Genomic DNA, 259,027 nt, shown 5'->3' with positions numbered 1-259,027 from the left:
AAGCCTAGGCTAGCTATAGTCTAAAGTAGGTAAAATGGCTAGAAAATTCAGATGTGTCACTGAGTTAAAAATACAAGGTACCTGAAAAAGTTTCTTTTTAATGTGTTCATCACAAAAATCACAAGGTAAACAGTGCAGACAAACAACTAGACTTCCTGCACTAAAGGTCGCTGAGGTTCAAAAGAAATGCATTTTTGGATGTGTTTGGCTTTTGGATTTATGGATAAAAGGATACTTGACCTGTAGTGCTACTGCAAAACACAATCTTATGTCTTACCTTGAAGCTCGAAACTACGAGCTTTATTCAAGCAGTTTGCCTAGAACATTATGTCACAGTGACGTGTAACTATGAAGAGGGTATTACAAGAATTTTAGATTGATTTGCACTTGCCCAAACTACCCACCTGCTTTTAATAGTTGGCTCATTTTCAATGTGAAAATTCACATTTTTAGTTGGAATCAGTCAAAGCTTGTGCTCTCCATGCTTCCACCATTTCCATGGTTATTAGTCATGGGGATTCAGGCAAGCTTAATTATGAAGAATTTTTTTGTAAGGCCAAGAGAAGCAGCAGAGCCTCCCACACCACCGGCATTTGCTTTGATATCGATCTAGTGGCCAGATATTGGACAACCTTAATCCAGTGGCCCTGCAGTGAGGTGCCATTTGGTGCTGACTTGATATAAATGAGGGTAGTGGTCTCAAGCCATGGTTACCTCTTCCTTGTGGGCATTGGTAATGGGCCATCAAAGTCTAAAAGTTAAAATTAATTTTATTCTGTTTTTAATCCCCAAACTTTCTGCAGTGTCCAGAAATCTAGGCTTCTTCAGAGGATTGGACTGATGCAGTCACTTAGAATTTTGATTTTTCATTAGCTTCAAAATCTCGGTTGATGCTGAAGGGTGATTTTCATACATTCCTGCCTGCGATATCGTTGATAGGAGTAGAATTGAATTTCAACATGGCACCAACATTTGAATCCTCGGTTTGAAAATTCTGTATATTCATGCTTGCACCAGACAATTTGAGACCCAGGGACCTGGGCACCTACCACAGCAGATAGTGGAATTTGAATTCAATAGAAAATCTGAAATTTAAGTCTAATGATGATCATGAAACCATTGTCTTAAAAACCCATCTGGTTCACTAATGTCCTTCAGGAAAGGAAATTTGCTGTCTTTACCTTGTCTGGCCTAAATGTGACTCCAGACCCACAGTGATGTGGTTGACTCTTAATTGCCCTCTGAAATGGCCCAGCAAGCCACTCAGTTATATCAAACCGCTACAAAGCCTAAAAAGAACGAAACTGGATGGACCACCCACCATTGACCTAGGCACCAGATAGCTCTGTGGATGAACCTACAGCACATTGACTGCAGCAGTTCAAGAAGGCTGCTCACTGCCACCTTCTCAAGGGCAATTAGGGATGGGAAATAAATACTGGCCTAGCCAGTTTTGCCCACATCCTATGAATGAATAAAAAAAACAGTCCAGTGGCATTACCATTATGCCGCCACCTTTCCCTATACCCTATTGCTGATTCTCCTCCATAAATGTTTTACAGTTGCTAATCATAAAAACACATTCTCATGAAAGGTCACAGAGCTGAAACATTGACTGTCTCTCACCACAGCTGCTGTCAGACTTGCTGAGTATTTCCTGCACTTGGTATTTATTTTGCAATTGGTCTCCACTGTTCCAACGTGTGAAGATAAATGAGTTTTTTTGATAAGTAGTTTACCTGATAGTTAGAAATAGCATTCCTTGACTGCCACCATTCATGAAGCTGAAGAGAGTTGCTTCTCTGATTAAATAATATTCAGAAATGTTGAATTTCAATGCTAGCTTACTAAACATAGCTCCAAGTGGTGCATAATAAACAGGTGCAAAGCTATAGTGTTTAACTTTCAAACTGGATCCAAATCAGTGAACTTTGGACACTTGAGAGTACAGGAGGATGTTAAGTCAACGAGCAATGTGGGACTGGCCATTGGAATACTGTGTGTAAACCTTGATTTGGGGAATGTTCAGTCAGCATAACATCTGCATCAGGAGACATCTTACAACTTAACGGTTCAACCTGTCAAATGGAAAACATAGCTTCCATTGACAGGTGTATTCACCTCAGTGGTGAATAATTAGCCTTTATATTTTCAATAAAAATCAATGAACAGGACAACTTGTTCTCTTTACTGAAGTGACTGTTTACATTTCGTCTGTTCCCAATGATCTCAGTGGAGAGCAAACATCAGCTTGATAATGTGGCAGCTCCACATGTTGTGATTTCAAAACCACCTGATGTTGAGCAATGGCTGTTAATTTCACTTCCAGCTAGGGGGATCCTTCTGTCCCAAATAAAAGGTCATTATACTAAAACTCCAAAAGCCTTCATTCGATTGTTTAATTAATAGAGGGTAGTGGATTCTGAGTCCTAAGCCTTGCCTTAACTAAGATTGCTCAAATGCAGGAGACTTACGTGAAGATCTTTCAAAGAGTACTATGACCAATTGATATGTCCAGTATCTCGCCATCAACACTTTGAAAACTCCCTCCTCATCCAAAGTTCTTGTTTCATTTTACTTCCCAGCTGCAGTTGGTGTTGTTCATTAATTTTATCACCTCACCCTTTTGAGGTTAAATTTTTTCTTGTGGATGATCGTAGGTCTGCAAACCCTCTATTCTGGACCCTAGAATAATCTCTTGAGAAGGATGAGGCATTTTAGCCATGGTTCTGTGTTAGCATTCTTGGGTCAGAAGATTTTGTGTTCAAGCCTCATTCCAGAGACTTGACACTTGCAATGCAGGAAGAGTGCTGTGCTGTTGGAGCTCCTGTCTTTCTAGTGAGATGTTAAACCAAGATACTATTCAGATGGACATGAAGAGATGCACTGGTGCTTTTTGAGGAAGAAAAGTGTCATTCTCTTTTCACCCTTATTTTCAATCAGTCAAAGAATTACATGCAACAGCTACTCTTCCTGCTGCTATCCTCTTACCTCTGGTACTCGCCAAGGATCTATCCTCAGTTCTCTCCTATTTTTCATTTACTTGCCCCTTGGTGACATGATCTGAATAAGCAGCGTCAGTTTTCACATGTATTCTGATGACACCCAGCACAAACTTGCCACTGCCTCCAGACCCCGTCTTCTCCGATTCATTAGACTACTTGTCTGACATCTTGTGGTGCTTGAGTAGAGATTTCCTCCAATTAAATATTGAGAAGACCAAAGACATTGTCTTAGGCGCTCATTACAAACTCCATTCCCTAACCATCGGCTTGACCCTTCTCCTTAGCAACTGTCTGAGGTTGAACAAGACTTTCACAGAACAGAAATAAAAATACCTGGAAAAACTCAGCAGGTCTGGCAGTATCTGTGGAGAGGAACACAGTTAACATTTCGAGTCCGTATGACTCTTCAACAGAACTAAGTATAAATAGAAGAGAGGTAAAATATAAGCTGGTTTAAGGGGGGTGGGCCAAGAAGAGCTGGACAGAGGGCCAGTGATAGGTGGAGATAGACAAAAGGACAAAGAGGTGTTGAAGTTGGTGATATTATCTAAGAAATGTGCTAATTAAGGGTAGAAAGCAGGACGAGCAAGGTACAGATAGCCCTAGTGGGGATGAGATGGGGTGAAGGAATCGAAATAGGCTAAAAGGTAGAGATAAAACAATGGATGGAAATACATTTAAAAATAATGGAAATAGGTGGGAAAAGAAAAATTTATATAAATTTTTGGGAAAAAAGAAAGGGGATTGGAAAGGGGGTGGGGATGGAGAAGAGCGTTCATGATCTAAAATTGTTGAACTCAATATTCAGTCCACAGTCTTGATGTCACATTTGAAGCCAAGCTGAGCTTTCAACCACATATAAGCCCCTACCAAGATTACCTGTTTCCACCTCTCTAACATTGCCTGACTTTGTCCCTGCTTCAGCTCATCTGCTCAAACTCTCATTCATGCTTTTGTTACCTCTACACTTGACTATTCCAATGCAGTCCTGTCTGACCTCCCACATTACACCCTCCATAAACCTGAGGTTATCCAAAATTTTTGCCTGTGTCCTTACTTGCATCAAATGATGTTCACCTGTCACCCTGTGCTCACTGATCTACATTAGCTCCTGGTTAAGCAGTGCCTTGATCTTAAAATTCTCATCCTCATTTTCAGATCCATGTGTGCCCCTTCCCTATCTATATAATCTCTTCCAGCCCTAAAATCCTTTGAGATATCTGAGTTCCTCTACTTCTGGCCTCATGGTCATCCACAGCTTTAGGTGTGCTACATTGATGGCTGTATCTTCAGCTGTTAAGGCACTAAGCTCTGGAATTCCCTCTCTAAACATCTCTGCCTCCCTCTCCTCCTTTAAGATACTCTTAACAAACCTACCTCTTTGTCTTTTGGTCAGCATGCCTAAAATCGTATTATATAGTTTAGTGTTAAATATTTATTTATAAATCTCCTGTTAAATGCCTTGGGACATTTTATTAGACATTTTATTACAGGTGCTGTATGGTATAAGTTTTGGTCTATGGCAGATTGGTCATTTATCTTAATGTTGGTGGATGTGCGTAAGTCAGTTGTCTCCATTACAGCAGTTAGAAAGTACTTAGTCTGTTAAGTGCTTGGGGTGGTCCTGAGCAAAATAAAGGTGCTGTATTAATGTAAAATTGTCCTTCCAAAGACCTGGCAATGTCTTGACTCTCAACAGGGGAATGGTGGGTTAAAGTTGCTTTTTTGAATCCAATGGTGTCAAAATGATCATGCTGTTGAATCCTGATACATTGGATCTAAAACAAAAGGGCAGATCAGTAATTTGTGTAAATTTGAATATTATTTTATCAAAGTAACCTAGAGTTTTTTTTTAAAAACGAACAATTTATTATCTGTAAAAGCTGTAAGTCAGGAAAGATTTTTCACGATCGATCAGTCACTGGAAAATAGCTAGAGTCCTTGGAGCATTTTGTGGTGGGGGTTGGGGGGTGGGGGGGGTGGTGCTTGTTGAGAATTTTGATTCACACCTTTCATTGAGCAACTGATGCTCAGCAATCTTCAAGTGCTTGCGTGAAAGGATTTTCAAGAGAAAACTTATGACATGTTCAAGGTTTGTGCCAGAAAGAAAAATGGGCTCCCTTTAAACTCCAGCCAGGAGCTGCCAATTTTTCTCATTTTCCTCATTCTATTATTTTGCTTCATGGAGCTCACTTTACATTGATTTACAGTAAAGTATAAGGTTGTAACCTAGTAGGAACTAAAGGGGCTTTAAATTCCTGCAATCCAAACAAGTTCACTAGCTTTAAATCTTCATACAGAAGTAAGGTTTTTTTCTCAAACCAGTGGGAACCTCATCTGATGCAAACATACAAACTAGGAGCAGGCGTAGGCCAGTCGGCCCCTCGAGCCTGCTCTGCTATTCCATAAGATCATGGCTGATCTGATTGTAACCTCAACCCCACATTCCCGCCTACCCCCGATAACCTTTCAACCCCTTGCTTAGGTGTATAAAATTATGAGGGGCATAGATAGGGTGGACAGGAAGGAACTGTTCCCCTTGGTGGAGGCATCAGTAACCAGGGGGCATGGATTTAAGGTAAGAGGCAGGAGGTTTAGAGGGGATGTGAGGAAGAATTTTTTTACCCAGAGGGTGGTGGGTATCTGGAGCTCACTTCCTGAAAGGGTGGAAGAGGCAGAAACCCTTATAACATTTAAGGAGTATTTGGATGTGCACTTGTGATGCCATGGCATACAAGGCTATGGGGCTAGTGCTGGAAAATGGGATTATAATAGTTAGGTAATTGTTTGACTGGCACGATGTGGTGAGACACACCTGGGTGCAGTGCCTCAAGCGGTTTAATGACTCTTACGATCAGGAAAGGTGAGTACCGTGTTGGCATAGGTCACTTAGCACAGCAGTTAGTGTGCCCCCCCCCCCCCCCACCCCACCCCCAACCTGAATTTTGTGTCTGCATTCATTCATTCACAGCATGTGGCCTTTGCTGGCTGGGCCAGCATTTATTGCCATCCCTAGTTGCCCCTGAGAGGGTGATGATGAGCTGCCTTCTGTACCCACTGCATGTGGTGCAGGTACACCCACTGTGCTGTTTTGGGATGAGCTCCAGGATGTGCACCTAGGCACACTGGTGTAGCGCTGAAATATTTCAAAGTCAGGATGCTGAGTGACTTGGAGGGGAAATTCCAGTTGGCGATGCAGCCATCCATCTGCTGTCCTTCTGGGCGGCAGTGGCCATGGATTTGGAAGGTCTTAGAGTGTGAGTGGCAAATGTGATGGAGGCAGCATCTGGGCAAGGGGGTCAGCCCTGGCTGCTTGCAGTGAGCGTACGCTGGCTCCAGGGTCATGAATTAGATGAGCCCTGCAAGGTTTCACTCAGGTGGGGTGACAAAGGCTGCAATGGCGCTGCAGGTACAGGGTGGGCTAATCAATGCTCCTCTCTCCTTTCGGGAGAAGACTGTGCACAATAATGCCAAGCGGCAGCAGACTGGCAGACAGCAGCTAGTCATAATGGCCAGATACGAGCGGGAGGCGCTCAAGCTGGAGAGGCGCCATGCGCCCAGGTCAACCGGCTGCGGTGAGGTTGGTGTGCCACTGGGAGGTAAGAGTGCCGCGCTCTGAGGTCACAATTTCTGTCACCTGAAACATTGCACTGTTGACTGTATATTGATTTCAGCATCCAACATGGGTTTCCCATTGATTGTGGAAGGAGGAGCGCATCCTGATCCGGGTGCCAGGCATGCACATTAACAGTGTCACGACTTCAATTAATCAAATATCCGTATTCTTTTCTTTCAGCATCTCCGGACAATGCACACACTCAGGAGGCAGAGGAATCGCCGTGGACCCCTGAGGGCCCAGAAGATATAAATGCACCAGCATCACACCATCTCAGCCAGGCAGGCACCAGCACAGATACAAGCATCTCAGTAGGGATAAGATTGTCGGCTAGTGTCTTGGTGCGCAGCGGTGAGGGTACTTCACACTTGCTTGAGGTGTAGGCGGAGGCAGAAAGTGGCCAGGACGCCGGCAGTCGGAGGACTGCTGAGGACCAGGAACATGCTCAGTCAATGGCTGATGATGAGTCTCTGGAATCATCCCTCAGGCAGCAGATGCTGGATGTCCAGCAGGGTGTGTGGGAAGATCTGGCAGAAATACATGAGGGAATGCCTGCCATGGTCTCCGTGATGGACGAGTCTGTGCAGAGCATAAGCAATGCAATGACCTTCATGGCCAAATGCACTGCCTCCTCCATGGAGAGAGTGACGACTCTTGTGGAGGCTCCTCCAGGAGAACAATCAGGGCTTCCCAGGGATGCGCTCGGACCTGCCAGCCCTCACAGCGGCATTGACCTCAGCTGGTCAGTGTCAGTGTGGGAGATGGATTGGGCACCCAATATCCCAGCTAGGTGCCCATCCATCAATGGTGAGCAGGGAGGGCTGAAGCAACCTCATGTTTGCACATGAGCTGCTTGTCATCTCTGTGGGCTCCTCTCGGGGCGGTCTGGATGACGGCAGCAGCTCCTCTGCCCCTCTGCCAGTGACTGTGGCACCTGATGAGGCTGTGGTGACTGGGGAGATGCCAGTTGTGGCACTGACCGCTCCCTCCCTAAAGGGGCCAGCACAGGCTCCACAGGCCAGAGGACATCCACCGAGGCCATCATGGCCAACAGGACAGCAGAGAGTGCAACACCTGTCCCTTTGCTCCCCCCCTCCTCACCGTCCAAGGGCCCAAACGCTCCTTTCAAGTGAACCAGCCACTTCCCTTGCACTTCCCTCAATTTAGTCCACTGCATTCACTGCTCCCAATGCGGCCTCCTCTACATTGGAGAGACCAAACGCAGACTGGGTGACCGCTTTGCAGAACACCTTCGGTCTGTCCACAAGCATGACCCAGACCTCTCTGTCGCTTGCCATTTTAACAATCCACCCTGCTCTCATACCCACATGTCTGTCCTTGACCTGCTGCAATGTTCCAGTGAAGCTCAGTGCAAACTGGAGAAACAGCTCCTCATCTTCCGACTAGGGCACTTTACAGCCTTCCAGGCTTAACTTTGAGTTCAACAACTTCAGACCATGAACTCTCTCCTCCATCCCACCTGCTTTTTTCATCCCCCTTTTTTCCATATTCATTTTTATTTTTATTAATTTTTTTCTACTTATTTTCATTCATTGTTTTATCCCCAGCTTTTAGCCTATTTTCAATCTTTCTTCCTATTACCATCTCCTCCCAACTAGGGCCATCTGACACTTTCCAGAGTGCTTACCCTGGTCCGGCCATTATCATATTTTGCTTACTTAACGTCACCGTTAATACCTCCTTTAGCCAGTACCACCACTATTAACAACACTTTGACCTTTTGTTTATGACATCTTTTGCCATCTCTCCTTTGCTTCCACCTATCGCTGGCCTCCTATCCGGCTTCACCTGTCCCACACACCCGCCCACCACCACCACCACCTTAAACCGTATATATTTTACCACATTTCTACTTCCCTTTGGCACTGAAGAAGAGTCATACGGACTCAAAACGTTAACTCTGTCTCTCTCTCCACAGATGCTGTCAGACCTGCTGAGCTTTTCCAGCATTTTTTTGTTCTCATTTCAGGACAGCAGAGTGAGCAGGCTGTCTCAAATGCAGGTGCCAGCGAGGGGGAAGCATCTAGACGTAGCACTCGTAAACATAAGTCACCTTAGGCACACCACGGGCTTATCACTGGTGGTTTTCCTTTGACACCTCCCCCCCTTCACTTGTTTTTCAGTAGGTGTGCAGCTCAACACATTTTAATGTACCTTCATTTCTGTATGCAAGTGTGCAATCAAAAAATGTTTTGGTTCTTACAAGCCTCTGGGTATCTCATCCCTTCTGCAGGTGAAGGGGAACCCATGATGTTATGAGTGACTTGTTTGTCATTGAGCTTTATTGACAAGGCACATAGTTAATGTTCCTAACCAGGCAGATGTTGCTCTCAGGTATTGAGTATGGAGCCTGCAGCCCTGGCATGTGTTGGATGTTCATCTTTGGTGGGCTAGCTGAAGGAGCTTTGGATCAAAGCCTTCTGGGTGTCCCTGCCTCCTTGGAGGTTGCTCGGGTCAGCGTCTACCCCCTCAGCGTTCTCCTGACCGTGCTCATCCTCGGACTCACTACTGGACTCATCGTGTGCAGCCACAGCATCTGCGTCTACATCTTTCTCCACTGCGTCCCCCCTTTCCTGTGCCAAATTGTGGAGAGGACAGCATGCAACCACTATCAGCAACACACAATCTGGGGGTTATTGCAGTGCACCCCCTGAACAGTCCAGGCATCGGAAGTACATCTAGAGAAGACCGATGGATCTCTACTGCAGCCCTTGTGGTGCCCTGGCTCCTACTGTACCGCTACTCAGCTTCTGTTCTTGGATGACGGAGAGGCGTCATGAGCCACCTTTTGAGGGGATAGCCCCTGTCACCCAGCAGCCAACCATCCAGCCGAGCCGGAGCACTGAAGAGCCTTGGTACCTGGGAGTGTCTGAGTATGTAAACATTGTGGGAACTGCCTGGGTACCTGGCACAGTCTTGTAGAATCTGCATCCTGAGATCACACATTATCTGCATGTTCATGGAGTGGAAGCCCTTCCAGTTGATGAAGGCACCGGGCTCACCTGCTGGCACCTTGATGGCCACATGTGTACAGTCTATCACACCCTGGACAAGGGGGAAGCCAGCAATTGCCATGAAGCCTCTGACTCGCTCCGCCTGGCTGGCCTTGTCCGAGTGGTAGTGAATGAAAGTCAATGCACACCTGAACAGAACGTCAGTCACCAGCTTGATGCAACTGTGGAGACCTGACTGGGAGACTCCACAAAGATCACCCACTGACCCCTGGAAAGAGCCGGAGGCATAGAAGTTGAGGGCAACCATGACCTTCAGCACCACTGGCATGGGGTGTCCACCCACACAGCTGGAGCTGATCTCCCTCTGACAGATGGAGGTCACTGCTTCTATTGAGAGACACAGCCTCCTTCAGCATTGCACCTCAGAAATATTGAGGTAGCTGGCAGCAGGATAGTGGCATCTTCTGTGTCCCATTCCACCTTACACTTGCTGTCAGCCCTGCACCCCCTGTGCCTGCGCCTGACCTCCCAAAGGTGGCTCCCCTGGAGGCTGAATTTGGATTCCTGGCCTCCACCCCCTTCTGGCCCTCTCTTCCTCCTCAGAGGAGGTGATTCTAGTGGAGAGCACAATCCCCATTCCCAGGGTAAGGGAAGGCTGCCTGATACCTGTAAGGCCCCAAGTGTTATGATTCTTCCAGAGTCCTGAACTAAAGCCTGTTATTTCTGTCAAAGCAGCTCTGAAGAGAAATGAAGTTGTCCTGTTCACACAAGCAAGTAGCAGTAAGTTTAAAAAGTAAATCACTAACAACTCACATTCGCAAGCCACTCACCCGCCCGTGGATGAGGTTTTTTAAAAATGTGACCTACCCGCCTGCCTATGCGACGCACTGAAAATCGTAGGGGCTGCTAAAAATCGCAGTCAATTATTGCTTCAAGGGCCTTAACTGGACCATTAATTAGTGGCGGGCACACCTCCGAAGTCATAGCACACCCAGCCTCTGAAATATCGCGATGGCACACAGTGACATCGGGATGCACACCCGATGTCACCACGCGTCATTTTACATGTTGGTGTGTCAAACCCGCCCCTGCACGCCGACAGCAAAATTCTGGCTTCTGTCTCCTTCCCTTTTTGAATAAAGGAGTTATATTCACTATTTTCCAATCTAATGGAACCTTGCCTGAATCTAGGGAATTTTGAAAAATTGAAACTGATGCATCGAGTATCTCATTAGCCACTTCTTTCAAGATCTAGGATGAAGTCCATCAGAACCCGGGGACTTGTCAGCCCGCAGCTCCAACAATTTGCTCAGGACCATTTCCCTGGTGTTTGTAATTTTCCTAAGTCCCTCCCTCCCTTCCACTTCCTGATTTACAGCAATTTCTGGAATGTTAAAAACAAAAAACTGCGGATGCTGGAAATCAAAAGCAAAAACAGAATTACCTGGAAAAACTCAGCAGCTCTGGCAGCATCAGCGGAGAAGAAAAGAGTTGACGTTTCGAGTCCTCGTGACCCTTCAACAGAACTGATTGAATATTAGAAGAGGGGTGAAATATAAGCTGGTTTAAGGTGGGGGAGTGTGGTTGTAGGGACAAGCAAGCAGTGATAGGAGCAGATAATCAAAAGATGTCACAAAGGAACTAAGTGTTGAAGGTGGTGATATTAGCTAAACGAATGTGCTAATTAAGAATGGATGGCAGGGCACTTAAGGTACAGCTCTAGTGGGGGTGGGGTGGAAAGAAAAGCAGGGCATACAAGATTTAAAAATAATGGAAATAGGTGGGAAAAGAAAAATCTATATAAATTATTGGAAAAAACAAAAGGAAGGGAAAGAAACGGAAAGGGGGTGGGGATGGAGGAGGGAGTTCAAGATCTAAAGATGTTGAATTCAATATTCAGTCCGGAAGGCTGTAAAGTGCCTAGTCAGAAGATGAGGTGTTGTTCCTCCAGTTTGCGTTGGGCTTCACTGGAACAATGCAGCAAACCAAGGACAGACATGTGGGCAAGAGAGCAGGGTGGAGTGTTAAAATGGCAAGCGTCAGGGAGGTTTGGGTCTTTCTTGTGAACAGACTGCAGGTGTTCTGCAAAGCGGTTGCCCAGTTTACGTTTGGTCTCTCCAATGTAGAGGAGACCGCATTGGGAGCAACGAATGCAGTAGACTAAGTTGGGGGAAATGCAAGTCAAATGCTGCTTCACTTGAAAGGAGTGTTTGGGCCCTTGGATGGTGAGGAGAGAGGAAGTGAAGGGGCAGGTGTTGCATCTTTTGCGTGGGCATGAGGAGTTGCCATAGGTGGGGGTTGAGGAGTAGGGGGTGATGGAGGAGTGGACCAGGGTGTCCCAGAGGGAACGATCCCTGTGGAATGCCACCGGGGGGGGGGGGGGGGGGGGGGGGGGGGTGAAGTGAAGATGTGTTTGGTGGTGGCATCATGCTGGAGTTGGCAGAAATGGTGGAGGATGATCTTTGCGTCAATCTGGTGACAGAAGCTCTGTTCAGACGGGTATTGGCTTTCATTCATTTCCATACAGATAAGGCCAGCCAGGCTGAGTGAGCCAGAGGCTTTGCAGCGACTACACACATATGGCCATCAAGGCTCCAGCGGGTCAGTGGGGTGCCTTTGTCAACAGGAAGACATTTCACTCCATGAACATGCAGATAGCGTGTGACCACATGATGCAGATTCTGCAACTTGTTGATGAAAGGCCACAACCTGAAATGTTAACTCTGTTTTTCTCTCCACAGATGCCGTCAAACCTGCTGAATATTCCCACCATATTCTATTTTTAATTCAGATTTCCTGAATCCACAGTATTTTCCTTTGGTAACTTCATCCCACTGCCTTATGCCTGTACAGGAATATGTAACCACAATGCTGCTGCATAGTGACCATAGGTTCAAATAGGTTACTGATTTTCTTTTTCTAGTGCTAGATGGTTAGCAGTAAATAATCAGTGGAAGAAATTTTCAAGGCACAAAGCATGTGAACAGCTTGAAATATTAATATAAATGACTTGAAACCATATCACCGTTCCTTCAATGTCGCTGGGTCAAAATCCCTCCTAACAGCACTGTGGGTGTGCCTACACCACAAGGACTGTGGAGGTTCAAGAAGGCAGCTCACCGCCACCACCACCACCACCTCAAGGACAATTAGGGATGGGCAATAAATTCTGGCCTAGCCAGTGACGCCCACATCCTGCGAATGAATGAAAAAAAATCAAGAAATTGTAAAACTGACATGCCAGGAACAAAGGTTGTTCCATTGATGGACACCTCTCATATTCTGCTCTTGAATGCTTTGGAGATTCATTTCTCATTTGCTTGAATCTCTTTTTGACAGGAGCAAATCAACTGCAAAGGCCACTGTTGACTTCTTAACAAATTCCATCATTTGTTTTTTTTTCATCAAAAGTGCATCCATCTCTATTTTGTTTCACTCCAAATTGTCTTTACCGTTGCTGAGGTCAAATTCTTGGAACTTTATCTAACAGCATTGTGGAAGTGCTTACACCATACCGATTACAGTGGTTCAAGAATGAGGCCCACCACTACCAACTCAAGGTCAATTAGGGGTGGCAATAAATGCTGGTTTTTTTTAGATGAATGACCACATAGCGTTTCTTAGTGATAAAACAGGAGAGAAGTATAGTGGTATGTGACTTGTAATCCAAAGGCCCAGGCTAATATTCTGGCGATAAAAGCAAAATACTGCGGATGCGGAAATCTGAAGTAAAAATGTTCAATTACACCCTGGCAGCTGGTAGAATAATCCTGTAATATATAAAGCTAGTTTCAATCATGGGGACCATGAAATTATCATTGATTGTGTAAAAAATCTGTCATCTTTACCTGGTCTGATATACTTGTAATTCCAGATCCACAGCAATGTGGTTGACTCTTAACTGCCCTCTAAAATGGCCCAGCAAGCCACTCAGTTCAAGGCCAATGGACAACAAATGCTGGCTTTGCCAGTGACTTCTAGCCTATGAAATATAAAAAGTACTATTAAAAAATTGGCCAAGACACCACCTTCTTCCCTTCTTTTACCTGGCTTGCTCCCACCCGCTCCCTTCCTCCCCCTCCCTTGCGCCCCACCCATACTAGTCATTTTCAAAATAGTGCTATGGACTCTTCCCCGTCTATCTGACAAGGCCGACGTCTCATCTAAAAGACGTCTAAAAGCACCTCTGACAGTGCTGCAGTCCCTCTTCACTGCAATGATGTGTCTGCCTAGATTACAGGCTTCAGTGACTGCCGTGGGACTTGTACTCATTACCTTCTGCCTCAGACAGTGCTCCCAATGGAGTCATGATTGATATGACAGGCTTCTTTACGTCCTCTGAAAAATTAACGTTACCCACTTTTTGGCTTTTCCTTGATGATTTAAACAAAATTAGGAAGTTAACACTTAGAGAATCGTGAAGCTATCATCTGTCCTTTTTGATGCAGGGCGTTTATATGCATATGTTGTGTCCTACTTTTCAAATGTACTGTATTTAAGTTCTGTATAACTGGCTTTTGAAGATTCAATACCATTTAGCTATAATTTTTGTCAATCATAAAGAATGAACCAATGCTAGATGTGCACATTGTTTTTAATTACACATGAAAAATCTGGCACACTCTGGGAAATTTGAGAGGTATACAGCAGTAACACACACAATTCAAATTTGGAAGCATCCAGTTGAATACTTTAGAATATATCTAGGTTGGACAGCGAATACTCAAATCTTCTGTGATGTAGAAATGGAATAAGTGCAAAAACCTCAGGTTTCTTGATCATTGAAATTACGGAGATGGGTGGTCTAGTGGTAATGTCACTGGATGAGTAATCCAGAGGCCTAGGCTAATGCTTTGGTGGCACTGACTCAAATACCACCATAGTAGAATTTAAATTCAAAGTGGGTGCATTAATAATGAGGGAGTGTGAGAGGAGCAATGGGGCCAGAAGCAGCAAGGCCATTAACAGTGAGAGTGACAGAGGAGCAGCAAGGCCATTAACAGTGAGAGGAGCAGCAAGGCCATTAACAGTGAGAGGAGCAGCAAGGCCATTAACAGTGAGAGGAGCAGCAAGGCCATTAACAATGAGAGGAGCAGCAAGGCCTTTGACAGCGAGAGTGTGAGAGGAGCAGCAAGGCCATTAACAGTGAGAGGAGCAGCAAGGCCATTGACAGCGAGAGTGAGAGAGGAGCAGCAAGGTCATTAGCAGCAAGAGTGTAAGAAGAGCAATGGGGCCAGGAACAGCAAGGCCATTAACAGTGAGAGGAGCAGCAAGGCCTTTAACAGTGAGAGGAGCTGCAAGGCCATTGACAGTGAGAGTGTGAGAGGAGCAGAGGGGTATCCACCACCAATCACAGTGAGAGGTGGCGGGGCCATTAACAGTGAGAGGCACAAAGGGGTATCTACGACCAGTTTTTTTTAAATATTCATTCATGGGATGGGGATGTTGTTGGCTAGGCCAGCATTTATTGTCTATCCCTAATTGCCCTTGAGAACTGAGTGACTTGCTAGGCTATTTCAGAGGGCATTTAAGAGCCTGGAGTCACATGTAGGCCAGACCAGGTCGGCAGATTTCTTCCCTAAAGGACATTGCTGAACCTGATGGGTTTTTACAACAATCGACAATGGTTTCATGGTCATCATTAGACTTTTAATTCCAGATTTATGTTTAATTGAATTCAAATTTCACCTTCTGCTGTGGTGGGATTCCAATCAAGGTCCCCAAAGCATTTCCCTGGGTCTCTAGATTACTAGTCCGGTGACTATGCCACCACCTCCAGTCTGAGCCTGAAAGAAAGAAAAATTGAGGTGTGACATCACAGGGAAGCAGGTAGGTGATTGGCTTGTGAGCATTTCCAATTAATCTGATCTAAACGAGTGAGTAAACTGGCGCGTCTTACAATTTTTAAAGCAAGGCTTATTATTAATAGTCAGGTGTATTAAGTATTATTGGAATTTATCAGTAGTAGTAAGGTTTATTAGTATTGATAAAGGTTTATTTGCAGGAATAAGATTTATTAGAAGTAACAAAGTTATTAACTAACAGAGAAATGCCAGGGCTGCTTCAACCATGGGTGCCTCAGCTGCACAGAGGGGGTGCAAGGAAGTCTGGAAGAACAATAGTTAGGGGAATAGATAGGCTTTTCTGTGGCCGCAGATGTGAATCCAGGATGGTTGCCTCCCTGGTGCCAGGGTCAAGGATGTCACTGAGCGGCTGCAGAGCACTGAGAAGGAGGGTGAGCAGCCAGCAGTCATGGTCCACATTGGTACAATCAATACATTCATAGGTAGAAAGAGGGATGTGGTCATGCAGTCAGAATTTAGGGAGCCAAGTAGAAAATTAGCAAGCAGGGCCTCAAGAGTTATCTCCAGACAACTCCCAGTACCACATGAAAGTGAGTACAGAAATAGGAGGATAAAGTAGATGAATGTGTGGCTGGAAACACGGTGCAGGAGGGAGAGCTTTAGATTCTTGGGACATCAGGACTGGCTCTGTGGGAGATGGGACCTGCACAGGCTGGATGGGTTGCACCTAAATAGAGCTGGACTGAGTTCCTTGTGGGGAAATTTACTAGTATTATTGGGGAGGATTTAAAATAACTTGGCAGGGGTACGCGAACCAGGAGAGGAATATCAAGTGCAGAGAGTACTGGGAGAGATGGATAGCACTAAAACAAAGAATAGTAAATTAATAGGTACGGGTCAGAGTAGGGGAGAAAGTAATTGCCTAAATCAGGGTTACTGTGCATGGATGTGAATGCACAGAGTGTGATAAATAAGATTGGTGAGCTATGGATGCAGATTGCCATGTGGAAATACATTTTCTGGTTATAACAGACACCTGGCTCAAAGATGGGCAGGACTGGATGTTAAATACTCCTGGATACAAGACGTTCAGGAAAGATGGGAAAGGAAGAAAAGGGAGGACTGGCAGTTTTGATAAAGGACAGCATTGCAGTGTTGGAGAAGGAGGATGTCCCAGAGGGATCAAGGACAGAATCAATTTGACTAGAGCTAAAAACAAAAAAGGTGCAATTGTATTGCTTGGTGTAATCCATAGGCCACCAACTAGTGGGAAAGATGTAGAGGCATAAATTTGCAAGGAAATTACAGAGACATGCAAAAATTGTAGAGTATTTATAATGGGGGATTTTAATTATATGAATATAGATTGGGATAGTGGTAGTGTAAAGGGCAGAGGGAGGAGCAAGATTTCCTAGAGTGCATTCAGGAGAATTTCCTACAGCTATTTGTGCCCAGTCCAATTAGAAAGGAGACACTGTCGGACCTGGTTCTTGGGAATGTCATGGGCCAAGTGGATCAAGTGTCAGGAGAACATTTAGGGGCAGTGATCATTGTATCATAAGGTTTAGGTTGACTAAGGGAAAGAACAGCAACAATCCAGTGTAAGAATAATTAACTGAGGGAAAGCCAACTCCAGTGGGGTAAGAACTGGTCTGGGCCAAATAAATTGGAGTCAAAGGTTGGCAGGAAAAATGGTAGCTAAATGTGGGTTATCCTCAAAGAAGAGATAGTTCAAGAACAGTCAAGGTATATTCCCTTGAAAGGGAAAGGTAAGACAGGCAAATCCAGAGCTCTCTGGATGACAAAAGAGATGACAGATGTCAGGTAGATAATACAATTGAGAACCAGGCTGAATATAGAAGCTTCAGAGGAGAGGTGAAGAAGCAAAGAGGGAGTATGTAAAGAGACTACTTTGACAATACTTTGCATCTGTCTTTACCAAGGATGCTAACTAGGCTATGCTGAAAGAGGAAGTAATTCAAACGCTAAGATAGGTTTAAAATTGAAAAGGAGATATTGCAAAGATTATTTGTACTTAAACCTGATAAGGCACCAGGACCAGATGAGATGCATCCATGGATACTGAGGCAAGTGAAGGTGGAAATTGCAGAGGCACTGGTTATAATTTTCCAGCCTTCCTTAGACTCAGGGGTGGTGCCAGAGGGCTAGAGAATTGCACATTACACACTTGTTCAAAAAAGGGTGTAAAGATAAGCCCAGCAAAGATGGCCAGTCAGTTTAACTTCAGTAATGGGGAAACTTTTAGAAACAATAATCCGGAACAAAATTAATAGTCACATGGCCAAATGCGGGTTAACTAAGAAATCCAGCATGGATTTGTTAAGGGAAAATTGTGTTTAACTAACCTGCTGGAGTTTTATGAAGAGGTAACAGAGGTTTGATGAGGACAATGCTGTTGATGAGGTGTTCATGGACTTCCAAAAGGCATTTGATACAGTGCTGCACTTGTGAACAAAGTTATAGCTCATGGGATAAAAGGGACAGTAGAAATATGGATATGAATACACTATCCTAGGCTTTATGAATAGGAGCATAGAGTGCAAGAGCAAGGAGGTTATGTTGAACTTGCATAAGACACTAGTTTGGCCTCAGCTACGGTATTGTGTCTAGTTTTGGGTGCCACACTTTAGAAAGGATGTGAAGGCATTGGAGAGAGTGCAGAGAAGATTCACAAAAATGGTCCTAGGGATGAGAAACTTCAGTTTTGAGGATAGATTGGAGAAGTTAAGACCATTTTCCTTGAAAAAAGAAGGTTGAGAGGAGATTTCACAAGAGATATTTAAAATCATGAGGGGTTTGGACAGAGTTGGAGAAACTGTTCCCACTTGTGAAAGGATCAAGAATGAGAGGGCACAGATTTAAAGTAATTGGTAAAAGAAGCAAAAGCGATATAAGAAAAAACTATCTCACGCAGCAAGTGGTTAGGGTTTGGAAAGCTCTGCCTGAGAGTGTGGTTGGGTTGAAGGTCCCTTGGAAATATCAGAAACCCAAGAAGAAGCCATTCTTGGATGTAGAGTTGTGTCTTGGGATGTTTGGTGAAAAATAAATTTCAAAAACTAAAATCTAGCATCTCTTCCATTGGCCCAGTTTGCTCAATGAGCATCTACCTGAGCTGTGTTGATCAGGAAGGTGTCAGGATCAATCCTTGTTCTGTATTGTCTAATCTCTTCCACATCAGTGCTGGAGGGGGTAAACGTACCCACAGTAGGTCTGTGGTAGGAGAACTGCCTTCCAGCGTGCACATGTCTAGGGGAATAAAAACAACTTTGTCTATCAGGCCCCATCCAGTTGAAAAGCTCCTGAAATCTCACTCTCCAGGCTCATGCATGAATAGTGGCGATTCCAGAAAAGTATGGAGGAGCCAATAACACATAGGCACCCTTACCACAATAAAGTAGGCATAGAATAGTGCAAAGGTTACAAAAGTTCACATCCCACAAGTCCAAATCCCAGCAATCAGACTGATGGGTAGCACCATTAGAAATGACTGTGACTACTGCCACTGTTGTAAAACACGCAAATGCTTCATGAATGTCCTTTCTGAAAGGTGAACTGCCATCGATAGGGTTGGCCTAAGCTTGACTCCGATTCCACAATATTTAGTTTAATGCACTCTAATGCAGCCCAGCCACTTGTAAAAAAAAAAAATCCATCGCCACCATTTCAGGAAAATGAGGAATATGTAATGATTTCTGCTTCAGCTGCATTAACCACATCCTGCAAACCCATACAAAAGATCACAGACCTTCAGAGACGAGGAGAGAAAATCGATAGAGTAAACAAAGAAAAACAATCGACCACAGCCAATTGATTCTATAAAAGTATCCTTACAGTACAGAAGGAGGCCATTCAGCCCATTGAGTCTGCACTGGCTCTCTGAAAGAGCATTCCACCGAGTCCCACTCCCCTGCCTTATTCCCGTATCTTGCACATTCTCTCTTTTCAGGTAGCAATCCAATTCTCTCTTGAATATCTTGATCGAACTTGCCTCCACCACCCTTTCAGGAGGTTTGTTCCAGACTCCAATTACCCCCAGGTGAAAAATTGTTTCCTGACATCACATTTACTCCTTTTGCCAATTATTTTGAATCTGTGCCCTCTAGTTCTTGAGTGGGAACAGTTTCTATTTGCCCTGTCTGTACCCCTCAGGATCTTGAATATCTCTATCGAGTCTCCTCTCAGCCTTTTCTCCAAGGAAAAGAGTCCCAACCTCTCCAATCTATCCTCATAGCTACAGTTCTTCATCCCTGCAACCATTCTTGTGAATCCCCTCTATATTCTCTCCAATGCCTTTGCATCCTTCCTCAATTATGGTGCCTGGAACTGGGCGCAGTACTCCAGATGAGGCCTAACTAGTGTCTTATACAAGTTCAACATGACCTCCTTACTCTTGATCAAAGAGGTGGATTTTAAGAAATGTCTTCAAGGAGTTAAAGAGGCAGAGTGGCTTAGAGAGGCGATTCCAGAGTTCAGGGTCTAGACAACTGAAAGTGCAGCCAATATGGGGTAAAGGGAGGCCAGGGTTGAAGGAGGGTTGTAAGACCATTGAGGGATTTGACTATGAGGATGTGGCAATGTAGCTCATGAGCTTGTTGGAGGTAAGGGTGGAGGAGTAGGAGTGAGGGCTGCAAGGAGATGACTGGTAGTGGAGAAGAGAAGCTGTAGATATTCCTGGAGTAGTGAGCAGCTTTGGAAGAGGGGAGCAAGGCAAGATAGTGCTTGCTGTGATTCAAATGGATCTCACAATGAATTGCTAAACCAGCTGGGAGCCACATGCATTCAACGCTGCACTCCTTGAACTTAAGAGGGTAAGCATGGTGCAGGCACACCGGTTTGGTAGGGAGTAAGTCAAGGCCATCAAAAGCAGAAGAGAGGAAGCAGTTTAGCAGATTAATTGGCGTCAAAGTATTGTGGCGAACGGAGGGCTAAAGCTAGATGTTTGGAAGCTTCAAAGTTCTGTCATAAGTGGCTTGGGGGAGAGCTGTTTCCCAAGGCAGATATCGAAGGAAGTGAGTTCAGAACAGGAATGAGTGGTAATGGATAGCCTTGCCTGTGATTGAGACAATGGGGATAGAGAGACCATGTGAAATGACACAGGGTGGTGTGACTTTGTTAAGGACAGTTTATTTGAGAGGTTAAGGGAGTAGAGGTGGGCAGTGAACTCAAAGGAAAGAGGTTAAGAAGGGATGAGTTGGAAGTTGAAATCATCGAGGGATGCAGAGGCTGGATGAAGGAAAGGGGTGAGGAAATCTCAGGAGTGACAAACTTGGCATGTGGCTCAAATAGGTAATAGAGAACAATGCATTTAAAGGCGAGGTGGGATGGGTGGAACAAAATGAGGTGTTGAAATAAGATAAAGGTAGCCAGAAGTGTAGGGGGCAAGACTAAAGTGAGGACAAGGCCACCACAGCGGGGAGACTTTGATAAGGTTCTAGGGGTCATCACCTGCAAGTCAAGTTACCATCAAGGACATGGTATCAATGCAATCATTCACACTAAGGTCATGGATGGCAAGGGTCTTGTTCACATGTGAACAGACATTCTGAAGGAAAATTGCAGAGGTACAGTGATTGGTGATCTGCAGGAAGAGTCCATGGTGTCAGCAGTGGGACTGGTGAGTAGGATGGAATAATTTTCTGATTCAAAAGAAACCTATTATGTCGCTGGTCAAAATCAGCTTTGTAGTTGCCTTTTATTAAAATTATTCATGTTGTATACTTTCTCAGCACGTTCAATAATCATTTGTATACATGTTTTTGCATGTTCAATAACAATAAAAGGAATAAGATCTCACCATCAGTCTCAGATACAATAAGGCTCTTCTTTTCTCTAAGAGTTACCATTTTAAATAGATCTGAGTCTGGGAAGAGTGTCCTGCAGTCAGCATCGTGATGAAGTAGACTGGGAAGAGGGTCCTGCAGTCAGCATCATGATGAAGAAGACTGGGAAGAGGGTCCTGCAGTCAGCATCGTGATGAAGAAGACTGGGAAGAGTGTCCTGCAGTCGGCATCGCGGTGAAGCAGTCTGGGGAGAGTGTTCTACAGTCAGCATCGTGATGAAGAAGACTGGGAAGAGTGTCCTGCAGTCAGCATCGCGGTGAAGCAGTCTGAGGAGAATGTTCTACAGTCAGCATCGTGATGAAGAAGACTGGGAAGAGTGTCCTGCAGTCAGCATCGCAGTGAAGCAGTCTGGGAAGAGTGTCCTGCAGTCAGCATCGCGGTGAAGCAGTCTGGGAAGAGTGTCCTGCAGTCAGCATCACAGTGAAGCAGTCTGGGAAGTATCCTGCAGTCAGTTCTTGTTGAAAATAACAAAAGTGACATCACAAGACAGCGCGAGAGAGAGCGGCGGTGAGATCAGAACCAGCGTGAGTACAGGGAAACTTCAAAAAGTGACGTCAGCACAAAGGTGAGACCTGATTGGTGAGTAGTGGGTCAATGTTTTTCTCTAGTTTAAAATAGATTAAGCTAAGGAAAGGTAAGGGTTCTGGTTTTTGTTTAAAGTACATAAATAATGTAACTTTTTTCATTGTATTTCCCTTAAAGTAAGGGTTTTTTTCCAACTAGAGGCATGGCAGTGTAGCTCAGTCCCACGTTATGTACTGCCTGCAACATGTGGGAAGTCCTAGATGCTCCTTGTGCTCTGACTGACCACATATGCAGAAAATGCCACCAGCTGCAGCTACTTGAGCGGCAACTAGAGGCATTGAGGTGCATCCACGAGGCTGAGTGTTTCGTGGATAGCACGTTTTTAGACGTGGTCACCCCACAGCTTACAGAAGTGCAGACAGAGAGGGAATGGGTGACCAGTCAGATGAAAGGTGTCAGGCAGGGAATCAGAAAATCCCCAGGGCGCATCTCGCTCGAGAACCGTTTTTCTGTGTTGGAAAACGGTGAGAGTGACGGTTCCTCTGGGGAGTGCAGCCACGCTCATGGCACTGAGTGTGGCTCAGCCGCATGGGGGGGAAGAAAAAAAGTGTAACAATAGTGGTAGGAGACTTGATAGTTAGGGGAACAGACAGGCGTTTATGCGGCCGTAGACATGACTCCAGGATGGTATGTTGCCTCCCTAGTGCCAAGGTCAAGGATGTCACTGAACGGCTGCAGGGCATTCTAAAAGGGAGGGCAAACAGACAGAGATCATAGTACATATTGGTACCAACAACATAGGTAGAAAGAGGGATGAGGTCCTGCAAGCAGAATTTAGGGAGCTAGGAAACAGATTAAAAAACGGGACTTCAAAGATAGTAATCTCTGGATTACTTCCGGTACCACGCGCTAGTGAGTATAAACATAGGAGGTTAGTCCAGAAGAATGCATGGCTGGAGAGATGGTGCAGGAGGGAGGGCTTTAGATTTTTGGGACATTGTGACCATTTCTGGGGTTGGTGGGACCTGTACAAGGCTGCACCTGAACCGGAATGGGACCAGTCAGATGAAAGGTGTCAGGCAGGGAATCCGAAAATCCCCAGGGTGCATCTCGCTCGAGAACCGTTTTTCTGTGTTGGAAAACGGTGAGAGTGACGGTTCCTCTGGGGAGTGCAGCCACGCTCATGGCACTGAGTGTGGCTCAGCCACATCCTTGCGGGCAAGTTTGATATTGCTATTGGGGAGGGTTTAACAAACCTGGCAGGGGCATGGGATCCTGAAAGGAGGTTCAGCAGGGGTAGATGCACAGCCAAAATTAGAAGAGAGAGCAAGTGAGTCTGGAAGGCATAGAAATTATAGGCCAGTTAAGGCACGAGGGAGTTTGGCAAGATTGGATGGTATTTATTTTAATGCAAGGAGTCTGATGAATAAAGCAGATGACTTGAGGGCACAAATTAACACATTGAAGTATGATGTCATTGCTGTCACAGAGACATGGTTGAAAAAGCAGCAGGAATGGCAGCTCAATATTCCAGGATATAGAGTCCTCGGGCGAGACAGGGAAGAAGGTAAAAGAGGAGGAGGTAACGCAATATTGACCAAGGAATCAATTGCAGCAGTAAGGAGGGATGATATCCTGGAAGGCTCCTCAAATGAAGCCATATGGGTTGAACTTAAAAACAGAGAAGGAGCAATCACATTGCTGGGAGTGTACTATAGACTCCCAAACAGAGAGAAATAGAAGAGCAGATATGTAGGCAAATTTCAGAAAAGTGTAAAAATAATAGGGTATTAATAGTGGGGGATTTCATCTTCCCCAACATTAACTGGGTTAGTCATAGGGTCATAGGTTTAGAGGGAGTGGAATTCTTAAAATACATCCAGGAGAGCTTTTAAAGCCAGTATGTAGAAGGTCCTACAAGAGAGGGGGCGGTCCTGGACTTAATTTTAGGGAATGAAGCCAGGCAAGTGGTAGAGGTATCGGGGGGGGAGCATTTTGCAGATAGTGATCATAACTGTTAGATTCAAGGTTGTTATGGAAAAGGACAAGGATGGACCAGAAATCAGAGTTCTAAATTGGGGGAAGGCCAATTTTAATAAGATCAAGCATGATTTGGCCAGAGTTGACTGGGAGCAGCTACTTTTAGGTAAATCTGCGTCACAGTAGTGGGACTCATTCAAGAAGGAAATAGGGAGAGTACAGGGCCAACATATTCCAGTAAAGATAAAGGGTGGGACCAACAAATCCAGGGAACTTTGGATGTCGAGGGATATACAGGATTGGATAAAGAGAAAAAGGAAGGCTTATGGCAGATACCGAGGGCTCAAAACAGCAGAAGCCCTGGAGGAGTATAGAATGTGTAGGGGGGATCTTAAAAAGGAAATTAGGAGAGCAAAAAAGGGCACGAATAAACATTGGCAGGTAAAATAAAGGAAAACCCAAAGTTATTTTACAAGTACATTAAGAGTTAAGAGGATAACTAGGGAAAGAGTAGGGCCCATTAAGGACCATAGTGGTAATTTGTGTGTGGAGCCGGAAGACGTAGGGTTCTAAATGAATACTTTGTGTCAGCGTTCACAAGTGAGAGGGTATGGAAATCAGGCAGAAGGACTGTGATATAATTAAAGAAATTAGCATAGAAAGGGAGGAGGTTCTAGGTGGCCTAGCAGGCTTAAAAGTAGATAAATCTCCAGGCCCGGATGAAATGTATCCCAGGCTGTTCAGAGAGGCAAGGGAGGAGATAGCAGGGGCGCTGGCAATAATTTTCAATACCTCTCTGGCCACAGGAGAGGTGCCAGAGGACTGGAGGACAGCCAATGTGGTACTGTTATTCAAGAAGGGAGGAAGGGATAAACCAGGGAACTACTGGCCAGTCGGTCTAACTTCAGTGGCAGGGAAACTATTGGAAGCAATTCTGAGGGACAGAATGTATCTACACTTGGAGAGGCAGGGATTAATCAAGGACAGTCAGCATGGTTTTGTTAAGGGGAGGTCCTTCTGACCAATTTGACTGAATTTTTCCAGGAGGTGACCAGGTGCGTAGATGAGGGCAATGCATTTGACGTAGTCTACTTGGACTTCAGCAAGGCTGATAAGGTCCCGCATGGGAGACTGATAACGAAGGTAAGAGCCCATGGGATCCAAGGCAATTTGGCAAATTGGATCCAGAACTAGCTGAGTGGCAGGAAGCAGAGGGTGATGATCAAGGGGTGTTTTTGTGACCCGTGTCCAGTGGGTTTCCACAGGGATTGGAGTCGGGGTCCCTTGCTGTTTGTGGTATATATAAACAATTTAGACTTGAATGTAGGAGGGTTAATCAGCAATTCGCGGATAACAATTCACGGATGAAAATTGGTGGGGTGGTAAATAGTGAGGAGGATATAGACAGACTGGTCAGATGGGCTAATTAGTGGCAAATGGAATTTAATCCGGATAAATATGAGGTGATGCATTTGGGTAGGGCAAACAAGGCATGAGAATACACGAAGAATGTTAGGACCCTGGGAAGTACCAAGGATCAGAGAGACCTTGTGTGCATGTCCACCGGTCCCTTAAGGTAGCGGGACAGATAGATATGGTGGTTAAGAAAGCATATGGGATTTTTGCCTTTATTAGCCATGGCATAGAATATAAGAGCCGGGAGGTAATGTTGGAACGGTATAAGACGCTAGTTAGGCCACAGCTAGAGTATTGCATGCAATTCTGGAATCCACATTATAGGAAGGATGTGATTGCACTAGAGAGAGTGCAGAGGAGATTTACCAGGATATTGCCTGGGCTGGAGAGTTTTAGTTACGAGGAGAGATTGGATACACTGGAGTTATTTTCCCTGGAGCACAGGAGATTGAGGGGGGACATGATAAAATTATAGGGGGCATAGATAGGGTAGACAGGAAGGAACTTTTCCCCTTGGTGGAGGGATCATTAACCAGGGGGCATAGATTTAAGGTAAGGGGCAGAAGGCTCAGAGGGGATGTGAGGAAGAACTTTTTCACCCAGAGGGTGATGGGAATCTGGAACTCACTGCCTGAAAGGGTGGTAGAGGCAAATGCCCTCATAACGTTTAGTAAGTGTTTGGATGTGCACTTGCGATGCCATGGCATACAAGGCTATGGGCTTAGTGCTGGTAAATGGGATTAGAATAGTTAGGTACTTGTTTGATTGGTGCAGACTCGATGGGCTAAAGGGCCTTTTTCTGTACTGAAGATCTCTATGAAGGACTTAAAAAACTACTTTTGAAATTGGAAAGGAATTGCTTATGATAACTTAATGATTTTAACTTAGATATCTATAATCAGACCATACACACTGAAATAGTTTAACCTGTTCATTGGTACCAGCCTAGAAAACTACTGGCTTTCAACAAGCATTTGTAAGTGAATGATTTCATATAGTCTTTTTTAAAACAAATTGCATAATAGATAGCATCAACATAAACATGTTTCACACACATGTAATGGTACACAATAAAACCTTCAACATTAAGTGGCTCTACTCAAACGTGATTCACATTATCTACTGTAAAATGTTTCATGATCATTTTTAAAAACTGGCAATGCTTGACATATGCAGAAACTAATGCAACCTTGTCAAATGTCAAAGAACAATCATTGGATGGAACAAGAAAAATCATAAATAATAATTAAAATACAATTTCAAACTCCTTATGATGTCCACAGAACAAAATCTGAGACTAAAATAGAAAAATAATTTGTAGTAAAATTACTATTTTAAATCATTACATTCAGCAAGTTGAGATGGTTGAGGTAAGGGCCCTGCCACCAGCTTCCTGCTTTTCTATTACAAAGTGTAATTGTCAGCTTTTCCTGCTCCTGAGTAATGTCTTCGATGGAAGATTTGATTCAAGTCAATCTTCATAAAACATTTTCGAAGGCTCCCTCCTAAGATCAGCTCTCTATCTGCCACTGCTGTGCCGCAGAGCCATCACAAATTGCCATGGCGATATATCCTTTGATGTCAGCAGGATCTACCACTTGAAGGCACTGCCCAGCTGACACTTGATATATGCGGTTATTTTTCTGTGAAAAAACAATTAACAATTAAAAGTCACTTTCCCAAATTCATTTCATTACCAAACTGTCAGTTAACTATGAGAATAATACACCTGTTTTGTCACTACACTACATAGAAATGCAGTCAATTCATTATGGATGGGAAATACGGAGTTACAGATACAATCTATAGCAGTCAGATTTTTAAAAATTCATTCATGTGGGCATCGCTGACCAACATTTATTGCCCATCCCTAATGGCCCTTGTTCAGAGCTCATCACTATGGAGTCTGGAGTCACATGTAGGCCAGACCAGGTAAGGACGGCAGATTTCCTCCCTAAAGGACATAAATGAACCAGATAGGTTTTTATGACAATCGACAATGATTTCATGGTCCTCATTAGACTTTTAATTCCAGTTTTTTTTTACTGAATTCAAATTCCACCATCTGCAATGGCAGGATTCGAACCTGGGTCCCTGGATTACTAGTCCAGTGACAATACCATTACACCATCGCTTCCCCTCAAAATATCAGGGAACCATCTAAAGTTCTAACTGAAATGTATAATATTCTTAGAGAGCTTGACAGGGTAGATGCTGAGACGCTGCTTCCCATGGCTGGAGAGTCGAGAACTACCGGTCATAGCCTCGGTTAAGAGGTCCATTTAACACATTTTTAAAAATTTGTTCTTGGGATATGGACTAGGCCAGCATTGCCTTGAGGGCATTTAAGAGTGAACTACATTGCTGTGGGTCTGGAGTCACATGTAGGTAAGACCAGGTAAGGACAGCAGATTTCCTTCCCTAAAGGACATTAGTGAACCAGATGGGTTTTTACAACAATGGTTTGAGACTTTTTATTGAATTTAAATAGCACCATCTGCTGTGATGGGATTCAAACCTGGGCCTCCAGAGCATTACCCTGGGTCTCTGGATTACCAGTCCAATGACAATACCACTATACCACCGCCTTGTTCAGAGTTGTGGATGCTCAGTCGACGAGTACATTCAAGACTGGATGCTATAGATTTTTGGGTACTAAAGGGGTCAAGGGATATGGGAAGAGGGTGGAAAAGTGGAGTTGAGGTAGAAGGTTAGCTATAATCTTAGTGAATGCAGGAGCAGGCTCCAGAAGCCGTGTGGTATAATCCTGCTCGTATTTCTTATGTTTTTAACGAAATCTCTGGAAGAATCAGAGATACCAGTTTCTTTGAGAGCTTTTGGTTGGAACAACCTTGAGCTTTTCCAATGCACTGTGTGGTCTGGGCGGCAATCCTAAATTCTTTTTCACTGCTGGAGGAATCAGTATGTGTTCATCAAATGAGTCCAAAGGGCTCGTTAGGGCTGCTAGGTTATGTCAAAGCAGGTAGTGTGCTTTCTCTAGCAACTAGCCTGTTATTTGGGAATGCAGGAGAGTTTGACACCTACCAGATTGCTCTGTTGTCTCTAGTAGGGGTGGGGTCAGGGGAGACATGATGATATAAACCTAATAATCTAGCAGTTTGCTTTTAACTCTCTATGTATAAAAGGTTAGCAACAACAGAGTATGGAACTTATAGAAATTTGGAAGATTAATTTTAGAACAGCACAGGGACAGTCCTGTTAAAGTTCTTCCTCCCTCTTTCACCTGGCATGAACCCCACATCATCTCAACTGCTGCTGAAACCCTTACCCATATCCATGCCAACTCTGGGCTCAATTTCTTCAGCCTCCTCCCTTTATAAACTCCAATACATTTGGATATCAGTGTACCTATTTTTTGTCGCACATTAATCTCACTCATTCATTAACCCTAGCCAACATAGTCTTCCTGTTTTCCAAAGTGCTGAATTTAAAATTCTTGCACTCAAGCCCGAATGCCACATCCAGATATTTTCAAGATTCTACCTTCCACAATGTCATGTCATATATGGTTTCAGTAACAAAAACTAGAATTTATATCAAAACACTCCAAAGTGTTTCATAGAGGCTTAATCAAAGAATGGACACCAAAGCATAAAAGGAGATATTAGGAGAGTGGGCAAACTGCTTGGCCAAAAGAGATGGAGGGATGTAATTTCAGAGGAATAAAAACAGAAAATGCTGTTGAAACTCAGCAGGTCTGGCAGATCTATGGAGAGAGAAACAGATTTAATGTTTCGAGTTCATGTGACTTCTTCAGCTCTAAAGAAGGGCCATAAGAACTCGAAATGCTAACTCTGTTTCTCTCTCCACCGATTTTGCCAGACCTGCTGTGTTTTTCCAGCATTTTCTGCTTTTATTTCAGATTTCCAGCATCCACAGTATTTGGCTTTTATTGCTATTTCAGAGTGTTGGACTTTGAAAGCATGTCCATTAACAGTGAAACAAAGGGAGGCAAGAATGAAGAACAGGCTAGAGTCAGAACAACGGAGAGTTCGGGATGGAGCAAGTTACAGATTTAGAGAGGAGCAAAGCTATGAACACATCCAAACACAAAGATGAAAATTTAAGTTTGAGCTGTTTAGCTGAACAGAAACTAATCTAGGTCAGTGGGTACAGGAATGACAAAACAAGCAGAATTTGGTGTGGGATAGGGGAAGGCATCAGAATTTGAAGTTTACCAAAGATCGAGGGTGGGTGGCCTGCCAGGAGACAATTGGAATAGTTAAACCTGGAGATGATAAAGCAGGGGTGAGAGTCCCAGAAGCAGATATGTAGACATTGGGCCAGGGGAATGACATTGTTGCAGAGGTGCAAATAAGCAGTCATTTGTAATGGAAAGGATACAGGGTCAGAGCTCAGATCAGAGTCAAATAGAACTGTCTGCTTCAAACTGAAATGTGGCTGGAGAAGGTCGGGGAGCAACAAAGACAATGGCTCTGGCCACTGGGATTTTTGCTGGAGCTAATTATGAAAAATGGGGTTAAGATGGGGCTCTTGGGGCTCTGAGAGAGTGTGAGAGAGATGAGAAAGAAAAACTATGGAGACAGAGGTTCATGGCCAGGAAAATAAAACTGATCAGGCTGAACTGCAAAACCTCATGAGCCATATTTTCATGCATCTTACAGCTCCTTGTTATCATTGTACTGAAGTATCATGCAGAATTTCCTTAACAGGCAATTATGAAATAAAATTACAAGATGGTCAGTTTGTTGGTTGTTTGTTAATTCATTAGGCATTTCTCTGGAATTGCATTCAAGCGTATGTCATAATTGGTATATTCTGAAAAGCTCCAAAGTAACATAGTCTTACCCCCAAAGTCCATTGTTGCGATCCCCCTGACCCGTGACATTTCATGAGACGTGGGGAATCTGACGAGTGCATCTCTGCCATGTCCAAGCAGAGAAGGTTGGCCAGAATCAGTTCATGTTCTTCATCATAAACCCAAATCTGTAAATATCACCAGAAGTGACAGCAGAAAATGCAAAGTAAACACACAGTGTCTCCTTGAAATGTTGAGAGGGAAACAAATGTAATGTATGAACTTGTAACTTAAATCTTAAAATAGTACTTTTACCTTAGAACACATTATTTGTACAGAAATATCCCTTACATTGTGCTGTAGAACAGCACCAAATTTAGCACTGGGGCTTCTTATTTAGAATGTATTTCTTTCCTTTTTTGTTTCCATTAAATCAGTTGTTAAATCCTGTAGTTTCTCACCTGGGAGGGCATACAGGATGGGTTGGGACCTATTACCTGGTTACCGTTAACACTCATATTCATGCACACAGACTTCCTTGCCCCCCAAAGTGAGCAGGCTGAACTGCGGTGTTCATTTTATCTCTAGCTGCATCATTCATTTGGTTCCAGTGATTGGAAATTGACCTCAGCACATCTCTTAACAACAAAGGAGGAGTAAACCACATAGGCCCTGGTGTCTGCTCTGCCATTCAATATGATCTTGGCTGATCTTCTGCCTCAACTCCTCTTTCCCTGTCTACTTTCCATACTCCTTGATTCCCCAAGAGACCAAATATCAGTCCATCTCAGCCTTAAAACATATATGACAATGGGGGATCCACAACCTTCTGGTTGTCACAGGTGCTGTCTTTTGGGTTATGCATTAAAATGAGGTCTTGTTCACCTGATCTAAAAGATCCCATGGCATTATTTCAAAGAGGAGCAGAGGCATTCTCCCCTGTGTCCAGGCCAATATTTATCCCTCAATCAACATCACAAAAGACAGATTATCTGGTCATAATCACATTGCTGTTTGTGGGAGTTTGCGAGACGTGATTAGCTGCCATGTTTCCTGCTTTACAACAGTGACTATACTTCAAAAATTACTTCATTGGCTGTAAAGTGCCTTGAGATATCGATGGTCGTGAAAGTGCTACATAAATGCAGGTCATTCTTTCTTTTTGAATAGCCAATTTGGGTACTGAAACTGCAATCGAATTATTAACAGGGACCACTGCAGTGCAAAGCTCAGGCATTCTTTCAAAACAATTTGAAGCCATGTGGTCTGTGTCAAATGGTAGGGTGAGAGCACATGTTTGAGGAAATGGCCAAGTGAACTCAGCCTTTTCAGTGGGCCACATTTAATCCATAAAGTCCTGAATGTTCTTCAATTTATATTAACACTTCTAATTAGAAATAACGCTGTGGAGTAGTTCCCTTATCTTGGAAAATCTACAGTGAAAATCTCTGGCAGATAAATCCAACATTCTTGAACTCTGACTTATCAAATTCTACAGATGATACTTCCATGATCACAAAGGATATAACCATAGAGCTCCATGTAGTATCTGATTATATTCCAGCAATGGAAAAATGTTTGTCAATGTCACCACCTCCCTCAGACTTGTGTCCTGCTGCAGTATGGCTGTGTATGATGAGCAGTTCAAAGTGCACCATGTAACAAGGAGAAACTGTGTGGCAGAAGTCAGGAATATGATGGAATACTCCCCACTTGCCTGGATGAGTGCAGCTCCAACAACACTCAAGAAGCTTGACATCATCCAGGACAAAGCAGCCCACTTGATTAGCAACCCAACCACAAACATTCACTCCCTCCACCACCGACAAACAATAGCAGCAGTGTGTACCATCTACAAGATGCACTGCAGGAATTCAGCAAGGCTTCTTAAGCAGCCCTTTCCAAACCCATGGCTGCTACCATTTAGCAGGACAAGAGCAGCACGTAGATGGGAACACCACTACCTGAAGTTCCCCTCCAAGTCACTCACCATCCCGACTTGGAAATATATCGCTGTTCCTTCATTGTTGCTGGGTCAAAATCCTGAAACTCCCTCCCTAACAGCACTGTCAACAAGGCAGCTCACCACCACCTTGTCAAGGGCAATTAAGGATGGGCAATAAACACCTAGCCAGCGAATCCGACATCCTGTAAATGAATAAAAAAGATATATACCCAAGGCAGTTACTCGCTACAGAACACGACAGCGTAGCCTTACACTGGTATCTTTCATAAGGTCTGCCAACAGTTGTTTGAAGCCAAGGGCTCTGGGTGTTGCTAATAGCATTTAGCCTCTCAGCTATCTCTTGCCAAGCATTTTGGGATACTCTTTTGGAATAGTAGAATCATAGATACAGCACAGAAAGAGGCCATTCAGCCCATCAAACCAGTGCTGGAGAGTGTTCTTCAGGAGATAGCTCTCCTTATCTCACTTTTTCCATTTCACTTCAAGGGCAGCATGTGTAAATCTGAATGTGCAGCTTCTAATACTTCTCTTTGCTGTACAGGTTAAGAATGCAGCCCTTTAAATAGCTGCAGCTGTGCTTTGAAACATCTATCATCTGCGCTTATTCACTCACAGATTATGTACTGACCCTGGTTCTGTCAGTCATCCACAGGTAAGAGACTGTACTTTTAGGAGACTTCAGGGACTACCTCAGTTGCTGAAACTGAGCCTGTTGAATTTATTGGTTATTTGGAAAAACAGACTTTTTTTCTCCCCCGACAAGCAAAAATTAAGATTGCACTTGCTGAAACAAAATCACAAATTAAGTTAATCTACAAAGGATTTCAGTGGAAGAAACTTACCCCCCAAATCAGGAAAGAAAATTCAGGAATTTGGATGGGAATCAAAAACTTCCAAAAGTTGCTCACCTGATCTGGATCTGACAAGTCACATTCCTTGACAACTACTATTCCTGCTTTCTGGCTGGGGTGGTTCTGGGCGCTGATGCACTTGGATGTCTGCAGGTGCCGTATCTGCAGAGATAGAGAACAAGGTTAGTTACATCATAAAGTGATTTTCAATATGAATGTCCTATCACTCAGATTCTGCTCAACACTTCACTTACTCATAGCATTATACAGAATTTACAGCACTGAATTTGGCCCAACTAGTTTGAGGTGCCTGCTGCAGGTTATCCAAGACCCTGAAGCATACAGGAGCGTAGGAATCACTGCTGTCCAGTAAACCTTAGTCTCGGGTTTGAGATCCAGGTCCTGAAATACTCTTTTCCTCAGTCAGCTAAAGGCTGAGCTGGCACACTGGAGGTGATGATGAATTTTATTGTCTACGTTTGCCTTCCTCGAGAATGCCACGTGTGCCTCTTCCCACCTTATTTCATATAATGTTAGCAGAATAGGGACACATCATAATACAGTAAAAAAATCAAGTCAGAGAGAGTACAGCTGCATTAAGTTTCTAAGGAGTAATGCAAAGCAGGATGGCCTCTACTTTAATGCCAGGAGTATTATAAGTAAAACGGATGAATTAAGGGTGAGGATTGACATGTGGAACCGCGATATAGTAGCCGTCACAGAAATGTGGTTGAGGGAGGGACTGGATTGGTAGCTCAACATTCCGGATATAGAATCTTCAGGCGAGGCAGGGGAAGGGGTAAAAGAGGAGGAGGCATTGCATTATTAGTTAAGGAGTCAGTTACTGCAGTAAGGATAGATGATATCTTGGAAGGGGCATCGAATGAAGGTTTGTGGGTAGAGTTTAGGAATAAAAAAGGGGCAGCCACATGTTAGGTGTTTATTATAGAGCCCTAGATAGTCAGCAGGAAATTGAGGAGCAAATATGTGCACAATTTGCGGAGGTGTGTAAAAACAATAATAGGGTAATTATATTAGGTGATTTCAACTTTCCCAACATTAATTATTGTTAAGGGCTTGGATGGAGTGGATTTCTTGAAATGTATACAGGAGAACTTTTTAGTTCCATATGTAGAGAGTCCAACAAGGGATGGCACAGTGCTGGACCTAATTCTGGGGAATGAAGCCGGACAGGTTAAGGTGATGGTGGGGGAGCATTTTAGTGATAGCGACCACAACATGGTATAATTTAAGCTTGTTATGGACAAAGAAATAGACAAGTTGCAAAAAAATATTTTGGCTTGGGGGAGAGCGGATTTTAGTAAAGTAAGGCAGGATCTGGCCAATGTGGACTGGGAACAGCTACTTGTGGGGAAATCTACAGAAGAGCGGTGGTTCAAATAGGAAATGGGGAGGATACAGGCTCAACACGTTCCCTCTAGGGTTGATAGGAAGGAGTAACAAGCCCAGAGAACCATGGATGACCAGTGATAATCAGGTTATGATGAGAAGGAAAAGAGAGGCTTTTAGCAAGTACAAGGGGAGCAAATCAGCAGAGGCATTAGTGGAGTACAAAAAGTGCAGGGTGAAGCTTAAGAAAGCAATTAGGAGAGCAAAGAGGGGATATGAGAAAGCTCTGGCTGGTAAAAGTAGGGAAAATCCCAAGATATTTTCTAAGTATATCAATGGGGAGAGGATAACAAGGGAAACAGTAGGGCCCATTAGGGACCTAGGGGGCCAGAGGACATCAGTAGAGTGTTGAACAAATACTTCACGTCCGTCTTCACCCAAGAGAATGAAGATGAAGGTATCAAGCTCGGGGAGAGAGACTGCAAGGTTCTTGAGCAAATTGATATGAGGGGTGACAAGGTATTGGAGGTGTTGGCAGGCTTAAAAGTGGACAAATCTCCAGGTCTGGATGATTTGTGTCCCAGACTGCTGAGGGAGGCAAGGGAGGAGATCGCAGGGGCTCTGACCCAAATTTTTAATTCCTCTCTGGCCACGGGGGAGGTGCCAGAGGACTGCAGAACAGCTAATGTGGTTCTGCTATTTAAGAAGGGTTGTAGAGATAATCCAGGGAATTACAGGCCAGTGAGTCTCATGTCAGTGGTAGGGAAACTATTGAGAAAATTCTGAAGGAGAGAATCTATTTCCACTTGGAGAGGCAAGGTTTGTTCAGGGATAGTCAGCATGGCTTTGTCAGAGGGAGGTCATGCCTAACAAATTTGATAGAATTTTTTGAGGAGTGACCAGGTGTGTAGATGAGGGTAGTGCAGTTTATGTAGTTTATATGGATTTCAGCAAAGCCTTTGACAAGGTCCCACATGGGAGACTTATAAAGAGGGCAAATGCACATGGGATACAGGGTAATTTGATAAGGTGGATTCAAAATTGCCTTAGTTGTAGGAGACAGAGGGTGATGACAGAAGGCTGCTTTAGTGACTGGAAGCCAGTGTCCAGTGGCGTACCACAGGGATCTGTGCTGGGTCCCCTATTACTCGTCATTTATATAAACGACAGAGATGACTATGTGGGGGGCAGAATTAGTAAGTTTGCGGATGACACAAAGATTGACCGGGTGGTTAACAGTGTGGTTGAGTGTCTTGGGCTACAGGAAGATATAGACGGGATGGTCAAATGGGCAGATGGAATTTAACCCTGAAAGGTGTGAGATGATACACTTTGGAAGGAGTAATTTGACAAGGAAGTATTCAATGAACTGCATGACACTAGGAAGTTCTGAGGAACAAAGGGACCTAGGCATGTGTGTCCATAGATCTCTGAAGATGGAGGGGCATGTTAGTGGGGTGGTGAAAAGGCATATGGGACACTTGCCTTTATCAATCAAGACATATATTACAAAAGTAGGGAGGTCATGTTGGAGTTGTATAGAACCTTGCTGAGCTGGAGTACTGTGTGCAGTTCTGGTCGCCACATTACAGGAAGGATGTGATTGCACTGGAGGGGGTGCAGAGGAGATTCACCAGGATGTTGCCTGGGATGAAAAATTTAAGTTATGAAGAGAGGTTGGATAGACTTGGGTTGTTTTCATTTGAGCAGAGAAAACTGAGGGGCGACCTGATCAAGGTGTACAATGTTATGAGGGGTATGGACAGGGTGGATCGGGAGCAGCTGTTCCCCTCAGTTGAAGGGTCAGTCACGAGGGGACACAAGTTCAAGGTGAGGGACAGGAGGTTTGGGGGGATGTGAGGAAAAAACCTTTTTACCCAGAGGGTGCTGGAGGCAGGTTGCCTCACATCCTTTAAAAAGTACCTGGGTGAGCACTTGGTACATCATAACATTCAAGGCTATGGGACAAGTGCTGGCATATGGGATTAGGGAGGTCTGTCAGGTGTTTCTCACGTGTCGGTGCAGACTCAATGGGCCGAAGGACCTCTTCTGCACTCTGTGAATCTTATCAGCATATCCTTATGTTCCACTCTCCTTCATGTACGTATCTAGGTGCCTCTTAAATGCATTTATGCTCTTCTTCTTCTTCAGCAATCCCTTGGGATTGAGAATGACATGCTTCCATTCCTGCTCAATGGGTTCTGAAATTGCTGATAAGCCCAATGAGTGATCTGCAGACTTTGCCACATGCAGGGCAGGTGGTATTTAAAGGGTTGAGTAGATGGATGTTTGGAGATTTGTACACTTCACCTCTGCACATTCTCAACGAAGTTCCGCGATGTGTTCGGTGCCTTCCCAAATGTCTCTTCTCTATTTTGGTCAGTCACGAGACAGGGTCTCCCATGAGTCAGAGGGAATATCTGACCTCTTCAGGTGCTTTGAGGACATCCCTAAAGTGTTTCCACTGTCCTCCTGGCAGTCTCCTGCCATGACCGAGTTCTGAACAGAGCAGTTGTTTTGGGAATCTGGTGTCAGGCATACAAACAATACGTCCCAACTAGCAGAGCTGGTTTTTAGTGATAAGCGCCTTGATGCTGGGCAAATTAGATTGAGAGAGGTTGCTGCTGTTGGAGCATTTTTCTTACCACCAGATTTGGAACTACATGTCCCGTGGTTTGAGGTCCCTGCTGCAGGTCGTCCAAGTCCCCGAAGCATTTATGAGCAAGGGAATCACTGCTGCCTGGTAAACCATGACCTTAGACTTGAGTTTGAGATCCTGGTCCTCAAATACTCTTTCCCTCAGTCAGCTGAATGTGGAGTTGAGGCCAGATCAGCCATGATTGTATTGAATAGCATAGCAGGCTTGAGGAGCTGAATGGCCTACTCCTGCTTTATATGTTCATAGGCTCCAAGATACGGAAAATGGCTCATATTTTCCAGGGTCTTGCCGTTGACCTTAATTGACAGGGGAAGGTGTTGCACTGTGGGATCTCGGTGGAAGAAGATCTTAGTTTTCCGGGTATTTAGCAAAAGGCTCATTTTTTCATATGCCTTGGAGAAGGAGTCAGCAATGACCTGGAGCTCAGTTTCTGAGTGAGCAAACACATGAGCGTCATCTGCATATTGAAGCTCTATGACTGAGGTTGGGGTGGTTTTGGTTTTGGATTCAAGGTGGCATAGATCGAACAGTTTCCTACCTGTTCTGTAGATTATCAACACCCCTGAGGGTAACGTGCTGGAGGAGAGGTGCAGTATTGCAATGAGGAAAATGGAGAGAGGTGCAATGAGACAGCCTTGTTTAATCCAGTAGACTTGAAAAATCAGATAGGCAAAGGTAGCGTAGAGGAGAAGGTCATAGAATGTTTTTGGGATAGTTTCTTAGAACAGCACTTTCTGGAGCCAGTCAGAGAGCAGGCTATACTTAGCCTGGTTTTGTGCAACGAGATAGGATTAATTGATAACCTCATAGTGAAGGTGCCCCTAGGTAGCAGAGATCATAATAGGATTTAATTTTACATTTGGTTTGACGGACAGAAAAGTAAGTCCAAGACTTATTTAAACTTAAATAAGGGCAAGTATGAGGGCATGAAAGCAGAGCTAGCTAAAGTGAACTGGAAAAATAGGTTAAGGAGTACTTCAGAATACAGAGGTTAGATACATTACAACAAGAAAGAAAAATTCCAAGGGGAGGGCCCACCTTCTGCAGTTAACTAAAAAAGTTAAAGATAGTATCAAACTTAAAGAAAAAGCACATAACTGTGGAAAGATGGCTGTTAAGTCAGAAGATTAGACAGAATATCAAAAACAGCAAAGAATGACTAAAAGATTAACGAGGGAAAAATCAGAGTACGAAAGAAAGCTAGCTAGAAATATAAAAACAGATAGTAAGAGTATCTATAGATATTTTAAAAAAGAAAAGAATTAACACAGTGAGCTTTGGTCCTACAGAAATGTAAAACTGGGGAATTAATAAGGGAAAATAAGGAGTTGGCAGATGAATTAAATGGGTAATTTGCATTGTTCTTCACTATAGAGGATACAAGTAACATCCCAGAAATAGCTGCAAACAAGGAAATGGGAGGGAGGAACTCAAGGAAATTACAATCACCAGGGAAGTGGTACTAAGAAAATTGGAGCAATGGGCTGACAAGTCCTGATGGACTTCATCTTAGGGTCTTAAAAGAAGTAGCTAGTGAGGTACTTGAAGTGTTGGTTTTAATTTTCCAAAATTCCCTAGATTCGTGGAAGGTTTCATTAGATTGGAAAATAGTGGATGTAACTCCTTTATTCAAAAAGGGAGACAGAAAGCAGGAAACTATAGGCCGGTGAGCTTAACATCTAACAGGACACTAGGAAAAATCAAGGTAAGCAGGCAGAGTCAACATGGTTTTGTGAAAGGGAAGTCATGTTTAACCAATTTACTGCAATTCTTTGAAAAAGTAACATGTGCTGTGGATGAAGGGAAACTGGGGGATGTGCTGTGCTTAGGGCAGGATCTTCCGGTTGCCGAGGTGTAAAATGACGTGGGATGACGTCGGGTGGAACCCCCGATGTCACCCTGCCTCATTTCTATTTTCACGTCGCCGGGGGTGCAGGTGAGTCAGCTGCGCACCTGTCAACAGCCTATTGAGGCCATTGAAAAACTAATTAAGGTCATTAATGGACCTGCCCATCCAACCTTAAGGTTGGCGAGCAAGCTGGGAGCCCTGGCGGGCTTCGGAAAAAGCATGAAACCTCATCCACGGGCGGGGTGAGGTTTCATGAGGGTATTTGAATTTTTATCCAATCTTTCAGTAAAAGTTATGGACATGTCCCAACTCATGGGACATGTCAGGGAAATTTCTGTATCATTTGTATTAAAATTTTTAATTCTGAGCCAATCTCCCTGAGGGAGAACTTAGCCTCGGGGAGATCTGTGCACACAAAAGAGCGGACTCCCAGCTGAGAGAATTCACCCGCACCCCCCCGCCCGCACAGGGAGGCACAGTGCTTCTGAGCAGACATCACACTGGGCGGGCATTAATTGGTCCGCCCATGTAAAATGGGGGCGCCGATCGGAAATGCGCCCGCTCATGCCTGCTCCTGCACTTCGCCCCAATTTTTCCCTTAGATTTCCAGAAGGCATTTGATAATATGCCATATCAAAGATTATTGCAAGAAATAAAAGCTCATGGTGTAGGAGGTAACACATTGGCATGGATAGAAGGTTAGCTAGTTAACAGGAAACATAGAGTAGGTTTAATGGGTCATTTGCTGGTTGACAAGATGTAATGAGTGGTGTGCCACAGGGATCAGTGCTGGGGCCTCAACTTTTCACAATTTACATAAATTGGGGAGGCATTGGTGTAGTGGTATTGTCGCCAGACTAGTAATCCAGAGTCCCAGGGTAATGCTCTGGGGACCTGGGTTTGAATCCCGCCACAGCAGATGGTGGAATTTGAATTCAATAAAAATCTGGAATTAAAAGTCTAATGATGACCATTGTCGAATGTTGTAAAAAACCCACCTGGTTCACTAACGTCCTTTAGGGAAGGAAATCTGTTGTTCTTACCTGGTCTGGCCTACATGTGGCTCCAGACCCACAGCAATGTGATTGACTCTTAAATGCCCTCTGAAATGGCCTAGCAAGCCACTCAGTTATAACAAACCACTACAAAGTCATTAAAAAGGAATGAAACCGGATGGACCACCCAGCATCAATCTAGGCACCTGAAACAATAAAGTCAATCGCAGCACTGTCGACTCTGCAAAGTCCTCCTTACTAACATCTGGGGGCTGGTGCCAAATTTGGGAGAGCTGTCACACAGACAAGTCAATAAACAGCCTGACATAGTCATCCTCATTGAACCATATCTTACAGATAATATCCCAGACACCACCATCACCATCTCTGTGTATGTCCTGTCCCATCGGCAGGATAGACCCAGAAGAGGTGGTGACACAGGTGGGTATATAGTCGGGAGGGAGTTACCCTGGGAGTCCTCAACATCAACTCCGGACCCAATGATGTCTCATGGCATCAGGTCAAACATGGGCAAGGAAACCTCCTGCTGATTACCACATTCTGCCCTCCCTCAGCTGATGAATCAGTGCTCCTCCATGTTGAACACCACTTGGAAGAAGCACCGAGGGTGGCAAGGGCGCAGAATGTACTCTAGGTGGAGGACTTCAATGTCCATTACTAAGAGTGGCTCGGCAGCACCACTATTGACCATACTTGCCGAGTCCTAAATGATATAGCTGCTAGACTGGGTCTGCGGCAAGTGGTGAAGAAACCAACAAGAGGGAAAAACATACTTAACCTCATCCTCACCAACCTGCCTGCTGCAGGTGCTTTGGTTCATGACAGTATTGAAAGGAGTGGCACAGTCATTGTGGAGACAAAGTCTTGCCTTCACATTGAGGATACCCTCCATCGTGTTGTGTGGCATTACCACTGTGCTAAATGGGATAGATTTCAAACAGATCTAGCAACTCAAGATTAGGCATCCATGAAGCGCCATGGGCTATCAGCAGCAGCAGAATTGTACTTAAACACAATCTGTAATCTCATGGCCCAGCATATCCCCCACTCTACCATTACCATTAAGCCAGGGGATCAACCCTGGTTCAATGAAGAGTGCAGGAGGGCATGCCAGGAGCAGCACCCGGGCATACCTAAAAATGAGGTGTCAACCTGGTGAAGCTATAACTCAGGACGACTTGCGTGCCAAACAGCATAAGCAGCAAGTGATAGAGCTAAACAATCCCACAACCAACAGATCAGATCTAAGCTCTGCAGTCCTGCCACATCCAGTCGTGAAGGGTGGTACACAATTAAACAACTCACTGGAGGAGGAGGAGGAGGAGGCTCCACAAATATCCCCATCTTCAATGATAGAGGAGCTCAGCACAGCACTGCAAAAGATAAGAGTGAAGCATTTGCAACAATCTTCAGCCAGAAGTGCCAAGTGGATGATCCATCTAGGCCTCCCTGGAGGTCCCCAGCATCACAGATGCCAGTCTTCAGCCAATTCAATTCACTCCACATGATATCAAGAAACGGCTGAAGGCACTGGGTACTGGAAACACTATGGGCCTTGACAATATTCTGGCAATAGTACTGAAGATTTATGCTCCAGAACTTGTTGCGCCCCTAGCCAAGCTGTTCCAGTACAGCCACATGGCATCTACCCGGCTATGTGGAAAATTGCCCTGTACACAAAAAGCAGGGAACTTGCTTAGCAATAACCTGCTCACTGATGCCCAGTTTGGGTTCCGCCAGGGTCACTCAGCTCCTGATCTTATTACAGCCTTGGTTCAAACATTGACAAAAGAGCTGAACTCCTGAGGTGAGGTGAGAGTGACTTCCCTTGACATCAAGGCAGCATTTGACCGAGTATGGCATCAAGGAGCCCCAGCAAAACTGGAGTCAATGGGAATCAGGGAGAAAACTCTCCGCTGGTTGGAGTCATACCTAGCACAAAGAAAGATGGCTGTGGTTGTTGGAAGTCAGTCATCTCAATTCCAGGACATTACTGCAGGAGTTCCTCAGGACAGTGTCCAAGGCTCAACCATCGTCAGCTGTTTCATCAATGACCTTTTTTCCATCGTAAGGTCAGGAGTTGGGAATTTCGCTGATGATTTCACAATGTTTAGCACCATTCGCAACTCCTCAGATACTGAAATAGTCCTTGTCCAAATGCAGCAAGACTTGGACAATATCCAGGCTTGAGATGACAAGTAACAAGTAATATTCGCACCACACAAGTGGCAGAAAATGACCATCTCCAACAAGAGAGAATTTAACCATCGCTCCTAGATGTTCAATAAGACCATAAAACATAAGAGCAGAAATTAGGCCATTCAGTCCATCAAATCTGCTCCGCCATTCAATCATGGCTGATAAGTTTCTCAACCCCATTCTCCCGCCTTCTCCCCGTAATCTTTGCTCTCCTTACCATTCAAGAACCTATCTATCTCGATTTGTCATTACCATTACTGAATCCCCCACTGTCAACATCCTGAGGGTTACCATTGACCAGAAACTGTACTGGCCTAGCCATATAAATACTGTGGCTACAATAACAGTTTAGAAGCTAAGAATCATGTGACGAGTAACTCACCTCCTGACTCCCCAAAGCCTGTCCACCGTCTACAAGGCACAAGTCAGGAGTGTGATGGAATACTCCCCACTTGCCTGGATGAGTGCAGCTCCCACAACACTCAAGAAGCTGGACACCGTCCAGGACAAAGCAGCCCACTGGATTGGCACCACATCCACAAATAGTCACTCACTCCACCACCACTGCGCTGTAGCAACAGTGTGTACCATCTACAAGATGTTCTGCAGGAATTCACCACCTTCCAAACCCACTACCATCTAGAAGGACAAGGGCAGCAGATAGATGGGAACACCACCACCTGGAAGTTCCCCTCCAAGTAACTCACCATCCAGACTTGGAAATATATCGTCTTTTCTTCACTGTCGCTGGGTTAAAATCCTGGAACTCCTTTCCTAACTGCACTGTGGGTGTACCTACACCACATGGACTGCAGCAGTTCAAGAAAACAGCTCACCACCACCTTCTCAAGTGCAACTAGGGATGGGCAATAGATGCTGGCCTAGCCAGCGATGCCCACATCCCATGAATGAATAAAAAAGTAATTAGAAAAGCTAATAGAAAGTTATCATTTATTGCGAGGAGACTTGAATACAAAAGTAGGTAAGTTATGCTTCAGTTATACAGGGCATTGTAACAGGGTGAGACCACATCTGGAGAGCTATATACAGTATTAGTCTCCTTATTTAAGGAAGGATGCAAATAGAAGCAGTTTAGAGAAGGTTTATTAAGCTAATACCTGTAATGGGCAGGTTGTTTTATGAGGAAAAGTTGGAAAAGCTGGGCTTGTATCTGCTGGAATTTAGAAGATTAAGAGGCTACTTGATTGAAACATATAAGATCCTGAGGTGTCTTGACAGGGTGGATGTGGAAAGGATGTTTCTTCTTGTGGGAGAATCTAGAACTAGAGATCATTGTTTAAAAATAAGGGATTGCCCATTTAACACAGATGAGAAGAAATATTTTTCTCTCAGAGGGTTGTAAGTCTTTGGAACTCTCCTCCACAAAAGGTAGTAGAAGCACAATCTTTGAATATTTTTAAGGCAGAGGTAGATAGATTCTTGATAAGCAATGGGGTGATAGGTTATCGGGGGTAGGCGGAATGTGGCGTTGAGGTTACAATCAGATCAGCCATGATCTTATTGAATGGTGGAGCAGGCTCAAGGGGCCTATGGCTTACTCCTGCTGCTAGTTCATATCACTGGTTTCAGTTGGTGAGGATCACGGCATGCTTGTCATTGTGGAGCATGGTAACAAATTTCTGAGAGCAGCCAAATTTGAGGAGGATATTATTTACCACAACTTCTACAAAAGGTGGCAAATTCCACAGGCTATTTTCTGGAAAAATAAGTTTTCCCTGGGTTCCACACTAATCACTACCTTTGACCCAAAATGAGCGTCAGTGAGCAGGTTACTGTTATGAAAGTGCCGCTTGACAGCACTGTTGATGACCCCTCCGACTACTTTACTGATGCTCGAGATTAGATTGACGGGACAGTAACTGGCCGGTTGGATTTGTTCTGATTTTTGTGTGCAGGGCATACCTGGGAAATTTTCCACATTGAAGGGTAGACGCCAGTGTTGTAGCTGTACTGGAACAGCTTGGCTAGGGACATTTCAAGATCTGGAGCATAAGTCTTCAGTATTATTGCTGGAATACTGTCAAGGTCCATAGCTTTTGCAGTATCCAGTGCCTTCAGCCATTTTGTGATATCACATGGAGCGAATCAAACAGACTGAAGACTGGCATCTGTGATGCTGGAGACCTCCAGAGGAGGCTGAGATGGATCATTGCCCCATCGATAATAAGTAAAGTGAAGGAAGGGGTCATTGAAAATGCTATCAAGCGGCACTTGCTTAGCAATAACCTGCTCACTGATGCTCAGTTTGGTTCAGCCATGGCCACTCAGCTCCTGACCTCATTACAGCCTTGGTGCAAACATGGGCAAAAGAGGTGAACTCCCAAGGTGAGATGAGAGTGACTGCCCTTGACATCAAGGCAGCATTTGAGCGAGTGTAATATCAAGGAGCCCTAGCAAAACTGGAGTAAATGGGAATCAGGGAGAAAACTCTGCTGGTTGGAGTTATACCTAGCACAAAGGAAGATTGTTGTGGTAATTGAAGGTCAAACATCTCAGTTCCAGGACATCATTGCAGGAGTTCCTCAGGGTAGTGTCCTAGGCCCAACCACCTTCAGCTGCTTCATCAATGATCTTCCTTCCATCATTAGGTCAGAAGTGGGGATGTTCGCAGGTAACTGCACAATGTTCAGCACCATTCATGACTCCTCAGGTACTGAAGCAGTCCATGTCCAAATACAGCATGACCTGAACAATGTCCAGGATTGGGCTGACAAGTGGCAAATGACATTTTTGCCACACAAGTGCCAGGCAATGACCATCTCCAACAAGAGAGAATTCAACCAATGCCCCTTGACATTCAATGGCATTACTATCGCTGAACCCCTCCACTCTCAACTGAACTGGACTAGCCACATAAATACTGTGGCTACAAATGCAGGTCAGAGGCTAGGAATCGTGCGACGATTAACTCACATCCTGACTCCCCAAAGTCTATACACCATTTATAAGACACAAGTCAGGAGTGTGATGGAATATTCTCCACTCGCCTGGATGAATGCAGCTCCAACCACACTCAAGAAGCATGACACCATCCACAACAAAGCAGCCTGCTTGACTGGCACCCCAACCATAAACATTCACTCCCTCCACTATCGACAAACAGTGGCAGCAGTGTGTACCATCTTCAAGATGCACTGTTGAAACTCACCAACGCTCCTTTGGCAGCACTTTCCAAACCCATGACCGCTACTACCTAGAAGGACAAAGGCAGCAGATACATGGGAACACCACCACCTGGAAGTTCCCCTCCAAACTACACACCATCCTGACTTGGAAATATATCGCCATTCCTTCACTGTCACTGGGTCAAAATCTTGGAACCCCATCCCTAACAGCACTGCAGGTGTACCTACGCCACAAGGACTGCAGCGGCTCAAGAAGGCAGCTCACCACCACCTTCTCAAGGGCAATTAGGGATGGGCAATAAATGCTGACCTAGCCAGCGACGCCCACATTCCATAAATAAATAAAAGAAAATGCCTTCAAAGACCTATGCACATGAACCCCGCATCCCTGTCTCTGCACACTCTTAAGAATTGTGCCATTTAGCCTATATTGCCTCTCCTTATCCCTTCTCCTAAATGTATCACCTTGCCCTTCTCTGTATTAAATTCCATCGGCCACTTGTATGTCTATTCTGCTAGCCAATCTATGCCTTATTGCTGTCAATTAGTATCATCTTCACTGTTTGTCACTCCTCCAAATTTGGTATCATCTGCAAATTTTGAACACTCTTCATCCTCCAACAATACCCACACACAGTATAACCCAGAAATAATTTGGGGTCCTTGCTATTTCTCCCTTCATCTCTCCAAACATGTTCGAACACTTTTTCTTCCTTCAGTTTAAATAACTTTTTCTGATACTTTTACTTTAATTTATCATATCTCCCATCTCACCTCTAACTAGTTCAGAATTTATGCCCTTCTCCTTTGTAAGATATATACCAATTAGGATAAAGCACATTTAACTTTGTAACCTCACAGAGGTCATATTTTATATCTCATCTCCCTTCTGGTAACACATGAAAAGTGAAATGACCCAGGGCATGTTGGCACAGATATCCTTTCACTTTCATGAGATGTTGGTTCAGACTGTCCTGGAAGCGCATCCAGAATGAATTAACCTGAGAAAGTTCATTTTATACCATTATCAGCTGGCTCAGTTGATTTCCAGATATACTGATTGTTTTAAACTAGGGTCAAGCACCTCAACTTTCCTTTCCCTTTAAGTCTAAGGGATAACTACAGTGAAATTCAGAACTTGTTAGAAACCAAACTTTAAGGAAACTTTTACACTTTTGAATGTTCAAGGTGCTTATCCTCAACAACCACTATTATTTTACACTACAGTTTATATTGGCAGCATACAGTGTCACCACCAGTCCCGGGAAGAATGGAAATAGTTGTGTAATTCCCCTGTCGATCATGCCTAAACAGCACACTCCTTTAAGTGACAAGATTGCTGTTATGCATATAATTTGGATTACCTAACAATCGTCCAATCACAGCACCTTCCTGGAGAAATAATCAATTTGTAATATGCAACTATTGCCCACTCTGCATTTTGTTGGAGAAATAATCAATTTGCATTATGTAACTATCCTCCATTCACAGCCTTTTGTTGGGGAAATAGTCAATTTGTATTATGCAACTATCCTCCACTCACTGCATTTTGCTGGAGAAATCACCTTGCTTTTGTTGGGAGAAGCTGCTGCTGTTTCAGTCACAAGTTCTGCTTCCTCTAGACACTGTAAGTTGTTTCCAGTTGTTTGATGGTTAAATATGCTCTGTTTTCTAAGTGAATAGACATTGCCTTGCCGTAAATTGGACTGTTTTCTGTAAGTGCTGCCAGAAGTCCCGCCCCCACCTCCAACTGCATGATCAACATGGTGCAACTCACTGGCTGACAACGTGGTGTCAATAGATAATTCAGATCATTTTCAAACAAGGTTGGCCATAAAGAGTAAGTAAAGAAATTTCGGTTAGATTCCAGTGTGTTGAAAGAGAACTGTTGATATTACTTTTCTTGATGCATCTCATATCTAACACAAGAATGTCACAAATTGTTGCAACTGAAAAAAAATCTTTAAAAAGACAGAAAAATATGTCAGTCATTTTTCTGTCCTGCAGCTAGAAATTTAAAAGTATCAGATTGACCCCCAGGAGTTTTAAGCAGCTGTAATTAATTAGGTTGGAGTATTTAGATTACTTTTCCAGAGAGAGCAGTCAGCCTCAAAGGTTCTAGGTTAGCAGTTAAGCATCATAACAACATTTTGGATGAGTGAGCATTGCCACAGGAGATGTAAGTTCATTAAAATGTCTCAGCTTTTTAAACAAAGGTTTTAATCTATATGATTTAAACGCCTTTATTCAAATAGCAGACAAAGCAACTTCATACAGGTGTTCAATAGAAATATGGCAGGTGCCAAATCTATTTGAGTGCAATATATGTGAATTTTTAAAAAAAAAATTTCTCCTTTCTTTCCATCTTGTCTTGCCTTCTCTTTACTTTTCATAAGACAGCTTTTGATACAGATGCATGGTTATAAACAGGGGGTTTGCATTACCTGAGCAGCTGGCTTACACATGGGAACCAGAACACACCGACAGAATGGTGCAGCCATAATGTTAAAAGATTTACATATGTTTGAGTGCTGGATAGGATTAAGGAGAAGTGAAAGATTACTCAGGGAATATAGCAGGAGCAAATATTTTAATTAAGCTAAAGGTTACTTACTTCTCTGCACAACAGTGTAGCAATTTTATCTCTCAAGGGCTCTAAATTAATTGGAATCTCATTACAGCAAATTAACTGTTCTTCAGTTATATTGATTCATGGAAAGGAAAGCTGGTGGGGGAAAAACTGATTGCCACGGAGTAGTGAATACTATAGAAATAATTTTCATAGTTTTCATTTGTCACGGAGGAAAGTGCAGCCTCTTATACAATGCACAGCACCTTTATCTCCGTGAAATTATTGGCCGTGATTTTGAATAGTTCTACCAATATAGCGGGTTTTAAACCCAGTTTACGCAGTGCATTGATAAAATGTGGAGTGGTTGTGCTTGTGATCCCAGGAGTTCTGGGTGTCAGGCAGACTGCCCAGTGGTGTTGTTTCACAAGGATAGGATGGGAGATTAAATAACCCAGGGTTGTACAACTGGAGAGGGTAGGGTTTTGAGCCAGTGAAGAATGTATGATTGCACAGCTCCCAACATTTTTTTAATTCATTCAGGGATGTGGGCTTCACTGGCTGGGCCAGCATTTATTGCCCATCCCTAGATGCCCTTGAGAAGGTGGTGGTGAGCTGCCTTCTTGAACAGCTGCAGTCCATATAATGTAGGTACACCCACAGTGTTGTTACGAAGAGAGTTCCAGGATTCTGACCGGGTGACGGTAAAGAAACAGTGATATATTTCCAATTCAGGGTGGTGATTGACTTGGAGGGGAACTTCCAGGTGGTGGTGTTCCCATCTATATGCTGCCCTTGTCCTTCTAGATGGTAGTAATCGTGGATTTGGAAGGTGCTGTCTAAGGAGCCTTGGTGAATTCCTGCAGTGCATCTTGTAGATGGTACACACTGCTGCTACAGTGCGTTGGTGGTGGAGAGAGTGAATGTTTGTGGATGTGGTGCCAATCAAGCGGCCTGCCTTGTCCTGGATGGTGTCAAGCTTCTAGAGTGTTGTGGGAGCTGCATTCATCCAGGCAAGTGGGGAGTATTCCATCACAATCCTGACTTGTGCCTTGTAGGTGGTGGACTGGCTTTGGGGAGTCAGGAGGTGAGTTACTCGTCGCACGATTCCTGGCCTCTAACCTGCTCTTGTAGCCACAGTATTTATATGGCTGGTCCAGTTCAGTTGCTGGTCAATGGTAACCCCCTAGGATATTGATAGTGGTGGATTCAGTGATGGTGATGCATTGAACGTCATGGGGCAATGGTTAGATTCTCTCTTGTTGGAAATAGTCATTGCCTGGCACTTGTGTGGTGTGAATGTTATTTGCCAGTTGTCAGCCAAAGCCTGAATACTGTCCAGGTTTTTCTGCATTTGGCCATGGACTACTTCAGTATCTGAGGAGCCTTGAATGGCGCTGAACATTGTGCAATCATCAGCGAACATCCCCACTTCTGAACTTATGATGGAAGGAAGGTCATTGATGAAGCTGCTGAAGATGGTTGAGCTGAGGACACTATCCTGAGGAACTCCTGCTGCAATGTCCTGGAGCTGAGATGACTGACCTCCAACAACCACAACTATCTTCCTATGTGCTAGGTATGACTCCAGCCAGTGGAGAATTTTCCCCGATTCCCCATTGACTACAGTTTTGCTAGGACTCCTTGATGCCATACTCGGTCAAATGCTGCCTTGATGTCAAGGGCAGTCACTCTCAACTCACCTCAGGAGTTCAGCTCTTTTATCCATATTTGAACCAAGGCTGTAATGAGGTCAGGAGCTGAGTGGCCCTCGCGGAACCGAACCTGGGCATCAGGGAGCAGGTTATTGCTAAGCAAGTGCCACTTGAAAGCACTATTGATGACCCCTTGCATTACTTTACTGATGATCGAAAGTAAACTGATGGGGTGGTAATTGGCCGGGTTGGATTTGTCCTTTTTGTGTACAGGACATACTAGGCAACTTTCTGCATAGCTGGGTAAATGCCAGTGTTGTAGCTATACTGGAACAGCTTGGCTAGGGGCGCGGCAAGTCCTGGAGCACAGGTCTTCAGTACTATTGCCAGAATATTGTCAGGCCTTTGCAGTATCCAGTGTCTTCAGCCGTGTCTTGATATCACGTGGAGTGAATGGAATTGGCTGAAGACTGATATCTGTGAATGCTGAGGACCTCCAGAGGAGGTCGAGATGGATCATCCACTCAGCACTTCTGGCTGAAGATTGTAGCAAATGCTTCAGCCTTCTATTTTGCACTGATGTGATGGGCTCCCCCATCATTGAGGATGGGGATATTTGTGGAGCCCCCTCCTCTAGTGAGTTGTTTAATTGTCCACCATCATTCACGACTGGATGTGGCAAGACTGCAGCGCTTCGATCTGATCCGTTGGTTTTGGGATCGCTTAGCCCTGTCTATCACTTGCTGCTTATGCTGTTTGGCACGCAAGTAGTCCTGAGTTATAGCTTCGCCAGGTTGACACCTCATTTTTAGGTATGCCTGGTGCTGATCCTGGCATGCCCTCCTGCACTCTTCAATGAACCAAGGTTGATCCCCTGCCTTGACAATAATGGTAGAGTGGGCGATATGCTGGGTCATGAGGTTACAGATTGTGTTTGAGTACAATTCTGCTGTTGCTGATGACCCACAGCCCTTCATGGATGCCCAGCCTTGTTGGTTCCCTCTCCACCTATTGCAGACCCAGTCTAGCAGCTATGTCCTTTAGGACTCAGCCAGCTTAGTCAATAGTGTGTACTACCGAGCTGCTCTTGGTGATGGACATTGAATTCCCCACCCAGAGGACATTCTGCAACCTTGCCACCCTCAGTATTTCTTTCAAGTGATGTTCAATATGGAGGAGCACTGATTCATCAGCTGAGGGAGGGTGTTACATGGTAATCAGTAGGAAGTTTCCTTGTCCATGTTTGATCTAATGCCATCAGACTTCATGGGGTCCAGAGTCGATGTTGAGGATTCCCAGGGCAACTCCCTCCTGACGCATACCACTATGTTGCCACGTCTGCTGGGTCTGTCCTGTCAGTGAGACAGGACATAACCATGGATGGTGATGCTGGTGTCTGGGACATTGTCTGTAAGGTATGATTCCACGTGGATGATTATGTCAGGCTGTTGCTTGACTAGTCTGTGAGATAGGTCTGCCAATTTTATTAGTAAGGAGAACTTTGCAGGGTGAACATGGCTGAGTTTGCCGTTGTTGTTTCCGGTGCTTAGGTTGATGCCTTTTTTGAGACTTTGTAGTGGTTTGATACAACTGAGTGACTTGCTAGGCAATATCAGTGGGCATTTAAAAGTCAACTACATTGCTGTGGGTCTGGAGTCACATGTAGGCCAGGCCAGGTAAGGGCTGCAGATTTCCTTTCCCTAAAGGACATTAGTGAACCAGATGGGTTTTTACAATAATCAACAATGGTCATCAATAGACTTTTAATTCCAGATTTTTATTGAATTCAAATTCCGCCATCTGCCATGGCGGGATTCGAACCCGCGTCCCCAGAGCACTACTCTGGGTCTCTGGATTACTAGTCCAGCAACAGTAAGCCATCGCCTCCCCTAACATTATCAGGTCTCTGACCAAGTCGTCTTGGCTGTACACTCTTCAGAGTTGAGGGAAATAGTAGGAGGATGAAACATAGCTACCGGAGAAAAACAGGAGATATGTTTGTGGCAATCTTTAGCCTCCCAAAAACAATTATTATTTAGTGCCTTTAATGTAGTAAAACATGCCAATTGTTTCACAGGAGTGTTACCAGACACAACTGGATACCAAGCCACATGAAGAAATCATTTGGACAGCTATGTTTTAAGATCAATTTAAAGGAGAAGAAAGAGGCAAAGAAGAGGAGAGGTTTAGAAATCGAATTCCAGAGCTTAGCCAGTCGAGGCAGCTGAAGACATGGATGCCAGCAATGGAGTGAAGGAAATCAAGATTCGTAAGAGGTCAAGTGGCAGAGTGCAGTTATCTCGGAGTGTTGTATGGCTGGAGATTACAGAGATAGGGAGGGGCAAGGGACTATGGAGGGATTTTAACACAAGGATGTTATCACCAGCAAATGTAAGATAGTGAGTATAGGGGTGATGGGTGAACAGGGTGTATATACCCAGAATAATATAGTTGAGTTCTCTGAAGGGCAGCATAGATGAAGCTGCGGTTCTCTATGAAGGCTGTCACGGAATTGCCACTATTTTTATTCATTCATGCGTTGTGTGAGTCCCTGGCTAGGCCATCATTTGTTGTCCATCCCTATTGCCTTTGAGAATGTGGTGGTGAGCTGCCGCCTTGAACTGCTACAGTCTTTGTGATGTAGGTACACCCACAGTGTTGTTAGGGAGGAAGTTTCAGGATTTTGATGTAGCAGCAATGAAGGAAGGGCGATATAGTTCCAAGTGAGGATAGTGTGTGACTTGAAAGGGAACTTGAAGGTGGTGGTGTTCCCATGCATCTACTGTCCTTGCTCTTTAGGTTGCAGGTTTGGAAGGTCTTGTAGAATAAGCCTGGGTGTGTTTCTGCAGTTCATCTTATAGATGGTATACGCTGCCACCATTGTGCAGTGGTGGAGGGAGTGAATGTTTAGCATGGTGGATGAGGTGCTAATCAAGTGAGCTACTTTGTCCTGGATGGTGTTGAGCTTTTTCAGTGCTATTGGAGCTACACTCATCCAGGCAAGTGGAATGTGTTCCATCACACTCCTGCAACAAGGCCTACAACTAACTGGCATGGCTAGGACAGCATTGGCTGTTTCAGTTAATGTTATTGTAGTGGTGTGTTTTTAGCCTTTGGTTCCTTCCAGACTGCCACAGGTGACACAACAACAAATTGCATTCATATAGAGTCCTTAACAGTGAAACATTCCAAGGTGATTTACAGGAGCGTTTAACACAAAATTTGACACAGAGCCACGTAAGGAGATATTAGGGCAGACAACCATAGAAGCATTACCACACAGAAGGATGCTGATGCCCTTCATTTCTGTGCTGGTCAAAGAGGTCAGTTCTAAGGAGTATTTTAAAGAAGAAAAGAGAGGTAGAGATGTGGGATGGTGGGAGGGAATTCCAGAGCTTAGGGCCTTGGTGGCTGATAGTAAGGCCACCAATGACAAGGAATCAAAATCAGAAATGCTAAAGAGGCCAGAATTCGAGGAGTGCAATTAGAGGTCTGGAAGAGATTACAGAAATAGAAGAGGCAAGGCCATGGAAGATTTGAAAACAAAGATAAGAATTTTAAAATTAAGGCAATGCTTAACTGGGAGCCAATGAAGGTCAGAAAGGACAAGGGCGATGGATGAAGGCTATATTTGTAATTATGTCATTGTGGAGTTCAATTTTACATTAAGGTGGTGACATGTTTGTTGAAGTAAATGTGGGTAAATCATTACATCAAGTAAATCATTTTCCTCATGAAAACAGCAGGAAAGGACTCTGGAAGATTACAAGCTTCCCCTCCAGAATTTCAGGATTGAATTGACTGCACCCACAGGCCACTTTGGCTGAGATGCTCTTTTTATAGTTGCATGGGCTTCTATCCCATTAACATGCAAGTGGTGTATGATCCATAAGCTAGCGGATCAGGTAGGTCTGTGCCCAGCTTCCTGGTAGCTGTGGGAATCTTTCACTAAATAATTTGTCCTACTCAGCTCCTGATCTTATTACAGCCTTGGTCCAAACATGGATAAAAAAGGGCTGAACTCAATAGGCGAGGTGACAGTGACAAAGTGACTTCCCTTTACATCAAGGCAGCATTTGACCGAGTGTGGCATCAAGGAGCCCTAGCAAAACTGAAGTCAATGGGAATCAGGGAAAAACTTTCTACTAGTTGGAGTCATACCAAGCACAAAGGAAGATGGTTGTGGTTGTTGGAGGTCAGTCATCTCAGTCCCAACCATTTCCAGCTACTTCATCAATGACTTTCCCTCCAACATAAGGCAGAAGTGGGGATGTTCACTGATGCTTGCACAATGTTCAGCACCATTCACAGCTCCTCAGATACTGAAGCAGTCCATGTCCAAATGCAGCAAGACCCTGGACAACATTCAAGTTTGGGCTGATGTGTGGTGCAAATCTTACCTCCCATCTAAGTGCCGGGAATAACCATCCCCACAAGAGAGAATCCAACCATTTCCCCTTGACATTCAATGGCATTACCATTGCTAAATCCCCCATTATCAACATCTTGGGCATTAATATTGACCAAAAACTGAACTGAACCAGCATATAAATGCTGCAGGTCAAAGGCTCAGAATCCTAAACGCTCCAGAGTGCACAACCAAGGCGACCTGGTCAGAGACCTGATAACATTACGGGAGGCAATGGCATATTGTCGCTGGACTAGTAATCCAGAGACCCAGGTAATGCTCTAGGGACCCGGGTTCAAATCCCACAACAGCAAATGGTGGAATTTGAATTCAATAAAAAAAAACTGGAATTAAAAGTCTAATGATGACCATGAAACCATAGTCGATTGTTGTTGGTTTGCTAATATCCTTTAGGGAAAGAAATCTGGCCTACAAGGGCATAGAATGTATTCTGGGTGGATTCAATGTCAATCACCAGTAGTGGCTCAGTAGCACCACTATTCACCAAGCTGGCTGAGTCCTAAAGGATATAGCTGCTACACTGGGTCTGCGGCAGGTGGTGAGGGAACCGACAAGAGGGAAAAACATACTTGACCTCATCCTCACCAACCTGCCTGCCACAGATGCATCTGTCCATGACAGTATCGGTAGGAGTGACCGTCGCACAGTACTTGTGGAGACAAAGTCCCATTTTCACAATGAGGATATCCTCCAACGTGCTGTGTGGCACTACCACCTTGCTAAATGGGAAAGATTTCAAACAGATCTAGCAACTCAAGACTGGGCATCCATGAGGTGCTGTGAGCCATCAGCAGCAGCAGAATTGTACTCGAACACAATCTGTAACCCAATGGACCAGCATATCCCCCATTCTACCATTACCATCAAGACAGGGAATCAACCCTGGTTCAATGAAGAGTGCTGGAGGGCGTGCCAGGAGCAGCACCAGGCATGCCCGAAAATGAGGTGACAATCTGGTGAAGCTACAACACAGGACTACTTGCATGCCAAACAGCATATGCAGCAAGTGATAGGCAGAGATAAGCGATCCCACAACCAACGAATTAGATCGCAGCCCTGCCATATCCAGTCACGAATGGTGGTGAACAATTAAACAACTCACTGGAGGAGGAGGCTCCACAAATATCCCCATCCTCAATGATAGGGGAGCCCAGCACATCAGTGCAAAAGATTAAGCTGAAGCATTTGCTACAATCTTCAGCCAGAAGTGCCAAGTGGATGATCCATCTCGGCCTCTTCCGAAGGACCTCAGCATCACAGATGCCAGTCTTCAGCCAATTCCATTCACTCCACGTGATATCAATAAACGGCTGAAGACACAGGATAGTGCAAAAGCTATGGGCCCTGACAATATTCCAGCAATAGTACTGAAGACTTGTGCTCCAGAACTTGCCGCGCCCCTAGCCAAGCTGTTCCAGTACAGCTTCAACACTGGCATCCAACTGCCAAGTGGGAAATTGCCCAGGCATGTCTTGTACACAAAAAGCAGGACAAATCCAACCCGGCCAATTATCGCCCCATCAGTTTACTCTCGGTCATCAGTAAAGTGATGGAAGGGGTCATCAACAGTGCTATCAAGCGGCACTTGCTTAGCAATAACCTACTCACTGATGCCCAGTTTGGGTTCCACCTGGGTCACTCAGCTCCTGACCTCATTACAGCCTTGGTTCAAACATGAACAAAAGAGTTGAACTCCCGAGGTGAGTTGAGAGCGACTGCCCTTGACGTCAAGGCAATATTTGACCAAGTGTGGCATCAAGGAGCCCTAGAAAAATGAGTCAATGGGAATTAGAGGAAAACTCTCCACTGGCTGAAGTCATACCTAGCACAAAGCCTCGAACACAATCTGTAACCGCAGGGCCTGGCATATTCCCCACTCTACTATTACCACCAGGCCAGGGGATCAATCCTGGTTCAATGAAGAGTGCAGGAGGGCATGCCAGGAGCTGTAGCAGACATACCTAAAATTGAAGTGTCAACCTAGTGAAGCTATAACAGAGGACAGTTTGTATGCCAAACATCGTAAGCAGCAAGTGATAGAGAGAGCTAAGCGATCCCACAACCAATGAATCAGTGAATCAACAAGTCAAGGGAATTGGCGGGGGAAGCTCTCCACTGGTGCAGTCATACCTAGCACAAAGGAAGATGGTTGTGGATGTTGGAGGTCAGTCATCTCAGCTACAGGAGATCACTGTACGAGTTCCTCAGGGTAGGTCCCCAGCTCAATCATCTTCAGCTGCTTTATCAATGACATTCCTTCTGTCATAAAGTCAGTAGTGGGGATGTTCGCTGATGATTGCACAATGTTCAGCACCATTCGCACCTCCTCAGATACTGGAGCAGCCCTTGTCCAAATGCAGCAAGACCTGGACAATGTTCAGGTTTGGGCTGACAATTGGCAAGTAACATTCACGCCACACAAGTGCCAGCAATTAGCATCTCCAACAAGAGAGAATCTAACCATCGCCTCTTGACATTCAATGGTATTACCATTACTGACACCCCCGCTATCAATATCCCGGGGGGGGTTACCAATGGCCAGAAATTGAACTGGGCTAGCCATATAAACACTATGGCTATAAGAGCAGGTCAGAGGCTAGGAATCCTGCAGCGAGTAACTCACCTCCTGACTCCCCAAAGCCTGTCCACCATCTACATGTCGCAAGTCAGGAGTGTGATGGAATACTCCCCACTTGCCTGAATGTGTGTAGCTCCCACGGCACTCAAGAAGCTTGACACTATCCAGGACATAGCAGTCCAGTTGATTGGCACCAATCCACAAAAATTCATTCCCTACGCCACCGACGTACAGTAGCAGCAGTGTGTACCATCTACAAGATGCACTGCAGGAATTCACTAAGGCTCCTTAGATAGCAACTTCGAAACCCACAACCACCACGATCTAGAAGGACAAAGGCAGCAGATAGATGGGAACACCATGACCTGGAAGTTCCCCTCCAAGTCACTCACCATCCTGACTTGGAAATATATCACCGTCACTGTCACTGGGTCAAAATCCTGGAACTCCCTTCCTAACATGGACTACAGCAGTTCAAGAAGGCAGCTCACCATCACCTTCTCAAGGGCAACTAGGGATGGGCAATAAATGCTGGCCCAGCCAGCGAAGCCCACATCCTGTGAACGAATAGAAATAAATATGGGATGGGAAACAAATGCTGGCCTGGTTAGCGACACCCATATCCTGTGAAAGAATGAAAAAAATGTACAGCAAGTGTGACACCCTGGCTGCTAGAGAACAAAAAGTATTCCTTGCACAATTCGATCATGACTCCTCCCAGGAACCAGTGCTCAAAAGCTGAATTGAGTATCAATCAGGCTGCGTTTAAGCCCTCATGAAACTGACTGTTGTGAGTCCTCAAACAACGATTCTGATGTCTGGAAAAGTTTGGTTTCTTTCTGCACAACTTTGCTCTGCCATGGAGAGCATACATGGCTAGCACGATGAGAGAAGGACACTGACTGATGAAGCAGGAACAGCATCTGCACATTAGGGCAGAATTTTGACCTTGGCGGACGGGTTCGGTGGGGGTGGATGGTGGCAGTCAGGAAGCTGATCTCCACCCACGATCAAGGCCAGAAGATGATTCATCACTGCCTGTAAGGGGGGGGGGGGGGGGGGGGGGGGGGGGCAGGGCGGGGAGAGCGCGAACTTCGCACATTTGAGAATCTGCCTGAGGCACAGAGCTGCCTCAGGGAGATGAAGAGTTTTAAAAGAAAAAAAAAAAGATCTGAAAAATGTTACATTGATACTCAATTCAGCCTCCTGTGACTCTGTCACATGAGCAGGGACATGTTATAACTAAAATTTAACATTTTATTTTATTTTTATTTGACGTTGGAAACCTCATCCTGCCTGTGGACAAGGTTTCCAAAAAAATGCAAAGGCCGCTTGGCCTTTTCGCCTGCCTGTCAACCATAACGTTGGACAGGCAGCAAAAAATTGAAGTTACTTGATACTTTAATAGGCCTTTTAATTGTCGGCAGGTGCGCTGCCGATTCCCTCGTGTGCCCACTGACCAAACTATCGTGGGACTGCATGTCGACGTTGGGACGCTCGCCCGATGTCAATGCACGTCATTTCACGCTCGAGTGTGCGCCCACCCGCCAAGGTGAAAATTCTGCCCATGAAATAGGAACAGGAGTAATCCATACAAACCCCCAAGCTTGTTCCACCATTCAAGTTCGTGGCTGATGTTCTACCTCAACTCCACTTTCTTGCCTGATCCTGTCTCTCTTGATTTCCTTAAAGTTCCAATATTCGCCTGTGGCCAGAGTATTTCAGCTGCAGTTCACTAAAGAGCTCACCTTAACAATCCCTACACTGCTGCATTAAGAATCATGTCCAACATCTCTCCCAGTTCCTCAAATAAGTAGCATCTGGCCTGAGACCAATACTGATATTCATGTCATCTAACCTTGCAGGGCCACCAGCTGTTGCAGGTACACTCTCTGCACACAAACATTTCAGAATAGATGATCATTTTACTGCTATATACAAATGTCTAATATTAATTACCATCTTGGTGTGAGTGCCTAATGCTTTCTTATCTGCTCTAGTGCTCTTATGAGGTGCTCTCCCAGTGTCTGTAGCACAGGAGATGGAAGACTCATGTGGCCTCATCAAATTTTGAAATGGTGCTGATTCTATATGTCTAGGAGTTCGGTTTTGAGAGGTCCCAACTTCATGCTGCATCAACTCGGCACTTGCGAGGGTAATCTGGCCCTGCTGCCTTTCTGGCATCAGGTAGGCAATGATTGAAGGGGTCACAAGGTCCTTATGTACTGTTGTCCCGAGAGATCGCAACTTACTCTATTCCCATTGCTTAATACCCTGAACATGCAGCATTCCCACCAATTTGCAGGAGAACAGAATGTAGGAAAATTTGATTTAGGATGGTCTGCTAGCCTGAACCTTCCACTTTCACAGATATAAAAAGGAAAGTGGCCTACCACTTACCATGACCATGTTCCTCAGCTCCCAATTGTTTACACTGATCTCTGCTTGGTTTTGCACCGATTTTTACATCACAGGAAATTTCAGTGTAAGTTGCAAATGGCAAGATCAGCCTGGATTTTGGAGTAAATATCAAGTTGCGCAGTTTGAGGAAATTTCACGTCATGAATTGATAATCCAATCATTTGCAGTAGTAGGTTAATATGCAGTATATTATTGCACTGTAAAAACTGCAAAAAATGACTGATATATACATTAAAAACATTGATAACGTTCACAAAAATGACTTTATAAAGCTTTAACTGCAGATTCCTAGAAAATCTCTGATAGTTTGCCATCTTATCACTGAACCTTACCCTTCCACGTTGGCGAACCTTTGGGCGTTTCACAGCTTTGTTAACTAACAATGGCTGCTTCATTCTGGCTTTTTCATTTGGTCCAATAACTTGCATCTCTGGGTACACATTGTCCAGGTACCATTTAAATGATTTACAATTGAGTCTTTTTCTCAACTGAACTCGTTCGCTGATATCACCATAATTCTGGACTCTCAGCTCCGGCCTCAGGGCAAAGTATTGTTCCTGGAATTTAAAAGGCTTCCTACAGTTAATATTGAAGATAATTAGTTTTTTTTTAAGTCTCAGAAATTGAAAAACCCTGACATTCATGTGTGAGGAATACTAAACATTTCTGGAGAAAGTAAAGCCAATTTATTATGGGACCAACTTTAAAGTGTAGCCATTGTGTGTGAAAAAGCTGTAAGCTTCAGATTCCAGAGTAGGAATTAAGGTTCTAATGATTGTTTATAATGAAACATAAATGTACAATATTCTTAGTATTCTATCCGGGTCCTATCCTGTCCTACAATGGTAGCAACAACATGTTTTTGTTGCTTACAACAATAATATAAAACTCACTAAAACCATCAATCAACTCCACAATGCTATTTGGTGCCAAATTAGGAGATTTTGGTTAAAGGTAACCTCCTTTTCCATTAATTTATTGTGCCTATCCTCAACCATCAATTAAGCTGTTAATGGAATTGATGGCAAAGTATGGTCTTGCACCTCTAGGAGTTGGCATCAAACCGAGCGCATAACATTTGCAGTAAATCAGATTTGCAGCTTTAGCCTGAGCTATATTGTCTGTTGGGATGGTGCTTTTTACATCCATTGAAGCCATCAAGAGCATTCAGTGAGAATCCCATAAATGTTTCTATTGCATAACTTGTCAAAAAGGTAATTACTAATTTAGTGGACAACCACCATATTCACTCTGCACACAAGTTTCATAAGTTTCCGTCATAGGAGATGAAAACTGGTTTGTGCCTCACTGTTTTGAATGCAAATAAAGAGAGATAGGAGACTAACTAAATTTAGGATTAATCTAGGAGGGTGCAGCCATGCAGAAGGAGTAAACGAAAATACAAAAGAAAAAACAAACTAAATCGAAGCTTCCTTGAATAAAAAACTACATTACTGGTCACTAAATATTCAGCAACTGTAATTATATTGTAAACACTTATCCTACTTGCAGAAAATCCAAAGCATGACATCCTATCATTAAAAGAAATTCCAATGAATTCCTCTCATTTGTAGGATGGGCTGCAATTTTAGTACGTGGCAAATATACTTTATACTCATCCATCCAGACGTGTGTCAGACGAAGAGAATTGTGTGCCATGGTATCCTGTCCTCCGGGTGAACCATATGGCCGGCGTTTACGGAAAATATGCCCAACGCGGGAACATGGAATTATTTCCAGCCGGCCACCACACATCCAAATCTGAATCAAAAGTGCACAAAAGGAAAATGTTATCTGAATTGTACTCATGGCAAAAAAAAAGGTAATAGTTAAAATCAAGGTTCCTGGACCAAGAAACATTTTTAATTTTACAGATTTTAATTTCATCAAAGATAAAATTTTCTTTTTAAACGTGGGGTTGTCCCTGTTCATTCACTCCCTGGGACTCCATAGGAAACTGTAGTGAAACTGCCTAAATTTATGTAATTCAGTTCTCTAATTGACTAATAAAGAGTGACAAGCTGCAGTGGCCCAATTCAGCTGGCTAATAATGAACTGCAATGTCTCACATCGTGAGTTCCTGATCTCAGGAAACCCATTGAGAACAGCTGCCAAACGGAGGTCAAGTGCTTCCTTACCGAGACAAACAGAAAATTCTGACTGCAGCAACGTCAGACATTCTCAAAAACTTAGATAAAGGCAAAATACTGTGGATGCTGGAAATACGGACTCGAAACGTTAATTCTGTCTTTCTCTCCACAGATGCAGTCAAACCTGCTGAGTTTTTCCAGAATTTTTTGTTTTTGATTCTCAAAAACTTCTTGGTAACCAGTTATAGCGTGACACTGAGACACCTGGAAACAGGTTACAGACTTTTTATTCAAATTGCCTAAAATGGATTCCACATTACGGCAGTGAATCCTTAAGTGTATTCTCCAGTTTAGTTTTGTATCCTGCTTCCCCCCCACCCCATTAAATCCCCCAACAAACTTGACATTAATATGTCCTTCCAGATAGGACACCTGACATCTCCTACGATTCAGTTCATTCCACAATATATCCACACAATAAAAGATGGATATGGCAGTCTTTTAAAGAAAGAAAAAGGTTTGCATTTATATAGCGTCTTTCATGGCTGCAGGACATTCTAAAGTGATTTATAGCAAATGAAGTACTTTTGAAGTGTAGTCACTGATATAAAAACAGGAAACACAGCAGCCAATTTGCACACAGCAAGCTCCCATGATTGTCAAAGTGATAAATAACCAGATAATTTGGTCTTTAGTGATGTTGATTGAGAGATATATTTTGGCCAGGTATGGGAAGAATTCCCCTGCTCTTTTTCAGAACAGTGCGATGGGATCTTTATGTCCGGGTGAGAGGGCAGACAGGGCCTCAGTTTAATGTCACATCTGAATACATCAAGATGGCTGCCAGTGCCCAAAGCTACCAATGAAGAAATCAGCAGGCAAGAGGAGGAAGTCAGAAAAAATAAAAATAGCTGAGGCAATGTACATTGGCGTCATGTTTAAGTGTCCTGACTGGCTACAGCAAACAGCCCACATTTAACTGCAGCTTTAAGATGTCACATATATTCTAAAAGAATTATTTATCCCTAAAAATTTGACTTTGTAAAAATGGTGCTCTGATATATTTTAACGTACAATTACTGCTGATGCAACTATGCTCTTGAAAATCTCTTATTAGCAAAAACCTAGGCCTAGTTTATCCTACTGTCAGCTGAGTAATAAAATGAGAGTGAAGTGCAATCTGAGCAGCACTTATGAATCCAGCGATGAGACACATAATATAATCAAAAACAGTACTAAGAAAGAATTGGATATTACATAAAGCAACTACTACTTGACATTTTTAGCACCTCAATTACTCTGGTACTACAATTTTTAATTAAAAAGAAGAAAATTGAAATGCTTTACACTTATTATTGTGGATCTGATATATCAAACTGATTTTTGCTACAGTTACTTTGGTACTCAGTGTGACAGTCACCTTATCAGCCTTTATATGTCTTAGTCCCTCCAGTAAATTCCCTGTCACTGTACTTTATTGACTGTGTTGAAAATATGTGAGTTGCGTTGGTTCCACATTCAATTCAAGAACTTTGGATCCAAGTTAAGGGGCTGGAGTCCGAGATGCAGATATTTGCTCCAGGAGGCGGTCACACATCTCAGGTTAGTTAACTCAAATTTGGTCTGTGATCAGGGGCAGGAGGGTGTGACTGCAGGTGAAGCAGATGTGGGGACCCAGTGGGTGGCGTTCGAGGAGCCTCGGCCCGTGCAACAGTTCCAAGGTTCTTGTAAGCTGTGTGGATGATAGTGGGGACTGCAGGGAGGATGAGCGAACTGACCATGGCACCATGGTGCAGGGAGCCATTCAAGTGTGGGGAGGAAATGGGAGCATAGTAGTGGTAGAGATAGTATAATTAGGGAGATAGATACTGTTCGCTGCCGCCATGAGCGTGAGTCCTGAAGTCTGTGTTGCCTGCCAGTGCCAGGATTAAGGAAATCTCTTCAGAGCTAGTGAGGAACTTGGAGAGGGAGGGGAGGGATCCAGCTGTCGTCATCCATGTTGGTACCAATGACTTTGAAAGGACTAGAAAGGAGGTTCTGCTGAAAGAATTTGAAAAGTTAGGAGCTAAGTTAAAACGCAGAACCTCCAAGGTAATAATCTTGGGATTGCTACCTGAGCCATGGGCAAACTGGCAAAGGGTAAATAAAGTCAAGGAGTTAAATGCATGGCTCAGAGATTGGTGTTGGAGGAACAGGTTTCAGTTCATGGGGCCGTGGCACCAACACTGGGGTAGAAGAGATCTGTTCCGGTGGGATGGTCTTTACATGAACTGTGCTTTTTTTTAATTAATCATTCACAGGGTGTGGGCTTCGCTGGCTAGGGCAGCATTTATTGCCCATCCCTAGTTGCCCTTGTTCAGGGGCAATTAAGAGTCAACCACATTGCTGTGTGTCTGGAGTCACATGTAGGTAAGAATGGCAGATCTCCTTCCCTAAAGGACATTAGTGAACCAGATGGGTTTTTACAACAATCGACAATGGTTTCATGGTCATCATTAGACCTTTTATTTCCAGATTTTTATTGGCCTGAATTTTTCCTGGTTGGTCAGGCTTGGCGGGGGCAGTCGCAGAGCTGCCCGCAATCGGCTTGGCACAGCGATTTCACACAGGGGCATACGCACCAAAGTGCACTTCAATCTCCCTGAGGCACAGAGCTGCCTCAGTGAGATTGAAGCACTTTTTAAAGAAATTATTAAAAACATAAAAAATCTAATGAAACGTCCCGTCTTGTGAATGTGTCACATAAGATGGGACATGTTTTTAATTCTCGAAAAAAGTTTTTATTCAATTTGTAAAACCTTTAGGAAACCTCACCCTGCTCATGGATGAGGTTTCCTAAAAAATGTAAAGGCCGTTTGGTCTTTTCGCCTTCCCGCCAACTGTTAGGTTGGATGGGCAGCGTAAATTTCAAGTTAATGAGGTTGCTAATAGCCTCAATGGGCCTTTCAATTATCGGCGGGTGCGCAGCTGACTCCGGCACACATCCACCGAACGAAACATCACGAGATTTTGCGATGACGTCGGGATGTAAGCCCGACGTCATCGCGAGTCATTTCATGTTCCAGCGTGTCAGGCCCCGTCCCCACACACCGAATGTAAAATCCTGGCCACTGAATTCAAACTCCACCTTCTGGATTACTAGCCCAGTGACAATACCACTACGCCATTGCCTTGCCAGAGGAAACTGCTAGGACCAGTGTCCTGGCGAACCAAATAGCTGGGGCTGTAGAGAGGGCTTTAAACTAAATAAGGGTGCGGGGGTGGGGTTCTGAAAAGGGGATACATAGGTTTGCAAAGTAAAACGACATGGCAGCCTTGAAGGAGAGCTATTTAGGTAACGATAACTAGAGTGTGACAGGAAAGGACAGAGTGTACAAACATAAAGAAACAGCAGCAAATAGGGTCAAAGGGTGAAAAGGTGGTAAAAAGGCAAAATTAATGGACCTTTAATTAAATGCACATAGTATTTGGAACAAAATAACTGAATTAACAGCATAAGTAGAGGTTAATGGGTATGATCTTATAGCTATTACGGAGATGTGGTTGCAAGATCATCATAGCTGGGAACAAAATATTCAGGGGTATGTGACTTTTTGAAAGGACAGGCAGGAAGGAGAGGGTGGTGGTGTAGCTTTGTTAGAACGAGATGGAATAAATACGATAACAAGAAAGAATCTTGGATCGGAAGATATAGAATCCATATGGGTGGAGGTAAGAAATAACAAGAGAAAGAAGACACTGGTGGGTGTTGTCTATAGACCCCCTGACAGCAGCTATATTGTAGGACAGAGAATAAATCAGGAGATAATGAGGGCATGTAAATAAAGGCAGTACATTAATCATGGGTGACTTTAATCTTCATGTAGATTGGTAAAATCAAATTGGCAGAGGTAGACACTAATAAGAATTCATAGAGTGAATTCAGGACAGTTTCTTCGAACAATATGTTGTGAATCGAACCAGGGATCAGGCTATTTTGGTTCTGGTAATGTGTAATGAGGCAGGTTTAATAAATAATCTCAGAGTAAAGGATCCCCTAGAAAACAGTGACCATAAAATGAAAGAAGTTAGCATTCAGTTTGAGAGTGAGAAACTTGGGTCAGAAACAACTGTTAAACTTAAATAAAGATAATTACAATGGAATGAGGGCAGAGTTGGCTGGAGTGGACTGGGAAAGCAGTTCAGCAGAAAATACAGTTGATAAACAATGGCAGACATTTAAGAAAATAGTTCATGACTCTCAACAAAGATATATCCCAATGAGGAAGAAGGTTTCAAAGAAGGGGATAAACCTATCATGGTTAACTAAGGACAATATCAAATTGAAAGAAAAAACATACAATATGGCAAAGATTAGTGGTAAACCAGAGGATTGGGAAAGTTTTAAAAACCAACAAAAGATGACCAAAAAAATAATAGGGAGAAAATAAACTTTGAGGGTAAACTACCAAGTAATATAAAAACGGAGAGTAAGAGCTTCTTTAAATATATTACAAGGAAGAGGGAGGCCAAAGTGAACAGAGGCCCTTAGAGAATTAGGCTAGGGAAATAATAATGGGGAACCAGTAAATGGCAGAGGTGTTGAACAAATATTTTGCTTCAGTCTTCATGGTAGAAGATATGAATAGCATTCCAAAAATACTAAATAATCAAGGGGGAAAAGGGGGGAAGAAATAAATACAGTAACTATCACTAGAGAAAAAGTACTAGGGGAACTAATGGGGCTAAAGGCCGTTAAGTCTCTTGGACCTGATGGATTGCATCCTAGGATATTAAAGGAAGTAGCTACAGAGATAGTGGGTGTACTGGTACTAACCTTCCAAGAATCCTTAGATTCTGGAAAAACCCCAGAGGTTGGGGCATGGCCAATGTAAAACCCTTATTTAAAAAGGGAGGGAGACAAAAAACAGGTAACTATAGGCCAGTTAGCTTAACATCTGTCATTGGGAAAATGTTAGAGTCTATTATAAAGGATGTAATAGCAGAGCATTTAGAAATACATAATCTAATCAAGCAGAGTCAGCATGGCTTCATGAAAGAAGTTAGCATTCTGTTTGAGAGTGAGAAACTTGGGTCAGAAACAACTGTCTTAAACTTAAATAAAGGTAATTACAATGGAATGAGGGCAACACCCACCAATGTCTTCTTTCCCTTGTTATTTCTTACCCCCACCCATATGGATTCTATATCTTCCGATCCAAGATCCTTTCTTGTTATCGTACTTATTCCATCTCGTACTAACAAAGCTACTCCACCTTCATGCCCTACAAATCTGTTAGAATCCTTTGAGGAGATAACAAACAGGATAGATAAAGGGGAACCAGTAGATGTAATATATTTGGATTTGCAAAAGGCGTTCGATAAGGTACCACACATAAGGCTACTTAATAAGATAAGAGCCCATGGTGTTGGGATTAGTATATTTGCATGATACAGGACTAGCTAACTAATAGAAGACAGAGAGTTGGGATAAGGGGGACATTTTTGGGATGGCAACCTGTAACTAGCGGAATGCCACAGGGGTCAGTGCTGGGGTCTCAATTATTTACAATATATATTAATGACTTAGATGTGGGAAGTGAATGTACCATCGCCAAGTTTGAGGATGACACAAAAATAGGTGGGAAGGCAAGTGGTAAGGATGACACAAAGAGTCTACAAAGGGTTATAGAGAGGTTAAGTGGGTGGGCAAAACATTGGCAGATGAAATATATGGCAAAATATGATGTTAAGTACTTTGGTAGGAAGAATAGAGGAGCTGAATATTATTTAAATGGAAAAGGACTGAAAAAGGTTGCAGCACTGAAGGATTTGGGAGCCCTTGTGCATGAACCTCAAAAAGCTAACATACAAGTTCAACAGTAATAGGGAAGGCAAATGGAATGTTGGCCTTTATTTCAAAGGGAATGGAGCATAAAAGTCTTGCTAAAACTATTCAAGGCACTGGTTAGACTACACCTAAGATATTGTGAACAATTTTGGTCTCCTTATCTAAGGAAAGATATACTGGCATTGGAGGAAGTCCAGAGAAGGTTCACTAGGTTGATCCCGGGTATGGAGGGATTTTCTTATGAGGAGACGTTGAGTAGGTTGGGCCTGTACTCATTGGAATTTAGAAGAATGAGGGACGACCTTATTGAAACATATAGGCCAGAATTTTTCCTACGTCAGGCGGGCTCGGCGGGAGTGGGCAGTCGGGAAGCCGACAACTGCCCACAATCGGCACTGAACCGCGATTTCATGCGGACAGGCCAATTAAGGCCCACCCTGCGTGGATCGCTAGCAGCAGTGCTGAGCACTACCTGTGAAGCTGCCTCAGGGAGATTGAAGGGCTTTTCAAAAAAATAAAGAAATTAAAAATTTAATGTAACATGTCCCTTCATGTGAATGTGCCACATGAGATGGGATGTGCTTTTAATTTCAAAATGAAGTTTTTGTTTAATTTGTGTTAGCTTTAGGAAACCTCATCGCACTTGTGCATGAGGTTTCCTAAAAAAGGTAAAGGCCACCTGGCCTTTTCGCCTGCCCATCAATCGTTAGGTTGGACGGGCAGCGTAAATTTCAAGTGAGTTAGCTCGTTAATGGCCTTAATAGGCCTTTCAGTTATCGGCAGGCATGCAGCTGACTCTGGCATGCACCCGCCGAACAAAATATCATGTGAGTACACAATAACGTCGGGATGCACGCCCAATGTCATCACACGTCATGTTATGCTCATGCATGTCAGGCGCGCGCCTGCACGCTGAACATAAAGTTCTGGCCATAAGATTCTTAGGGGGCCTGACAGGGTAGATGCTGAGAGGTTGTTTCCCCTTGTGGGAGAGTCTAGGACCAGAGGGCATAATCTCAGAGTAAGGGGTCGCCCATTTAAAACAGAGATGAGGAGGAATTTCTTCTCGATCTGTGGAATTCTTTACCACAGAGGGCTGGAGAGGCTGGGTCGTAAAGTATATTCAAGGCCGAGATAGACAGATTTTTAATCAGCAAGGGAATCAAGGGTTACGGGAACAAGGCAGGAAAGTGGGGTTGAGGATGATCAGATCAGCCATGATCTCATTGAATGGCGGAGCAGATTTGATGGGCCAAATGGCCTACTTCTGCTGCTACGTCTTATGGTCTTTAAAAGTTCAGCTGAGAAGGCCCAACTGAGAGATCAAAGTGGGTGTTTGATCGAAAATAATTATTTTTCAGTCGATTGAATAATTGATTGGAAATTGTATTGCACTTGCACAGTTAAGTTTGTAGAGTTCTGTTTTACTACGAATCACCAATGTTCCCCTAATTTTTGCACAGCCTGTTTGTTGCACTGCACGATCCCTTTAAAATTGCTGTGCAGCTGCACACATCCATGTCTTATTGGAAACATTGGTTATGCACAGCCTGTTTGTTGCATTCTGGATTGCAGTTCAGGTGTGCAAACACGCAGCTAAGAGGGAATACATTCTAAACTTAAATCTTTTCTTTGTTTTACTAAATTGAAAGTAATTGAATAAAAACAATGAACTTCATTTTTATAGCACCTTTGATATAATAAAATGTCCCAGAACTTTAGATAAACATTTCAGACAAAATCTGACACCAAGCCACACTCTCAGGACAGTTGACCAAAAGCTTAGTCAAAGAGTTAGATTTTAAGGAGTGTCTAAAAGGAGGAGAGAGATGTAGAGAGGTGAGGAGGATTAGCAAGGAACTAACAGTGACTCAATAAAACATTGGCAAATGGAGTGTAACATGAGAAAATGTGAAGTTATTTACTTTAGCAGGAAGAATAGAAAAGCAGAATATTATTTAAATAGAGAGAGATTGAGGAATGTTATAGTGGGATTTGGGTCTCCTTGTACATGAATCACAAAAAGTTACCACTCAGGTACAGCAAGTAATTAGAAAGGCAAATGGAATGTTGGCCTTTATTACAGGGAGGATGGAGGATGGAGTATAAAAGTAGGGGAGTCTTGCTACAGCCATATAGGAAATTGGTGAGACCATACCTGGAGTACTGGGTACAGTTTTGGTCTCCTTACTTAAGGGGAATATCCTTGCATTGGAAGCAGTTCAGAGAAGGTTCACTCGGTTTATTCCTGGAATGAAGGAGTTGACTTATGATGAAAGATTTGGCATTTTGGGCCTATACTCATTGGAGTTTAGAAGAATGAGAAGTGATCTTTTTGAAACATATAAGCTTTTGAAGGAGCTTGGCAGGGTAGATGCTCAGAGTACGTTCTCCTTGAGTGCGAATGTAGAACAAGGCAGCACTGTTTAAAAATAAACGGTTTCCCATTTAAGACAGAGTGGAGGAATTTCTTCTTTCAGAATGTTGTTAGTCTTTGCAATTCTCTTCTACAGAGGGCAGTGGAGGCTGGGTCATTTTATTAATACATTTTTGATTGACAAAGGAATTAAAGGTTACTGGGGTCAGACAGGAAAGTAGAGTTAAGGCCACAATCACATCAGCCATAATCTTATTGAATAGTGAAGCAGGCTTGAAGGGCCAAATGGCCTACTCCTGCTATTTTTTACAGTCATATGATAAAGGTTATTAAATTACTTCAGCAAAGGTTACTGAAACATTTATGTGCTGAATTATTTTGTTCTTTGTATTCTACTCTCCATAAACTCCAGCTAATCCAGAATGCTAGATGACATTCTGATCTCACCAAGCCCCAGTGAATGAACCAAAAGATCCCTGTTCTCATTTTCAAATGCCTTAGCCTACATTAACAATCTCCTCCAGCCATGCCGAGCATGCAGCCTCCACTCCTCCACTGTTTTGCCCCTCATTCCAACGCTTCCCCATTGATGTTTATTCTCTCAGCCACTATATGTCTAGAATTTTGTCCCTCTAGGATTCTCACTTTAAATTCCTCCACTTTCCCACTTCTTCATTGCTTTTAAAAGCCCCCCAAAAATCTTTATCTTGATCCTTCTTTTGGCTCCACCCTTAAAACTCTTTTCCTTTTCTTCTGGTCATTTTTTTTACCTTATTTCTGTCCTTTTAATGATTCAGATGTTTTGAAGTTAAAGTTTTCCCCAGAGGATCATAAGACACTTGTTACATGGGCCAAATGGGCTATTTCTGCGCCATATATCCTAACCAGTACATAATGGTGTTTATGCTCCACTCAAGCCTCCTCTTATCTAAATCTATCATCATAACCCTCTATTCCCTTCTGCCTCATATGATTGCCTAGCCTCCCCTTAAACGCATCTATGTATGTTATTCACTTCAACCGCTCTGTGTGGTAGCAAGTTCCACATCCATAAACATGAAGTACTTGAAATTTTCATTGGATCCCTGCACAATCATTTTAAACATTTGCTAGCTACTAGTAAAAAATTGTGGCTATTTTCATCAGAACAAAGGAGATAACAGGGTGATTTGATAGCATTGTGGATAAAGGGATAAGGGGGAGTAGATAGAAACAAGCTGTTCCCAGAGATTAAGGACTCTAGGGCATAGGGACAGATATATAAAATGACATTTAGGATAGAGAGCAGGAGAAAATGTTCTTATGCCATGGAATGCACTCCCTGAGTTAGTGACTGCAGCACAGACCATGGGTGAAATGTAATGCCCTCTACTGTGGCAAGCTTGGTGGCAGTGGGGAATTTAATCAGGCAGGGGGATGGCAGATGAAGACCCCGCCACCTTCCTGCCTCCACCCTGATTAAGTCCATGGCGGGAAAGCTCACAGACAGCCTTCCCACCCCACCATTAATTGGGACATTTATGGGCAATTAATGCCCACTTAAGGGCCACATCTTGCCACCGCTGTCAATCACAAAGTGCTCACCATGTGGAGAGCACAAGAAACAAAGCTGTGCGGGATTGCTTGCAGGCTCCAAGGATGGGTGGGCATCCATCATTCAAAGGCACTCAATGACTGATCAAGGGATCTGGCATCGGGAAGGGGGGGCCCGTTGAGAGCCACCCCCTGCTCTTGCCTCCAATTTCCCTCCCCCGCGACCTCCCTCCAACTCACCTGTGGCCTGGGATCCAACGTCAATGCTAGACCTCAGGTGGGTGTCATACTAGCAGCAGCTAGTGGTGCTGCCATTCAACAGAGATGCCAGGTTCTGATTGGCTAGCACTCTTGGTGGGTGGGTCCTCCAACCCTGGGGTCCTTGGCCAAGGGGAAGGTCTGTTACTGTCCAGTTAATAGCCTGAGTATGTGGAGGTCTTGTGGCACAGTAGTAGTGTCCGTACCTCTGAGCCAGAAGCTTCAGGTTCAAGTACCACTCTGGGACTTGATAGCCATGTAAGTCCATTCATAACATGGCCAAACAGGTTGATTATGAACTTACAAATCCTTCCAATGTGTCAATGGCAGGTAGTAAGAACCTTGTGATAGCAGCGCGCAACAGCCTACTCACGTTAAAAGATTCCACATTCAGGTTCTTGCCATGGCTGTACTCCATGACAAGTGTCCTCCTCACTTTGTGGGACTACCAAACATCAATCAAGTGCCTGAGTTGCACCTAATTTGGCGTTCCTTCCCTAAAAGAGGTGATGTGGGGCATTAAATATCACACCATGCCAACATTTAAGAATAGGTTAGATAGATGGTTGAATGAAAGAGGAAAAAGGATATGGCAGAAGTGTGGGAATGTTTCTGTGACTCATTCCCTGTATCCTGTGAACACGGACTGACAGCTTGTTTCCACATTGTAATTTCAATGTAATTCTGTGTGGGTTTATTTTTAATTAAGAAAAGGGGAAATTCATACAACTCAAATTACATTACCCGAAATGAAATTTCCAGATTTTCTCCTCCCCAAATATCCATACCACTGTCGTACTGCCCAAGCTCGTTAAAGTAATTCCTGTTCATTGCAAATAGACCCCCTGCCATTGTAGGTGACCTGATGAGAAGACAGTAGAACAAAAGAAGAAACACTTGTTAATGCAACTATAAGCCACTGCTGCAGATCTGAGCAAAAGTATTCAGGTGCTTCATATGTTGTATCTCTGCATATGACAAAATTGATCATACGCCTACTTAAAACTTGATTCCCTCCCATTCTCAAGGTTATGAGGAGAAAGATGAAGGTTGGGAATGATTTTAAAATAATTAAGAGTATCAAACCCATAAATGTGATAAAAAATGATGAGTTTTTACTTAGTCACAAACAAAAACAGAAAATGCTGGAAAAGTTCAGCAGGTCTGGCAGTATCTGTGGAGAGAGGAAGAGTTAGCCTTTCTGTTTACTCTGTTTCTCTCTCCACAGATGCTGCCAGGCCTGCTGAGCTTTTCCAGCATTTTCTGTTTATGTTTCAGATTTCCAGAATCCGCAGTATTTTGCTTTTATCTTAGTGTTAGCTAAAGGCCATCTTTTTAAATCCAGTTATGATATATTTGCAATCAAGGAGCCACTACAGGTCAAATCTCTATAGCAAACGTATTTTGGTCTAATGTTTTTTTTCAGTTACATTCTGGAGAGGGAACTAATTCAAACTTAAACAATGAACATGAGTGATTCAGTTTGTAGGTACTCGATGATTTCTTTTTCAATCCGATTGGTGAGATATTCAAAAGCCAGCATGTCCTGTTATCCCTTTAAATAACTTCTGCTCAAATCATGGGCAGTTGGAAAATCTCATGAGAGGGGACAGTCTTAAATCTAAAAGAAACAAGCAGTCATGTTGGTCTACTGGACATTCCTTAAATAGAGGAAAAACACTTTTGTGTATTTTAAAGTTGTTTACACAGGGTTGACTTAGGTCTTGAAATTCTTTCTATTATTTTGCTTAATCTAGTAGCTAGTGGAATGTTGTTTACTGTAAATATATAGCGATATTCTATGACTGATTTTTATGCTCTGGGTTATCTTTGATGCTCTGTTGCTTTCAAAGAACAGAGCAACATCTTATGAAGACATAAATCCAGTACCTCAAAACAATCATTAGACAGGGCTTCCCAAGGCACATTATGGAAAGCTACCCTTGATTCCAAACAAAAGGAAAGACTGCGGAAAGTATAAAGAGTTGAGACTTAACCATGAGAAAAATCTAAAATACAAGAAAGAAATAATCTAGGGCAAAAAGGTTAGGAAAAGAATAACAGTCAATCATAGTAATAGCACCATAGGATTCTGCCCATCGTTTCTTTGCAAGCTCCACGCTGGGAATATCTCTAATCCCATTTCCTGTTTTTTCTTACAAATTGCCAAACATCCATGATTCATGTGCACAGCAAGGATTTCCAAGACAGCATCCGCATGGCTGTGTTCAAAGATGAAAATTAGCATGGTTTCCAGCTCCTCCACCCAGTGCTGCTCTTAGTTTCTATTCTCTTTGACTGCTGCTTATAAGCAATTAAAAATCTCTGCGCACGGTAGGCAGGAATTCTTGCTGAGATCAGCAATTTCCATCCACAGCATGCAGAAGCATTCAACTGCTTAGAGCAGCAGCAACAGGAGGTAAGGAACCAGGAGCTGCTGAGAGTGGATAGGAGGGAATGTAGAAGAAAATGTGCGGATTGACAGGGAGCTGTAGCAGGGTGAACTGATGAGAAAGAGGGAGAAGGAGAGGGCCGGCATATTCCAGGGAGCAGGAAAAAATTTATTTATACGATTTTAGCATAGACCTAAGAGGAATAATATCAACGGTTTACTGATGAAAGAAAATTCTGGGGCATGGTGGACTGAGGGAAAGAATTGTAAGAGATTATAGGTGGACAGACAAACTAAAAGAGCTGGCACATAAGTGGCAGCTGCAGTTCAACAGGAAGAAATTAAAGTGTACAATTTGAGAATAAAGCTGCAGAAATGAGAGTCTAAATTGTAAAGCTTTTAACATAGTAAAGGAACACATAAATTTAGGGGTGCGATTGCATAGATTTTAGAGGCGAGTAGGCCAATTTCTTAAGGTAAAAGCAAAATACTGTGGATGCTGGAAATCTGAAACAAAAACAGAAAATGCTGGAAAAACACAGCAGGTCCAACAGCATCTTTGGAAAGAAAAAAAATCAGAGTTAACCTTTCAAGTTCTTATGACTCTTCTTCATAAAGCTCTGAAGAAGAGTCATAAGGATTCGAAATGTTAACTCTTTTTTTTCTCTCCACAATTTCTTAAGGTAACTGGAAAAAGACCTGGGAGTTGGATGAGAAATATTTTTATACAGTGAGTTACTATGATCTGGAATGCATTCCCTTAAAGAATGGTAGAAGCAGATTCAACATTAATTTCCAAAATGGAATTGGACATATTTGAAAAAGAAAGCTTTGTAGGGCTTTGGGAAAAGAACAGGAATGACTGGGGCTAATTGGACAGCTTGTTCAAAGAGCCAACACAAGCACAATTGGCCTCCTTATTTGATGTACGATTCTTTAAGCTTCACAAAGAAGGGCATTAGAATCCTTGGTTTTACAGCTAAAGATACTGAATATAAAAGCCTGGGAGCAATGTTGAATTTGAACAAGGCTTTTGGAAGTACTGTTGAATGATGTCTGGGTACCCATTGTAGGCAGAATAAAAGGAAGCAGCAAAGTTCACCAGAACAATAACAAGAAGAAATGATTATGGTTATGAAGAAAGGCTTGAGAGAATAGATATGTTTAACTGGAATTAAAAAGTTAAAGAAAGACCAACTAGGAAATTATGACATTTTTGAGATTTTAAGTGGTGAAAAATTACTTAAACTGGTTAGTGAATTGTTAACAAGAACATACTGACTGAAGTTTATATCACCAAAAGAATGAAGGGCAAGTTAAAAGCAGTGATTAGAATATTGAACGCTTTGTCATAAGTGGCTTTAGGCCAAATATGCAAACATCAAAAGGGAACAGGGAAAAATATTTGTACAGGAAGAGCAGGATCTTTAAATCACATTGCCATAGATCTCAACTGATGAAAGCAGGTTAGCTAATTGCTGTTTGAGTGAAGCGAAATTATATATCTTGCATTGTGAAGTTTTAAGAAAGTACTGGGTTACTACTTGATTGCTGCAGTCGGTCCCTCTGGTCCATTCAGCATGGAGGCAGGCACTGGATCCCACTTGAAATGCAGACCCCAGTTAAATCCACCCCTCACAATTGGGGAAGAACTGTAGATTAGTGTGTCAGCATTGATGATGTCAATCACTGGGCAAACCACTGTCTTGCGATCCTGCTTAATTGGAGCCAGAAGCGGTTGTAACCACATCTCATTCACCTCACAGTGACTGTCAAGAAACACTAGCACATCTCCTGTGGAAAAGAAAAGCTAAAAATTAGGTTAGAGAACTCATCTCTGATATTAAGATCCTATGGTTTTAATGCCAAAGGGATGTCTCACTTGCTAATTTGTTAACAAAAACTTTTGTTATTTGGAACTTGATTTAAAAAATACCAATTAGCTCACAAGTGTTTAACCTTTGGATGACTCGATGAAGTTAGTTCACAGAAGTAAATGGGGGTCATGTAGAATCTTGCAGCACTTAGGGAGGACAGAAAAAAAAACACTGAAAAAGAACATTGCTGCCTGGGCAATAATCTGGTGGAGAGAGTTGTCCAACTGTTGTAGAACTTAGTTAACATTTATCCCAACAATGAAAAGCAAATTGGGTGAGTTATGCAACAGGGCGATCCCCTCTTCCAGGTTACCACTGAAGCAGCAAAGTTGAAAAGGACCCCAGTATCCTAGTTACATATACAACTGTGAAACTAAGGTTTGCATAGATGCAAGGAATGAGGAATGGGTTTGTAAAATCTTAATACATTTGCACACTAGGAAACTGTTTCATTAGAGTTGTGTATCTGCTAGAGGATCTCCCAATGTGCCCACAGTAAGTTGGAAGAAATAGTCTCTCACCTGACTGTTGCCTTTGTGTTGATTCTCTACTTTCTTTGGCATTTCTCTGAACTTTTCTTTTTTTATGCCTCTCTCTGACTCTTGATCGTCTCTACGTTATAGTGGGGCTCACAAGAATATCTCTACCTGTCATCTCATGATACATAACCTCCTGTATCCCTATCCTCTTTGGTTCATCAATTCCTCCCCCTCACCACCCCACCATTTCTCTAGCTGTTTCCGTTATCCCATCTCTCTGGCTGACACCCCTTTTTCCTCCCTCTATGTTTGATCCCCTTATCTGCCTGTTCTGCTTGACACACAAATGGTTCATTGTGACTAACCTGATATACCACCTTTTCTTGAATGAGCACAGGCCTACCAAGCCCCCAAACGCTCCCAGCATGGTGTGTTAGATTAGCTAGTCATCATCAAACTGTGGAACCTTGCTGTGCACAAATTGACGGCCAACCTGCTCAATCTTTTCTATATTACAACAGTAGTTACACTTCAAAAGTACTTCATTGACTGTAAAGCACTCTGGCGTATCCTGAGGTTATGATAGGTGAATTATTTCTTTAAGTTCTTGCTTTAAAGTGCTTAGAATACTAAATAATTTAGAGAATTGTAAGAGCTTTAAGGAATGATGAACAAGAGTTAGCAGACAGATTAAGCAAAGTGGTCAACCCACTGAAAGCAGGTCAGTAAAGTCTGAGCCCAAAGGCACAGTTGGGCATTGACCATGAACAGGTAAAGGTGGCAAATGGTAAGGGTAGTAAGTCATGTAGCCAAAAGCAAATCCATGATCTGCCAAAACCAGAGCAGCAGGATGTGCAACCGATGGCTGTGGCCTCCAATGCCAGGCAAATACAAATTAAATTTTAGACTAAAATATCAAAGGAGCCATGAAAGAACTTAACTGAAAGTTACTTGCACAGCCACTGAGAAGAACAGAGGTGGGAGATAGAACAGCAAGGAGCAGTAGCACTGCCTTGTTTTGGGAGGACTGAAAAGTTAGCATACATACTCCAGAATCACAGGTGAAACTAACTCCCAGGCCTCATTGCATTTGTGCAGCACTAATAACCACCTACGGATGCCCCAAGGTGCTTCTTAACCAATAAAATACCATAGTCACTGTTGTAATATAGGGAAAGGCAACAGCCAACCTGCACACAGCAAGCTCCCACAAATAACAATGAGATAAATGACAAGATCATCTGTTTTTTCAGTGATGTTGGTTGAGGGACAAATATTGGCCAGGACACTAGGATAATTACCTTCTCTTCTTCGAATAGTGCCATGCTACCCCAGAGAGCATCTCCAACGGAACAAAACATTTTTGGTGCAGCCTAGGCTGAATGTGCAAGTCTCGGGGATGTGGCTTGAACCCATGACCTTCTGGCTCTGAGGTGAGTATGCTACTACTGAGCCAGGTCTGACACCCATAAAACAGATTACTTCATAAGATCATAAGAAATAGGAGCAGAAGGCCATTCAGCATATCAAGCCTGCTCCAACATTCGATAAGATCATGGCTGATATGATTGTGGCCTTAACTCCGCTTTGTCCCCCATAACCTTTGACTCCCTTGTCAATCAAAAATCTGTCTAACTCAACCTAATGACCTAAGCCCCACTGCTCTCTATAGACAAAAATTCCAAAGACTAACAACCATCTGAAGGAAGAAATTCCTTCTCATCTCCATCTTAAATGGGAGATCCCTTATTTTTAAACTGTGCCCCCAATTCTGGATTCCCCTACGAGAGGAAACATTCTCTCAACATCTATCCTGTCAAGCCCTCTCAGAATTATCTGTTTCAGTATGATCACATCTCATTCTTCTAAACTCCATTGAGTATAGGCCAACCTGCTCAACCTTTCTTCATAAAACAATCCCTTCTTCTCAGGAATCAAACTAGTGAACCCGCTCTAAACTGCTTCCAAGGCAAGTAAATCCCTCCTTAAATAAGGAGATCAAAACTGTACACTAGGTGTGGTCTCACCAATGCCCTGTACAGCTGTAGCAAGACTTCCCTACTTTTATACTCTGTCCTCCTTGCAATAAAGGCCATTATTCCACTTGTCTTCCTATTTACTTGTCTTCCTACATGAAACGAAAACTGTCTGTGATTCATGTGCAAGGAACCAAGATCTCTTTGTAAGGCAATGTTCTGCAGTCTCTCTCCATTTAAATAATATTATGCTTTTCTATTCATCTAGTGCTCAGCCTCACATTTTCCAATTATACTCCATCTGAAAACTTTTTTGCCCATTCACTTAACCTATCTATAGCTCTTTGCAGACTCTTTGTATCCTCCTCACAACTTATTTTCCGACCTATCTCTGTATCGTCAGCAAATTTGGCTACAATACAGTCTGTCCCTTCATCTAAGTCATTAAGTAGATCATAAAAGATGAGATCCCAGCACTGATCTCTGCAGCACTGCACTAATTATAGTTTTCCAACTTGAAAATGACCCATTTAGCCTGATTTTGTTTCCTGTTCATTAGCTAATCCTCTTTTCATGCTAACATATCACTCCAAAACCGTGAGCTGTTATCTTGTGCAGTAATTTTAATTGGCACCTCATCAAATGCTTTTTGAAAATCCAAATACACCTACTGGCATATCTACTGGTTCCCTTTACCCACCCTGCTTGTTACATCATTAAAGAACTCGAATAAATTTGTCAAACACAACTTCCCGTTCATAAAACTATGTTGACTCTGCCTGATTGCATTTTGATTTTCTAAATGTCCTGCTACTACCTCCTTAATAATTTATATTGCTACAATATATTTAGAAGTCCACCAAGAATGTGCAGCAAAGAAATCGAGGGGCATATGTTCCAAGGAAAGCTATTTTGTACAATGGGAAAATGGGAAAAAAAGATGTTAAGATGGACATGTCTGGTATCTATACAATAAAGCTTTCACATAGTGCTAGCATGTTACTGCTGGCAAATTGAAAGCCAGAACCAGATTCATTAGAGTCAGATCTAATTAACTTGAGCTCTCTTTACCCTATTTCCACTAAACTGCTGACCATCCAACTTCCCTTCCTGGTCCCCATACTAGCTGATGTTATTAACAGTTCATTATTTGCTTCTGTTTCCCCCTCCCTTTTAAATCTGCCATCTTAATCCTCTTCCTTAAAAATTCACCCTTGACCCCTCTGTCCTTGTAAACTACTGCCACGTCTCCAAACTCTCTTTCCTCTCCAAAGTCTTTGACATACTGGGGTCTCCTAAATCCGTGGCAGTCTTTCCAAAATTCCATGTCTGTACCTCTACAATCAACTTTCTGCCACAGCATTGCAACGGTCCTTCATCAAAGTCACTAATGACATCCTACATGACTGTGGTAAACTATCCCCCCCTCATCCTTCTCAACCTGTCTGCAGTATTTGGTACAGTTGACCACACCATTCCTCTCTAATGCCTGTCCTCCATTTGCAGCTGACTGAAACTGGCTTAACCTGGTACCATTCTTATCCATCCAATCGTAGACAGAGAATCTCCTGCAATGGCTTCTCTTACTGCTCCTGCACCGTTTTCTCTGGAATTTCCTAAGGATCTACCCTTGGATCCCTCCTGTTTCTCATCTGCCTGCTGCCCCTCAGCAGCATCATCCGAAAACACATCAGATTTCACATGTACACCTATGACACCCAGTTCTACCTCACTACCACCTCTCTCATTCCCTCCAGTAACTCTGATTTGTCACACAGCATGTCTGACATCAGTTTTGGAGCAGAAGAAATTTCCTCCAATTAAATACTGGGAAGGCTGAAGCCATTGTCTTCAGTCTTCGCCACAATCTCTGCTCCTTAGCCACTGTCTCCACCCCTCTGCCTGGCAAATGTCTGAGGCTGAATCAGAATGTTCACAACTCTGCTGTTCTATTTGAAGCTAAGCTTCTGACTCTAAATCCTCTCCAACACCAAGGCCCATACACAGGATTATCCCAATTTTTCTTTATTTTTATAAGTCAATTTGCACCAGAACATTTGTGTCATGCTAAACTGAAGATTAACCATGAAGGACATGGAAGAATTTGAGGGATTATAAAATACAACAGATTTGAATCTCAAGTTGAATCTTCTCCCACATTTTGATGAGCACCTTCAAATCAATAAATAATATTTCTAATGATGAATTTGTAAATTAATGAAACTTTACAATGAGTTTTTAAGGTTTAAAAAGTTGAATTTGATACCTGTTGCATGCGATGCTCCAATCATTCTACCTCGTATCAATCCCTCTCGCTCAGAGTTTCTAACAAGTCTCACTTTTCTAGGTAGGCTATTTTGAATATATTCCTCCAGCTCACTTTTTAGATTAGCTGACAAAACAAATCAGAAAACAGAGGGTATTTAGAAAGAAGCATGATGAAGGATCACTGCTGAAATGATAGATGCTGATCAATATGCTACGCAAGCCCAGCATTTACTATCGCTGGTGTAGAGGTTAACTATCAGGCAGCTGGCCCCTCAATTGTTCAGGCCAAGTGGCCCACTCCATTTTGAGGGATTGATTGGTTTTGTGAAGCCCAATACTATCTTAAAATGATAAATGAGGATCCATGTACATCATGTGACTGCAATTTGCATTTTCAGGGAGACCTCCCACCAGACTCAATGTTGGCTTGGTGGCCGGGTGGGGGGCGCGGTTTGGAATGATTCCGCAGGCTACAGGAACACAGAGGCAAATCGATTTTAGGGTGCTGCAACCCAACTCTACTGGCCAGAAGGCCTCAAAATCCACCCACATTATATCAGTTCACTTACGGTCCCAATTTAAGAACGATTATATGGAATTCAACAGTCACCAAGGTGCAGGAATGAATTAAGTTTCAGGAAGGTTTAATACAACTCACTGAAATCACTATTGTCATCCACAAGGATAATTTCATGCAGCAAGTTTACTGGAGAACGATTCAGCACACTCTGTACTGTCCGCAGCAGAGCTGATAATGCTTCATTATAAAAACAGACAATAATGCTGGCAGAAGGTAAATTCATTGGGTAGCTCTTTTCTTTACACCTGACAACAAAAAAGAATCAATTAGGATTGAACAAAAAAGAAAGAATGCATCGATTTCTAAAGCAGAATTATCTTTGATGAATAATATTTTGCAATTTGTTTCTTGTTTTGTTTGACTAATGCTGCATTAGGGGGCCGAAATTTGCATCCAAATAAGTCATTGTGCCATGGTAATTTCCTTTATCACGTGACATTCAAAAAATAATATGCAATTGTTCTTCCTCCTAGTGACAAGGACAATGTTTTTTTAAAAAAATAATTAGATTAGTGGATATCTCGTGATTTTCCTCGTGGTAAGCTAGTGCTTAGAGAGAGGTCTCTCTCTCACTTGCTTCTGTCATCTCCACGTTTTATCTATCTTTGTTCTTTCTTTTTATCTTTCTTCTCTTTATATCTTTTCTTTCACGTGTGTGGTGTTTTGTTCACCTCCCCTTTCTGACCCACTGTTATGATCGATGCAATTGGTAAAGCTGAGTTATTTAAAAATCCCAGAGGGAAACTTTAAACAGTTGTCATGACTATAATTTTAAGTGTTATGTCTGAGATGCGATTCTAAATTCAGGAATCAGGCCACCAGTTATCGAGAACAAAAACAGAATTACCTGGAAAAACGCAGCAGGTCTGGCAGCATCGGCGGAGAAGAAAAGAGTTGACGTTTCGAGTCCTCATGACCCTTCGACAGAACTAGAAAACTAGTAGCTCTGTCGAAGGGTCATGAGGACTTGAAATGTCATCTCTTTTCTTCTCCGCCGATGCTGCCAGACCTGCTGAGTTTTTCCAGGTAATTCTGTTTTTGTTTTGGATTTCCAGCATCCGCAGTTTTTTGTTTTTATCACCAGTTATCGAGGTTTTACATTAAACTAAATGAAACATTTTATTAATTCACACAGGTTAAAATATATATACACATGGCTTCAAATTACTACTATCATAACTTTTAACAAATTCCCAAACTAATCTCCATTAAGGCAACAGCAACCCATAGACTTAACCAAACGCTAGGCAAAGCATTTTCACCTTACAAATTCAAAATGAGGTTCTCTTCACATTGGTTCTTGTGGAGACAGTTTGAGGCTTACAGCTGCCTTTTGATCTCACATTGCCCCTGATCTACACACACAACACTGCTGAAGTTATACCTACCACCCCCATTGAATGTAAATTCTCATTTTATCACCAGCCTCTCCTAACAATAAAACTCCTTTCATAGTACCAATTTTATTAGTAATATAAACATATTGCTTGGTATCTGCTAGATAGGAGTTAGTTTTCACCCCACTTCTTGAATGGTCTATTCAAAAAATGCAAGTACACTCTATCTCTCTTACATATCAAAACTAATACACATCAAAGCACCCAGACTAACTGGCTTTAATTGAATTAAGACACACCCACAGACTAAACCTCTATTTTAAAAGAAAAATATTTCCCAATAATATTATATACATTAAAAGCTTCATGACACCCACCTGCCCATTTCACACATTTGTTTCCCACAGTTCTGCTCTGTCTTGATGGTTCCACTTTCCCAATGCATTTCTCTCCATTGCCACCAACCTTCATGAAGCCAGTCTTCCAGTTTCATTGCTCATGTCTCCTTCCCATTGCTATCTTCCACTTTCTTTCTTGTTTTTGCTTGCTACCTTTCCCTTTTTTCTTCTTTCACTTAAGCCTTAAAATTCACATCCCCTTTCTAATGAAATACTTACTGTTTCCTTCAATGTTATCACATTGATCCATCCCAGCTAAATATGCCAGCTTCCTTCATTTCCTTCTCTTATTTGCCCTACAGCCTCAATCCCATTTTACTCCCCCGTCCTCTTAAACTCACACCCCTTTCCTATCCCTTCCAACAGTGTCACCCAAAGCTTTCTAGAAGGCATAATCTCCCACATTCACCCTGATGCCTAATCTTTAGGGGTTTGCAAAACAGGTCTGGGCCACTCCGTTCCGCTACCATGACAACTGGGGAATCAGTTTTGGAAACCCATGTTGTACTTTCAAAGAGCTATGAATGCTGACATTATAAGCATTTATAGTGCTTTGGAAACCAGTATGTTGCTGTCAGACAGCATGGAGGATGAGGCAGTCGGTGGAGAATGACAGTGGCCTGGGCTGGCTTCCCAATTCAATGCAAGTTAGAAAATGAGCGCAGGATGGTAGCAAAAGAAAGGAATGAACTGAGTATGTTGGCAGGAAATCCTGGACCAAAAAGTGGATGAAGTGAGCAGGGAAGTAGCCAATGGTCAAGGAGAGCAGGGCTAGTGGCAGGAAGCAGAATATCAGAGAAAGGGAAGCAGGGAAGAGACAGTCAACGACAACATGTGGTTATATTTACATAGCACCTTTAACATGGTAAAGCAATCCAAGGCACTCCACAGGAGCAATATTAAGCAAAGTATGATACCAAGCCAGATAAGGAGATATTAGACTGATGAACAAAGGTTTTGTCAGAGGTAGGTTTTAAGGAGTGTCTTAAAGGAGGAAAGCGAGATAGAGAGGTAGCGAAAAGGTGCAGGGAGGGAATTCCAAAGTTTGAACCCAGACAACTGCAGTCTCGGCCACCAATGGTGGAGGTAAAATAAAGGAAAATCCAAAGTTATTTTACGAGTTCTTTAAGAGTAAGAGGATAACTTGGGAAAGAGTAGGGCCCATTAAAGACCATAGTGGTAATTTGTGTGTGGAGCCGGAGGTAGGTAGGGTTCTAAATGAATACTTTGTGTCAGCGTTCACAAGTGAGACGGTATGGAAATCAGGCAGAAGAATTGTGATATCATTAAAGAAATTAGCATAGAAAGGGAGGAGGTTCTAGGTGGCTTGGCAGGTTTAAAAGTAGATAAATCTCCAGGCCTGGATGAAATGAATCCCAGGCTGTTGAGTGAGGCAAGGGAGGAGATAACAGGGGCGCTGGCAATAATTTTCAATACTTCTCTGGCCACAGGAGAGGTGCCAGAGGACCGGAGGACAGCCAATGTGGTACTGTTATTCAAGAAGGGAGAAAGGGATAAACCAGGGAACTACAGGCCAGTCAGTCTAATCTCAGTGGTGGGAAAACTATTGGAAGCAATTCTGAGGGACAGAATGAACCTACACTTGGAGAGGCAAGGACTAATCAAGGACAGTTAGCATAGTTTGGTTAAGGGGAGGTCATGTCTGACCAATTGGATTGAATTTTTCGAAGAGGTGACCAGGTGTGTAGATGAGGACAATGCATTTGACGTAGTCTACTTGGACTTCAGCAAGGCTTTTGATAAGGTCCCTCATGGGAGACTGATAACGAAGGGATCCAAGGCAATTTGGCAAATTGGATCCACAATTGGCTGAGTGGCAGGAAGCAGAGGGTGATGGTCGAGGGGTGTTTTTGTGACTGGATGCCTGTGTCCAGTGGGGTTCCACAGGAATCGGTGTTGGGTCCCTTGCTGTTTGTGGTATATATAAATGATTTAGACTTGAAAGTAGGAGGGTTGATCAGTAAGTTTATGGATGACATGAAAATTGGTGGGGTGGTAAATAGGTGGGGAGGAAGATAGCCTCAGATTATAGGAGGATATAGATGGGCTGGTCAGATGGGCTGATCAGTGGCAAATGGAATTTAATCTGGATAAGTGTGAGGTGATGCACTTGGGCAGGACAAACAAGGCACGGGAATACACGAGGATCAGAGGGACCTTGGTGTGCACCGGTCCTTTATGGTAGCAGGACAGGTAGATAAGATGGTTAAGAAGGCATAAAGGATACTTGCCTTTATTAGCTGAGGCACTGAGGCACAGAATATCACAGAATCACAGTGCAGAAGAGGCCCTTCGGCCCATCAAGTCTGCACCGACACGTGAGAAATACCTGACCTACCTACCTAATCCCATTTACCAGCACTTGGCCCATAGTCTTGAAGAATATAACAGCAGGGAGGTTATGCTGGAACTGTATAAAATGCTTGTTAGGCCACAGCCAGAGTATTGCGTGCAATTCTGGAATCCATATTATAAGAAGGATGTAATTGCACTAGAGAGAGTGCAGAGGAGATTTACCAAGATGTTGCCTGGGCTGGACAGTTTTAGTTATGAGAAGAGATTGGATAGTCTGGGGTTATTTTCCTTGGAGCAGAGGAAATTGAGGGGGGCATGATTGGGGTGTAGAAAATTATGAGGGACATAGATAGGGTAGACAGGAAGGAACTCTTCCCCTTGGTGGAGGGATCAATAACTAGGGGGCATAGATTTAAGGTAAGGATCAGAAGGTTTAGAGGGGATGTGAGGAAGAATTTTTTCACCCAGAGGTGATGAGAATCTGGAACTCACTGCCTGAAAGGGTGGTAGAGGCAGAAACTCTCATTACATTTAAGGAGTATTTGGATGTGCACTTGCGATGTCATGGCACACAAGGCTATGGGCCTAGTCCTGGAAAATGGGATTAAAATAGTTAGGTACTTGTTTGACCGGCGCAGACTCGATGGGCCGAAGGGCTTTCTGTACTGTAGACCTCTTTGACTATGACTTTATGACAGATGTGTGAATTGAACACTTCAATCACTTTTCATCATTTATATAATAAAGTCAAACATAATCAAATTGCAATTTCAATCTGAAACTAGAGTCTTAATCTAAATAAAGGAAACTATGAATGTATTCGGGACGAGTTGGCTGTGGTAGATTGGGAAACTACATTATCAGTTATGATGATGGTAGGCCGGCAATGGCTAGATTTAAAGAATTAATACATGATTTACAACGGATTTACATTCCTTTGAGGCACAAAATCCCAGCAGGAAAAGTGACCCAACCATGGCTAACAAGAGAAGTAAAAGATTGAATTAGATCGAAGGAAGAGGCTTATAAAGTTGCCAAAGTAAGTCATAAGCCTGAGGGTTGGAAGTATTTTAGAATTCAGCAAAGAAGGACCAAGAAACTGATGAAGAAAGAGAAAATAGGATATGAAAGTAAACTGTTGAAGAACATAAAAAAAGCTTTTATAAAAGCTTCAATGTCTATGTAAAAAGGAAAAGATTAACAAAGACAAATGTGGGCCCATTACAAGCAGAGACAGGAGAGTTTATAATGGGGAATAAGGGAAGGGCAGGGAAACTAAACAAATACTCTGTGTCTGTCTTCACACTTCCCTGAAATACTTGAGAATCAGGGGACTAGCAAGATTGAAGACCTGAAAGAAATTAGTAATAGTGAAAAAGTAGTACTGGAAAAATTAGTGGGACTGAAAGATTATAAATCCCCTAAACCTGACGATTTACATCCCAAAGTGTTGAAAGGTGGCTGTAGACATAGCAGATGCATTAGTGGTCATCTTGCAAAATTCTTTTGATTCTGGGACACTTCCTGCAGATTGGAAGGTGGCAAATGTAATCTCACTATTTAAGAAAGGAGTGAGAGAGAAAACAGGGAACTCATTGAGAGATGCAAAATTTGCAGCAAGGATGTTCCCCTGGCTTGGTGGCGGTGGGTGGCAGGGTTCACTGTTTCAGAATAAGAAGTAGGCCATTTAGGAGGAATTTCTTCACTTGGAGAGTGGTGAATCTTTGGAATTCTTTACTGCAGAGGGCTGTGGAGGCTCTACCATTGAATATGTTAAAGACAGAGATGGTCAGATTTCCAGTTATTAAAGATATCAAGGGATATGGGAATAGTGTGGAAAAATGGCTTTGAGGTAGAAGATCAGCCATGATCTATTTGAATGGCGGAGCAGGCTAGAGGGGCCTAATGGCCTACTCCTGCTCCTATTTCCTACGTTCCTATTTCACATAAATCAAAATGTTAATAACTGTGACTCAAATAGAATTGTCATTACATGGGAATTGGTGTGAGAGGAAGATAATCATTGTTCTTGTGTTGTATGCAGCAGAGTTGGGGTATCTCACATTGTGTGGTATCAATCCTAGAAATAGCAGCCCTGAAATTTTTCTCAATTCCTATGACCATTAGTTTGTTGCAAAGACCAGGCTAATTTAAAATAAAAACAGAAAACACCGGAAAAACTCAGCAGATCTGGCAGCATCTGTGGAGAGAAAAACAGAGGTAAAGTTCTGAGTCCAACAGACACCTGCTGAGTTTTTCCAGCGCTTTGTTTATATTTCAGATCTCCAGCATCCGCAGTATTTCGCTTTTATTTTGCAGACCAATTTCAAGTCCACTAAGGTGACTAAATTAGCTACAGGATACCTTTGCATTATGATAAAACGCCACAGGATTTAGATACTTATTTTCTCTCCATAATAAAGTAATTAGCATTTATATAGCACCTTAAACATGGCCAAATGTCCAATGGGCCTTCACAATTGGGAGTCAGCTTGAGCAAGAGGTCTAGAGAAGGCGGTTGAAGGTACTGTCAAACTTTTAAGGAGGATTTTGAAGATGAGGAGTAATGGAGCAAGAGGTATGGGAATGGAGTTCCAGGATGGCTGAAAGTTTGTTGACAGAGCAGAGCAGAGAGAGGAGGGATGTTTAATAAACAGCAGGAAGTGCTAAAGTTGCATGCTTGGACATAAGCTCAAGGAGGTTACAAAGGTGGGGGAATTTGACGATGAGGATTTTGAAGCTGATGCCAGTGCAGGTCAGCAAGAATTCGCATGGTAAGGTGAGGAGAGTTGTGGATGGTATTGCATGCGAGCAAAAGACTTAGAGATGAGTTGACGCAGGGTGGAGGCCAAGAGGTCAGCAAGGAGGTCATCATTAAAATCAATTCTGACGATGATGAAGATGTGGTGACAGCTTTGGAATTTAGTATTAATACAACTGATGTGTGCAAGTGGAAATGAGGGGTGCATCTTCAAATCAAGTGACAATTGAAATATAGGGACTTGCTTTGGGTCTCTGGTATCAGGAACATCTCTGCTGTAGCCCAAACGATTACTGATAAGCACATTGAAAGCATGTTTCTGGTATCCGGCATTCCGAATTTGCTGATCTACTTCATTGAAAATCATACCTGAAAGAAAAATGCTTTCATTAAAGTAAGTATGTTAGAACATTTACATTAACGCATCAGCATGATTTACAGGGAACATGTTTCAAAGTCAGAAAATCTACCAAACAGTGCATTTATTTTTGACCATATGCCTTTGTCAAAACGTCCCTTCATTTTTCTCTCTCAAGATGAGCATTCCTACTGACCAGCTCCTGAGTCCTCAACGAGACTGCTATGTACCGACTGCTGATTTGGTTATTGATTTCGGAAGTAGAAGCCATTGAGTAGGGATAAAGGTAACATCCTCTGATTGGCAGGATGTGACCAGTTCTCCAGGGATCTATACTGGGTCCTCAGCTTTTCAACATAGATCTTACAGACTTGGCTGAAGGAATAGACAGCTTTATATCCAAGTGTTGCAAAGAATGTCTTGTTAATATTTTAAAGATAATTTTTAGTTCTAGGAAGATTAAAGTTTAACTGTAGAAAGTGGGATCAATGCAACTGAAGCAGCTTAGAGTCTATTACACTGAAAAGATTGGGGTCGTGTTGACTCAAGGGGTTAACAGCCAGAAAGGTAAGAGCCATAAAGCAGCAGGTGGGCTTACTGAACTGAAGAGCTGGAGTCGTGACATCTGCAATGCTTACAAAGGAGTGCAGTCCAAAGAGATGTTTTGTTTTGGAGCTTGGAACTAAATTAGTTGAAAAGCAGTGAACCCTGAAAAACGACATCGTCATGGAGATTGGTGGAGCTTAAGAACATTCGTGCCACACAAGTGCCAGGCAAGGACCATCTCCAACAGGACAGAATCCAACAATCACCCCTTGACATTCAGTGGCATTAACATCACTGAATCCCCCACTATCAACACCCTGGGGGTTAACATTGACCAGAAACTAAACTGAACTAGCCATATAAATACTGTGGCTACAAGAGCACGATAGAGGCTAGAAATTCTGCAGAGAGTAACTCACCTCCTGACTACTGAAAGCCTGCCACCATCTACAAGGCATAATTCAAGAGTGCGATAGAATATTCTCCACTTGCCTGGATGACTGCAACTCCAACAACACTCAAGAAGCTCAACACTATTCAGGACAAAGAAGCCCGCTTGACTGGCACCCCATCCACCACCTTCAACATCTACTCCCTCCACTACCAATACATAGTGACAGCAGTGTGTACCATCTACAGGATGCACTGCAACTGCAGCAATTCACTAAGGCTCCATCGAAGCACATTCCAAATCCGTAACCTCTATCCCCTAGAAGGACAAGGGCAACAGATGCATGGGAACACCACCACCTGAAAGCTCCTCTCCAAGCCACACACCATTCTGACTTGGAACTCTATCACCGCTCCTTCACTGTAGCTAGTACAAAATCCTGAAATTCTCTCTCTAACAGCACCTTGGGTATACCTACACCACATGGACTGCAGTGGTTCAAGAAGGTGGCTCACAACCACCTTCTCAAGGGCAATTAGGGATGGGCAATAAATGCTGGCCTAGTCAGCGATGCCCACATCCCATGAAAATAATTTTTAAAAAGGCTGTCTGGTTTCAATTTATCAGAGTGTTCTGCAGCAGGGGAAGAGGCTATACTGAAAGGGTGCTGCTTTTTTTTATTCAGTCATGGAATGTGGCATTGCTGGCTAGACCAACATTTATTGTCCATCTCTAATTGTCCTTGAGAAGGTGGTGGTAAACCACCTTCTTGAACCACTGCAGTCCATGTGGTGTAGGTACACCCATACTGCTGTTAGGGAGGGAGTTCCAGGATTTTGACCTAGTGACAGTGAAGGAACCAGTGATATATTTCCAAGTCAGGATAGTGAGTGGCTTGGAGGGGAATGTCTAGATGGTGAGGTTCCCTTGTGTCTGCTGCTCTTATCCCTCTAGATGGTAGTGGTCGTGGGTTTGAAAGATGCTGTCTAAGGAGCTGTGGTGGGTTCCTGCAGTGCATCTTGTAGATGGTACACACTGCTGCCACTGTGCGTCGGTGGTGGAGGGAGTGAATGTTTGTGGATGGGGTACCAATCAAGCAGGCTGCTTTGTCCAGGATGGTGTCAGGCTTCCTGAGTGTTGTTGGAGCTGCACTAATCCAGGCAAATGGGGAGTATTTTATCACACTCCTGACTCATGCCTTGTGGATGGTGAACAGGCTTTGGGGAATCAGGAGGTGAGTTCTTCTCCACAGAAATCCTAGCCCCTGCTCTTGTAGTCACAGTATTTATATGGCTGTTCAGTTCAGTTTTCGGTCAATTAGCAGTTAGTAGGCTCCAAGCAATTAGGGCTCAGTGAAGTCCTAGGGAGTTGGGAAGATCACTGATTCTGTGCCAGGCAGATACGGCTCAGAAGAAGCCTTGGGAGCCATTTATGGCTCACTATAGCTGGGAGATAAAGTTCAGAGAAATCCAGCGGCAGTACCAGCTTAGTGAAGCTAGCAGTCTGTGAAAGAGTTGGAGGTTTTCCAGAAATTAGAGGTGTGAGTGCAACTTTGTAAATCCTGTGGAACGTGGTCTTGGGAGAAGAGATTGAACCATCGAGAGGTGAGCATTTGTTGAAGCAATCTGAGTCAGAGCGGCTTTAGAGGGATTTCAGGGCCTAAATCTTCAGAAGTGAAGAGTTGAAGAGTTTTAACGAGATATTTTGATTCATAGTGGTCGCTGACATCTGGATGGGTTGCTGAGAAATCCGTGGAATTTGTCTTGGTCGCACCTGCTATTTAATGTGCAGTGTGGTACGTTTGACCACAATTTACCTGTTAATTTATATTTACCTTATGTTAATCCTGAATGTTAGAGTATAAGATAGATACTGTAGATAGTTTCACTTTTCTGACTTTGTATAGTAAAGTTTATTTTTTGTTTAAAACCATGGAATCTTTTGGCTTTATTTTCCTAGTGGATAACTGGGATTTCAAACTTTGCCTACTTTAAACAAAACATTACTGGTTCCTGACCAGATCGTAACAGTGTGCAGATTCCACTTGGCTAGGAGGGCCAGTACATTGTGTGGAAAAGAACAGGAAGTTACAAAGAGACATAGATGGAGAAAACTGTGACAGGTGGAAGTCAAAGAGAGGAAGTACAAGGTGACCACTTCAAATCCCAGAAAGACAAAGTGGAATATTTTCTTAATGGTGAAAAACCAAGAGCTGCAGAGAAACAAATCTCTAAAAGCTAGTGCACAGGTACAAATCTCCTCAGGATATTGCACAACATCTAGAGTATTGTTTTATTCATTCACGGAAGGCGGGAGTCACAGGAAAAGTCAGCATTTATTATTCATCCCAAATTGCCTTTCAAACAAAATTGAGTGGCTTGCTAGAGCATTTCAGACAGAAATTAAGAATCAATCAGATAGCTATGGGTAGGAGTCACATATTGTCCAGACCAGATAAGGATGGCAAATTTCATTTCTTTGGAATTCTCTGCCCCGGAGGACTGTGGAGGTACAGTCATTGAGTATGTTCAAGGCTGAGATTAATAGATTTCTAATATTGAAAACATCAAGGGATAAGGGGAGAGCGCAAGAAAATGGTGTTGAAGAAATAGAAAATCAACCATGATCTAACTGAATAGCAGAGTGGGCTCGAAGGGCTGAATGGTCTACGCTGCTCCTATTTCTTACGTTCAGTCAGTGAACCAGATGGGTTTTGATGACAATCTAGTAGTTTCATGGTCACCATAACTGATTCCAACTTTTTTTATTCCAAATCTATTTAGTTAACTCCCCTGTTCTTTAAAATGGTATCTTTTACATCCACCTAGATGGGCATGCAGGACCTTAATTAATGCCTCATTCAAATAAGACCATAAGACATAAGAGTAGAAGTAGGCCATTTGGCCCATCAAGCCTGCTCCACCATTCAATGTAGTTCATGGCTGATCTGATAACCCTCAACTCCATTTTCCTGCCTTTTCCCCATAACCCTTGATTCTCTTACTGATTAAAAATCTGTCTCAGCCTTGAATAAACTTTACCTCCCAGTTTCTACAGCCCTCTGCAATAAAGAATTCCACAGATTGACTGCCCTCTGAGAGAAGAAATTCCTCCTCATCTCTGTTTTAAACGGGTGCCCCCTTACTCTGAGATTATGCCCTCTAGTCCTAGACTCTCCCACAAGGGGAAACAACCTCTCCGCATCTACTCTGTCAAGCTCTCTAAGAATCTTATATGTTACAATGTGGTTGCCTCTCATTCTTCTAAACTCCAATGAGTATGGGCTCATCCTGCTCAACTTCTCCTCAAGAGAAAATCCCTCTATACCCGGATCAACCTAGTGAACCTTCTCTGGATTGCCTCCAATATATCTTTCCATAGATAAGTGGATCAAAACTGTTCACAGTATTCAAGGGGTGGTCTAACTAGTGTCTTGTATAGTTTTAGCAAGGCTTCTTTATTTTTATACTTAATTCTCTTTGAAATAAAGGCCAACATTCCATTTGCCTTCCCTACTGCTTGTATGTTAGCTTTTTGGGATTCATGAACAAGGACTCCCAAATCCTTCTGTGCTGCCGTCTTTCTTCATTTATACAATATTCAGCTCCTCTTTTCTTCCTATCAAAGTGCATAACCCCACACTTTCCCACATTATATTCCATTTGCCAAGTTTTTGCCCACTTACTTAATCTGTCTATATCCCTCTGTAGACTCTAAGATAAAAATACTGCAGATGCTGGAAATCTGAAACAAAAACAAAAATTGCTGGAAAACTCAGCAGGTCTGACAGCATCTGTGGAAAGAAAAACAGAGTTAACGTTTTGAGTCCGTGTGACTCTTCTTCAGAACTTCTGAATAATTCTGAAGAAGTCATACGGACTCAAAACGTTAACTCTGTGTTTCTCTCCACAGATGCTGTCAGACCTGCTGAGTTTTTCCAGCAATTTTTGTTTTTGTCCCTCTGTAGAATCTTTGTGTCATCCTCACCACTTGTCTTCCCATCTATTTTTGTGTCATCTGCAAACTTGGCAATAGTACATTCACTTCCCTCATTAAAAAAAATTGTTAATAATTGTGGCCCCAGCACTGATCCCTGTGCCCTCCACTAGTTATAGGTTGCCATCCCAAAAATGCCAGCCTTATCCCAGCTGTCTTCAATTAGTTAGCCAATCCTCTGTCCATTCTAATATACTACCCCTGACACCATGGGCTTTTATCTTATTAAGTAGCCTTATGTGCAGTACCTTATCAAATGCCTTTTGGAAATTCAAGTATATTTATAGAACTATAGAACCATAGAAAAGTTACAGCACAGAAGGAGGCCATTCGGCCCATCTTGTCCATGCCAGCCCGAGGACACCCAGGTGCCCTTTCTAATCCCACTTTTCTGTACCCAGGCCATAGCCCTGCAGCTTACAGCACTTTAGGTGCAGATCCAGGTACTTTTTAAAAGAGTTTAAAGTTTCTGCCTCTTGGGCAGTGAATTCCAGACACCTACTACCCTCTGCATAAAAAAGTTCTTCCTCATGTCCCCCCTACACCTTCTGCCACTTATCTTGAATTTATGTCCCCTGGTTCTAGAATTCTCCATCAAGGGAAACAATTTATCATGTCCCTCTATCTATTCCCCTCATATTACGTCTACTGATTCCCCTTTATTTATCCTGAAGCTATGCTGACTCTGCTTGATTAGACTGTGTATTTCTAAATGCTCTGCTATTACATCCTTTATAATAGACTCCACCATTTTCCCAATGACAGATGTTAAGTTAACTGGCCTATAGTTACCTGTTTATTGTCTCCCTCCCTTTTTAAGTAAGGGTTGTTACATTGGTCATTCTCCAATCCTCTGGGATTTTTCCAGAATCTAAGGACTCTTGGAAGATTAGTACCATGCACTCACTATCTCTGTAGCTACTTCCTTTCATATCCTAGGATGCAACCCATCAGGTCCAGGGTCTTATTGGCCTTTAGCCACATTAGCTTCCCTAGTACTTTTTCTCTAGTGACAGTTATTGTATTTATTTCCTCCCTCCACCCCCACACTTTTGCCCCTTGACTATTTACTATTTTTGGAATGCTATTAGTATCTTCTGCCATGATGACTGAAGCTAAGTATTTATTCAACTCCTCTGCCATTTCCTGGCTCCCCATTATTATTTCCCCAGCCTCATTCTCTAAGGGGCCTATGTTCACTTTGGCCTCTCTCTTCTTTTTGATATATTGAAAGATGCTCCGACTGTCCATTTTTATATTACCTGCTAGTTTACCCTCAAAATTTATTTTCTCCCTCTTTATTTTTTTTTGGTCATCTTTTGTTGGTTGTTTTAAAACTTTCCCAATCCTCTGGCTTACCACTAATCTTTGCCACATTGTATGTTTTTTCTTTCAATTTGATACTGTCCTTAACTTCCATGGTTAACCATGGTTGGTTTATCCCCTTCCTTGAATCCTTCTTCCTCACTGGGATATATCTTTGTTGAGAGTCATGAACTATTTTCTTAAATGTCTGCCATTGTTTATCAACCATCTTTTCTACTAAACTGCTTTCCCAGTCCACTCCAGCTAACTCTGCCTTCATTCCATTGTAATTACCCTTAAGTTTAGCACAGCTGTTTCCGACCCAAGTTTCTCACTCTCAAACTGAATACTAAATTCTACCATGTTATGGTCAATGTTTCCTAGGGGATCTTTTACTCTGAGATCATTTATTAAACCTGCCTCATTACACATTACCAGATCCAAAATAGCCTGACCCCTGGTTTGATTCACAATATATTGTTCTAGGAAACTGTCCCGAATACACTCTATGAATTATTGCTCCTGTCTACCTCTGCCTATTTGATTTTCCCAACCTACATGAAGGTTAAGGTCACCTTAATGTACTACCTTTGTTGCATGCTCTCATTATCTCCTGATTTATTCTCTGTCCTACAATATAGCTACTGTCAGGGGGCCTATAGACTATTCCCATCAGTTTCTTCTTCCCCTTGTTATTTCTTACCTCTACCCATATGGATTCTACATCTTCTGATCCAAAATCCTTTCTTGTTATTGTACTTATTCAATCTCATACTAACAAAGCTATCCCACCACCCTCTCATTCCTGCCTGACCTTTTCAAAAGTCACATACCCCTGAATATTTAGTTATTCACTTTGATCTCCTTGTAACCACGTCTCCGAAATAGCTATGACATCATATCCATTAACCTCTATTTGTGCCATTAATTCATCAGTTTTGTTCCAAATACTACTTACATTTAAGTAAAGAGCCATTAATTTTGCCTTTTTATCATTTTTCCTCCTTTGGCCCTATTTACTGCTTTTCTTAATGTTTGTACACGTTGTCCCTTCCTGTCACACTCTGGATATCGTTACCTAAATAGCTGCTCTGCAAGACTGCCATGTCCTTTTGCTTTGTAAGCCCCTTTCTAGAACCATCCCCCTCTCTATTTAGTTTATTGCCCTCTCTACAGCCCTACTTATTTGAATCGCTAGGATTCAAGTGGCACGGTTCAAGTGAAACCCATCCCACCAGAACAGCTGCCTTCTACTCTAGTACTGGTGCCAGTGCCCCATGAACTGAAATCATTCCTCCCACACCGATCGCTGAGCCACGCATTTAACTCCTTGATTTTATTTACTCTATGCCAGTTTGGCCAGATAGCAATCCTGAGATCATTACCTTGGAGGTTCTGCTTTTTAATTTAACCCCTAACTGTTCAAATTCTTTGAGCAGAACCTCCTTTCTAATCCTATCAATGTCGTTGGTACCAACATGGACGACGACAACAACTGGATTCCTCCCTCCCACTCCAAGTTCCTCTCCAGCCCAGAGGAGATGTCCTTAACCCTGGCACCAGGCAGGCAACACAGCCTTCGGGACTCACATGGCTGCAGAGAACAGTATCCCCTAATTATATTGACCCCTACCACTACTACATTCCCATTTCCTCCCCCGACTCAGCAATAAACATCCCGTAGTTCCCTTCCCTAAAGCATGTAACTGTTTTTAAAAATGTGAAATAATACAATAAATTCAATAAATATTTGAGTGGGCAGAGCCAGAGCAGATGGAATTTAATGTTGACAAATGTAAATTGTTGCCCGGAGACAAAAACATTACGTTTACTGGAAGCCGCATATATTAATGCACAGGGCCCTGTTCTTTGTAGGCAGAGAGAATATGGACATACATTGCACCAATTTCAGCTAAGCAAGATAGGTGACAGCCATTTTCTGACTCATTCATCAGGGCAAATCCTTGACCAATCAGGGTCAAGCTCGAAATTTCAAATACAGCTCGACAGTTAACTGCCAGTCACCATCAGTGGTGCATTCTCCATGGCAACATCACTTGCCAACGAATCAGCACTCTCTTCACATACGGTATAAATTGTTGTCTTCCCCTTATATTGGTGTTCTTGCGAGTGTCCTGATGAGTGCAAGACAAAAAGTGTAGACATGTCTCCTTTTTCATCAATACTCAAGTTCTGTACTACCAAACAACTATAGGATGTTTCTGGATCGATAAATTAAATTTGGGTTGGAAGTCTTTTATCATCTATAATAATGATACACAAAATATGACAGGTGTAATGCAGAGCTAGACTTCCTGCCTATTCAGTCAATAAGAAAGACTCACATTTATAAAGCATTTTTCATGGCCAACTGACATCTCAAAATGCTTTACAATCAATGAAGTAATTTTTGAAGTGTAGTCACTGTTGTAATGTAGGAAACGTGACAGGTACATTTGCACACAGCTAGCTCCCACAAACAGCAATGTGATAATGAGCAGATTCTCTGTTTTAGTGACGTTAATTGAGGGATAGATTTTGGCCAGGATTCTGGACATAACTCCCCTGCTCTTTTGCAAATAGTGCCATGGGATCTTTTAGACCTACTTGAGGGGGCAAATGGGGCCTTGGTTTAATGTCTTTTCTGAAAGAGGGCACCTCCAACAGTGCAGCATTCCCTCAAAACTGCACTGGAGTGTTAGCCTTGATTTTTGTGCTTAAGTACCCAGAAACTTGTGACTCAAAGGCAAGAGTGCTACCAACTGAGCCACAGCTGTAACATAATTAAACAGAAAATCTATTCCAAATTAAATAGCATATGATTCTCTATAGAAAAGTAAGCTCTCTATCATATCAAAATATTATTGTATCAACATTTTTATCTAGTACATATTTTCCCTATAATATGTACATTTTATGGTGCAATTACAAACCTGCTTAACTATTATTGACATAAAGCAAATTTTTGAAAGTAAGTTTGCGGATGAATGAATATACCATTTTAAAAGGATTACTTATTACAACACAGCTGAAAGCCTTAAAATAAGTCAAACCTGGAAAACTACAGAAGCTTAACCCTGCAGTAACTGTGCTGCTCAAATGTTTACAGTAATACCAACAAGCATCATTTTCCTTAGCAAATCTCCAAATGCAAAATTTCACCTCAAACTTTAGTTTCCAGAAGAGGATGTTTTTTTCCACAGCCTCATAATTCTTAGCTGTTCAACACATATCATGACTGTGCACATCTACACTTTATTTCATGGCTGGAAATTAGGATATTTGAATGTCACTGAGGGTGTTTGTATGAAATTCTTTGTTTATGGGCGAGTTACCTTCTCCATTAAAAACATACATAAGGATTTTCATAGGGTCGCATTAAACATTCATCCATTATTACTTGAATAGGCTTATTTCAAGGCAAATTGAATCCATACAACTATCTGCAGTATTGCTGTGGGTTGCAAAGGCATCCCAACTTTTGTCAAATTTGCAGGGTTACTATTTTAGATGGAATGTTTGCTAACTAGTCCAAATGTAAAAGATTTGTTTTTGGGATCGAAATTAATCAGAGCCCATTTCTGTGCCCGTCTCAGGCCTGCCAGAAACAGTGCACGCCCGAACTGGGAGCACAAGGCCGCCGAGCAATTGGGCCCCAACTACACTGCCAGGGTGAGCTGGAGGTACGGCAGCTCAACACACGAGAAAGATCACTAACAAACTATCCTCAAGTCTCGGGATGGGGGGGAAGGGGATGTGTGCGAAGCAGATCAGACAAGGGGGAAGAGGAGTGTGACCATTAGGACTGTGGAGTCCGAGGGTGGGGGAAGCAATCCTGATCTTCCTGGTTCCACAGAAAGGTTTTCCCTGAAAAGCCTACTCCTTGCTGGTTTCCCAGAAGGAGGCATTGTACTGGTTTGTACTTACAAGCACTTTATGAATACTTTTAATTTTAGAAAAGATAGCAAACCAAACACAACATTACTAACCTACTAACCTAGCAGTAACAGGTGACTCACCTAGTTCTGAAGACAGTGCCAATTTTTTCTCAAAATTTCTAGGCAAGTGTTTTATAAACTGGTTGTTTACGCTGCCAAGGTGCTGGGATTCAAGCAGCCGTGTGGGGCCTTTAGTAAGTCGGGGCTGAAATCTCCACTGTGCTCGCTGGCTCCCCGGGAAGGGCACATTGCTAAAGATGTAGCCTTCGTTGTTCACGTTGAAGTAGATGAACAGGAGTAGTGTCCAGGTCACAGATGTGAAGAGGCACCCGTAGCAGAAGTAGCGTAGCGTGACACTGCCCATGGTATCCCTAGCATTGTTAGAGGCCCATTTTCATTCCTCTGAACCGCCACATAAAGTCAAGCCGATTAGCCTGATGGAGAAGAAAACTGTTAGTAGCTTCCCATACCCATACAGGAAAATTCTTTTGGGACTAATCAACTGGCATGACAAAAATAGTCTTTTTCCAATATAAAATAAGTTGCACTGTCAATATTATGAAAGAGATGGTACCTGCTCGAAATACACTATTAACAACATATAGTGTCTTTAACAGAGTGAAACGTCTTAAATTAACACTAGAAAATGGTGCAGGGGTGTGGTTGAAGTAATTTGAATACATTTATACTGAGGAAAACACTGTGACAATCAAACACCTTATTAATGATCTTATCTTGCCGCAACAATCTAACCTTTATTTCTGAGAATGGAGAGCTCAGTAAAGGCAGAACATCCCATTCGAGTACCAAGATGGTTACCGAACAAAGTTCATTGGAAAGAGGGTTAACGTAGAAAGGATCAATTATTAACAGCATTTTCTGATGGAAATGTTGTTTATTCAACTTCAGGCAGCTATAAAATGATACACAGGCCCAAATTTTCCTCCACTACAATGCCCAAGTTAGGTGGAAACAGTAGGAAAATCAGGCAGTGAATGTCACTATCCTATTCCTGCCCCAAACTCCATTTTTATCTCATTACCCCTGAGACGAAGGTTAATAGTTACCACCACCCCCCAACCATCCCAATCCCACTGCCTCACTACCCCAGCTTGTGCAAATGACACCAGGGAGGCACAGTTTGGTAATCCGCCCAATTTCTCCACCAGCCGCTGATCACATTGACTCTGGAATATCCTCCAGGGTAGGAGTGCTGCATTGAATTGGCTCTTGTGCAGGTCCTGCATTGATAATGAGCCCCGACCCAGGAAATTGCACCAAGTCACAGCGGGCAGAAGTTTCACCCCAATCCTCCTCTAGTGGGAGGAAGAAGACCTAGCCTATTCATTGAAGTGTTCACCAGTTCAAAGGGACAATAGTCATAATCAATTGTACTGTTGAAATAAGGGCAGTATGGATTATACAATCTTCTTGCGATTTTATGCAAAATAAGAACTGAAAAAGAGCAAACAGTTGAAATTGCATTCTACTGTGCTTTATTTGTACCCTACATACTTCTGGTCTTGACTGCATCAGCCTCTCTACATTGGGAGATGTCCTGCTTGACTGAGCTCAGTCTCCTTCCTCCAATCGCTCTTAGCAAACCCACTTTCTTTTACTTACACAATATTATCCACCTCTGCTCCTAAATGTCCTCCTGCATTACTGAAACCTTAGCCCATGCATTCTCAATCTTCAAGCTCAACTTTTCAAGTGCTTTCCCAGTTGGCCTCCCTTTCCAAATGCTCTGCATACGACGACCTATCCAAAGGCTGCAGCTGGCATCCTCAGCCATCACCCTCTAGACGTCCTCTCCAAGCTTCCCTAAGCCCCAGAAGGTTGATTTCAAAATTCTCATCCTCACTTTCAGAGCCCTCCGACCTTAGTGATCATCACCTGCCTTATGTCCCTTTGCAAATGATACTGAGGGAGTGCTGCATGTCGGAGGTGTCATCTTTCAGATGAGACATTAAACCAAAGCGCTGTCTGCCCTCTCAAGTGGACAATAAAAGATCCCAAGGCACTAAGAAGAGTAGTGGAGATTTCTCAACTAACATCATATTAGACAGACTGGTCATTATCTCTTTGCTGTTTGTGGGAGCTTACAGTGCATAAATTAGCTGCTGAGTTTCCGACGGGGAGGCGAAGTGGTAATGTCACCAGACTAGTAATCCAGAGGCCCAGGCTAATGCTCTGTAAGCATGGATTTGAATGCCACAATGGCAGCCGGTGGAATTTAAATTCAGTTAATAAATCTAGAATTAAAAAGCTAGTCTTGGTAATAGTGACCATGAAACCATTGCTGATTGTTATAAAAACCCATGTAGTTCACTAGTGCCTTTTAAGGGAGGAAATCTGCCGTCCTTTTTGGACTACATGTGACTCCAGACTCACAGCAATGTGGTTGACTCTTAACTGCCCTCTGAAATGGCCTAGCAAGCCGCTTAGTTGTATCAAAAACTGCTACAAAGCCTACAAAAAGGAATGAAACTGGATGATCACCAGGCATCGACCTAGGCACTGGAAATGACAATGGCATACCCGGCCCTGTCGACCCTGCAAAGTCCTCCTTACTAAAATCTGGGGGTTTGTGCCAAAATTGTGTCAGTAATAGCCTGACATAGTCATACTGACGGAATCCTACCTTACAGACAATGTACCAGATATTACCACCAACAGACAGGCCCAGCAGAAGTGGCGGTAGTTGTATACAGTTGGAATGGAATTGCTCCGGGAATTCTCAACATCGACTCTAGAAACCATAAAGTCTCATGGCATCAAGTCAAATATGGGCATCGAAACCTTTTGCTGATTACCACCTACTGCACCCCCATTCAGCTGATGACTCAGTACTCCTCAACACCATTTGGAGGAAGCACTGAAGGTGGCAAGGGCACAGACTGTACCCTGGGTGGGGGACTTCAATGTCCATCACCAAGAGTGGCTCGGTAGCACCACGACTGACCGAGGTAGCAGAGTCCTAAGGATTTGGCTGCTAGGCTGGGTCTGTGGAAGGTGGTGAGGGAACCAACAAGAGGGAAAACCTACTTAACTTCATCCTCACCAATCCACCTGATACAGATGCATCTGTCCATGATAGTGTTGGTAGGAGTACCACCGCACAGTCCTTGTGGAGACGAAGTCCTGTCTTCACATTAGCACTACCACCCTGCTAAATGGGATAGATTTCGAACATATCTAGTAACTCAAAACTGGGCATCCATGACACACTGCTGCCATCAGCAGCAGCAGAATTGCATACAACCACAATCTGTAATGTCATGGCCCAGCATATCCCCTACTCTACCACTACCATCAACCTGGGGATCAACTTAACTCAATGAAGAGCATGTGAGGGCATGCCAGGAGCAGCACCAGACATACCTAAAAACGTCAACCTGGTGAAGCTACAACATAGGCAGTCCTGCCACATCCATACATGAAAGGTGGTGGACAATTAAACAACTAACTGGAGAAGAAGGCTCCACAAATATCTCATTGATGGGGGACCCCAGCACATCAGCGCAAAAGACAACACTGAAGAATTCGCAGCCATCTTCAGCCAGAAGTACCAAGTGTACGATCCATCTCGGACCCCTCCTGACGTCCCCAGCATCACAGATATCAGCCTTCAGCTAATTCAGTTCACTCCATGTGATATCAAAAAACAGATGAAGGCACTGGAAACTGCAAAGGCTAAGGGCCCTGACAACTTTCTAGCAATAGTACTGAGGATTGGTGCTCCAGAGCTAGCCATGCCTCTAGCCAAGCTGTTCCAGTACAGATACAACACTGGTATCTACTTGGCAATGTAGAAAATTGCTCAACTAAGCCATGTACAAAAAAAGCAGGACAAATACAACTTGGCCAATTACCGCCTCATCAGTCTACTCTCGTTCATCTGCAAAGCATCGTCGGCTGTGCTATCAAGAGGCAATAACCTACTCACTCTCGCTCAGTTTGGGTTCCTCCAGGGCCACTTAGCTTCTGATATCATTGCAGCCTTGATCCAAACATGGACTAAAGAGCTGTACTCAAGAGGTGAGGTGAGATTGACTGCCCCCTTGACATCAAGGCAGCATTTTAGTATCCTCGCAAAACTGATGTCAATGGGAATCAATTAAGTCAATGGAACTCCACTGGTTGGAGTCATGCCTAGCACAAAGGAAGATGGTTGTGGTTGTTGTTGGTCAATCATCTCAGTCCTGGGACATCACTGCAGGGATACTCAGGGTGGTGTTGTAAGCCCAACCATCTTCAGCTGTTTAATAAATGACCTGCGCTCCATTATAAGGTCAGGAGTGGGATTGTTCGTGGACGATAGTACAATATTCAGCACCATTAGCAACTCCTCAGATACTAAAGCAGTCCATATCCAAGACCTAAGTAGCAAGTAACATTCATGTCAAAAAAGTGCCAGGCAATGACTATCTCCAACAAGAGAGAATCTAACCATCTCCCCAAGACATTCAATAGTACTATCATCGCTGAATCCCCCATTATCCACATCCTGGGGGTTACCCTTGACCAGAAACTAAGCTGGACCAGCCAGAAATATACCTAGGCTACAAGAGCAAGTCAGAGGCTGGAAATGCTGCGGAGAGTAACTCCCCTCCTGACTCCCAAAGGCCTGTCCACCAACTGCAAGGCACAAGTCATGTGTGATGGAATACCCTCCACTTGCCTGGATGAGTGCAGCTCTAACAGCACTCAAGAAGCTCCAAACAGCCTGCTTGATTGGCACCCCATCCATCATCCTCAACTTTCATTCCCTCCATCACCAACGCACAGCGGCAGCAGCTATCTCAAAGATGCACTGCAGCAACTCACCAAGGCTCCTTCGACAGCATCTTCTAAACCCACGACCTCTACCACCTGCAAGGACACGGGCATCAAATGCTTGGGAACACTGCCACCTGTAAGTTCCCCTCTGAGCCACTCACCATCAACAGCGATATATTTCCAAGTCAGGACGGTGAGTGGTTTGGGGGGGAACTTCCAGTTAGTAGCATTCCCATGTGTCTGCTGCCCCTGTTCTTCTAGATGGTAGTGGTCATTGGATTTGCTGCCTAAGAAGACTTGGTGAGTTGCTGCAGCACATCTTGTAGATGGTACACACTGCTGGCTCTGTGCGTTGGTGGAGGAGGGAGTGAATGTTTGTGGATGAGGTGCAATCAAGTGGGCTGCTTTGTCTTGGATGGTGTCAAGTTTCTTGAGTTTTGTTGAAGCTATACTCATCCAGGCAAGTGGAGAGTATCCATCACACACCTGTGATAAACAAAAGAGAGCAGACGGTAAGAGAGCAGGATAGCAATAAGGGAAATGTGCCCAGGAAGGGACAGAGCGGACAAACATAAGAGTTTGCTAGCAGTTAGGGCTGGAGATTGCAAAAATAATAAGTTAGAATTAAAGGCACTCTGCCTGAATGCATGCAGCATTTGCAACAAGATAGATAGATTGATGGCACAAATAAAAGTAAACAGGTATGATCGAACTGCCATATGAGAAGTGGCTGCAGGGTGATGAAGGGTGGGAATCTAAGGGTATTCAGCATTTAGGAAGGACAGGCAAAAAGGATGTGTGGTCGCATTGTTAATAAAGGATAGGATCAGTACATTAATGAGAGAGGATGAGAGATCAAGATGTAGAATCAGTTTGGGTGGAGCTAAGAAGCAGCAAGGGGCAACAAACTTGGTAGGAATTGTTTATACGCCGCCAAATAGTAGTGGCAATATGGGGCACAGTATAATTCAGGGAATTAGAGGTGCATGTAACAAGAGTAATACAGTAATCATAGGGGACTTCAATCTACATATAGACTGGGTAAACTAAATTAGCACTAATGCTGAGGAGGACGAATTCCTGAAATGTATGCAAGATGGTTTTTTAGAACAGTATTGAGGAACCAACGAGAGAACTGACTATTTTAGATCTAGTATTGTGCAGTGAGAAAGGGCTAATTAATCTCTTTGTAAAGGAGCCTTTAGGGAAGAGTGACCATAATCTGATAGAATTTGACATGAAGTTTGAAGTGATGTAGTTCAATCCAAAACTAGGGTCTTTAATCTAAACAAAGAAAACTACGAAGGTATGACAGGCAGTTGGCTAAGGTTGATTGGGGAACTACATTAAAAGTTATGATGATAGAGGAGATTGGGCCTATATTCTCTAGAGTTTAGAAGAATGAGGGGTTGTCTCATTGAAGTGTACAAAATTCTTACAGGGCTCGACAGGGTAGATACAGAAAGCATGTTTCCCTAGGTTGGGGGGGAGGGGGTGTCTAGAACCAGGGAATACGGTCTCAGAATAAGGGATAGGCCATTTAGGGCCAAGATGAGGAGGAATTTATTCAGTAAGAGAGTGGTGAATCTTTGGAATTCTCTGTCTCAGAAGGCTGCGAAGGCTAAGCCATTGAGTATGTTCAAAGCAGAGGTCAAGAGATTTTAGATCCCAATAACATCAAAGGAATAGTATGGGAAGATGGCATTGAGGTAGGTCAGCCATGGTCTAGTTAAATGGTGGAACAGGCTCGATGGGCTGAATGACTTATTCCTGTTCCTATGTTCTTATGTAGGATTTGATGGCCAAGGAAGATGTGTTCATAATGTGGCCAAACAGTATCAACGTGTAAATCCTTCCAACATATGCCAATGGCAGGTGGTAAGAACAGGAAGAATTTCTGGACAGCCACGTGCTGGAAAGAAACTAAAGCTTCTACCATCACTGTCCATAGCTCCAGGCTACAACACACTTGTAAAAATTGTATGTTCTCTACAGCAACTTGGAGTCCTTGGGGGCCAATTGGCTAGATGGCCTGTGTGGATCAGGTGGTACCATCAGCATGGGGTTCGATCCAGCTGGAGACCTGCCTCCTTGCTCTACTCATAGTCAAGATCATGGCATTTTAGATCGATCCTGCCTTTGGGCAGAGAACTAAGGAAGAATTTGTTTCGGGTCCACAGTTATTAGTTACTCAAACCCTCTGGGGAAAAGGGTAGACAGTAGAAAAGTTTTTTGGTTGAGATTGTTGGATGCAACACCTCTCATCTCAGAGAATTCAAGACGATGAGCAAAATATTTCAATCAGCAACCTTTTCAAAGATTAAGAAATTCTTTGAGAAATTCCATTGATCGAAAGTGGTGTAGCCTGCAGTTAAAAAAATACGCTTGCATTTTCTAAGGTTTTCAAGTGCCAGAAGAACTTCAAGGGAGGTAAATTTCCTTTAAGCTTTTCCCATTCTGATGCAGGGATTTTGGGACAGATCCAAAAAACTGTGTAACGTTAATCTCTCTTCCTAACAAATTGGATAGATCCCTGAAAAGGCAGAAGTCGCATGTCCCTGGGGAAAGAACGGGTAGAGCAATATAGTGGGTAAAGCCTCGAGGAAATTCACCCATGATTCTCAGTCGAACGAAACAAGATATTCTACTTGAAATACTCTCACCAATACAGCACCAAAGAGGGTCATGTGGCCTATCATACCTGTGCCAATTCTTTTGAAGAGCTCAGCAATTAGTCCCAATCCTCACCCGCTCTTTCCCCAGGGACATGCGAATTCTGCCTTTTCAGGGATCTATCCAATTTGCTAGGAAGAGAGATAAACATATGTAATGTTATTGGAAATTTTTTTTATAAATAGAGCTTTAATTTGTGTGTGCGTTAATTTGATTAAAACCAGCTTGTCTGCATCTTTGATGTATAGTCATTTTTGAGATGTAAACAGTAGGTAGAGGGTACACTTGTATTTTGTTGAATAGAGCATTCAAAGACTGGGAGTGAAATCTTACACCCAGCTATGAGACACCAAGCAATGTTTATATTACTAATAAAATTGGTACTATGAAAGGCGTTTTATTATTAGAAGAGGTGGAATTCAAAGGTCCTGGTGATGCATCAAAAATTTACATTCTAAGAGAAAGGCTGGGTATAACAGAAAGGAGTGTGTGTGTGCAGGTCATTGTCTGCAAAGGAACCAAATTGAAAGGAACCTCATTTTGAATTTGTAAGATAAAAATACTTTGCCTGGTGTCTGTTTAAGTCTATTGGTTATTGTTGCCTTAGTGGAGATTAATTTGGGAATTTGTTATAAGTTATCTTAGTAGTAATTTGTAGCCATGTGTATGTGTTTGTTATAAATTAATAAATGTCTCATTTAGTTTGATATAAAAACTCTCAAGAACTGGTGGTCTTATTCCTGAATTTAGATCTGCAACTCAAAACATACCAATTGAAAATATAGGTTATGACAGTTGTTTAAAGTTTCCCTCTGGGATTTTAAATAACAGCCTTTACCAACTGCTATATCAAAACAAATTCCATTTTGGAAGTTACTACTGAATCTCTTTCCACCACCCTTTCAGGCAGTGCATTTCTGATCCTAACTTGCTGCAATAAAGAAATTCTCTTCAACTCCCCTCTGGTTCCTTTGCCAATGACCTTAAACCTGTATCCTGTGGTTAGCGACCCTTCTTCTAGTCGAAGGAGTTTCTCCTTATATATCCAATCAAAGCTCTTCATAATTCTGAACATTTCTATTAAATCTCCCCTTGAACTTCTCTGTTCTTAAGGAGAACAAACCCACTTAAGTCCCTCATGTATTCCTTCACTGTTGCTGGGTCAAAATCCTGTAACTCCCTTCCTAACAGCACATGGGTGTACCTACATCACACGGACTGCAGAGATTCAAGGCAGCTCACCACCACCTTCTCAAGGGCAACTAGGGATGGGCAATAAATGCTGGCCCAGCCAGCAAAGCCCGCATCTCATGAATGAATAAAAAAAAACTCTTCTCAGTGAAGATTCAGCAAGCCAAAGATAAATGTAAATTCTTGTTAACATTTAGCTTCATATTTGTTATACCGATGGTTCCTGTTCCTCATCATTATCAGTTAAATGTGGAGTCATTAAAAATAATGCATGATGATTGAGGTTAATTTAGGTAATAAGGATGCCAACTGTGCTCTGCCTAGAAACAAATTGCCCAACAACTGTTTGGGATTAGTAATGGTTTCTTTAATCAAATCTCTGCTTATTCAGTTTAATGCTATGTGAAAGACATCAGAGGTCGAATTTTCATCTGGGTGCAGAAGCGCTTTTCGGTGTGCAGTTTTCGGGAGAGGTTGCATTCGTCGTAGTCCATGTTGGTACCAACGACTTAGAGAGGACAAAGAAGGAGGTTCTGCACAGTCAGTATGAGGAACTTGGCACCAAATTAAGAAGCAGAACTTCAAAGGCCATAATCTCTGGATTATTACCGGAGCCACGTGCAAATTGGCAAAGGACAAATCAAATTTGGGAGCAGAATGTGTGACTCAATGCCTGGTGTGGGAGAAGTGGGTTTTGGTTCGTGGGGCACTGGCAGAAATACTGGGGAAAGCGGGATCTGTACTGTTGGGACAGTATACACCTGAACCATGCTGGGGCCAGTGTTCTTGTGAACCGCATGACTAGGGAAGTAGAGAGGGTTTTAAACTAAGTAGCGGGGCAAGGGTACAAATTTGGGAAGATTTGTTAAATTAAACAGTAGAGATAAGGCAAAAGAGAAAGGTATTATTATGGGAAAACAGACCATGACAGGAACGCGATAGAGAGTACAAATCTAACGGTAAATCAACAAATGAGACTAGAGGTTATAAAAAGAATAAAAGGATAAAACTAAAGGCTCTGTATCTGAATGCATGAAGCATTCGAAGCAAAACAGATGAACTGAGAGCGCACATAGAAATAAATAAGTACAATTTGATAGCCATTGCAGATACGGCTGCAGGACATGGATTGGGACACGGATTTGACAACGGTTTGTGTAGAGATGAGAAATGGTAAAGGCAAGAAGACACTTGTAGGAGTCCTGTACAGGCCCCTTAATAGTAACCACATGGTAAGATGGAGCATAAAGGAAGAAGTAATGGGAGCTTGTCAGAAAGGCACAGTGTTAATCATGAGAGATTTTAATCCACATTATAGACAGCAAAAGTCAAGATGGGCAAAGGTAGCCTAGATGAGGAGTTCGTGAAATGTTTCCAGGATAATTTGTTAGAACAGCATGATCTGGAGCCAACCAGAGAGCAGGCTATACTAGACCTGGTATTGAACAATGAGATGGGATTAATTAATGACCTCATAGTGAAGGCGCCCCTAGGTAGCAGTGACCATAATATGATTGAAATTTATATTCAATTTGAGGGAGAGAGGAGTGGGTCTGAGACTTTTTAAAAACTTAAATAAGGGCAATTATGAGGGCATGAAAGCAGAGCTGGCTAAAGTGAATTGGCAAATTAGGTTAAGGGAGAGATCACTAGAGATGCAGTGGCAAACATTTAAGGGGATATTCCAGAATACACAGAATAGCTACATTCCAACGAGTAAAAAGTCTAAGGGTCGGACACACCACATATAGAAAGGTTAAGGATAGTATCAAACTTAAAGAAAAAGTATATAATTGTGCAAAGATAGGTGGAAGGCTAGAAGGTTGGACAGAATACAAGGAACAACAAGGGACAATGTGCAGGGGTATGGGGATAAAGCAGGGCAATGGCACTAGGCCATAATGCTAATTTGGAGAGCTGGTACAGACACAATGGACTGAATGGCCTCCTTCTGTGCCATTAAAATTCTGTGATTCTGTGATAACTAGAAGATTAATAAGGAGGGAAAAATTAGAGTACGAGAGAAAACTAGCCAGAAATATAACAACAGGTAATAAGAGTTTCTATAAATAATTTAAAAAGAAATGTTAACAAAGTGAACTTTGGTCCAATAGAGAGTGAGTCTGGAGAATTGATAATGGAAAACAAGGAAATGGCTGATGAATTTAATATATATTTTACATCAGTCTTCACTACAAGTAATATCCCCGAAGCAACTATACATCAGGAGGTGGAAGGAACTAAGGAAAATTACAATCACCAGAAAAGAGGTACTGAGTAAATTGTTGGAACTGTGGGCTGACAAGTGTCCGGGTCCTGATGGACGGGTCTTAAAAGAAGTGACTAGTGAGAAGTTATTGCGTTGGTTTTAATTTTCTGAAACTCCTTAGATTCGGGGAAGATCCCAGTAGATTGGAAGATAGCAAATGTAACTCCATTATTCAAAAAGAGTGGGAGACAGAAAGTGGGAAACTACAGCCCAATTAGCTTAACATCTGTCATAGAGAAAATGTTAGAAGCTATTATTAAAGAAGCTATAACAGAGCACTTGGATAAGTTTAAGATAATCAGGCAAAGTCAACACGGTTTTGTGAAAGGGAAATCATGTTTAACCCACTTATTGGGGTTCTTTGAGGAAGTAACATATTCTGTGGATAAAGGGGATGTACTGCACTTAGATTTCCAGAAGGCATTTGATAAAGTTTTTTTTATTCATTCACGGAATGTGGGCTTCACTGGCTGGGCCAGCATTTATTGCCCATCCCTAGTTGCCCTTGAGAAGGTGGTGGGGAGCTGCCTTCTTGAACTGCTGCAGTCCATGTGGTGTAGGTACACCCACAGTGCTGTTAGGAAGGGGGTTCCAGGATTTTGAGCCAGTGACAGTAAAGGAATGGCGATATATTTCCAAGTCAGTATGGTGAGTGACTTAGAGGGAACTTCCAGGTGGTGGTGTTCCCATCTATTTGCTGCTCTTGTCCTTCTAGATGGTCATGGTTAGAAGGTGCTGTCGAGGCAGCCTTGGTGAATTCCTACTGTGCACCTTGTAGATAATACACACTGCATTAGTGGAGGGAATGAATGTTTGTGGATGTGGTGCCAATCAAGCAGGCTGTTTTGTCCTGGATGGTGTCAAGGCTCGAGTATTGTGGGAGCTGCATTCATCCAGGCAAGTGGGAAGTATTCCATCACGCTCCTGATTTGTGCTTTGTAGATGGTGGACAGGCTTTGGGGAGTCAGGTGGTGAGTTACTCGTCGCAGGATTCCTAGCTTCTGACCTGGTCTTGAGGTCATAGTGTTTATATGGCAGGCCCAGTTCAGTTTCTGGTCAATAGTAACCCCCAGGATGTTGATAGTGGTGGGATTCAGCGGTGGTAATGTCATTGAACATCATGGGGCAAGGGTTGGATTCTCTCTTGTTGGAGATGGTCATTGCCTGACACTTGTGTAGTGCAAATGTTACTTGCCACTTGGCAGCCCAAGCTTGGATATGGTCTTGCTGCATTTGGAATTGGGCATGAACTAAAGTGCCAGATTAAACGTTGTGAAAAATAAAAGTTCATGGTATAGGGTTAATATATTGGCATGGATAGAAGATTGGCTGGCTAACAGGAAGCAGAGAGTAGGCATAAATGGGTCTTTTTCAGGGTGGCAAGATGTAACGCGTGGTGTGCCATAGGGATCAGTGCTGGGATCTCAATTGTTTACAATTTATATAAATGAATTGGATGAAGGGATGGTTGCCAAACTTGCTGATGATACAAAGATAGGTAGGAAAGTAAGTTGTGAAGAGGACATAAGGAGACTACAAGAATATATACAAAGGCTAAGCGAGTGGGCTAAGATCTGGCAAATGGAGCATAATGTGGGAAAATGTGAAATTGTCCATTTTGACAGGAAGAATAAAAAAGCATATTATCTAAATGAAGAGAAATTATAGAGGGATATAGGTGTCTTAGTGCATGAGTCGCAAAAGGATAGAATGCAGGTACAGCAAGTAATTCGGAAAGCTAATAGAATGTTATTGTTTACTGCGAAGGGATTTGGATACAAAAGTAGGGAGGTTATGCTTCAGTTTTACAGAGCATTGGTGAGGCCACATGGATTACTGTTTACATTGCTGGTCTCCTTATTTAAGGAAGGATGTAAATGCTTTGGAAGCAGTTTAAGAAGGCTTACCAGACTAATACCTGGAATGGGTGCGTTGTCTTATGAGGAAAGGTTGAACAGACTAGGCTTACATCCGCTGGAGTTTAGAAAGAGTAAGAGACAATTTGATTGAAACATACAAAGATCCTGAGGGGTCTTGACAGGATGGATGTGGAAAGGATGTTTCCTCTTTTGGGAGAATCTAGAACTAGGGGGTCACTGTTTAAAAATAAGGGGTCGCCCATTTAAAACGGAGGTGAGGTGTAATTTTTTTCTTTCAGAGGGCTGTGAGTCTTTGGAACTCTCTTCCTAAAAAGGCAGTGGAAGCAGAGTCTTGGAATATTTTTAAGGCAGAGATAGATAGACTCTTGGTAAGCAAAGGAATAATAGGTTCTCATGGGTAGGCAAGATGCAGATTTGAGGTTACTCTCAGATCAGCCATGATCTTATTAAATGGCGGAGCAGGGTCAAGGGGCTGAATAGCCTACTCCTACTCCTTGTTTGTATGTTCATATTTGTGCCACCAATTCATCATCTTGTTACAAATGCTTTATGCATTCGGATAGAATGGCTTTAAGTTTGCTTTTTAAATATTTTTCCATATTTTGACCCTATTTAATGCTGGCCTTTGTTCCTGCTGTCTTCCAATTTTGCTTACTACTCTCCTTCTTACTATTACCAGCTTTGTTTTTCTCCTATCTGAATATCCTCTCAGCTTCCCATCCCTCTACCAAGTTAGTTTAAATCCTCTGCAACAGCACTAACAATCTCCCTGCAAGGATAGTGGTCCCAGTCCTGCTAAGGTGTAAACCATCCTCCTTGTATAGGTCCCAGCTGCCCTGGAAATAGTCCCAATGCCTCAGAAATCTAAAGCCCTCCCTTCTGCACCATCTCTCCAGCCCCACCTTCATTTGCTCTGTCTTCCTATTTCTTACTCACTAGCAGGTGGCACTGGGAATAATCCTGAGGTTGCTGCCTATGAGATCCTGCTTTTTAATTTGCTTCCTACGACTCTAAAATCTGCTTTCATGCCCCTTATCCTTCTTTCTACCTATGCCATTGGCACCGATGTGGACCATGACCTCTGGCAGTCCACCCTCCGCCAGAAAAATGTCCTGCAGCTATTCAGTGACATCCTTGACCCTGGCACCAGGGAGGCAACATACCATCCTGGAGTCACATCTAAAGCCGCAGAAACACCTGTCTGTTCATTTAACTATTGAATATCTTATCTCTATTGCTCTTCCAGTCTTCTTCCTCCCCTCCTGGGCAGTTCAGCCACCCATGATGCTTGGACTTAGCTTGAGCTGCAATCCTCTGAGGAACCATTGCCCTCATCTGTAGCCAAAATGGAAAACCGACTAGGGAGCGAGATGGGCTCAGGGAACACCTGCACTACCTGCCTGGTCCTCCTAGACTATCTGGTAGTCATCCATTCCCTCTCTGCCTGCATTCCCTTAACCTGCGGTGAGACCACTTCCCTAAACCTCCATTGTGGGCATCGTTGGGGGAGGGTATGTAGTTTGTGGATGACAAAGGAAGAGGGTTGGGATGGGGGATAAGACAGGATTATGTGAGATGGACGAAAGGAATTGGGATGAATTTTTTTTGAGGAGGTGACCAGGTGTGTAGATGAGGGTAGTGCAGTTGATGTAGTTTATATGGATTTCAGCAAAGCCCCACATGGAAGACTTATAAAGAAGGCAAATGCACATGAGATACAGGGTAATTTGATAAGGTGGATTCAAAATTGGTTTAGTTGTAGGAGACAGAGGGTGATGACAGAAAGCTGCTTTAGTCACTGGAAGCCAGTGTCCAGTGGCGTATCACAGGGATCTGTGCTGGGTCCCCTATTATTTGTCATTTATATAAACAACATAGATGACTACGTAGGAATTAGGATTAGTAAGTTTGCGGAAGACACAAAGATTGGCTGGGTAGCTAACAGTGAGGTTGAGTGTCTTGGGCTACAGGAAGATATAGATGGGATGGTCAAATGGGCAGAAAAGTGGCAGATGGAATTTAACCCTGAAAAGTGTGAGGTGACATACTTTGGAAGGAGTAATTTGACAAGGAAGTATTCAATGAATGACATGGCACTAGGAAGTTCTGAGGAACAAAGAGACCTTGGCGTGTGTGTCCATAGATCTCTGAAGATGGAGGGGCATGTTAGTGGGGTGGTGAAAAAGGCATATGGGACACTTGCCTTTATCAATCGAGGCATAGATTACAAATGTAAGGAGGTAATGTTGTATAGAACCTTAGTGAGGCAACAGCTGGAGTACTGTGTGCAGTTCTGGTCGCCACATTATAGGAAGGATGTGATTGCACTGCAGAGGAGATTAACCAGGGTGTTGCCTGTGATGAAACATTTAAGTTATGAAGAGAGGTTGGATAGACTTGTGTTGTTTTCTTTGGAGCAGAGAAGACTGAGGGGCGACCTGATCGAGGTGTACAAGATTATGAGGGGCAGGGACAGGGTGGATAGGGAGCAGCTGTTCCCCTTAGTTGAAAGGTCAGTCACAAGGGGGCATAAGTTCAAGGTGAGGGACAGGAGGTTTAGGGGGGATGTGAGGAAAAACATTTTTACCCAGAGGGTGGTGACGGTCTGGAATGCACTGCCTGGGAGGGAGGTGGAGGCGGGTTACCTCACATCCTTTAAAAAGTAGCTGGATGAGCACATGGCACGTCATAACATTCAAGGCTATGGGCCAAATGCTGGTAAATGGGATTAGGTAGGTAGGCCATGTGTTTCTCACGTGTTGGCGCAGACTTGATGGGCCGAAGGGCCTCTTCTGCACTGTGATTCTGTAATTCTGTGAATGTGGCATGAAAGGATGGAATGGCATGGGGATTTAAAGTAGTAATGTCGGGATAAAGACATTTCACCACAAATGTTTTACGGGTCTTAACAAGTTAGTGAATAAAAAAAATGTACAGCTCAAAATGTTGAGCTATGGGAATAGGCTACTGATCAAGGAAGTAAAGAATATTTGAAAAGGCCAGATTTAAGTCTGTATAGTATGGATTGTGACAAGTTATTTAAATTTTAGAAGTTGAAAATCTCAACAACATAATGTGGATTGTAATGTTCGATTCATAGCCTGGACTCATCCACAGCTTCAGAGAGAAATTTTAAGTTTTCTTGGAAGCTTTATCTGTCTCAACTCAAATCACATCCTCTGAACTATAGTTGATGGTTAATCCTCTAACATGTTCATTGAACAGCCAAATTCTCTAAGGCACTGTTCTCTCTCAATATGTACCTTAAGTCACACCAATTATTTCCGCCAGTCATTATCCAACCTCATCCATTCCTTCTCTGATTTTCCACTTTGCTTTCATCAGCTTCCTTTAGATCATGTGCAAAAAGTGCACACTCCTCCCTCAGTGCAAAAGATAAACCAACATGTTTTGATCTTCACCACACCCTTTAATGTTTCTCAATTCTTGGTTCCACTCCCCTGATAGCTCAATAAGTTAGTAAGGCATGTAGCTGAGCCATAAAAATAGGAATTAAGGCCCTCGCTTTGGTCTCAGTTTGTTACAAGTTAACTGACATTAGCCAGTGGGGTGGTGGAGGGGGTGGCGTAGTGGTAATGTCACTAGACCACGAATCCAGAAGCCCAGGCCAGTGTTCTGGGAACAGAGGTTCAAATCCCACGTGGCACCTCGTGGAATTTGAATTCAACTGACAAAATCTGGAATTGAAAGTTTGGTGACCATGAAACTTTCATTGATTGTTGTAAAAACCCAGTTGGTTCATGAATGATGCCCTTCAGGGAAGGAAATCTGCCATCCTTACCTGCTCTATGTGTGACTGCAGACCCACAGCAATGTGATTGACTCTGAACTGCCCCCTGAAATGGCCTAGCAAGCCACTCGGTTCAAGGGTAATTAGTTATGGGCAACAAATGCCGGCCTTGCCAATGATATCCAAGTAAATAAAAAGAAAAACCAGAAAGGTTTTGGATTTTAACAGTTTGTGAATAAAATTGAGACAATTATTCTGAATGTAAATGATTCCAACTGGCTGGTGAGATTTTTATTTTTCATGTCACCAATTTTTTTTTTCAACTTTGACCAGTAATGTATAGATTAAGTCTACATGACATGCACCTTTTGTAAATTCATTCATGGGATGTGGGTGTCGCTGGTTGCCCATCCCTAATTGCCCTTGAGAAGATGATGCTGAGCTGCCTTCTGGAACTGCTGCAGTCCATGTGGTGTAGGTACACCCACAGTGCTGTTAGGGAAGGAGCTCCAGGATTTTGACCCAGCAACAGTAAAGGAACAAGGATAGAGTTCCATGCCAGGATGGTGTGTGGCTTGGAGGGAAACTTGTAGGGGCAGTGTTCTAGGTGGTAGAGGGTGTGGGTTTATAAGGTGCTGCCTAAGGAGCCTTGGCGATTGGTGCAGTGCATCTTGTAGATGGTGCACACTGCTGCCACTGTGCGTCAGTGGTGGAGGAAGTGAATGTTTGAGGAACAATGGTTAGATTCTCTCTAGTTGGAGATGGTCATTGCTTAGTACATGCGTGGTGTGAATGTTACTTGCCACTTATCAACCCAAGCCTGGACATTGTCCAGGTCTTGCTGCATTTCAACATGGACTGCTTCAGTGTCTGAGCATTTCAGAATCACACGGTGCAGAAGAGGCCCTTCAGCCCATCGAGTCTGCACCAACATGTGAGAAACACCTGACCTACCTATCTAATCCCATTTACCAGCACTTGGCCCATAGCATTAAATGTTATGTCGTGCCAAGTGCTCATCCAGGTACTTTTAAAGGACGTGAAGCAACCCACCTCCACCACCCTCCCAGACAATGCATTCCAGACCGTCACCACCCTCTGGATAAAAATGTTGTTCCTCACATCCCCCCTAAACCTCCTGCCCCTCACCTTGAACATGTGTCCCCTCGTGACTGACCCTTCAAATAAGGGTAACAGCTGCTCCTTATCCACCCTGTCCATGCCCCTCATAATCTTGTACACCTCGATCAGGTCGCCCCTCAGTCTTCTCTGCCTCAACAAAAATAACCCAAGTCTATATTTAATAACTTAAATGTTTCATCCCAGGCAACATCCTGGTGAATCACAAAAAACTGTGGATGCAGGAAATCCAAAACAAAAACAGAATTACCTGGAAAAACTCAGCAGATCTGGCAGCATCGGCGGAGAAGAAAAGCGTTGACGTTTCGAGTCCTCATGACTCTTCAACAGAACTGAGTGAATCTAAGGCGAGGGGTGAAATATAAGCTGGTTTAAGGTGGGGGGCGGGGTGGTTGGGTGGGGGGAGAGAAGTGGGGGGTGGTGTGGTTGTAGGGACAAGCAAGCAGTGATAGGAGCAGATAATCAAAAGATTTGCTTTTGTCTGTGACATCTTTTGATTATCTGCTCCTATCACTGCTTGCTTGTCCCTACAAACCCCCCAATTTCTCTCCCCCACCCCCACCTTAAACCAGCTTATATTTCACCCCTCTCCTTAGATTCACTCAGTTCTGTTGAAGGGTCATGAGGACTCGAAACGTCAACTCTTTTCTTCTCCGCCAAAGCTGCCAGACCTGCTGAGTTTTTCCAGGTAATTCTGTTTTTATTTTGGATTTCCAGCATCCGCAGTTTTTTGTTTTTATCTCTTTGTTTAATTGACTGCCACTCCTCTTCAAGGAATGCCTACCTTGAAGAAGTTTTGTTCCTCTCTGCGACAAGATTTCCGTGTTTCTCTTTTGCCTTGTTCACCTTCATTGCTTTCCATTTGTCTCCTGGTGTTTGCTTTTGTCTGTGACATCTTTTGATTATCTGCCCCTATCACTGCTTGCTTGTCCCTACAACCACACCACCCCCCCCACTTCTCTCCACCCACCCAACCCACCCCCCCACCTTAAACCAGCTTATATTTCACCCCCCTCCTTAGATTCACTCAGTTCTGTTGAAGGGTCATGAGGACTCGAAACGTCAACTATTTTCTTCTCCGCCGATGCTGTCAGACCTGCTGAGTTTTTCCAGGTAATTCTGTTTTTATCCTGGTGAATCTCCTCTGCATCCCCTCCATTGCAATCACATCCTTCCTATAATGTGGCGACCAGAACTGCACACAGTACTCCAGCTGTGGCCTCACTAAGGTTCTATACAACTCCAACATGACCTCCCTACTTTTGTAATCTGTGCCTCGATTGATAAAGGCAAGTGTCCCATATGCCTTTTTCACCACCCCACTAACATGCCCCTCCATCTTCAGAGATCTATAGACACACACGCCAAAGTCCCTTTGTTCCTCAGAACTTCCTAGTGCCATGCCGTTCATTGAATACTTCCTTGTCAAATTACTCCCTCCAAAGTGTATCACCTCACACTTTTCAGGGTTAAATTCCATCTGCCACTTTTCTGCCCATTTGACCATCCCATCTATATCTTCCTGTAGACCAAGACACTCAACCTCACTGTTAACCACCCGGCCAATCTTTGTGTCATCCGCAAACTTACTCTTCCTAACTCCCACATAGTCATCTATGTCGTTTATATAAAGGACACATAATAGGGGTCCCAGCACAGATCCCTGTGATACGCCACTGGACACTGGCTTCCAGTCACTAAAGCAGGCTTCTGTCATCACCCTCTGTCTCCTACAACTAAGCAAATTTTCAATCCACTTTATCAAATTACCCTGTATCCCATGTGCATTTGCCTTCTTTATAAGTCTTCCATGTAGGACCTCGTCAAAGGCTTTGCTGAAATCCATATAAACTACATCAACTGCACTACCCTCATCTACACACCTGGTCACCTCCTCAAAAAATTCTATCAAATTTGTTAGGCATGACCTCCCTCTGCCAAAGCTATGCTGACTATCCCTGATCAAACCTTGCCTCTCCAAGTGGAGATAGATTCCCACTTTCAGAATTTTCTCCAATAGTTTCCCTATCACTGAGGTGAGACTCACTGGCCTCTAGTTCCCTGGCTTATCTCGACAACCCTTCTTAAATAGTGGAACCATATTAGTTGTTCTCCAGTCCTCTGGCACCTCCACCGTGGCCAGAGAAGAATTAAAAGTTTGGGTCAGAGCCCCTGCGATCTCCTCCCTTGCCACCCTCAGCAGTCTGGGACACAAATCATCCAGACCTGGACATTTGTCCATTTGTGAATGGTGCTGATTTTGCGCAATCAACAGCGAACATCCCCACATCTGACCATATGATAGAAGGAACATCATTGATGAAGCAGCTGAAGATGGTCAGAATTAGGACACTCCCCTGAGGAACTCCTGCAGTGACGTCCTGGAACTGAGATGACAGACCTCCAACAATAACAATCATTGTCCTTTGTGCTTGGTATGACTCCAACCAATGGAGAGTTTTCCCCCTGATTACCATTGACTACAGTTTTGCTAGGTTCCGTGTTGCCACACTCAGTAAAATGCTGCCTTGATGTGCTGGGGTCCCCCCATCGATGAGGATGCGGATATTTGTGGAGCTTCCTCCTCCAGTGAGTTGTTTAATTGTCCACTGCCATTCAGGACTAGATAAGACCATAAGACATCGGAGCAGAAATTAGGCCATTCAGCCCATCGAGTCTGCTCCGCCATTCAATCATGGCTTATAAGTTTCTCAACGCCATTTTTCCGCCTTCTCCCCGTAATCTTTGATCCCCTTACCAATCAAGAATCTATTGATCTCGGTCTTAAATACACTCAATGACCTGGCCTCCACAGCCTTCTGTGGCAATGAATTCCATAGATTCACCACTCTCTGGCTAAAGAAGTTTCTCCTCATCTCTGTTCTAAAAGGTCTTCCCTTTACTCTGAGGCTGTGCCCTCAGGTCCAAGTCTCTCCTACTAATGGAAACATTTTCCCCACATCCACTCTATCCAGGCCTTTAAGTATTCTGTAAGTTTCAATCAGACCCCCCCCCACCTCATCCTTCTAAACTCCTTTGAGTATAGACCCAGAGTCCTCAAACGCGCCTCATATGTTAAGCCTTTCATTTCTGGGATCATTCTCGTGAACCTCCTCTGGACCCTCTCCAGGGACAGCACATCCTTCCTGAGATACAGGGCCCAAAACCGCTCTCAATATTCTAAATGTAGTCCGACCAGAGCCTTATAAAGCCTCAGCAGCACATCCCTGCTTTTATATTCTAGTCCGCTCGAAATAAATGCCAACATTGCATTTGCCTTCCTAACTACCGACTCAACCCGCAAGTTAACCTTGAGAATCCTGGACTGGGACTCCCAAGTCCCTTTGCACTCCAGATTTCTGAATTCTCTCCCCATTTAGAAAATAGTCTTTGCCTCTATTCTTCCTACAAAAGTGCATGACCTCACACTTCCCCATGTTGTATTCCATCTGCCACTTCTTTGTCCGTTCTCCTAACCTGTCCAAATCCTTCTGCAGCCTCTCCGCCTCCTCAATTCTACCTGTCCCTCCACCTATCTTTGTATCATCTGCAAACATAGCCAGGATGCCCGCAGTTCCTTCATCTAGATCATTAATGTATAAAGTGAAAATTTGTGGTCCCAACACTGACCCCTGCAGAACTCCACTAGTCACCGGCCACCATCCAGAGAAGGATCCCCCTCATCCCCACTCTCTGCCTCCTGCCAGGCAGCCAATCTTCTATCCATGCTAATACCTTGCCTCTAACACCATGGGCTCTTATCTTACTGAGCAGCCTCCTGTGCGGCACCTTGTCAAAAGCCTTCTGGAAGTCCAAGTAGTTAACATCCATTGGCTCTCCTTTGTCTAACCTACTCATTACCTCCTCAAAGAATTCTAACAGACTTGTCAGGCATGACCTCCCCTTGAAGAAACCATGCTGGCTTTACCCGATTTTACCATGCACTTCCAAGTATTCTGAAATCTCATCCTTAATAATGGACTCTAAAATATTACCAATGACCAACGTCAGGCTAATCGGCCTGTAATTTCCTGTCTTTCCTCACTCCCTTCTCAAATAGGGAGGTTACATTAGCGATTTTCCAGTCCTCTGGGACCCTCCCTGAATCCAGTGATTCTTGAAAGATCACCCATAACGCCTCCACTATCTCTTCAGCTATCTCCTTCAGAAATCTGGGATGTAAGCCATCTTGACCAGGTGATTTAACACCCTTCAGGCCTTTCAGTTTTCCTAGCACCTTCTCCTTGGTAATGGCCACCATACTCACCTCTGCCGCCTCCACCCCCCTGCCGACACTCTTGAACTTTGGGGATGTTACTCGTGTCTTCCACCGTGAAGACTGATGCGAAGTACCTATTCAGTTCCTCCGCTATTTCTTTGTTCCACACTACTTCTTCTCCAGCAGCATTTTCCAGCAGCCCAATATCCACTTTTGCCTCTCTCTTACCCTTTATATATCTAAAAAACTCTTGTAATCTTCTTTTATATTACTGGCTAGTTTACCCTCATATTTAATCTTCTCCCTCCTTATTTCTTTTTTAGTTGTCTTCTGTTGGTCTTTGCAGGCTTCCAAATCCCTTGCTCTTAGCCGCATTGTATGCTTTCTCTTTAGCTTTTATGCTGTCCCTGACTTCCCTTGTCAGTCCTGTTGCCTCATCCTCCCTTTAGTATGCTTCTGAATTTTTGTTGTGTCTCCCAAATTACTCCCAGAAACTCCTGCCATTGCTGTTCCACTGTCTTTCCTGCTAGGCTCACCTCCCAGTCAATTCTGGCCAGATCTTCCCTCATGCCTCTGTAGTTGCCTTTATTCAATTGTAATACTGTTACATCTGATTCCAGCTTTTTCCTCTCAAATTGCAAGGTTCTATCATATTCTGTCATATTATGGTCACTTCCTCCTAAGGGTTCCTTCACCTTAAGCTCCCTTATCAAATCTGCCTCATTACACATCACTAAATCTAGAATTGCCTGTTCCCTAGTGGGCTCCATCACAAGCTGCTCCAAAAAGCCATCTCTATAGACATTCCACAAATTCCTTTACTTGGGATCCACTACCAACCTGATTTTCCAAGTCTACCTGTATATTGAAATCCCCCATGATCACTGTAACCTTGCCTTTCTTACACGCCTTTTCTATCTCCTGGTGTATCTTGTGCCCCGCATCCTGACTACTGTTCGGAGGCCTGTACATAACTCCCATTATGGTTTTTTTACCTTTGCGGTTCCTCAACTCTACCCACACAGATTCTACATCATCTGACCCTACATTATTTCTTGCTATCGATTTCATTTCATTTCTTACTAACAAAGCAACCCCACCCTCTCTGCCAATCTTTTTGGTAGGATGTATATCCTTGGATATTTAACTCCCAGTCCGGATCACCTTGCAGCCATGTCTCTGTGATGCCCACCACATCATACCTGCCAATTTCAATCTGCGCCACAAGCTTATTTACCTTATTTCGTATACTGCGTGCATTCAGATACAACACCTTCAGTCCTGTATTTCCCGTCCCCTTTCTCATTGTTGTCCCTTTATCTGATGTGCTTGAAGTTAGATTCCTAGCCCTTTCCAAACACTCTGTCCTATTTTATGTTCTGGAGACTTTAATAGCCTCTCCTGGGCTCTCCTTTCTTTTCAGTTTTTTCATAATTTTCCATGACATTGAATCCAGCCCCCCACAGCTAACCAGCTGCTTTGTTTCCCATTAGTCATACTTCTTGGAGTTTTACCTTCCCCTTCCTCCCCACTTTCTAGTTTAAAGTCCTGTTGACCACCCTATTTACCCTTTTCGCTAGAACATTGGTCCCAGATCGGTTCAGGTGGAGACCGCCCCAACGGTACAGATCCCTCCTGTTCCAATACTGATGCCAGTGCTCCACGAAATGGAACCCCTCTTTCCCGCACCATTCCTTTAGCCATGTGTTTACTTCCCTTATTCTCGCGTCCCTATGCCAATTTGCACGTGGCTCGGGTAGTAATCCGGAGATTATAACCCTTGAGGACCTGTTCTTTAATTTAGTTCCTAGTTCCTGATAATCCCCAAACCGGTCCTCTTTCCTAGTCTTACCTATGTTATTTGTCCCAACGTGGACCACAACAACTGGATCCTCCCACTCCCTCCAATATCCTTTCAAGCTGGTCAGAGATGTCCCTCATCCTGGCACTGGGCAGGCAACATACCATGTGGGACTCTCGATCCTGCTTACAAAGAATGCTATCAATTCCCCTGATTATAGAATCCCCTACAACTACCATTTGTCTTTTTGCTCCCCCCTCTTGAATAGCCTCCTGTGCCACGGTGCCGTGGTCAGCTGGCTCATCCTCCCTACAGCCCTGTTCCTCACCCACACAGGGAGCAAGTACCTCGTACCTGTTGGACAAGGTCAAGAGCTGAGGCTCCTCTGTTCCTGAACACAGGATCCTTCTACCTGCCTCACTTGCAGTCACACCCTGCTGACCCTGACCACTGACTAAACCTGAGGTACTTAATCTACCGGGTGTGACCACCTCCTGAAACAAAGCATCCAGGTAACTCTCCCCCTCCTGGATGTGCTGCAGCGTCTGGAGCTCGAACTTGAGCTCATCAATTCTGAGCCGGAGTTCCTCCAGCAACCAACACTTGCTGCAGATGTGGTCACTGCGGCTCACAATGGGATCTGCCAGCTCCCACATCATACAGCTACAGCACATCACCTGCTCAGCCATCTCGACTTAGATAATTAATTTATTAATTAGCTTTGCAGTGTTTATTTTCCAAATTCGGTGCACATTTCCTACCAACCAAACAGGTCACAACTTTCCTGTGATGTCACTTTTTCAGTTTTGGCTTCAGTTACTCTGTGCCCCGAGGCCACCACTCCGGTGCTCCTCCCTCCAAGTCTGCTCCCTGGAGACAAGGCCGCGAATCCCCAAGGTAAGCTAGATTTATACTCACCGCTCCGGTGCTCCTCCTTCCAAGTTTGCTCCCAGGATTTACTCACCAATCAGCTGCTTTTTCTTTAAAATCCACTTTCAGAAGCGTGTCCCTCACAGGTCTGGTGCACTCCTGAAGGAACTGCCCCTTTCTCTCTCTTTTTTAGGTTTGAGGAGGACGGAGGGATGGAAGCACTACAGCAATGTAATGTTTGGGGCTATTCCATTCTTTGACAGTGGGTCCTCCTCAATTCCCTCCTGAGTCGTGGTGTCTGCAGTGACTTCTCCCAGAATGCTTCAGTCACTTCTCACCAGCGCCCTCTGTTGGATGCTTTTCCTCCTGTTGAGTGCAAGAGTCCTTCTCCTCGATTCCCTCCTGAGTCGCGGTGGCTGCGGTGACTCCTCCCAGAATGCTTCAGTCACTTCTCACCAGTGCCCTCTGTTAGATGTGGCAGGACTGCAGGGCTTAGATCTGATCTGTTGGTTGTGGAATCGCTTAGCTCTGTCTATTGCTTGCTGCTTATGCTGTTTGGCATGCAAGTAATCCTGTGTTGTCGCTTCACCAGGTTGACACCTCATTTTTAGGTATGCTTGGTGCTGTTCCTGGCATACCCTCCTGCACTCTTCATTGAACCAGGGTTGATCCCCTGGTTTGGTGGTAACGGTAGAGTGGGGGGAAATGCGTGGCCATGCTGTTACAGGTCGCGATTGAGTACAAGTCTGCTGCTGCGAACAGCAGAAGGAACATGTTGTTTGATACGATCCGCCAGTCTTTGGAAAGTACAGCCTACATACCTAGCATCACACTGGCACCGAAATTCACATACCACATTACTCGTTTGTGAGATATGAAGAACGAGCTTATGGATTTTCAGCAGAATCCTGTTAATGGCAACTATGCAGTAGCAACACAAGTTCACAACAGACAAGGTACAGACCACCCAAACAGCCTGTGCTTGCAAAACTCAAAACACAGTGTAAACACATTAGATATGATTCGCAATAGGGTTATTTAGCAAATATTGACCAGTGTGCTAAAAATTACACTGGCAACCAGTTTAAGATTGCCAGTCGGGCTTGCAGTGTGGCGCATTTGCGTGTTCTGGAAGCTACATATATTAATACACAGGGCCTCGTTCTTTGCTGCATGGGTCTAGGCTGCTGTAGCTCTGTACCAAGTGTACATAGTGGGGTGCACATCTTAAAAGAGCCTTGGTTTGTTCTGAGGCAGTCAATGTATTTCCTTGGGTGTCTAATACCAGCGCCTGTGATAAATCTGAAATGATAGTCTGAAAATTAGAGCCAGCCCTTTCAGGGGATAAATTAGGAAACTCTTCCAACTGCAAAGGGTGGAAGAAGTTTGAAACACTCTTCTGCAAATGACAATTGATGCTAGATCAACTGTTAATGTTAAATCTGAGCTTGGTAGATTTTGGTTATCCAAAGGTATTATGGGATATGAGTCAAAAATGGGTATATGAAATTAGCTCATGATCACCCATGATCTCACTAAATGACAGAACAGGCTTGAAGAGATAAATGGCTCCATCCTGTTCCACGGCAGAAATCACAACAAACAGATGGCAAGTATTTGTACAGATAATACTTGGCCTACATGATCTTCAGGACTGGTTTCAATCACCTGAGAGGAATTTTCCAGGGTACTTTTTCCATGGGGATTGTTTCTGCATTGTTGCCTTGCGTAGTTCCATGACTACAGTGGAGTGAGGGTGAAAGGATGGAATAACTGTTGTCACAATGCTTGAACCACCTGGTGTGTTTGACAGGCTTGATGGACCATCTGTTTTTTCCCTACTCGCCAATTTTGTACATTCATAAATTTCTTTAAAAAGAAACGTGTAATGCTCCATGTTGAAGTGTGGAATGTTTTGCCACTGGAAATAGCTGAGGCAGGGAACATTGCTACATTACAAATAATATTTGAATCAGAGAAAAATACAAGCATATGGAGAGACAGCATAGCAGTGGGATCATTGTTGGACTGCTCTAGCAAAACTGCAGAACAGATCCAATGAGCCAAATGCCTCCTTTTGGGCTGTTAATATCTATAGTTCTAAGGGCTTATTAGTGTTCCAATTTTTGATTTAGTTTTAACAGTGTTTAACACTTACTGCTGGTGAACTGAAAACAACAATTCCACCATTTTTTCTGGTTGGCAGGTATGATAGTTCGCTATCTTTAGTTATTTTCAACTTCTTATGTTACAATCAGCCAGATCGCAATTCAATCAGGTTTTATTACCACTCGAAGACTTAAAAGTAATACATTTAATCCTCATACAGTACTTAAATATTGAGAGAATTTGTGAAATAAAACAGGTATTTAAACTTGAATGATGCATTATGATTGCAAATATGCAGATAATGTTTTCTGACATTGCTGTGTGGACCAGTACATCCAATAATTGGACCAGTTTGCCTGCCTTGCAAGATTCATCGTACTTCAAATGTAATTCATTATGTAAAGCACTTTGAGATATGTTGATGTGAAAGGCACTTTATGGCTGTTGTGTCCTTTCTAAATTAGAAGAAAGGATGAAGGCCAAAGCCAATGCTGCAGCTCATCACCAGTGCTGAAAATTGTATGGCAGAATATAACATAAATCAGGAAGTGATTAGGTGACACCAAACTTGATTTGAAAAGCCTGAGTTTTTGAGAGGAAGGAAAAATTGAGAGAAATAAGCTTGACAGAGTTGTAGAATTAATTAGGAGGCTGCGCCATGAGTCTTGAATTTAACACAGTGATTAAGGAGGAAGAGAAATAAGCATGGAGTACTCCAAGCACAGGAAGAACAAGCGAGAAATACTCAGAAGACCATAGATTATTGAAGTGTTAATTCAAAATGTGACAAGGTTGGCGGTATAGGAAAGTGGGACTGAGAAAGAGTAAAAAATGTTGCACCATTTTTCAAGAAAGAAGGGAGAGAGAAAACAGTGAATAACAGGCCAGTTGCCTAACATCAGCTGTTGGGAAAATGCGGGAATCTATTATTAAGGAAGTCTCAACAATGCACTTAGAAAAGCAGAGTATGGTTAGAACAAATCAACATGGTTTTATTAAGGGGAAATCTGTTTGACAAATCTATTAGAGTTTTTTGAGGATGTAACAAATAGGGTAGACAAAGGGGAGCCAGTAGATGTAGTATACCTGGATTTCCAAAAGGCATTCAATAAAGGTACCACACAAAAGGTTAATAGACAGGATAGGGCTCATGGAATTGGGGGTAATATTTTGTCTTGTGTAGAGGATTGGTTACAAATAGAAAGCAGAGAATGGGCTTTTTCGAGTTGGCAAGCAGTGAATAGTGGAGTGCCGCAAGGATCAGTACTGGAGCCTCAGCTATTTACAATTTATATTAATGACTTAGATGAAGAGGCAGGGAGTAATGCATCAAAGTTTGCTGATGTTACCAAGCTTTTACGTTGAGCCTTTTCTGTCTTTTTATTCTTGAGTGTTCTTTTTTTTATTGCACTATCTCTTCTTTCCTTTTTTTTCAAGAACACAAGAAATAGGAGCAGGAGTAGACCATATGGCCCATTGAGCCTGCTCTGCCATTCAGTACAATCATGGTTGATCTTGGGCTTCAACTCTATTTTCCTGCTGCTCCCCATATCACCTAGGTGGGGAGGTATGCTGTGGGGAGGGCACAGAGAGGCTGCAAAGAGATATAGACAGGTTTTTTTTTATTCATTCACGGGATGTGGGCTTTGCTGGCTGGGTCAGCATTTATTGCCCATCCCTAGTTGCCCTTGAGAAGGTGGTGGTGAGCTGTCTTCTTGAACTGCTGGAGTCCATGTGATGTAGGTACACCTACAGTACTGTTAGTGTGTAACAAAATGTCAGGTGGAGTATAATGTAGGTAAGTGTGGAGTTAATCACTTTGGTCCTAAGAATAGAAAAGCGGAATATTTTTTACAAGGTATGAAACTTGTAAGTGTTGATGTTCAAAGAGACTTAGGTGTGCTTGTTCAAGGAATACAGAAAGTTAGCATGCATGTGCAGCAAGAAATTCAGAAGGCAAATGGTATTGTAAGGGGATTGGTGTGCAAAAGTAAAGAAGTCTTGCAACAGTGTACAGGGTTTTGGTGAGACACATCTGGAATAGTGTGTAGTAAGGAAGGGTATACTTACATTGGAGGTGGTACAGCGAAGGTTCACTAGATTAGTCCCTGGGATGAGGGGGTTGTCCTCTGATGAGAGGCTAAGTAAATTGGTCTTATATTCTCTGGAGTTTAGGAGAATGAGAGGCAATCTCATTAAAATCTACAAAATCCTCAGGGGGCTTGATTGGGTAGATGCTGAGGGATTGCTTCCACCGACTGGGGAGTCTAAAACACGGAGGCACAGCCTCAGGATAAGGGGCCAATCATTTTGGACCAGCATGAGGAGAAATTGCTTCACTCAAAGGGTTGTGAATCATTGGAATTCTCTACCCCAGAGGGTTGTAGATGCTCCATCTTTAAACACATTTAAGGCTGAATAGATAGATCTTTGGTCTCGAGAAATTAAGGGATATGGGGAACGGCAGGAAAATAGAGTTGAAGCCCAAGATCAGCCATGATTGTACTGAATGGCAGAGCAGGCTCAGTGGGCCATATGGTCTACTCCTGCTCCTATTTCTTGTGTTCTTGAAAAAAAGGAAAGAGCTAGTGCAATAAAAAAAGAGAACACTCAAGAATAAAAAGACAGAAAAGGCTCAACCTAAAAGAGTGCTGCCTATCAGACCAGTTTTTTCCTTGTATACCGCCCTGGAGTATAACTTGGGTTATAAGACCCTTCATAACAATGAAAGAAATGATGACATTTGAATGAAGTGGGTGTTTTTGAGTTTTAAGAGTGTTTGAGAAAAGAAGTTCTGAATGGATACTTAGGAAAAGTTTGTGATCGCAGCACCTTTGCGTAGGAAGTAACGGATATGTTATAAATACCACAAATGAAGCCACCTTCTACATGAACATCTGAATATAAACAAAGATGCAGAGGATTAAAGAGAGTGACAGAATATTTGAGAAATTGCTAAAAAGTGGCACACAGGAAGACAGAGGCAGTTTTATTTTATTTTAGATCCATAAAGGAAATGGAAATCAATCATTGAAACTAATAAGGAGAAAGGTAATGGACAAAGAAGACAGTGTTAAATTATTTATTAAATTACCATATAAACTTCACAGGTAAACAATTTTTCACTCTGTGTGAAAGTGGACTACTATAATCACAATGCTGCATTAGGTTCTGTATACTTTAAAAATTAAAAATATTGGCAATATTTTAAGTTAGTGAAATAAAGCAGTGGTTATACTAGTTTCCATAGACACAAAAATTAAACAAAAAAGGTTTTTTGTTTTGAAGAAGTGGTAAAAAAATTCTAAGACTATTTATGTAACTTACAAACAAATGCCCTTCAAAGATCCTCCGCATAGTCACACTCTGGATGCATTGGCATTTCAACCACAATAGAACTGGATGTTGGCCCAGCAATCTCTTTAGTCTTCCCTTCAAAGGTCTTGAAGGCACTCCAAAGAGCTGTGAGAAGAGCTTGGATTTTTCTTTGCTAGTGTGGTGAGTCTATTAACTGTGAGCCAACCTGCTCTACTAAATTGTATCCACCCAAACTGCATAACTCATTACCATGTCATCACATCACTGCGCTAAGGGTGAAACCACATTATGGAATTTCAACAGCATTTTAAACTAGCTTAAGTATGGAACCTGTAATGGGTGTTTCGTCGTGTTGATGAAGAGATTTGTGGTGCACTGCGAGTGCTACCGTTTACATTAATTCCAAATGAGCTTTACAGTTTGTTTGGTGCAACAGGTTCCTACAACTTGCGGTTTATCCAATGCATTGCATCAGACAGAAAGAAAGAAGCAAGAACTTTCATTCACATAGTGGCTTTCAGAACTTCAGGGCTGGACACCCAAAGCACTTCATAACCAAAATAGTAACCAATTGGCCACAGTAAGGTTCCACAAATAGAAATGAAATAAATGACCAAATCAACTGTTTTAGGAGTTGGTTGAGGGATAAATATTGGCCATTATGTCTTGGGGAACTCCCCTGCTCATCTCCAAGTAGCGCCAAGGGATCTTCTACATCCACTTGAGAGGGCAGACAAGGCCTCAGAATAGGGGAGTTTAGGAGAGGCAGTAGCATAGTGGTATTGTCACTGGACTAGTATTCCAACCTAGGGTAATCCTATGGAGACCTGGGTTTGAATCCCACCATGGCAGATGGTGGAATTTGAATTCATTAAAAATCTGGAAGTAAAAGTCTAACGATGACCATGAAACCATTGTCAATTTTTCTAAAAGCCCATCTGGTTCACTAATGTCCTTTAAGGAAGGAAATCTGCTGTCCTTCCCTGGTTTGGCCTACATGTGACTCCAGGCCCACAGCAATGTGGTTGACTCTTAAATGCTTTCTGAACAAGAGCAATTAGGGATGGGCAATAAATGCTGGCCTAGCCAACAACACCCACATCCCATGAATGAATAAAAAAAAACTGTCTCATCTGAAAATCATGTTATGTGTGTTCTGCCCGAAGGCAGCTCCTTGGCTGGTTACAGTACCTAAGTTGGTTAGATGGCTAGCGCGTGGTTCAGAATAATGCCAACAGTGCAGGTTCAATTCCCATTCTGGCCGAGGTTTTTAGAATAGCACATTTGATTGGTATAAGTGAGAAAAACATTGTATTCCAAGCTATTTTTTTAAAAGACCATTTTCAAAAATATAATAGATTCATAGAATGGTTACAGCACAGAAGGTGGCCATTCAGTCCATCATGTCCATGCTGGCTCTCTGCAAGAGCAACTCAGCTAATCGCACTCCCTGCCTTTTAGCCATAGCCCTGCAAATTATCATTCTTTAGATTCCCTTTTGAAAACCATGATTGAATCTGCCTCCACCAGATTCTCAGACAGTACATTCCAGATCCTAAACACTCATTGCACAAAAGTGTTTTTTTCTCATGTTGTCTCTGGTTCTTTTGCAAATCATCAAAAATCAGTGTAAATGGAATCTTCAAGTGAAGTAGGGGTAGATTCTGTATGATGTATTTCAGAATCCATTTCAAAGTCTTCAATCCTCAATTTTGCATAGTACTGTGATTCTATCTTAATATTTATAGTCAAAAGGCAAAACTGACAGCAATTTGGGAAGCAGAGACGTAGAGTTTGTGAGCGCACACAGGTTTTGCTAAGTGGCAAGATGAGGAGCTAGTGTATTAAAAATGAGAAAGTCAAATTCATTTTAGGCCTAGCACAAAATGAGGATAACAAGTCAGCAGCACATTATACCTTGTACAATTTCATTGAAAAGAAATTCAGGCAAAGTATCAGACAGGTACTATCGAAATGAATATCCTGAGTTTCTACAGGCCCACCCTAAGCAAGATAGTCAAATTGAAGGTATACTCCTCATTGTTTAGCCCAAGCTGTAAATGACTTCATTGCCTTCTGTGGGTCCTCTCATGACTGAAGAGATCGATGTGAGATTGACATTGATGTCCACAGAGCTGGCAGTTCATGTTGTCATTGTTGGTGCTTTTGGGGGAAGCTTCTGCATCACTTTTAGTTTTCTTCTGGGCACGTTGGATGTTGTGAGTTTGTCATAGATGGTCCCTGAAACATGCTGAGCCAAATTTCAGTACCTCCACATGGGCTGGTTGGCTGCAGTGTTTTCCCAAGAGAGCTGGTCTATAATCCAGAAGTTTATCAGACTCTTCTCTAGAGTATTTTTTTATTGTTTTGTTGTGACCACCTTGATGCCATTTGCCCTGAGACAACTTGCCATAGAAGGTCTGTTTGAGCAGTATGCCGGGACTGCATGTGCGAACTGTTTCTATTTGAGAAGGTGGGAGATGTTTACGTCATTCTCATCAAATCAGCCTTGGTGCTTGCCCTTGCTATTTCCCAGGACATCTCATTAAGTATTGAAGAACCGATCACGGAGCTGGTTCCATTCATGTTCTGTGTCATTTGGAAGATCAAAGTGCAGAGTTGTGTCAAGTTGTCAAGTAACGAGGTCTAAGGTAATAGTAGGCTTTTTGTGGAGTTTGACATCTAGCTATAACCATGCCTGGAAAGTTGAATTACGGCCAGATCTTCCTTGGTGCAGATCGGCTGTTGGTCTGTCCAGCATCCATGTTTACCCATTAGCATTTCAAGCATGCTTCTACACCTAGCTTTTTTTGATAATTCCAAGTTTGCAATCTACTTGACTCCAAAGGTATTTGAATCACACAGACAGAACCAACTATACTCACCCCCATAAACCTACTTTACAACCAGAAAAATATTATGAAAAGCAATATACTTTCATAACACTCCCATCCTTTTAGAAAAATGGACTGTTGTAATTTAAAAAGACAGCTTCATTCTCTCAACCCATCTTACACTACTTACTATACTTATATATATATATATATATATATATACCCAAACTATTACATTACCAGGTACATGCATTAACATAATAATATATACATATCCTTGATATTAACAGAGGTCATTTCAGTCCAGTGTCCAGGTTTTAAATGTCCAATTTCCTTTGAGCTTTAAACTCTCGACAACGCGCCTGCACTTAGATTTTCTCGTCCAACCACATGTATAATCTGTAAATTAAATGGTTGCAGTATTAAACTCCATCTGAACAGCCTTGCACTTCAATCTCAAAATTTGTCCAGAAGTTTTAAAGAATTGTGGTCTGTATAAACAATTGTTTCTGGTGAATTGCTTGCAACATAAACCTCGAAATGCTACAATACTAACATCAGACCCAGAGTCTCCTTTTCAATCACTGAATATCTTCACTGTTGTACATTCAACTTTCGTGAAAAATACCCTATCGGTTTCTCAGTTCCTGTTTCATCTTCTTGCAACAATACAGCACCAATGCCTACATCACTTGCGTCAACGGCCAACTTAAACTGCTTGGCATAACAAAGTACTGCCAAAACTGGTGTCGTAGTTATTACAGTTTTTAAACTGTCAAATATCTTCTGACACTCCTGCCTCCACTGAAGCTTCTTGTTCATTTTTCAATAGTTCAGTCAATGGAGCAACCACACTGCTAAAATTCGGTTAAACCCACTCATGCCCAGAAATTTCAAAACTTCTCGTTTTGTTGTAGGCACGGGGAAATCCACAATGGCTTTGACTTTCACATCTCTCGGAGCCACCTTACCATGTCCAATGGTATGGCCTAGATATGAAACTTGTGCTTTTGCAAACTCACTCTTAGCCAAGTTCACCACCAAATTAGCTTCTTGCAACCGATTAAACAGTTCTTCCAGATGTTGTAAAGCTCCCCTCACATTTGACTAAAAACTATCAAGTCGTCAATATAAACAACACAATTGCTCAGCCTTGCAATTACTTTGTTTGTGAGCCTTTGAAATGTTGTTGGTGTATTTTTCATATCAAATGGCATAACTTTAAACTGATGTAGTCCATCTGGTGTCACAAAAGCCAATATCTCCTTTGCTCTCTCTGATATAAAAGGTACTAACAATAAATTAAGATGGTAACTTTTGATGCACAAGAGTTAATCGATCAGGAGGATTTAAATTGGCGGAAGTTAGTGTGTTAGGCAGGGAGCAACTAAAGGCCATCGTTAAGCAGATAGGACTTAAGGTACCCAATAAGAGAAAGAAACAGAAATTCTTGAAAATGATGGCTGAGCATTTTGAATTCAGTCCAGGGTCAGAACAGGCAGCAGAAGCTGAATCGGAACCAGACCGGGTTACTTTAGCCAAAAGAGCTGGAAAAGCTGAAAATTGAGCTAGAGTTTAAAGCCTGAGAAAAAGAAAAGGAGCTTGAGCTTCAAGCTCAGAGAGAGAAAGGGAATAGAGAGAGGAAAAAAGAGAGGTATTTCCAGTTACATAAGTTGGAATTGGAGCTGCAAGCATTGAGAGATGGAGACCAAAGAAAGCTTGAAGCTGCTAGGGAAAACCTCACTACCTAATGATAGTCCAAATCCCTGTAACCCCGAAACAGGCCCCAAAAGCCCTAAAATTCTCCAAATTAGTTCCCAAATTCAAAGAGGGAGATGTAGAATCCTTCTTTACTGCTTTCAAAAAAATAGCAGAGCAACTACATTTACCCTACATGATCCAGGGTCAGTTAACAGGAAAAGTCCAAGAGAGGAGCCCTGACATTAACTTTCAAATACTCTCTGGCCACAGGAGAGGTGTCAGAGGACTGGAGGACAGCTAATGTGGTACCATTATTCAAGAAGGGTTTTAGGGATAAAGCAGGGAACTATAGACCAGTGAGTCTAACATCAGTGATAGGGAAACTTTTGGAAAAAATTCTGAGGAGCAGAATTAATCTCCAATTGGAGAGGCAAGGATTAATCAAGGATAGTCAGCATGACTTTGTCAGGGGGAGATCATGTCTAAGAAATTTGATTGAAATTTTCAAGGAGGTTACTAGGTGTGTAGATGTGGGTAGTGCAGTTGATGTAGTCCACAAGGACTTCAGGAAGGCTTTTGACAAGGTCTCACATGGGAGACTGGTCAATAAGATAAAAGCCCATGGGATCCAGGGCAATTTGGCAAATTGGATCCAAATTGGCTTAGTGGCAGGAGGCAGAAGGTGATGGTTGAAGGAAGTGACTGGAAGCCCATGTCCAGTGGCATACTGCAGGATTTGGTACTGGGTCCCTTGCTGTTTGTAATGTACATTAATGATCCAGATGTGAACATAGGAGGTATGATCAGTAAGTTTGCAGATGACACGAAAACTGGTGGTGTGGTAAATAGCAAACAGGAAAGCCTTAGACTGCAGGATGATATAAACGGGCTAGTCAGATGGGCAGAGCAGTGCAAAATGGAATTTAATCCTGAAAAGTGTGAGGTGATGCATTTTGGGAGGACGAACAAGGCAAGTGGACATACGATGAATGGTAGGACCCTAGGAAGTACAGAGGATCAGAGGGACCTTGGTGTGCATGTCCATAGATCCTTGAAGGCAGCAGTACAGGTAGATAAGGTGGTTAAGAAGGCATATGGGATGCTTGCCTTTATTAGTCGAGGCATTGAATACAAGAGCAGAAAGGTTATGTTGGAGCTGTATAAAGCATTTTTTAGGCCACATCTGGAGTAGTATGTGCAGTTCTGGTCCCAAACTATAAAGAAGAATGTGATGGCACTGGAGAGGGTGCAGAGGGGATTCACCAGGATGCTGCCTGGACTGGAGTGTTTCAGCTATCAAGAGAGATTAGAAAGGCAGGGGTTGTTTTAGAGAAGAAAAGGCTGAGGGGGGACCTGATTGAGGTGTACAAAATTATGAGGGGCATAGATAGGGTAGACAGGCAGAAACTTTTCCCCTTAGTCGAGGGGTCAATAGCCAGGGGGCACAGATTTAAGGTAAGGGGCAGGAGGTTTAGAGGAGATTTGAGGAGAAACTGTTTTGCCCAGAGGAGGGGGGGGGGGGCGGGGGGCGGTGGTGTGTGTGTGTGGGTGTGTGTGTGTATGTCTGGAACTCATGGCCTGAAAGGGTGGTAGAGGCAGGAACCCTCACAACATTTAAGAAGTATTTAGATGAAATGCCATATCATACAAGGCCACGGGACAAGTCCTGGAAAATGGGATTAGAATAGACAGGGGCTTGACGACTGCTGCGGGCATGATGGGCCAAAGGGCCTCCTTCCATGCTGTAAAACTCTATGATTCTATAAGATCTTCTTCATACTATCCCCTGAAGTAACTGCTGATTACTAACAGACTAAGGATGCAATCATGAGTGCCTATGAACTCATGCCAGAAGCATATTGTCCGCAAATGAGAAATTCACAAAAGAAAACCATGCACACGTATCTAGAATTTGAAAGAGCTTGATCAATGGGTGCGCACTTTTAAGATAGAGCTTGTTTACAATGGAATAAGGGAATTAGTGCTGTTAGAGGCGTTCAAAAATTGTATCCCTTACAATATGAAAATTCACCGTGAAGAACGAAACATTACCTCAGCAAGGGCAGCTGCCGTGAAGGCTGAGGATTATAAATTGACTCACAGACCTCAAAATCACAGCAGGGATGGGTCAAATGGTTCGTATTTGCAGGGCAAATATGAGGATCACAGAGGGAAAGTAAATAGATCCTAAAAAAAAAAGAGAATGGGGGGGGGAAAAAAATGGGAGAAACAATCCCCAACTTTGAAAAGAATGAATATAGAAGGCAGAGTTGCAGGACCTTGCCCTGTCTGTTTTAATTGTGGCAAACCAGGCCATATTAAAGAACACTGCTGGCGTGCAAAGAAAACAACCGTGAATCTTTCAACACAGCCCTTATCCATAGTCACTAAAATCACAACTCTTTGTGTAAATGCAAAGGAAGTCACAGAAACATCATGATTTTGTGTGTAATGGGAAATGTCCCTAGTGGTTCCAATGAACCAGGAAGGAAGATTGACATTCTCTGGGGTACTGGCTGTTTACAGGCACTCCTAGTGGAGTGAACTGAAGGCTGAGATACTTTGAATTGTTCAAAGAATGAACCAGGCAAGAATATCAACCTTTTTTTAAAGAACATAAAAAACATCTTAGTAACATTCTCGTAACAGCAAAAACGGTCTTTAACCAAAGGAGGGACGAGTTTTTGGACAGAAAGGCACCACTGCCAACTTGCTATCTCAAAGGGAGAACTGAAAAATTTTAAGCCTGGGGAATGAACAAGAAACATTTCCTGTTGAAGCGGCAGCAATTGATGTAGCTTCAGATTTTTCTGAGGATCACAGTGATGAGAAAGCAACAGGTAGAGTTCAGCAAAACTCCAAAGTTATAATTAAGTGAAAATTAGTGCAAACTGTTAGAAAACCAGGAAAAAGAGAAGGAAAATAATCCCCAGGTAAATTGTAAAATAGAAACAGGAGCCCCCAGACCTGGGCTAACCCAATATCTTATATGGAATTCGACAGTTTGGGAAAGCAGCCAATTGCATAAAGATTTTTTTGGTGGCAATGTGAGAGACAACATCAACACACAGGTCTCAACTGAACCAGCCATGAGCCACATGTGAGAGCTGGGGTTCCCTGCCATTCAGAGTTACAGAGTAAGGCACCCAGAAAATCATACATGGTCTGCTGAGAAGAAACCAGGCAATCTTCAAGTGTTGGCACCTGCAGTTTCCAGTAAGGAAAGGAGCATAGACTCTCCCACAGCACGTGCTCTACCTACTGAGTCCACCTATATAGGAAAGCTCTAAATATTCGGCTTCATAAGCCATTGCAGCTGTTAAACTGAACCTCAAGTTTCAACCCCTTCACTTCAGAACGAAGGATTCAAGCAACGGACTAGCAATAATATTTCACAGAGACCGATTTGAAATCTCATCTTTAAGTATCTTTCTTTATCTGTATTTTAATATCTATTTTAGCTAATAACTTTATCACTTTTACACACACACGCAAATTATTAGCTCACTGGCCACTTTGAGGAAACACCTTTTAGGTGGTCATGACAGAATACCTGTAATTTAACGGGCATTTTTAGGCTGTTGGTTCATGTCCACTCAGAGCCAGATACTAAGCTAAATAAGGCCAGAAGACGTAGGAGCAGAAGTAGGCCATTCGGCCCATCGGGTCTGCTTCACCATTCAATGGGATCATGGCTGATCTGAAAATCCTGACGCCACTTTCCTGCCTTTTCCCCCATAACCCTCGATTCCCTTACTGATTAAAAATCAACATTCCATTTGCCTTCCCTATTACAAGTTTTGAACTAGTATGCTAGCGTTTTGGAATTCATGCACAAGGATTCCCAAATCCCTCTGTGCTGCAGCCTTCTTCAGCCTTTCTCCATTTAAATAATATTCAGCTCCTCTATTCTTCCTGCAAAAGTACATAACTTCATATTTTCCCACACTATATTCCATCTGGCACTTATTTGCTCACTCACTTAATCTGTCTATATCCTTCTGTAGAATCCTTGTCTCATCCTCACCACTTGCCTTCCCACCTATTTTTGTATCATCAGCAAATTTGGCAATTGTACATTCACTTCCCTCATCTAAGTCATTAATATATATTGTAAATAAGTGTGGCCCCAGCACTGATCCCTGTGGCACTCACTAGTTACAGGTTGCCATCCTGAAAATGCCCCCCTTATCCCAACTCTGTCTTCTATTAATTAGCCTCTATCCATGCTAATATGCTACCCCCAATACCATGGGCTGTTATCTTATTAAGTAGCCTTATGTGCAGTACCTTATCGAATACCTTTTGGAAATCCAAATATATTACATCCACTGGTTCTCCTTTATCTATCCTGCTTGTTGCCTCCACAAAGAACTCTAATAAATTTGTCAGGCATGATTTCCCTTTCATGAAGCCATGCTGACACTGCTTGATGAGATTATGTAATTCTCAATGCTTTGCTATTACATCCTTTATAATAGACTCCAACATTTTCCCAATGACAGACATTAAGCTAATTGGCCTATAGTTACCTGCTTTTTGTCTCCCTCCCTTTTTAAATAAGGGTGTTACACTGGCAGTTTTCCAATCCTCTGGGGCTGTTCCAGAATCTAAGGAGTCTTGGAAGATTATGAACAGTGCATCCACTATCTCTGTAGCTACTTCCTTTAATATCCTAGGATGCAACCCATCAGGTCCAGGGGACCTGCGGCAGGTGGTGAGGGAACTAACAAGAGGGAGAAACATACTTGCCCTCATCCTCACCAATCTGCCTACCACAGATGCATCTGTCCACGACAGTATCGGTAGGAGTGACCATCACACAGTCATTGCGGAGATGAAACACCATCTTCACATTGAGGATACCCTCCACCGTGCTGTGTGGCACCACCACCGTGCTAAATGGGATAGATTTTGAACAGGTCTAGCAACTGAAGACTGGGCATCCATGAGGTGCTGTGGGCCATCAGCAGCAGCAGAATTGTACTCGCACACAATCTGTAACCTCATGGCCCGGCATATCCCCCACTCTACCATTACCATCAAACCAGGGGATAAACCCTGATTCAATGAAGAGTGCAGGAGGGCACACCAGAAACAGCAGCAGGCGTATCTAAAAATGAGGTGTCAACCTAGTGAAGCTATAACACAAGATTACTTGCATACCAAACAGCACAAACAGCAAGTGACAGAGAGAGCTAAGCAATCAAACAATCAAGTGATCAGGTCTAAGCTCTCCAGTCCAGCCACATCCAGTTGTGAATGGTGGTGGTCAATTGAACAACTCACTGGAAGAGGAGGCTCCACAAATATCCCCATCCTCAATAATGAAGGAGCCCAGCACAGCAGTGCAAAAGGTAAGGCTAAAGCATTCGCAATAATCTTCAGCCAGAAGTGCCAAGTGGATGATCCATCTCGGCCTCCTCCAGAAGTCCCCAGCATCACAGATGCCAACCTTCAGCCAATTCGATTCACTCCACATGATATCAAGAAATGGCTGAAGGCATTGGATACTGCAAAGGCTATGGGCCCTGACAATATTCCGGCGATAGTACTGAAGACTTGTGCTCCAGAACTTGTCATGCCTCTAGCCAAGCTGTTCCAGTACAGCTACAACACTGGCATCTACCGGCTAGGTGGAAATTTGCCCAGGTGTGTCCTGTCCACATGAAGCAGGACAGATTACCGCCCCATCAGTCTAAAGTTGATCATCAGTAAAGTAATGGAAGTGATATCAACAAAGCTATCAAGCAGCACTTGATTAGCAATAACCTGCTCACTGATGCCCAGTTTGGGTTCTGCAGGGCCACTCAGCTCCTAACCTCATTACAGACTTGGTTCAAACATGGACAAAAGAGCTGAACTCCAGAGGCGAGGTGAGAGTGACTGCCCTTGACATCAAGGCGGCCTTTGACTAGGTGTGGTAACAAGGAAGCCGAGCAAAACTGGAGTCAATGGGAATCAGGGGAAATCTGTCTGCTGGTTGGAGTCATACCTAGCATAAAGGAAGATAGTTGTGGTTATTGGAGGTAAGTCATCTCAGTTCCAGGACATCACTGCAGGAGTTCCTGATGGTAGTGTCCTCGGCCCAATCATCTTCAGCTGCTGCATTAATGACCTCCCTTCCTTCATAAGGTCAGAAGTGAGGATGTTCGCTAATGATTGCACAATGTTCAGCACTGTTCGTGATTCCTTAGATACTGAATCAGTCCATGTCCAAATGCAGCAAGATCTGGACAATATCCAGGCTTGGCCTGACAAATGGCAAGTAACAATCATGCCACACAAGTGTCAGGCAATGACCATCTCCAACAAGAGAGAATCCAACCATTGCCCTTTGTTGTTCAATGGCATTACCAACACTGAATCCCCCCACTATCAACATCCCAGGGATTATCATTGACCAGAAACTGAACTGGGCTAGCCATATAAATACTGTGGCTACAAAAGCAGGTTAGAGGCTAGGAATCATGCGACAAGTCACTCACCTCCTAACACCCCAAAGCTTATCCACCATCTTACAAGGCACAAGTCAGGAGTGTGATTGAATATTCCCCACTTGCTTGGATGACTGCAGCTCCCACAACACTCAAGAAGCTGGACACCATCCAGGACAAAGCAGTTTGCTTGACTGGAACCACATTCACAAACATTCACTCCCTCCACCACCGACACACAATAGCAGCAGTGTATACCATCTATAAGATGCACTGCAGGAATTCACCAAGGCTCCTTAGACAGCACCTTTCAACCACCACCACCTAGAAGTTCCCCTCCAAGTCATTCACCATTCTGACTTGGAAATATATCACTGTTCCTTCACTGTCGCTGGGTCAAAATCCTGGAACTCCCTTCCTAACAGCACTGTGGATGGACCTACACGACACGGACTGCAGCAGTTCAAGGCGGTGAATCACCATCACATTCTCAAGGGCAACGAGGGATGGCCCAACCAGCGAAGCCCATATCCCGAGAAGGAATAAAAAAGTTATCAGCCTTTAGTCCCAATAGTTTCCCTAGTACTTCTGCTCTAGTGAGAATTATTCTATTTATTACCTCTCCCTCTTTTGCCCCTTGATTATTTAGTATTGGAATGCTTTTAACGTCTTCTACCGTGAAGACTGAAGCAAAGTATTTATTCAACTCCTCTGCCATTTCCTGGTTCCCCATTATTATTTCCCCAGCCTCATTCTCTCAGGGGCCTATGTTCAGTTTGGTCTCTCTCTTCCTTCTTATACATTTAAAGAAGCTCTTACTGACCATTTTTATATAGCTAGTTTACCCTCAAAGTTTATTTTCTCCCTCTTTATTATTTTTTTGGTCATCTTTTGTTAGTTTTTAAAATGTTCCCAATCCTCTGGCTGACCACTAGTCTTTGCCGCATTGTATGTCTTTTCTTAAGGATACTATCCTTAACTTCCTGGGTTAATCATGGTAGGTTTATCCCCTTCCTTGAATCCTTCTTCCTCACTGGGATATATCTTTGTTGTAAGTCATGAACTATTTTCTTAAACGTCTGCCATTGTTCCTCACGTTTTTTCTGCTAAAATTCTATCGCAGTCCACTCCAGCTAAATCTGCCCTCATTCCTTTATAATTACCCCTTATTTAAATTTAGCACAGTTATTTCTGACCCAAGTTTCTCACTCTCAAACGGAATGCTAAATTCTACCATATTATGGTCACTGTTTCCTAGGGATCTGAGATTATTTATTAAACCTGCCTCATTACACATTACCAGATCCAAAATAGCCTGGTCCCTGGATGGATCCACAACATATTATTCTCGGAAACTGTCCCGAATACACTCTATGAACTCTTGCTCGTGGCTACCTCTGCCAATTTGATTTTTCCAATCTACATGAAGATTAAAGTCACCCATGATTAACGTACTGCCTTTTTACATGCCTTCATTATCTCCTGATTTATTTTCTGTCCTACAGTATAGCTGCTGTCAGGAGGGCCAATAGACTACTCCCATCAGTGTCTTCTTTCCCTTATTATTTCTTAACTCCACCCTTAGGAATTCTACATCTTCCGGTCCAAGATTCTTTCTTACTATCGTACTTATTCCAACTTGTACTAACAAAACTACCTTACCACTCTTTCCTTCTGGCTTGACCTTTCGAAAAGTCACATACCCCTGAATGTTTAGTTGCCAGCTTTGATCTTCTTGTAACCACATCTCCGTAATGGCTCTAAGATCATACCCATTATCCTCTATTTGTGCCGGTAATTCATTTACTTTGTTCTGAATACTATTTACATTTAAGAGCCATTAATATTGCCTTTTTACCAATTTTTCCCCCTTTGATCCTATTTGCTGCTGCTTTTTATGCTTGTACACTCGTGTCCCTTCCTGTCATGCTCTGGGTATGATTACCTAAATAGCTGCCCTGCAAGGCTGCCATATCCTTCTGCTTTGTAAGCCTACATATCCCCTTTCCAGAACCCTCCACCCTTCTATTTAGTTTAAATCTTTGCTGATTTATAAATCACCAGGTGGAAAACTATCTCCATGCCCCAACAACTGTTCCACAACCTTAAACATTCACTCCCTCCAACATCGATGCACCCTGGCTGTAGTAGGTTCCATCTACGTGATATACTGCAGCAACTCGCAAAGTCTCCTTCAATAGCACACTCAAATTAGCAGGCTCTGCCACCTTGGAGAATAAGGGCAGCAACATGGGAACATTCCCAAAGTGCCAGTTTCCTTCAAGCTGCACACCATGGAAATATACCACTATTCCGTCACTATCTCTGGGTCAAAAGACTGGAACTCGCAACCTAACAACACTGTGGAAGTAATTTCAGCGCACAGACTGACAGTTCAAGAAGGCAGCTCACTACCATTTTCTCAGGAGTGGTTAAGGATAGGAAATAAATGCTGGTCTTGTCAGCAACATCCATATATCAGAATACTTGGAAGTGCATGATAAAATAAGGCAAAGTCAGCATGGTTTTTTCAAGGGGAGGTCATGCCTGACAAATGTGTTAGAATTCTTTGAGGAGGTAATGAGTAGGTGAGACAAAGGAGAGCCAATGGATGTTACCTACTTGGACTTCCAGAAGGCTTTTGACAAGGTGCCGCACAGGAGGCTGCTCAGTAAGATAAGAGCCCACGGTGTTAGAGGCAAGGTACTAGCTTGGATAGAAGATTGGCTGCCTGGCAGGAGGCAGAGAGTGGGGATAAGGGGGTCCTTCTCAGGATGGCGGCCAGTGACTAGTGGAGTTCCGCAAGGGTCAGTGTTGGGACCACAACTTTTCACTTTATGCATTAGTGATCTAGAGGAAGGAACTGCGGGCATCCTGGCTGAGTTTGCAGATGATACAAAGATAGGTGGAGGGACAGGTAGTATTGAGGAGGCGGGGAGGCTGCAGAAGGATTTGCACAGGTTAGGAGAACGGGCAAAGAAGTGGCAGATGGAATACAACATGAGCAAGTGTGAGGTCATGCACTTTGGTAGGAAGAATAGAGGCAAAGACTATTTTCTAAATGGGGAGAGAATTCAGAAATCTGGAGTGCAAAGGGACTTGGGACTCCTAATCCGGGATTCTCTTAAGGTTAACTTGCAGAGTGAGTCGGTAGTTAGAAAGGCAAATGCAATGCTGGCATTTATTTCAAGAGGACTAGAATATAAAAGCAGGGATGTGCTGCTGAGGCTTCATAAGGCTCTGGTCAGACCACATTTAGAATATTGTGAGCAATTTTGGGCCCTGTATCTCAGGAAGGATGTGCTGGCCCTGGAAAGGGTCCAGAGGAGGTTCACGAGAACGATCCCAGGAATGAAAGGCTTAACATATGAGGAATGTTTGAGGATTCTGGGTCTATACTCGATGGAGTTTAGAAGGATGACGGGGGGATCTGATTGAAACTTACAGAATACTTAAAGGCCTGGATAGAGTGGATGTGGGGAAGATGTTTCCATTAGTAGGAGAGACTAGGACCCGAGGGCACAGTCTCAGAGTAAAGGGAAGACCTTTTAGAACAGAGATGAGAAGAAACTTCTTTAGCCAGAGAATGGTGAATCTACTGAATTCATTGCCACAGAAGGCTGTGGAGGCCAGGTCATTGAGTGTATTTAAGACCGAGATAAATAGGTTCTTAATCGGTAAGGGGATCAAAGGTTATGGGGAGAAGGCGGGAGAATGGGGTTGAGAAGCTTATCAGCCATGATTGAATGGCGGAGCAGACTCGATGGGCCGAATGGCCTAATTTCTTATGTCTTATGGTCTTATATCCCTGGAATTAATAAAAATAATCTTTCACTTTGTGCACAGATAGATTTTGCTTTCTATCTGAGTGATATTGCAGCCAGCATTGCCAAGTCAAAACTACAGCATTCAAATACTCCTTAATCTGTAATCACAAACATTTTCAACCTTGAGTGACAGTTATATTTGTTTCAAAACATTTATCAGAAGACAGACAGAGAAGTGAATACACACTTTGACAGAAAGGCTAAATTGTATGAAGCATTTTCTATCAGGCCTACATAGATAGGGAGCCAGAATATATTGAAGTAGTGATTCTTATTCATTGGCTCATTGACGTTTATAGCACAGATCAAGGCCATTCAGCCCATCATGTCCTCATCGGTCAATAAAGATCTGTGTCCAATAATCCCATTTTCCAGCACTTGGCCCATAGCCCTGGAGGCTGTGACAACACAACTGAATATCTAAATACTTCTTAAATGTTTCAAAATTTTCTGACTCAAACATCCTTTCAGGCAGTGAGTTCCAGTCTCCCACCACCCTCTGGGTGAAAAAATTTCTCCCCTCTTTGCCTTCTACCTCTTACCTTAAATCTATACCCCATGATTATTGGCCCCTCTGTTAATGAAAAAAGTGCCTTCCTATCCATCCTATCTATGCCCCTCATAATCTTATACACCTCTATCAGGTCCCTCTCAACCTTGGCTGCTGCAAGGAAAACAATTCCAGTCTACCCAATGTTTCCTCATAGTTCAGACCCTCCAGCCCAGTAGCATCCTGGTAAATCTCCTCTGCACCCTCTCCATATGCACCACAAACAGCAAGGGCCCCAGCACTGAGCCCTGCGGAACCCCACTGGAAACAGACTTCCAGTCACAGAAACATCCCTCTACCATCACCTTCTGCTTCCTGCCTCTCAGCCAATTTTGGATCCAACCTGCCACTTTACCTTGGGTCCCATGGGCTCTTACTTTCTTGACCAGTCTGCCATGAGGAATCATATCAAAAGCCTTGTTAAAGTCCATGTAGATTACATCAAATGCAGTACCCTCATCAACACTCCAGGTTACCTCCTCAAAAAATTCGATCAAGTTTGTCAAACACTACCTTCCCTTAACAAATCCATGCTGACTATCCGTGATTAATCTGTGTCTCTCCAAGTGCAGGTATATTCTGTCTCTCAGACTTCTTTCTAGTAACTTCCCAACACCGAGGTTAGACTGACTGGCCTGTAATTTCCTGGTCTATCCCTTCCTCCCTTTTTTAATAATGAGACAACTTTAGCAGTCCTCCAGTCCACTGGTGCCTCCCTTGCCTCCCTCAACAGCCTGGATACATTTCATCCGGGCCTGCAGATTTTTCCACTTTTAAGGCTGCTAGACCCACTAGTACTGTTGTTACATTTCCTGCATCTCTCTCGCAATAACATTCTTTTTGCTAGGCTATGCAACTTTCAAAAACATAAATGATGCAACATTTAAATATTAGAATTGGATGGTGTTAGCGATTAACGTTTTTAAGTACAGAGCCTGGGAAAAGGGGGAAGAAGACGGTAAAGGAAGGGTAGTCAATTGCAAGTCCAGCTGCCAAAATATGCACACAGCAATGTCCCATAGATGGAAATGAAATAAACGAGCACTCAATCTGATTTTGGTGACATTGGCTGAGGGATAAATGTTGGCCAGCACACCTGAAGGACTTCAAGATACAAATATATTGCCTGTGTTAAAAATACAGATCTCAAACAGTTAAAATTTTAAGGTTCACTTAAAATTATGGCACTGTTGGCTTTAGCAAGTAGTCCTTAGGAATTTTTTTGTACAATGGGTTCGACAGCAACAACAGCGAGTGAAAACCTGTCTCCTACAGTAGCACCCCATGCTGAGAACAGTGAGGCCTCTTTCCATTAGTAACTGGCACATTTGAGCACAAGCCAGTGCAGGGACATTAACCTTGGCACGCAATGGTATAAACAACCAGGGAATAATGTTAATTGATGGCTTATGTGAAAATACATGTAAAGAAAAGCACAAATAAACTGAAAAAGCTTGATATTCACAGAGGTCACTCAGTGATTTTTGAAAAAAAGACAATGGTCTTTGATTTGCTTTTTAGTGTGTACTGAATAGGTACAATGTTAGACACAACCTCTGTGTAGCAACACAAGACTTTTTCATTAACTAATTCAAACATTTTCTGTTCAGCATTGCAAACAAGCAAATTATAAGTTAAATTGATATTCAAATTAGTAAACCACATAGTGAATGCGATGTTTTGCAAGGTGCGGATGATAAATTTAATGCGGTAATATGTTTAAAACTGATTGTTTTTCTTAAAATAACTGATATGTGGATTCCTGTTTGAAAGCTCCCCTTTTACCTCACCATGCAAGCACTTATGGAGTCTATTGTTGGGGCTGCGTGGGAACGATTGCCTCCAGATTTATTGTTTGCCTTGAACAGATTACTTAGGGTTTTTTCTCCTGACTATGTTCTGCTATTTCTACAATACGACACTGAACAATTATTGAGTTACTGAATTAACTGCAATATCAAATTACTTTTCTTTATAATAATTACAGTAATAATCATGTTCTGACAATCACTTTCTAGAAATGTAATTTCAATGGAATGACACATATGGTAGTAGGATCTTTATAAAATATTTCATGGTAAAATCTCTCTGCTATACAAGAGGCTTGTCCTTGGCTCTGAATTGAAACATGCAATACTGGTCCTCATTTATGAGTGTTTTTAATACACATATTCTTTTCAGACAGGCATAATAACTCATAGTGGTTTTCTCAATGTTTGTAACTGGAGTCAGAAATTATTGGTCCACAAAGATAAATCTGAAAGTAAAATCACCTTGAGGTTTTCTTATTCAGAGGATTGGAATTTTTATTTAACTATTACAAATGTTCTTGCATTTTAGTGCATTACTTTATGATCCGCAGGAGTGCACATTTAAACCCGGAACTGACTACAGTCTCAGAAAAACTCTCATATCCTGGGCTGGACACCCGTGTTACTGGTGATCCAATAGCACTTGAGGAAAACACTGATATTGCAATCATAAAGCTATTCCAATATCAGAAAGTATTACCATGAACTACCATTAAAAAAAACACCCACATGCTATCTTAAAACAAAATAGAAACAAAAAAAATACACATTTTACTTTTGTTCGCCCAGTTGCCACTTTTCTTCCCCACTTGCTATTAGGGCTTGTTTTTTCCTAATTATTCTACACAGGATGTCAGGCATGCCAGGAGATAGAGTGGAGATTTATTAGAATGGTACCAGGGATGAAAGACTTAATTATGTGGAGACACTGGAGAAGCTAGGATATTTCTCCATATAGTACAAAAGATGAAGGGGAGTTTTAATAGAGGTGTTCAAAATCATGAACGGTTTTGATGGAGCTGAGAGGGAGAAACTGTTTTCACTGGCAGTAAGTTGTTCTGATCTGCAATGCTGGCCTGAAGTGTGGTGGAAGCAAATTCAACAATACCTCACAAAAAGGAATTGGATAAATACTTAAAGTGAAAAATTTGCAGGACGAAATAAAAAGGCGGGAATCTGAGGCCAACTGGACAGCTTTTTCAAAGAACCAGCACTTGCAACTAATGGCTTCTTTCTATGCTATATCATTGGGCAGGATTTAGTTCTTGCTTTGGAGGTCCTACCCACAAGTCAGAAAATTGTTGGAAGCCTTGTGTCACTACTCACCAGGAGGCCCAATAATATTTTAGTGCAATGAGGCACTTAACTAGCCAGCATCAGGCCCCCCACATAATCAAAACCAGAGGCTGGCAGCTCTCCATTGTTGACAGTGCAATGTCTGGGACCGGTGGCTGCTACCAGTATTGCTCTGAGGGCTTCACTGGCAAAGGGAGGGGCAGAGTGGTGGGAAGCAAGGGGGTTGGGAATTTTAGTGCCCCCCACCTTCCCAATGTCAGGCATCAATGAGGGACCTAGGAAGTAACGAAACCCCATCCTGTTGCCAGAAACTAACTGCTCCCTCCGGTAGAGACAATGGCAACTTGGAAGATACAAAAGTGGGATTAAAAGTGAGTTTAAAAGCTGCCCCAGTGTCTGTCTGTTGGTGGATGTTTTGAGAGGGCAAGCTTGACCCGGAAATAACAGCCACACACATTACCCCTGCAAGTCGCCATCTTGCAGGTATCCCGATCTCTCTCTCTCTCTACCTAAGTCAAAGCTACTGGAACCCCAAAACCAACTATTCATCTACCAGAGTCAACTCTACTGGAACCTCGAAACCGACTATTCGCCTACCAAAGCCAATTCTACTGGAATCTCAAATCACAGAGTCCGCAACGCTCAATCATCTACTCCGCACGAGTCAGGGACTGTTCCGTAGACTTTTTATATATATATATAGTTTTTTTTTCACTTACTTCAAGTTAAATTCTTACTTTTAACCTGTGTAACCATATATGCATGCGTTTTATGCTTTTTTGGCTTTAGTAGTTAATAAACTTACTCCTACCTTTAACTCAAGAAAGTCTGATCAAATTGGCTCCTTCAAAACCAGAATGGTTGGGTCTGGGAAAAAGGTATCCACAAAATCTTGTTAATCTTGGAATGGTGACTTGCAGGGGTAATGTGTGTGGCTGTTATTTCCGGGTCAAGCTTGCCCTCTCAAAACATCCACCAACAGACAGACACTGGGGCAGCTTTTAAACTCACTTTTAATCCCGCTTTTGTATATTCCAAGTTGCCATTGTCTCTACCGGAGGGAGCAGTTAGTTTCTGGCAACAGGATGGGGTTTCGTTACTTCCTAGGTCCCTCATTGATGCCTGACATTGGGAAGGTGGGGGGCACTAAAATTCCCAACCCCCTTGCTTCCCACCACTCTGCCCCTCCCTTTGCCAGTGAAGCCCTCAGAGCAATACTGGTAGCAGCCACCGGTCCCAGACATTGCACTGACCACAGTGGGGTGCGGGCGCTGAATAAAGACAGGAAGCCAGTTCATCCCTCCAACAATTTCCAAGCCGGACGGTGACAAATTGAGGGGTCTCGTCTGGATCAACAACTTTGGGGAACCTCACCTGGGAGTGGGTCGTAACGAACTGGAGCGCTTGTCCAGGATTTGAACAAATTGGGGGCTCTAAGTCTGGAATATTTTCCCCCACAGATGAAACAAATGAATCAGGGTGGGAAAGTAAATTGTCCTTTTGAAATCGATTTTTTAGAAACTACAAAACGACTTTCTTGAGTCTATACTACTTAAGTGTTAAAATGTCCACTTTTGATGCCAGTATTTTTCTAGCAGAACTAAAAGCAGTTACTTTTGAAGATCTACAAGTTCTGCCCCTCGAACGGTTAAAAGAGTCAGTGAGGCGTTCAGGATTAGAATTTTGGCCAAAAGCCATAAAACCTGAAAGATAAAAAGTGGTGGCCAATGGTCTACAGGTGGAAATTGAGGACGATGAAATGGATAGCATTGCAGTAGAGTGATTAAAATTGGAGAAATGGAAATTAGAATTTCAGGAGGGAAAAGGAAAGGGAGTTTCAGCTAAAACAGACTGAAGTGAGGAGCAGGCATTCCGCCTGGACTCTTGAAGGCAGCTTGGACTTGAGGAGTGAGGCAACCCGATTTGCTCATCTAATCCCTAAGTTTGATGAAGCAGGAGTGGGAGCCTTCTTTATATCTTTCGTGTGGTTAGCACAGCAGTTGAAGTGGCCAGTCCAACAGTGGTCCCCTATTACTGCAGAGTAAGCTTTCAGGGAAGGCTCACGAGGTTTACTCCCACCTGCCTGAGGAAAGTGTCACTGACTATGAGGCAGTAAAAAAGGCTGTACTAAGTGCGTACCAGTTAGTGCCGGAGGGGTACCATCAAAAATTCCATACCCAGAGGAAACGGCCTGACCAGACGTACCTGAAAGACTTAAGCAACTTGCTTTGGACCAGTGGTTACAGACACTTAAAACAGAAGCCACTTACAAAAACCTCCGTGAAATAATTCTCCCTGAGGAGTTTAAAAACTCCCCACCCTTTCCAATAAAAACACATCTAGAGGGGCAGGGGGTCATCAGGGCCAGGCAGGCAATCACACTGACCAACAATTATGAGTTGATCTACAAACCCTTATTCCAGAAGAGACCCTCCCATACTCACCCCCAACCAACTGGGAAGGATAGAGTGAGAATGATGGAAACTGAGCACCCATGGGAGAGAGGGAAATTCTGGGGGGGTCTCCTCAGGACATGAAAAGTAAAGTCAAGAAGTCTGTGTGTTTTAACTGATGGAAGATAGTGCACATCTGGGCCAACTGCTGGAGGATATGGGAACAATCAGTGGGATTTATCGGGGCACATACACCCCATGCAGAGAATGGGAATCAGTCAGACAGCATAGCAGACCAGGCTATTGCTCTGACTGTGGCTGCGAGTCCCTGCAGGGGCACTCCTGAGAGTACAGATGAGGTTAAACGAATCCCTGAGGCTTACTGGGATTTTGTATCTGAAGAAAGGGTGACTACATTTTCCCATGGTGAGGCGAGTAAGTCTGTAGCAATACTGAGGGATACAGGGGCCAGCCAACCTCTACTACTGGGAAAAGACATGACCTTCCCACCAGAGAATGCCATAAGTGCTAAGATGCTGGTAAAGAGGGTTGAAGGAGGGTACATGCCCATTCCCCTATACCAGGTACATCTGGAATGCGACCTTGTATCACGGCCAGTGACCGTGGGAGTCGTCCCCAGTTTGCCTGTGGACGAGGTCGACCTGCTCCTCAGCAATGACCTGGCAGGATCAAAGGTATCAGCATCTCCAGCTGTCTCAGAGAAGCCCATTGCAGGAGAAAATGCCCGGCATATTCTCTGTGTGGTAACCCAGTCTATGGCCCGATAAATTCCAGAGGAAGCTGAAGTGGCACTGCAAACAGAAGATGCTCCGGTCTGGTTATCTGAAACCTTTTTTGGGAGTCTAGAAGACCCTAAGGAGGTGATAAATAAATCTTCCTTGGTAACGGCCCAGCAAGTTGACCCACAGTTAAAAACATTAGCTCAGATTGCTCACAATGAGGCCGAGGCAGAAGCATTCCCTGAGTGCTACTACATTAAAAATGACGTGCTGATGAGGAAATGGAGACCTCCCCCACACCACAGACCTGCAAATGAGGAGCAGACAGTGATCTACCAGGTGGTAGTGCTGCTGAGGTACCATGGGGAAATCTTGCAATGAGCACACAAAATTCCGATGGTTGGGCATGGTATACGAAAAACCCAAGCACACATCAGTCAGCATTTCTGCTGGCCACAGCTCCACAGGGATGTAGTAAGGTTTTGCAGAACCTGAAACACGTGCCATGTTGTGGGAAAACTCCAACCTGCAATATGACCTGCACCTGTGCTGGCTTTTGAGGCACCATTCAGCAAGGTGTCAGTGAACTAAGTGGGGCCCCTACCCAAAACAAAAAGGGGCCACAGGTATATCTTTGCCATCATGGACTTGGCTACCAGTTTCCCAGAGATGGTTCCACTGAGAACCATATCTACCAAAACAATAGTGAGGGAATTGACTCAATTCTTTACCAGGTATGGTCTACCCACCGAGTTCCAGTCAGATCAGGGCTCAAATTTCATGTCCAGGAAGTCATGGGCAACCTGGGCGCAACCCAACTGAAGTCTTCAGCGTAACACCCGCAGTCCTGGGAGCACTAGAATGGTACCACCAAACCCTAAAAACAATAATCATGGCATATTGCCACAAGTTCTCCAATGACTGGGATAAAGGACTAGGTTTCCTTCTGGTCGCTACCAGGGACTCGCCCAATGAGTCCACTATTCAACTTGAATTAGGTTATGGGCACCAAGTGCGAGGGCATCTGAAACTAATCAAGAAGAGTTTTTTAGAGCAGAAGGAGGAGCTCTCTGTGCTGGAATATGTAGCCATGTTCCGGGAGCGGCTCATGAGAGCCTATGAGATGGCCCGAGAGCACTTGAAAATCTCCCATAAATCTTTGAAAAAACAGCTGACAGACATGCCAAGACCTGAACCTTTCAGCCAGGAGACTACGTGTTATGCTCCACAAATACCAGGTGAACCCTTACAGGCCCGGTTCAGTGGCCCGTACATCGTTGCAAAGCAATTCAAGAAAGCGAACTATCTAATTGAGATCCCAGATTGGGGAAGCAAGCAAAGGCTGTGCCATGTCAACATGATAAAGTAATATCACAGCCGAGGGGGGGACAAGCAAGTAGCGGTCTGTCCCATTGCCACTGACCTGGAGGAGGGTAGCAGTGGGGGTGAGTTGCAGGGAAGACATGGGTGAGGCCTACATTGAACCCCCTACTACCCGATTAACCAATACAAAAATGCTAGCTAACTTAAGATTCCTTGTTCTCCCACCTAGGTGCAGAACAGCAAGCAGATCTGTAGAAGCTGCTCACTGCATTTTAAGGCTTGCGCAGAGAGAAGACAGGCTGCAACACCCGAGCCCTACATGATGTGGATGTGGGAGAGGCCCCTCCCATAAGGCAACATCCCTACCGTCTCGGCCCAGAGAAGCCGGCTCAGGTCCAGGAGATGAACTACATTCTGGAGCACCAACTAATAGAGCCTAGCAACAATAGTCCCAGACGAATCCAGAATAGAGACAACAATCCGTTGCTTCTCTAAAAAGCTCAACAAGCTTCAGAAACAGTATTCCACAGTAGAGGAGAAGACCCTCGGTTCATTACTGGCCCCAAAGACACATTGAGATAAATGTCTGAAATGGGTACAGAGACACCACAGTCTGTACTGACCACAATCCATTAATTTTTGTGGAAAGGTTTAAGACCCAGAAGGCCACATTATTCCATTGGAGTTTGTTCCTCCAGGAATACCACTTAAAAATCACCCACATTCCTGGGAAATCAAATGTGATTGCGGACACCCTGTCCAGAACTTAAAGGAGCCCAGTTAGAATCCGAAAAGATAAATTGGCCATTGCTAAAAAAATAGATGTACATATGAGACAGTTTTGTTGTTTATAAGTTTTCCCATTTTTTGTAATGAAATGAGAATGAATCTCATTCCATTCCAGGGAGGAGGGGACGTATCATGATAATGAAGGAAAAAACACCGAATTGAATCCGGAAATATTGGGCTTTAAAAATAAGACCTGACTTTTTTTAAAAAGCACACAAGCCACTGGCTGGAATGCTGTAGGGTGACTCCCTAAGAGGTAATGGAACCCCATCTTGTTGCCAGAAACTAATTGCTCCCTCCAATAGAAACAGTGGGACATAGTGGGAGATGAGTACCATCTATCAAGAAATCCTGTGAGCAATGCCCAGACAGATTTGTGAATTTGCTTCCCACTTGGAATGTACAAAGGAGGGGTTAAAAGTGGGCTGAAAAGCTGCCCCCGTGTCTGTCTCCTGTGGGTGTTCTGAGAGAGCAAGTGCTGGAAGTTTGGCTGAGAAGTAACAGCCACACTCAGTAACCCCGCAAATTGCCATTTTGCCGGAATCCCAATCTCTCACTTTCTACCAAAGTCAACACCTATCGGAACCTCAAAACTGACAGTTCGCCTACTGAAGGCAACAGTACTGAAGCCTTGAAAGCAATCAGTCAGCCACCGAAGTCCATTCTATTGGAATCTTGAATCACAACACTCAATTACCTACTGGTGAATAAAGACAGGGAACCAGTTCATCCCACCTCACTCAGGGCATAACAATTTAGGGATGCCCTAGCCAGATGATGACAAATTCTCGCTTAGGTCAATAACTTTGGGGAACATCACCTGAGGGTGGACCGTAACAGTTCCTATTTGATTGGTCAATGACATGGCAAAATCTAATGTTTGGAAATCTTTGGCATATTTCCCCGGGCTAGAAGAGGCAACTGCTGACTGACAAGTACAAAGCACTCAAGAAAAAAAGGATGTCTAGGAGAAAACGCTGGTTCACTGTTCACTATCTGGGAGACTTTGGCAGTTTGTTCCAATGACCAAGGATTCTTCAACAATATTTTGCCCTTAGTTTTGTTAAATGAGTTACTCTGTCCTTACTTTTGTAGTTTTGTTGGTTTGGCAATCGACAATATGTTCTCCCAGTGTGGTGCCTATGTTTTGTGAAGAGTTGTTGACATGTCTGCATATTTCTGGCAGCACACAAGCAATGAGGACAAGAACTTAGTTTAGTCCTGTCAATAAATACCTAATTATTTTTAGGCTAGAGAATATTCTTTTGTGCAAAAACAAAAACAAAATACCCGGAAAAACTCAGCAGGTCTGGCAGCATCGGTGGAGAAGAACAAAGTTGACATTTCGAGTCCTCATGACCCTTCAACAAAACTAAGTAAGAATAGGAGAGGGGTGAAATATAAGCTGGTTTAAGGTGGGGGAGTGGGGTTGTAGGGACAAGCAAACAGTGATAGGAGCAGATAACCAAAAGATGTCACAGACAAAAGAACAAAGAGGTGTTGAAGGTGGTGATATTATCTAAAAGAATGTGCTAATTAAGAACGGATAGCAGGACACGCAAAGTACAGATAGCTCAAGTGGGGGTGGGGTGAATTAAGACTAAAAGGGCATAAAAGGTATAGATTTAAAAATAATGGAAATAGGTGGGAAAAGAAAAATCTATATAAATTATTGGAAAAAAACAAAAGGGAGGGGGAAGAAACAGAAAGGGGGTGGAGATGGAGGAGGGAGTTCAAGATCTAAAGTTGTTGAACTCAATATTCAGTCCGGAAGGCTGTAAAGTGCCTAGTCGGAAGATGAAGTGCTGTTCCTCCAGTTTGCGTTGAGCTTCACTGGAATATTGCAGCAAGCCAAGAACAGACATGTGGGCAAGAGAGCAGGGTGGAGTGTTAAAATGGCAAGCAACAGGGAGGTCTGGGTCATTCTTGCAGACAGACCGCAGGTGTTCTGCAAAGCGGTCGCCCAGTTTACGTTTGGTCTCTCCAATGTAGAGGAAACTGCATTGGGAGCAACGAATGCAGTAGACTAAGTTGGGGGAAGTGCAAGTGAAATGCTGCTTCACTTGAAAGGAGTGTTTGGGCCCTTGGACGGTGAGGAGAGAGGAAGTGAAGGGGCAGGTGTGCATATTTTGCGTATGCATGGGGAGGTGCCGTAGGTGGGGGTTGAGGAGTAGGGGGTGATAGAGGAGTGGACCAGGGTGTCACAGAGGGAACGATCCCTATGGAATGCCACCGGGGGGGTGAAGGGAAGATGTGTTTGGGGATGGCATCATGCTGGAGTTGGCGGAAATGGCAGAGGATGGGAAATGGCAGAGGATGATCCTTTGAATGCGGAGGCTGGTGGGGTGATAAGTGAGGACAAGGGGGACCCTATCATGTTTCTGGGAGGGAGGAGAAGGCGTGAGGGCAGATGCGTGGGAGATGGGCTGGACACGGTTGAGGGCCCTGTCAACAACCGTGGGTGGAAAATCTTGGTTAAGGAAGGAGGAGGACATGGCAGACGAACTGTTTTTGAAGGTAGCATCATAACAGATGCGACAGAGGCAAAGGAACTGAGAGAATGGGATGGAGTCCTTACAGGAAGCGGGGTGTGTGGAGCTGTAGTCAAGGTAGCTGTGGGAGTCGGTAGGCTTGTAATGGATATTGGTGGACAGTCTATTAGCAGAAATTGAGATAGAGAGGTCAAGGAAGGGAAGGGAAGTGTCAGAGATGAACCATGTGAAAATGATATAGGGGTATATTCTTTTGTGATTGGATCCACATCAGTTGGTGAATTTGGGATAAGTCACTTCATTGGAACATACTAACAGTCAGTATCAAGTCCAGGAGCAAACTTGGGCCTAGGCTAGAAGTTTCCTGGTTCTTTTTTCAGGCACATCCAAGAGACGAGCAAAATTGTGCCTTCTCTAACTGTGCTGTTCCAGCATTCAACTAGCCACTTCAGGATCCCTTGTGCACATGGAAACAGTCATGTTACATATGGTGCTTTATTACAATTAATTCTTTTCATCCAGTGCGTGGGAACCTGCATGATATAGTCATGGTTAGGTCTGTACATTCTATGTAATACTCTATAAAATACTACAAAGCAGCACAGGGTAGAGGCTGAGAGAGAACTTGATGTATGAATAAGAACACCAACTTGCATTTATATAGCACCTTGGGATGTTTTATTGTGCTACTACATAGAACGCCTGTCAGTATATCCTTCTACTCCTTTCTTCGTCACATTTATCTATCCAATTGAATGCATCTATACTGTTCGCCTCAGCTACGCCTTGTGGTAACACATTCTAACCACTCTCAGAGTCCAGAAATTTTGCCTGAATTTCTAATTGGATTTTATCGTGTCTATCTTATATTTATGATCCCTAATTTTGTTCTCCCAATTAGCTGAGCAAATGGAAATAAAGATTATGTGCTTAGGAGCCTAATTTAGCAGCTACATTTTAATGGGAGAGGAGAAAGGTTTCTCATTGCTTAAAAAAAATTGTTATAAGGATGTGGGTGACATTGGCAAGGCTGCATTTATTTCCTGCTCGCAGTTGACCTGAAGGCATTAAAAGTCAACCGCACAAAGTGGTTGGACTCCAGTGTAAGCCAGACCAAGCAGGTCTGACACATATCCTTCCCAAAGGACAGTAGTGAACCAGTTGGGTATTAACATAGGACTTAGGAGTAGGAGTAGGCCATCCAGCCCTGAGCCCGCTCCGCCATTCGATAAGATTGTGACTGATCTGGTTGCGGTCTCAACTCCACTTTCCTGTCTGCCTCCATAGCCCTTTACTCTCTTGTCTATCAAAAATCTAACTCAGCTTGAATAAATGCAATAAGCCAGTCTCCAATGCTCTCTGGGGTTCAACAACTCAGCAACTTTCATGACCATTTTCCATATAGCCCATAAATTTAATCAATTCAATTTCAGAACTCGCCATGGTTTGATTTGACTCAGCACCTTGGGTTGCTAGTCCAGTGCCATAACCACTAGGCAGGTGGCATTATTTTCCAGTTAGTTCATTGGAAAGAAAAAAAGACTTGCACTTATCATTCAATGTCCCAGGGGAATTTCACAGCAAGGCCCACAGATAAAATTACAACTGAAGAGTTAATCTATCTTGATGGAGTTGATTGAAGGGTAAGTGTTGGCTAGGGCATCGGGAGGACTCCCTTGCTCTTTTTCTAATATTGCCAAGGGATCTGTTATGCTCATCTGAATAGGCAGAAAGGGACTCGGTTTAATCTTGTTTCTAAAAGACAGCCCCTCCGACAGTTCAGCAGCACTCCTTCAATACTGTAATGTAGTTGTTAGTCTAGATTAGGTAAAGTCTGGTTAAAAAAAAACAATCTATTGTCTACAAAGAATCCCGTGCATGTTCTACTTATGTCAATGTCAAGTGTTTTGTAACATTATGAATTATTTTAAACCATCCAGTCTTCTCTAATCTTATATGTGATAAAAAAAGTTATTTTCCAGGCACAAAGGAAAATCAATTCGAAAAAGTCCTGCAGTACATAACAATTTAAAGCTGTGAAACTTTGGAACTAATTTAGTACCTGCCCCTTCTTTGCTTACCTTTGTCATTAAACTGTCACATGAAAGTATTTCAATGGTTTCAAAAATGATTAAGCCAAAAAAAATGCAGTCATCAAGCTGAGTTATTATACTTTTTAATAAGTCAATGATCTGTGAAATTGAAATACAAAAGCAAAGAACAAGTCAAGATTATTAACACAAGCGTGTAATTTAAAAATATATTACCAGTTGGAGCTCTCAACATTACACTGCACTGCAAGTTCAATATACCTGAAAGTAGTTTTGTTACCATACAACAGAAAGAGAAAAAGAGTTACTAGCAAGATAGCAAAAACATCGCTCATGGATCATCTCAAAGCATATGTTCTGCAGGATCCTTGGGATTTTTAATGGTTTTCTGCAGTTTTAGCATTCCAGGATTTAACTGAGACTGATCAAAAACGGATTTCACTTATGAGCTTGAGTGCCAACTATTTTGTCACTGTCTGGGTGACATTTACAGAGATCATTAGGAACCAGTTAATGGGATATTGTTGAAAAAAAATTCTTGCAAGTCAAATAAAAGTTGCAGTCCTAAAGTGTAGGTCTGTCGTCTTTTCTTTTACAGATGTTGGCTGACCTATTGTAATTCCAGCATTTTCTGTTTTTATTTCATATGGATTTTGATTTTGAGTAGAAACTGTTTCCAATGGCAGCAGAGTTGGTAACCAGAAGACAGATTTAAGGAGAAGGATTGATAGCTGGAATACACAGATTTAAGATAATTGGCAAAGAACCAGGGGCAAGAGGAGGAGACTTTTTTAAAGCAGAGTTGTTATGCACTGAAATGCATTGCCTGAAAGAGAGAAGCAGCCTTCAAAAAGGAATTCATTAATACGTAAAGGGGAAAAAAAATGTGCATGGCTATGAGAAAGGGCAGTGGAGTGGGACAAACCAGATAGCATTTTCAAAGCAAAAACAGAATTACCTGGAAAAACTCAGCAGGTCTGGCAGCATCGGCGGAGAAGAAAAAAGTTGACGTTTCGAGTCCTCATGACCCTTCGACAGAACTTGAGTTCGAGTCCAAGAAAGAGTTGAAATATAAGCTGGTTTAAGGTGTGTAGGGGGGGGAGGGGAGAGAGAGAGAGAGAGAGAGAGAGAGAGAGAGAGAGAAGTGGAGGGGGTTGGTGTGGTTGTAGGGACAAACAAGCAGTGATAGAAGCAGATCATCAAAAGATGTCACAAACAACAGAACAAAAGAACACATAGGTGCTAAAGTTGGTGATATTATCTAAACGAATGTGCTAATTAAGAATGGACGGTAGGGCACTCAAGATATAGCTCTAGTGGGGGTGGGGAGAGCATAAAAGATTTAAAAATATTTAAAAATAATGGAAATAGGTGGGAAAAGAAAAATCTATATAATTTATTGGAAAAAAACAAAAGGAAGGGGGAAACAGAAAGGGGGTGGGGATGGAGGAGGGAGGTAAAGACCTAAAGTTGTTGAATTCAATATTCAGTCCGGAGGCTGTAAAGTGCCTAGTCGGAAGATGAAGTGTTGTTTCTCCAGTTTGCGTTGGGCTTCACTGGAACAATGCAGCAAGCCAAGGACAGACATGTGGGCAAGAGAGCAGGGTGGAGTGTTAAAATGGCAAGCGACAGGGAGGTTTGGGTCATTCTTGCGGACAGACCGCAGGTGTTCTGCAAAGAGGTCACCCAGTTTACGTTTGGTCTCTCCAATGTAGAGGAGACCACATTGGGAGCAACGAATGCAGTAGACTAAGTTGGGGGAAATGTAAGTGAAATGCTGCTTCACTTGAAAGGAGTGTTTGGGTCCTTGGACGGTGAGGAGAGAGGAAGTGAAGGGGCAGGTGTTACATCTTTTGCGTATGCATGGGGTGGTGCCATAGGAGGGGGTTGAGGAGTACGGGGTGATGGAGGAGTGGACCAGTGTGTCCCGGAGGGAGCGATCCCTACGGAATGCTGATAGGGGGGGTGAAGGGAAGATGTGTTTGGTGGTGGCATCATGCTGGAGTTGGCGGAAATGGCAGAGGATGATCCTTTGAATGCGGAGGCTGGTGGGGTGATAAGTGAGGACAAGGGGGACCCTATCATGTTTCTGGGAGGGAGGAGAAGGCGTGAGGGCGGATGCGCGGGAGATGGGTTGGACACGGTTGAGGGCCCTGTCAACGACCGTGGGTGGAAAACCTCGGTTAAGGAAGAAGGAGGACATGTCAGAGGAACTGTTTTTGAAGGTAGCATCATTGGAACAGATGCGACGGAGGCGAAGGAACTGAGAGAATGGGATGGAGTCCTTACAGGAAGTGGGGTGTGAGGAGCTGTAGTCGAGGTAGCTGTGGGAGTCGGTGGCTTTGTAATGGATTTGGGTGGACAGTCTATCACCAGAGATTGAGACGAGAGATCAAGGAAGGGAAGGGAAGTGTCAGAGATGGACCACGTGAAAATGATGGAGGGGTGGAGATTGGAAGCAAAATTAATAAATTTTTCCAAGTCCCGACAAGAGCATGAAGCAGCACCAAAGTAATCATCGAAGTACCGGAGAAAGAGTTGTGGAAGGGGGCCGGAGTAGGACTGGAACAAGGAATGTTCCACGTACCCCATAAAGAGACAGGCATAGCTGGGGCCCATGCGGGTACCCATAGCCACACCTTTTATTTGGAGGAGTTGAAGGAGAAATTGTTCAGTGTGAGAACAAGTTCAACCAGACGGAGGAGAGTAGTGGTGGATGGGGATTGTTCGGGCCTCTGTTCGAGGAAGAAGCTAAGGGCCCTCAGACCATCCTTGTGGGGGATGGAGGTGTAGAGGGATTGGACGTCCAGGGTGAAGAGGAAGCGGTTGGGGCCAGGGAACTAGAAATTGTTGATGTGACGTAAGGTGTCAGAGGAATCACGGATGTAGGTGGGAAGGGACTGGACAAGGGGAGAGAGAAGGGAGTCAAGATAACGAGAAATGAGTTCTGTGGGGCAGGAGCAAGCTGAGATGATCGGTCTACCGGGGCTGTTCTGTTTGTGGATTTTGGGTAGGAGATAGAAGCGGGCCGTCCGAGGTTGGGCGACTATCAGGTTGGAAGCTGTGGGAGGGAGATCCCCAGAGGAGATGAGGTCAGTGACAGTCCTGGAAACAATGGCTTGATGTTCTGTGGTGGGGTCATGGTCCAGGGAGAGGTAGGAGGAAGTGTCTGCGAGTTGACGCTCAGCCTCCGCGAGGTAGAGGTCAGTGCACCAGACAACAACAGCACCACCCTTGTCAGCGGGTTTGATGACAATGTCAGGGTTGGACCTGAGAGAATGGAGTGCAGTAAGTTCAGAGAGAGAGAGATTAGAATGGGTGAGAGGAGCAGAGAAATTGAGACAACTAATGTCGCGCCGACAGTTCTCAGTGAAAAGATCAAGAGAAGGTAAGAATCCAGAGGGAGGGGTCCAGGTGAAGGAAGAATATTGGAACTGGGTGAAAGGATCCGTTGAATGGGGAGAGGACTCCTGCCCAAAGAAGTGAGCCCGGAGACGAAGACAGTGGAAGAAGAGTTCAGCATCATGCCGAGCCCGAAATTCATTGAAGTGAGGGCGTAAGGGTATGAAACTATGTCCTTTGCTGAGCACTGAACGTTCAGCATTGGAGAGGGGAAGGTCAGGGGGTATAGTGAACACACGGCTGGGGCTGGGATTGGAAGATGGGGTGGGGACGGAGGGACAGGCAGGGATGGAGGGTCCTAGATGGGTGTTGGTGTCGATGAGTTGTTGGAGCTTGCGTTCCTTAGCACTTGAGAGAAAGAGAAAAGGTTTCTTGTTGAGGCGTCGGATGAGCCGAAGAATAAAATGAAACTGGGGGCATGCGCAGCTTTGAAAAAGGGTACGGCGGTGCTGCTGGAGGGAGAGGTCGAGTGTGTTCATATGGCGGCGCATGGCACTGAGTGTGGATTTCAGAATGTGACGGGAACAGCAGTCCGAGAAACGTTTTATGTCCCGGAGATACCTGTAATCCTGGGTGGGTTCGAAACATGAGGGGTGGAATTTCAGTTGAAATTCACGTGGGGTAAGTCGGAGACGGAGACAGTCACTGAGAAAAGAGATATGGCTGTGAAAGCGGGTTTTAGTAAACACCTTGTCAAGCACCAGGAGAGAAATGGAAAGCAATGAAGGTGAACAAGGCAGAAGAGAGATACAGAAATCTTGTCGCAGAGATGAACAGAACCTCTTCAAGGAGGTAGGCATTTCTTGAAGAGCAGTGGCAGTCAATTAAACACAGAGATAAAAACAAAAAACTGCGGATGCTGGAAATCCAAAACAAAAACAGAATTACCTGGAAAAACTCAGCAGGTCTGGCAGCATCGGCGGAGAAGAAAAGAGTTGACATTTCAAATCCTCATGACCCTTCAACAGAACTAGGTGAATCCAAGAAGGGGTGAAATATAAGCTGGTTTAAGGTGGGGGGGGGGGTGGGTTAGGGTGGGGGGAGACAAGTGGAGGGGGGTGGTGGGGTTGTAGGGACAAACAAGCAGTGATAGAAGCAGATCATCAAAAGATGTCACAGACAACAGAACAACCTTGTTCCAGTCCTACTCCGGCCCCCTTCCACAACTCTTTCTCCAGTACATCGATGATTACTTCCGTGCTGCTTCGTGCTCTCGTCGGGACTTGGAAAAATTTATTAATTTTGCTTCCAATCTCCACCCCTCCATCATTTTCATGTGGTCCATCTCTGACACTTCCCTTCCCTTCCTTGACCTCGCTGTCTCAATCTCTGGTGATAGACTGTCCACCAATATCCATTACAAGCCTACCGACTCCCACAGCTACCTTGACTACAGCTCCTCACACCCCGCCTCCTGTAAGGACTCCATCCCATTCTCTCAGGTCCTTCACCTCCGTCGCATCTGTTCCAATGATGCTACCTTCAAAAACAGTTCCTCTGACATGTCCTCCTTCTTCCTTAACCGAGGTTTTCCACCCACGGTCGTTGACAAGGCCTTCAACCGTGTCCGGCCCATCTCCCGCCCTCACGCCTTCTCCTCCTCCCAGAAACATGATAGGGTCCCCTTTGTCCTCACATCACCCCACCAGCCTCCGCATTCATAGGATTATCCTCCGCCATTTCCGCCAACTCCAGCATGATGCCACTACCAAATACATCTTCCCTTCACCCCCACTGTCGGCATTCCATAGGGATCGTTCCCTTCGGGATACCCTGGTCCACTCCTCCATCACCCCCTACTCCTCAACGCCCACCTATGGCACCACCCCATGCATACGCAAAAGATGTAACACCTGCCCCTTCACTTCCTCTCTCCTCACCGTCCAAGGGCCCAAACACTCCTTTCAAGTGAAGCAGCATTTCACTTGCATTTCCCCCAACTTAGTCTACTGCATTCGTTGCTCCCAATGCGGTCTCCTCTACATTGGAGAGACCAAACGTAAACTGGGCGACCGCTTTGCAGAACACCTGTGGTCTGTCCGCAAGAATGACCCAAACCTCCGTCGCTTGCCATTTCAACACTCCACCCTGCTCTCTTGCCCACATGTCTGTCCTTGGCTTGCTGCATTGTTCCAGTGAAGCCCAAATGCAAACTGGAGGAACAATACCTCATCTTCCGACTAGGCACTTTACAGCCTTCCAGACTGAATATTGAATTCAACAACTTTAGGTCTTTACCTCCCTCCTCCATCCCCACCCTCTTTCTGTTTCTTCCCCCTCCCTTTTGTTTTTTTCCAATAAATTATATAGATTTTTCTTTTCCCACCTATTTCCATTATTTTTAAATATTTTTAAATCTTTTATGCTCCTCCCACCCCCACTAGAGCTATACCTTGAGTGCCCTACCATCCATTCTTAATTAGCACATTCGTTTAGATAATATCACCAACTTCGACACTTATATGTTCTTTTGTTCTGTTGTTTGTGACATCTTTTGATGATCTGCTTCTATCACTGCTTGTTTGTCCCTACAACCACACCACCCCCCTCCACTTCTCTCCCCCCACCCAATCCACCCCCCCCCGCCTTAAACCAGCTTATATTTCACTCCTTCCTTGGATTCACCTAGTTCTGTCGAAGGGTCATGAGGACTCGAAACGTCAACTCTTTTCTTCTCCGCCGATGCTGCCAGACCTGCTGAGTTTTTCCAGGTAATTCCTGTTTTTGTTTTGGATTTCCAGCATCTGCAGTTTTTTGTTTTTATCTCTCCAGGAAGCATTAAGGGGTGGTCACACAAGGCCAGGAAAGGTACAAAGTACAGCCATGATAACTATGTCTCTCTCTTTCATGCTGCAGGAGGACCACATTAGGATCATGGATCCTGGTGACCTAGCTGTATGCCTGATGGCCTACAGAGACCTTAGAAGACGGAGGAGGGAGCGACTGAGGTGCATGGCAGCACAAAGGCAGGAGCAGCAACCTCATGAAGAAGGGGCAGCAGGGACTCTTGCACAAACTGCCCAGGAGCGACAGCGAGCCTTGGCTTGTCAGCATCTAATGACACTCAGGGTCTATGGACGCTGCATGCCAGTTCTGAAGATGACTGAGAACCAGCGTTGCCAACAACTGAGCATGTCTAGGGACCTGGTGGCTCACATCTGCCACTTATTGCAGGACATGGCGTCAAGGGGACATGGTGGGCATACACTGCCAGTGGCTGTGAAATTTCTATGCCAGTGGCTCCTTTCAGGGCTCCACAGGTGACCTCTGTGGGATTTCACAATCTGCCACCCACAAATGCATCCATGAGGTCACGAAAGCCACCTTCTCCATGGCACACAACTTTGTGCATTTCGCCTGGAACCGGGACAGCCAGGACGCAAGGGACATTGGATTCGCCCTGATCTCCGGATTCCCACAGGTGCTGGGTGCGATTGACTGCACCTCATGTGGCACTCAGGTCTCCGTCACTATACATGGTGGACTCCATCAACCGCAAGGGCTTCCATTCACTGAATGTGCAGCTGGTATGTGACCACCAGAAACGCATCCTGCAGGTGTGCGCACGGTTTCCAGGTAGCGTGCACAAGGCCTACATCCTGAGTCGCTCGCAGATCCCTGCAGTCTTCCAGGATCCAGAGGCTGCAGGGTTGGCTCCTTGGGGACAAGGGCTACCCACAGAGGCCGTGGCTGATGGTGCCCGTGTGGCGGCCGCAGGCTGCAACAGAGCGATGCTATAATGAGGTTCATGGATCAGCTCGCAACTTGGAGGAGCAGACCATCAGGATGTTGAAGATACGGTTCCGGTGCCTTGTCGAACCCTGCAATGCAGTCCACAGAGGGTGCCACACATCGTCATCATCTGCTGTATCCTTTACAACCTGGCGCTGCAACAGGGCGTGGAGCTGGCTGAGGAGGAGATGGAGGAGCTGCACGTCTCCACGGATGAGGATGCCGCCGATGGGGGTAAGAGTGAGGGGGTCCTCAGTGGTTACGATGAGTCTCTTGCACTGGCTAGACGAGGCAGGCATCCTGGGGAGGCCCACAAAGCTGCCTAATTTGTGGAGGGTGATGACAACATGCAGCGAGGTGTCCCCATAGAGCCTCACATCGTAGTTGTGAATGTTTGACTCCAGTTGGCTTATGACAGCACTAATACGCTCTGTAAGAATGCTCCTGTCATGGAGATGCAGTGGAGGCCCTTATAGCTGCTCAATCGCAGGAGGATGATGACAAGCTGCAGAGAGGACACTCCATTGATCATAGCCTCTGAGAATGTCTGACTTCTGTCTGGCCGAGGGTAGTTCGCTTGCACTCCATGATCAGCGTCATCTCAGAGATGCAGCCATGAAACTTTACACGCATCTGATGCTGTGTCTGCCTTCAGCACCTCAGGCCTTCAGGAGCTGGTGCACAACATTAGTGGTCACAGATGCTGGTGTGATGGGGGCGAGCCCCACCTTAAAGGTGCTAAGAGCACATAGAGAGAATGAGAGAACTCTGTGGCACCTGCCCACTACATTCTGGCAGCAATGACCAGCACCACCAAGGTGCAGGCATCAGTAATGTTTCCAGGCAGTGTGAGGCTGGACCATCACTGTGGTCTGAGGGCCGCACAGAGCACAGGGTAGAGGCCCTGGACTGAGACACCTGCCTTTTATCTCATGCAGAAAGGTTTCACATCTGAGTGACAAGAACACTACTCATCAGAACAAGGAGCCGCAGGCAGGAAGACATTCTTAGGACTTTATTGATAATAGTGAACAGTATGTTCAAGTGATAACACCCGTGCCCAAGGTGTGCAACTACTTTTTCCTAACTTTCCTAACCCTGCCGCTACGTCTTAGTGCTCCCCAGACATCCACAGCGGAGGCGGAGGCAGCCTGCTAACTCTGATGCCCTGGCTGTGATGACTTTGGCGGGCGTCCTCTGTAGGTCCAAGACTTGGAGGGCCCCGGCCCGCTTTCCAGCAGTGGAACCCTCCTTGGCCTGTGAAGCTGGAGCTGCGGAGGTTACAGCAAGAGGTAATGTGGATGGGCCAGTCACTCCCAGCGTCATCTACTGATCCTCTTCCCTATGGGTGCCCAAGGGCCCCTGGCTGACTCCACGAGCAGAAGGGATAGCTGGAGTGAGATCGAGCTGCCCAGCACCCTTCACGCATACACACTATTGGAGGCCAATTATGACATCAGAAATGGAGTTAAGCCCGCGCAACAGTGCAGGAGTGACGTCCTGGACCAATGTCTCCATGGTGGCCGCCATCTTGCCAGTGTTGACCTTGGTGCGTTGCAATGCCGGCGCTATCACGTCAGCATGAAGATGGACAGACTCCTCCATTGTGCCTTGCAATCTGAGGAGTGCAGCTGATATCCCTTTCTGATGTTCCTTACCTTGCTTTTGCAGCTCCAGCAACTGTGACGTGACTGAGTACAGAGGCTCGTCATCTGACTCAGACTCAGCAACATTCTGGCCTCCAGCAATCCTCCGAGTGCGGGGGACCTGGGAAGTCCCTGCTTCCACCTGCTGTGGATCAAAGAGTGCAATGTGCTCACCAGATTGTGATCCCGAGGCTACTCTAAAGTTAGGTCCCACCGAGGTGTGTGTCTCTGCGCTGGTGGAAGGTGTGGGTGAGCACTCTGATGGGACTTCAAGGAGGGTGCCTCCAGATTCTCCTTCAGAGGTTTCTTCAGAGCTTGATTAGAGGCACTGGATTATGGACTCTATCGGCTGTTTGGTAGACGTGCCTGTGAAAACTATGGGAGGTAATTAGTGCATGGCAGTGGCCTGTGATAGAGGACACATCACTCATGGCATGGTTGTCTGATGAATGTTGCACTGCTGGGTCCTCACTTGGTAGAGCAGCACCGATCTCACCATCAGCACAGGACAGGTCTCGGTCATCGCCGGCCAGCTGGATGGCTCTGTTTTCGAATTCTGTCAGAACTCTGATCTCTGGTATCCCTCCACTGACTGGGACCTTTCCTTCCTGCTGTGTGCCAGTTTGTCCTGCATGGATAGAGATGGGGAGAGTGTATCAGGACGCCTGCTGGGCCAGATGATAAGTATGCCTGGCCTGTGTGGGTAGTGAGTGGTCCCATGGATGGGATGAGGACAATTACAGTGTGTGTGAAAGAGTGAATGGTGATGTCCATTGCACTGGCAGTGAGTGAGGGCCCTATGGATGTGTGATAGGTTCGAGAGTGCGAGAGTCAGGAGTGATGAAAAGAGTGACTCACCCTGGTGGAATGGAGGAGATCATTCATCCTTTTGCGACACTGTGTAGCAGTCCTCCCCTGCAGGGCATTTGTGCTGACCACCTCTGTCACCACCTCCCAAGGCAGGCTGGTGATTTTGCTACCCATCCTGCAGCTAGAGTGGGGTAGAGCACATTCCGGCAGGCCTCCACGGCATCCAGCAGTCGCTGGTGGAACTCATCGTTGAAGCGGGGGGCTGCAGCTTTTTTCCCTTTGCTGGCCATGTCTCGCAGGCAGCAGTGGTGAGCTGGTGGCGATGAATGCTTTGCTGGTGTGATGCAACAGGAGGGTGATGGCAGGCAGGCGAATGAGAACCCGCTCGCCATGGAAACAATGTGCTTCATGTGAGTGAATAAATTATGAAGCAGGCTCAGGACGATACGGTGTGAAAACCCGCCATTTTTGTCGGTGGGTAGGACTCCATTTTATCTGCCCGCTACCGCACTTAGTACAATTCTGGGAAAATTCCACCCTATCACTTGAAATACTGTTCGGATTTAAACTTAAGTTTTGCATTCGTTACAGAATGGTGACCAGAGTTGGAGAATGGGACATGCTTCCCCTTTCTGTTCTCAGCATTAAGCACTCTTCGGTCAGGTACAGCACTGGTAGATGCGGATTTTGGCTTCTAAAACTCTGGTTTAAGGTGCTTGGCAAGAGAAGCACAGGCAAGAAAAAGAAATTAAAACAGAAGTACTAGAATAGAACTCAGCAGGTCTGGCAACATCTGCAGAGCAAGAAACGTTTTGAGTCCAATATGACTCTTCTTTGGAACTGAAAACAGGTAGAAATGTGGTGAGTTTTATCCTGCTGCAAAAGTTAGAACAAAAGGAAAGATGGAGGATAGGTTAGAGGGCAGGAGAGACTAAATTACAAATTGCCATGGAATAAAAGGCAAAGGGAGTGGTAATGATCATAGTGAGGAAACAAAGCACTGGTCCAGAGTAGGTGGCAATGGCAGAATAAAGGGCAGCTCTGTCTGAAAGCAAACCATGAATACAAGATATAGGCCTGAATTTCCTGACCCCATCGGCATCCGGCGTCATAGCAGGCTGGGGGGGGGGGGAGGGGTGTGGAAACAATATGGAGAGAAGGCCAGAAATCAGTCTTGTCCCATTGTCAAACCAGTTGGCGATAGACGGCTCCACTCATCAATGGTGGGCCACATTTCCTGCCAACGCAGGTCGGGAATGTCATTTCAACACATTTGCCTCTAATTATAAGCCCTACTCACCAGGACCATTTCCCAAGTCAAATTTACTGCCCACATCAGCCTAATTTCAGAATGGCGTGCTTCATGGCTGCCTTTAAAAAGCATGCGCCTGGCTATCTGAACTTTGAGGGGAATTCAAAGGTGAGTGCACACAAACTTGCTCAGCGTTTGCAAGCATCACCCATAGGACATCAGGGAAGAGGCGCCGCACATTTGCAGGGGGCACAGGCAAGTCACTTTTCCTTAGCTGGCTTTCAATGTGGTGCCAAGGCAAGGGCTCCAGTGTGGGTCACACTTGGGGGGCAGAGGGCAAGGCAACACAGACAGACTGAAGGAAATATTCGAGAACATGCTGGGGGTTTGTGGGGAGGAGGAGGTCAGGGAAGCAGCCACGCACTTGGAAAAGCTGGCCAAAAGCGAGCATTCTTCCACAGCTGAGACCGTTCAGCTGCAGCTCCATTGACATGTTTGGAGTCAGGCCTCTGAAGTTTTTCTGCCCACTCAAGCAACGCGAAAGCATGGAAGTGCCACTAAATGCTCCAGAACTTTTCACCCCTCAGGCACAGACTGTAAATGTGCGTTTTAGGGGCAGCAGAGCAATTGGCCAAGTGGACAAGTTGTACAATCCCTTTGCAAAGGGTGGTCATGGCACAGTCACTGATGGAAGTGCTCACAGCCCCTTGCAGTGTCCTTATGAAGGTGTGCACCATTATCCATTATGGTTCAAGTATCAGTGCAGCTGTGCAATGCAGGAGAGGGGAATGTCTGCACCTGAGCTGAGAGCACAGCATGCAGTCCAGTGGCCAAAGTTGCCACTAATCGGTCAAATGGACTTAGGCGGAGGTGGTGGCATTTCGGACAGTCAATGAGCGCACCACACACTGGCCATCCAAGTGGTGAATGCATGAAGGGGCCTTCAGACTTAACCACGAGAGGTTCTTAGTAGCCTTGCTACCTCAAGCGCCTCTCTCTTTGATCCTGCAGGAGCAGAACATCAGGATCATGGAGCCTGATGGCAGTATGCCTCATGGCTTAGAGACCAGAGAAGAAGAAGAGAGTGGCGGAGGTGCCTGGCTCAGCAAATGGAGGAGCACTTCCCTCAAGATGAAGGGGCAGCAGGGCCAGCTGAAGATCCACAGCGAGCCGTCGCTCGTAGGCGCCTTGCCAGACCCAGGGTCTACAGATGGTGCCTGCCATTCCAGCAGATGAGTTAGAACCAGTGTCGCTGAAAACAGCACATATTTAGGGAACTGGTCAGTCACAGATGCCACCTGCTGTAGGATTTGGCGATATGGGGACATGGAGGGCATCCACTGCCAGTAGCCATGAAACTGACCACGGCACTCAATTTTTATGCCCCTTCCAGAGCTCCACAGATGACCTGTGCAGGATCTCCCAAGCCTCCACACACAAGTGTACCCAGGAGGTCAGCGACATCATCTTCGTGAAGGCACAAAATTTTGTGCATTTTGCCTGGGATCAGGGAAGCCAGGGAACAAGAGTGCTGGGATTTGTGCATACCTCTGGTTTGACACAGGTGCAGGGTGCCATCGAATGCACTCACATGGTGCTCAGACCTCCGTGGCAACAAGCAGTCAACTACTTCAACGGCAAGGGCTTCCATTCGCTGAATGTTCAGTTGGTGTGTACCCACCACAAACACATCCTACAAGTCTACACTCGATTCCCAGGGAGCATCCACAACTGCTACTTCCTTAGAAGGTTTCAGATCCCTGACATCTTCCAGGGTCTAAAGAGGCAGCAGGATGGGCTCCTCAGGGACAAGGGCTACCCACAGAGGATGTGGCTGACAATACCTGTCCGGCTGTCTCTGACTGCAGCAGAGCGATGGTACAACAAGGCTCATGCCGCGACACAGACTTTGGTGAAACAAACGATTGGCATTTTGAAAATTTGATTCTAGTGCCTCAACAGGTCTGGTAGAGCACGAAATACAGTCTCCAGAGGGTGTCGCGCATCATCATTGCTTGCTGTGCGCTCCACAACCTGGCGCTGCAAAGGTGGGAGGGCCTGGCTGAGGAGCTGCATGTATCCTCTGATGAGGACGACGTCGAAGAGGATAATGGTGATGAGGTCCTCAAAGGCGAGGATGCCAGAGATGAGGCCATTGCACTGGCTAGATGAGGCAGGTGTGCTTGGGAGGCCCTCAGAGCCGCAAGGTTCATAGAGGATGATGATGAGATGCAATGAGAACAGTCCTGACATCCTCACCTTGCATCTGTGAATATTTGGCTCCTGTGTAGCTGATGGCAGTGCACATACCCTCAGAGCTCTGCTCATGTCATGGATATGCAGCATAGGCCCGAAAAGTCACTAGGTTCCAGAAGGAGGATGACGATATGCAGTGAGGACACTCCATAGATCTTCACATTGCCTGTGTGAATATCTGACTTCTGTCTGGCTGAGGGCAGCTTGCCTGCGCTCTCTGATCAGAGTCATATCGTGGAGAAGCAGCCGTGAAGCTTTAAATGCATCTGATCCTTTGTCAGCCTTCAACATCTGACCCCACCGGTCACAGATGCTGAAGAGATGGAGGACCAGCCCCAGCTCAATAGTGCTGAGAGCACACAGAGAGAATGACGGGACTCTGTGACACCTGCCCACAACATTCTGGCAGCAATGGTAAGTACCGTCGAGCAGCCGGCATCACAAATGAGTCCTGTGAGTGTTAAGCCAGACCATCACTTTGGTTTGAAGGTTAAACACTGGACAGGGAAGACACCCTGGACTGAGACGCATGTCTTTATCTTGTGCAGGAACCAAGGTTTCATATCTGAGTGACAAAAACACTGCTCATAACAAGGAGCCATAGGCAAGGAGACATTCTTGGGAGTTCATTTACAATAGTGAACATTAAGTACAAGTGATTAAAACCAGTGTCCAGGCTGTACAACTACATTTTCTTAACCTTCCTAACCCTGCCACTACATCTTGGTACTCCGGACATCCACAGCGGAGGTGGAGGCAGCCTGCTGACCGCTACGCCCTGTCTATGATGACCTTGATGGGCTTCCTCTGGAGCACTGAGATCTGGAGGGTCCCGGCCTGCTTTTGGGGTCCTGCTGTGTGGCAGCGGCACCCTCCTCAGCCTGTGGAGCTGGAGTTGCTGGGGTCACAGGAAGAGGGGATTCGGATGGGCCGGACACTTCTGGAGGCAAAAGGGTGGATGGCCCGAGGATGTGCACCTGCTGATCCTCCTCCCTATGGGTGCCCGAGGGCCCCTGGACGCCTTGAAGAGAAGAAGCTGGAGTGAGATTGAGCTGCCCCGTGCCCCTCTCATGTCGACACTGTTGGAGGCCAACTATGGCACCAGTTATAGCGTTCAGCCTCTGCAGCAGTGCAGGGCTCATGTCCTGGACCAAAGTCTCCATGTGGCCGCCATGCTACCAGTGTTGACCTTGTGCATTGATATGCCGGCGCCATCACCTCAGACTGAAGGTGGACAGGCTCTTCCATCATGACTTGCAATCTGAGAAGTGCAGCAGACATCCCTTCCTGATGTTCCTGAACTTGCCTCTGCAGCTCCAGCAACTGAAGTATGATGGAGTCCAGAGCCTCCTCATCTGATTCAGACTCAGCAGGTTTCTGGCCTCCAGCAGTCCTCCAAGTGCTGGGAACCTGGGAAGTCCCTGCCGCCACCTGCTGTGGATCAGACAATGCGATGTGCTCACCAGATTGTGACCCTGAGGCTACTCTAGAATTAGGTCCCACCGAGGTGTGCATGTCTACACTAGTGGAGGGTGTGGGTGAGCGCTCTGAGAGTGTCATCAGATTCTTCTTCCAAGGTGTCTTCGGAGCTTGAGTTGAGGACCTGAGTTGCGGACCCCCTCGGCTGCTTCCCAGGTGTGCCTGCAAAAGCAAGGAGAGATAATTAGTGCATGGCAGAGGATTGTGGAACAGGAGAACTGACTCACAGCGCTGTTGTCTGATGGATATTGCACTGCTGGATCCTTACTTGGTTGGGCACTGCTGACCTCACCGTCAACACAGGAATGGTGCAGTTCATTGCCGGCCAGCTGGAAGACTCTATTTTCAAATTTTGTGAAGACCTTAATGTCAGGCATTTCTCCACCAGTCTGTGGCCTCTTCCTTTCCTTGTCCTGCAAGCTTGTCCTGCAAGAACGTATCCGTAGATGGAGAGCGTGTAAGCAGAATGCCTGCCAGGGATGAAAGGGATGCCTGGCATGTGTGGATGGTGAGTGCTGTCATAGGCAGGATGAGGACAATTTCCACAGGGAAGAGGATCAGTGATGAGTTTGTGAGTGTGAGAGTTGAGAGTGATGAGAAGAGTGACTTACCCTGACGGATTAGAGATCATTCATCCTCTTTCAATACTGGGTGGCTGTCCTCTTTTGCAGGGCGTTGATGCTGACCACCACTACCACCACCTTGCATGCTGGATTCATGGCCTTGCTTGCTGGTCTTCGCCCAGAGCGGAGGTAGAGGACTTCACGGTAAACCTTCACAGTGTCCAGTAGGCACCGGAGGGAGGCATCGCTAAATTTGGGGGCAGTATGTTTCCTCCCTTTGGCAGCCATGGCTTTGCAGCAACTTCCAATAACTTAGAGAGAGCTAGCTCTGTGCAGGGGCGCCCTTTAAATATGGTGCCCAGATTACTGAAGGCCTGAGGTGATGGCGGGGTGGATGAATCAGAAGGCACCCGCCAGTGACCCTGCATGTTTCCGGGAATGCATTATTAAAGAGGTGGGATGCGCGGAGATTGGGACGATATGGCTCGAAAAGCTGCCATTGCAGCCGGTGGATAAAACGTTCTTTTTCCTGCCTGCTACAACACTTTGTGCGAATCCGGGAAGATTCTGCTCACAGACTGGCACTTGGCAATCAAAATGGAGGACAGACTTCATGATCTGAAGATCTTGAGCTCAACAAGTCCAGAAAGCTGTAAAGTGCCTAATTGGAGGATAAGATGTTGTTCCTCAAGGTTATGTTGGGTTTCACTTGAACATTGCAACAGGCTGAGGACAAAAATGTGAGCGTCAGAGCAAGGTGATGAATTAAACTGGCAGTGACCAGATGATCGGGGTCATGCTTGTGGGATTGAATGGATGTGCTCTACAAAACAGTCACCCAGTCTGCATTTGGTCTCCCCAATGTAGAAGAGACCGCATTGTGAGCAGCAAATACTGTATACTAAATTGAAAGTAGTGCAAGTAAAGCGCTGCTTCACCTGGAAGGAGCATTTGGGGCCTTGGACAGTGAGGAGAGATGAGGTAAAAGGACAGGCGTTACATCTCTGCGACTGAATGGGAAGATGCCATAGGAAGGGGACAGAGTGTTGGGGATGATGGAGGAATGGACCAGGGTATCACGGAGGGGATGGCCCCTTCAAAATGCTGACAGGGGAGGGGGAAGAGAATATTTGTTTGGTGGTGGCATTATGCTGGAAGTGGCAGAAATGGCAGAGGATGATCCTTTGAATACTGAAGCTGGTGGGTGGAAAGTTGGGACAAGGGGAATGCTATTGTGGCTCTGGGGGTAGAGGAGAAAGGGTGAGAGCAGAAGTGGGGGATATTAGTTGGATACGATTGAGGGCCCTGTCAACCACAGTGGCTGGAGGAGGGGGTGGGGGCAAAATTCTCAGTTGAGGAGAAAGATAAACAGGTCGGAAATACTGTTGTGGAAGGTAGCATCATCAGGATAGATGAAACAGAAACAAAGAAAGTGGGAGAATGGAACTGAGTCCTTATAGGAAGCAGGGTGTGAGGAAATGCATTCGAGGTAGCTGTGGAAGTCAGTGGGTTTAGAATGAATATAGGTAGACAGCTTATCCCCAGAAATGGAGACAGAGAAGTCAGAAAGGGATCGGAAGTGTCAGAGGTGGACCATGTGAAGGTGAGAAAAGGGTGGAAATTGTAAGCAAATCTGATGAATTTTTCTAGTTCTGGGTGAGAGAAGGAAGTGGCGCTGATACAGTCATCGATGTACCAAAAAAAGAGTTGTGGGAGGGGCCTGAGCAGAACTGGAACAAGGAATGTTCCATATACCCCACAAAAGACAGGCATAACTTGGGCCCATGTGGGTACCCATATCAACACTTTTTATTCGGAGGAAGTGGGACAAGTTAAAGGAGAAATTGTTCAATGAGAGAACAAGTTCAGCAAGGAGGAGGGTGGTGGTAGATGGGGGACTGTTTGGGCCCCCATTCAAGGAGGAAGCAGGGAGCCCCAAGACCATCCTGGTAGGGGATGGAAGTGTAGACATTGAACGTTCATGGTGAAGAGGAGGCAGTTAGGGCCGTGAAACCGGAAATTGTTGAAATGATGGAGAGCATCAGAAGTTGCAGATGTAGGTGGGAAGAAATTGGTCAAGGGGAGAAGAAAAAGAGTCAATATAGGAAGAGATAAGTTCAATGGGGCAGGAACAGGCTGAAATAATGGGTCTATGATGGAAAACAATTGCTCAATGTTCAAGATAGGGTCATGGTTCAGGGGAAGGTAGGAGCACATGCCTGAGAGATGGCACTCAACCTCTGCAAGATAGAGATTGATATACCCGACAACAACAGCACTCTTGTCAGCAGGTTTGATAACAGGATAACAATATCAGAGTTTGACCTTAGAGAATGCAGTATAGCAAGTTCAAAGGGAGATTGGTTAGGCTGAGTGAGGGGAGCAGAGAAATTAAGACGGCTGCTGACAAGCTGACAGTTCTTAATATAAAGAGCAAGAGCAATTTAAGAGGCCAGAGGGAGGGATCCAGGTGAAGGCAGAATAATGGAAGCAGGTGAAAGAGTTTATTGGTCGAGGGCAGAACGCGTTCTCAAAGAAGTGAGTACAGAAGTGAAAGCAATGGAAGAAGAACTCAATGTTGTGCCAAGCCTGAAATTAATTGAGGTGAGGACATAAAGGGACAAAACTAAGTCCTTTGCTAAGCACCATTCAGCATCAGAGAGGGGAAGGTCAGAGGGCATACTGAATACATGGCAAGAGATAGGATTAGAAGGGGTGGGAGGACCTGGAGGGGCATCATTATCCATAAGTTGTTGGAGCTTGTGTTCCTTAACACCTGAAAGGACGAGAAAAAGCAAGAAGAGAAAAACCTTTTTTACACATTGAATGGTTATGATCTGGAATGCACTACCTAAATGGATGTTGAGAGAAGAGCAATGGAGTGGGACTTATTGACTAAAACCAGCACTGGGACGATGGGCCAAATCTAGGATTACTTAGGATTATAGGCCACAGAAACACGCCAGTTGGCCCGACCAGGTTATCCTCCACTCAAGCCTCCTCCCATCTTTTTCATCTAAATCTGCCATTGTAACCTATTCTCTTCACCTTTATGATTTCAATTCAAAACTTCTGCAGAAAAGAAACAGAAAACTATATAAAACTGAGAAAAGATAAAATTAAATAAAGTGGAACTAAAACAGAGTCTACAAACCTTAACACTGACACCTCGAGCCCCCTTTTTTAGATGTGGCCATCACTTGATAGGCCAGCATTTATTGCCCACTCCTAATTGCCCTCGAGACGGTGGTGGTGAGCTGCCTTCTTGAACCACTAGTCCATGTGGTGTCGGTACACCCATGGTGTTATTCAGAAGGGAGTTCCGGGATTTTGACCTAGTGACAACGAAGGAATGGCGATATAGTTCCAAGTCAGCGTGTTGTGTGGTTTGAAGGTGAACTTCCAGATGGTGGTGTTCCAATGCATCTGCTGCCCTTGTCCTTCTAGGCGGTAGAGGCCACAGGTTTGAAAGATGCTGTTGAAGGAGCTGTGGTAAGTTGCTGCAGTGCATTGGTGGTGGAGGGAATGAATGCTTAAGTTGGTGGATAGGGTGTAGGCCTCTTTGTCCTGCATGGTGTCAAACTTCATGAGTGTTGTTGGAGCTACACTCATCTAGGCAAATGGAGAGTATTCCATCACACTACTGACTTGTGCTTTGTAGATGGTGGACAGGCTTTGGGGAATCAAGAGGTGAGTTACTTGTCACAGAATTCTCAGCCTCGACCTGCTTTCGTAGCCATGGCATTTAGATGTCTGGTCCAGTTCAGTTTCTGGTCAATGGCAACCCCTAGGATGTTCATAGTGGGAGACTCAGCAATGGTAATGCCATTGAATGTCAAGTGGCAATGGTTAAATTCTCTCTTGTTGGAGATGGTCATTGCCTGACACTTTTGTGATGCGAATGTTACTTATCAGCCTAAACCTAGATATTGTCCAGGTCTTGCTGCATATGGACTGCTTCAGTACCTGATGAGTCGCCAATTGTACTGAACATCGAGCAATCATCAGCGAACATCCCCACCTTAGGAGGGAAGGTCACTGATGAAGCAGCTGAAGATGATTGGACGTAGGATACTACCCTGAAGAAGTCCTGCAGTGATGTCCTGGGTGAGCGATTTCCAACAAACATATCTATCTTTCTTTGTGCTAGGCATGGCTCCAACCAATGGAGTTTTCTCCTTGATTCCTATTGACTCCAATTTTCCTAGGGCTACTTGAAGCCACACTCAGACAAATGCTGCCTTAATATCAAGGACAGTCACTCTCACCTCACCCCTCAAGTTTGGCTATTTTGTCCATGTTTCAACCAAGGCTGTAATAAGGTCAGGATTGCATTGCATTTTTCACAATGCTTTCAAAAGTAAGTTGTAAGGGTTTTTAAACTACAGGTAGGACTACAGCACTGCAGGCTGAGTGCTTGAGCCATCCAACTCACCCACAGAAAACCCACTGTTCCCCATTGTTTGGTATCATTTTTGAATTTGACCAAATTGCATTGTTTTTCTGAATCTAGGTCATTTATGTTTCTCAGAAATAAGGAGGCGCTAACCCTTATTTCTGTGGCTGCCCACTCAGTGCATTGCCTTAACTGGACATCAGGTGAAAGTGACTGCCCTTGACATCAAGGCAGCATTTTACCAAGTGTGGCATCAAGGCACCCGAGCAAAACTGATGGGAACTGGGAATCAAGGGAAAACTCCCTGCTGGTTGGAGTCATACCTAGCATAAAGGAAGGTCAATAATCTCAGTTCCAGGACATCATTGTAGGAGTTTCTCAAGGTATTATCCTGGGCCCAACCACCTTCAACTGCTTCCCCAATGATCTTCCTTCCATCATAAGGTCAGAAGTCGGGGTGTTCGCTGATGATTGCACAATGTTCAGTACCTTTCACGACTCTTCGGATACTAAAGCAGTCCATGTCCAAATGCAGCCAGACCCGGACAATGTCCAGGGCTGACAAGTGGATAGTAACATTTGCACCACACAAGTGTCAGCCAATGACCATCTCCAACAAGAGAGAATCTAACCATGGCCCCTTGACATTCAATGGCATTACCATCCCTGAATCCACCACTATCAACATCCTGGGGATTACCATTGACCAGAAACTGAACTGGACTATCCATATAAATGCTGTGGCTACAAAAGCAGTTCAGAGGCTAGCAACCCTGTGGTAGGTAACAAACTCCTGACCCCCAAAGCCTGTCCACCATCTATACGGCACAAGTTAGGAGTGCGATGGAATACTCTCTACTTGTCTGGATGCGTGCAGCTCCAACAACACTCAAGAAGCTTTACATCATCCAGAACAAAACAGCCCTGCTTGATTGGCAGCCCATCCACAATCATTCACTCCCTCCACCACCAATGCACAGTGGCATCAGTGTGTACCATCTAATGCAAAAGCAAAATACCACAGATGCTGAAAATCTGAAATAAAAGAGTAGAAATTGCTGGAAATAGTCTGGAGATCAAGCAGCATCTGCAGAGAGAGAAAAACAGAGTTAACATTTCAGGTCGATCACATCGGGATGAATGACCTTTCATGACTTTCATGACAAAAGATCATCAATCTGAAACATTCACTAACCCTGTTTCTCTCTCCACAGATGCTGCGAGACCTGCTGAGTATTTCCAACATTTTCTGTTTTTACTATCACTCCCATCACTAGTAGGCATTGTTTCTTCTCTTGAAGCCAACTGCATTGCTTTTATCCACCTCCAAGTTTTTCTTATGATACTGACTTTCACAAGCTTGTGTAGCAGCCTTTCATGTGGAACTTTATGGAAGGCTAATTCACACTGAATATTTTATAAATTAATCCTATTTCTCTGCTCTTTCTCCATAGCACTGAAATGTTTTCAATATTAAACATGCATGGGACAGTGTTACATACAATATATACACACAACTCTTTTCTTTTATGATTTCTCAGTGAGGTTCAACATTCATGCTTTCAAACTCAATCTCTCCGTTTAACTCCCCATCCTCTCTCCTAGATTCAGAACTCTTTGACGCATTGTTTGGTTAAGTGCTGGAGTTAGCTCCGCTCTCCACAAGTCTAGCATACCTTATAGCTTGGCATCCCTTACAACCATTACTCTTTGGAATTATCGAATGCAGAGTGTTGTGGATGCTCAGTTGTTGGGTATGTTAAACATAGAGATCAATAGATTTTTGGATACTGAGGGAATTAAGGGATATTGGGGCAATAAAGGAAGGAGGAGCTGTGGTAGAAGATCAGCCAGGATCTTGATGAATGGTGAAACAGGCTCGAAAAGCCAAATGGTCTACTCCTGCGCCAATTTATGTTCTTGATTGTTCCCTACTCATTGCTACACCACTCAATCATTCCCTCTAACATAACACTTCAAACTTCTGCTTTTACCACCAGGTTGCAAGGTGCAGAGTACTCAATGAGGTGCAACCTCACACCATCCAAACCTCCAGAGCACTCTGGCTTTTCCTGCCCCAGCAAGATCTGCCTCAGTGCCCTATATTCTCTCCTTCACCCAAACTTAAATGCAACTGCAGCCTGTTCCCAACTCTTTCTCCTATTCCCCACTATAACTGTAATCATATCAATCAGTTGCCTCTGCTAAATGCACTTGAATTAAAACCTGCCTATTGCTGTAGAAAATTGGTGTAAATTGTTATTTCAAATTCAAATGTTTAACACCATTGTGACAGATACATGGTAAAATAACTGGCAGCTAATTGTGCAGATAGCATATGGTGCCTTTCCAAACTTCTCACCACTTCATGACCCCTTGTGTAAAACTCTCGCAATGCATTACCATCTAGCTGGTGTCAGCTGGTGGCATTCTCACTCGTGAGTCTGAAGGTTGTGGGTTCAAATCCCACTCCAGAGATTTCAGCACAAAAATCTAGGTGAACACTGCAATGCAGTCCTGAGAGTCGGAGGTGTCATGGTTTGGATGAGGCAATAAAATGAGGTCCCGACCATTCTCCAAGGTAGATGTAAAAGTTCCCCTGGCACTATTTTGAAGATGAGCATTATACCGGGTGCCTTGGCCAATAATTATTCCTCAATCAACATAAGAAAAAAACAGGTTATCACTGCTTAATTGGCTGTAAAGCACTTTGTGATGACCTGAAAGGTACTATATAGAATCACGGAATAATTACAGCACAAAAGGAGGCCATTCAGCCATGTCTGTGCTGGCCCTCTGAAGGAGCAATTCATCTAGTGACATTCCTCTGCCTTTTCCCATGGCTCTGCAATTTTTTCGTTATCAGATCATGATCCAATTCACTTTTGAAAGCCTCAATTGACCCTGCCTCCATCACAGGCAGTAATTTCCAGATCATAACCACTCGCTGCGTGAAAAAGTTTTTCAAGTTGCCGCCAATGCTTTTTTCCCCCAATTACCTTCAATCTGTGCCCTCTGGTTCTCAATCCTTCCACCAATGGAAACAGTTTCTCCTTATCTACTTTGCCCTGCGCCCTCTCATGATTTTGAATACTTCTATTAAATCTCCTCCTAACCTTCTTTTCTCCAAGGAGAACAGTCCTAATTTCTCCAATCTTTCTGCATAACTGAAGATCCTCATCCATGGAATCATTCACGTGAATCTTTTCTGCACCTTCTCCAATGCTCTCACCTCCTTCCTAAAGTGTGATGTCCAGAACTGGATACAATATTCCAATTACAGTTGAACCACTGTTTAACACAGGTTTCATCTAACTTCCTTGCTTTTGTACGCTATGCCCCTATTGATAAAGCCTGGGATGCAGCATGCTTTAATAACCACTCTCTCAACCTTCAATAATTTATACACCTCTACTCCTGCAACCCCTTTAGAATTGTACCATTTATTTTATGTTGTCCTCCTGCATTCTTCCTACCAAAATGAATCACTTCATGCTTCTCTGCATTAAAATCCATTTGTCATTTGTCACTCCCCATTCCAACAACCAGTCTATATCCTTTTGAAGTTCTACACTATCCTCCTCTTGGTTCACAATACTTCCAAGTTCGCATCATTCACAAATTCTGAAATGGTGTATAGGGCACAAAGGTCTAGGTCATTAATATTTATCAAAAAATAGTAGCGGTGCTAACACAGATCCATGGGGAACTCCACTAAAACCCTACTCCAGCCCAAAAAATAAACGTTCACCAACGCCATTTCCTGTCTCAGCGAATTTCACATCCATGTTGCTACTGTCCCTTTTACTCTATTGGCTCCAACTTTGTTCACAAGTCTGTTGTGCAGCACTTTATCAAATACCTTTTGGAAGTCCATGTATGCCACATTAATAGCATTATCCTCATCAATCTTCTCTGTTACCCCATCAAGAAACTCATGTAAGTTAGTTAAACATGATTTGCCCTTAACAAGTCCATGCTGATTTCCCTTAAGTAATCTGCATTTTCCCAAGTGACTATTAACTTCATCCTAAATTATCGCTTTTAAAAGCTTCCCCACCACCGAGGTTAAATGCAAGTCTTTTTGGATCTGGACTGTCAGCTTCCAGCATCAAGCTCCAGAGACAGACAGATTCTATTGAAAGAGTCTAACAATGGAGGAGAAGATTAATCACTGAAAGCAGGCCGAGACTTCTTCAGAATGGAATTCAAAAACACAAGACCAAATTTATGCCCTGTACATTGCCATCTGCATTTCTGTTATAGATTCTTATCCAAATGCCATGACTAGTTTCTATAAACTGGCCACTTCGCTTACAGTCTGAAATCTGTATCTTTCACTTTTTGTTCTTTTTAGAGATAACCTTTCTGATCAACATAAACTTATGAACAAAATTCCTGGCACACAATTTGGTAGATACGAGATTTCAAAATACAAGAGGACAATGAGTACCAGAAAAAGAAAGGTGAGATGAAAATGAGAGGAGATCTCATTGAAACATATAAAATTCTGACAGGGATGGACAGACTGGATGCAGGGAGGGTATTTCCTCTGGTTGAGAAGTCTAGAACAAGGGGTCACAGTCTCAGGAGACAGGTAGGCCATTTAGGACTGAGATGAGGAGAAACTTCTTCACTCAGGCGGTGGTGAACCAATGAAATTCTCTACCACAGAAGGCTGTGGAGACCAAGTCACTGAATATATTTAAGAAGCAAATAGATACATTTCTGGACTCTAAAGGTGTCAAGGGGTATAGGGAGAGCACAGTAGTACAGCACTGAGATAGCCATGATCATACTGAATGGCAGAGAAGGTTCAAAGGGCTGAATGACCTACTCCAGCTCCTATTTTCTATGTTTCTATATTTGTTTCATCAGATCTTTCCCAGTATCCACAATTTCCCAGTTGCCCATGTAAGGGGCAGAACTGTCATCTACCTCCTTAAAAGAAAATGTTGGCCGGGGGCAGAGACTCCCGCACACCATGTGTTCCCACTACTTCGGCTCCAGTAGAACCCAGCAGATCAGTGGGGCCAGTAGGGAAGGAAGTGGATGTATTTGAAAATATTTGAGGATCTGTCTCCTTTCTCTGGTACCCAAGGCCATGGTCAGATCATAGTCAAATTTCCCCACAGGGGCCCCCACCCTGTCCCCAATCCCACAACTATCCAAACGATACAGCACTACCGGGAAAGAACTTTTATTCGTTGTCAGACTGGTTCAGCTAATCTTTTATAGTTTTCCCTCCTGCACCCCGCCTCTTCCTTCCCCACTTTATGGGTGGGCTTTAATTTCCACCCCCTCTGGCAAGTTTGTAAAAAGGTTTGGGGGTGGGGGGGGGGGGGGTGCAGGGTGGCAATCTGCTTCAATCAAGTCTGGAGTGGAAAGGCTTGCAGGTGGCCTTTCCAACCGGAGACTAATTGAGGGCCACACCTCGCCACTGCTGGTATTCAACCAGCAGCAGATAGGGGACTTGCCGCTCATTAAATGGACTACCAATGGATCCTTGGCTCACAGGCACTCTGTGCCCAATCCAGCGAGCCACCCCCCTGCCCTCGCTTCCGAAGCCCCTTATCCCCCACATCAGTGACTCTCTTCCCGCAGTGCCCAACTCACCCACACTCGCCTCTCAATGACGCTTCCAATAGTGGAGAGGTGCCAACCTCTGCTTGGTTGGCAGCTCTCGGGGCGGGATTTCTGCCCCAGGGGAATTAAATGCCTGAATGGAATTAAATAGCACCAGGCCTCTGAAGAAAAGCGACATGGGGTTCCTACTAGCTGTAAGTCTGTGGGTAAGACACCCATCAGCCACATTAAATCATGGCCTATGTTTTGGCATTTTGACCATTTTTTTCACAAAGAAATGGGGGAAAATTAGAAGAAATTTAGAATTTAATTCAATAATAACCAACTCACTCCCATTATATTGGGAAATCTCTGGTCTCAGGCACCCAAGGGGGGGTTGTTTCGTCTCGAGTTTGGGGTCCAGATGGGATTTCTTTAGGGTTTGCCTGTTTCCCTAAGAATACTGCCTTAGACTGTTATTTGTAAAAACCATTCTTATTTATTTACAAATCTATATACATCTCAGTGCTCGACACGAGGTTGTACTTCTGCTTCCCTCTAGATCGTGGTTGCTTAACATGTGACATTACATCATAGTTACATCAGTATCAGGTGCTTCTAATGTTAACCATTCACACAACATTTTCCCCCACCATCTTTATCTCAACATGTGCATCCTCCTACAACTGCCCCCAAAATCTCAGACTTCACAGGGTTAATCTTTGAGGTGCTTTGGCCAATCTCCCATATCTGGTCCTGATTTAATTTTAAGGTGGAGGACAGACTGCACTCTCTTGTCTTTCAATAGGAGTGTCTTCCACTTGATTGGCTGTGGAGTTTCTACTAGTTTCTGGTTCCTTGTCTCTGTCTGGATCTAGATAATAAGTCCAAGGTTCCATTGGTTTCCTTCCCAATGATATCAAGGCTCTTCAATTCCTTCTGATATTTCCCTGGTCTGTTTTGATTCTATAAGATCTCGGCTGTTACAATGCCTTCTTTTTTTGATCTCATATCCACATCCTCTACCTGATCTGTAACACTTGTAGCACTTTCTTGTCTCTGTGCCTGAAGTTGAAGTTACAAGCTTGACTGTCTCTTTGCTGCTCTCCTCATGCTTCCTAACTCTCTCATAATCATCTGTGGTAATGTTAGTTTGCAGTTTTTGTTGGAAGTTGTGTTCGCAGCCATCTTCCCATCAATAATTCTGACAGCTTGAATCCGTTTTTTAGCGGTAAGGTTCTGTGGTTAAGAAGGACTAAGTTAGTATCTTTGATCTTTTTCATTAATTCCTTGATTGTTCAAGCTCCTCTTTCTGCTTCTCCATTCAACTAAGGATATCTCAACGAACTACTCACATTCTTGCTCCTATTTCTTATGTTCCTATGCATGAAATCATATTTTCGTATAAAGCTGTGGAACAGCATGTTAACAAACTGAGAACTGCTGTCTGACACCACAAAGTCCAGGACACCATATGTTGCAAGGATTCTTTTCAGTGATGTAATGGCTGTCTCCATTGTGATGTGCAGTCTACTCACTTCAAACCAAATGGAGTAGTAGTCAATGACGATGATGAAAACTTTGCCTTTAAACTCAAATAAATCAATTCCACACACTCCCACGGAGGAAAAGTGGAGAGTGCCAGTGATTCGCTTTGGTGTTGGCTATTCACTGCACATGTAAGGCAATTCATGATTAACCCTTCAATGGAATGACTAGTGTCTGGCCACCAAACTGACAGTTGGGCTCTTGCTCTGCATTTCGCTATCCCCAAGTGAACTTAATGGATTTTCTGGAGAATTTCAAGTCGAAGTGTTTTAAGGATGACTAATCTGTTGTTAAAAACGAAGATATCATCAATGATTGAGATGTCTTGTCTGTTTGAAGAAATGGAGTATAAGTCAGCCATCCAATCTGGCAATACTCTTTTATTTGGGTTATTGTGCTTGCTTAATCACTTGTAATCTCTTTTAGAACATAAGAACACAACATTTTCCATGGCTAAGTGCTTAGTAATGAGCAAAGTGTATGCTTCCACTTCCTCAATAAAATTTAAATCTTCCAGTTTGACTCCTCCCACTGGAATTCTTTATAATGCATCTGCGTTGTTTGGTACTTCTCTTGAACATACTCGGTAAATGAATCATATCCCATCAGTCTAAAACATTGAATTCTAGATGGCATTTTTGCAACATCCTTTAAGTTAAGAGTAACCAAAGATTTGTGGTCAGTTTCAATCTTAAACCTTAATTCAATTACATCATCAGCTTATTTCTTGCAGGTCTATGATGCTGCTAATGCTGCTTTCTCAATGGCTGCATACCTTTTCTCTGTGTCTGTGTGCAAGATCTTGAGGTGTAATGAATTGGTTTTCTTTGTCCAGCTTTTTGAACTTGAAACAACATTGCGCCCAAGCCAGTATGTGATGCATCCACTGCTACAATTCTTGGCAAATCTGGATCATAGTGTGCTGGAATTTCTGGTGAAATTAGGAGATTTTTGATCTCGTCAAAAACTTTTTTCTGGTCCATGTTCCAGCACCACGGTTGACCTTGTGTCAACAGATGTCGTAACGGCTCATTGATTCCCAGCAAGTTTGGTAGGAACTTGCCTATTTGATTGACCATCCCAAGCAATCTTTGTATAACTACGATACTTTTAGGCTGTGAGAACTCTCTAATGGCCTTGGTTTTCTGCGGGTTGGCAGTAATTTCCAAAGCTTGCACAATGTGGCCTAAGAATTTTATCATAGGCTTTACAAATTCACATTTGTCGTTTAATGTCAAACCTGCTTCACGTAGAACTTTGAGAACTGCTCTCACTCAACGGTCATGTTCTTCTCTCGATGAACAGTGTATGAGAATGTTGTCCATATGGCATATGACACCTTCCATGCCTTCCAGGGTCTGAGACTTTGTTTTTGGAATATCTCAGGTACATAAGCAATTCCAAATGGTAAACTGTTAAAACAATAACAACCAAATAGGATGCTAAAAGTAGTTAGTAATCAGGATTCTTTGTTCAAGGGCAACTGCCAAAGCCATTGTTAGCATCTAATTGTGTGAAGAGTGTGCTTTTTGCTAATTTGGTGACACTGTCTTCCACTGAAGCCATCAGGTGGATCTCGCCCTCTACTGATTTGTTTAATTCGGTCAAGTCCGCACAGATTCTGGTACTGTGACCATTCCAGAACTTTGTCAGTATGGTTACTGAAGAGATGACCCCTTGTTGTACCATGTGTTCAATCTCGCTCTTGACTTTGTCTAAGATGGGGTGAAGGACCTTACTCGTGGTAAAGAGACATACAGGCTTAGCATTCACCTTTATGGTTACATTATATTCTGTCTTCAGCTTCCCTAAGCCTGAAAGTAGGGATGGAAATCCCTTTCTGGATAAATTACTGGACTGCTCATCAACGATTTCATCAACCTTGTAAACCACCACAAGGATGCTTTTCTGCTCAATAATGATGACTACTAGTTCTGTATAACATAGAGAGGTTCAATCATTTCTTTATCCTAGTATCTTAATCTTGCCAAGTGTTGGCCTATTACTTTCAGTGTAGTCTCTGCTGAACCTTGCAACTGGATGGAGGATAGCTGTAACATGATATTTTTAAGCCACCTTAGTTCATCAGATAATGCTGAAACAGCTGTGCCAGCTAGCTCAAATTCTGAGAGATGGCCATCAACTTCTAATTTCATGCTCCAGTCTTTTCTGTTTTGTTAATTTATCCTAAGAACGTTATTTGTTTTTTTCTGTAGCTCTTCAACTTTTTGAATTTGATTTGGCCTTGTTATTTTCTCTTTCTTCCGGTGAGCTACTTGTATTTTAGAGCGGCAGAAATTTTTTAAAGTATCCAAACTTTTCACAGCTATGGCTGCTCCCCCTACTGGGTATTCTTCCAGCTTGTGCAAGGACTTTCCTGCCACACCGAGCGCATCTCAAGGTGGTGGTTGGCATACCTTTTCTCGATTTCACGGGGTTTTGCTTCATTGCACTCTTTTTTGTCCGACATATTGAATGGCTTCATTCATTTTTTTCCAAGGGGCATCAGTTTCCCCATGAACAACCACTCTGTTTAACTTCCTAAGCTTGGTCTGTCGCACTATTTGTACTACTTTTGTGAAAGTTAAATCTTCTCTCATTTTTAAGAGGTCTGAAAGGATTTCATATAAGACCTCAACCACTATATGATCTCGTATTAATTCATCCCAGAGAATCCCGTAGTCACAATTATCCAAAAGCCTATACAGGTCATTTATGAATGAATCCATGCATTCAACTGGATTTTGTTTCTTGTTAAATTTCACTCGCTCAATAATCAAATTTTTTTGGACACTGAAGTAAACATCGAATGCCTGGAGGGACTTCATTGTATAAGCTTGAAGCCCCGCCGACTCCCTGTCTCACTATTACATCATCTGCAATCGCTCCTTTTGCATAGAGTAAAGTACTGGCCTGATCTTTTTGTTCCTTCTTTGGCAAACCTAAAACTGTTCTCTATCTGGAGATACAGAACTTTCTCCAACTGTCCCTGTGTTGAACCTGTTGCAAGCACTCCAATGTAGACTCCATGCTTGTGCTAAGATCTGGATCTGTTGCTGCTTCAGTATTTTGCCTTGTAAATTGTTATCTGTACTTGCTGCTGTCTGGACTCTGGGTCTTTTCCATGTGCCAGTTTCCATCTGATACACCCACAATGCTCCATTCTTAGGTGAGTCTTTAACCTTTTTTCTTCTTGTCCTTTTTCCAAGAGGTTGTAGGTCTTTCAGTTCTGCAGTCTTCACTTTTTCTGGGTCTTTTATGCTCTGTCCACTGCCACCATGTTTCATCTTAAGTTTGGGGTCTAGATGGGGTTTCTTTAGGGTTTGCCTGTTTCCCTAAAAATGCTACCATAGACTGCTTTTCATAAAAGAACACTCTTGATTATTTACTGATCTATATACATCTCAGTGCTGTACACAATGTTGTACTTCAGCTTCTCTCCAGACCACAGTTACTTGATCAAGAGATATGGAGATAGTGCAGGAAAATGGCATCGAAATAGAAGATCAGCCATGATTTAGTTGCATGGTGGAGCAGGCTCGAGGGGCCAAATGGCCTACTCCTGCCCCTATTTTCTATGTCCTGTGATCTGATGATACAAGGCGCATCTTAAACTTGCTTGGCCTTGGATAAAATACAAAACTCAGGATGTTTCCCTTTTAATACACAAAAAAATTAAACATCAGCAAGACCACAGAGCAGAAGTGCTTTGTTCCTGTGCAATTTAAATAATCTCATCTCTCAGCATGTATAATCAGTGCAGTTATCCGAAATACCAGTCAAAATTAGCTTTTGCCATCACTAAATCAACAGACAGCGACACCAGTGAAAATAACCCCTTTAAATCAAGAGGAAAGTGACAGTGGAGAAAATTACACAGCGCACCAGCCATCACTGGATTAATTAAACTGACCAAAAACTTGTGCCGACAGCTTTCAAGCAAGGACTGTTAGGTAAATTATGTTTGTACTTTTTAAATTACACTTGTCATGCACTGTAAAACTCAAGATATAAAGGGACAGAATTCCATTTTCCTTGAAAACCTGGGTTATAACTCAAAAAAATGAAAAAGGTCTTATTCAATCCATCTTCCTGAAAGGGGACCTATATAACCCTAATTATCATAAAATACGGCATATAAGTCGCAGCATTTTTTTATGTACATCAGGAAAGTAAATTAACGCTGCCGGTCCATTAGACAGGCGACAACTGAAAATGCACTGCACTGTCATGTGATCCATCAATTTTACAAAGATTTCGAATAGACTTTTAATTAATTTTATACCTATATGTAAATTGTGGATGATTAACACTAGGACTAACTGATTGGACCTGACAGCCAGGTATAATTTCTATGGCTTAGATAGACATAATGGCACCTAAATGGTGCACATTGTTATTAATGCACAAATTGGGCAGCATCTCATGGTGATGAAGAGACACCCTAAGAATTGCGAATCGCCACAGTTGTTGGCCAATTTCCGCCACTCTGCCCTTAGCTTCACAAAAATGGTATCTCAGTCTTAACCTTCCTGGGACTTTTCATGAAGTCACTGCATTTGCTCATTAATTACACATTAAACTTACAGAAAGTCTAATAACTATTAGCAATTACCATTTTAACGATGTGATAATTATCAATAACTGTTAATCAAGAATTCCTGTACAGGCTGAAGAATAATAAGTACGAAGTCTGATTATTTTAGTTCGGCTTGAGAATTGGTTTGAGATTTTTAAAAATAAAAACTTTTAAATCTTTTCATTTTTTTATTTGTCCTTTTTTTTCTTTTCTTCCTTAATAAAATCTTTATTTCTCTTTCTGTATCTGATTTGACATCGAATTTACCCTCTTTCTCAGACCTCTTTCTGTTCATTTCTCAGTCCTGAAGTCTCATTGCAAACATAAGGTTTGTTTCATTGTATGCTTAAGATCCCAGATGCCCTATCACACATCACCATTTTGAGCTTGCACCTCCAGCAACTTCTGGGCAAAACAATGTTAACATCTAAGGTAAAAGTAAAATACTGCAGAAACAAAAATAGAAAATGCTGGAAAAACTCAGCAGGTCTGACAGCGTCTGTGGAGAGAAAGAGAGAGTTAACATTTCGAGTCCGTATGACTCTTCTTCAGCCTAAAGAGAAGTAGAAATGTGATGGAATTTATACTGTTAAAGAGGGGTGGTGGGGGGTGTGGAGCAGGGAAAGCATAATAGAAGGTCAGCGATAGGTGGGGGCTAAGGAGAGATCGATAAAGATGTTATGAACACAAGACAAAGGGAGTGTTAATGGTAGTGGTGAAGACTAAAGAAGGTGTTGATAGTGGCATTAAGGTAAGAGAGCAGAATGTGTTAATAGCAGAACAAGGGTCAGCACTCTGTGAAAGAACATAGAACATAGAACAAGTGACAGAAGGCCCTAATATTAAAATCTAAATGTGCACTCATAAGTCCAACTAAAAGAGCACACCAAAAGAGGTCCCCATTCCAGCAAAACCTGAATTTAATTCTATATAAAAACCACTTACCACCTCTCAATCCTAATATCAGTGGTCATTAATAATGTGCCAACTGCCGAAAGTTAATTTCAAACCATGACATGCACTGCTTAAAAAGTAAACTGCTGTATGGATTATTTTCGAATATCTAGAATTTGATTCCTAACTGGTAGCACAGTGAACAACCTGGAAAATTTGTTTGTCAGAACACAATTACTGCGACAGTAATCTTTACTTTTCTAGTAAAGGGAAACTGCCTGAATGAAAGCCCTGCTGATTTTCATCACCTGACCAAAGAGCAACATTAGCAAAGGTCTGGGCAAAAAACCTTCCAGGATTTTGCTGGTGCCCCTCCTGCCAATTTGACCAAACTCAAGTACTAATAATTTCTGTAGAAATGTTAACTGACCGAGGAGACAGCGTAAAAACATTGCATTAACTTGAGGGAGCAAAAATAAAACAACATACCAAGTTTTAAATGGAAACACATCAGTCAGTGGAGATGCTTCAGTGACAAAGCAGTAGACAATTTCTCATATCATTATAGTTGCTTCCAAACCTAACTGATGGAAGGACTCAGAGATCTGGAGTTCCTACCTCAGTGGTATCTGGAAACTCTGTGTAATCTTACATTCACAGAAAGCTATATGTCTTATCATTTTGACACAGAGCTGCATTGGCCTTGAAGGCAAGGAAATTCAGAACTATTTTACTCGTCTGTACAGCCAATAGAGAATCGACAAAGCCCAATATCTATGATCATCAACAGAAAGTATTAAAAAACATAGCTTTAAAAATAGGCTTCAGAATCTACTTAATGTGCAAATGCTTTTTGTCCAACTGTACAATATTTCTGGAGCCCAATCATCTTGCTTGTGCTTAAAACCTACACAAACATCTTTTTCAAATCTGCCGTTGTAGCTGAATAAAACCTGACTCTTATTGGGTAATTCTTTCCTGTGGATATAATTTTAGTGTTGTAAACATATCCACCACTGTTGGCTGTCAGCAACATACCCACAATGTCAATAGGTACAGTCACCACCACTGACACCGACCATGTTTATCATGGGCTGCCACCCATATCATGTAATTAACATGTACCACTATCATAGGAGTCAATTGCACATGGCACCACTTATAATGTATTAAGTGTGTAGATTACTGCGGGCAGCTCAATAAGTAACCGATTTAAAATGCTATGCTGATTTCAGGCAAAGTTACATCTTCAAGTAGTTTCAGTCAACTGTTCGCACTTTGATAATATTGCAGTTATTTTAGTGATGAGATTCCTGAAGCAGGGAGAACCAGCTTGCGGCTGGATGAACAGTAAACAATGATAAGGTTAAGTTTTCAAGATAGATTGCAGGGCCCAGAGTGAGAGCAAGTGTGGGGCTGGGGAGAGAGTGGGACCAGGAGACCCAGAGTAGGAGCAGGGCTGGGGGGAGCCAGAGCAAGAGTGGGGTCAGGTAGAGCAGGGCTCACTGGAGTTTGTGTGTGTGTGCGTGTGCGAGAGTGTGAGTGCGTGAGAGAGTGTGTGCAGTGTGTGAGAGTAAGTGTGCATACATATGAATGCGTATATGAGTGCGTGCGTGAGAGTGCATGTGCATGAGAGTGCATGTGCAGTATGGTGAGTAAGTGTGCATGCATATGAATGTATATATGAGTGTGTGTGTACGAGTGCGTGCATGAGTGTGTTTGAGAGAATGAGTGTGTGTGTGTGTGAGTGTGAGACAGAGTGCGTGTGAGACTGTTGAGAGTGTGTGTGTGTGTGAGTGCCTGTGAGAGAGTGTATGTGAGTGAGAGTGTGTGTGAGAGAGTGCATTTGTGTGAGTGTTTGTGTGAGAGTGAGTATGAGAGTGAGAGAGTGTGAGAGTGTGTGCATGAGTGCATAGGTATGAGGCTGTGAGTGCATATACATGAGGTTGTGTGAGTGCGTATGCATGTGGTTGTATGAGTGCGTGTGCATGAGGTTGTGTGAGTGCGTGTGCATGAGGTTGTGAGTGCGTGTGCATGAGGTTGTGAGTGCGTGTGCATGAGGTTGTGAGTGCGTGTGCATGAGGTTGTGAGTGCGTGTGCATGAGGTTGTGTGAGTGCGTGTGCATGAGGTTGTGTGAGTGCGTGTGCATGAGGTTGTGTGAGTGCGTGTGCATGAGGTTGTGTGAGTGCATGTGCATGAGGTTGTGTGAGTGTGTGTGCATGAGGTTGTGTGAGTGCGTGTGCATGAGGTTGTGAGTGCGTGTGCATGAGGTTGTGTGAGTGCGTGTGCATGAGGTTGTGTGAGTGCGTGTGCCTGAGGTTGTGTGAGTGCGTGTGCATGAGGTTGTGTGAGTGCGTGTGCATGAGGTTGTGTGAGTGCTTGTGCATGAGGTTGTGTGAGTGCGTGTGCATGAGGTTGTGAGAGTGCATATGCATGAGGTTGTGTGAGTGTGTATGCGTGAGGTTCTGAGAGTGCGTATGTGTGAGGTTGTGTGAGTGCGTATGTGTGAGGTTGTGTGAGTGCGTATGCGTGAGGTTGTGTGAGTGCGTATGCATGAGGCTGTGTGAGTGCGTCTGCATGAGGTTGTGAGAGTGCGTCTGCATGAGATTGTGAGAGTGCGTCTGCATGAGATTGTGACAGTGCGTCTGCATGAGATTGTGTGAGTGCGTCTGCATGAGATTGTGTGAGTGCGTGTGTGTGTGAGTGCATATGCGTGTGTGTGAGTGCATATGCGTGTGTGTGAGTGCATATGCGTGTGTGTGAGTGCATATGCGTGTGTGAGTGCATATGCGTGTGTGTGAGTGCATATGCATGTGTGTGAGTGCATATGCGTGTGTGTGAGTGCATATGCGTGTGTGTGGGTGGATATGCGTGTGTGTGGGTGGGTGCATATGCGTGTGTGTGCGCACGCGAGTGCATGAGTATGTGAGCATGAATACAAGTGTGTGAGCGTGCGAGTGAAAGAGGTGTCTCACTTCCAATCTCAGGGTTCTCATTCACTCTTAACCCCACACACCAACACGCACTTTCACCCACACTTACAGCGGGCCAAGGTGAGTAAGTGAGCACCTTGAGACTGGGAGTGAGCCAGACAAACAGGCACCCTTACACACTCGGATGGTCATCATTATTCTTGCTTTTAAATGATCAATTTATTACTTTGACATGTCTTTTGCTCAGCAAGTTATTTCATTTCATACTTCAGGTTTTAAAACTTTATCTTTCCGAAATTTGCTCATTGCTCCTTGAATGAGAAAAAAATGGAATGAGGCCCCCCACATGAAAAAGTTGGACAAACCTGACCTAGAAAGATATGGGAACACTTCCCCTTACACGTTTCCCTCCAAATTACAGACTGACTTTATCCCTGTTCCTTCACTGTTACTGGGTCAAACATGTGGAACCCTCTCCCAAACAGCGCTAAGGGTTTACCTACTCCACACAGAAGGCCGCTCAGCAACACCTTCTCAAGGGCAATTAGGGATGGGTGATAACTGCTGGCCTTGCAGTTATTGCCCACATCCCAAGAATGAATTAAAAACACAGACTATATCAAAAGGTGAGATGGGAGACTTGAAAATCTCACACCTAGCCTTAAATTACAGTCAAAACAGGTGTGAAAAAGGTGGGCAGCTAGATTACTCATTTAACAACATAATCAGGAGCCATTTTTAGGTCTGTGCCTCAATTCAGAAAGCTGAACTGTCAGTATGAAGTCTGCTTGTAATTAGGTAATTTGGACATTTTTTGGGAAAGGAATCTTGGGCAACAATCCAACATAATTTCCAGCTTGTTTTTACTTTTAAACAGGAACTTAAGTGTGTGTTATTGGAGCTTAGTTGAAGGTGTTATTTTTGTGCTAGATGGGAGGATACATGCACTGAGAGAGCACTCCGCTTTTTAAACAGTGTCCTGTAGACTTTAATAAAACATCCTCTTCCCAGCATAAGAGAGGAAGAGCTGCGCCACACTGCTCGGCATGGATGGTCCAAGATGGCAGAACGTGTCAGTGGAAAAAGCTTAGCTCCTCAAACAGCACAGTCCTGCCTTCTGTGTGGAGTAGGTAAACCCTTAGCGCTGTTTGGGAGGGAGTTCCACATGTTTGACCCAGTAACGGTGCAGGAATAGGGATAAAGTCAGTCTGTAATTTGGAGGGAAAACTGTAAGGGGAAGTGTTCCCATATCTTTCTAGGTCCTGCACCACTTTACTGTAAAGCACTGAATGGTTTGACTACACTGCTTTACATACCTCTCATTTATTCACAACACAATTCATGTTATTCCTCCTGCTGCCACTTCGATATTCTGCCACTGCTCTCCTAATTAATTGTTCCATTTTACACAAACCTGATGTTTCTTCCTAGCACCAGTTAAACTATTCACACACAGATGTTCACAACTTCAACATATCACTTCCTTTCATCTTGAGGAATCAACTCACACACGTTAGGGGGAAGATCCATACTGGTAGAGGTACATCATCCTTTCAAGTCATCATATCAGCAGAAGAGACAGCTACAGATACATAGGATAGAGGGTTAGCCAAAGCAGTAGCGGATGGTGAGGCAAGAGGAAAGAATTTTCTTAGCCATCTAACTATCCACTTCCCTTATCACTGAGTTGTACTCTGCATCATTAGCAGCCAGTCATTTGCAACAACTTACCACTGCCTACTATTCAGCACTTTCTTTGTCCTCTTTCGAGGTCCTGCACAAATACGAGGCTATTTTTGTCAGCAGAGGAGGAGGATGCTCCAATTGTCGCTCACTGTCACTTTTGCAAGCACCAGCTCCAAAACTGGCACCATACAATGTGTAGGTAGTGATTTAAAAGAGTCACATATTGGGTGATGCAGCAAAGTTTGCAGGAGTAAATGCAAGAGGACAGGAAGGCTCAGGACACAACTCATTCAAGGGGTAAAAAGAAAAGCTTGTACCTTTCAGAACCACAGGGCATCCCAAAGCATGAAGTCCTTTTAAAGTTTCATCATTGTTATAAAGTAGGAAATATGGCAGCCATTTATGCCCAGCAAACAGCAACATGGTAATAGCTAAATAATGTTTTAGTAGTAATAAAAACAAAAAGATAAAAACAAAAAACTGCGGATGCTGGAAATCCAAAACAAAAACAGAATTTCCTGGAAAAACTCAGCAGGTCTGGTAGCATCACCCAGTTCTGTTGAAGGATCATGAGGACTTGAAACATCAACTCTTTTCTTCTCTGCCGATGCTGCCAGACCTGCTGAGTTTTTCCAGGTAATTCTGTTTTTGTAATGTTTTAGTAGTGTTGGTTGAGGGGTAAATATTGACTAATACATTCCGGGTCACTCCCCAGCTATTCTTTGAATATTGTGCTATGAGACCTTTACATCCACCTAAGAGGGTAGTAGGAAGGATGTGTGAAATTTAAAGTAAAATAATACAATTTAACACCCAAAATTATTTAAAGACTGCATTTAAAATACAAGGGAGGATAAGATTCATTAGCAATGGTGGCAGATAATTGGTGGCTTTAGTGGCAGCCTCACTCCAGCCCACCTGCTGTTTTGGGAAGAGGAGTCCATGCCAGGGGATCTGAGGGATGCTCTGATCGTGACACTATTTAAGAGGGGAGACAAGTCTAATTGCTGTAACTATAGAGGAGTATCCCTGCTGTCTTCCACAGAGAAGATCATTGCAAGGATCCTGCTCAATTGCCCCCTCCTAGTGGCCAAAGAGCTCCTTCCAGAGTTGCAGTGTGGTTTTCATTCATTGAGAGGCACCACAGAAGTGATCCTCACTGTGCGGCAAATCCAAGAAAATTGCAAGGAACAGCACCAACCGCTGTACATGGCCTTTTTCAACCTCACGACGGCCTTTGACTCCGTCAACTGTGAATGCTTATGAAGCATCCTCCTCAAATTTGTCTGCCCTCAGAAATTTGTCACCATCCTCCACCTACTCCATGATGACATGCAAGCCGTGAACCTCGCCAATGGAACAACCACTCATTGAAGACCGGGGTCAAGCAAAGGCTGCGTCATCACACCAATCATCTTGCCCTATTTTCCTCTTTGTGTGAAGATGGATTTCTTAAATTTTTAAAAAATATTTTTGGGGATATGGTGGTATTCTGTAAAGAAGGCTGTGTGTGTGTGTGTGTGTGTGTGTGTGTGTGTGTGTCTGTGCATCCATGATTGAATAAATTAGCAGGAAGGTTAGTAAAGGCAGCTTTTCTGCAGGAACTGAGAGATGAAAGGTAAAGGTGTTAGGTTCATGCATTTGTAATGAGAGGTTGGTGAGGTTGGATTTACAAGTAAATAGGCTGGGTAAAATGTGCATCATGAGATAAATAGGGACTTGACTTTTCAGCTATTAAATTCCAAAGGGGAGTTTAGGAGAGACAAGGAATTTTGCAACTTCCAAAGGTTTCATAAGTAAACAAGGGAAGGTTATTAAATTTTATTAGACCTGGAAATGGAGACAATGGGAAAACATGAAAGATTCTTATATTTGGAAAAGTTGAGTAAAAAGAGGTGTTTGAGAACAATGGACTCTAAGATGAAAGGAAAAAAAGATATTTAAGGAAAGATTAGTTGAGTTGTGTGGCTGAGTGGGGGAGATATCCTGAGACCAGATCTGTGCTGGGAGAAACTGTGAAAGTTGTGAATTTGAAGCAGCCATCGAGTTTTCAAGCCAGAGAAGTCTTTGTTTTCAGAAAGCAGTCTGTTTCTGAACCTTTCTTTTAGATTTCCACAGCAGGGTGGAAAAGGGTGAGAAGTCACATAGTATACCTTTACTAATGTGACAGCAGTTTTTGCCTTAGGTAATATTATTGGGTTTTATGGTTAAAAATCGATAAGGGACCTGTTGCCAAGTTGTTTACTTGTGTATTCTGACCAAGTGGGTTTCTTTGGGGATGTTTTGCAAGACTGTTTCAACTGCATAACTTTAATCTTATGTGCTTATGTTTTTTTCTTCTTGTAAATAAATTTTCTAATATTTTAAAATCCTAAAAGTGTTACTGGGATTCTATGCTTCTGGGATCAGTATTTTTGCCCTCAATTTCAAAATACAAAAAAAAAGGGTTATAATCAGTAAGATAAGTTTCCCTCTAGGATTTGGCTTGCTCAGCTGTGGTCGTTAACAGCTAGAATATCTCACCTCCAGCAAATTACCTAGAGGCATGGAGGTAATGTACAGAACAAACGGGAAACTGTTCAACCAACACTGCCTTCAATCCAAAGCCAAAACCACTCCAACCTCAGTCATTAAGCCTCAGCAGGCAGATGATGCTTGTGTGAGTGCTCACTCAGAAACTGAGCTCCAGGACATTGTTGACTCCTTCTCTGAAGTGTATGAGAAAATGGACCTTTCACTAAATCCCTGGAAAACTAAGGTCATCTTTCAACTAGCACCCACCGCACACCTCACTCTGTTGATAAAGACTTACGGTGAGATCTTGGAAAATGGGAACCACTTTCCGTATCTTCCTGATCTCGAAAGGCAGATATGAATAACAAAACTCTCTAATGTGCCAACTCAGCATTCAGCCGACTGAAGAAAAGGGTATTTGAGGACCAGGGTCTCAAGCCCGAGATGATGGTTTACCAGGCAGCAGTGATCCCTGTGCTCCTACGTGCTTTGGAGACTTTGACAACCAACAGCAGCCACCCCAAAGCACTGGAGAAGTACCACTAGCGCTGCCTTCATAAGATTCTCTAAATCTGGTGGCAAGAAAGGTGGTCCCATAGCAGCATATTCTCCCAAGCCAACATGCTCAGCAGTGAGGCACCAATTACTGAAAACCAACTCAGCTGGGCAAGACATGTCACTCAGATGCCTGGCACCAGAAACTGAAAGCAACTGATCTCCTTGCAACTTGGTCATGGCAGGATGAAAGCAAAACACTGCGGATGCCAGAAATCTGAAATAAAAACAGAAAATGCTGGAAAAACTTAGCAGGTCTAGCATCATCTGAGGAGAGAGAAACAGAGTTAACATTTTGAGTCTATTCTTCAGACCTGCTGAGTTTTCCAGCATTTTCTGTTTTTATTTGGTCGTGGCATGAGGACAGCTTTATGGATCTCCTCAAAGCAACCCTGAAAAGACCAAACATGCTCACTGATTCATGAGAGGCCCCGGCTTGTAACCTAGTGGAGACATGACATCTGCAATCCTTGCAGTAAGGGCAGTTCAGAGAGATGTTTTTGTTTTGGGAGTTAGAGCTAAATTAGTTTAAAAACATTCAGTAAACCCTGGAGAGTTGTAAAATTTCTTTCTTTCTTTAGATCAAAGAAGGAATTTTAAATGAGGGAATTATTTAATCTAAAGGTCTGTTTCAAGACATCCCAGAGCATACTATATTGTCACGTAGATGGTGAAGCTTAGGGAGATCCTCTGGTTTCAATTGATCTGGGTGGTTTCTGCACCAGTTTTTCAGTTGCAGCTCGCTAAAAGAAGACAGCCAAAATGAATAACAGTTAGTTAGGCCTGCACTTAGCAGAGAAAAAGTGAACTTCATCATTCACCACATGGAATACAGTAAGGGCTTAATCTCAGTTTGGATTTCATGAGGGAAAAGCAGCTGGAAATTGCCTAGTTTGAAGCTAGTGGTCCTCATCGAATCTTGTGCAAAAAGAAAGCAACCAGCAGAATTAGCTGGGAAGTACTGAGAAGGAAAGTAGAACAAGGGAACCATAGAAAAGTTACGAAGCAGAAAGTGGTCATTCAGCCCATCGTGTCTGCACCAGCCAAAAACAAGAAAAAAAAACTAGCCACTCATTTTAATCCCACTTTCCAACACCTGGTCCATAGCCTTGCGGGTTACAGTACTTCAGATGCAGATCCAGGCACCATTTAAATGAGTTGAGTGTTTCAGCCTCAACCACCAACTTAGGCAGTGAATTGGTGAAAAAGTTTTTCCTCATATCCCCTCCAATCCTTCTACCAATCACCTTAAATCTATGCCCCCTGGTAATTGATCCCTCAGCTAGGGGAAACAAGTCTTCCTTGTCTAGCCTATCCAGGCCCCTCATAATTTTGTACAGCTCAATTAGGTGACCCCTTAGCCTCCTCTGTTCTAAGGAAAACAGACCTAGCCTGGTCTTATGGTCTTATTCAGTCTCTCCTCACAGCTGCAATTTTCAAACCCTGGCAACATTCTTGTAAATCTCCTCTGCACTCTCTCCAGAGCAATTATGTCCTTCCTGTAATATGGCAACCAGAACCGTACACAAAATTCCAGCTGTAGCCTGACCAGTGTTTTACACAGTTCCAACATTGCATCCCTGCTTTTGTATTCAATACCTCACCCAATAAAGGAAAGCATTCCACACGCTTTCTTTACCACCTTGTCCACCTGTCCTGCCCCTTTCAAGGACCTGTGGACACGCACTCCAAGGTCCCTCACTTCCTCAACCTCTCTCAATAACTTCCCATTTATTGCGAATTCTCTTCCTTTGTTTGTCCTCCCCAAATGCATTACCTCGCACTTTTCTGGGTTGAATTCCATTTGCCACTTCTCCGCCACTCAACCAAACCATTGATAGCATTCTGGAGTCGACAACTATCCTCTTCACCATCAGCTACACAGCCAATTTTTGTGTCATCTGCAAATTTCCCAACCATGCCTCCCACATTTCAATCTAAATCATTAATATATACCAACAGCAAGTGCCCCAACACTGAGGCCTGTGGAACACCACTGGAAACTATTTCCCATTTGCAAAAACATCCATCAACCATTACGCTTTCTTTCCCATCACTCAGCCAATTTTGGATCCAACCTGCCACATTCCCCTGTATACCATGAGGACTCACTTTCCTGACCAATCTGTCATGTGGGATCTTGTCTTACTGAAATCCACGTAGACAACATTCACTGCACTAACTCATCAATCCTTCTTGTTACTAACTTAATAGAATTTTTTGAGGAAGTAAGACACAATCTACCCCTAACAAAACCATGCCCCCTATCCCTGATCAATCCATGCCTTTCTAAGTGACAGCTTATCCTGTCTCTCAGAAATGTTAACAATAATTTGCCCACCACCAAAGTCAGACTGACTGGCCTGAATTTTCTGGCCTATCCCTCGCACCCCTTTTAAATAATGGTACAACGGGACTGATGCACCCAGAGTCATTAGGTATTAAAGAGTCTTACCTCTGAGAATAGCTGGAACTGGTGAGAATTAAAGTAAATTCCAGAGGCCTGTGCCATAGTTTTGGGTGGTCCCTACAGAAGTAAGTAACTTTAAGATTGATGTGTCTTACGGGGGGGGGGGGGGGGGGGGGGGGGGGGTGCGGGAGTAAAGATTAAAACTGAGTTATGTATAGTTATAACTTACATTGTTACGACTGTTTTTTTTAAAAGTCTTTTGTATACATTTAGGTTTGTTTTTGTTTAATAAAGTGAAATCTTATGGCATAATTCTATTGGTTAAAACAAGGCGTCCAGATTTCTCTCCAAATGTTAATGATCCTTAACAGGATTGTAGCAATATTAACAAGGGGATTAAGACAAGATGGTATACACTGCTGCCACTGTGCGTCGGTGGTGGAGTAAATGAGTGGAAGCTTGGCACCATCCAGGACAAAGCAGCCCGCTTGATGGCACCCCAACCACAAACATTCACTCCCTCCATCACTGACGCACAGTGGCAATAGTATGTACCATCTACAAGATGCACTGTCAACTATGCTCATCTCTCCCATAACTCTACTTAAATTCTTCCAACTGTCACCTCCTGACAGCATTAAAACAGTGTGACAACCTTTGACCCAAAAGAAGCAACAGTGAGGAAAATTTATAATTACTTTAAAATGTTCGGGCAATCTGTAATTGCTTTAAAAAATGTTTGAAAATGATGTTTAAGAGTTTGTATCTTTTAGAAAGGGATCAATTTAATTTTGGGGTAATAAGAAATAGTGATCCATGTGACCTGATGGCCCTCAACCTAGAAGCAGTACCAACAGTAAGTTAAAATACGGAGGCCGTATGACAGACAACCAACGATGAAAGAGGACATCTGGATTCCTGAGCAGTTGGAAGGACATTTAGGACTGCTGCTGCAGTTTCATTCACTTTCGAGTGAATGAATGCCCAGAATCGGCCATACCATAACAAAGTAAAGATGGTTCCAGAAGATTCACGCTGCCATGGCCGATTGGAGCCGAGAGATTAGGTGGTTCCATAATGAAGATTGTGTAGAAGATTGCACAGATGGAACCCATGCTGCCAGCGGAGGTTAAGTTCTTGAAGGAACTGGGCGTGAATTCTGCTCGGTGAAGATCAGAGATTGGAAGATCTTTGTGTCTGAAATTTGTGACATACAGGCAAAGTGGGTTGCCTAATAAATCTGTGATATCCTTGTTGAAACTGCTATTCCACGTAATTTATTGTTCGCACTGACCGTAATTTGTCTGTTAATTTAGTTACATTGATTCTGATTTGTGTTAAAGTAAAAGTTACAAAAAGAGAAACCTTGTCCGGCAATTTCTTCATTTGGGGATCATTCGGTTCCTTTGGTTCACAAGGATCATGACAACAGTCCCAGCCAAGGTCACAACATCCTTTGTGAATGCGCCCATGGCACATCATTCACCTTTCACATTGTTTGGTATGGCTGACCGTACTATCCCTCCTTAAATATTTGTGTCATACAGCTCCATTAAATTTCACTTGCATAGTTCCATTTCTACCTATTCAAATACAGCTGTCATATCTGTAGAAACTTTTTCTCCTACTACTGCCATTCCAACAATTATCCCAAGGATCTGTCCTTTGCTCTTCTTTGATATCTATGATTTCCCTCCACATCAGGTCATGGTGTATCACAACTTCCTACAGTTTCTCTGTGTCCAGCTCCCCTCCATTCACCCATCACTGGTTGCACAGCCCTCAGCCTGCTTGGTCCCATTCTCTGGAACTCCCTCCTTAAACATCTTTAAAACTCCTCACAAAACTGAACTCTTAGTCGAAGCTCAAACATGAGAGCATAGTCTCGGGATAAAGTGTTGATCATTTAGGACAGAGATGAGGAGAAATTTCTTCACTCAGAGGGTTGTGGGTCTTTAGAATTCGCTAACCCAGAAGTTTATGGATGCTCCATTATTAAGTATATTCAAAGCTGAGACATACATTTTTTGTTATCTCTCAGGGAATGTGGAGTTGAGTCAGAAGATTATACTGAATAATAGAGTAAGCTCAAGGGGCCACATGGTCTACTCCTGCTCCTATTTCTTATGTTTTTAAATGGCCCTGTCTAAAAGTTTCCAAGCTTTGTGAGACAATGAACTTACTTTCGCTATTTTTTACCTAAAAGGAAAGCTTTGAACTATTTCAATTACATTTTAGAAGATTCATGAAAGCAGAGGCTTAATAGTATAAGACATAATAAAAACACAGAAAGACCAAACAATAATAAGACAATAAACCCAAGGACACCACGGGTAAATAATTTCTAGAAGTATTGTGCAGCCTAATTCAAGTTCAAGGTCTACTATCAACTGAAATCAATAAAATTGTTCAGCATTCTGAAATGAGACAAAGCAATGAAATAAAAACTATAACACTTACTGTGCTTGGAAAACCTGAGGGCCAAATCAACTATATCTCTATATAATCATTGTACATCGATTGCTCACAATGAATTTGCTTTACAGACTGAAATAAGGCATACTGGTAAATTTTTTTAAGATATTATTCATCATTCCAGCTCCCATTTTGCAGCACTTTCCATCAGTTGGTAAATGTTTGGATAAAGTTGACAGATATTTATGATGGGTGATGGAACACCAATCCACTTTCACACCCAGGGTCAGTACTCATAGGACTCGATTCAGTTCAAAGTGAAGTTCACCCTCATATGCAACTGACAATGGGGCCTCAAATCAAACCTCAGAGCACCACTACTTACACCATTATCCTATACCACCTTTGGTGTCTGTATTCAGAAACAACTTAGGGTGATCAGATTAAGGTCTCTTTCTCTTTTGGTCACAAGAAATAAGTTTGGACAGCTCAAATCAAATCCACAATAACAAAACAAAAACAGAATTACCTGGAAAAACTCAGCAGGTCTGGCAGCATCGGCGGAGAAGAAAAGAGTTGACGTTTCGAGTCCTCATGACCCTTCGACAGAACAATAACAAGTGTTCGGCATTGCCAGTATCAGCTCATGTTTTTCAATGATTGTTCACTGAGTTTCTATCAGGGCACAAACACCATTGGACTAATAAATTAGATGGGGGGTACAACTGATGCAATATTCCAAAATTTCTACAAAGCACCTACTTTATAACTCACACTTGGACCAGTGCTAAAGTTGCTGGCATGAACAGACTTTAGGTTGGTATTTTGTACATAGAATTTTCTATTTATAATTGGTTAGCATGTGCAATATTTATACCTAAGCTCAAATATAGACAGGGGTGTAATGCCACATTTTGAGGTGCCAGAGCTCTAAGAAAATGTGTTGGCCATATCATTTCTAAATCTTCCATTACATTGTTTTCTTATGTGTAAATCATTTGAGTCCCTAAAAGTCAGTAAAACTATGCTTTTTAAGTGAAACATATTGCCATGAACCTCTCTCACCCCTGCCTCCAACAACCTCCCCCGCACCCAAAACCCCCACTCCCTCCCCAGCCCTCACGCCTTCCCCCCAACCTCCCCAACAACCCCACTCAACTCCCCCAACCCCAACCTCCCTTCCCCAACAACAGCAGTGCAGAAACGAATGAAATTGACCTGATTGACGCCTTGAAAAAAATCGAAACATTCAACCTGAAAGTTCATTTTTTTCTCAAACCAGGCTATTAGGTCCTAAGCTCTGGCTGCTCAGCATGGATGATGAGTACTCCATTTAAAATGAGAGTTTGTGGGGGTGGGGGGGGGGGAAGAGTGAGTGGGCACACTTCCATTTCTTTTCTCCCTTAAGAGGCCAATGAGCAAAGTTCAGAATGAAAAGGTTTGGCGCTACTTTAAACTCAATTTCAAAAAAAAAGTTGAGGTATTAAGAAAAGAAACAAGTGCTGAGCAAAAATAAAGCAGTCATAACAATAAGCTGTTAAGTTAAAAAAGTGTAATTAGTAAAAAAAAAAACACGCTCTCACTCCCACGCACGCGACCAGAGTGCAAGAGGGTCGGAGTGCGTGAGTGCCAGGCTCACTCCCAGTCTCAGGGTACTCACTCACTCACCCTGGCCCACTGAGTGGGTGCGTGTATGTTTTGGTGTGTGGCGGTGAACGTAAATGAGAAACGTGAGGTTGGGAGTAACGAAGACACAATCACACTCACTCACTCCCAGGCACACACAGGCACATTCTCACTCCGACACGGACACAGCCACACACTCTCTCACTCCCACGTGCGCACTCTCTCGCTCCCACACTCGCATAGGCACATGCACTCGCTCCCACGCGCCCCCACACGCTCTCACTCCCACGCGCGCCCACAAAGCTCCTACTCCCAAACGCACGCGCGCTCCCGCGGGCGCACTTACTCCCACGCGCGCACACACTCACGCCCACGCATGCACACTCTCACGCCCACGTGCGCACACACTCTCACTCCCACATTCTCTCACTCCCACGCGTGTACACACACTCACTCGCACGCACGCACACACACACTCACTCCCACGCGCGCACACACTCTCATTCCCACGCGCGCACACACTCTCATTCCCACGCGCGCACACACTCTCATTCCCACGCGCGCACACACTCTCATTCCCACGCGCGCACACACTCTCACAGCCGCGCGCGCGCACACTCTCACGGCCGCGCACACACTCTCACGGCCGCGCGCGCACACTCACTCCCACACTCTCTCACTCCCACGTGCGCACACTCTCACTCCCACGCGCGTACACACACTCTCACTCGCACGCGCGCACACACACTCTCCCACGTGCGCACAACTCATTCTCACGGCCACGCGCGCGCAGTCCCTCACGGCCGCGCGCTCGCAGTCCCTCACGGCCGCGCGTGCGCGCACTCTCACTCCCGCGCGCGCACTCACTCCCACGCGCGCACACACACTCTCACTCGCGCGCACACACACTCATTCCCACGTGCGCGCACACTCTCACTCCCACACTCTCTCAATCCCACGTGCGCACACTCTCACTCGCCCTCACTCCCACACGCGCACACTCTCACAGCCCGCACGCGCGCTCTCTCGCGGCCCGCTCGCGCGTACACACTCACTCCCGCGCGCGCGCACACACAGTCTCCCGCCCGCGCGCGTACTCTGTCGCCCGCCCGCACGCGCACTCTCGCGCACTCTCACGCCCGCGCGCGCACTCTCACTGCCACGCGCGCGCACACACTCTCACTCCCACGCGCACACACACACTCACTCCCACGCGCGCACACACTCTCACTCCCACGCGCGCACACACTCTCACTCCCACGCGCGCACATACTCTCACTCCCACGCGCACACACACAGTCACTCCCACGCGCACAAAATGTCACTTCCACGCGCACACACACTCTCACTCCCACACGCACACACACTTTCACTCTCTTACTCCCACGCGCGCACACACTTTCACGGCCGCGCGCGCACACTCACTCCCACACTCTCTCACTCCCACGTGCGCACACTCTCACTCCCACGCGCGTACACACACTCTCACTCGCACGCGCGCACACACACTCTCGCCCACGTGCGCACAAGTCTCACTCCCGGCCGCACGCGCGCACAAGTCTCATTCCCGGCCGCACGCGCGCGCGCACCCTCACTCCCACGCGCGCGCGCACCCTCACTCCCACGCGCGCGCGCACCCTCACTCCCACGCGCGCGCGCACCCTCACTCCCACGCGCGCGCGCACCCTCACTCCCACGCGCGCGCGCACCCTCACACCCACGCGCGCGCGCACCCTCACTCCCACGCGCGCGCGCACCCTCACTCCCACGCGCGCGCGCACACTCTCACTCCCACGCGCGCGCGCACACTCTCACTCCCACGCGCGCGCGCACACTCTCACTCCCACGCGCGCGCGCACACTCTCACTCCCACACGCGCGTGCACATTCTCACTCCCACGCACGCGGACACATTCTCACTCCCACGCGCGCACACACTCTCACTCCCACACTCTCTCAATCCCACATGCGCACACTCTCACTCGCGCACACTCTCACGCGCTCTCACTCCCACGCGCGGACACTCTTACAGCCCGCGCGCGCACTCTCACGGCCCGCTCGCGCGTACACACTCACTCCCGCGCGCGCACACACAGTCTCCCGCCCGCGCGTGCACTCTCGCGCGCGCGCGCACTCTCACTCACCCGCGCGCATTCTCACTCCCACGCGCGCACTCTCACGCCCACGTGCACACACACAGTCACTCCCACGCGCACAAAATGTCACTTCCACGCGCGCACACACTCTCACTCCCACGTGCGCACACACTTTCACTCTCTTACTCCCACGTGCGCACACACTTTCACTCCCTCACTCCCACGCGTGCGCGCACTCACTCCCACGCGTGCGCACACTCTCAATCCCACGCGCGCACACTCTCAATCCCACGCGCGCACACTCTCAATCCCACGCGCGCACACTCTCAATCCCACGCGCGCACACTCTCAATCCCACGCGCGCACACTCTCAATCCCACGCGCGCACACTCTCAATCCCACGCGCGCACACTCTCAATCCCACGCGCGCACACTCTCAATCCCACGCGCGCACACTCTCAATCCCACGCGCGCACACTCTCAATCCCACGCGCGCACACTCTCAATCCCACGCGCGCACACTCTCAATCCCACGCGCGCACACTCTCACTCCCACGCGCGCACACTCTCACTCCCACGCGCGCACACTCTCACTCCCACGCGCGCACACTCTCACTCCCACGCGCGCACACTCTCACTCCCACGCGCGCACACTCTCACTCCCACACTTTCTCACTCCCACGTGCGCACACTCTCACTCGCACGCGCACACACACACTCTCACGGCTGCGCCCGCGCGCTCGCGCACGGCCGCGCCCGGGCGCTCGCTCACGGCCGCGCCCGGGCGCTCGCTCACGGCCGCGCCCGGGCGCACTCTCAATCCCGCGCCCGCGCGCACTCTCATGCCCGCGCACACACTCTCACTCCCAAACGCGCACACACTCTCACTCCCACACGCGCACACACTCTCACTCCCACACGCGCACACACTCTCACTCCCACACGCGCACACACTCTCACTCCCACACGCGCACACACTCTCACTCCCACACGCGCACACACTCTCACTCCCACACGCGCACACACTCTCACTCCCACACGCGCACACACTCTCACTCCCACACGCGCACACACTCTCACTCCCACACGCGCACACACTCTCACTCCCACACGCGCACACACTCTCACTCCCACACGCGCACACACTCTCACTCCCACACGCGCACACACTCTCACTCCCACACGCGCACACACTCTCACCCCCACACGCGCACACACTCTCACTCCCACACGCGCACACACTCTCACTCTCTTACTCCCATGTGCGCATACATATGCACTCCCACGCGCGCATGCACACACAATTTTTACTCACTCGCGCGCCTGTGCGCATTATCACTCCTGCACACGCGCACACACACACTCACTCTCGCATGCAAACACAATCTTACTCCTATGTGCGCACACATACACTCAACGTGCGCGTGCGCACACATACACTCGCGCGCGCGCACACACTCCCACGCGCGCGCGCGCACACACTCCCACGCGCGCGCGCGCACACACTCCCACGCGCGCGCGCACACACACTCCCACGCGCGCGCGCACACTCCCACGCGCGCGCGCACACTCTCACTCCCACGCGCGCGCACACACTCTCACTCCCACGCGCGCGCACACACTCTCACTCCCACGCGCGCGCACACACTCTCACTCCCACGCGCGCGCACACACTCTCACTCCCACGCGCGCGCACACACTCTCACTCCCACGCGCGCACACACTCTCACTCCCACGCGCGCACACACTCTCACTCCCACGCGCGCACACACTCTCACTCCCACGCGCGCACACACTCTCACTCCCACGCGCGCACACACTCACACTCCCACGCGCGCACACACTCTCACTCCCACGCGCGCACACACTCTCACTCCCACGCGCGCACACTCTCACTCCCACGCGCGCACACACTCTCAATCCCACGCGCGCACACACTCTCACTCCCACGCGCGCACACACGCTCACTCCCACGCGCGCACACACTCTCAATCCCACGCGCGCACACACTCTCAATCCCACGCGCACACACACTCTCAATCCCAAACGCACACACACTCTCAATCCCACACGCACACACACTCTCAATCCCACACGCACACACACTCTCAATCCCACGCGCACACACACTGTCACCCCCACGCGCACACACACTGTCACCCCCACGCGCGCGCACACTCTCACTCCCGCACGCACACACTATCTTACTCCCATGTGCGCACGCATTCTCACTCAACGCGCGCGTGCGCACACAATTTTTACTCAGTCGAGCGCCTGCGCGCATTATCATTTCCGCGCATGCACACTGTCTCTCGCCCCCGCGCGTGCACACTCTCATGCTCGCGCACACTCTCACGTCCACGCACGCACACACTCACGCCCAAGCGCTCACACGCTCTCACTCTCTTGCTCCCATGTGCACACGCACACACATTTTTTCCTCACTCGCGTGCCTCTGAGCGCGCACACTCACTCTCGCACAAGCCCACTCTCGCCCCCCCCCCGCGCGCGCACTCACGGCGCGCTCTCGCTCCCCCGCGCCCGGGCGCGCGCTCTCGCTCCCCCGCGCCCGGGCGCGCGCTCTCGCTCCCCCGCGCCCGGGCGCGCTCTCGCTCCCACGCGCCCGGGCGCGCTCTCGCTCCCCCGCGCCCGGGCGCGCTCTCGCTCCCACGCGCCCGGGCGCGCTCTCGCTCCCACGCGCCCGGGCGCGCGCTCTCGCTCCCCCGCGCCCGCGCGCGCGCTCTCGCTCCCCCGCGCCCGCGCGCGCGCTCTCGCTCCCCCGCGCCCGCGCGCGCGCTCTCGCTCCCCCGCGCCCGCGCGCGCGCTCTCACTCCCGCGCGCCCGCGCGCGCTCTCACTCCCGCGCCCGCGCGCGCTCTCACTCCCGCGCCCGCGCGCGCTCTCACTCCCGCGCCCGCGCGCGCTCTCACTCCCGCGCCCGCGCGCGCTCTCACTCCCGCGCCCGCGCGCGCTCTCACTCCCGCGCCCGCGCGCGCTCTCACTCCCGCGCCCGCGCGCGCTCTCACTCCCGCGCCCGCGCGCGCTCTCACTCCCGCGCCCGCGCGCGCTCTCACTCCCGCGCCCGCGCGCGCTCTCACTCCCGCGCCCGCGCGCGCTCTCATTCCCGCGCCCCGCGCGCTCTCACTCCCGCGCCCGCGCGCGCTCTCACTCCCGCGCCCGCGCGCGCTCTCACTCCCGCGCCCGCGCGCGCTCTCACTCCCGCGCCCGCGCGCGCTCTCACTCCCGCGCCCGCGCGCGCACTCACTCCCGCGCCCGCGCGCACTCTCACTCCCGCGCCCGCGCGCACTCTCACTCCCGCGCCCGCGCGCACTCTCACTCCCGCGCCCGCGCGCACTCTCACTCCCGCGCCCGCGCGCACTCTCACTCCCGCGCCCGCGCGCACTCTCACTCCCGCGCCCGCGCGCACTCTCACTCCCGCGCCCGCGCGCACTCTCACTCCCGCGCCCCGCGCGCACTCTCACTCCCGCGCCCGCGCGCACTCTCACTCCCGCGCCCGCGCGCACTCTCACTCCCGCGCCCGCGCGCACTCTCACTCCCGCGCCCGCGCGCACTCTCACTCCCGCGCCCGCGCGCACTCTCACTCCCGCGCCCGCGCGCACTCTCACTCCCGCGCCCGCGCGCACTCTCACTCCCGCGCCCGCGCGCACTCTCACTCCCGCGCCCGCGCGCACTCTCACTCCCGCGCCCGCGCGCACTCTCACTCCCGCGCCCGCGCGCACTCTCACTCCCGCGCCCGCGCGCACTCTCACTCCCGCGCCCGCGCGCACTCTCACTCCCGCGCCCGCGCGCACTCTCACTCCCGCGCCCGCACGCACTCTCACTCCCACGCGCGCACGCACTCTCACTCCCACGCGCGCACACACTCTCACTCCCACGCGCGCACACACTCTCACTCCCACACGCGCACACACTCTCACTCCCACACGCGCACACACTCTCACTCCCACACGCGCACACACTCTCACTCCCACACGCGCACACACTCTCACTCCCACACGCGCACACACTCTCACTCCCACACGCGCACACACTCTCACTCCCACACGCGCACACACTCTCACTCCCACACGCGCACACACTCTCACTCCCACACGCGCACACACTCTCACTCCCACACGCGCACACACTCTCACTCCCACACGCGCACACACTCTCACTCCCACACGCGCACACACTCTCACTCCCACACGCGCACACACTCTCACTCCCACACGCGCACACACTCTCACTCCCACACGCGCACACACTCTCACTCCCACACGCGCACACACTCTCACTCCCACACGCGCACACACTCTCACTCCCACACGCGCACACACTCTCACTCCCACACGCGCACACACTCTCACTCCCACACGCGCACACACTCTCACTCCCACACGCGCACACACTCTCACTCCCACACGCGCACACACTCTCACTCCCACACGCGCACACACTCTCACTCCCACACGCGCACACACTCTCACTCCCACACGCGCACACACTCTCACTCCCACACGCGCACACACTCTCACTCCCACACGCGCACACACTCTCACTCCCACACGCGCACACACTCTCACTCCCACACGCGCACACACTCTCACTCCCACACGCGCACACACTCTCACTCCCACACGCGCACACACTCTCACTCCCACACGCGCACACACTCTCACTCCCACACGCGCACACACTCTCACTCCCACACGCGCACACACTCTCACTCCCACACGCGCACACACTCTCACTCCCACACGCGCGCACACTCTCACTCCCACACGCGCGCACACTCTCACTCCCACACGCGCGCACACTCTCACTCCCACACGCGCGCACACTCTCACTCCCACACGCGCGCACACTCTCACTCCCACACGCGCGCACACTCTCACTCCCACACGCGCGCACACTCTCACTCCCACACGCGCGCACACTCTCACTCCCACACGCGCGCACACTCTCACTCCCACACGCGCACACACTCTCACTCCCACGCGCGCACACACTCTCACTCCCACGCGCGCGCACACTCTCACTCCCACGCGCGCGCACACTCTCACTCCCGCACGCACACACTATCTTACTCCCATGTGCGCACGCATTCTCACTCAACGCGCGCGTGCGCACACAATTTTTACTCACTCGAGCGCCTGCGCGCATTATCATTCCCGCGCATGCACACTGTCTCTCGCCCCCGCGCGTGCACACTCTCATGCTCGCGCACACTCTCACGTCCACGCACGCACACACTCACGCCCAAGCGCTCATACGCTCTCACTCTCTTGCTCCCATGTGCACGCGCACACACATTTTTTCCTCACTCGCGCGCCTGTGAGCGCGCACACTCACTCTCGCACAAGCCCACTCTTCCCCCCCCCGCGCGCGCGCGCACACTCTCACTCCCACGCGCGCACACACTCTCACTCCCACGCGCGCACACACTCTCACTCCCACGCGCGCACACACTCTCACTCCCACGCGCGCACACACTCTCACTCCCACGCGCGCACACACTCTCACTCCCACGCGCGCACACACTCACTCCCACGCGCGCACACACTCTCACTCCCACGCGCGCACACACTCTCACTCCCACGCGCGCACACACTCTCACTCCCACGCGCCCACACACTCTCACTCCCACGCGCCCACACACTCACTCCCACGCGCCCACACACTCACTCCCACGCGCACACACACTCTCACCCCCACGCGCACACACACTGTCACCCCCACGCGCACACACACTGTCACCCCCACGCGCACACACACTGTCTCCCCCACGCGCACACACTCTCACTCCCCCACGCGCACACACTCTCACTCCCCCACGCGCACACACTCTCACTCCCACACGCGCACACACTCTCACTCCCACACGCGCACACACTCTCACTCCCACACGCGCACACACTCTCACTCCCACACGCGCACACACTCTCACTCCCACACGCGCACACACTCTCACTCCCACACGCGCACACACTCTCACTCCCACACGCGCACACACTCTCACTCCCACACGCGCACACACTCTCACTCCCACACGCGCACACACTCTCACTCCCACACGCGCACACACTCTCACTCCCACACGCGCACACACTCTCACTCCCACACGCGCACACACTCTCACTCCCACACGCGCACACACTCTCACTCCCACACGCGCACACACTCTCACTCCCACACGCGCACACACTCTCACTCCCACACGCGCACACACTCTCACTCCCACACGCGCACACACTCTCACTCCCACACGCGCACACACTCTCACTCCCACACGCGCACACACTCTCACTCCCACACGCGCACACACTCTCACTCCCACACGCGCACACACTCTCACTCCCACACGCGCACACACTCTCACTCCCACACGCGCACACACTCTCACTCCCACACGCGCACACACTCTCACTCCCACACGCGCACACACTCTCACTCCCACACGCGCACACACTCTCACTCCCACACGCGCACACACTCTCACTCCCACACGCGCACACACTCTCACTCCCACACGCGCACACACTCTCACTCCCACACGCGCACACACTCTCACTCCCACACGCGCACACACTCTCACTCCCACACGCGCACACACTCTCACTCCCACACGCGCACACACTCTCACTCCCACACGCGCACACACTCTCACTCCCACACGCGCACACACTCTCACTCCCACACGCGCACACACTCTCACTCCCACACGCGCACACACTCACTCCCACACGCGCACACACTCTCACTCCCACGCGCACACACACTCTATATCCCACGCGCACACACACTGTCACCCCCACGCGCACACACACTGTCACCCCCACGCGCGCACACACACTGTCACCCCCACGCGCGCGCACACTCTCACTCCCGCACGCACACACTATCTTACTCCCATGTGCGCACGCATTCTCACTCAACGCGCGCGTGCGCACACAATTTTTACTCACTCGAGCGCCTGCGCGCATTATCATTCCCGCGCATGCACACTGTCTCTCGCCCCCGCGCGTGCACACTCTCATGCTCGCGCACACTCTCACGTCCACGCACGCACACACTCACGCCCAAGCGCTCATACGCTCTCACTCTCTTGCTCCCATGTGCACGCGCACACACATTTTTTCCTCACTCGCGCGCCTGTGAGCGCGCACACTCACTCTCGCACAAGCCCACTCTTCCCCCCCCCCCCCCGCGCGCGCACTCTGGGCCCCCTCGCACGCGCGCGCGCGCACTCTCGCCCCCCCCTCCCGCGCGCGCGCGCACTCTCGCCCCCCCCCCACGCGCGCACGCACTCTCGCCCTCCCACGCGCGCACGCACTCTCACTCCCACGCGCGCACGCACTCTCACTCCCACGCGCGCACGCACTCTCACTCCCACGCGCGCACGCACTCTCACTCCCACGCGCGCACGCACTCTCACTCCCACGCGCGCACGCACTCTCAACCCCACGCGCGCACGCACTCTCAACCCCACGCGCGCACACACTCTCAACCCCACGCGCGCACACACTCTCAACCCCACGCGCGCACACACTCTCAACCCCACGCGCGCACACACTCTCAATCCCACGCGCGCACACACTCTCAATCCCACGCGCGCACACACTCTCAATCCCACGCGCGCACACACTCTCAATCCCACGCGCGCACACACTCTCAATCCCACGCGCGCACACACTCTCAATCCCACGCGCGCACACACTCTCAATCCCACGCGCGCACACACTCTCAATCCCACGCGCGCACACACTCTCAATCCCACGCGCGCACACACTCTCAATCCCACGCGCGCACACACTCTCAATCCCACGCGCGCACACACTCTCAATCCCACGCGCGCACACACTCTCAATCCCACGCGCGCACACACTCTCAATCCCACGCGCGCACACACTCTCAATCCCACGCGCGCACACACTCTCAATCCCACGCGCGCACACACTCTCAATCCCACGCGCGCACACACTCTCAATCCCACGCGCGCACACACTCTCAATCCCACGCGCGCACACACTCTCAATCCCACGCGCGCACACACTCTCAATCCCACACGCACACACACTCTCAATCCCACACGCACACACACTCTCAATCCCACACGCACACACACTCTCAATCCCACACGCACACACACTCTCAATCCCACACGCACACACACTCTCAATCCCACACGCGCACACACTCTCAATCCCACACGCGCACACACTCTCAATCCCACACGCACACACACTCTCAATCCCACGCGCACACACACTGTCACCCCCACGCGCACACACACTGTCACCCCCACGCGCACACACACTGTCACCCCCACGCGCGCGCGCGCACTCTCACTCCCGCACGCACACACTATCTTACTCCCATGTGCGCACGCATTCTCACTCAACGCGCGCGTGCGCACACAATTTTTACTCACTCGAGCGCCTGCGCGCATTATCATTCCCGCGCATGCACACTGTCTCTCGCCCCCGCGCGTGCACACTCTCATGCTCGCGCACACTCTCACGTCCACGCACGCACACACTCACGCCCAAGCGCTCACACGCTCTCACTCTCTTGCTCCCATGTGCACGCGCACACACATTTTTTCCTCACTCGCGCGCCTGTGAGCGCGCACACTCACTCTCGCACACACACACTCTCACTCCCACGCGCGCACACACACTCTCACGCCCACGCGCGCACACACTCTCACGCCCACGCGCGCACACACTCTCACGCCCACGCGCGCACACACTCTCACGCCCACGCGCACACACACTCTCACGCCCACGCGCACACACACTCTCACGCTCAGGCGCACATACACACAATCTTTACTTACTCGCGCTACCTCATGCAGCAGCCAAAAAACTTTCTTACTATCTTTCAAAAGCACATGTTGCAAGGCCAACTCATCCACTTAGGATGGTGTATTTCCCTGACTTCTGATCATGATACTCTGGCTTGTTCTGCAGAACACAGAAAAGGTCCTGTGGAAGTGACAAGACAGGGAACTGTCCTCCTGCTTTCTAGCAGCATGTTTACTTGCCATGTACAACGTATTTGCATTCCTCTTAATAAAAGAAATATCGATATCTGCAACCCTGCTGCCTTTCCCATATCATTAAACTGTGATGGCCTCCAACGTCAACTTGAGTGACAGATTTTTGTTCTTATTCGTTCATGGGATCAGAGCGTCATTGGCGAGGCCAGCATTTATTGCCCATCCCCAATTGTCATTGAGAAGGTGGTGATGAGCTGCCTTCTTGAACTGCTGCAGTCCATCTATAGGGGAGCGTTGCCTGGAAGGTGCTTACTTGTGGGTCTGGCGAAGTAGAGGGAATCTTTTTTAAGACTAAATTTAACTGTAATCTTGTGTGCTTAGGTTTTCCTTTATTTTTGTTAATAAAACTTTCATTTTTTTAAATCCCAAAAGTGTTGCTGGGCTTCTTATTGCTGAGATCAGTACATCCTTTTCTCAGTTTCAGAATACTTGCCACCTAAGCCAAGTTTCCCTCTGGGATTTGGTTAACCCAGCAATTAACATCAGCTGTGGTCATAACAGGGACAGTACATAACATTACCATCTGAACAAATAACCTGCATTAAAAATTCTTGGCATGCTCCGAAAAATCAACTTTATGCATTTTGCAAAGAGCATATGTCTATGACTGAATAAGACTAGAAAGTTATTCTTCCACACCAAATTACATAAATGCCTCAGAAAAGGAAGTAGTGTCAATGTCACACTTCAGTTGGCAATGATTTTCTTTGGCCATGTCAGCAATCTTCTTGGCGGACTTTTGTAACCGTATGGTATAGCTTTAGACATTCTATTGTAATTGAGATTTTGAGTTTAATGGCTTCTTATTTTTCACAACAATTAAAAGACATTCACATGGATTCTACAGTAACAATTCAACCCTGGATTGTCGGTTCAAGCATTTGCCTATTTACCCAATACGAATAGCATAACTTTGCTGCCTTGCAAGGGTACTTTTTCTTTTGCTCAATTAGTTAAGCAATGAAATAAGATCTTTATTTTTAGATTCCTCAGCAAAGCTTTAAGGTCAGCAACAAGTGCGATTGCTTTGCCACTGAAAACAAACTCTGGTCCATATAATTTTACAGTACCTAAGCTTATCTAGATCTGTTGTAGTTGAAAATAATGAATAGTTCACAACTGCTTTTCTAGTCTATGAGACAAGGCATATTCACAAACTGATGTTCTTGTTCTCTTTGTCTAAAGTAGCTATCTGGTTGGCTGTCCAGGCTTCAAAGTATGCAGGTTCTTTGATTTGGCTGAGACAGGACGATTAATACTTTTCCAAAATGACCATCAATAAGTAAATTTAACTAAACTTCACACCAAAGGACATTAATGAACCAAATGGATTTTTACAACAAATGACAGTAGTTTCATGGTCGCCATTACTGAGAATAACTTTTAATTCCAGATTTATTAATTAAATCTAAATTCCACCAGCTGCCATGGTGGAATTTGAACCCTTGTCCCCAGAGCATTAGCCTGAGCCTCTGCCCAGTGATATTAACACTACGCCACCACCTTCTTCTATTTTGTGGTTAATACATTAGAAAATATTTTCTAAAAGCACTTTAGGAAGTGCTTTTGTAACAGGACAAGGGTCAAATGTTTATACCACTTCCAGATGCTACATTCAGGAAAATAAATGACTACAATGCTGAGATATACTTTGATCTTGAACAAAAGTACAATCTGTTTACATCACACATGTGCATTTTTTATAATTCATATGCATCAACAAGTTTTTCACTTTGCTGGAAGATGAACAACGCACCCCATATTTATCACACTGCAATACCCATGAGTCATAACTGACTCAGTTCTTGACTTGATTAACCGCTAGTAAAGTTGTCTAGTACAATGGATATGTTCAGTGTAGCAAAAGTGGGTGAATTTTAAGATAAATAACATAACTGATCAAGCATTAAAAGCTCTAATACATATTGTACTAAATTATAAAAGACAATTAGGGATCAGTTCAAATCACATTACTTACCACAGCTTCATATTGCATTGTTTCATTCTCTCATAAAGCACCAAGCACACTGACTGCTTTTTCATCTGAAGAAACAAAAAGATAATGAGATCATATGATCCAAGAATGGTCAGGAATCATTTAAGATGCTATGAATAGCATACACCAGTTTGCTACACAATACAACATTTGTGTTAACATATTTCTAAGACAACAGCCTTAATGTGCCAAGTGCAATCAGACTGTTAAAAGTAAGGGAGTTAATTGTTTGGTATAGCACCTAAAGAATGTGAATTTCATGCTGTAAAATATTAACCAGGCATCTTTATCTGTTAACGGAACTTTACTCAATTTTTAAATAAACTTAACATTAAGATGACAAGAACTTGCATTTATACACCTTTTTTAAATCGTTAATATTCCAAGGAACTTCACAGAGGTAAAAGGAAAAAATGAATACCAAGTCAAAGAAAGCGACTCAGGGGGTATGACCAAAGCTTGATCTAGAAGGTGGATTTTAAGACGGTCTTAAAGCAAGAGAGGAAAATAGAGAGATGCAGAGGTTCAAAAAGGAAATTTCAAGGCTAGGGGCGGTTGGCAAAAGATACAACTATCAACAATGGGGTGAATGGAGGGAGGCATGCCAGAGTCAGAGGAACAGAAAGATCAGAAGGGGTGCTTGTTGGGATAGATGAGGTTAAAGGGATATGGAGGCATGGGAAGCACAGAGATATTCAAATAAAAGGGTGAGAATTTTAAATTGTAGGCCCTGGGGGACCAGGAACCAATACAGGTCAGTAAGGACAGAGGTGATGGGCAAGATTTTACATGGAATAGGTGTGCAGCAGGTCTTTAGGTGAATTGAAGCTTATGGAGGGTTGGGGAAGGAAGGCCAGCCAGGACAACGCTGAAATAGTTTAGATTAGAGGTGACGAAGATATGGGTAAACATTTCAAATAGATGGTTGGAGGTGAGGGTGGAAGCCAGCAATGTTACAGGAGTCTTTATGATGAACAGTATGTAGGGTTAAAAACTGAGCTCAGCTTGAATAGTCTATGTCAATCTCAAACAGTGACTGGGGAGGGGGAATGGTGGCAAGGGTATAGTTTGTGGGTGTTTGTCTTCCTAGTGTTCAGATGTAGGAAATTGCAGCTTGTCCAAAACTAGATGTTAGACAAGCAGTTTGATAAAACAGAAGTAGTGGAGGGGTTGGGAGAAGTGGTGGGGTAGAGCTGTGAAAGCCGACCCAATGTTTGTGGGTAATATTACCAAAGGGCAAAATGTGGAACGGCGGTGGGGGGGTAGTGCTGCCACAGCTAGCTCCTTGCGCGTATTACAATCCCTGTAGAGACCAATAACATTTAAAAAGAAATTCAAACTTCCAGTTAATTGTTAAGAAAGATGACCAGACAAGATTTCACATTTTAAGATTTTTAATTTAACAAATGACTAAGAACATTAACTAAACATGACATTTGTAGGCAACTTATACAGTAACCTACCGAAAGGAACATTCCTTTTTTTATATAATTATAAAAACAAAAAACTGCGGATGCTGGAAATCCAAAACAAAAACAGAATTACGATGCTGCCAGACCTGCTGAGTTTTTCCAGGTAATTCCTTTTTTTTATCATTGTCACACATCACACACTACATAGAATTGCAGTCCTTATAGCAAACAGTCCAGTCAGTTCCAATGGGTTCATATTTTCCCGTTTCAACAAGAAGCAACTTTGAGTGACTGTCTCCAGGCGCTTCTCCCAGTTTTTGCAGAGTTTCCCAAATGCACTACCAGCAGTAAAGCCCTCTTCACGGATTTGTCTCCCCCCCCACCAGCCATGCCAGGATGAATCTCCCAGATTCCTTAGAGGACTATGGGACGCATCTCTTCAACTAGAGACCATCTCCCTCTGGTATCTAGATTTGGAAGCTCGCAAAGAACCTACTGCCTCTTCTCTCTGCTGACCTCACCAACTGCTGTACTTCTCCCCTCTCTCTTTTTCCTTCTGTTCTAAAAGATTGGAGCCAGCAAGTCTATTTACTGCTAGCAGAGCTACCCTTTGTTCCCAGATGTGAGAACTTCACACTTCGCTCAGCCAGTCCCTAGACTAAGCCAGACTTACTAGTTCTGTTGAAGGGTCATGAGGACTCAAAACATCAATTGTGCTCTTTGCCGCCGATGCTGCCAGACCTGCTGAGTTTTTCCAGGTATTTCTGTTTCTGTTGCTGTCAGGTGAATTTGGAGTAGTCACTGACCACCTTCATTTTAACCTATGTTTAGAGGTACAGTTCAAAACTTAACCTTATGAACTCCAACTGTAACAAAGGACAGAGGTAACAGTACTGTTTGGCAAGGGAAGCCATTACTAGAGATACTCTAGCTATGCTCAGATCAATATGAGTGGAACAGAAGAAGGGCAGTGCCATGCAGGTGGACAGCAGAAAAGAGAAATTCATGGAGGGTGACATGGTTGACTATGTCAATGATTACAGAGATGAGAGGTAACGTACCATAATCGCAGTCACCGCAGATTCAATTTGTGACTTCGGTTAGTGCCAATTTATCTTTTGCACAAATAAATACAGATAAGGTAAGTTGTTGAGCTCATCTCACTCAAAGAAACCATTCATTCATTCCTTCATCATTAGGAACTTCTAAAAAAAAATTTTTCAACAAGGTGCCACTGGTTAATTATGAGATTCAAAATCTGGATGATTAATTGATAAAAACAAATTTCTTGCCTAAGTTGAGGTGAGACACAACTGTCAATTTTTTCTTACTCTAAGGTTTGAAGATGTGCACACACCACATCCATAATGTCAAGTTATGCAATGAAGAGGCATATGACTATAATTATGTAAATAACAAAATGGTACACTGTATACAATGATTGCATAAGTCATTCATAGAATCTGTTGCAAATATATCAATATTGTAATTTTGCATCAAGTATTTCGTATTTCAGACTTTAAAAATTATTTGTGCTTCACAATACTAAGGTGGTGATGTGCTACTTTAAATGCTTTAGCAGTTAGTATTTTGCAGTGTACAGTTCATCTGTGGATTCTATAAATGTATCTTACCAATAAAATAACTTATCTGATTTTCATGAAAACTTACATTTACAGTGGGAACCGCTGATGGACAGATAAAATGCCCATAAAACATGTAAATACTTGTGGCTGTCATTTAGCTTAATTCCATCTTGTTTGTCTTTTTTCGAGGATCAGTAGTGTTGTTCAAAAGAAAATCATATTTAATTTTCTCTGAATTTGCCCAGGAATTTTTGGGCTCCACTTTCCCACTCCTCACCACCCACCCTCCGTGACTTACTCCCAGTTTGTGATCCTAAAAAATGACTGAAACTGAAAAAGTGGGGTTTTTGTCAGTAAAAACTGACTTAAAGAAAATGGTTCTTATGGATCAAATAATTTGTTTCCAAGATAAATAGAAATATGTGTTCCCTGCTAGTTCAGCCTCACTGGAGAGAGGAGGTGTGAACAATAGAGGCTTCAATTGGTGTTTCTATCAGACTGTCATTCATTACGGCCACTTTGGAAACCTTTGCTGGATTGCAGCCAACCTCAAAGAGATGGGTTTCAATATTTTTACTCATCTGATAAGTTCAATATTAAACTGGAACAAGCTAATCATGTTAACACTACATTTTGTATATTAATATCAGCAGCGCTACAATAAACGTGTCAGGAAGAATCAAGAAGGCTCTGTGCAGCTAAGACCTGTCAAATACATCAACTGTTGTATTAGGCTTACAATTGTTTTCACTGACAGTAGACCATGATGATCAGAAGACCAATGCATTACAGTTCTCAAAAAAAATTCCACATCTCCAATTCATGAGTATGCAAAGAAAATACATATGCATAGCATCTTCTCATGTCATCGAAACTTTTCAAAATGCTTCGCAGAATGAATTGTAAGACCTGCATTTTCGTCCCAGTTTTATGTGCTATTTTGGCCACAATTACAAGATAGCTCTTTTTAAGAAGTGATTTACAATGTCTCTAGCCTTGCTCTAAACTAAACCTGCTAACAGCAATACCACAGGCCAGTCAGGGAACTGCAGTGTTGAACTTATTTTTTTTAAAAGTTTAGAAATTTTGTCAAGTTACTGCAGTTTTCCAGCTGACCATCCAGGTAACCATAGCCAGATTTAGCTCAAATTAAAGCTTCCCATGAAAACGGGAAGGATAACCGTCTAGCATGTTGAACTTAGATATAGCTCACTGAGCAACCACAAAAACCTCGCAAATGTATTACAGAGTTTGATTCGGTATGCCCAAAGATGTTGATTTTTTTTTTTTTACAGATGTTATATTTCCTGTGGAAAGGCTTGAGAACTTATTCGTTAAAGGCACCATATAATTTTTTTTCCTTTCTTCTTTCATGGGATGGGGTCATTACTGGCAAGGCCAGCATTTGTTGCCCATCCCCAATTGCCCTTGAACTGAGTGGCTCTCTATCAGAGGGCAGTTAAGGGTCAACCACATTGCTGTGGGTCTGGAGCCACATGTAGGCCAGACCAGGTAAGGATGGCAGATTTCCTCACTTGAAGAATATTGATGAACCAGATGGGTTTTTACAACAATTAACAATAGTTGGCATGGTCACCATTACTGAGATTAGTTTTATATTCCACATTTATTAATTATTTGAATTTAAATTCCGTGAACTGCCATGGTGGGATTTGGATCCACCTCACCAGAGCATTAGCCTGGGTCTCTGGATTACTAGTCCAGTGACATTATCACTATGCCACCAGCACACCATCAAATACAAGTTGTTGTTGTCTCTTCTCCTCCTCCTCTGGCATGTTATCCTTTGAGTTCTACCCATTCTTCTCATAATTCAACCACAAAGAGAAAACTGTTTAACTATTCTTCCTAACTAAATTAGGAGGGAGACAGACGAGTTAGCCTGTCATAGTGAAAATGCTAGAATCTACTATTAAGGAGGTTGTAGCAGTGGACTTTGGATTTACAAAAGGCATTTGACAAGGGCCACATCAAAAGTTATCACACATAATAAGAGCTCATGGTGTAAGCAGAGGATTGGTTAGCTAACAGGAAGCAAAGAGTAGGGATAAGTGGCTCATTTTCAGGTTGGCAAGATGTAACCAGTGGAGTGCCACTGGGATCAGTGCTGGGCCTCAACTATTTACAATTATATCAATGGCTTGGTTGAAGGGACAGAACGTATGGTTGCTAAATTTGCTGCTAGGTGGGGCAGTAAGTTGTGAAGAGGAGATAAGTTGTCAACAAAGTGATATAGATAGATTAAGTGAGTGGACAAAAACTTGGCAGATGGAGTATAATGTGGGAAAATGTGAACTTGTCCACTTTGGCAGGAAGTATAGAAAAGCAGCATATTATTTAAATAGAGAGAGATTGCAGAACGCTGTGGTGCAGAGGAATCTGAGTGTCCTTATACATGATTCAAAAGTTAATATGCAGGTACAGCAAGTGATTAGGAAGGCAAATGGAATGTTGTTATTTATTGCAAGGGGAATGGAATATAAAAGTAGGGAAGTTTTGCCAAGTTATACAGGGTTTGTTGAGACCACATCTGGAATAGTGTACGATTTTGGTCTTATTTAAGAAAGGATATAATGGCGTTAGAAGCAGTACAGTAAAGGTTCACTGATGCCCGGGATGAAGGCGTTATCTTATGAGGAAAGGTTATACAGGTTGCATCTGTATCCACTGGAGTTTAGGCGAATGAGAGGTGATCTTATTGAAACACATAAGATCCTGAGGGGACTTGACATGGTGGATGCTGAAAGGATGTTTCCCTTATGGGCGAGGCTAGAACTAGGGGACACAGTTTAAAAATAAGGGGATTCCATTTAAAAGGAAGTTGAGGAGAAATTTTTTCTCTCATAGGGTCAACAGTCTGTGGAATTCTCTTTTCCAAAGAGCAGTGCAGGCAGAGTCATTGAATATTTTTAAGGCTGTGTTAGACAGATTCATGATTAACAAGGGAGTCAATGGAGATAGGGTGAGACACAGAAAAGTAGAATTGAGGCTACAGTCAGATCAGCCATGATCTTATCAAACGGTGAACCAAATGGCCTATTCCTGCTCCTAATTTGTATGTTTGTTCTTCCAATTTTTTCTCCCTACAGAAAGATGTCTAAGCTCCAGTCAGTACGTTCGCCCCCCACCCCACTTTTAGTTAAAATAGTAACTGAGAACTTCCCCAAATAAAATAGAGTAATACTGATCACAAAGGTGTAAGATTGCTTCAGCTGATGTCAGTCAAGGCAGCAGCTGAGATGAGCAAATTGCCTCAGTGTGCCAAGGCTAGGATTTGGGGGGGGTGGGGCGGGGGGGGGAGAATCAACCAGGAAACGTTAACCACATCCCACCCTCTCACAATCCTGGGTGCCATCATGTCTGTTGGCTCAACTGACACAAAAGACCACCTGCCCTCTCACCCCTATAGGGTGCCCAGATCCCTTCTTTGATCAGCTCATTGGACACTGATCTGTCAGACTTCTCCTCCGTGTCACTGGTCACAAAGATCATCCCACAATATTTCAGGTCCTTCCCATGCTCCCCAAGCGGAATTCCAACTTTTGCCTTCCTGCTACAACACGGAGCACCATTGTGCTCCAGCTCCCCGGAATTCAGCAGCACTTCCCTCATTTCCATTCAGCAATTGAGCCTTTGCTCTTCATTCAATGAACATTAACATTGTCCACTCCCATAAGTAACATGCAGCATGTGCAACAACACAACACTCAAGACTTTCATAGCTCCCACCCAGTAACATTTAGGGTTCTGTACTGGGCCTCAGCTCTTCACTATATTTATAAATGTCTTGAATGAAGGAATAGAGAGCCATATGTCTAAGTTTTCTGACAGCATTTAAGTTGGGTGGCATAGTAGAAAGTGTAAATAGGAGCAAAAAGCTGCAAAGGGACACAGAAAGATTAAGTGAGTATGAAAAATTGTGGGAGATAAAATTTAATGTAGGAAAGGGCGAGGTCATCCACTTTGGACCCAAGAAAGATAGATCAGAGTATTTTCTAAATGGTAGGAAGCTAGATACCGTAGATGAGCAGAGAGCTTTAGGGGTCCAATTGCATAAATCACTAAAAGTTTGTGGGCAGGTACAAAAACTAATTAAAAAGGCTAATGGAATGATTGCCTTTGTAATAAAAGGGTTGGGATGCAAAAAGGTGGAAGCTACATTATTGATGTGCAAAGCTCCCGTTAGCCTCCATCTGGGGTACCACATTTAGCTTTGGGCAATGCACCTCAGGATGGATACCCTGGCCTTGTGCAGATTCACCAGAATGATAATGGAGCTGAAAGGGCGAAATCATGAAGGCAAGTTCCATAGACTAGGTTTGTACTTCTTTGGATATAGAGGATAAAAGGGTGATCTAATTGAGGCATTAAAAATTGTCAAATGAGTTGGAGAGAAACTATTTCCAGTGGTGTGGTAGAGTCCAGAATACAGGACATAGCCTTAAAATTAGCATATGGGTCATTCAGGGATGATATCAGAAAGCAAGTAACACTAATATTAGTGGAAATCTGGAATTCTGCGCCAAAGAGCAATTGAGGCTGGGTCAATTGAAAATTTCAAAACATAGATTGATCAATTTTTGATGAGCAATGGCATTAAGCAGGACCAAGGCAGGTAGGATGAGGAAAAGGATAGGTGATGACATGAGGGGAGGGAAAGAAAGAAAAACAATTGAAGAAAAAGGATAGAATTTTTACTAACTTGGGAGATTAAGAATTATCCAGAAGTGAAATTTACTGTTACCATTTGTTGATGAATTAATAGATTTGCTCAGAATATTTTTTGAAATAAAATTTCAACCACCAATTTTGTTTCTCAAAAAATGAAGTTTGTAATGACCAACGGTAAAGTTTTAAAGAAAGTAAACATTTCACCACAATGGTCTTACATATATCATTTTTTTGTGTTTCTAATGTTGTTATCTAAATAGCAACCACCTCTCCCAAAAGCACAAACTTATGCTTGAACTCGACACGTTATCAGAGTGGTGACTCAGCCAGGGGCTACATTGTCAACATATGTAATGCACACAATTTTCCAACAGGATCATTTAAATGAGTCAAATCATAGATTTCTCTCAGTCTCTGTACAATTTGTTTGGTTGTTTTTCAAAATTATTTAAAAGGTTACGGACGATCAGAGGTATCTAGGGTGGTAAACGCATTTCCTGAAAGTGCAAGTGCAATACAGGAAATCATGTTTTGGGTTGATGAACAGGGCCAAAGGGCACAGTATTTAAGAGATGATCAGGTTGCACAAAGCAATGGTTAGGACAATTAGAAAACATGAAACAATGTTTGGGCACCCCAAATAGAAAAGACAGAGTACAGCACAGAGATAAAAACAAAAAAACTGCAGATGCTGGAAATCCAAAACAAAAACAGAATTACCTGGAAAAACTCAGCAGGTCTGGCAGCATCGGCGGAGAAGAAAAGAGTTGACGTTTCGTGTCCTCATGACCCTTCGACAGAACTTGAGTTCGAGTCCAAGAAAGAGTTGAAATATAAGCTGGTTTAAGGTGTGTGTGTGTGGGGGGCGGAGAGATAGAGAGAGAGGTGGGGGGGGGTGTGGTTGTAGGGACAAACAAGCAGTGATAGAAGCAGATCATCAAAAGATGTCAACGACAATAGTACAATAGAACACATAGGTGTTAAAGTTAAAGTTGGTGATATTATCTAAACGAATGTGCTAATTAAGAATGGATGGTAGGGCACTCAAGGTATAACTCTAGTGGGGGGTATTTTTTTATAATGGAAATAGGTGGGAAAAGGAAAATCTTTATAATTTATTGGAAAAAAAAGGAAGGGGGAAACAGAAAGGGGGTGGGGATGGGGGAGGGAGCTCACCACCTAAAGTTGTTGAATTCAATATTCAGTCCAGAGTACAGCACTAAAATGATAGCAGGATGATAAAACTCAAGATACTAGAACTATTTCTACAGGAACAGAGAAGGCCAAGTGGAGATTTAATAGTTTATTTTTAACATACAACAGGGCCTTGATAAAGTTAATATGGAAAGACTATTTTGTCTAGTTGAGAAGAAAGCAAACATGTATCATTAATTGGAGTCACTAAGGGATTTTTAAAAGTGAGATTGGAAGAAATTATTTTACGCCAAGGGTTGCTGAAGCAGACCATTGTATAGCTTTAAGGGAGAAAGTAGCAAAACATTTTGAAGCGCAAAGCATCGCGATTAATTCAGTATTGGTCTAACATGGCCCGCACAGACTCGAGGTTAAATGGCTTCCTTGTGTGCTGTAGGTTTATACTGACTATCGAGTGATCTTCTGAAAGTTTTTAACATTACATTTCCTGCATTTGTTTCATAAACACGTATGAACAGAACTGACCATGACACGGCATGAACGAATAAGTTATTTTGAAAGTGTTTCTGAAAGCAAGGAGCTTGGGCTTTCTAACATCAAAATCTAGCCTTTGAAATAGTGATTCCAAAAGGCAGGTCAGGAGGGATCCGATTTGAAAGCCCGTCGATGGCTCGCATCGCTGCACAAATTTTATGCCAAGAAACGAGCTCCGGGATTAAGTTTTAAATTTAGCGCCAGATTGAATTTCATTCTCCTCCCTACCCCGCCTGTTTGTTCGCAGCGGAGGAGACAAGGATATTAAAATGGTATTACAATAAATGAATATTTAAAGTTCCTCCCACTCGAGGGGCGGGCGACCGGGGGGGGGGGGGGGGGGGGGGGAGAGAAAGGGTAAGAAGAAAAGACGCCTCCTTTGACGCCACGCGTTGATACGTGAACCTTCCTCTCCCTCTCTCTGCCTGCCCCTCAGGAGCAAACTACTCACACATCTGCCATCTTAGTAAAGGAGTGGGGGGGGGTGGGGGGAAGGGAAAGAGCTCGGACGGCCCTAGGAATTAATCATATTTTACCATTACTTTTTTTTTTGCGGGCCGGGGGTGGCGGGGGGGGGGTGGGTGGGAGGGAGGGAGGGTGGGGGGGGGGAAAGGTGGGGGGTGAAGGAAAAAAAAGTGGAGGGTATTTGAAAATATATATCAATAAAATGCCAACCAGCTGCGCGGCCTACGGATGTACAGCGGTGTACAGGAAAAACACCAACACCAGCTTCCACAGGTAGGTGAAGAGTGAACCAGAAACGTGGCATCTCGGTTTAATAACCCTGGGTTACTGAGGGAGGAGGAGGGTGAGCTTGTTCCCCACTGAAGGTTAAGCCGGGCCTGCGGCCTGTTTAACTCGAGCAGCGGTGGCCGTTCCCATGGCTCCCGCCGCTGCGGCCTAAGGGCTTTTAAGGGGGGGGGGGGGGGCAGAGAGAGAGAGCTGGCCGTTATTTTTCTTATTTCTTTCCCCCACCTCCCGTTCTTCTTATTCGCAGAGAGTTTAATATCGTGCGAATTGCCGCCCAATCTCCAATCCTCTTTCCCCATCGTGCGGCGCCTACCTGCGGTCAGGGGGATTGAAGTCTGCCGCTGGCCTGCCGAATGCGGCATATTAATTTTTTTCTCTCTTCCCAATATGGGGGGAGGTGGAGGTAGGTGGGTGGGTGGGGGGAGGGGAAGGGAAGGGAGGTGCGGCCGGAAGTGCGGACCCCGGCGCGTGCCCGTTCAACAGCGGGATCATTTCCGGTAGGCGCCCGGCAGGCCGGAAGGTGAGCCGGGTGGTCTCCTTGGCCCCGCCCCGGCCTTCTCGCTACGCCCAGCCCGGCTCCTCTCGCTCCGCCTCCCCCCCGCGTCCCTTCCGATTCTCGGGTCCCGCCCCCCCACCGTCTCCTCTCTCGGGCCCCGCCCCCTTCAATGTCTCGCCCATCGGGCCCCGCCCCATCCCTTCCCCTTCCGCCCCCTGTCTCTCCCCCCGGCCCCGCCCCCTGTCTCCCCTTCAAGCCCCGCCCCCTGTCTTTCACTCGGGCCCCGCCCCCTCCTTGTCTCCCCCCTCCCCCCCCCCCTCGGGCCCCGCCCCCGGTCCCGGTCACTGAGGTCCATCACGGGGGCTTCAAGTTCGTCTTGTTGCTTGAGCTCTTGTCTATAGCAACAACTTGTATTTATATAGCAACCGCAATGACTTACATTTATCTAGCTATAGCCACGAAATTCACATCTCAGCAACCCATTTATATCGCTATAGCAAAGAAATGCAATTGTAGAGCAGACGTGCATTTGTACAGTTAGAGGAACAACTTGTATTCACACAACAGGCTTGTCCTACCTTTTCACTAGGGGGGGGGGGCTACATTTTTTCTCCCTCAAGGGGCCGATGAGCTAATTTTGGAAAGACAAGGTTTAGATCAACTTTAAACCGAATTTCAAAAAAAAGTTGAGATATTAAGAAAGAAACAGTTGCTGAGCAAAAATAAAGCAATGTCATGGCGTTACATTTTTTTTAAAAAAAAAGTAATTCATGAAAATGACCAGAGTGTGAGTCCGAGTACATGTATCCCAGGCTCACTCCTAGTGTGCATGTGTTGGTGTGTGATGGTGAGGGTAATGAGAAACCTGAGACTGGAAGTAAGGCAAACAGAATCATTTTCTCTCTCCCTCTCTCTCTCACTCCCCCAAACACACAGTCACTCACTCTCAATCTTCCACACGCAGTCAGTCCCTCACTCTCTCAATGTCCCACATGCAGTCACTCACTCACTCTCAATCTCCCACACGCAGTCAGTCCCTCAGTCTCTCAATGTCCCACATGCATAGTCACTCACTCACTCTCAATCTTCCACACGCAGTCACTCACTCACTCTCAATGTCCCACATGCAGTCACTCACTCACTCTCAATGTCCCACATGCATAGTCACTCACTCACTCTCAATCTTCCACACGCAGTCACTCACTCACTCTCAATGTCCCACATGCACAGTCACTCACACTCTCCCACATGCAGTCACTCCCTCACTCTCTCAATGTCCCACATGCACAGTCACTCACTCACTCAACCTCCCACATGCAGAATCACTCACTCACCCTCTCAGTCTCCCATATGCACAGCCATTACTCACCCTTTCACTCCTGCACCCAGTCCCACACACTTAGATACTCTGACTCCTGCACAAAGTCACACATTCAGTCTCTCACTCCCACACAGTCATACTGTCTCTCACTCTCACACATTCTCACTCCCCCATATGCACAAACACACTCTTTCCCCCCACACACTTTCTTTCTCTCTCACCACCCCCCCACATACACACTCACTCTCTCTCTCACTTCCCCATACACTCACTCTCTCATGCACCTCCCCCACACTCACTCACTCTTCCCCACACACTCTCTCCCCACACACACTTTCTGTGTCTCTCCATCTCATACACATTCACTTTCTCTCCTACAGAGAAACACACGCACTCCCTCTCTCTCACTCGCACACACACTCACTCTCTCGCTCACTCCCACACTCACTCACTCACTCTCCCTCTCAGACACATTCTCTCTCACTCCTCTCTCTTACTCCCAGACACATACACTCACAATCTATCTCCCTCACACACACTCACTCCCTCTCTCACTCACCCACTCAGTCTCCCGCACGCACTGCCATCACTCACCATCTCACGCCTGCACACACAGTTCCACACACACACACACACACACTCCTGCTGCACATGAAGTTACACATTCAGTCTCTCACTCCCACACACATAGTCACACTCTCTCACTCCCACACATACTCACTCACACACACTCACTCCCCCAATATACACACACACTCTCCCCCACAAACTCTCTCACTCTCTTTCCCTCTCTCACCCCACACACACTAACTCTCTCTCACACCCCCCCAAGTACATATTCACTCTCTCTCTCTCTCCCTCCCCCCACACACACACTCACTCTCTCACTCCTTCATACACTCACTCTCTCACGCACTCCCCTTACACACTCACTCACTCTTCCCCACACACCTCTCTCCCTCCACACTCTCTGTCTATCCATCTCACACACATTCACTCTCTCTTCTACAGAGAAACACACGGACCCACTCTCTCTCTCCCATACACTCACTCTCTCATGCACCTCCCCCACACTCACTCACTCTTCCCCACACACTCTCTCCCCCCACACACTTTCTGTGTCTCTCCATCTCATACACATTCACTTTCTCTCCTACAGAGAAACACACGCACTCCCTCTCTCTCACTCACACACACACTCACTCTCTCGCTCACTCCCACACTCACTCACTCTCTCTCCCTCTCAGACACACACTCTCTCTCTCAATCCTATATACACACACACTCATTCTCTCTCTTACTCCCAGATACACACACACACATACTCTTTCTCCCCCTCACACACACTCACTCTCTCTCTCTCACACCCCCAAGGTACATATTCACTCTCTCTCTCTCCCCCCCACACACACACTCACTCTCTCTCTCTCTCCCCCATACCACACACTCACTCTCTCACGCACTCCCCCCACATACTCACTCACTCTTCCCTACACACTCTCCCCCAACACTCTCTCTCTGTCTATCCATCTCACACACATTCACTCTCTCTCCTACAGAAAAACACACGCACCCACTCTCTCTCCCATACACACTCACTCTCTCTCTCATTCCCACACACACTCTCTCTCCCTCTCAGACACACTCTCTCTCTCTCACTCCTACACACGCTCATTCTCTCTCTTACTCCCAGACACACACAATCACACTCTATCTCCCTCTGTCACACAATCTCTCTCACTCCCCCACACACTCACTCACTCTCTCTGTCTCAATCCCACACACATAGAAACATAGAAAATAGGAGCAGGAATAGGTTATAAGAACATAAGAACTAGGAGCAGGAGTAGGCAATACAGCCCCTCGAGCCTGCCCCGCCATTCATTACGATCATGGCTGATCTCATTTTGGCCTCAACTCCAATTTCCCGCCGTATCCCCATAACCTTTCAACCCATTACTAATTAAAAATCTGTCTATCTCCTCCTTAAATTTATTCAGCATCCTGACATCCACTGCACTCTGAGGTAGTGAATTCCACAGATTCACAACCCTTTGAGAAAAGTAATTCCTCCTCATCTCTGATTTAAATCTACCACCCCTTAGCCTGAAACTATGGCCTCTCATTCTAGAATGCCCCAGAAGGGGAAACATCCGCTCCACGTCTACTTTGTCTATCCCCTTTAGCATTTTATATACCTCAATTAGATCACCTCTCATCCTTCTAAACTCTAGCGCGTATAGGCCTAAACTGCTCAATCTCTCCTCATAAGACAAGTTCCACATCCCTGGAATCAATCTAGTGAACCTCCTCTGAATCCCCTATTACTATTGCTCTCCCACTCTTTTTTCCCCTTCTCTGTGCGGCTGAGCCACTCATAGTGCCATGGACTTGGCTCTTGTTGCATTCCCATGAGATAGATATTAACCCTTAAAAGTCCCTCTCTTGCCAAACTCCAAAAGAAGCACTCAGTGCAGCCCAAAGCAGCACTCCAGTGCAGACACAAACTCACTCTCTTTCTCACTTCCACACACTCACTCTCCCCATACACACACACAAACTCACTCTCTCTCACTCCCCCACACACACATACACACTCACTCTCTCACTAACCCCCCAAACGCACGCACACTCACTCTCTCTCACTCTTCCACACACATACTCTCTCTGTCTCACTCCTCCGCACACATACACACACTTTCTCTCTCTCTCTCTCCCCCCCCAACACACACTCTCTCACACCACCTCCCCACACACACTTTCTCACTTCCCATCCCACACCACCCCCCCACCGCACACATAAACTCTCACTCTCACACACAGCAGTGAGCTCACTGCCATGCCGCCTTGCTCCACACCCTCACAGCTGCTTCCAGAATCTTCCATTCCAACTTATCTGTTTGACAGGCATTTTGAAAACTGGCTCTCAGGGCCACATTGAGGGGCCCCGAGACCCAGGGTAATGCTCTGCGGACCCGGGTTCAAGTCCCACTATGGCAGATCGTGGAAGTTGAAATCAATAAAAATCTGGAATTAAAAGTCTGATGATGACCATGAAACCATTGTCGATTGTTGTAAAAACCCATCTCATTCACTAATGTACTTTAGGGAAGGAAACCTGCCATCCTTACCTGGTCTGGCCTACTTGTGTCTCCAGACCCATAGCAATGTGGTTGACTATCAAATGCCCTCTGAATTAGGGATGGGCAATAATTGCTGGCCCAGCCAACGACACCCACATCCCATGAACGAACTTTAAAAAAAAATTAATTTCATCTGCCTTTTGTAGGCCCATTCCAACAACCCATCTAAGTTTTTTGCAGTTTTAGAATGTCATCCTCGCATCACAATACTTCCCAGTGTCATATCATCTGCAAATTTTGAAATTGTGCCCCGTACACCAAGGCCTAGGTCATTTGCTTTCATCTAGGTCACTAATATATATCTGGAAGAGAAGGGGTCCAAATACCAACCCTGGGGAACTCTCTGTCTGAAATGCAACTGTTCACCACTACTCTGTTTCCTGTCACTTATCCAATTTCACATCCATGTAGCTACTGCCCCTTTTATTCCATAAGCTCTAACTTTGCTCACAAGTCTGTTGTACAACACATCAACAGCATTACCCTCACCAACCCTCTCTGTTACCTCATCGTTAAAAACTCAAGCAAAGGCAGTTAAACACCATAACAAATCCATTGCTGGCTTTCCTTAATTAACTTGCATTTTCCCAATTGACTCTTAATTTTGTCTCGAATTATAGTTTCTAAAAGCTTTTCCACCACCAAGATTAAACTGACTGGTCTGCAGTTGCTGTGCTTATCTTTACACTGTGCTATGAACAAGCTTATAACATTTGTAGTTCTCCAGTCTTCTGGCACCACCCTGAGTTTGAGGAAGATTGGAAAATAATGGCCAATGCCTCTACAATTTCCGCTCTCACTTTCATAGACGTTTACAGCACAGAAGGAGGCCATTCGGCCCATTGTGTCCGCACTGGTCAACAAAGATCTGACTACACCAATCCCATTTTCCAGCGCTTGGCCCATAACCCTGGAGGCTATGGCAAGGCAAGTGAATATCTAAATCTTCTTAAATGTTACAAGAGTTTCTGACTCAACCACCCTTTCAAGCAGTGAGTTCCAGACTCCTACCACCCTCTGGTTGAAAATATTTCTCCTCAACTCCCCTCCTAGCCTTCTACCTCTTACCTTAAATCTATGGCCCCTAGCTATTGACCCCTCTACTAATGGAAAAAGCGTCTTACTATCCACCCTACCTATGCCCCTTGTAGTCTTAAAAACCTCCATCAGGTCCCCTTTCAACCTTCGCTGCTCCAAGTAAAACAACCCCACCCTATCCAATCTTTTCTCATAGCCGAAGCAGCATCCTGGTAAATCTCCTCTGCACCCTGTCCATTCCAGTGCAATCACATACTTCCTATAATGTGGTGATCAGAACTGCACACAGTACTCCAGTTGTGGCCTAGCCAGCATTTTATACAGTTCCAGCATAACCTCCCTGTTCTTGTATTCTATGCCTCATTACCATTGGATGTATCTCGTCTGGTCTTGGTGCCTTATCAACTTTAAGCGCAGACAAGTTATCCAATGCCTCCTCCTTATCAATTTTAAACCATTCTAAGTGTTTGAATTACCTCCTCTTTCACCATGAGATAGCCAGCATCTTCTTCCTTGGTAAAGACAGTTGCAAAATATTCATTTAGTACCTGAACTATGCACCCGACTCCATGTGGAAATATCCTTTTTGGTCCCGAATTGCCCCCACTCCTCCTCGTACCACCCTTTTACTATAAATATGCTAATAGAAGACTTTTGGATTCCATTTTATGTTAACTGCTAAACTCTACTCATACTATTTCTTTGCTTCTCTTATTTGCTTTTTCAGTTCCCCTCTGAACCTTCTATATTTTGTTATCCATCTGACATCTGTCGGAAACACATATATTCAGCTTCATCTTAATCTCTATCTCTTTCGTCACCCAGGGGGACCTGATTTGTTTGTCCCACCTTTCCACTTCATGGGACTATACCTTGACTGTACTTGAACTATCTCTCCTTTAAAGGCAGCTTTAGTTCAGTTTAGCTTCAGTTACAGTTTTGCCTACTAACCTTTGATTCCAAGTTTTCTGGGCCAGATCCATTCTTACCCCATTGAAGTTGGCTTTCCCCCAATTAATTGTTCTTATTCAGGATTGCTCCTTGTCCTTCTCTATAGCCAACCTAAACTTTATCATACAATGATCGTGAGTCCCACTTGATGTGTTGTCACCCTGTGGCAGGGTAAAGGATATCACAGAGAGGGCACAGAATATTCTGCAGGGGGGCGGTGGGAGTGAGTCAGAAGTTGTCAACCACCTTGGTACCAACGATATAGGAGGGACGGGCATCAAGGTCCCCCGGTCAGATTTTCAGGAGCTAGGGAGGAAGTTAATAAGTAGAGCTTCTGGATTACTCCCATGTGCTAGTGAGAGTAGGAATAGGAAGATAGTGAGGATCAATGTGTGGCTTGAAGCATGACGCTGGAGGGAGCACTCCTTGGGGCATTGGAACCAGTTCTGGCAGCAGAAAGCAACTATTCAAAAGATGCGGCTTGCACCTTAACAGGACTGAGACCAACATCCTCATGGGGATACTAATGTGGTTGGGGAGGATTTAAACTAAATTTGCAGGAAGATGGGCACCAGCATTATAGAAGTTGAAAAGAGGAATAAGGTGCATTAAGTTGAAATTCTAAGCAGGCTGGAGAAGGGAATAGTTCCATATTAGATAAGTGAAAGATTAAAAGCTTTGCCAAGATGTCTCTCCTTTCAGCAATATTCAAGTTTTGTACTACCAAACAATTCTTTGAAAGAGCTATCCAGTTAGTTCCGCTCCACCTCTTTCACCCTGGCCTTGCAAGTTTTTCCTCTTCAAGCATATATCCATTACACCTTTTGAATTTTACCATTGAATCTGCTTCTATAAGACTTCCAGTGTATTCCAGACAGCAACTTTCTCTGTCTTTTTTGTAAACAAATCTCCTAATTTCCGCTCTTTTTCTTTGCTACTTACTTTAAACATGTGCTGTCTGCTTGCTGACCCTCCCACAAGCAGAAACAGTTTTTCCATTTTTACTAGTGTCAAAAACCCTCATAATTTTGAAGGGATTATACTTTTAGAATATTTATAAATTACAGATCCACAGATCAGAGAAAGGTAACTTGTTTTCCATTTTTTTTTAAGGTTTCCCTCTAACCCTCGGAGGCGGACGGAGTGGATACGGCTTGTTCGACGTGAAAACTTCAAGCCGAGCAAACACACCTTCCTTTGTTCAAAACATTTTGAGCAGACGTGCTTTGACCGGACAGGACAAACCAGGCGCCTCCGAGAAGATGCTGTCCCTACAATATTCGACTTTCCGCCACATATGCAAAACGTAAGGCCAGGATCTTGCTGGCGCTAAGCTGTAAAAATCATGGGGTAGTCGTTAACATAAGAAATAGGAGCAGGAGAAGATCGTTCAGCCCATCGATCCTGTCCCACCAACCAATATGAGCATGGTTAATCTTCACTTCCCTGCCTGCTCCCATATCACATGATTCCCTGAGAGACCACCAAAAATCTGTCTATCTCAGCCTTAAATATATTCAATGAAGAGGCATCCACAATCCTCTGGGGTAGAAAATTCCAAAGATTCACAACTCTTTGGACGAAGACATTTCTCCTTATTTCAGTCCTAAATGATCGGCCCTTTATCCTGAGACTGTCCAGTATTCTAGATTCCCCAGCCAGGAGAAACAACCTCTCAGTTTCTACCCTTTCAAGCCCTTTCAGAATCTTGTATGACTCGATGAGATCACCTCTCGTTCTTCTAAACTTCAGAGAACATAGACTCAATTTACTCAGCCCGGAGTTCTATTGGGCTGGATTTTTGTGGAGTCGGCACCCCCCCCTAATTTTTGCTAGTGTGGTAGAAGGTTGTGGGCAGTGAGCCCACACTCTGCACTCCTAAACTGGTTGGCTCCACTATGGGGATAAGCATCTCCTAGCACTTGACAATTTTCATAGATTCGGACCAGCTTTTCAAGGACTTGTGGTTCATGGCCCCCCAGGGGGGATTCATGAACCATAGTCTGCAATGAGGAAACCTTTTGAACGATAATTTCAAAAGGTCTTATCCATACCACCCATGCTAACTCATGCCCCTTCACCCACCCCCAATGGCCCCTCATACCCTCCATAATAACTCATGGCACTAAATGTTCACTCACCCTGTATACACTCTGTATAGATTCAGTGAACCCTATAGTAACAATGGCATGTGTGGAAAAGCTTTAAAAAAGCCATTCATAATTTTCTTAAAAACCTGTTATTATAAACCTATAAAAGTGTCAATCAGCCAGCCCTTTAAAGTATCATTAGCAAAAACTACAGGTACTTGACACCTCTTTATTTTGTATATAATGCTTAATGAGGCTTGGCTGGGAGCCCAGATATCACTGGTCTATTGAAACAGGTGAACAGAATGAAACATTGCTTGATTGATAGTTTTTCCCTTAGATCTATTTTGCCAATTGCACAATGTTTATTTATACCCCCACCTCCCTTTCGCTGCCCCTCCACCTTGCCGTTCTCTGCCTCCCTGTCACACCCCCTCTCCCTCCATTTGTGTCCCCATCCCTCCACCTCTGTCACCCCTGCCTCCCTATTTTTCTCCCTTCTCTCTGCCTCTCTGTTGCCCTCCTCTTTGCCTCCCAGTTGCCCCCACTTCTCTCCACCCACCTGTTACACTTTCCCCCCACCTCCATTGCCCCCCCCCTTGTCTCTCTGCCTCCCTGTCACCCTCCTGCCTCCCTGTTGCACCCTACTCTACCTCCCTGTGCCCCCCCCCACCCCCCTGCCTTCTCTCCACTCCCTGTCACCCCTGTGCTTCCCAGCCTGCCACACCATGACTAAAATTGGGAAGCAAGACACATTCTTCACATGGGCCAGTATCTGGACATGATTGGGGTATGAAAGGGGAAAGAGATGATGTTTACGGGGTAGGGGATTAAGGCTAATCTCAAACAGAGACACCAGCACCCTTCAAAATTGGAGGTACCCTTCAATGAGGAATTGCCTTTAATTGCCAAGATCTGAGCCATGGCCTTGACTTAACAGTCAGGGCACTAAAATCATCCTCAGTACACCTTGGTGGAGAGGGGACAATCAGCTGAGGCTCCTCCTTGCTTAACACTGTCCATAAAGTGCCTATAAGTGCACTTACAGGATAAGCATGGGATTGAACTTGACTGCAGCTGACCTCACTCTATTGAATAGCCTTCTAACATCTAGATGTCAAACACTAAATTTGTTTGTGTGTATGTTTTTTTTTACAGAAATTAGTATCCAGGAAAACCCCTCTGACCTCTGCGGGTATCAGTAACCAGCAGGACCCATCCAAGTCTAGCACTAGCACTAGTACTAGTACTACTAGCACTAGCACCAGCACTAGTACTTGCACCACCAGCAGCACAGAAGTTTTCCAAGAGCACAGCTATTGTTTGGCTAATCCTGTCGTGGCCAAGAGGAAGGTATTCCAATTGCAAGATGAAGTGGACTACCTCAGACAACAAATAAGGATCAGCAGGCAGAGGGAACGTCGAGTGGTCAAGAAATGGAGAGGGATCAGCAACCTTCTTGAGGAACTGAAAGAGAAAAACCTTTTGCCGAGTGGCAGAGGAGCGGAGCTTGTTCAGTCTGTCTTGACTGATGAATCATTTAAAGGCAGATGAGCTCACCAGACTTTCACTAGTGCGTGGGCACAGTGACCTGACAAGGCAGTTTTGCTTCACTTTACTGTCCACTTCTTTTGACCCTAAAACATAGGAACGAATTTTTTGAACAACCCTTTTATTTACCAAACTCTGAAATGCCTGGATGCTTTGGTTTATTGGTTGTTGTTTGCTTCAGCAGTCGATATAAAAACATTCATGAGTGATGCACATGGCATTTGTAGACTTGAAATGTAACCAAGTGGTGCAGCTGTTGTTATAGGGAACACTGGTGTATGATTTAGTGACAATAGACATCTGCTTGCGAAACATGGCCAGAATAGGTACTTTCTCTATCATGGCTTGCCAGAAAGAATTGGCCAGTTAACTCGAGCAATGCCATGACTATGTGTTATTCAGTGGCTCCTGATAAATTACTAGCCAACTATGTGCCTTGACACCAGCCTCAGAAGGACAGCCCTTCTGAACCATAGTAATGTTTTTGTCTCCCATACCAATTGCCCTCTCTGTGATTGCCAATTAGTGCTCAAGATTGGACAGTTTTATGCTTTGTACTTGCACACACCACACGCTGGATTGAGACTGCACCTGATCCATTTGATACAGGCTTTTTACAGCCAGCAGTAAGTGAGAGAAGGAGAAACGTTTATCCTACTAATTGAATAGAATATCATCACTAATAGGTGCTGACCAGAAAATCAGAAGCCTGTGTCTTTGCAGATGTCACAAGCATCTACACCTGCAACATGAGGAACCCAAACAGATGCAGTCTTCAGAACCGACTGTGGTGGTAGGTCATTATCAACTGATAATTTTTTTTAGAAGTGGCAAATAAACAATTTTGAATTTCAGGAAATCCATTAGGAATACATTAAGTGCTTATGCAACCAACAGGGCAAGCTAGGCCATGTGCAATCAGCAGACTGGAAAAACAACTGACAGTGCAAGATAACTTCATCTGTTGTTAGCTCTTGCCCGTGGGACTGAGGGAGATCACGCCTAGATGAAGTATTGCCTTTCATTGAGCAATAAAGGTCATCGACAAGTCGAATGTCTCCTAATAATGCATCAGTATTATGTATTTGATAAAAAAAACATTTTTCAGTTTTAAGTGAGACCTCAAGAAGTTCTGCTAATGCTCAGCTGGCTAAAGCAATGAGTAGCTGAGACATACTGGCAAGGACATTTCCCAGCCTCGATTCTTGGTCTGTACTTAATTAGCTGATCTCAGTCAGCGAGGGCGTGGGAGCACAAATAATTAGTCTTATAGCCTCCTCCCCCCGTCTTCCAGGACAGAAGAGGGGAAATTAACCAGAGTGATCTCTATCCAGGTAACCGTACTGAAAGTGCAGGGTGCAGAATGATGACCAAATTGTGGTTTCAAAGCAATGTGATTAAATTGCCTGCTAACAATTACAGTCTGCGGTCAGTTCTGCAGAATGTCCACTTGTATGAGGCATGAAGGAGGAAATTGCACCCTATGGACTTGTAACCCAGCAATGATTCAAGAGAAGAGAGTTGGCAGAGAAAAGAAGGGGAAATAAAAAAATATATAAAAACCTTAAGTGGCCAAGGGGATTTTTTTTTAAGATTAAGTTAAAACGAGCCATGTATTAAAATCAGATACTTCCAAAAGTTTCAGCCTTTCTTTACAAACCAATTTCTCTTATTTTTCTTGCCCACCTGCTGAAGGGCCTTTCTATCTAATTTTTTTATAAATGTAGTCAGGACAAGTTTTCAAATATAAACATTCAAGGGAGAATGAACAAAGTCATTGTTGCCCCTGAGGGGTGGATTTTCCTAGAGTGCCAGAGGCGGCTTTAGAGGCAGGTAGGCAGCAAATTCAGGGCGGAGGACGACGTGCCGGTTGGCTGACATGTTGCCGCCACCACCTCGATTTCTCTGGTGGTTCCGTGGACATGACCAGCCCCGCAGCAACGGGAATGCAATGGACGCAATTAAGGAGTCACTTGACAGCGCTAATTGAAGGAACAGAGTAATTTTACCAGTGTCGCATAGCCTCCCCGCTGTGTCCCACCCACCCCCCACACACACATACACACACACATATATACACACACACACACAGGCAAGTAAAAGGAGGTGGCTGCACATGCAGTCGGATGGGGGGGGGGGTAGACTGAATTACAAATGAAGGATTTAAATGATACAGGCAGAAAACGATAAGGCTGCTGTCTTTCCAGAGATAGCCTTTTAATGTCATTTTAAGTGTGGAATTCTTGCAGACAGATGTCTCCCAATAATCACGGGGGTCTCAGCCACTCCCCCTGATTCTGATTTTCCCTGCCTGCCACTCACAGTGAGGGTGACTGACTTCCCTTGAAGTGGACCCTGCTCACCTCAGCTCCTGCCTCCAGAACCTGCCGGCCATCCCTAATTCGGCAGCGAACATGGAGGTAGCCCAATAATTGGCTGCCTCCAGTAAGATTCAGCTGGCAGACATGCTACAACATCAAGCAGGACAGCACCTGAAAAAGATCCCAATGTCACACTCCCAATGCTCACAGAAACATTCAACTCATAGGTTCCCAAGAGCTAGGAATAAGCAATGTTCATGTAAACCTCTGATGTTGCTACCTGGAAAATGTTTTCCATGATGCTTGTGTTATGCATTTGAAAAAGTCCATATGCTACCTCATGTCCAGTTCCCTGCACTGGGAAGAAATAGTCTCTATTGCTCCTTTCATTTCTCTTCGTCACTACTCACTTCTCCAGTCTTATGCTTTCACCTTCTCTCAGTTTCAGTCTCTCCCTGCTGAAATCAGTAATCAGCGGACAGAGATTTAAGATGAAAGAACCAGCAATCTAGGATGCACTGTCTGAAAGAGTAGTGGAAGCAGATTAAATAATAACTTTGAAAAAGGAGTTGTTTAAATACTTGAAGGGGAAAAATTTGCAAAGCAATAGAGCTAAGTGGGTAGCTCTTTCACGGACAGAGTCGTCTCCTGTACTGATACATTCTAAGATTCTAAATCACCTGCCTCTCTTCCTTTCTATTGACTGCTGTATACTTAAAGGGGGAAAAGGAAGTACTAAAACAAAAACAGAATTACCTGGAAAAACTCAGCAGGTCTGGCAGCATCGGTGGAGAAGAAAAGAGTTGACGTTTCGAGTCCTCATGACCCTTCAACAGAACTAGATGAATCCAAGGAGAGGGGTGAAATATAAGCTGGTTTAAGGTGTATGTGTGTGGGTTGGGCGGGGGGGGGGGGGGGGGGGGGTGGGGGTGGGGAGAGAGAGAAGTGAGAAGTCTCTACATTGGAGAGACCAAACGTAAACTGGGTGACCGCTTTGCAGAACACCTGTGGTCTGTCCGCAAGAACGACCCAAACCTCCCTGTTGCTTGCCATTTTAACACTCCACCCTGCTCCCTTGCCTACATGTCTGTCCTTGGCTTGCTGCATTGTTCCAGTGAAGCTCAACGCAAACTGGAGGAACAGCACCTCATCTTCCGACTAGACACTTTACAGCCTTCCGGACTGAATATTGAATTCAACAACTTTAGGTCTTGAATTCCCTCCTCCATCCCCACCCCCTTTCTGTTTCTTCCCCCTTCCTTTTGTTTTTTCCAATAATTTATATAGATATTTCTTTTCCTACCTATTTCCATTATTTTTAAATATTTTTAAATCTTTTATGCTCCCCCCACCCCCACTTGAGTGCCCTACCATCCATTCTTAATTAGCACATTCTTTTAGATAATATCACCAACTTCAACACCTTTGTGTTCTTTTGTTCTTTTGTCTGTGACATCTTTTGATTATCTGCTCCTATCACTGCTTGCCTGTCCCTACAACCACACCACCCACCTCCACTTCTCTCCGCCTCCCCCCCCCCCCACACACACACACCTTAAACCAGCTTATATTTCACCCCTCTCCTTGGATTCATCTAGTTCTGTTGAAGGGTCATGAGGACTCGAAACATCAACTCTTTTCTTCTCCGCCGATGCTGCCAGACTTGCTGAGTTTTTCCAGGTAATTCTGTTTTTGTTTTGGATTTCCAGCATCCGCAGTTTTTTGTTTTTATAAAAGGAAGTACTGTTTGTTAAAACAATCTATTCCCTCTCCACTTACCATCCTTTTTCAAGTGAAAAGTAATATGACAAATCTCTTCAACATCTTTATTGAAGCAATATTATTATTGCTATTCTCTCTTTCCCAGTCTTGCTGGTGACATCAATTAAGGGGCGTGTTCTGCAGTGGCAATGTTTTAAGCAGTCGAGGTCATAACTTATCATGCCAGATCATTGTTGCCCGATCCTGGGAAACCACATTACAGGCAGATTTATGGCTGTACGACTTCCTGGGGGCTTCAAAGCAGTTCTTAGGCCAGTTTTCAGTCACCTTGCGGTTGTTTGAAGTTGACTTGATCAGCCTGTCCTTCTCCACCTCTCCTCCTCTATTTAAATGACTCCCCTCTTGCTTCTTTTAGCATAACTAGCACAGTACCAGCTGCTCTGCTTGCAACGTCACCTCTGCCATTGGTCCATTCCACCTCCTGTTCATCATACCCATGCTACCCATTGGTGATGTTTTGGAGTCACATTCTATACACACGCTGACGAAACCCAGCTTTGACTCTCCCACCATTGGCTCCATAACTAGCACTAACCAGTTCATTTGCTTGTCTGACAAAGCTTTGTGTAGCCTTAGCAAGAACAAGGCTCCAACAGAGGGCGCTGGTGAGAAGTGACTGAAGCATTCTGGGAGAAGTCATCGCAGCCACCGCGACTCAGGAGGGAACCGAGGAGAAAGACTCTTGCATTCAACAGGAGGAAGGGCATCCAACAGAGGGTGCTGGTGAGAAGTGACTGAAGCATTCTGGGAGAAGTCATCGCAGCCACCGCGACTCAGGAGGGAACCGAGGAGAAAGACTCTTGCATTCAACAGGAGGAAGGGCATCCAACAGAGGGTGCTGGTGAGAAGTGACTGAAGCATTCTGGGAGAAGTCATCGCAGCCACCGCGACTCAGGAGGGAACCGAGGAGAAAGACTCTTGCACTCAACAGGAGGAAGGGCATCCAACAGATGGTGCTGGTGAGAAGTGACTGAAGCATTCTGGGAGAAGTCATCGCAACTCAGGAGGTAACCGAGGAGAAAGACTCTTGCATTCAACAGGAGGAAGGGCATCCAACAGAGGGTGCTGGTGAGAAGTGACTGAAGCATTCTGGGAGAAGTCATCGCAGCCACCGCGACTCAGGAGGGAACCGAGGAGAAAGACTCTTGCATTCAACAGGAGGAAGGGCATCCAACAGATGGTGCTGGTGAGAAGTGACTGAAGCATTCTGGGAGAAGTCATCGCAGCCACCACAACCCAGGAGGGAACTGAGGAGAAGGACTCTTGTACTCAACAGGAGGAAGGGCATCCAACAGATGGAGCTGGTGAGAAGTGACTGAAGCATTCTGGGAGAAGTCATCGCAGCCACCACGACCCAGGAGGGAATCGAGGAGCACCCACTGTCAAAGAACGGAATAGCCCCAAACATTATATTGCTGTAGTGTTTCCATCCCTCCCTCCTCCTCAAGCCTAAAAAAAAAGAGAGAAAGAGGCAGTGCCTTCAGGAGTGCACCAGACCTGCGAGGGACACTCTTCTGAAAGTGGATTTTAAAGAAAAAGAAGCTGATTGGTGAGTCATCCTGGGAACAGACTAGGAGGGAGGAGCACCAGAGTAGTGAGTATAAATCTAGCTTACCTCGGAGATTTGCAGCCTTGTCTCCAGGGAGGAGCACCGGAGCGGTGAGTATAAATCTAGCTTACCTCGGGGATTTGCGGCCTTGTCTCTAGGGAGCAGACTCGGAGGGAAGAGCACCAGAGCGGTGACCTCGGGGCACAGAGTAACTGAAGCCAAAACTGAAAAAGTGACATCACAGGAAAGCTGATTGGTTGGTAGGAAATCTGCACCAAATTTGAAAACACTGCAAAGCTAATTAATAAATTAATTATCTAAGTACAGATGGCTGGGCAGGTGATGTGCTTTAGCTGTATGATGTGGGAGCTGGCAGATCCCATTGCGAGCCACAGTGACCACGTCTGCAGCAAGTCTTGGTTGCTGGAGGAACTCCAGCTCAGAATTGATGAGCTGGAGTCTGAACTCCGGACGCTGTGGCACATCTGGGAGGGGGAGAGTTACCTGGACGCTTTGTATCAGGAGGCGGTCACACCCAGTAGATTAAGTACCTCAAGTCCGGTCAGTGGTCAGGATCAGCATGGTGTGACTACAAGTGAGGCAGGAGAAGGATCCTGTGTTCAGGAACAGAGGAGCCTCAGCTCTTGACCTTGTCCAACAGTTATGAGGTACTTGCTCCCTGTGTGGATGAGGAATAGGGCTGTAGGGAGGATGAGCCAGCTGACCACGGCACCGTGGCACAGGAGGCCATTCAAGATGGGGGAGCAAAAAGACAAGTGGTAGTTGTAGGGGATACTATAATTAGGGGAATTGATAGCTTCCTTTGTAAGCAGGATCGAGAGTCCCGCATGATATGTTGCTTGTCTGGTGTCAGGGTGAGTGACATCTCTGACCGGCTTGAAAGGATATTGGAGAGGGATGGGGAGGATCCAGTTGTAGTGGTCCACATCGGGACAAATAACATAGATAAGACTAGGAAAGAGGACCTGTTTGGGGATTATCAGGAACTAGGAACTAAATTAAAGAACAGGTCCTCAAGGGTTATAATCTCCGGATTACTACCCAAGCTACATGCAAATTGGCATAGGGACCCGAGAATAAGGGAAGTAAACATGTGGCTAAAGGAGTGGTGCGGGAAAGAGGGGTTCCATTTCGTGGGGCACTGGCATCAGTATTGGAACAGGAGGGATCTGTACCGTTGGGGCAGTCTCCACCTGAACCGATCTGGGACCAATGTTCTAGCGAAAAGTAGGGTGGTCAACAGGACTTTAAACTAGAAAGTGGTGAGGAAGGGGAGGGTAAAACTCCAAGAAGTATGACTAATGGGAAACAAAGTAGCAGGTTAGTGTGTGGGGGGTGGGGGGTGGATTCAACTTCATGGAAAATTATGAAAAAACTGAAAAGAAAGGAGAGCCCAGGAGAGGCTATTAAAGTCTCCAGAACACAAAATAGGACAGAGTGTTTGGAAAGGGCTAGGAATCTAACTTCAAGCACATCAGATAAAGGGATGACAATGAGAAAGGGGACGGGAAATACAGGACTGAAGGTGTTGTATCTGAATGCACGCAGTATACGAAACAAGGTAAATGAGCTTGTGGTGCAGATTGAAATTGGCAGGTATGATGTGGTGGGCATTACGGAGACATGGCTGCAAGGGGATCAGGACTGGGAGCTAAATATCCAAGGATATACATCCTATCGAAAAGATAGGCAGGTTGGCAGAGAGGGTGGGGTTGCTTTGTTAGTAAGAAATGAAATTAAATCGATAGCAAGAAATGACGTAGGGTCAGATGATATAGCCTCTGTCTGGGTAGAGTTGAGGAACCGCAAAGGTAAAAAAACCATAATGGGAGTTATGTACAGGCCTCCAAACAGTAGTCAGGATGTGGGGCACAAGATACATCAGGAGATAGAAAAGGTGTGTAAGAAAGGCAAGGTTACAGTGATCATGGGGGATTTCAATATACAGGTAGACTTGGAAAATCAGGTTGGTAGTGGATCCCAAGAAAAGGAATTTGTGGAATATCTACGAGATGGCTTTTTGGAGCAGCTTGTGGTGGAGCCCACTAGGGAACAGGCAATTCTAGGTTTAGTGATGTGTAATGACGCAGATTTGATAAGGGAGCTTAAGGTGAAGGAACCCTTAGGAGGAAGTGAGCATAATATGATAGAATTTACCCTGCAATTTGAGAGGAAAAAGCTGGAATCAGATGTAACAGTATTACAGTTGAATAAAGGCAACTACAGAGGCATGAGGGAAGATCTGGCCAGAATTGACTGGGAGATGAGCCTAGCAGGAAAGACAGTGGAACAGCAATGGCAGGAGTTTCAGGGAGCAATCTGGGAGACTCAGCAAAAATTCATCCCTAGGAAGAAGAAGCATACTAAAGGGAGGAGGAAGCAACCATGGCTGACAAGGGAAGTCAGGGACAGCATAAAAGCTAAAGAGAAATCATACAATGCGGCGAAGAGCAGTGGGAAACCAGGGGATTGGGAAGCCTACAAAGACCAACAGGGGACAACTAAAAAAGAACTAAGGAGGGAGAAGATTAGATATGAGGGTAAACTAGCCAGTAATATAAAAGAAGATTGCAAGAGTTTTTTTAGATATATAAAGGGTAAGAGAGAGGCAAAAGTGGACATTGGGCCACTGGAAAATGACGCTGGAGAGGTAGTAGTGGGGAAGAAAGAAATGGCGGAGGAACTGAATAGGTACTTTGCGTCAATCTTCATAGTGGAAGACACGAGTGACATCCCCAATGTTCAAGAGAGTCGGGGGGGCAGAGGTGAGTATGGTGGCCATTACCAAGGAGAAGGTGCTAGGAAAACTGAAAGCTCTGAAGGTGGATAAATCACCTGGACCAGATGGATTACACCCCAGAGTTCTGAAGGAGATAGCTGAAGAGATAGTGGAGGCGTTAGTGGTGATCTTTCAGGAATCACTGGAGTCAGGGAGGGTCCCAGAGAAAATCGCTAATGTAACCCCCCTGTTTAAGAAGGGAGTGAGGCAAAAGATGGGAAATTACAGGCCGATTAGCCTAACCTCGGTCATTGGTAAGATTTTAGAGTCCATTATTAAGGATGAGATTTCAGAATACTTGAAAGTGCATGGTAAAATAGGGCAAAGTCAGCATGGTTTCATCAAGGGGAGGTCATGCCTGACAAATCTGTTAGAATTCTTTGAGGAGGTAATGAGTAGGTTAGACAAAGGAGAGCCAATGGATGTTATCTACTTGGACTTCCAGAAGGCCTTTGACAAGGTGCAGCACAGGAGGCTGCTCTGTAAGATAAGAGCCCATGGTGTTAGAGGCAAGGTACTAGCATGGATAGAAGATTGGCTGTCTGGCAGGAGGCAGAGAGTGGGGATAAGGGGGTCCTTCTCAGGATGGCGGCCGGTGACTAGTGGAGTTCCGCAGGGGTCAGTGTTGTGACCACAACTTTTCACTTTATACATTAATGATCTAGATGAAGGAACTGAGGGCATCCTGGCTGAGTTTGCAGATGATAGGAAGATAGGTAGAGGGACAGGTAGTATTGAGGAGGCGGGGAGGCTGCAGAAGGATTTGGACAGGTTAGGAGAATGGGCAAAGAAGTGGCAGATGGAATACAATGTGGGGAAGTGTGAGGTCATGCACTTTGGTAGGAAGAATAGAGGCATAGACTATTTTCTAAATGGGGAGAGAATTCAGAAATCTGGAGTGCAAAGGGACTTGGGAGTCCTAGTCCAGGATTCTCAAGGTTAACTTACGGGTTGAGTCGGTAGTTAGGAAGGCAAATGCAATGTTGGCATTTATTACGAGAGGACTAGAATATAAAAGCAGGGATGTGCTGCTGAGGCTTTATAAGGCTCTGGTCGGACTACATTTAGAATATTGTGAGCAATTTTGGGCCTCGTATCTCAGGAAGGATGTGCTGGTCCTGGAGAGGGTCCCAGGAATGAAAGGCTTAACATATGAGAAACATTTGAGGACTCTGGGTCTATACTCGATGGAGTTTGGAAGGATGAGGGGGGATCTGATTGAAAGTTACAGAATACTGAAAGGCCTGGATAGAGTGGACGTGGGGAAGATTAGTAGGAGAGACTAGGACCCAAGGGCACAGCCTCAGAGTAAAGGGAAGACCTTTTAGAACAGAGATGAGGAGAAACTTCTTTAGCCAGAGAGTAGTGAATCTATGGAATTCATTGCCACAGAAGGCTGTGGAGGCCAGGTCATTGAGTATATTTAAGATCGAGATAGATAGGTTCTTGATTGGTAAGGGGATCAAATGTTATGGGGAGAAGGCGGGAGAATGGGGTTGAGAAACTTATAAGCCATGATTGAATGGCGGAACAGACCCGATGGGCCGAATGGCCTAATTTCTGCTCCTATGTCTTATGGTCGTATGGTCTTATAAAGCCATCCTGTTCATTTCTCATCTAAAACAAAACTCCCCATCCCAACCACTGTATCCCTTTCTTAAGCTGCTTGCTCAGGTTAAACCTGTCAGCGCATATGCATTGTCCACCCTGAGCTGATGTTTGAACCCCATTTCCTAGCCTTCACCAAATCCACCTACCCCTCCACGGCCCAGCCATTTCCAGCTCTATAATGTTCCTTGTCTTTGTATCACCTTCACCCACATCACTGCCAAAACTCCCACCCACAAACTTGATGTCCAACCTTTCCCAACTAAACTCCTGAGTTCCACTCCGCACAAACTCCTAACTCATCCAAAACTTCACTGACCGCAACCTATTCCACACTAAGACTTAGATAAAAGCAAAATACTGCGGATGCTGGAAATCTGAAACAAAAACAGAAAACGCTGGGAAAAACTCAGCAGGCCTAGCAGCTCCGAAGCAGAGTTATACGGACTCGAGACATTATCTCTGTTTCTCTCTCCACAGCTGCTGCTAGCCCTGCTGAGGTTTTCCAGCATTTTCTGCTTTTGTTCCATACTAAGTCTTGTTTGTCGCCCACCTGTTTTTACCAGTCTTCATTGATTCGTCCTAAAGCATTGATTTTCAAAATTGCCCTGATAAATCTTTTCCCAATTTCAGAAGGCAGCTCAAAACCTCTCCCTTTACCCATATCTTCCTCCAAATTTTCTCTTCCTTAGTATCTTAGTACCCTTCACCTCACCCCTGCCTCGCCCAAGCCCTCAGCCCCACTTTCTTTTGTGAAATACCTTTTAATACCTGTGTCAAACTTGCTAAAAAAAAAATTCATTCTTGACCAAATCTCTGACCTTCCTGTTGTTTCATCCTTCCCTCTTAAATTATTTATAACGATCCCCATTCTTGCCTACAAGGGGGAAAAAAAAACATGGAAACAGGAGTGCCAGTGCATGAATTAAGGAGTGAGAATTCTCCTTTAAATTTGAAAGGAATAAATGAAAAGTGGCCTTAAGATTAGGCCCCTTCCCTCCACCACAACAGGCAAGAGAGGCTCAGGAGCTGGTTATTAAACCTTTTAAATCCTGAAATATGTTCCCAACCCACCGCGTGTGCACCTTTCTTTTTATGCCGTAGGCTTTAAGTTATGTGTTCCGTCCTGCCGTTAGCATGTTTAGATCAGGCTCCCACAGCGCAGATGAGATCCTAATTTTAAATTTAATTAATTTAAATTTAAGAACTGATAGGCATGTTTCCCACGGCATGGGGAGCCTGGCAGCAATAGGGACATAAGAGAAGCTGCTGGAGTGCTTTCAGAGCACTCCTTGTGGGCTAAGAGGAATGGAGGGGGCCTCATCCACCCCCCGCCCCCAGCCCCACCACCCCAAGACCACTCCAGGAAGGTTTGCCCTCTCCTTAATTCCTCAATTGGAAACCCAACCCCAACTAGCTCCGATCACAAGCCCCAATCTCTTCATTCCGATATTGCCGGGATCTGCCCCCCCACCACCACCATACTTTAGTCTCTGCTGGTCCCAGCTCTGGTTTCCTGTGGCTGGTTTTTCTGCTCGGCAACCAATCAATTTGGCCGGCTGCTAGGCTGGAAATACAAGGAGGAAATATTAAATGGGATCTTGCCGTCTTAGACACGTTACCATCCTCCCCCGTACTCTCCCCTTTAATATCAGAGCTGCTATTTCTTTGATCAGGCATTTAATAACAAGGGGGCATACACTTTGTATTAGTACTGGAAGCACAACAGAGATCAGAAGAGTTTTTCACACAGATTGTTATTAGATTCTGGAATTCATTACCACAAGTGACTGTTGAAATCAAATCCCTTGTGACATTTAGGAGGGAATTGGATGAATTTTTGAAGAGAAAGAGCTTGGAAATAGGATTAGAACAAATGATTCCTATATAGAGCTAGTAGCACAGGTATTGTCAACTTTATGACCACACCTATATTTTTACCTGTTATTTCTTTTACCAGGGTGAGAAGTTTATTGATGCATTTTGCAATGACACTTTGTCTTCGATTTCCACTTGTTCTTTCGTTTTTAGGGTGTTGCTCAGAAATCCACAAAGTTCCACAGACTTACAAGAGAGTCCCGCAAGCAGAAGGGTTGTAACGACTACAGTTTATCACCATTTCCAGAAAAACAATAGCGTCTTCCTCTTAAGTCTAACTGGCTGCCCTGCTGTTTATTGTACCTGCTGTAAATATGAAGTGTGTTGCAGAAGAAAAAGAAGCAAACATGTTTAGTAAAAGGCTATGGATACCTCTTACGAATTTTAAACAATGAGGAAGTGTACATAACCATCAGTAAAACCACAAGTGCATATAGGTGTAGGAGGGTGGAAGGAAGGGAGGGATGAAGGTAATATCTGAGCAATGTTAAACCATGTTTCTGTTTGGTTGTTTGCCTGCTAAGTATATTGCAACACTATTGGACCATTGGTTGTATAAACAAACTATTTTTAAGTTGTCCTGATGGCTGAATAAACCAAAACAGTAAGGAGCAGAGCCATTCAGACTTCAGAAAAGTCCTAGGTTCAATCCCCTGTCAGTGCTGAGTCATCTAAGTCTCAACTGAGGGGCAGGAACAGGAAGACCAAAATTGCCTTCAATAGCCTTGAGTTAGATGAAAATCGACCAGGGTTGCTGCACTTGCTCCAGCCGCCACAACCGGAAGACCACACATGCGAGTATTGGGCAAGGATGGATACCCTCTCCCCTGTTCCATTTAGCCGAATAACTGAATGGCCACCAGGTGGTTTTCTGCACTTAAGAAGGTGGAATCCTTCCCAGTTCACCCTGCAAGTAATTTTAAGTGAAGACAGGGAACAGGTCAACTGCCCTTGTAAATTGTGTGGAAGATTGTGCTCGGAGCTCCGGGAATCTCGTAAAAGGGGAGATAGAAAGAGAATAACCCCTATTCAATGGCATGGCAACCCTGGAGATCAGAGGGTTCAGGAACATAGGAACAGGAGTAGATCAGTCAGCCCCATGAGCCTGTTCTGCCATTCAATTAGATGATGGCTCATCTGCATTCTTAACTCCACTGATCCACCTTGATTCCATAATCTTTAATACTCATACCTAACAAAAAAAATAACATTCTCAGTTTTGAAATTTTAATTTGACCACTTCTGCCCCAACTCACCTGTCTCAACAGCTTTTTAGGGGAGAGAGTTCCAAATTCTCCATATTCTTTGTGGGGAGATTATACAGGATCATCTCCATTAGCCAGTCTGATACCTTGTGCAACTTACTCCAATTTTAACACCTATTGTAAATGTGAGAGACCACTTGAACCTGTTTTTTTTAAAAAGGTAAAGTAAAAGAAAATGGTCGTTTAACTCAGCTTAGATCATGCTCAGAGTCCTCTTTGATCTGTCTGGTGCAGCTGCTTATTGAAAGCGGTTGTATGGAAGCATAGGATATGTAGAAAGAACAAAAAAAAAACACACTGAAAACTATTAAAGGTTGTTAATGCTGATCGTCTCAATCCAAAGGATTTTCCAGATCAGACTACATTTCACAATGTAGTAAACCTGCCTATGTACTTAGTGTAACTTTATATCACAACATTGAGGAATCAAACAGAGAATGACAAATCCCGCAAACAGGAATGGAAAGAAACCTCAAAACAGGAAAATTGCAGAAATGGGAAATAATGAAAAAAAATGAAAGTTAATGTTGAAATGCAAGTAAGAGAAATAAGAATAATGTAAGAAAAAGACCAATCAAAACATTTTTTAATTAAGTTGATAGAATCAGGTTGATACTGCAAAACATGTACCATAAAAATCAACTTTTGTACTGGAGGAATCAGGAGAAAAGTGATATATAGAATAACATGGCCACTAATTCTGTTGGAGGTTTCAAGTGATATTAAAAAACTTCAACAAATATCAACTAATTTTCAAAATTTCAAGATGTTTTCAATTTAGGGGATTATTTGCTATCTTGAACATAATCTATGTTATAATTTTCCTTTATGTTGATACACTGAAACATTTACTTGAGTCTTCACATCATCTACAAGAATTTAGTTTGTTTCAGGTATCAGTGGAGTTCACGCTGGCCAACCAGTTCAATACAGATTGCTCTATGTGATCTATAAAATGATGATGTATGTGTACATAAAAAAATCATTGCATTGAATGTACTTTCGTAAGTGTATCAATTTAAATTCTGACTGCCATTTGCACAGACAGTACAAATGCATAGATATATTTTCAAATCAGCTCTTCCAAAATCTGTATTTTGCTGCACTTAGTCCTGCTTATTCTGCATTCCCCCTTCCGCTCCACCCACTCCTCACTACCCCTCACTTCACTATTGATAGACAAGACCTCAGCCACTTGGGTTGTGCTCTCTGAAAATCTCTTCCTAAACTCAAATTCTCCATCATAGTGTCCTTAAAAAAGAAATCTCTTCAGAGCCCATCGTTTCCCAAGTTTTTGCTCACCTCTTCCAAAGCTCTGGCTCATCGTCTCATCTCCAAGAGTTGAGGGGAGGGCGGGAGTGGTGGAAGGTGGTAGATGATATCGACACCACTCTGTGACAGGGAGTGCTATCCTACCACGTGCTGCTACACTGCATATCGATAGAAAAGGCTTTGATAGAGAGAGAAAACTGTGACTTAAACAAAACACTACATGTAATATGTGTTAATGCTTCAATACGGCAGACCTCAATTTGACACATATGGTTACCTCTGCCACAAGCCTATGAACTGCCTGCTATCGATTGGGATTATTGTGGAGGTCCTATTTCTTCATGGAAGCAGCTAGCTGTTCAAGGAAACCTCATGTATTACTTAAAATGGAGAATAAAGGTGGGTGAAGAATAGCATGTGTTTTCCCTTGGGTATGATGATTTGTAGCTATACATGCATTGTAGACGCTGGAATTGGATTTAATATGAATTTTATTTTGTTTCTCCATCATTGATGTTCAGAGCACCATGTACTATTGCGACAAATTAAATAAAAAAGTACTTTTTGAAAAAAAATGTTAGAATATGTTGCTTCAGATTTTTAGGTCTGTGTGCCAGTGCTTGTATATATACTTTGGCTCATTTTCTGGTTGCTGTCACTCCTGAGCCAAGAAAGCTAAATGTTTGTGTCCCAAACACAACAACTGCGTGAGTATGATAAAAAGGCACGGAGTAATCCAGCCAAAAAACTCTTCCCACGCCTGGTCCAGCCCAATCTAAAAGTATTTGTTATTTTTACCAAGGGCAAGGTTGCAAGTAAATTCATTTTTGACTTGGCGCAGTATCAATAGCACACACCCAACTGACATCCATCCAGCCTGGAGCAAGGCAAAGGAAGTGATGTGTTTCACGAGGATCTATAAGAAACCATAATTCATGGAGTTATCCCACTGGCTACCAGTTGTTCTGGCTCACACAGGAGGAGCTGATCTTTAAATAAACAAAGTCAGATTTGTGCTGTTTATTGGAATAGATTTCAGTCACCACCCAGAAATAAGTTTCTGTCCTGGTACTGCTATGAGTGAACACCACAATCATGGTGACCCCTCCACCTCACAGTGATACCTCCCAGTGAATTAAAAACTCTATTTCGGATTCCTTGTTGGCACAGTTCACAAGCCCATACCCAAGAATAATATAGAACATGAGACCATTCAGCCCATCATGCCTGTGCTGCCTGTTCAGTGGAGCTTTCAATGTTATATTCTAGTATGCAATGGAAAATATAGACTAGGATGCTTCAATGATCTCAGTAAGATAGGATCAGGTGTGCTGTACCAGAGGGGAGAGTGCTGGCGTGGTGTGGGAAGTCAGCGTGTTGTGCTTCTGATGGCCCTTGATGGAAAATATCCACATTGGCAACGGCAAGATCAGGCTCAGTAAAAATGCAACTCAAGTGGTAATGTCATTGGACCAGTAATCCAGAAGCCCAAGCAATGTTCTGGGGACAGAGGTTCAAATCCCACCATTGCAGCTGGATCATGAAACTATCAATGATTGTTATAAAAACCGTCCTGAATCACTAATACCCTGTAGGGAAGGAAATTTGTCATCCTTACACAGTCTAGCCTACATTGTGGCCCCAGATCTACATTGGTTGACCCTGAAATGCCCTCTGAAATGGCCTAGCAAGCCACTTGGCTCAAGGGCAATTAAGGATGGGCAACAAATGCTGGTCTTGTCTGTGGTGCCCACATCCCAGAAATAAACAAAGGAAAAACCACAGACATTTAGCCTGACAGTATGTACTGCCCAGTTGGGGGAAAGCTCATCAGGCAAAAGTTAGTAACTTCAGGCAAGGGAAGTCCAGGGAGACTAAAGTTAATATTGGTCATTCGTGAAGTGAATATGGTCTGCTCATCACCCTTTCTCCATGGAGCAAATAGGGGAAAACCTCAGAGAGAAAACTTCTTGCAGGTCTATTGATATGAAAAAAGGAACATGAATAGACCAGTCAACCCATTGAGCCTATGCTGCTATTCAGTAATACCACAGCTGATTTGTACCTTCACTCCATTTACTCACCTTAGCTCCCTATCCCTTGATACGTTTCCCTCATAAAAAAAATTAAGATATAAAAGATTGTTGCTGTCTCATAGGTCTCATCATGGAGGCCCTGGAAAAGAAAGGTACCCATAGCAGCAAATGCATGCTGATCTACCTCTTAGAACCATAGAAAAGTTATAGCACAGAAGGAGGCCATTTGGCCCATCTTATCCATGCAAGCCTGAGGATACCCAGGTGCCCATTCTAATCCCACCTTCCTGCACCCAGCCCATAGCTCTGCAGTTTACAGCACTTAAGGTGTAGATCCAGGTACTTCTTAAAAGAGTTTAGAGTTTCTGCCTCTACCACCAACTTTGGCAGCGAATTCCAGTCACCAACTACCCTCTGCATAAAAAAGTTCTTCCTCATGTCCCCCCTACACCTTCTGCCACTTATCTTGAATCCATGTCCCCGGTTCTAGAATTCTCCACCAAGGGAAACAATTTTATCCTGTCCACTCTATCTATTCCCCTCATAATTTTGTACACCTCAATCAAGTCACCTCTCAGCCTTCTTTGTTCTAAGGAAAATAACCCCAACCTATCCAATCTCACCTTGTAACTATGCTTTTCTAACCCTAGCAACATTCTTGTAAACTTCCTCTGCACTCTCTCCAGAGCTATTATGTCCTTCCTGTAATGTGGTGACCAGAACTGCACACAATACTCCAGTTGTGGCCTCACCAATGTTTTATATAATTCCAACATTATATCCTTACTTTTATATTCTATACCTCTGCCAATGAAGGAGAGCATTCCATATGCCTTCTTTACAACGTTGTCTACTTGAACTGCTGCCTTCATGGACCTGTGTACTTGTACACCAAGATCTCTTACTTCATCTACCCCTCTTAGTATATTCCCATTTATTGTGTAATCCGTGTAACTGTTTGACCTCCCTAAATGTATGACCTCACACTTCTCTATGTTAAAATCCATCTGCCACTTTACCACCCACTCCACCAACCCATCTATATCGTTTTGGAGATTATGGCTATCCTCTATACTATGCACTACTCGGGCAATCTTTGTGTCATCTGCAAATTTCCCAATCGTGCCCCACACGTTCACATCCAAATTGTTAATATATAACACAAACATCAAGGGTCCCAACACCAAGCCCTGTGGAACACCACTTGAGACAACTTTCCATTCGCAAGGGCATCCATCGACCATTACCCTTTGTTTCCTGTTACAAAGCCAACCTTTTATCCAGTTTACCACATTACCCTGAAACCCATGGGCTTTTACTTTCCTGACCAATCTGCCATGTGGGACCTTGTCAAATGCCTTGCTAAAATCCATGTATACAACATCAACTACACTACCTTCATCAACCCTTCTTGTCACTTCCTCAAAGAATTCAATCAAATTTGTGAGGCAAGACCTTCCTTTAACAAATCCATGCTAACCATCCCTGACTAGTCCACATGGCAGTTAATCCTATTTCTCAGGATTGATTCTACTAATTTGCTCACCACCAATGTAAGACTAACTGGCCTATAATTGTTTGGCATTCCCTTTGATCCCTTTTTAAACAATGGAACCACGTTTGCATTTCTCCAGTCCTCCAATACCTCCCCTGTATCTATTGAAGATTGAAAAATCATCCTCAGAGCATTTGTTATCTCCTTCCTGACTTCGTTCAGCAGTCTCAGAAACAATCCAATCTCTGCTTCCATCACCTCCTTGGGAAATCGATTCCAAACAATCACCATCCTCAATGTGAAGTAGATATATTTAAGTGAAAGTTGATTAATATGATACCTAATTTGCCACAAAGCATGAATTCCATGCTCTCATGACTTTTCAGGCACACTGACGTACAGCAACTTGCAGTACTGAGGACTAGAGATCATTCATTGATAACATCATCTGCATACATTGTTAGGGATTTATATCAACCTAACCAGATTGAGCCGGTACACAAGAGTATCTAATTTAAGGAGGACCAAACATGCCAACATGACCAGGTAAATACAATCATCGAACCAATTTTTTTTCAAAATATATTTTGTACAGAGAACAACAATCGCAACTTATATTTATATAGCCCCTTTAACCTCGGTGGAGGGGAAGCTTTTAGGAGCGATAACTAATAGTTGCTTGGGCAAATGTGGATTAATTAGGGAAATCCAGCAAGAATTTGTTAAGGGAAAATCATATTTAACTAACTTGATTGAGTGTTTTGATGAGGTAACAAAGAGGGTTGATGAGTGTAATGATGTTGGTGTGGTGTACGTGGACTACCAGAAGGCATTTGATAAAGTGCCACACAACAGATTTGTGGACTTGTGGAGTAAAAGGGACAGTAGCAACATGGATACGAAATTGGCTGAGTAACAGGAACATGGTTCCTGAATGGTAAACAATTGTTTATTTAAACTGGAGGAAGGTTAATAGTGGAGTAACCGAGGATCAGTGTTTGGACCCTGCTCTTCCTGATATATATTATTGATCTAGACAGGGCATAATTTCAAAATTTGCAGATGACACAAAACTTGGAAATATTGTGAACTGTGAAGAGAATAGCATAGAACTTCAAAAGCACATAGACAGGTTAGTAGAATGGATAGACAAGCAGCAAATGAAATTAAATGCAGGGAAGTATGAAATGACTCATTCTGGCATTAAAAAAAGCAGAGAAACAATATAAAATAAAGGGTACAATTTTAAAGGGGGTGTGGAAGCAGAGGGACTTGGTTGTATTTGTGCACAAGTCATTGAAGGTGGCAGGACAGCTTGAGAGAGCAGTTAATAAAGCATATCAGTTAGGGCACAGAGTACAAAAGCAAGGAAGTTTTGATAAACCTGTATATGAACACTGGTTCAGTCTCATTGCATCCAGTTTTGGGCACCACACTTTAGGAAGGAAGTGAAGGCATTAAAAAGGGTGCAGAAAAGATTCACAAGGGTTCCAGGGATGAGGAGCTTCAGTTACGAAGAAAGATTGAGATGTTGGCGCTGTTCGGCTTGGAGAACAGAAGATTGTGGGGAACATGGGAAACACCCATTGGGCAGGCAAGTCTTCCATTTAAATATGCAAAAAGGCATTTGACTGAAGATTTAAAAAGCATACTAGTTTCCTGGACTGTCTGAAATTTGCCATTGTCAGTAAGATGAGAGCATAGCTGGGATTCCAGGACTGTGAAATTGACAGGCTGGAAAGTCTTTAAATTCTGAACCAGGATACTGCTTCTTTGCCTAATCAAGAAAGGCTTTTGCTCACAGGACCTATTCTGAAAGTGTGCTTTCACTATTTTGGAGTTGGTTTCTAAGACTTTGGAAGTCATTTCTGCTACCTTGGATTTCTTTGACTTTGATCTGCATTTTCCACCTGCCATCCCTCACAGCAGCACTGGATAGACTCTACCTCTGATGAGGAACAAGAGAAGCAGACACCAGCAGCAGGAAGAGCAACACCGGCATCAGCACTACCAGCTGCCTTCTCCTCAGCCATCTGCTGCTCCACAGGACAGAGGGATGACCACAGAGCTGCAGGATGTGTGATATGACCCCAGCTGATGTTACTACTGGACAAGTCAGATCCCAGTGTGGAGCCTGGCTTGATAGATCCTAACTTTTATCTTTTTGTTTAGAAACATGGAGGGCAGCTACTGAACAGAGTCACAGGAGTCTGCTGATGAAATTTTTTAACAAAAAAAAACATTTATTAAACAAGAAAAGATAATCTATATTACAATACACCTTCACCCCAACTATGCCCTTACAGATATATACAAATTTGTAAAGATAACACAAGCTGCAAACTCTATCTTATACTCTAAGGTTCACAATAAATATACAATCCGTGTAAACTAATAAGCGAACTGCAGTCGGGCACATTCCAAAACCAAGCTTCTATGGATCGCTCATTAACCTTCCAGATGCTTGTCACACTGTGAGCTAACAGTCTCACAGAAACCCTGTCTTTCTCACAAGGGCTTCCAATCTTCATGTTTGAAGAACTCGCCTTGGAATTCTCTCCCAAGTGACGCCTCTTCTTGGACGTCTCCAACAAGGATCCATCCCCAGGGTTTCACTATCTCGTTCTGATGTTCCTTTCCCCTGGATCTCTTCATGCATTCAGGCTGCACCATCCACACACACACACTCCCAGATCTTCAGCCATGCCAAGCAGAACACCACTGCTCCAAAGACCCGTAGTAAGGAGTCACTAACCTTCGGCTGTCTCCTCAGATCTTCTGGCTTCTCGCAAGCTCACCTCATTCCAAGTATGCTCCTTGCAGCTCTGTCTCTTTAATTTGCAGCCCTTTCCTCTGCTCTGCACTCTTAACTTCACTGAACAGGATCTGTTTCAGATTCCTGTCCTTGGCCCTTAACTTAACTGTCTTCTTTGGACTCCTTCTGTCCCACTGCTTGGTTTTTGGGATTTTCTTATTTTCTTTGGGACCTGCTCCCGGTGGCTCTCTTTCTGCCTTTTCTGGCACTTTCTGTGGAATGGCGCTCCTCTGTGGAGATATAGAAGGTTAACTGATCTTATTGCGCTTTCCCTTTCGGGTCTTCTTTCCATTCTGCGCAGGCATGCAGGGGCAGTTTCCGTCTAAAAATATAAAAGGAACAAACTGCAAAAGTGTGCAGGGCCGCTTACCAGCCTGTCACTGAGAAAATGCACCAACTGCACAAGTGTAGCATTCCTGTGACCGGGAAAATGCACAGAAGCCGAAGATCGTTAAAAAAATACAACCTGTGCATGTGCAGCCATTTCAGAGCCAGCATATGCGCAGAGACTGCTAGGCCCACTGGGAACTGCAGTTCTCAGCCTCCGAGGCCCAATCTCCATTTTAAAAGGTAAATTTTTCTTTTTTTTGGGGTTTGTCACAGTCAACAGAGGGTATACCAACAGAGGATCAGCTTTCTGGACATGATGGAGCAACAGTGTCTCAGGAGAGACTTAGGCTTTCTCAGCAGATCATTGCAAATATCTGCTGTCTCTTGGAACAAGACCTCCTGTCAAGTGGACTAGGTGGTCACACATAGCCCGTGGCAGTCAAGGTCACCTGAATTTCTTCACCTCTTGGTTCCTTCCAGGACAGTGCTGGTGATCTCTGCCGGATTTCAATAACTGCTGTGCACAAGTGTACCTTCCAGATGGCTGATTCCATGTTTGTCAGGGCCACCACTTATGTCCTCTTTGCTACTGATAAGGCCAGTCAGAATGGTGAGGGGTGGTGGGGGGGAGGGGCTCTCAGACTTTCATCAATGGCTGTATAGATGCATAGAACCATAGAAAAGTTAAGGTTAAGAAATAGGCCATTCAGTCCATTGCAGCTGCGCCGGCCAAAAAGAGAAAAAAAAAGAAGAAACCAGCCGTTCATTTTAATCCCACTTTCCAGCACCTGGTCCGTAGCCTCGCAGGTTACAGTACCTCAGATGTAGATCCAGGTAGATGCAACTGGATTCTCACAAGTTTAAGGAATTACAGATTGTGCCCATGTGGCAATGAAAACACCCTGAGATATACCAGCAGTATTCATCAATTGAAAGGGGTTCCATTCCATTAATTATCAACTGGTATGAAACCACCAGAAGATTATCATGCATGTCTGTGCAAGATATCCAGGAAGCTGCCATGATACCTTCACTTTGCGCCAGTCAAGTCTCACACAGATCTTCTAACCTCCAAACCAACTCAGCGATGGTTCCTTGGAGACAAGAAATATCGTCAAAGGTTGTGACTGATGATGCCAGTAAAGGGCCCTATCCTTAATGCACAGGAGAGGTACAAATAGTGTCACATGAGTACAAGAAGAGTCACTGACCAGTGGCAAAAGAAAGAAATATGAACTGCTAACTTCTAACTCTATAACCTAAACTCCACCCCTTCTTAAATCCCTATACACACACATACAAGACACATAAGACACACAAAAACATGGATTTTAAGGGCGGGATAAAACAGTTCAATAGCACCAACTTCGGAGTACAGGATTCAACTGGTTGATTTTGATCGATGTCTTCCAAATTCCTTTCAGTTCTTTGTTGATGACACAAGGTGGTCTTCCCAGCACTTTCAGTCTTTCGTTCTCTGGTTGAGCTTTTCAATGTCTCTAACAGTGATTTTCTCCTTTTCCTTTTGACAGGGGTTTTCAGAGATAAAGCATGTTATAGAGACATGAGGAGAAAAAAACAGCTGGCTATTATTGTATAATTACTGGAATCTTACATCCACAGGAGAAAGAGGTTTTAGGTCTTTTCTCTTTTCTTCTCTGCTGCATTGCTCTCACACAAACTCTGGTCACCTGGCTAGGAGCCAATTAAAATGTTATTGCCAGGCAGTTCCCAGTTAGAATAGACTCCTCCTCAGCACAATTCTGTCTTTCATGGCACACTCTGTTCCAGGACAGCAACATTGTGTATATCCCTTACATGGTTCCAGTCGACATGTC

The 259,027-nt window shown here is 44.6% G+C and overlaps 2 protein-coding genes and 1 long non-coding RNA gene across 12 annotated transcripts; 2 read left to right on the top strand and 1 right to left on the bottom strand.

Moving 5' to 3' along the window:
- Window positions 1–26,100: 26,100 nt before the first annotated feature.
- galnt11 (UDP-N-acetyl-alpha-D-galactosamine:polypeptide N-acetylgalactosaminyltransferase 11 (GalNAc-T11)) lies at window positions 26,101–225,847 on the bottom strand. 10 transcript variants are annotated; one of them, XM_041183552.1, is made up of 13 exons: window positions 225,762–225,847; window positions 215,302–215,366; window positions 97,738–98,090; window positions 87,368–87,491; window positions 80,389–80,555; window positions 79,729–79,854; window positions 74,675–74,924; window positions 71,483–71,600; window positions 60,259–60,411; window positions 58,983–59,207; window positions 32,837–32,941; window positions 30,013–30,150; window positions 26,101–26,825 (listed from the first exon to the last, which is right to left on the bottom strand). In XM_041183552.1, the coding sequence occupies exons 3-13, from the start codon at window positions 98,018–98,020 to the stop codon at window positions 26,694–26,696; spliced, it is 1,821 nt and encodes a 606-aa protein (XP_041039486.1). In that variant the 5' UTR covers window positions 98,021–98,090; window positions 215,302–215,366; window positions 225,762–225,847; the 3' UTR covers window positions 26,101–26,693. The 10 variants fall into 10 exon arrangements, with proteins under 10 accessions (XP_041039486.1, XP_041039493.1, XP_041039488.1 ...); XM_041183559.1 differs by lacking the exon at window positions 225,762–225,847 and adding an exon at window positions 217,793–217,936; XM_041183554.1 differs by lacking the exons at window positions 215,302–215,366; window positions 225,762–225,847 and adding exons at window positions 105,140–105,242; window positions 188,515–188,619.
- Window positions 46,560–61,616, top strand: LOC121275847. The gene is made up of 3 exons (XR_005942576.1): window positions 46,560–46,838; window positions 58,230–58,416; window positions 61,498–61,616. It is a non-coding gene; the product is annotated as an uncharacterized LOC121275847 (long non-coding RNA).
- LOC121275846 (THAP domain-containing protein 2-like) lies at window positions 225,322–237,601 on the top strand. The gene is made up of 3 exons (XM_041183562.1): window positions 225,322–225,436; window positions 233,511–233,703; window positions 235,646–237,601. The coding sequence occupies exons 1-3, from the start codon at window positions 225,366–225,368 to the stop codon at window positions 236,039–236,041; spliced, it is 660 nt and encodes a 219-aa protein (XP_041039496.1). The 5' UTR covers window positions 225,322–225,365; the 3' UTR covers window positions 236,042–237,601.
- Window positions 237,602–259,027: the final 21,426 nt, after the last annotated feature.

Source organism: Carcharodon carcharias, chromosome 3, assembly GCF_017639515.1.
Source record: "Carcharodon carcharias isolate sCarCar2 chromosome 3, sCarCar2.pri, whole genome shotgun sequence".
NCBI lineage: Eukaryota > Metazoa > Chordata > Chondrichthyes > Lamniformes > Lamnidae > Carcharodon > Carcharodon carcharias.
This window is presented reverse-complemented; position numbering and strand designations above follow the sequence as displayed.

What these genes read in the sequence shown, in the direction of transcription:
- galnt11 (XM_041183552.1), bottom strand. Translation starts at nt 98,020, where the DNA reads ATGGGCAGTGTCACGCTACGCTACTTCTGCTACGGGTGCCTCTTCACA. An exon ending in GGATGACAATAGTGATTTCA is followed by an intron (nt 79,855 to 80,388) that starts GTGAGTTGTATT and finishes TTGTTTTGTCAG; the next exon opens with CTAATCTAAAAAGTGAGCTG. An exon ending in GGACCGACTGCAGCAATCAA is followed by an intron (nt 71,601 to 74,674) that starts GTAGTAACCCAG and finishes TCTTCTCATCAG; the next exon opens with GTCACCTACAATGGCAGGGG.
- LOC121275846 (XM_041183562.1), top strand. Translation starts at nt 225,366, where the DNA reads ATGCCAACCAGCTGCGCGGCCTACGGATGTACAGCGGTGTACAGGAAA. An exon ending in ACCAACACCAGCTTCCACAG is followed by an intron (nt 225,437 to 233,510) that starts GTAGGTGAAGAG and finishes TTTTTTTTTAAG; the next exon opens with GTTTCCCTCTAACCCTCGGA. An exon ending in TTCCGCCACATATGCAAAAC is followed by an intron (nt 233,704 to 235,645) that starts GTAAGGCCAGGA and finishes TTTTTTTTACAG; the next exon opens with AAATTAGTATCCAGGAAAAC.